The 210,894-nt window shown below is 48.1% G+C and overlaps 4 protein-coding genes across 8 annotated transcripts; all 4 read left to right on the forward strand.

The window, feature by feature from the left end:
• Positions 1 to 2,336: 2,336 nt before the first annotated feature.
• LOC144726635 (uncharacterized) lies at positions 2,337 to 94,602 on the forward strand. 5 transcript variants are annotated; one of them, XM_078605374.1, is made up of 9 exons: positions 2,337 to 2,507; positions 61,417 to 61,490; positions 63,205 to 63,346; positions 67,236 to 67,405; positions 68,420 to 68,589; positions 86,157 to 86,313; positions 87,640 to 87,736; positions 88,682 to 88,751; positions 90,407 to 94,602. In XM_078605374.1, the coding sequence occupies exons 1-9, from the start codon at positions 2,443 to 2,445 to the stop codon at positions 91,424 to 91,426; spliced, it is 1,965 nt and encodes a 654-aa protein (XP_078461500.1). In that variant the 5' UTR covers positions 2,337 to 2,442; the 3' UTR covers positions 91,427 to 94,602. The 5 variants fall into 5 exon arrangements, with proteins under 5 accessions (XP_078461500.1, XP_078461501.1, XP_078461502.1 ...); XM_078605375.1 differs by having other exon boundaries at positions 63,208 to 63,346; XM_078605376.1 differs by lacking the exon at positions 2,337 to 2,507 and adding an exon at positions 21,105 to 21,789.
• A 4,773-nt stretch (positions 94,603 to 99,375) lies between these two features.
• HFM1 (helicase for meiosis 1) lies at positions 99,376 to 178,821 on the forward strand. The gene is made up of 35 exons (XM_078605786.1): positions 99,376 to 99,395; positions 101,888 to 102,015; positions 103,012 to 103,062; positions 104,089 to 104,159; positions 104,740 to 104,872; positions 104,999 to 105,150; positions 106,321 to 106,398; positions 107,752 to 107,940; positions 108,478 to 108,678; positions 118,962 to 119,050; positions 129,164 to 129,207; positions 129,305 to 129,406; positions 130,171 to 130,319; positions 131,509 to 131,603; positions 155,056 to 155,189; positions 156,611 to 156,661; positions 157,425 to 157,502; positions 159,069 to 159,160; positions 160,838 to 160,941; positions 161,623 to 161,670; positions 161,973 to 162,070; positions 162,177 to 162,314; positions 162,431 to 162,516; positions 165,712 to 165,795; positions 167,006 to 167,163; positions 168,727 to 168,830; positions 169,990 to 170,151; positions 170,738 to 170,818; positions 171,728 to 171,858; positions 172,766 to 172,851; positions 173,005 to 173,048; positions 174,693 to 174,828; positions 175,685 to 175,835; positions 176,232 to 176,299; positions 178,474 to 178,821. Exons 1-35 carry the CDS (start codon positions 99,376 to 99,378, stop codon positions 178,541 to 178,543), a joined length of 3,606 nt encoding a protein of 1,201 aa, XP_078461912.1. The 3' UTR covers positions 178,544 to 178,821.
• Positions 178,822 to 179,316: 495 nt separating this feature from the next.
• On the forward strand, positions 179,317 to 193,280 carry PRPF38A (pre-mRNA processing factor 38A). The gene is made up of 10 exons (XM_078605378.1): positions 179,317 to 179,508; positions 181,407 to 181,566; positions 182,456 to 182,577; positions 183,647 to 183,732; positions 186,463 to 186,588; positions 187,071 to 187,180; positions 187,892 to 187,918; positions 189,089 to 189,183; positions 192,824 to 192,872; positions 192,987 to 193,280. The coding sequence occupies exons 1-10, from the start codon at positions 179,379 to 179,381 to the stop codon at positions 193,024 to 193,026; spliced, it is 945 nt and encodes a 314-aa protein (XP_078461504.1). The 5' UTR covers positions 179,317 to 179,378; the 3' UTR covers positions 193,027 to 193,280.
• A 397-nt stretch (positions 193,281 to 193,677) lies between these two features.
• DPH2 (diphthamide biosynthesis 2) lies at positions 193,678 to 203,177 on the forward strand. Its single transcript, XM_078605377.1, has 6 exons — positions 193,678 to 195,111; positions 195,471 to 195,583; positions 197,172 to 197,392; positions 200,119 to 200,790; positions 201,437 to 201,625; positions 202,600 to 203,177. The coding sequence occupies exons 1-6, from the start codon at positions 194,743 to 194,745 to the stop codon at positions 202,731 to 202,733; spliced, it is 1,698 nt and encodes a 565-aa protein (XP_078461503.1). The 5' UTR covers positions 193,678 to 194,742; the 3' UTR covers positions 202,734 to 203,177.
• Positions 203,178 to 210,894: the final 7,717 nt, after the last annotated feature.

Below are 210,894 nucleotides of genomic sequence, written 5' to 3' on the forward strand. Positions count from 1 at the left end.
GATTGAAAACTCGTTTCTTTATAACTGCTTTTTGTGTTGAGTTGTCCTTCCCCCGCACCTCCGATTAGCACCAGTTGGTTACGTACGAAGTTCAACATACAAACAATATAATGCACGCTAAGAGTCACGTAAATATCAAGTGACCCGTTCTGTTTGGAAGTGTTGTGTTTATATAATTACGTATGAACTTATTTCGCACCCTACCTAGCCACCCGTGCTAATCCGTTGGCTACGTATGGCACAGAGAAGAAGAAGACCAAAGGGCATAGTGTAAGAGGGCACGGTGTGGTGAATGAGGACGGTGTCGAAGAACGAAGGATGGAAGGGAAAAGAACGGAGAGGAAGGCCGAGGATTGAGATACTGTTGTAGCTGAAGGGGTCGTGTGTGGAACTAAAGAGACTGGGGGCAGGAAACAGAGGATGGAGACTATGGCAGTCAAGGGCCTGCCGCGAAGGCAGAGCACCAAAGACAAATAAGATCATTATTTTGTTGTTGTTTCATTCAGGAGAGCTTCGCTGAGTTTTCGGACTTTTTTCAGGAGGGTCTTGCCAAGTGTTTGCAGAAGGGGGTGGTGTTGTTGCTATATTTCGATTTAAAGCTTTCGTGACTGCAAGGATTCATCTTCTTGGTTCTTTCGGTAAAGTCACGTAGAAGGGAAATAATAAAATAATACAATAATTGTTTTTCCCTTTTTTATTATTTTACATTATTATATTATAATATTTAATGTTTTATTTTCATTATGTTATTATTTCCCTTCTACGTGACTTTACCGAAAGAACCAAGAAGATTGTTGCTATATGTTATCCAAACTGAGTAATTTACAGTTAAAATGTCAAGCTTTTGGATGTTTTGGCCAATACCAGTTACATTCTGTGTGTGTGTTGAGCTCTGGGAGAAAATTGGGAGTACTCAGAGGAAAATCATGCAGAACATCGGGGGGGACATCTAAACCCCTCACCCAGAGTCTGGTATCGAACCCAGGGCCTTCTTTCTGAGGCACGAGTCTTCCCAGTGTGCAGCGCAGTCCTGTAGCCCAATTGCATTGCAGATACAGCGTATAAATGAGGAACTCGCCTCAATGTGTATCCCTCTGTGCGAGACGAATCACTCACGCGTCTTTATATGCCCATGGGTGATGACATTTCGCATTCATGAGATGGATGATACAAAATTATAATTGGCGTCGTTGCGCAGAACTTAAAAATAAATAAGCAATCTGATTTCTCTCACATAACTGGTCATGCACATTCCATTTTCTTTACACATCTCATCAGCCACACCGCCTTGTGGGAGTGCATAATTTCAGTAAGCGACCTGAATTAGGACCCATATCTAACCCTTGTCTATGAACATCTGTTGGCAGTTCAAACACGCCTGACTGCTGATCACTGATCAGACATTAAATGTCTACGCCGGTCCAGAGTTTTGCTTGCATTGAACCAATGTTCCTAAAAAAAATATGCATTATTGTGACATCACAGGATGGCGACGGCGTGGGGATTAATTACTCCAGCAGTGGATACATGGATGATAATGATCTGATATGACCATAGGGCTACATCCAACATCCTCCTGTAAATAAATACGGTCACGGGACAACAGCACACCAGGACCCCGAGACCCCAAGAGTCAAAAACCCCGAGACCCTGGGGCCATAAAAACCTAAGGTCCTCCAGCGGTACCTGCAAGCACTCGTCCGTGTGAACTCGCCGTGTCCGCTATCCACGTGAGACCAATAACCCAGCTCCGACCATAGCCAGCAGAGAGCGCTGCTGCCTCTGGGAACAAGCCGGCTCCCTGCTCCACCACCCCTCCATCTCTTCTCCACCCTCCCTGCTTCATCATCCCTGCTCCACCCTCCATCCCAGCTACACCCTTCATCTCTGCTCCACCCTCCATCTCTGAGCCACCTTCCCTGCTCCACCCTACGTGTTCCACCTTCCCAGCTCCACCCTCCATCTCTGCTCCACCCTCCCCGATCCTCCCTCAATCTCTGCTCAATTCTAGCTGATCCACCCTTCATCTCTGCTCCATCCCACCTGCTCCACCCTCATTACTCCACCCTCCATATCTGCTCTATCCATCTTCCCATCTCTGCTCAATATTCCCATCTCTGCTCAATCTCCCCATCTTTGCTCCACCATCCCCCCTCCACCCAATCTTCCGTGCTCCACCCTCCCACCTCTGCTCCATCTTCCCTGCTCCACCCTCCATCTCGACTCCATCCTCCCTCCCTTCCTCCCCCGCCGTCTGTCTCGCCACCCCTGGCCCTTCCCTCCCTCCTCTCCGCGGAGCCGCCCTCTCCTCCCATCTCCCCTCTCTCTCTCTCCCCCAGCCTCCTCCTCCTTCCTCCACCACTCCCGCAACTTTGTCGGGCCGCGGGGGGGCCGCTCGGCTCAGTGAGTGACGCCGCGAGGAGTGAGGGAGGCGACGACGGCATGCGAGGGGGGCACGGCCGCGCGGAGCGGCCCACGCAGCGTGGCGGAGGAGGCGGCGCGGACAGGTAGCGAGAGAGAGACGCGAGGGTGGGTGGGTGGCGGCACGAGAGATGCGGGACGAGGGACGCGGGGTGAGGGATGAGGATCGGATGCACAGAGGGCACGGGATGGTCGTAACCGCGGCGAGCCACAGGACGGTCTCCCCCCCCCCCTCATCACCGACTGGGTTCGATGTCCCGGACCGTGCGCGCGTCTCTCGGGGTCGCAGACAAAGAGGCTGCTGCCATGAGCGCAGTGAGGTGCTGGCGTGTGTCCGCGTGTCTTCCCCCCCACCGTCTCCCCATATTGCCCCGTTATGTCTCGGCATGGTCGTGCTCATGGCATAATCCCTTTGTGTGGCTGTGCCCGCGTCTCCGCCGCCTGCGTCTATGTGCCCAGGAATCTCGGCGCGTCTTTGTCTTCACGTGTCTCGGAATGTTGCCCCCACCCTCACCTCTCTGTGGTGCGTGCGCCCGTCCCCTTTGTCCCCTGTCTCCACGTGTCTCTGTGTGTGCGTGCGTCAGTTATTACCCCGTGTCTAGCAACTTGTTTGTCTGTCTCGCCTCTCTCTCTCTCTCTGTGCCCTCCGCGTGTCTCTTTGTCTCTCCGTCTCGCACGCGTGTGCCCCCCCTCCCCCGTGTCTCGGTACGTGTGTCTCAGTCTCAGTCATGCCCCCGTGGATCGCGACTTGTCTCGTGTCTTTGTCTCCATGCGTCTCCACATGTCTACATGCGTCTCCCCCCTCCTGTATCTCGGTACGTGCGCCTGCGTGAGTCTCGGCATACTCCTCTGTATCTGGCGACTTGTCTCCGTGAGTCTCCGCGTCTCCGTGAGTCTCAGTTACACCCCCCCCCCCTCGGTATGTGGCTTTGTCCTGAGCGTAAACATTGACTGCGCCTTCGTAAGGTGGTGGTGGTGGGGGGGTGCGAGGTGGGGCAGTAGGGGGCACGAAGGGGGTTGACAAGGCGGGGGGGGGGCTTAGGGGGATGCAGGAGCATGCGAGAGGCTGTGGGGATGAAGGAGAGGAGGGGGGGGTCTCCCGTGTTGTCGATATGCGTGGATGTTAAGGAATGTGCGTGGCAGCCTGGCTCGGATTGGCGATGATGGTGATGTGTGGGGGGGGGGTGGTTTGTGTTGCTCTATTTGTGGATTGTTATTTTTACGTTTTGTAAACACAGTTGCTGAGCACAGCGCAGTACTCCAACATGAAAAAGCACGACCAAAGTTGTAATAGATAAAGAGTTGACACTGTTCGTGAATTGATTAAGGGTGTCTGGGATTGTGAGGGAATGTGATGGGATGTGACGTGATGTGATGGCGATGTTTTGGCACGTTGGTGGATGTGACAGGGATGTGATGGGGCATGATGGGATGTGATGGGGATGTTTTGGCACGTTGGTGGATGTGACAGGGCACGTGATTGGGATGCGATGGGGCTTGATGGGATGTGACAGGGCACGTGATGAGGTTGTGATGGTTCGTGATAGGGATGTGAGGGGATGCGATGCGGATCAAGGGGTCTTAAATGTAGTGCAGCAGTGGAGTGTGGTGGATTGTGTGGTGGAGTGTGTGGAGTGTGGTGGAGTGTTGTGCAGTGTTGTGGATTGTGTGGAGTGTGGTGGATTGTGTGCAGTGTGGTGGAGTGTGGTGGATTGTGTGGAGTGTTGTGCAGTGTGGTGGAGTGTGGTGGATTGTGTGGAGTGTGGTGGATTGTGTGGAGTGTGTGGAGTGTGGTGGAGTGTGTGGAGTGTGGTGCAGTGTGGTGGAGTGTGTGGAGGGTGGTGGATTGTGTGGAGTGTGGTGGATTGTGTGGAGTGTGGTGGATTGTGTGGAGTGTGGTGGAGTGTGTGGAGTGTGGTGGATTGTGTGGAGTGTTGTGGAGTGTGGTGGAGTGTGTGGTGCAGTGTGGTGGAGTGTGGTGCTATTGTGAACTTCATTTCCGTGTCCACGAAAGCCTCGAGTTTTTTTTCCCAGAAGGGTCCTGCCAAGTTGTCCCAGTAGGGGGCGATGTTGCCGCTTTGTGTAATCCCAATTGGTCAATTTACAGGTAACGTTTCAGCGTCGTGATATTTCGCACCAATGCCGGTTGCGTTGTGTGTTGAGCTGTGGGAGGAAACGGGAGAAGTTGGATCAAACCAATGCAGACCAGGGGGAGAACATACAAACTCCACACACACTCAAAAGACAAGGGCCCTCCCTCGCCTTGCAAGTGCTGTGAGCGAGTAAGCACATGAGGAAGTGGGTGGCCAAATCCACGTCTTTGTCTTTCCGGCAGTGATGTTTACACACCGCACCAGGTACTCATGTGAGACCTAGTCGACCCAGGGGAGGGCCCAGGACGTGGTTGAGACAATTGCCACCGATGTTGGTCACGAGCAGGAATCGAAATTGGGTCGCCGAGTTCCGTAGGCGCGCTGCCACCCGCTCCCCCGTTCACTCGCGCACAATTCACGCGCAGAATGGGGCCCCGGGGGTTGAGCGGAAGCCCGGGCGGGCGGCCCCCTTCGTTCCCGCCGCCAGTCGCGAGGGTTCCCGCTGCGCTGCCTCCACCACCACCACCGCCGCCGCCTTTGCCGCGCCGCCAAGGGCAGTGGCGGATGACCCCTCGACGCCGCCGCCTCAGCCCCCGTGCCACGCGCTGCGCCAGCCTCGTGCCCCACTGGCAGCAGCAGCAGCCGCGGTCCGGCCTAGCGAGGGGGAGAACATCGCAGCGCAGATCCCCGAGAGATCAGCGACAACAAAACACAACACGTGGCCTAAAGAACAGGCAGGGGCTGCGGTTTCGCACTTAAAATCCGTGCTTTGCGAACTCGCAGAAAGTGCCATCTCGCAACTGCTCCTGCTGCGCTCCGTCTGGGTTGTCGCACGCACGCACCACACGCACTACACACACTACACACACACGTGTGTGTGTGTAGTGTGTGTGTACGGATGGAGCTCTGCCCGGCCTCGGTGTGGAATGGTCCAGCGCGCGCACGTAACTCGCTAAAGCCGGAGCGAGGGTTCGCCGTGTTCGATTCCATCATCCCGGCATCGCGGCTGTTGAAATAAAGAGGCAAAGTTTCTCAAATCCCTCCCCACCTCCCCATTCATGGTGTGGTGGGGTAAAATGTGGGGATGCCGGCCTCTTCCAGCACGTCTGGTGACCGCGGAAGAAGAGGCCGAGTGCCGCTCACTCGTTGGCTGTGGTGGGGAGCAATCTCAGGGCTGAACCGCTACAACCTCCACGTGCTTTCGTTGTCCTCCGTTTTGTCTGATCTGTTCAAACGCCCCTGGGTCGATAGCCGCTGGATGTTGAGTGGTGTTCGTCTTTTATGCGGATTTTTATTTATTTAACTGTTTCTGAGCACAGTGCCCCAGAGGCACAACGTGTCAAGCGGCCAGTAACACACAGCACCCTTATCGAAGTTGTAACAGATAAGAGAGCGTTAACACATTTCTCGAATGGAGCAAGATTATTATTATTGCAATAGCTTGGGAAATAGAGACGATTGGAGGGAATCCCGAAGTGTGAGCAGCGCAAGGGAGGAGCAGAAAGAGAAGCAGTGTGGTGAGTGAGTGGGTGGGTGAGTAGGTGAGAGGGTGAGTGAGTGAGTGAATGAGTGCGTTGTGACCTGCAGTATGGTGAGTGAGTGGGTGAGTAGGTGAGAGGGTGAGTGAGTGAATGAGTGCGTTGTGACCTGCAGTGTGGTAAGTGAGTGGGTGAGTAGGTGAGAGAGTGAGCGAGTGAGTGGATGAGTGCATTGTTGTGATCTGCTGTGTGGTGAGTGAGTGGGTGAGTAGGTGAGAGGGTGAGCGAAGGAGTGGTTGAATGCGTTGTAACCTGCAGTGTGGTGAGTAAATGGGTGAGTAGGTGAGAGGGTGAGTGAGTGAGTGAGTGGATGAGTGCATTGTTGTGATCTGCTGTGTGGTGAGTGAGTGGGTGAGAGGGTGAGTGAGTGAGTGGATGAGTGCATTGTTGTGATCTGCTGTGTGGTGAGTGAGTGGGTGAGAGGGTGATTGAGGGAGGGAGTGGATGAGTGCGTTGTGACCTGCAGTGTGGTGAGTGAATGGGCGAGTAGGTGAGAGGGTGAGTGAGTGAGTGAGTGGATGAGTGCATTGTTGTGATCTGCTGTGTGGTGAGTGAGTGGGTGAGTAGGTGAGAGGGTGATTGAGTGAGTGAGTAGATGAGTGCGTTGTTGTGATATGCTGTGTGGTGAGTGAGTAGGTGAGAGGGTGAGTGAGTGGATGAGTGCGTTTTTGTGACCTGCAGTGTGGTGAATGAGTGGGTGAGTAGGTGAGAGAGTGGATGAGTGCGTTGTTGTGATTTGCTCTGTGGTGAGTGGGTGAGTAGGTGAGAGGGTGAGTGAGTGAGTGAGTGGATGAGTGCGTTGTGATCTGCTGTGTGGTGAGTGAGTGGGTGAGTAGGTGAGGGGGTGATTGAGTGAGGGAGTGGATGAGTGCGTTGTTGTGACCTGCAGTGTGGTGAGTGAGTGGGTGAGTAGGTGAGAGAATGAGTGAGTGGGTGAGTGCGTTGTTGTGATCTGCTGTGTGGTGAGTGAGTAGGTGAGAGGGTGATTGAGTGAGTGAGTGGATGAGTGCGTTGTTGTGATCTGCTGTGTGGTGAGTGAGTGGGTGAGTAGGTGAGAGAGTGAGTGAGTGGGTGAGTGCGTTGTTGTGATCTGCTGTGTGGTGAGTGAGTGGGTGAGTAGGTGAGAGGGTGATTGAGTGAGTGAGTGGATGAGTGCGTTGTTGTAATCTGCTGTGTGGTGAGTGAGACGAGGCAAGTGTCTGTTAGACCGAATCCTCCACATGGGTGGAGGATTCGAAGAGTGAACTTCACGGGAAGAGCAAATCAATCGTAGCGATAGCAGAGTGACAGGGATGTGACTGACCACCAGTTCGTGAGCGAGCGGGGTGACTGGAGTTAATCCGTGAGTGCTGAATCATCAATCACCCTGCTGGCGGCACCAGGATCGCTGGGGAAACTGTTGTTGAGCTGCCTCACAGGACCCCCTCTCTTGCGATGGAGAGTTTTTTTAATTGAAATATTTTACCTGGAAAATCTCACGAGATGGAACATTTTGTTTGCAGGAGGAGGCCCTCCATGGCAGAGCGAGCGCGGCTCGTAATTGAAAGGTTTGCGATTTCACATCCTGACCGGAGGTTAACTCAACCCGTTTTCCAATCTGGGTCGATAGAATGAGTGCCCACTTCTGTGGGGGAGTCAACGGTGGTTGTCCTTTGGATATACTCGCCCCCCCCCCCCCGCCATAGTAATGCAACATTTCCACCACTGGCTCTGCAGGGCTTTGAGACAGGAGACGGGCGGCAATGCCTCAACGCTCACTTAAAACTATTATGAACTATTTTGTATTTTACCACGTAAGGCCTACTGAGCTATACGGCTCTTTTTCAGAAGCGACCTGGCCACAAATGGTTGCTCAATGCAGTGGCTTATCACGTGGAAATTTATAGCAGCCAAAGACTCTAAACGCATGTTTGCAAATGTGGCGGGAAAACCCGGAGGACCCGGAGAAAAATCCACGGGAAGAGAGCCACACAAACTCCAAATATACAGCATCAGCGTCGGGATGAAACCCACGACGTCCTGTATACCAGGAGAGGTCGTTAACATCTCGCCACCGTGAGCAGGAAGTCACTCTTGACTTGTTGATGACTTGATGGAGGCACTCGAGTGGCACGTAATCAAGCATTCACGAGGCACACACGCACGTAGTTTGCAGCGTTGTCATTGCCGCTTTGGGGAGGATGCGTTACGATTGCTCGCGACGTTGTTGTGTGGTGGAGCCGGAAGCGGTAACATGGCTAAGGCAGCGGCACGTCTGGTGTTTATGAGGCCACTCTTGCGTCGGGCACGTGGCAGCAATTACAGTGAAGTCAGCGACTTCCCCACCCCCTCCCTCTCTGTCGCAGCGGTTGAACACAAGCAACTTTCATGTTATGAAAGAAAATAGCCAGATGTTTATTATCGGCAGCGCTTGAAATAGTTGAGCTCTAGGAAGTGTGTTTTGTTTAACCAGGTGAGAACGCGAGAGGCCAGGATGGAAGTCTAATTCGCAAGGGTGACCTGGGTCACCAAAATGACAAAAGGAATGACATAGAAATTTAGAGCAAAACAACCGGAATAGAAATTATAGCAAAGACATCCTGATAGAAATAAGAGCAACACAAAAATAAATCAGAGCAAAACCAACGAAATAGGAATTAGAGGAAGTGAAAGCCAGACATTTGTTGGAGCTTGTCATACTTGGGCCAGACGCTGCTTTAGATCAGCCATATATTTATTTACGACGCTTTTGTGGTTACTCTTTGCAGAATGATTGCAGAGACTATTTAACCACGCATCATAACACAAAATCATCATTGGCGTCGTGGTGGAGAATGTAAGTAACAAAATAACTAAGCAGACAGGACGCCTCCTTCCGCATCTTGCCTCCAAATAAAAGCACGAGTATGTCTCTACACATCCCATTGGTCACACGACCTGGGAGCATACAATTTCAGCATCATCGGTTCAACACAAGAGAAACTCTGGATCGCTTTTGACATCTCGAGTCTCGTCAGCCGAGTCAGGCTTGTGTGAACCAATGCTGGTGAACTGCCGGATGATTATATTGCTATCACTCTCTGTTCGATAAGTATTTCGAGTGTGTGTGTTGAACTTCTATAGCACCGTACATAGCCAACCGTGCTAATGGGAGGTGTGAGCTACGTGAAGGAGGAGGCGTATTGTCTGCTAATTTTAGACATTACATGAGGTCGTCATGGACCTTAAGAGTCATAGAGACTGCAAAGAAGATGCATCTCATGGGGCCTTGGAGCTCCCTGACTGCAAAGAGCATCAATCCACATACTCGCGTGACCTGAAATTTAACATTTGGATCACACAGGGTCATTCAGGTAAGCATGGAGAGGCTACTTGTGGCCAGCATCACACTGCCTTGGCAGTCTGCGGTCATTCCGCATTGTGATGTGAAGGCCAAGAAAGAGGGCCCACTTGCCAAAACTTCACAATGCCCACCGTGTTGCCCGCAGGATCTCAGTTCGACTGCCATGCAGCTGTCGGACTTTCTGTGATAACTTCATTTGCAGTTGCGTTTGATTCATTTTTCCGTGTCTGCTTCCATACCAGTGCAATAATCACCCCCTGAATAAATTCATGTTGTTTATGTAGTTTAAGTTTTACTCACGTACGAACAGATTTTTCAAAGTTATTTGTCCAACCCAACTTTAATTACAGGGCATTTAAAAATATATATTATTTATGTTTGTACACTGTGTTCGATTTCTTCTGTAACACAGTTGAGTTTGCTCTGAATTCTATTTGAAATCTATTTTCTAATTTGAAACTTGACCATGTAGAGTTATTTTTGGATAATAGTTTTTTTATGCATGTTTTGTTGTTGTTGCAGTAACCAGGTTTCTTTGATGTAACCAGGGGCCTGAATACAGGAGAAATTGCGTATATAAACTAATAACTATTTTTAAACTAAACTTTTTTATTTTACCAGGTAAGGCCCACTCAGCTAAATAGCTCTTTTTCAGAAGTGACCTGGCCACAAATGATAGCTCAAAGAAGTGGTTTATCAAGTGGAAACATAGCAGCCAAATACTCTAAACGCATGTTCCTTTCTATGGAGGGGGAAAAAACGAGATAAAAATCCACGTGACCACGGGGAGAACGTGCAAACTCCAGATATACAGGAGGCGTCAGTCGGGATCGAACCCACGACCCTCCTACATTCTAGGCGAGCTCGTCAACACCTCGCCACCATGGCGTCCCACATATATAACAGGAAGCAATCGCCTTGCGCTACGAAGATTCGTAGCGAGAGAAACGACATTCACAGCCGTGTTTCAGACATGGACGGTCGCGTCAGTGGTCGTGATGGTTGACGTCACGACCCCCCCCTCACACCGCCGCCACCAGCCAATAGGCTGCAACGGGGATTTTGGCGCAAATTTTTAACGGACGCTGCTCCACGTTTCCTCCTCTTCCTCGGTGGGGGAGGGAGCGAACGTCGCGTTCGATGAGGTGGACGCCGCCCTTGTTTACGACGCGAGGGCGGTTGTCCACCTCTGTGAAAGGAAGCCGGAGTGTAGCAGTGGCGGACGCGGCAGCAGTGGCTGTGACGTGGGAAAGGAGCGCGCGTGGCCGAGATGAGCACGTGGCAACCATGTGAAATTTGCGAGTTTATTATATCCCTATGAATAGCGTTGGCCGCGTTAGAAAGGTGATCAAAGTTGACAGTAGAATTTAATGTTAACGATTTAATATTTCATTGTATCGTTATAAATAACGTTAACTATATTATAAAGGTTATCTAAGTTATTGTAAAGTGCGATGTTGTTAATGTTATACATTTATTGCATCGTTAGAAATAATGTTGACGACAACCACTCAACCACAACCCTTCCACCATAAGAAGCACTCAAGCAACCACAACCATTACACCATTTAAACGCCAATCATACAACACAAAAAGCGCGCCAACACAACCACAAAGAACCACACAACCACAACGATAGCCCACAACAACCAGTTTCAACCACAACCATTACACCATTCAAACCACAATCATACATCACAAGAAGTACAACACCATCACAACTACACATGCAAACAACACAACCGCAGAATAACGAACGACAATAGCGGAGATCTCTCCTTGCACCGGGTAGACGTGATAGACGTGCGGACGCTCGCTTATCGTACGTCCGTTCTCGCGGAAATGTCCGCGGTCCCCGTTGTAAACGCCGTGGGGAACTAGGGAATGCGAAAGATCGTGGCCTACGCAGCTTTTTTTTTTATCGGGCCCCATGTCCCCATTTAAAATGAAAATGTATTGCCCAACGGGGTTTTAACTGCCCGAAAAAATGAAACCTAAAGATAAATGTAGTTGGTTTTTTTATTCTCTCATTTTTGTTCGATTGGTTTTTCTTCCGATTTCTGTTTGCCTCATTGCCGTACTTTATTGTAATGATTTTTTTGTATCATATTGGTGACCCAGGCCACGTTAGCAAATGAGTCTGATCCTCGCCCCTTGAGTTCTCACCTGCTTGAACAAAATCAACTAAACGGATTAAACTGTGAATTAGCTGCTTCTGAACAATCCTGCCATAGTTTTGACATGAGCTTGCTTTATGCACAAAAGCCAAATATTCGTTACGTTTGTAAAGAGACAGATATGGGAAGGGGAGGCGTCATGTCTGACTCGTGATTATTTTATCACTGGCTTCTGCGAGATTGCAAGGCAGGCTTGGCAGCCAGGCCTGGCGAGGGGAGACGCGTGGATGATGTGTTGGGGGAATGGAGGAGGATGGCACCAGGCGGCCAATCGCATGCAGCGCTTGGTTGAGGCAGGGAGCGAGGGTTGGGTTGAGAGTGTCTCTGCTCTCTGTGCGTGGTGGAGGGAGCGAGGGTTGGGTTGAGAGTGTCTCTGCTCTCTGTGTGTGGTGGAGGGAGCGAGGGTTGGGTTGAGAGTGGCTCTGCTCTCTGTGCGTGGTGGAGGGAGCGAGGGTTGGGTTGAGAGTGGATCTGCTCTCTGTGCGTGGTGGAGGGAGCGAGGGTTAGGTTGAGAGTGTCTCTGCTCTCTGTGCGTGGTGGAGGGAGCGAGGGTTGGGTTGAGAGTGTCTCTGCTCTCTGTGCGTGGTGGAGGGAGCGAGGGTTGGGTTGAGAGTGGCTCTGCTCTTTGTGCGTGGTGGAGGGAGCGAGGGTTGGGTTGAGAGTGGCTCTGCTCTCTGTGCGTGGTGGAGGAAGCGAGGGTTGGGTTGAGAGTGGATCTGCTCTCTGTGCGTGGTGGAGGGAGCGAGGGTTGGGTTGAGAGTGTCTCTGCTCTCTGTGCGTGGTGGAGAGAGCGAGGGTTGGGTTGAGAGTGTCTCTGCTCTCTGTGCGTGGTGGAGGGAGCGAGGGTTGGGTTGAGAGTGTCTCTGCTCTCTGTGCGTGGTGGAGGGAGCGAGGGTTGGGTTGAGAGTGTCTCTGCTCTCTGTGCGTGGTGGAGGGAGAGAGGGTTGGGTTGAGATTGGCTCTGCTCTCTGTGCGTGGTGGAGGGAGCGAGGGTTGGGTTGAGAGTGTCTCTGCTCTCTGTGTGTGGTGGAGGGAGCGAGGGTTGGGTTGAGAGTGGCTCTGCTCTCTGTGCGTGGTGGAGGGAGCGAGGGTTGGGTTGAGAGTGGATCTGCTCTCTGTGCGTGGTGGAGGGAGCGAGGGTTGGGTTGAGAGTGGCTCTGCTCTCTGTGCGTGGTGGAGGGAGCGAGGGTTGGGTTGAGAGTGTATCTGCTCTCTGTGTGTGGTGGAGGGAGCGAGGGTTGGGTTGAGAGTGTCTCTGCTCTCTGTGCGTGGTGGAGGGAGCGAGGGTTGGGTTGAGAGTGGATCTGCTCTCTGTGCGTGGTGGAGGGAGCGAGGGTTGGGTTGAGAGTGTCTCTGCTCTCTGTGCGTGGTGGAGGGAGCGAGGGTTGGGTTGAGAGTGTCTCTGCTCTCTGTGTGTGGTGGAGGGAGCGAGGGTTGGGTTGAGAGTGTCTCTGCTCTCTGTGCGTGGTGGAGGGAGCGAGGGTTGGGTTGAGAGTGGCTCTGCTCTCTGTGCGTGGTGGAGGGAGCGAGGGTTGGGTTGAGAGTGGATCTGCTCTCTGTGCGTGGTGGAGGGAGCGAGGGTTGGGTTGAGAGTGGCTCTGCTCTCTGTGCGTGGTGGAGGGAGCGAGGGTTGGGTTGAGAGTGTATCTGCTCTCTGTGTGTGGTGGAGGGAGCGAGGGTTGGGTTGAGAGTGTCTCTGCTCTCTGTGCGTGGTGGAGGGAGCGAGGGTTGGGTTGAGAGTGGATCTGCTCTCTGTGCGTGGTGGAGGGAGCGAGGGTTGGGTTGAGAGTGTCTCTGCTCTCTGTGCGTGGTGGAGGGAGCGAGGGTTGGGTTGAGAGTGTCTCTGCTCTCTGTGTGTGGTGGAGGGAGCGAGGGTTGGGTTGAGAGTGTCTCTGCTCTCTGTGCGTGGTGGAGGGAGCGAGGGTTGGGTTGAGAGTGTCTCTGCTCTCTGTGCGTGGTGGAGGGAGCGAGGGTTGGGTTGAGAGTGTCTCTGCTCTCTGTGTGTGGTGGAGGGAGCGAGGGTTGGGTTGAGAGTGTCTCTGCTCTCTGTGCGTGGTGGAGGGAGCGAGGGTTGGGTTGAGAGTGTCTCTGCTCTCTGTGCGTGGTGGAGGGAGCGAGGGTTGGGTTGAGAGTGGATCTGCTCTCTGTGCGTGGTGGAGGGAGCGAGGGTTGGGTTGAGAGTGTCTCTGCTCTCTGTGTGTGGTGGAGGGAGCGAGGGTTGGGTTGAAAGTGGCTCTGCTCTCTGTGTGTGGTGGAGGGAGCGAGGGTTGGGTTGAGAGTGGATCTGCTCTCTGTGCGTGGTGGAGGGAGCGAGGGTTGGGTTGAAAGTGTCTCTGCTCTCTGTGCGTGGTGGAGGGAGCGAGGGTTGGGTTGAGAGTGTCTCTGCTCTCTGTGCGTGGTGGAGGGAGCGAGGGTTGGGTTGAGAGTGTCTCTGCTCTCTGTGTGTGGTGGAGGGAGCGAGGGTTGGGTTGAGAGTGTCTCTGCTCTCTGTGCGTGGTGGAGGGAGCGAGGGTTGGGTTGAGAGTGTCTCTGCTCTCTGTGCGTGGTGGAGGGAGCGAGGGTTGGGTTGAGAGTGGATCTGCTCTCTGTGCGTGGTGGAGGGAGCGAGGGTTGGGTTGAGAGTGTCTCTGCTCTCTGTTCGTGGTGGAGGGAGCGAGGGTTGGGTTGAGAGTGTCTCTGCTCTCTGTGTGTGGTGGAGGGAGCGAGGGTTGGGTTGAGAGTGTCTCTGCTCTCTGTGCGTGGTGGAGGGAGCGAGGGTTGGGTTGAGAGTGGATCTGCTCTCTGTGCGTGGTGGAGGGAGCGAGGGTTGGGTTGAGAGTGTCTCTGTTCGTGGTGGAGGGAGCGAGGGTTGGGTTGAGAGTGTCTCTGCTCTCTGTGCGTGGTGGAGGGAGCGAGGGTTGGGTTGAGAGTGTCTCTGCTCTCTGTGCGTGGTGGAGGGAGCGAGGGTTGGGTTGAGAGTGTCTCTGCTCTCTGTGTGTGGTGGAGGGAGCGAGGGTTGGGTTGAGAGTGTCTCTGCTCTCTGTGCGTGGTGGAGGGAGCGAGGGTTAGGTTGAGAGTGTCTCTGCTCTCTGTGCGTGGTGGAGGGAGCGAGGGTTGGGTTGAGAGTGTCTCTGCTCTCTGTGCGTGGTGGAGGGAGCGAGGGTTGGGTTGAGAGTGTCTCTGCTCTCTGTGTGGTGGAGGGAGCGAGGGTTGGGTTGAGAGTGGATCTGCTCTCTGTGTGTGGTGGAGGGAGCGAGGGTTGGGTTGATAGTGTCTCTGCTCTCTGTGCGTGGTGGAGGGAGCGAGGATTTTGTTGAGAGTGGCTCTGCTCTCTGTGCGTGGTGGAGGGAGCGAGGGTTGGGTTGAGAGTGGCTCTGCTCTGTGTGTGGTGGAGGGAGCGAGGGTTGGGTTGTGAGTGGTTCTGCTCGCCTATGGCGTCTCAGGCAGCGCAGTCACCACGTGCTCATTCATGCCCCCTGGGTAACCCTGCCAATTTAAGTGGCTGTCTCTCATCGCATGCACCCACCTTCTGCGGCTAGACACAAGCATTGCTGAATATCGGTTGTTAATTAAAATATTGCACGTGGAGAATCCTCTGAGGCGGAGCATCTCATTTTGCAATGGTGTCCAGGGTGTCAATTGACACACGTACAGCAAACACGGGACGGCACGTATACCCATGCATACACTCACAGATACACACATGTACACTCACGCACACATATATTAACCACCTTTAACCACTAAGTAGCGGTGACAGGCTAGGTGCACCTTTGTGGTCACATGAAGTGTCGGAAGTTTCGCTAGCAGGAGGTCACGGGACTGACCCATGTGCAGTGAGTTGACTGAGATGCCTAGTAGATGCACCACCTGTGCTCCCCACTGTGCCAATTTGCTGTGTTTAGCCGCCCAGCACTCCTTATGTTCTGAGCGTTACTCCTATGCCCTCCGCGGTTGTTGGAGGGTGGCCGTTAAACAATGTAGGGACCAGATAACATCCCTGTCTCACTTCAAGGTGAGCAGGAATGGTTCCGACTTCCAGCCACGCAGCTTTACCCAGACCTGCCCACCATCATGAATGATTGTGAGCAGAAGGTCATACTCGGAAAACATGAGGAATAACCCAGAGCCCTGGCCCCTTGAATGTATCATATGCCTTGTCCAGATCAATAATGCAGAGATGCATGATCCTGCTGAAATCTCATGCATCTCAGTGTAGTCGAGAGACAGAGAATATGGCGTCAGTGCAGGACTGCCCCGGTCTGAAACCACATTGGGGATCTGCAATTCTCTCTCCAACGTGCCTGGCAAGGCGCCGTTGCATAATCCTTGCCCGGAGCTTTCCCGGCTTCACACAGAGGAGGGATATGTCTACGTAGTTATTGCAATTAGTGCGGTCCCCCTTCTTAAAAATAGGGACCATTAGGGCATCTTTCCAATCCTGCACAACCTGTCCTGTGGACCAGACGGTGGTAATGATGTCATATAGGGCAGCCTGTACACAAACCCCACCCTCAGAAAATTCACTTCAAAGGTCATCTCTGCCTCGTGCTTTAGCTGGTCTCAGACTAGATCGCCCTTCACCCTTCCTCATTAGATGACACATCAGCCAGTCAATCACAGAGGGTGACTTCTTCCTCCAAAAATTGAGGCACTGCAGCCCCCTGCAGGATCAAGCCTACCTTGCCCTATGGTGTAATCTGAACTGAGAGGGTTTCTCTTCCCCAAAGACCTCGCAGGAATGCTCAGAAAATCTGCAAACCTCTTTCTGTGGGTCAGATTGGATCCCCATTTGTTCCCTAAAGGATGGTAATCGGTGTGGCTCTGCAAGTTACGTTATTGATGGAATTAACGAGTGATTTGTGATGCCAAGATGCTGAGGCAGTTTCCATCTCAGCAACCCGCAACCACCAATCATCTTTGCAGCACCATACGGCTCCCCAAACCTCTGAGAGAAGGCTGTGGTAAGCCTCCTCATTCTCAGAGTGGGATATTGTAGATGGTGGGAGTGGGCAAGCCGCTCTCTCTCAGGTAGCCAGAACACCTCCTCCATCAGCTAGGGTCTCTGAGGAGGTCTGGACCACGTACCAGATGCAGCCATTGCAACTATGAGCCACAGTCCTGAACCTCACCCATTTCGGACATGTGCCTACCCACACTCTCTGTGCCGCCACTATGTTGCAAGCAGATGTTCTTTCTTGGACCCAGTGTGCATTTATGATGTGTGGATGCACCGATGCAGGAACAGCGTGTTGGTGCTTACTATCCCATGGGATTCTCAGAAGTTTAGCAACCTCTTACCATTGTCATTGAGCTAATCTGACCCATGTCTTCCAATCACTCCAGCCCTGTTGCCTGTATCATGACTCACTCAAGTCACTAAACAAGATGACTATTGTGAGGGACCACTTTAGCCAGCACCTGTAACAGGAGGTCATAGAAGACAGCTGACTCAACCTTGCCGGAATCTTTCGACTGATATTCACTTTCGGTGGGGGAGTAAGCCACCACCACCATTCCTCACCTCCTGTGGATAGCTAGACGAGTTCACAACAGCCTGGGACTTGGAGCTTCCCAAACCTCGTCTCCACGCTCCACTGCCACCTTTATTCTATTATTCATAAGAAGAGCCGCTCCCTGTTATTTACCAGTATCCTGCCCCGAGTGGAGGACTGTCCACCCCACTTGATGACCGGAGCCAAAGCCAGTCCACCAGACCTCCTGTATTCCACAGAGCTCCAGGCTGTACCGGAGCAGCTCCCGACAGATGAATGGCAGCCTGTCCATTCAGAAATTGCGCATTGCCAACCGCAGTGGTTTCCCCCTGCTTCTAGAGAAACCCCGAGGGGGTAGATTGGGGAGGGGGCGGGTACCGTCTTCTGGCTCCGTCAAACGGGGTTTGGCTAGAAAATGTCATTGTCTGCCTGTCCCTCCGGGGTCTTGGGCATAAGCTTGGTTTGGGGATTTCACTATGGTTATTGGTGTGGTAATTTTCGCAGAGAGGTTACCAGCCCCTCGCACGCAATTGCACTCACTCACTCACCCACACATGCACGCATACATACATATACACTAATTCACCCACACATATAAAAAATAAAGATCCTCGTATAACCTTAGCAGACTGTTGGGACAGTGCTGTTAGCGGGCACCTATGAAGGCCGGAACGGCACATGAGGGGGTGGGTGGCTTAACACCACGTGCCCGAGCGTCAAGGCGCTTTTGTCTCCCCAGTGGTGATGTTTTACACACCAGGCCAGGTACTCATTTGAGGCTAAATCGACCTAAGGGAGGCCCAGGACCGATTCAGATAATCGTCACTGGTGTTGGCCGTGAGCGGGAATCGAACTCGGGTAGCTGGGTTCGTAGTGCAGCCCACTAACCGCGACACTACCGCTCCCCACGCACGTACACATACACACACACACGCGTAGCAAAACATGCAATGACACGTGTACACACATTTTTAATCTACAACTTATACAATGTGCATTGATACGGCGAATATGACACGCAGTCACCACACACACCGATGCATACAGCCAATGGTGAGATGGTGCACACCGCGTTCCATGTAGAATCCACACTCGTTGCCTCTCTCTCTCCGTGTGCCGCATCCTTTCTCAAACGACGTCGGCGATCGTGGCCGTCTTCCATTTATCTCCGTCTGTTATCCTACTTGAGAAATTAGCATCGGATACTCCCAGTTCGTTGCATTCAATTGTCCAAATTGCTTACGGAACGTGATTCGCTGTCTTCCCCCAGCATATTGTTGTGCCTATAATTTTCCCAGTCAAAACACATTTATATTCCGTCTAGTTTTTACATGACACGTCCAAGAAATCTATAACTCTGCCTTTCTCGAGTTATCGTATTAATTTTCTGTTTTGTACTTGGGCTGTAACAATTGCAAACATTGTGCCGAGAGTGTTTTGAATAATTTGAGACTGGCGGTTGTGGTCCCAAGCCGTGACAATTCCTGACAATTCATTAAGATATTCACTTGTAAGTGGGATGACAACACAGGCACATTCTAAATTAATAAATCACATTATTTCGATTTGTGATGCGCAGTACGGTATTCAATCACCCTCGTAGATGGAGAACAGCTCGTGGGGGGCATGAGGAGGAACCGCAGACTAGTGGGGAGGGAACCACGCGCTGAGCTGGTGTGCCAACTATTGCCAAAGCTCTACGGTCTTCTACATGTTAAGATGTTTTCAGCCAATTAATGAGTGCTCACCTGTGCGAGTAAAACGAATCGCCCGGCGAAAACCGACGCGCGCTCGAGGGAGTAACACGCTATCCCGCACGGACAGAACAGGCGGAGCCCACGTCTTGCTGGACCGCCTTCTCCTGGCGAGCCGTGAAGGGGAGTTTAGCAACATTTGTGTGTGAACCACCAGGCCCTCGCTGCCTCCACAGTGCTCGGACTGCAGGCTACGTGCAGCGTAGCTGCCACCGGCCCAGTCCCCAAATCGCGCAGCGATGCGCGCAGCTCGGGTCCGTGAAAATAAAGAAAGATAGAAGCCCCAAGAGTTCTCTAAAGTGTTTCACGGCGCGATGGCATTCAGGTTGTTGGGTCCCGGAAGTTCACGGGCAGTGAGCGGCGTTAGGGTTGGCCGCCCGTCTGGGTTTCACCTGGTACGATCCGGGAATTGGCCACCCGTGTGTTAGGGGGCAGGAATTGATTTGTAACCGAGGTCTGGTCGCGGCACTGTCGTTATCAACTTTATTTGTGGTTTACTGCGGCACCGTGTGGACAGTAGACCGAGCGTTGAGGGAAGGCGGTCCTGATTTGGTCTACGGCGGAACAAAGAGAACACGTGGCCACCAGTCGCAGGGCCTCCAACTGTTGCCAAATACCGATGCTTGTGTCGAGTGTGGGCAGTGCAGGCATTCAAGGTGACGGGAGTGTGTTGTGCAGCTCGGACTGCATGACAGCAAGTCTACGATTATGCATGTTGAATTTATCTTATTTATTCAAATATTTCACATGGCTAAACCCTTGGAGCAGTTGTTGTTTTTCAAGGGTGACCAGGGTGTCGATTGACGCAGGTGCATAGAAAACACGTGGTGACCTACTGTAAAAATACCCACACATCATGCGTAAACTCACACATTCACACCGCATACTAAAAACAAAGAACCCCCATGTAGCATTCATTGACTGTTGCAGCAAGTGCTGTTAGCGAGTAGCACCTATGAAGGCCGGCACTGTGGCACACAAAGGGCTGGGTCGCTGGTACCACACCCGGCCACTTTTGTCTCCCTAATGCCGAGGTTTATACGCCGCACAAGGTAATCATTTGATGCTGAGTCGACCTAGGGGAGGCGCAGGACCGGCTCATAATCGTTACTCTTGTAGGCCGTGAGCAGGAATCGAACTCGGGTCACCGGGTTCGTAGCGCAGCGCGCTAATCACTACGCTACCACTTCACACAAACAACAACGACGGCTATTTGCCACGGTGACGATGACGCCACCACGACACTTGTGCCAGGCTATGTGCACTTTAAGGCCACGTGAAGTGTCGAAGGCTCGCTGGCATGTCACGGGACAGACCAAGGTGCTATGGGTTAATTTACTGAGGTGACTGACAGATGCACCACCTGTGCCCCCTACTGTGCCAACTTACTGCGTTTTAGCTATCCGGCGCCCTCCGTTGTTGTTGTTGGAGGGTGACTTCCTCCAAATACCCAGTAGCAGCGACCTTCACGAGCCTCCTCCACAGGGGCCGATCTTGACACCGCTGTTACCAGTCATCGGCAACAGCCTTCTCTACCACAGCAGTTAATCTCTTTTCTAGCCCATGCCGCGCCCGTTTAAACCCCTCTATCTGGCCAAACTGAAGCTGCTTGGACATGCCGTGCCTGGGCATGCGGGCTACATGACCCAGCCAACGCAGCCTCGCCTGTCACAGGACCTCACTGCTGGGACTGTGTCGAGATCTTTAAAGGATCTCTGAGATCCTCACACTGTGATCCAGTCTGGTTAAATCCAGGATGGATCGTAGGCAGGCCAGCCTGAATGTTTCAAACCGGTGCAGATGTTCCCCCAGAGAGGCCCAGGCTTCACATCCCTACAAAAGGGAGGGCATAACTGTGGCCGAGAAGTCCCAGAGCCTCGCATGGAGTGATGTCTTCCACACAGCGCTAGGTAAACCGGAGCGAGTCATAACCATAACAACGATTGCCTTTTGCCACGAAGTGGCGGTGACGTCACCACGGCGCTTGTGCCATGCAAGTTGCACTTTGAGGCCACGCGAAGTCTCGAAGGCCTGCTGGCAGGAGAGCATGGAACAGAACCAGGTGCCATGGGTTACATGACTGAGATGACACACATTGTATGTATATTGAACTTCTTTCGCACCGTACGTAGCCAACCGTGCTAATATTAGCATGTACATACACACCCACCCACACATAGCAAACACGCAATCAAGATTTGACATGTATAACCTATACAGTGTGCGTTTATAAAATGGGACATTGGCAGCCGAAGATAATTGCACGGAATGCGGGTGACAAGTGACTGTGCAGCTGGGCCTGCTGCTCGCGGCTATCTTTGTGCAGCAGTTGTGCAGCAGCATGCAGCAGTGGTGCAGTTGGGTGCAGTAGTTGTGCAGCAGCATGCAGCAGAGTGCAGCAGTCGTGCAGCAGTTGTGCATCAGGCTGTCTCATCATCGGGGTACTGCTGCGATCGGCACGGCGGCACAGCAAGGCGTGTTCACGGCGTCGTCGTGACACGGTGGATTCGTACGGTGAGCACGGTGTCTGTGAGCACCGCGGGTCCAAAGTCTCAAGCGCCCAGCAACTAACGGCAGCGTCGAATTTGCAACAGATTGGAGTGTGACGCGTTCCTGGAATTGAGCGACGATGCGGTGTTTGTCACCCGCGGTGTGGTGAGCGATTGGGTGAACGAGTGAGCTCGGCGAGTTGATGAGTAGTCGAGCGAGTTGATTGGTGAGCGGGTAAAGGGAGCGATTGGCGGATTGAGTGGCTGAGTGTGGTTTTGTTGTTGCGGGTGCGAACTGGGAGTTGAACGCGACGTGGATGGCATGAAACAGCCGTTCCATTCCTCGGCTGCCGCTCCGTTACGACTCCTGACCGGCGTGCACGCAAGCAGCGGATGGAGCACAGCCGCTCGCTCACCCCAGCGACTCTGTCTCCTCGTGATCCTCGAACTTCGCTCCTTTCATGACTCCACCCACGCCGAGGAGTCGCTCGAGCAGAGAACCCCCGCCTCGACCACCACAGGTCACAACAACGCACTCACCAACCCACTAACTCACCCCCCCCCCGCTCACTCACCAACCCACTAACTCACCCCCTACCCCCCGCTTACTCACCAACCCACTAACTCACCCTCCTCCCCCCCCACTCACTCACCAACCCACTAACTCACCCCCCCGCTCACTCGCCAACCCACAAACTCCCCCCCCCCCCCGCTCACTCACCAACCCACTAACTCACACCCCCCCGCCCCCCGCTCACTCACCAACCCACTAACTCACCCCCCCCCACTCACTCACCAACCCATTAACTCACCCCCCCACTCACTCACCAACCCACTAACTCACCCGCTCACTCACCAACCCACTAACTCACCCCCCCCCCCCCGCTCACTCACCAACCCACTAACTCACCCCACCCCCGCTCACTCACCAACCAACTAACTCACCCCCCCCCCACTCACTCACCAACCCGCTAACTCACCCCCCCCCCCACACTCCGCTCACTCACCAACCCACTAACTCACCCCCCTGCTCACTCACCAACCCACTAACTCACCCACCCCCCCCCCCGCTCACTCACCAACCAACTAACTCACCCCCCCCCCCCGCTCACTCACCAACCCACTAACTCACCCCTCCCCTGCTCACTCACCAACCAACTAACTCACCCCCCCCCACTCACTCACCAACCCACTAACTCACCCCCCCCCCCACTCACTCACCAACCCACTAACTCACCCCCCCCCCCCCCACTCACTCACCAACCCGCTAACTCACCTCCCCCACTCACTCACCAACCCACTACCTCACCCCCTCGCTCACTCACCAACCAACTAACTCACCCCCCCCCCCACTCACTCACCAACCCGCTAACTCACCCCCCCCACACTCCGCTCACTCACCAACCCACTAACTCACCCCCCCCACTCACTCACCAACCCACTAACTCACCCCCCCCCACACTCCGCTCACTCACCAACTCACTAACTCACCCCCCCACTCACTGACCAACCCACTAACTCACCCCCCCGTTTACTCACCAACCCACTAACTCACCCCCCCTGCCCCCCACTCACTCACCAACCCACTAACTCACCCCCCCCCCCTCACTCACCAACCCACTAACTCACCCCCCCTGCTCACTCACCAACCCACTAACTCACCCCCCCCACTCACTCACCAACCCACTAACTCACCCCCCCACTCACTCACCAACCCACTAACTCACACCCCCCCACTAACTCACCCCCCCCCCCCGCTCACTCACCAACCCACTAACTCACCCCCACCCCCCACACTCCGCTCACTCACCAACCCACTAACTCACCCCCCCACTCACTCACCAACCCACTAACTCACCCCCCCGCTCACTCACCAACCCACTAACTCACCCCCCTGCCCACTCACCAACCCACTAACTCACCCCCCCCCCCGCTCACTCACCAACCCACTAACTCACCCCCCCCGCCCCCCGCTCACTCACCAACCCACTAACTCACCCCCCCCCACTCACTCACCAACCCATTAACTCACCCCCCCACTCACTCACCAACCCACTAACTCACCCGCTCACTCACCAACCCACTAACTCACCCCCCCCCCCCGCTCACTCACCAACCCACTAACTCACCCCACCCCCGCTCACTCACCAACCAACTAACTCACCCCCCCCCCACTCACTCACCAACCCGCTAACTCACCCCCCCCCACACTCCGCTCACTCACCAACCCACTAACTCACCCCCCCCACTCACTCACCAACCCACTAACTCACCCCCCCCCACTCACTCACCAACCCACTAACTCACCCCCCCCACTCACTCACCAACCCACTAACTCACCCCCCCCCCCGCTCACTCACCAACCCACTAACTCACCCCCCCTGCCCCCCGCTCACTCACCAACCCACTAACTCACCCCACCCCCGCTCACTCACCAACCAACTAACTCACCCCCCCCCCACTCACTCACCAACCCGCTAACTCACCCCCCCCCCCCGCTCACTCACCAACCCACTAACTCACCCCTCCCCTGCTCACTCACCAACCAACTAACTCACCCCCCCCCCCACTCACTCACCAACCCACTAACTCACCCCCCCCCCACTCACTCACAAACCCACTAACTCACCCCCCCCCCCACTCACTCACCAACCCGCTAACTCACCTCCCCCACTCACTCACCAACCCACTACCTCACCCCCTCGCTCACTCACCAACCAACTAACTCACCCCCCCCCCACTCACTCACCAACCCGCTAACTCACCCCCCCCCACACTCCGCTCACTCACCAACCCACTAACTCACCCCCCCCACTCACTCACCAACCCGCTAACTCACCCCCCCCCACACTCCGCTCACTCACCAACTCACTAACTCACCCCCCCACTCACTCACCAACCCACTAACTCACCCCCCCGTTTACTCACCAACCCACTAACTCACCCCCCCTGCCCCCCATTCACTCACCAACCCACTAACTCACCCCCCCCCCTCACTCACCAACCCACTAACTCACCCCCCCCTGCTCACTCACCAACCCACTAACTCACCCCCCCCACTCACTCACCAACCCACTAACTCACCCCCCCACTCACTCACCAACCCACTAACTCACACCCCCCCACTAACTCACCCCCCCCCCCCGCTCACTCACCAACCCACTAACTCACCCCCACCCCCCACACTCCGCTCACTCACCAACCCACTAACTCACCCCCCCACTCACTCACCAACCCACTAACTCACCCCCCCGCTCACTCACCAACCCACTAACTCACCCCCCTGCCCACTCACCAACCCACTAACTCACCCCCCCCCCCCGCTCACTCACCAACCCACTAACTCACCCCCCCCGCCCCCCGCTCACTCACCAACCCACTAACTCTCCCCCCTGCTCACTCACCAACCCACTAACTCACCCCCCTGCCCACTCACCAACCCACTAACTCACCCCCCCCCGCTCACTCACCAACCCACTAACTCACCCCCCCGCCCCCCGCTCACTCACCAACCCACTAACTCACCCCCCTGCTCACTCACCAACCCACTAACTCACCCCTCTGCCCACTCACCAACCCACTAACTCACCCCCCCCCGCTCACTCGCCACACTGCAGGTCACGATCACTCCTCTTTGTGCTTCTTCCCCCGCACTGCTCCCACTTTATAAGTCCCTCCCATCATCGTCGTCTCCTCCCGAAGCTCTTACAACAACAACAACGACGACAACAACAATAACAACAACAATAATGACAACGACCTTGCTCAATTGCAAGCACCGCGTCGATTCGCACCCAATGCAACCTCAATGCGCGCGCCGTTTGTTGCCGCTCGTTTGACGTTTGTCGTGTGCCCTCTGTTCGCCCTGCCGCTCGGGGCACGTTCTCTTCGTTCGCGCCCCTCATCCACGTGTGTCTTGTCGCCCGCTGGTGGACGCTGGACGAGCGACGTGCGGGTGACTCGACCTCGGCACGATAAACGCCCGGCCAGGTACAGTGCGCATCGGCGTCGTCTTAACGCGAGCCATGCGTGCAAGCCGGCAGGAATGCGACGATTCGCTCGCTCGCACCCTCCCTCTCCCTCCTCGTCTCCCTCCTCCTCCTCCCCCCAGATCCCCCTGCTGCTGCTGCTGCATCTCCTGCCTCGCACCTGTGCGCCGGCACAGGTGCGAGGCAGGTGCAGGCGGCGCCGAGCCAGGGCGCGTGTGGGGAGCGCTTAGCACCGCCGCTCAAGGGAGCCCGGCTAACCCGAGTTCGATTCCCGTTGGCGATCAACAACGGTGGCGAACATTTTAACCGGTCCTGGGGGCCTCCTGTATCGGTCGCAGGTGCTACTCGCTCACGGCGCTTGCCTACCACCGGTCTGCCGAGGCGAGAGTCTTCGTATTCGTGGCGAGCAGTGGACGCGTCGCGATACGAACCCGGCTCGTGGTGCTGCATGGGTCCTCCCCTAACCCAGGTCGACTCGGCCCTTAAGTGATGAACGTCATCGCTGGGGAGACAAAGGCGGTCGGGCGTGGTGCTGAGGGCCGCACCGCCGCGCTCCATGGTGGCTGCCTGCCCCCAACAGCCGCGCTGCGTTCCCCTCCACGCGGAGTGTTTGTGTTTGGACCGCAGGGCTCCTGGGAGCTACGGGTCCGCCCGTGGCTGGCTGTTGATATTTGAATCCAGTCGGGAATTGTGTTCGGGAGCGCTGTAGCTGGTGGCCATTTCATCGTCGCAAGTGGGGGGTGCTGGGGGGGGGGTTGGGGCGCTGTTTGTCCGCTCATGGAAAGCGCTGCTTTTGAATGTCGTGGCAGCCTGGGCCGATGATGACTGTGCAATGAAGTGTGGCGGGTCACGTTTCAGGTTGATTTTGTTTAAAGCAGCTTAGAGCGCAAGTGACGAGGATGACTTTCATCTTTACACAACGGTGACTTTGACCCGAGGGGGGGGGGTGGTGGGGTCACCGAAATGGCATTGTAGGCAATGGCGAAGAATATTGTCACAGCAGTGACGAAAATAGAAAATGTGAGAACACAAAAAAAAACAAATAGGAAATCTGTGGAAAAAACAATTGCGTTGGAGAATAAATTGAAAACTGTGCACGAGCATAAATTAATACGAAATCAAATTCATTTCCTGTAACTTTGATGCGATTAGTTACAGCTCGGTCCGCAGCGGCGGCTCCCACAGTGGTGTAATGGTCACCGCGGCGCGCTGGACTCGCAAGCCGGGGCCTGGCGGTTCGATTCCATCTCCCGGCGCGGCAGTTGACACGACGGTGGAAAGATTCTCAAATTCCCACGGCCTCTGTCCATCCGGCAGTGTGAATGGGTACAGCCACAGCTAAGTCGATCGGCAGGTCGAGTGTGGTGGGGTAAGGTGTGGGTCTACTCCCACCTCTTCCGAGACGTCTGACCCGTGTGGCAGAGTAGGCCAAACACCACTCTAAAGCTCCCTCCAGTGGAGGCCCCTTTCGCGAGCCGTGGCGTGAGTGTGCAATTGCAGGGCTGCGCCTTTACCTTTGTTTTTTTGTCTCGGCTGCTCCTGCAAGGTTGCATGATGAAGCGTTCCTCCAGTGCACCGCGCGCGGCAAGCTACGGGCGGGCCGTGGTCGGAGCATAGCGTGGCCTGGCATGGCCTGTGGCAGGGCAAGATAAAAAGGGCACAGGGCCAGATTTGGGAAATGTAAAACATTGGCTTTTCCACATTTGCTGTGGTACTCATCATAATTGAATTACTCCCATGACCTTGCTGTTAAGAGTTCAGTGGGTGTTGTCATGCGCACGCTGGTGCCGGGGACATCTGGCGCTAGAGAAATCCTGTGATGTTCGCTCGTCACGACGTGTTCGGCTTTGAGTCAGTAATGCTGTTTCCCCACGTTGAGATTCAATCTGAATTAAGCACCTTAGATTCTCCGGCCCGGGTATGGCTCTGAAACGCAGGCGACGATGGGTTGTTTGGTTTGTCGGTCTCACAGGATAAACAGTGCACATCGATTTAAGGAAAACGTTGACAAGGAATGTTTCTGTTCAGTGCTTTGCCTAGCGTGTGTAGAATGTAAATGGAGTTGATGGCCTGTGTCTCATGCAGAGTATTTGTATATACTTAAAAAGCAGTTGCTGAGCACAGTTCCAAAGGCCCAAAATATCAAGCGGTCAGCAACAAACAGCACGGTTAAAGTTGTAACAGATAAGAATGTAACACGTGTCTTCAATGGAGTAGTCAAGGTTATTATGATTCTAAGAGCTTGGGGGACCAGAGACGATGACGGTGGGAGGGAATTCCAAAGTGGAGCGCTGCCAGGGGAAGAAGAAGAAACAGAAGTGTCGTGACGCGTGCAGTGATGACGTGTGTTGTGATGAGTGAGTGAGTTGGTGCGTGGGTGTGTTGTTGTGACTTGCTGTGTTGAGTGAGTGAGTTGGTGTGTGGGTGTGTTGTTGTGACGTGCAGTGGTGAGTGAGTTAATTGGTGCGTGGGTGTGTTGTTGTGAGGGGCTGTGATGAGTGAGTGAGTTGGTGCGTGGATGTGTTGTTGTGACTTGCTATGATGAGTGAGTGAGTTGGTGCGTGCGTGGGTGTGTTGTTGTGACGTGCTGTGATGAGTGAGTGAGTTGGTGCGTGGGTGTGTTGTTGTGACTTGCAGTGATGAGTGAGTGAGTTGGTGCGTGGGTGTGTTGTTGTGACTTGCAGTGATGAGTGAGTGATTTGGTGCGTGGGTGTGTTGTTGTGACCTGCAGTGATGAGTGAGTGAGTTGGTGCGTGGGTGTGTTGTTGTGACGTGCTGTGATGAGTGAGTGAGTTGGTGCGTGGGTGTGTTGTTGTGACTTGCAGTGATGAGTGAGTGAGTTGGTGCGTAGGTGTGTTGTTGTGACTTGCAGTGATGAGTGAGTGAGTTGGTGCGTGGGTGTGTTGTTGTGACTTGCAGTGATGAGTGAGTGAGTTGGTGCGTGGGTGTGTTGTTGTGAGGGGCTGTGATGAGTGAGTGAGTTGGTGCGTGGGTGTGTTGTTGTGACCTGCTGTGATTAGTGAGTGAGTTGGTGCGTGGGTGTGTTGTTGTGACTTGCTATGATGAGTGAGTGAGTTGGTGCGTGGGTGTGTTGTTGTGACTTGCTATGATGAGTGAGTGAGTTGGGGCGTGGGTGTGTTGTGGTGACTTGCAGTGATGAGTGAGTGAGTTGGTGCGTGGGTGTGTTGTTGTGACTTGCAGTGATGAGTGAGTTGGTGCGTGGGGGTGTTGTTGTGACCTGCAGTGATGAGTGAGTTGGGGCTTGGATGTGTTGTTGTGACTTGCAGTGATGAGTGAGTGAGTTGGTGCGTGGGTGTATTGTTGTGACGTGCTGTGATGAGTGAGTGAGTTGGTACGTGGGTGTGTTGTTGTGACTTGCTGTGATGAGTGAGTGAGTTGGTGTGTGGGTGTGTTGTTGTGACCTGCAGTGATGAGTGAGTGAGTGAGTTGGTGCGTGGGTGTGTTGTTGTGACCTGCTGTGATGAGTGAGTGAGTTGGTGCATGGGTGTACTGTTGTGACGTGCAGTGATGAGTGAGTGAGTTGGGGCATGGGTGTGTTGTTGTGACTTGCTGTGATGAGTGAGTGAGTTGGGGCATGGGTGTGTTGTTGTGACGTGCAGTGATGAGTGAGTGAGTTGGTGCGTGGGTGTGTTGTTGTGACTTGCTGTGATGAGTGAGTGAGTTGGGGCATGGGTGTGTTGTTGTGACTTGCTGTGATGAGTGAGTGAGTTGGTGCGTAGGTGTGTTGTTGTGACTTTATGTGATGAGTGAGTGAGTTGGGGCATGGGTGTGTTGTTGTGACTTGCTGTGATGAGTGAGTGAGTTGGTGTGTGGGTGTATTGTTGTGACTTGCTATGATGAGTGAGTGAGTTGGTGCGTGGGTGTGTTGTTGTGACTTGCAGTGATGAGTGAGTGAGTTGTTGTGTGGGTGTGTTGTTGTGACGTGGTAGTGATGAGTGAGTGAGTTGGTGCGTGGGTGTGTTGTTGTGACTTGCAGTGATGAGTGAGTGATTTGGTGCTTGGGTGTGTTGTTGTTACCTGCAGTGATGAGTGAGTGAGTTGGGGCGTGGGTGTGTTGTTGTGACCTGCAGTGATGAGTGAGTGAGTTGGTGCGTGGGTGTGTTGTTGTGACCTGCTGTGATGAGTGAGTGAGTTGGTGCGTCGGTGTGTTGTTGTGACTTGCCATGATGAGTGAGTGAGTTGGGGCGTGGGTGTGTTGTTGTGACTTGCAGTGATGAGTGAGTGAGTTGGTGCGTGGGTGTGTTGTTGTGACTTGCTGTGATGAGTGAGTGAGTTGGTGCGTTGGTGTGTTGTTGTGACTTGCTGTGATGAGTGAGTGAGTTGGTGCGTGGGTGTATTGTTGTGACGTGCTGTGATGAGTGAGTGAGTTGGTGCGTGGGTGTGTTGTTGTGACTTTCTGTGATGAGTGAGTGAGTTGGTGTGTGGGTGTATTGTTGTGACCTGCAGTGATGAGTGAGTGAGTTGGTGCGTGGGTGTATTGTTGTGACGTGCTGTGATGAGTGAGTGAGGTGGTGCGTGGGTGTGTTGTTGTGACCTGCTGTGATGAGTGAGTGAGTTGGTGCGTGGGTGTGTTTATGTGACCTGCAGTGATGAGTGAGTGAGTTGGGGCGTGGGTGTGTTGTTGTGACCTGCAGTGATGAGTGAGTGAGTTGGTGCGTGGGTGTGTTGTTGTGACTTGCTATGATGAGTGAGTGAGTTTGGGCGTGGGTGTGTTGTTGTGACTTGCAGTGATGAGTGAGTGAGTTGGTGCGTGGGTGTGTTGTTGTGAGGGGCTGTGATGAGTGAGTGAGTTTGTGCATGGGTGTGTTGTTGTGACCTGCTGTGATGAGTGAGTGAGTTGGTGCGTGGGTGTGTTGTTGTGACTTGCTATGATGAGTGAGTGAGTTGGGGCGTGGGTGTGTTGTTGTGACCTGCTGTGATGAGTGAGTGAGTTGGTGCCTGGGTGTGTTGTTGTGACTTGCTATGATGAGTGAGTGAGTTGGGGCGTGGGTGTGTTGTTGTGAGGGGCTGTGATGAGTGAGTGAGTTTGTGCATGGGTGTGTTGTTGTGACCTGCTGTGATGAGTGAGTGAGTTGGTGCGTGGGTGTGTTGTTGTGACTTGCTATGATGAGTGAGTGAGTTGGGGCGTGGGTGTGTTGTTGTGACTTGCAGTGATGAGTGAGTGAGTTGGTGTGTGGGTGTGTTGTTGTGACCTGCAGTAATGAGTAAGTGAGTTGGTGCGTGGGTGTGCTGTTGTGACCTGCTGTGATGAGTGAGTGAGTTGGTGCGTGGGTGTGTTGTTGTGACCTGCTGTGATGAGTGAGTGAGTTGGTGCGTGGGTGTACTGTTGTGACGTGCAGTGATGAGTGAGTGAGTTGGTGCGTGGGTGTGTTGTTGTGACTTGCTGTGATGAGTGAGTTGGTGTGTGGGTGTGTTGTTGTGACCTGCAGTGATGAGTGAGTGAGTTGGTGCGTGGGTGTGTTGTTGTGACTTGATGTGATGAGTGAGTGAGTTGGGGCATGGGTGTGTTGTTGTGACTTGTTGTGATGAGTGAGTGAGTTGGTGTGTAGGTGTATTGTTGTGACTTGCTATGATGAGTGAGTGAGTTGGTGCGTGGGTGTGTTGTTGTGACTTGCAGTGATGAGTGAGTGAGTTGGTGCGTGGGTGTGTTGTTGTGACCTGGTAGTGATGAGTGAGTGATTTGGTGCTTGGTTGTGTTGTTGTGACCTGCAGTGATGAGTGAGTGAGTTGGAGCGTGGGTGTGTTGTTGTGACCTGCAGTGATGAGTGAGTGAGTTGGTGCGTGGGTGTGTTGTTGTGAGGGGCTGTGATGAGTGAGTGAGTTGGTGCGTGGGTGTGTTGTTGTGAGGGGCTGTGATGAGTGAGTGAGTTGGTGCGTGGGTGTGTTGTTGTGACCTGCTGTGATGAGTGAGTGAGTTGGTGCGTGGGTGTGTTGTTGTGAGGGGCTGTGATGAGTGAGTGAGTTTGTGCATGGGTGTGTTGTTGTGACCTGTTGTGATGAGTGAGTGAGTTGGTGCGTGGGTGTGTTGTTGTGACTTGCTATGATGAGTGAGTGAGTTGGGGCATGGGTGTGTTGTTGTGACTTGCAGTGATGAGTGAGTGAGTTGGTGCGTGGGTGTGTTGTTGTGACTTGCTATGATGAGTGAGTGAGTTGGGGCATGGGTGTGTTGTTGTGACTTGCAGTGATGAGTGAGTGAGTTGGTGCGTGGGTGTATTGTTGTGACTTGCTGTGATGAGTGAGTGAATTGGAGCGTGGGTGTGTTGTTGTGACCTGCAGTGATGAGTGAGTGAGTTGGGGCTTGGATGTGTTGTTGTGACTTGCAGTGATGAGTGAGTGAGTTGGTGCGTGGGTGTGTTGTTGTGACGTGCTGTGATAAGTGAGTGAGTTGGTGCGTGGGTGTGTTGTTGTGACTTTCAGCGATGAGTGAGTGAGTTGGGGTGTGGGTGTGTTGTTGTGACTTGCTGTGATGAGTGAGTGAGTTGGTGCGTGGGTCTGTTGTTGTGACCTGCTGTGATGAGTGAGTGAGTTGGTGCGTGGGTGTGTTGTTGTGACTTGCTATGATGAGTGAGTGAGTTTGTGCGTGGGTGTGTTGTTGTGACGTGCTGTGATGAGTGAGTTGGTGCGTGGGTGTGTTGTTGTGACTTGCAGTGATGAGTGAGTGAGTTGGTGCGTGGGTGTGTTGTTGTGACCTGGTAGTGATGAGTGAGTGAGTTGGTGCGTGGGTGTGTTGTTGTGACTTGCAGTGATGAGTGAGTGATTTGGTGCTTGGGTGTGTTGTTGTGACCTGCAGTGATGAGTGAGTGAGTTGGTGCGTGGGTGTGTTATTGTGAGGGGCTGTGATGAGTGAGTGAGTTGGTGCGTGGGTGTGTTGTTGTGACCTGCTGTGATGAGTGAGTGAGTTGGTGCGTTGGTGTGTTGTTGTGACTTGCTATGATGAGTGAGTGAGTTTGGGCGTGGGTGTGTTGTTGTGACTTGCAGTGATGAGTGAGTGAGTTGGTGCGTGGGTGTGTTGTTGTGACTTGATGTGATGAGTGAGTGAGTTGGGGCCTGGGTGTGTTGTTGTGACTTGCTATGATGAGTGAGTGAGTTGGGGCGTGGGTGTGTTGTTGTGAGGGGCTGTGATGAGTGAGTGAGTTTGTGCATGGGTGTGTTGTTGTGACCTGCTGTGATGAGTGAGTGAGTTGGTGCGTGGGTGTGTTGTTGTGACTTGCTATGATGAGTGAGTGAGTTTGGGCGTGGGTGTGTTGTTGTGACTTGCAGTGATGAGTGAGTGAGTTGGTGCGTGGGTGTGTTGTTGTGACTTGATGTGATGAGTGAGTGAGTTGGGGCATGGGTGTGTTGTTGTGACTTGTTGTGATGAGTGAGTGAGTTGGTGTGTAGGTGTATTGTTGTGACTTGCTATGATGAGTGAGTGAGTTGGTGCGTGGGTGTGTTGTTGTGACTTGATGTGATGAGTGAGTGAGTTGGGGCATGGGTGTGTTGTTGTGACTTGTTGTGATGAGTGAGTGAGTTGGTGTGTAGGTGTATTGTTGTGACTTGCTATGATGAGTGAGTGAGTTGGTGCGTGGGTGTGTTGTTGTGACTTGCAGTGATGAGTGAGTGAGTTGGTGCGTGGGTGTGTTGTTGTGACCTGGTAGTGATGAGTGAGTGATTTGGTGCTTGGTTGTGTTGTTGTGACCTGCAGTGATGAGTGAGTGAGTTGGGGCGTGGGTGTGTTGTTGTGACCTGCAGTGATGAGTGAGTGAGTTGGTGCGTGGGTGTGTTGTTGTGAGGGGCTGTGATGAGTGAGTGAGTTGGTGCGTGGGTGTGTTGTTGTGAGGGGCTGTGATGAGTGAGTGAGTTGGTGCGTGGGTGTGTTGTTGTGACCTGCTGTGATGAGTGAGTGAGTTGGTGCGTGGGTGTGTTGTTGTGAGGGGCTGTGATGAGTGAGTGAGTTTGTGCATGGGTGTGTTGTTGTGACCTGCTGTGATGAGTGAGTGAGTTGGTGCGTGGGTGTGTTGTTGTGACTTGCTATGATGAGTGAGTGAGTTGGGGCATGGGTGTGTTGTTGTGACTTGCAGTGATGAGTGAGTGAGTTGGTGCGTGGGTGTGTTGTTGTGACTTGCTATGATGAGTGAGTGAGTTGGGGCATGGGTGTGTTGTTGTGACTTGCAGTGATGAGTGAGTGAGTTGGTGCGTGGGTGTATTGTTGTGACTTGCTGTGATGAGTGAGTGAATTGGAGCGTGGGTGTGTTGTTGTGACCTGCAGTGATGAGTGAGTGAGTTGGGGCTTGGATGTGTTGTTGTGACTTGCAGTGATGAGTGAGTGAGTTGGTGCGTGGGTGTGTTGTTGTGACGTGCTGTGATAAGTGAGTGAGTTGGTGCGTGGGTGTGTTGTTGTGACTTTCAGCGATGAGTGAGTGAGTTGGGGTGTGGGTGTGTTGTTGTGACTTGCTGTGATGAGTTAGTGAGTTGGTGCGTGGGTGTGTTGTTGTGACTTGCTATGATGAGTGAGTGAGTTTGTGCGTGGGTGTGTTGTTGTGACGTGCTGTGATGAGTGAGTTGGTGCGTGGGTGTGTTGTTGTGACTTGCAGTGATGAGTGAGTGAGTTGGTGCGTGGGTGTGTTGTTGTGACCTGGTAGTGATGAGTGAGTGAGTTGGTGCGTGGGTGTGTTGTTGTGACTTGCAGTGATGAGTGAGTGATTTGGTGCTTGGGTGTGTTGTTGTGACCTGCAGTGATGAGTGAGTGAGTTGGTGCGTGGGTGTGTTATTGTGAGGGGCTGTGATGAGTGAGTGAGTTGGTGCGTGGGTGTGTTGTTGTGACCTGCTGTGATGAGTGAGTGAGTTGGTGCGTTGGTGTGTTGTTGTGACTTGCTATGATGAGTGAGTGAGTTTGGGCGTGGGTGTGTTGTTGTGACTTGCAGTGATGAGTGAGTGAGTTGGTGCGTGGGTGTGTTGTTGTGAGGGGCTGTGATGAGTGAGTGAGTTTGTGCATGGGTGTGTTGTTGTGACCTGCTGTGATGAGTGAGTGAGTTGGTGCGTGGGTGTGTTGTTGTGACTTGCTATGATGAGTGAGTGAGTTGGGGCGTGGGTGTGTTGTTGTGACTTGCAGTGATGAGTGAGTGAGTTGGTGCGTGGGTGTGTTGTTGTGACTTGCTATGATGAGTGAGTGAGTTGGGGCATGGGTGTGTTGTTGTGACTTGCAGTGATGAGTGAGTGAGTTGGTGCGTGGGTGTGTTGTTGTGACTTGCTGTGATGAGTGAGTGAATTAGAGCGTGGGTGTGTTGTTGTGACCTGCAGTGATGAGTGAGTGAGTTGGGGCTTGGATGTGTTGTTGTGACTTGCAGTGATGAGTGAGTGAGTTGGTGCGTGGGTGTGTTGTTGTGACGTGCTGTGATAAGTGAGTGAGTTGGTGCGTGGGTGTGTTGTTGTGACTTTCAGCGATGAGTGAGTGAGTTGGGGTGTGGGTGTGTTGTTGTGACTTGCTGTGATGAGTGAGTGAGTTGGTGCGTGGGTCTGTTGTTGTGACCTGCTGTGATGAGAGAGTGAGTTGGTGCGTGGGTGTGTTGTTGTGACTTGCTATGATGAGTGAGTGAGTTTGTGCGTGGGTGTGTTGTTGTGACTTGCTATGATGAGTGAGTGAGTTGGGGCGTGGGTGTGTTGTTGTGACTTGCAGTGATGAGTGAGTGAGTTGGTGTGTGGGTGTGTTGTTGTGACCTGCAGTAATGAGTGAGTGAGTTGGTGCGTGGGTGTGCTGTTGTGACCTGCTGTGATGAGTGAGTGAGTTGGTGCGTGGGTGTGTTGTTGTGACCTGCTGTGATGAGTGAGTGAGTTGGTGCGTGGGTGTACTGTTGTGACGTGCAGTGATGAGTGAGTGAGTTGGTGCGTGGGTGTGTTGTTGTGACTTGCTGTGATGAGTGAGTGAGTTGGTGTGTGGGTGTGTTGTTGTGACCTGCAGTGATGAGTGAGTGAGTTGGTGCGTGGGTGTGTTGTTGTGACTTGATGTGATGAGTGAGTGAGTTGGGGCATGGGTGTGTTGTTGTGACTTGTTGTGATGAGTGAGTGAGTTGGTGTGTGGGTGTATTGTTGTGACTTGCTATGATGAGTGAGTGAGTTGGTGCGTGGTTGTGTTGTTGTGACTTGCAGTGATGAGTGAGTGAGTTGGTGCGTGGGTGTGTTGTTGTGACCTGGTAGTGATGAGTGAGTGATTTGGTGCTTGGGTGTGTTGTTGTGACCTGCAGTGATGAGTGAGTGAGTTGGGGCGTGGGTGTGTTGTTGTGACCTGCAGTGATGAGTGAGTGAGTTGGTGCGTGGGTGTGTTGTTGTGAGGGGCTGTGATGAGTGAGTGAGTTGGTGCGTGGGTGTGTTGTTGTGAGGGGCTGTGATGAGTGAGTGAGTTGGTGCGTGGGTGTGTTGTTGTGACCTGCTGTGATGAGTGAGTGAGTTGGTGCGTGGGTGTGTTGTTGTGAGGGGCTGTGATGAGTGAGTGAGTTTGTGCATGGGTGTGTTGTTGTGACCTGCTGTGATGAGTGAGTGAGTTGGTGCGTGGGTGTGTTGTTGTGATTTGCTATGATGAGTGAGTGAGTTGGGGCATGGGTGTGTTGTTGTGACTTGCAGTGATGAGTGAGTGAGTTGGTGCGTGGGTGTGTTGTTGTGACTTGCTATGATGAGTGAGTGAGTTGGGGCATGGGTGTGTTATTGTGACTTGCAGTGATGAGTGAGTGAGTTGGTGCGTGGGTGTGTTGTTGTGACTTGCTGTGATGAGTGAGTGAGTTGGTGCGTGGGTGTGTTGTTGTGACCTGCTGTGATGAGTGAGTGAGTTGGTGCGTGGGTGTGTTGTTGTGACTTGCTATGATGAGTGAGTGAGTTGGGGCATGGGTGTGTTGTTGTGACTTGCAGTGATGAGTGAGTGAGTTGGTGCGTGGGTGTGTTGTTGTGACTTGCTATGATGAGTGAGTGAGTTGGGGCATAGGTGTGTTGTTGTGACTTGCAGTGATGAGTGAGTGAGTTGGTGCGTGGGTGTGTTGTTGTGAATTGCTGTGATGAGTGAGTGAATTAGAGCGTGGGTGTGTTGTTGTGACCTGCAGTGATGAGTGAGTGAGTTGGGGCTTGGATGTGTTGTTGTGACTTGCAGTGATGAGTGAGTTGGTGCGTGGGTGTGTTGTTGTGACGTGCTGTGATAAGTGAGTGAGTTGGTGCGTGGGTGTGTTGTTGTGACTTTCAGCGATGAGTGAGTGAGTTGGGGTGTGGGTGTGTTGTTGTGACTTGCTGTGATGAGTGAGTGAGTTGGTGCGTGGGTCTGTTGTTGTGACCTGCTGTGATGAGAGAGTGAGTTGGTGCGTGGGTGTGTTGTTGTGACTTGCTATGAAGAGTGAGTGAGTTTGTGCGTGGGTGTGTTGTTGTGACTTGCAGTGATGAGTGAGTGAGTTGGTGTGTGGGTGTGTTGTTGTGACCTGCTGTGATGAGTGAGTGAGTTGGTGCGTGGGTGTGTTGTTGTGACCTGCTGTGATGAGTGAGTGAGTTGGTGCGTGGGTGTACTGTTGTGACGTGCAGTGATGAGTGAGTGAGTTGGTGCGTGGGTGTGTTGTTGTGACTTGCTGTGATGAGTGAGTGAGTTGGTGTGTGGGTGTGTTGTTGTGACCTGCAGTGATGAGTGAGTGAGTTGGTGCGTGGGTGTGCTGTTGTGACCTGCTGTGATGAGTGAGTGAGTTGGTGTGTGGGTGTGTTGTTGTGACCTGCTGTGATGAGTGAGTGAGTTGGTGCGTGGGTGTACTGTTGTGACGTGCAGTGATGAGTGAGTGAGTTGGTGCGTGGGTGTGTTGTTGTGACTTGCTGTGATGAGTGAGTGAGTTGGTGTGTGGGTGTGTTGTTGTGACCTGCAGTGATGAGTGAGTGAGTTGGTGCGTGGGTGTGTTGTTGTGACTTGCTATGATGAGTGAGTGAGTTGGTGCGTGGTTGTGTTGTTGTGAATTGCAGTGATGAGTGAGTGAGTTGGTGCGTGGGTGTGTTGTTGTGACCTGGTAGTGATGAGTGAGTGATTTGGTGCTTGGGTGTGTTGTTGTGACCTGCAGTGATGAGTGAGTGAGTTGGGGCGTGGGTGTGTTGTTGTGACCTGCAGTGATGAGTGAGTGAGTTGGTGCGTGGGTGTGTTGTTGTGAGGGGCTGTGATGAGTGAGTGAGTTGGTGCGTGGGTGTGTTGTTGTGAGGGGCTGTGATGAGTGAGTGAGTTGGTGCGTGGGTGTGTTGTTGTGACCTGCTGTGATGAGTGAGTGAGTTGGTGCGTGGGTGTGTTGTTGTGAGGGGCTGTGATGAGTGAGTGAGTTTGTGCATGGGTGTGTTGTTGTGACCTGCTGTGATGAGTGAGTGAGTTGGTGCGTGGGTGTGTTGTTGTGATTTGCTATGATGAGTGAGTGAGTTGGGGCATGGGTGTGTTGTTGTGACTTGCAGTGATGAGTGAGTGAGTTGGTGCGTGGGTGTGTTGTTGTGACTTGCAGTGATGAGTGAGTAAGTTGGTGCATGGGTGTGTTGTTGTGAGGGGCTGTGATGAGTGAGTGAGTGAGTTTGTGCGTAGGTGTGTTGTTGTGACTTGCTATGATGAGTGAGTGAGTTGGGGCGTGGGTGTGTTGTTGTGACTTGCAGTGATGAGTGAGTGAGTTGGTGCGTGGGTGTGTTGTTGTGACTTGCTATGATGAGTGAGTGAGTTGGGGCATGGGTGTGTTGTTGTGACTTGCAGTGATGAGTGAGTGAGTTGGTGCGTGGGTGTGTTGTTGTGACTTGCTGTGATGAGTGAGTGATTTGGAGCGTGGGTGTGTTGTTGTGACCTGCAGCGATGAGTGAGTGAGTTGGGGTGTGGGTGTGTTGTTGTGACTTGCTGTGATGAGTGAGTGAGTTGGTGCGTGGGTCTGTTGTTGTGACCTGCTGTGATGAGAGAGTGAGTTGGTGCGTGGGTGTGTTGTTGTGACTTGCTATGATGAGTAAGTCAGTTTGTGTGTGGGTGTGTTGTTGTGACGTGCTGTGATGAGTGAGTTGGTACGTGGGTGTGTTGTTGTGACTTGCAGTGATGAGTGAGTGAGTTGGTGCGTGGGTGTGTTGTTGTGACTTGCTGTGATGAGTGAGTGAGTTGGTGCGTTGGTGTGTTGTTGTGACTTGCTGTGATGAGTGAGTGAGTTGGTGCGTGGGTGTATTGTTGTGACGTGCTGTGATGAGTGAGTGAGTTGGTGCGTGGGTGTGTTGTTGTGACTTTCTGTGATGAGTGAGTGAGTTGGTGTGCTGGTGTGTTGTTGTGACCTGCAGTGATGAGTGAGTGAGTTGGTGCGTGGGTGTGTTGTTGTGACCTGCTGTGATGAGTGAGTGAGTTGGTGCGTCGGTGTGCTGTTGTGACGTGCAGTGATGAGTGAGTGAGTTGGTGCGTGGGTGTGTTGTTGTGACTTGCTGTGATGCGTGAGTGAGTTGGTGTGTGGGTGTGTTGTTGTGACCTGCAGTGATGAGTGAGTGAGTTGGTGCGTGGGTGTGTTGTTGTGACTTGATGTGATGAGTGAGTGAGTTGGGGCATGGGTGTGTTGTTGTGACTTGTTGTGATGAGTGAGTGAGTTGGTGTGTGGGTGTATTGTTGTGACTTGCAGTGATGAGTGAGTGAGTTGGTGCGTGGGTGTGTTGTTGTGACCTGGTAGTGATGAGTGAGTGAGTTGGTGCGTGGGTGTGTTGTTGTGACTTGCAGTGATGAGTGAGTGATTTGGTGCTTGGGTGTGTTGTTGTGAGGGGCTGTGATGAGTGAGTGAGTTGGTGCGTGGGTGTGTTGTTGTGACTTTCTGTGATGAGTGAGTGAGTTGGTGTGTGGGTGTGTTGTTGTGACCTGCAGTGATGAGTGAGTGAGTTGGTGCGTGGGTGTGTTGTTGTGACCTGCTGTGATGAGTGAGTGAGTTGGTGCGTCGGTGTACTGTTGTGACGTGCAGTGATGAGTGAGTGAGTTGGTGCGTGGGTGTGTTGTTGTGACTTGCTGTGATGAGTGAGTGAGTTGGTGTGTGGGTGTGTTGTTGTGACCTGCAGTGATGAGTGAGTGAGTTGGTGCGTGGTTGTGTTGTTGTGACTTGATGTGATGAGTGAGTGAGTTGGGGCATGGGTGTGTTGTTGTGACTTGTTGTGATGAGTGAGTGAGTTGGTGTGTGGGTGTATTGTTGTGACTTGCAGTGATGAGTGAGTGAGTTGGTGCGTCGGTGTGTTGTTGTGACCTGGTAGTGATGAGTGAGTGAGTTGGTGCGTGGGTGTGTTGTTGTGACTTGCTATGATGAGTGAGTGAGTTTGGGCGTGGGTGTGTTGTTGTGACTTGCAGTGATGAGTGAGTGAGTTGGTGCGTGGGTGTGTTGTTGTGAGGGGCTGTGATGAGTGAGTGAGTTTGTGCATGGGTGTGTTGTTGTGACTTGCAGTGATGAGTGAGTGAGTTGGTGCGTGGGTGTGTTGTTGTGACTTGCTATGATGAGTGAGTGAGTTGGGGCATGGGTGTGTTGTTGTGACTTGCAGTGATGAGTGAGTTGGTGCGTGGGTGTGTTGTTGTGACTTTCAGCGATGAGTGAGTGAGTTGGGGTGTGGGTGTGTTGTTGTGACTTGCTGTGATGAGTGAGTGAGTTGGTGCGTGGGTCTGTTGTTGTGACCTGCTGTGATGAGTGAGTGAGTTGGTGCGTGGGTGTGTTGTTGTGACTTGCTATGATGAGTGAGTGAGTTTGTGCGTGGGTGTGTTGTTGTGACGTGCTGTGATGAGTGAGTTGGTGCGTGGGTGTGTTGTTGTGACTTGCAGTGATGAGTGAGTGAGTTGGTGCGTGGGTGTGTTGTTGTGACCTGGTAGTGATGAGTGAGTGAGTTGGTGCGTGGGTGTGTTGTTGTGACTTGCAGTGATGAGTGAGTGATTTGGTGCTTGGGTGTGTTGTTGTGACCTGCAGTGATGAGTGAGTGAGTTGGTGCGTGGGTGTGTTGTTGTGAGGGGCTGTGATGAGTGAGTGAGTTGGTGCGTGGGTGTGTTGTTGTGACCTGCTGTGATGAGTGAGTGAGTTGGTGCGTCGGTGTGTTGTTGTGACTTGCTATGATGAGTGAGTGAGTTTGGGCGTGGGTGTGTTGTTGTGACTTGCAGTGATGAGTGAGTGAGTTGGTGCGTGGGTGTGTTGTTGTGAGGGGCTGTGATGAGTGAGTGAGTTTGTGCATGGGTGTGTTGTTGTGACCTGCTGTGATGAGTGAGTGAGTTGGTGCGTGGGTGTGTTGTTGTGACTTGCTATGATGAGTGAGTGAGTTGGGGCGTGGGTGTGTTGTTGTGACTTGCAGTGATGAGTGAGTGAGTTGGTGCGTGGGTGTGTTGTTGTGACTTGCTATGATGAGTGAGTGAGTTTGGGCATGGGTGTGTTGTTGTGACTTGCAGTGATGAGTGAGTGAGTTGGTGCGTGGGTGTGTTGTTGTGACTTGCTGTGATGAGTGAGTGATTTGGAGCGTGGGTGTGTTGTTGTGACCTGCAGCGATGAGTGAGTGAGTTAGGGTGTGGGTGTGTGTTTGTGACTTGCTGTGATGAGTGAGTGAGTTGGTGCGTGGGTCTGTTGTTGTGACCTGCTGTGATGAGAGAGTGAGTTGGTGCGTGGGTGTGTTGTTGTGACTTGCTATGATGAGTGAGTGAGTTTGTGCGTGGGTGTGTTGTTGTGACGTGCTGTGATGAGTGAGTTGGTACGTGGGTGTGTTGTTGTGACTTGCAGTGATGAGTGAGTGAGTTGGTGCGTGGGTGTGTTGTTGTGACTTGCTGTGATGAGTGAGTGAGTTGGTGCGTTGGTGTGTTGTTGTGACTTGCTGTGATGAGTGAGTGAGTTGGTGCGTGGGTGTATTGTTGTGACGTGCTGTGATGAGTGAGTGAGTTGGTGCGTGGGTGTGTTGTTGTAACTTTCTGTGATGAGTGAGTGAGTTGGTGTGTGGGTGTGTTGTTGTGACCTGCAGTGATGAGTGAGTGAGTTGGTGCGTGGGTGTGTTGTTGTGACCTGCTGTGATGAGTGAGTGAGTTGGTGCGTCGGTGTACTGTTGTGACGTGTAGTGATGAGTGAGTGAGTTGGTGCGTGGGTGTGTTGTTGTGACTTGCTGTGATGAGTGAGTGAGTTGGTGTGTGGGTGTGTTGTTGTGACCTGCAGTGATGAGTGAGTGAGTTGGTGCGTGGGTGTGTTGTTGTGACTTGATGTGATGAGTGAGTGAGTTGGGGCATGGGTGTGTTGTTGTGACTTGCTGTGATGAGTGAGTGAGTTGGTGTGTGGGTGTATTGTTGTGACTTGCTATGATGAGTGAGTGAGTTGGCGCGTGGGTGTGTTGTTGTGACTTGCTGTGATGAGTGAGTGAGTTGGTGCGTTGGTGTGTTGTTGTGACTTGCTGTGATGAGTGAGTGAGTTGGTGCGTGGGTGTATTGTTGTGACGTGCTGTGATGAGTGAGTGAGTTGGTGCGTGGGTGTGTTGTTGTAACTTTCTGTGATGAGTGAGTGAGTTGGTGTGTGGGTGTGTTGTTGTGACCTGCAGTGATGAGTGAGTGAGTTGGTGCGTGGGTGTGTTGTTGTGACCTGCTGTGATGAGTGAGTGAGTTGGTGCGTCGGTGTACTGTTGTGACGTGTAGTGATGAGTGAGTGAGTTGGTGCGTGGGTGTGTTGTTGTGACTTGCTGTGATGAGTGAGTGAGTTGGTGTGTGGGTGTGTTGTTGTGACCTGCAGTGATGAGTGAGTGAGTTGGTGCGTGGGTGTGTTGTTGTGACTTGATGTGATGAGTGAGTGAGTTGGGGCATGGGTGTGTTGTTGTGACTTGCTGTGATGAGTGAGTGAGTTGGTGTGTGGGTGTATTGTTGTGACTTGCTATGATGAGTGAGTGAGTTGGCGCGTGGGTGTGTTGTTGTGACTTGCAGTGATGAGTGAGTGAGTTGGTGCGTGGGTGTGTTGTTGTGACCTGGTAGTGATGAGTGAGTGAGTTGGTGCGTGGGTGTGTTGTTGTGACTTGCAGTGATGAGTGAGTGATTTGGTGCTTGGGTGTGTTGTTGTGACCTGCAGTGATGAGTGAGTGAGTTGGGGCGTGGGTGTGTTGTTGTGACCTGCAGTGATGAGTGAGTGAGTTGGTGCGTGGGTGTGTTGTTGTGAGGGGCTGTGATGAGTGAGTGAGTTGGTGCGTGGGTGTGTTGTTGTGACCTGCTGTGATGAGTGAGTGAGTTGGTGCGTGGGTGTGTTGTTGTGACTTGCTATGATGAGTGAGTGAGTTTGGGCGTGGGTGTGTTGTTGTGACTTGCAGTGATGAGTGAGTGAGTTGGTGCGTGGGTGTGTTGTTGTGAGGGGCTGTGATGAGTGAGTGAGTTTGTGCATGGGTGTGTTGTTGTGACCTGCTGTGATGAGTGACTGAGTTGGTGCGTGGGTGTGTTGTTGTGACTTGCTATGATGAGTGAGTGAGTTGGGGCGTGGGTGTGTTGTTGTGACTTGCAGTGATGAGTGAGTGAGTTGGTGCGTGGGTGTGTTGTTGTGACTTGCTATGATGAGTGAGTGAGTTGGTGTGTGGGTGTGTTGTTGTGACCTGCAGTGATGCGTGAGTGATTTGGTGCGTGGGTGTGTTGTTGTGACCTGCTGTGATGAGTGAGTGAGTTGGTGCGTGGGTGTGTTGTTGTGACCTGCTGTGATGAGTGAGTGAGTTGGTGTGTGGGTGTGTTGTTGTGACCTGCAGTGATGAGTGAGTGAGTTGGTGCGTGGGTGTGTTGTTGTGACTTGATGTGATGAGTGAGTGAGTTGGGGCATGGGTGTGTTGTTGTGACTTGCTGTGATGAGTGAGTGAGTTGGTGCGTGGGTGTGTTGTTGTGACTTGCTATGATGAGTGAGTGAGTTTGGGCGTGGGTGTGTTGTTGTGACTTGCAGTGATGAGTGAGTGAGTTGGTGCGTGGGTGTGTTGTTGTGACTTGCAGTGATGAGTGAGTGAGTTGGTGCGTGGATGTGTTGTTGTGACTTGCTATGATGAGTGAGTGAGTTGGTGTGTGGGTGTGTTGTTGTGACCTGCAGTGATGAGTGAGTGAGTTGGTGCGTGGGTGTGTTGTTGTGACCTGCTGTGATGAGTGAGTGAGTTGGTGCGTCGGTGTACTGTTGTGACGTGTAGTGATGAGTGAGTGAGTTGGTGCGTGGGTGTGTTGTTGTGACTTGCTGTGATGAGTGAGTGAGTTGGTGTGTGGGTGTGTTGTTGTGACCTGCAGTGATGAGTGAGTGAGTTGGTGCGTGGGTGTGTTGTTGTGACTTGATGTGATGAGTGAGTGAGTTGGGGCATGGGTGTGTTGTTGTGACTTGCTGTGATGAGTGAGTGAGTTGGTGTGTGGGTGTATTGTTGTGACTTGCTATGATGAGTGAGTGAGTTGGCGCGTGGGTGTGTTGTTGTGACTTGCTGTGATGAGTGAGTGAGTTGGTGCGTTGGTGTGTTGTTGTGACTTGCTGTGATGAGTGAGTGAGTTGGTGCGTGGGTGTATTGTTGTGACGTGCTGTGATGAGTGAGTGAGTTGGTGCGTGGGTGTGTTGTTGTAACTTTCTGTGATGAGTGAGTGAGTTGGTGTGTGGGTGTGTTGTTGTGACCTGCAGTGATGAGTGAGTGAGTTGGTGCGTGGGTGTGTTGTTGTGACCTGCTGTGATGAGTGAGTGAGTTGGTGCGTCGGTGTACTGTTGTGACGTGTAGTGATGAGTGAGTGAGTTGGTGCGTGGGTGTGTTGTTGTGACTTGCTGTGATGAGTGAGTGAGTTGGTGTGTGGGTGTGTTGTTGTGACCTGCAGTGATGAGTGAGTGAGTTGGTGCGTGGGTGTGTTGTTGTGACTTGATGTGATGAGTGAGTGAGTTGGGGCATGGGTGTGTTGTTGTGACTTGCTGTGATGAGTGAGTGAGTTGGTGTGTGGGTGTATTGTTGTGACTTGCTATGATGAGTGAGTGAGTTGGCGCGTGGGTGTGTTGTTGTGACTTGCAATGATGAGTGAGTGAGTTGGGGCTTGGATGTGTTGTTGTGACTTGCAGTGATGAGTGAGTGAGTTGGTGCGTGGGTGTGTTGTTGTGACGTGCTGTGATAAGTGAGTGAGTTGGTGCGTGGGTGTGTTGTTGTGACTTTCAGCGATGAGTGAGTGAGTTGGGGTGTGGGTGTGTTGTTGTGACTTGCTGTGATGAGTGAGTGAGTTGGTGCGTGGGTCTGTTGTTGTGACCTGCTGTGATGAGTGAGTGAGTTGGTGCGTGGGTGTGTTGTTGTGACTTGCTATGATGAGTGAGTGAGTTTGTGCGTGGGTGTGTTGTTGTGACGTGCTGTGATGAGTGAGTTGGTGCGTGGGTGTGTTGTTGTGACTTGCAGTGATGAGTGAGTGAGTTGGTGCGTGGGTGTGTTGTTGTGACCTGGTAGTGATGAGTGAGTGAGTTGGTGCGTGGGTGTGTTGTTGTGACTTGCAGTGATGAGTGAGTGATTTGGTGCTTGGGTGTGTTGTTGTGACCTGCAGTGATGAGTGAGTGAGTTGGTGCGTGGGTGTGTTGTTGTGAGGGGCTGTGATGAGTGAGTGAGTTGGTGCGTGGGTGTGTTGTTGTGACCTGCTGTGATGAGTGAGTGAGTTGGTGCGTCGGTGTGTTGTTGTGACTTGCTATGATGAGTGAGTGAGTTTGGGCGTGGGTGTGTTGTTGTGACTTGCAGTGATGAGTGAGTGAGTTGGTGCGTGGGTGTGTTGTTGTGAGGGGCTGTGATGAGTGAGTGAGTTTGTGCATGGGTGTGTTGTTGTGACCTGCTGTGATGAGTGAGTGAGTTGGTGCGTGGGTGTGTTGTTGTGACTTGCTATGATGAGTGAGTGAGTTGGGGCGTGGGTGTGTTGTTGTGACTTGCAGTGATGAGTGAGTGAGTTGGTGCGTGGGTGTGTTGTTGTGACTTGCTATGATGAGTGAGTGAGTTTGGGCATGGGTGTGTTGTTGTGACTTGCAGTGATGAGTGAGTGAGTTGGTGCGTGGGTGTGTTGTTGTGACTTGCTGTGATGAGTGAGTGATTTGGAGCGTGGGTGTGTTGTTGTGACCTGCAGCGATGAGTGAGTGAGTTAGGGTGTGGGTGTGTGTTTGTGACTTGCTGTGATGAGTGAGTGAGTTGGTGCGTGGGTCTGTTGTTGTGACCTGCTGTGATGAGAGAGTGAGTTGGTGCGTGGGTGTGTTGTTGTGACTTGCTATGATGAGTGAGTGAGTTTGTGCGTGGGTGTGTTGTTGTGACGTGCTGTGATGAGTGAGTTGGTACGTGGGTGTGTTGTTGTGACTTGCAGTGATGAGTGAGTGAGTTGGTGCGTGGGTGTGTTGTTGTGACTTGCTGTGATGAGTGAGTGAGTTGGTGCGTTGGTGTGTTGTTGTGACTTGCTGTGATGAGTGAGTGAGTTGGTGCGTGGGTGTATTGTTGTGACGTGCTGTGATGAGTGAGTGAGTTGGTGCGTGGGTGTGTTGTTGTAACTTTCTGTGATGAGTGAGTGAGTTGGTGTGTGGGTGTGTTGTTGTGACCTGCAGTGATGAGTGAGTGAGTTGGTGCGTGGGTGTGTTGTTGTGACCTGCTGTGATGAGTGAGTGAGTTGGTGCGTCGGTGTACTGTTGTGACGTGTAGTGATGAGTGAGTGAGTTGGTGCGTGGGTGTGTTGTTGTGACTTGCTGTGATGAGTGAGTGAGTTGGTGTGTGGGTGTGTTGTTGTGACCTGCAGTGATGAGTGAGTGAGTTGGTGCGTGGGTGTGTTGTTGTGACTTGATGTGATGAGTGAGTGAGTTGGGGCATGGGTGTGTTGTTGTGACTTGCTGTGATGAGTGAGTGAGTTGGTGTGTGGGTGTATTGTTGTGACTTGCTATGATGAGTGAGTGAGTTGGCGCGTGGGTGTGTTGTTGTGACTTGCTGTGATGAGTGAGTGAGTTGGTGCGTTGGTGTGTTGTTGTGACTTGCTGTGATGAGTGAGTGAGTTGGTGCGTGGGTGTATTGTTGTGACGTGCTGTGATGAGTGAGTGAGTTGGTGCGTGGGTGTGTTGTTGTAACTTTCTGTGATGAGTGAGTGAGTTGGTGTGTGGGTGTGTTGTTGTGACCTGCAGTGATGAGTGAGTGAGTTGGTGCGTGGGTGTGTTGTTGTGACCTGCTGTGATGAGTGAGTGAGTTGGTGCGTCGGTGTACTGTTGTGACGTGTAGTGATGAGTGAGTGAGTTGGTGCGTGGGTGTGTTGTTGTGACTTGCTGTGATGAGTGAGTGAGTTGGTGTGTGGGTGTGTTGTTGTGACCTGCAGTGATGAGTGAGTGAGTTGGTGCGTGGGTGTGTTGTTGTGACTTGATGTGATGAGTGAGTGAGTTGGGGCATGGGTGTGTTGTTGTGACTTGCTGTGATGAGTGAGTGAGTTGGTGTGTGGGTGTATTGTTGTGACTTGCTATGATGAGTGAGTGAGTTGGCGCGTGGGTGTGTTGTTGTGACTTGCAGTGATGAGTGAGTGAGTTGGTGCGTGGGTGTGTTGTTGTGACCTGGTAGTGATGAGTGAGTGAGTTGGTGCGTGGGTGTGTTGTTGTGACTTGCAGTGATGAGTGAGTGATTTGGTGCTTGGGTGTGTTGTTGTGACCTGCAGTGATGAGTGAGTGAGTTGGGGCGTGGGTGTGTTGTTGTGACCTGCAGTGATGAGTGAGTGAGTTGGTGCGTGGGTGTGTTGTTGTGAGGGGCTGTGATGAGTGAGTGAGTTGGTGCGTGGGTGTGTTGTTGTGACCTGCTGTGATGAGTGAGTGAGTTGGTGCGTGGGTGTGTTGTTGTGACTTGCTATGATGAGTGAGTGAGTTTGGGCGTGGGTGTGTTGTTGTGACTTGCAGTGATGAGTGAGTGAGTTGGTGCGTGGGTGTGTTGTTGTGAGGGGCTGTGATGAGTGAGTGAGTTTGTGCATGGGTGTGTTGTTGTGACCTGCTGTGATGAGTGACTGAGTTGGTGCGTGGGTGTGTTGTTGTGACTTGCTATGATGAGTGAGTGAGTTGGGGCGTGGGTGTGTTGTTGTGACTTGCAGTGATGAGTGAGTGAGTTGGTGCGTGGGTGTGTTGTTGTGACCTGCTGTGATGAGTGAGTGAGTTGGTGTGTGGGTGTGTTGTTGTGACCTGCAGTGATGAGTGAGTGAGTTGGTGCGTGGGTGTGTTGTTGTGACTTGATGTGATGAGTGAGTGAGTTGGGGCATGGGTGTGTTGTTGTGACTTGCTGTGATGAGTGAGTGAGTTGGTGCGTGGGTGTGTTGTTGTGACTTGCTATGATGAGTGAGTGAGTTTGGGCGTGGGTGTGTTGTTGTGACTTGCAGTGATGAGTGAGTGAGTTGGTGCGTGGGTGTGTTGTTGTGACTTGCAGTGATGAGTGAGTGAGTTGGTGCGTGGATGTGTTGTTGTGACTTGCTATGATGAGTGAGTGAGTTGGTGTGTGGGTGTGTTGTTGTGACCTGCAGTGATGAGTGAGTGAGTTGGTGCGTGGGTGTGTTGTTGTGACCTGCTGTGATGAGTGAGTGAGTTGGTGCGTCGGTGTACTGTTGTGACGTGTAGTGATGAGTGAGTGAGTTGGTGCGTGGGTGTGTTGTTGTGACTTGCTGTGATGAGTGAGTGAGTTGGTGTGTGGGTGTGTTGTTGTGACCTGCAGTGATGAGTGAGTGAGTTGGTGCGTGGGTGTGTTGTTGTGACTTGATGTGATGAGTGAGTGAGTTGGGGCATGGGTGTGTTGTTGTGACTTGCTGTGATGAGTGAGTGAGTTGGTGTGTGGGTGTATTGTTGTGACTTGCTATGATGAGTGAGTGAGTTGGCGCGTGGGTGTGTTGTTGTGACTTGCTGTGATGAGTGAGTGAGTTGGTGCGTTGGTGTGTTGTTGTGACTTGCTGTGATGAGTGAGTGAGTTGGTGCGTGGGTGTATTGTTGTGACGTGCTGTGATGAGTGAGTGAGTTGGTGCGTGGGTGTGTTGTTGTAACTTTCTGTGATGAGTGAGTGAGTTGGTGTGTGGGTGTGTTGTTGTGACCTGCAGTGATGAGTGAGTGAGTTGGTGCGTGGGTGTGTTGTTGTGACCTGCTGTGATGAGTGAGTGAGTTGGTGCGTCGGTGTACTGTTGTGACGTGTAGTGATGAGTGAGTGAGTTGGTGCGTGGGTGTGTTGTTGTGACTTGCTGTGATGAGTGAGTGAGTTGGTGTGTGGGTGTGTTGTTGTGACCTGCAGTGATGAGTGAGTGAGTTGGTGCGTGGGTGTGTTGTTGTGACTTGATGTGATGAGTGAGTGAGTTGGGGCATGGGTGTGTTGTTGTGACTTGCTGTGATGAGTGAGTGAGTTGGTGTGTGGGTGTATTGTTGTGACTTGCTATGATGAGTGAGTGAGTTGGCGCGTGGGTGTGTTGTTGTGACTTGCAGTGATGAGTGAGTGAGTTGGTGCGTGGGTGTGTTGTTGTGACCTGGTAGTGATGAGTGAGTGAGTTGGTGCGTGGGTGTGTTGTTGTGACTTGCAGTGATGAGTGAGTGATTTGGTGCTTGGGTGTGTTGTTGTGACCTGCAGTGATGAGTGAGTGAGTTGGGGCGTGGGTGTGTTGTTGTGACCTGCAGTGATGAGTGAGTGAGTTGGTGCGTGGGTGTGTTGTTGTGAGGGGCTGTGATGAGTGAGTGAGTTGGTGCGTGGGTGTGTTGTTGTGACCTGCTGTGATGAGTGAGTGAGTTGGTGCGTGGGTGTGTTGTTGTGACTTGCTATGATGAGTGAGTGAGTTTGGGCGTGGGTGTGTTGTTGTGACTTGCAGTGATGAGTGAGTGAGTTGGTGCGTGGGTGTGTTGTTGTGAGGGGCTGTGATGAGTGAGTGAGTTTGTGCATGGGTGTGTTGTTGTGACCTGCTGTGATGAGTGACTGAGTTGGTGCGTGGGTGTGTTGTTGTGACTTGCTATGATGAGTGAGTGAGTTGGGGCGTGGATGTGTTGTTGTGACTTGCAGTGATGAGTGAGTGAGTTGGTGCGTGGGTGTGTTGTTGTGACTTGCTATGATAAGTGAGTGAGTTGGTGTGTGGGTGTGTTGTTGTGACCTGCAGTGATGCGTGAGTGATTTGGTGCGTGGGTGTGTTGTTGTGACCTGCTGTGATGAGTGAGTGAGTTGGTGCGTGGGTGTGTTGTTGTGACCTGCTGTGATGAGTGAGTGAGTTGGTGTGTGGGTGTGTTGTTGTGACCTGCAGTGATGAGTGAGTGAGTTGGTGCGTGGGTGTGTTGTTGTGACTTGATGTGATGAGTGAGTGAGTTGGGGCATGGGTGTGTTGTTGTGACTTGCTGTGATGAGTGAGTGAGTTGGTGCGTGGGTGTGTTGTTGTGACTTGCTATGATGAGTGAGTGAGTTTGGGCGTGGGTGTGTTGTTGTGACTTGCAGTGATGAGTGAGTGAGTTGGTGCGTGGGTGTGTTGTTGTGACTTGCAGTGATGAGTGAGTAAGTTGGTGCATGGGTGTGTTGTTGTGAGGGGCTGTGATGAGTGAGTGAGTGAGTTTGTGCGTAGGTGTGTTGTTGTGACCTGCTGTGATGAGAGAGTGAGTTGGTGCGTGGGTGTGTTGTTGTGACTTGCTATGATGAGTAAGTCAGTTTGTGTGTGGGTGTGTTGTTGTGACGTGCTGTGATGAGTGAGTTGGTGCGTGGGTGTGTTGTTGTGACTTGCAGTGATGAGTGAGTGAGTTGGTGCGTGGGTGTGTTGTTGTGACTTGCTGTGATGAGTGAGTGAGTTGGTGCGTTGGTGTGTTGTTGTGACTTGCTGTGATGAGTGAGTGAGTTGGTGCGTGGGTGTATTGTTGTGACGTGCTGTGATGAGTGAGTGAGTTGGTGCGTGGGTGTGTTGTTGTGACTTTCTGTGATGAGTGAGTGAGTTGGTGTGCTGGTGTGTTGTTGTGACCTGCAGTGATGAGTGAGTGAGTTGGTGCGTGGGTGTGTTGTTGTGACCTGCTGTGATGAGTGAGTGAGTTGGTGCGTCGGTGTGCTGTTGTGACGTGCAGTGATGAGTGAGTGAGTTGGTGCGTGGGTGTGTTGTTGTGACTTGCTGTGATGCGTGAGTGAGTTGGTGTGTGGGTGTGTTGTTGTGACCTGCAGTGATGAGTGAGTGAGTTGGTGCGTGGGTGTGTTGTTGTGACTTGATGTGATGAGTGAGTGAGTTGGGGCATGGGTGTGTTGTTGTGACTTGTTGTGATGAGTGAGTGAGTTGGTGTGTGGGTGTATTGTTGTGACTTGCAGTGATGAGTGAGTGAGTTGGTGCGTGGGTGTGTTGTTGTGACCTGGTAGTGATGAGTGAGTGAGTTGGTGCGTGGGTGTGTTGTTGTGACTTGCAGTGATGAGTGAGTGATTTGGTGCTTGGGTGTGTTGTTGTGAGGGGCTGTGATGAGTGAGTGAGTTGGTGCGTGGGTGTGTTGTTGTGACTTTCTGTGATGAGTGAGTGAGTTGGTGTGTGGGTGTGTTGTTGTGACCTGCAGTGATGAGTGAGTGAGTTGGTGCGTGGGTGTGTTGTTGTGACCTGCTGTGATGAGTGAGTGAGTTGGTGCGTCGGTGTACTGTTGTGACGTGCAGTGATGAGTGAGTGAGTTGGTGCGTGGGTGTGTTGTTGTGACTTGCTGTGATGAGTGAGTGAGTTGGTGTGTGGGTGTGTTGTTGTGACCTGCAGTGATGAGTGAGTGAGTTGGTGCGTGGTTGTGTTGTTGTGACTTGATGTGATGAGTGAGTGAGTTGGGGCATGGGTGTGTTGTTGTGACTTGTTGTGATGAGTGAGTGAGTTGGTGTGTGGGTGTATTGTTGTGACTTGCAGTGATGAGTGAGTGAGTTGGTGCGTCGGTGTGTTGTTGTGACCTGGTAGTGATGAGTGAGTGAGTTGGTGCGTGGGTGTGTTGTTGTGACTTGCTATGATGAGTGAGTGAGTTTGGGCGTGGGTGTGTTGTTGTGACTTGCAGTGATGAGTGAGTGAGTTGGTGCGTGGGTGTGTTGTTGTGAGGGGCTGTGATGAGTGAGTGAGTTTGTGCATGGGTGTGTTGTTGTGACTTGCAGTGATGAGTGAGTGAGTTGGTGCGTGGGTGTGTTGTTGTGACTTGCTATGATGAGTGAGTGAGTTGGGGCATGGGTGTGTTGTTGTGACTTGCAGTGATGAGTGAGTTGGTGCGTGGGTGTGTTGTTGTGACTTGCTGTGATGAGTGAGTGAATTGGAGCGTGGGTGTGTTGTTGTGACCTGCAATGATGAGTGAGTGAGTTGGGGCTTGGATGTGTTGTTGTGACTTGCAGTGATGAGTGAGTGAGTTGGTGCGTGGGTGTGTTGTTGTGACGTGCTGTGATAAGTGAGTGAGTTGGTGCGTGGGTGTGTTGTTGTGACTTTCAGCGATGAGTGAGTGAGTTGGGGTGTGGGTGTGTTGTTGTGACTTGCTGTGATGAGTGAGTGAGTTGGTGCGTGGGTCTGTTGTTGTGACCTGCTGTGATGAGTGAGTGAGTTGGTGCGTGGGTGTGTTGTTGTGACTTGCTATGATGAGTGAGTGAGTTTGTGCGTGGGTGTGTTGTTGTGACGTGCTGTGATGAGTGAGTTGGTGCGTGGGTGTGTTGTTGTGAGGGGCTGTGATGAGTGAGTGAGTTTGTGCATGGGTGTGTTGTTGTGACTTGCAGTGATGAGTGAGTGAGTTGGTGCGTGGGTGTGTTGTTGTGACTTGCTATGATGAGTGAGTGAGTTGGGGCATGGGTGTGTTGTTGTGACTTGCAGTGATGAGTGAGTTGGTGCGTGGGTGTGTTGTTGTGACTTGCTGTGATGAGTGAGTGAATTGGAGCGTGGGTGTGTTGTTGTGACCTGCAATGATGAGTGAGTGAGTTGGGGCTTGGATGTGTTGTTGTGACTTGCAGTGATGAGTGAGTGAGTTGGTGCGTGGGTGTGTTGTTGTGACGTGCTGTGATAAGTGAGTGAGTTGGTGCGTGGGTGTGTTGTTGTGACTTTCAGCGATGAGTGAGTGAGTTGGGGTGTGGGTGTGTTGTTGTGACTTGCTGTGATGAGTGAGTGAGTTGGTGCGTGGGTCTGTTGTTGTGACCTGCTGTGATGAGTGAGTGAGTTGGTGCGTGGGTGTGTTGTTGTGACTTGCTATGATGAGTGAGTGAGTTTGTGCGTGGGTGTGTTGTTGTGACGTGCTGTGATGAGTGAGTTGGTGCGTGGGTGTGTTGTTGTGACTTGCAGTGATGAGTGAGTGAGTTGGTGCGTGGGTGTGTTGTTGTGACCTGGTAGTGATGAGTGAGTGAGTTGGTGCGTGGGTGTGTTGTTGTGACTTGCAGTGATGAGTGAGTGATTTGGTGCTTGGGTGTGTTGTTGTGACCTGCAGTGATGAGTGAGTGAGTTGGTGCGTGGGTGTGTTGTTGTGAGGGGCTGTGATGAGTGAGTGAGTTGGTGCGTGGGTGTGTTGTTGTGACCTGCTGTGATGAGTGAGTGAGTTGGTGCGTCGGTGTGTTGTTGTGACTTGCTATGATGAGTGAGTGAGTTTGGGCGTGGGTGTGTTGTTGTGACTTGCAGTGATGAGTGAGTGAGTTGGTGCGTGGGTGTGTTGTTGTGAGGGGCTGTGATGAGTGAGTGAGTTTGTGCATGGGTGTGTTGTTGTGACCTGCTGTGATGAGTGAGTGAGTTGGTGCGTGGGTGTGTTGTTGTGACTTGCTATGATGAGTGAGTGAGTTGGGGCGTGGGTGTGTTGTTGTGACTTGCAGTGATGAGTGAGTGAGTTGGTGCGTGGGTGTGTTGTTGTGACTTGCTATGATGAGTGAGTGAGTTTGGGCATGGGTGTGTTGTTGTGACTTGCAGTGATGAGTGAGTGAGTTGGTGCGTGGGTGTGTTGTTGTGACTTGCTGTGATGAGTGAGTGATTTGGAGCGTGGGTGTGTTGTTGTGACCTGCAGCGATGAGTGAGTGAGTTAGGGTGTGGGTGTGTGTTTGTGACTTGCTGTGATGAGTGAGTGAGTTGGTGCGTGGGTCTGTTGTTGTGACCTGCTGTGATGAGAGAGTGAGTTGGTGCGTGGGTGTGTTGTTGTGACTTGCTATGATGAGTGAGTGAGTTTGTGCGTGGGTGTGTTGTTGTGACGTGCTGTGATGAGTGAGTTGGTACGTGGGTGTGTTGTTGTGACTTGCAGTGATGAGTGAGTGAGTTGGTGCGTGGGTGTGTTGTTGTGACTTGCTGTGATGAGTGAGTGAGTTGGTGCGTTGGTGTGTTGTTGTGACTTGCTGTGATGAGTGAGTGAGTTGGTGCGTGGGTGTATTGTTGTGACGTGCTGTGATGAGTGAGTGAGTTGGTGCGTGGGTGTGTTGTTGTAACTTTCTGTGATGAGTGAGTGAGTTGGTGTGTGGGTGTGTTGTTGTGACCTGCAGTGATGAGTGAGTGAGTTGGTGCGTGGGTGTGTTGTTGTGACCTGCTGTGATGAGTGAGTGAGTTGGTGCGTCGGTGTACTGTTGTGACGTGTAGTGATGAGTGAGTGAGTTGGTGCGTGGGTGTGTTGTTGTGACTTGCTGTGATGAGTGAGTGAGTTGGTGTGTGGGTGTGTTGCTGTGACCTGCAGTGATGAGTGAGTGAGTTGGTGCGTGGGTGTGTTGTTGTGACTTGATGTGATGAGTGAGTGAGTTGGGGCATGGGTGTGTTGTTGTGACTTGCTGTGATGAGTGAGTGAGTTGGTGTGTGGGTGTATTGTTGTGACTTGCTATGATGAGTGAGTGAGTTGGCGCGTGGGTGTGTTGTTGTGACTTGCTGTGATGAGTGAGTGAGTTGGTGCGTTGGTGTGTTGTTGTGACTTGCTGTGATGAGTGAGTGAGTTGGTGCGTGGGTGTATTGTTGTGACGTGCTGTGATGAGTGAGTGAGTTGGTGCGTGGGTGTGTTGTTGTAACTTTCTGTGATGAGTGAGTGAGTTGGTGTGTGGGTGTGTTGTTGTGACCTGCAGTGATGAGTGAGTGAGTTGGTGCGTGGGTGTGTTGTTGTGACCTGCTGTGATGAGTGAGTGAGTTGGTGCGTCGGTGTACTGTTGTGACGTGTAGTGATGAGTGAGTGAGTTGGTGCGTGGGTGTGTTGTTGTGACTTGCTGTGATGAGTGAGTGAGTTGGTGTGTGGGTGTGTTGTTGTGACCTGCAGTGATGAGTGAGTGAGTTGGTGCGTGGGTGTGTTGTTGTGACTTGATGTGATGAGTGAGTGAGTTGGGGCATGGGTGTGTTGTTGTGACTTGCTGTGATGAGTGAGTGAGTTGGTGTGTGGGTGTATTGTTGTGACTTGCTATGATGAGTGAGTGAGTTGGCGCGTGGGTGTGTTGTTGTGACTTGCAGTGATGAGTGAGTGAGTTGGTGCGTGGGTGTGTTGTTGTGACCTGGTAGTGATGAGTGAGTGAGTTGGTGCGTGGGTGTGTTGTTGTGACTTGCAGTGATGAGTGAGTGATTTGGTGCTTGGGTGTGTTGTTGTGACCTGCAGTGATGAGTGAGTGAGTTGGGGCGTGGGTGTGTTGTTGTGACCTGCAGTGATGAGTGAGTGAGTTGGTGCGTGGGTGTGTTGTTGTGAGGGGCTGTGATGAGTGAGTGAGTTGGTGCGTGGGTGTGTTGTTGTGACCTGCTGTGATGAGTGAGTGAGTTGGTGCGTGGGTGTGTTGTTGTGACTTGCTATGATGAGTGAGTGAGTTTGGGCGTGGGTGTGTTGTTGTGACTTGCAGTGATGAGTGAGTGAGTTGGTGCGTGGGTGTGTTGTTGTGAGGGGCTGTGATGAGTGAGTGAGTTTGTGCATGGGTGTGTTGTTGTGACCTGCTGTGATGAGTGACTGAGTTGGTGCGTGGGTGTGTTGTTGTGACTTGCTATGATGAGTGAGTGAGTTGGGGCGTGGGTGTGTTGTTGTGACTTGCAGTGATGAGTGAGTGAGTTGGTGCGTGGGTGTGTTGTTGTGACTTGCTATGATGAGTGAGTGAGTTGGTGTGTGGGTGTGTTGTTGTGACCTGCAGTGATGCGTGAGTGATTTGGTGTGTGGGTGTGTTGTTGTGACCTGCTGTGATGAGTGAGTGAGTTGGTGCGTGGGTGTGTTGTTGTGACCTGCTGTGATGAGTGAGTGAGTTGGTGTGTGGGTGTGTTGTTGTGACCTGCAGTGATGAGTGAGTGAGTTGGTGCGTGGGTGTGTTGTTGTGACTTGATGTGATGAGTGAGTGAGTTGGGGCATGGGTGTGTTGTTGTGACTTGCTGTGATGAGTGAGTGAGTTGGTGCGTGGGTGTGTTGTTGTGACTTGCTATGATGAGTGAGTGAGTTTGGGCGTGGGTGTGTTGTTGTGACTTGCAGTGATGAGTGAGTGAGTTGGTGCGTGGGTGTGTTGTTGTGACTTGCAGTGATGAGTGAGTGAGTTGGTGCGTGGATGTGTTGTTGTGACTTGCTATGATGAGTGAGTGAGTTGGTGTGTGGGTGTGTTGTTGTGACCTGCAGTGATGAGTGAGTGAGTTGGTGCGTGGGTGTGTTGTTGTGACCTGCTGTGATGAGTGAGTGAGTTGGTGCGTCGGTGTACTGTTGTGACGTGTAGTGATGAGTGAGTGAGTTGGTGCGTGGGTGTGTTGTTGTGACTTGCTGTGATGAGTGAGTGAGTTGGTGTGTGGGTGTGTTGTTGTGACCTGCAGTGATGAGTGAGTGAGTTGGTGCGTGGGTGTGTTGTTGTGACTTGATGTGATGAGTGAGTGAGTTGGGGCATGGGTGTGTTGTTGTGACTTGCTGTGATGAGTGAGTGAGTTGGTGTGTGGGTGTATTGTTGTGACTTGCTATGATGAGTGAGTGAGTTGGCGCGTGGGTGTGTTGTTGTGACTTGCTGTGATGAGTGAGTGAGTTGGTGCGTTGGTGTGTTGTTGTGACTTGCTGTGATGAGTGAGTGAGTTGGTGCGTGGGTGTATTGTTGTGACGTGCTGTGATGAGTGAGTGAGTTGGTGCGTGGGTGTGTTGTTGTAACTTTCTGTGATGAGTGAGTGAGTTGGTGTGTGGGTGTGTTGTTGTGACCTGCAGTGATGAGTGAGTGAGTTGGTGCGTGGGTGTGTTGTTGTGACCTGCTGTGATGAGTGAGTGAGTTGGTGCGTCGGTGTACTGTTGTGACGTGTAGTGATGAGTGAGTGAGTTGGTGCGTGGGTGTGTTGTTGTGACTTGCTGTGATGAGTGAGTGAGTTGGTGTGTGGGTGTGTTGTTGTGACCTGCAGTGATGAGTGAGTGAGTTGGTGCGTGGGTGTGTTGTTGTGACTTGATGTGATGAGTGAGTGAGTTGGGGCATGGGTGTGTTGTTGTGACTTGCTGTGATGAGTGAGTGAGTTGGTGTGTGGGTGTATTGTTGTGACTTGCTATGATGAGTGAGTGAGTTGGCGCGTGGGTGTGTTGTTGTGACTTGCAGTGATGAGTGAGTGAGTTGGTGCGTGGGTGTGTTGTTGTGACCTGGTAGTGATGAGTGAGTGAGTTGGTGCGTGGGTGTGTTGTTGTGACTTGCAGTGATGAGTGAGTGATTTGGTGCTTGGGTGTGTTGTTGTGACCTGCAGTGATGAGTGAGTGAGTTGGGGCGTGGGTGTGTTGTTGTGACCTGCAGTGATGAGTGAGTGAGTTGGTGCGTGGGTGTGTTGTTGTGAGGGGCTGTGATGAGTGAGTGAGTTGGTGCGTGGGTGTGTTGTTGTGACCTGCTGTGATGAGTGAGTGAGTTGGTGCGTGGGTGTGTTGTTGTGACTTGCTATGATGAGTGAGTGAGTTTGGGCGTGGGTGTGTTGTTGTGACTTGCAGTGATGAGTGAGTGAGTTGGTGCGTGGGTGTGTTGTTGTGAGGGGCTGTGATGAGTGAGTGAGTTTGTGCATGGGTGTGTTGTTGTGACCTGCTGTGATGAGTGACTGAGTTGGTGCGTGGGTGTGTTGTTGTGACTTGCTATGATGAGTGAGTGAGTTGGGGCGTGGATGTGTTGTTGTGACTTGCAGTGATGAGTGAGTGAGTTGGTGCGTGGGTGTGTTGTTGTGACTTGCTATGATGAGTGAGTGAGTTGGTGTGTGGGTGTGTTGTTGTGACCTGCAGTGATGCGTGAGTGATTTGGTGCGTGGGTGTGTTGTTGTGACCTGCTGTGATGAGTGAGTGAGTTGGTGCGTGGGTGTGTTGTTGTGACCTGCTGTGATGAGTGAGTGAGTTGGTGTGTGGGTGTGTTGTTGTGACCTGCAGTGATGAGTGAGTGAGTTGGTGCGTGGGTGTGTTGTTGTGACTTGATGTGATGAGTGAGTGAGTTGGGGCATGGGTGTGTTGTTGTGACTTGCTGTGATGAGTGAGTGAGTTGGTGCGTGGGTGTGTTGTTGTGACTTGCTATGATGAGTGAGTGAGTTTGGGCGTGGGTGTGTTGTTGTGACTTGCAGTGATGAGTGAGTGAGTTGGGGCGTGGGTGTGTTGTTGTGACTTGCAGTGATGAGTGAGTGAGTTTGTGCGTGGATGTGTTGTTGTGACTTGCTATGATGAGTGAGTGAGTTGGTGTGTGGGTGTGTTGTTGTGACCTGCAGTGATGAGTGAGTGAGTTGGTGCGTGGGTGTGTTGTTGTGACCTGCTGTGATGAGTGAGTGAGTTGATGCGTGGGTGTGTTGTTGTGACCTGCTGTGATGAGTGAGTGAGTTGGTGCGTGGGTGTACTGTTGTGACGTGCAGTGATGAGTGAGTGAGTTGGTGCGTGGGTGTGTTGTTGTGACCTGCTGTGATGAGTGAGTGAGTTGGTGTGTGGGTGTATTGTTGTGACTTGCTATGATGAGTGAGTGAGTTGGTGCGTGGGTGTGTTGTTGTGACTTGCAGTGATGAGTGAGTGATTTGGTGCTTGGGTGTGTTGTTGTGACCTGCAGTGATGAGTGAGTGAGTTGGGGCGTGGGTGTGTTGTTGTGACCTGCAGTGATGAGTGAGTGAGTTGGTGCGTGGGTGTGTTGTTGTGAGGGGCTGTGATGAGTGAGTGAGTTGGTGCGTGGGTGTGTTGTTGTGACCTGCTGTGATGAGTGAGTGAGTTGGTGCGTGGGTGTGTTGTTGTGACTTGCTATGATGAGTGAGTGAGTTTGGGCGTGGGTGTGTTGTTGTGACTTGCAGTGATGAGTGAGTGAGTTGGTGCGTGGGTGTGTTGTTGTGAGGGGCTGTGATGAGTGAGTGAGTTTGTGCATGGGTGTGTTGTTGTGACCTGCTGTGATGAGTGACTGAGTTGGTGCGTGGGTGTGTTGTTGTGACTTGCTATGATGAGTGAGTGAGTTGGGGCGTGGATGTGTTGTTGTGACTTGCAGTGATGAGTGAGTGAGTTGGTGCGTGGGTGTGTTGTTGTGACTTGCTATGATGAGTGAGTGAGTTGGTGTGTGGGTGTGTTGTTGTGACCTGCAGTGATGCGTGAGTGATTTGGTGCGTGGGTGTGTTGTTGTGACCTGCTGTGATGAGTGAGTGAGTTGGTGCGTGGGTGTGTTGTTGTGACCTGCTGTGATGAGTGAGTGAGTTGGTGTGTGGGTGTGTTGTTGTGACCTGCAGTGATGAGTGAGTGAGTTGGTGCGTGGGTGTGTTGTTGTGACTTGATGTGATGAGTGAGTGAGTTGGGGCATGGGTGTGTTGTTGTGACTTGCTGTGATGAGTGAGTGAGTTGGTGCGTGGGTGTGTTGTTGTGACTTGCTATGATGAGTGAGTGAGTTTGGGCGTGGGTGTGTTGTTGTGACTTGCAGTGATGAGTGAGTGAGTTGGGGCGTGGGTGTGTTGTTGTGACTTGCAGTGATGAGTGAGTGAGTTTGTGCGTGGATGTGTTGTTGTGACTTGCTATGATGAGTGAGTGAGTTGGTGTGTGGGTGTGTTGTTGTGACCTGCAGTGATGAGTGAGTGAGTTGGTGCGTGGGTGTGTTGTTGTGACCTGCTGTGATGAGTGAGTGAGTTGATGCGTGGGTGTGTTGTTGTGACCTGCTGTGATGAGTGAGTGAGTTGGTGCGTGGGTGTACTGTTGTGACGTGCAGTGATGAGTGAGTGAGTTGGTGCGTGGGTGTGTTGTTGTGACCTGCTGTGATGAGTGAGTGAGTGAGTTGGGGCATGGGTGTGTTGTTGTGACTCGTTGTGATGAGTGAGTGAGTTGGTGTGTGGGTGTATTGTTGTGACTTGCTATGATGAGTGAGTGAGTTGGTGCGTGGGTGTGTTGTTGTGGCTTGCAGTGATGAGTGAGTGAGTTGGTGCGTGGGTGTGTTGTTGTGACCTGGTAGTGATGAGTGAGTGAGTTGGTGCGTGGGTGTGTTGTTGTGACTTGCAGTGATGAGTGAGTGATTTGGTGCTTGGGTGTGTTGTTGTGAGGGGCTGTGATGAGTGAGTGAGTTGGTGCGTGGGTGTGTTGTTGTGACTTGCTATGATGAGTGAGTGAGTTTGGGCGTGGGTGTGTTGTTGTGACTTGCAGTGATGAGTGAGTGAGTTGGTGCGTGGGTGTGTTGTTGTGAGGGGCTGTGATGAGTGAATGAGTTTGTGCATGGGTGTGTTGTTGTGACCTGCTGTGATGAGTGAGTGAGTTGGTGCGTGGGTGTGTTGTTGTGACTTGCAGTGATGAGTGAGTGAGTTGGTGCGTGGGTGTGTTGTTGTGACTTGCTATGATGAGTGAGTGAGTTGGTGCGTGGGTGTGTTGTTGTGACTTGCTGTGATGAGTGAGTGAATTGGAGCGTGGGTGTGTTGTTGTGACCTGCAGTGATGAGTGAGTGAGTTGGGGCTTGGATGTGTTGTTGTGACTTGCAGTGATGAGTGAGTGAGTTGGTGCGTGGGTGTGTTGTTGTGACGTGCTGTGATAAGTGAGTGAGTTGGTGCGTGGGTGTGTTGTGTGACTTTCAGCGATGAGTGAGTGAGTTGGGGTGTGGGTGTGTTGTTGTGACTTGCTGTGATGAGTGAGTGAGTTGGTGCGTGGGTCTGTTGTTGTGACCTGCTGTGATGAGTGAGTGAGTTGGTGCGTGGGTGTGTTGTTGTGACTTGCTATGATGAGTGAGTGAGTTTGTGCGTGGGTGTGTTGTTGTGACGTGCTGTGATGAGTGAGTTGGTGCGTGGGTGTGTTGTTGTGACGTGTTGTGATGAGTGAGTGAGTTGGTGCGTGGGTGTGTTGTTGTGCCTTGTAGTGATGAGTGAGTTGGTTGGGGCGTGGGTGTGTTGAACGTAGTACCGTTATAGTCTCGATTTAAAGCTTTCGTGACTGCAGGGATTCATCTTCTTGGTTCTTTCGGTAAAGTCACGTAGAAGGGAAGTAATAAAATAATAAAAATAAAACATATTAAAATAAAATAATTCTCACGACGTTTCGGCTACAACGCAAGCAGCCGTCTTCAGGTGAAGAATGAGGCACTGCCAAGCTAGGAGCTTATATATAAGCTGAGTTGGAGGTGGAAGAAGAAGAGAGCCTTAACAAAAGAACGTGCATATCAAGAGGAATTTCGTATATTCATGGGAAATGCGTAGGAGGTGGGCGGGGGGGTTTCAAAGTCATATTATGCCCATGCATTATGCAGGATCAGCAGCACCAAGGGAGGGTGCAGGGAGTAGCATTATCAAAGGAAAGGAATGTTAATAGTATGTAGCTGCAGTTACTAAACAACCACGTAGAAAACTAAAGTATAAACTACATAAAAAACTAAAGTATAAACTGCATAGCACCATCAGTATATTTACTATACTCTACAATAAGCTGATTTACTAACAGCAAGTAATACATTACAATTCTACGTCGTAAAAATTATATAATATGCTTCCATCTAAACTTTATTCTCTTACATCACACGAGCATACACCGTACTGCCATAGATAAACCCAACATAATATGACTAGCTTGGCAGTGCCTCATTCTTCACCTGAAGACGACTGCTTGCGTTGTAGCCGAAACGTCGTGAGAATTATTTTATTTTATTATGTTTTATTTTTATTATTTTATTACTTCCCTTCTACGTGACTTTACCGAAAGAACCAAGAAGACCGTTATAGTCCTTATACAAAACTTGGGAAAAGAGGCGACGGAAACCGTAACCATGATAGTAGCAACGATGGAAGCGTGAGCCAGCCACTCGAGCGAATTAGTAACGGATCAACAGTTACCCCGACTGCTGCCTCACGTGTAATTAAATCCTCTCGTACACGTGCACGTGTCCACCTCTCTTGTGTGACAACGCAGTGTTGTGACGCCGCCGCCGCCACCTGGTGTGCTCTCTTTGCAGCATGGTGCCTGCACGCAAGTGTTTCTTCCTGTTGCTGGCGCTGATGACATTGGCAGCCTCCCCAAGCCCCGTTGGTGAGCCTCAAACACAGAGCCTATGCCCTTGCTGATGAAGCTGCGCTGTTCTCTGTCTCAGTCAGATGTGTCTGTTCGCCATCGAACAAAGACGGGTCACTTGCATCGTGCGCTTTCGGATGCGCTTCTGTGACCGTCTGGATCGCTCTTCCTTCCGTTATTAGGAAGCCACTTTTAAATCTGGATTTAAAACTAATTTCTTTCAAACGTCTTTTTGTGGTAAGTTTGTTGTCCTTCCCCCGCATCTCCGATTAGCACGGTTGGCTACGTACGGTGCAAAAGAAGTTCAACATACTTAACGAGTAATCAACAAGTCAAAGTGATTTCCTGCTTTTTATAAGCATTGAGGCAGTGCTCCTATCCCATTTACTGCCCAAAGCCAGTGATGAAAATTCCACATTCCTAGATGTTCGGTTAGAGGATGAGCTCGAGGCTAGAGTTTGGGCTAGAGACCAGGCTAGTGGTTGGTCTAAAAGTTAGAGGTATGGGCTAGAGGTTGGGCAAGTAGATGGACTAGTGGATGGAGGCTGGGCTAGAGGATGGTTGAGACGATGCAGGCTGAGCTAGAGCATGGCCTAGTGGATGGGTTAGAGGAAGGAGTCTGGGCTAGAGGTCCGGCTAGTGGATGGGCTAGAGGATGGAGGCTGGGCAAGAGGTCCGGCTAATGGATGGGCTAGAGGATGGAGGCTGAGCAACAGGTCAGGCTAGTGGATGGGCTAGAGGATGGAGGCTGAGCTAGAGGTCCGGCTAGTGTATGGGCTAGAGGATGGAGGCTGGGCTAGAAGTCAGGCTAGTGGATGGGCTAGAGGATGGAGGCTGGGCTAGAGGTCAGGCTAGTGGATGGGCTAGAGGATGGAGGCTGGGCTAGAGGTCGGGCTAGTGTATGGGCTAGAGGATGGAGGCTGGGTTAGAGGTCAAGCTAGTGGATGGGCTAGAGGATGGAGGCTGGGCTGGAGGTCAGGCTAGTGGATGGGCTAGAGGATGGAGGCTGGGCTAGAGGTCAGGCTAGCGGATGGGCTAGAGGATGGAGGCTGGGCTAGAGGTCAGGCTAGTGGATGGGCTAGAGGATGGAGGCTGGGCTAGAGGTCTGGCTAGTGGATGGGCTACAGGTCAGGCTAGTGGATGAGCTAGAGGTCAGGCTAGTGGATGGGTTAGAGACTGGAGGTCGGGCTAGAGCAGGTGTCGGCAACCAAAATAAGACGTACTCTTTGGGTCTCTCGGTAAAGCCACGTAGATAGAAGAAAAATAATATTTAAAAATCATGATCGTAACGTCGTGATTTTTTATTATTTGTGTATTCTTTTTCTATCTATGTGACTTTACCGAAAGACCCAAAGAGTATGAATTCAGTAACGAAAGCTTTAAGTCAAGATTCAAAATAAGAAGAGTAATATATATTTTAAAATTCAGTAATAAAATCAATATTTCAAAAGGTGCAATGCACATGAACATGAAACGGTGACACTTACTATATCATGTCACGAAGCAGTCCTTAAGGCGCTGCGTGTGGTCCGGGGAGCCCGCAGGTTACTGACCTATGGGCTAGAGGGTGGACTAGAGGCTGGCCTTGAGGCTGGGCGACAAGCTGGAGTCCAAGCTAGACACAGGAGGCCAGGCTATAAATTGGGCTATAGGCTGGGTTAGTTCGATATTGCGCTGGAGGCTGGACTAGGCCTGGGTCGTGAGTTGAGCTGGCTGCTCGTGTGCCCACCAGCAGGAAAGTTACCGGGCCGGCCGATCGTGTGGTGCCGGACGGTGGACATGCTGACGCTGACGTGCTGGTGGCAGCCAGCGAAGGGAGATGACCCCAGCACCAACTACACCCTCTTCTACACCACACAGTCCGGATCCACCCTGTGAGACTCACACTCGACCCACCTCACTGCCGTGTCACCGCCACGATCATCATTTCCGATTAGCACGATTGGCTACTTACGGTGCGAAAGAAGTTCAACATACATACATCACCAAAGCTCACTGACGTGTCACCATCACTGCCACTACCACCACTACCACCACTACTGCCACTGTCACCACCTCAACTGCCACTACCACGATGACCACAACGATTGCCACGATGCCCCTTGATGGAGTTGCATATATTTGGTCTCAGTTTCGCAGGTTCAGCGGCAGAGTCTCCAGCTCCTCAAGAGCGCATTGTCATTTGCCGGATTATCAGCATACATACCATGGTTGACCAGTGGGAAGCCACCCCTTTCCATACCCATGAGTTGATTAGCCTCCCATTGTATCTGTACCAGATGGAAATTTCCCTGGCATGGCCAAGGAAAATTTTTTAAATGTGATCAAAAAAACATGAAATAGTGTAGGGGCCAGAGGACATCCCAGTCACACCCCAATTTTGAACATGAAATGGCTCCAACTCTCCAGCGGGGTCAAGCTCCATTGTGTTATCTGAGCTGAGGGGATTCTCCTCCCCCAAGACCTCACAGACAAACCCCTTCCCATGGGTCAGAGATTGGGTCACCATTCTTTCCCTTTACGATGGCAATAGGTGCGGCGCTGAAAGTTCATGAAATTTAAAGAGTGTTTTATGTTTTTGAGCTGCTCAGGCAGTTTTCCTCTCCTCAGCAACCACTACTTATTATTACAGTGTCACATATCTCTCCAAATCTCTAAGCAAAGGTGGCCGTAAGCATCCACATTCTTGGATGTGAGATGTTATGGATGGAATTGGCTTTTTGCTTTCGCTAAGCTAGCTGGAACAACCTCCTTTGTCAGCCAGGGTTTCTGGGGAGTTCTAGACTGCCTACCCAATGAAGCCGTCGCACCTGCATGAACCACCGTCCTGAATCTCACCCCTCCCCCTCAGAATCAGGAAGAGGAGGAGAAGATGCCAACATCAGCTGCAAGCTATGATTACATTTTTGCTTGCAACCTTCGTCAGCTAGCCGAGATCAAGCGATTGTGGTTTTAATGGGGTCCTGGGTGGACACTCACCACCGCAGTGAAGTATCGTAGGCGCATCTTACAGATGGCAATGGGCAGATCAGCTCCACGGTAGGTCGTGATGTAAAGGACATTGGCCTATACTCAATGTTCTGTCACTGTCTAGTCCAGCAGATGTTTTTGCTTGGAGCCGCCATGTATCCATAATGCTGTGTGGATGTGCCGATGATGGAACAGCGTTTTGGTGATGTATAAGTCCATGGGCTGCACATAAGTCAAGCAGCCTCCTACCGTTGTTATTGCGCTGATCTGGACCATGCCTTCCAATCATTCCCACCCAAGTATTTGTTTTGTGATCCACGCAGGCGTTAAAATTACCCAAAAGGATGACTATCCCAAGGGGCCACTGCAGCCAGTACCTGGGACAGGTCAAAGAAGGCATCTGACTTATTAGCCTTTGCCCGCATCCCTTAACTGGTGTTCATCTTTGGCAGGGACGTAAGCCACCACTACCATTCCTCACCTCCTATTGATGGGGAGGCATGCCCACAGCAGCCTGAGACTCATGGCTTCCCATACGTCACCGCTGCAATCTTCATGCACCCCTTTTTTGTTGTTGGGAAGAGCCACTCCCTGTTTTGGCAGTTTCCTACCCCGAGTGGAGGACTGTCCACACCCCTCGCGGTGACTGGAGACAGCACCAGACCACCAGATCTCCTCTATTCCACAGAGCTCCAGGCGGTACTCGTCCAGCTTCCGACAAAGGAATGGCAGCCTCTCCGGCGCAGTTAACATTTTGGTAATTCCACGTGGCCAGCCGCAGTGGTTTTCTGCTGCTTCTGGAGGAGCCGTGAGAGGGGGTGGAAGAGGGGGGATTCAGTATCCCAACTGCACCAAAAGGGGTTTGACCAGAGAATGTCACGAATGCCTATGGGCCTCCGGCACAGGAGGCATATTTTGGTGTTTTTATAGGTTCTTTGGTACTTTCATTGAAGAGGGAGGGGTTAACCAGCCCCTCGTACCTGTCAAGAGCCCCCATTGGAGGCACCTCTGATTAGCACGGTTGGCTACGTACGGGGTGAAAGAACTTCAACGTACATACATTGGCCACTGTGTTAGCCTCGAACACAGACACATTCACATAAATGCACATACACATATACAACCAAGACAAACTCGCCCACCCACCCACCCACTCACCCACACACATCTACGCTCATGCTTACCCAAGCGTACACGTATAAACTCACACGCATAAACACATTCACACATATACAGGATGGTCCAGGTGTATGGTGACCCCCCCCCCCCCCCAAATTAATTGACCCGCAAACATTTTTCCCCTTTGCATGTTCATTTCTGTTTTAAATAAACTTTACTTAAAACAATATATTAAGTTTTAGAGAATTAAATGGGGGGGAGGGGAGTCACAATACAGCTGGACCGCCCTGTATACGAACAAACTCGTCTTCTACTTCCACGCGTTTATCCCCCTTGTGTGGGATGCTCCGCTGTCCTTGCCAACCTTCTCCACGCTGCCCTGTCCTGCGCCATCTCTCTTTACGCTCCTCGGGCCACCGTGTCCCATCGCACCACATCGCCCCTCCACCTCTTCTTCTACCCTTGACCTCTTTCCATCCTTTTGCTTCACTTGCACCTTCTGACCCACGTAATTTTCCTGTTGTCTCTCCACATGACCGAACCACACCAGAGCCTTTTCTCTCTCTCATCTTCTCCGTGATTTCTACCACCTTGAGTCTTTCTCTCACTTCTTCATTTCTCACCCTGTCCTTCCTTGTTAAACCCAACATCCACCGTGACATCCTCGTCTCCGTGACTGCCATGGCTTGGTCCTCCCTCCTTCTTGTACCCCAGCACTCGGACCCGTACAACAGCACACACTAACACACTCGCACTCATAAACACGCGCACACATAGCCAACACGTGAATGACATGCATACAAACATATAGCATCTATAACTTGTGTAGTGCGTGTTAATGCAGTGGATATCCCACCCAGGCGAATGCCTAAATAAAGTGCTCACAGAAGCTTAATGTAGAACGCACACGAGCTGTAACGGTTGCGCACGTTGTGTGAGTGAGTTTTTAATTAGAGACTTGAATAAGTTGACAACTAGTGGTAGAGTCTAGTTTGTGTGTCTGTCAGTGTGTGTGTGTCAGTGTGTGTGTGTGGGGAGCGGTAGTGCAGCGGGTAGGGCGGTGTGCTAAGAGCCCAGCGACCTGAGTTCGATTCCCGCTCACGGCCAACACCGGTGACGATTATCTGAACCGGTTCTGGGCCTCCTCTAAGTTGACTCGGCCTCAAATGAATACCTGGTGCAGTGTGTAAAACATTGCCACTGGGGAGACAAAGGCAGTCGGGCGTGATGCTGGCTAACTACCCCCTCGTGTGCCGTGCCGGCCTTCATCGGCGTTTGCTAACAGCACTTGCCCCAACAGACTGTAAAGGCTATACGGGGGATCTTTGTCTGTGTGGGAGACCGTTTCGTATTGAAGCAGCGGTCTGAGCGAGAGTGCCTGTTTGGGGAGCGGTGGCACAGGGGTTAACGGGCTGCGCTACGAACCCCGGAGACCCGAGTTTGATTCTCGCTCATGGCCACCAATACCGGTGACGATTATCTGAACTGGTCCCGGGCCTTCCCTAGGTTGACTCAGCCTCAAATTAGATACCCTGACCACCCCACCCCCTCGTGTGTTGTGGGGGCCCTCATAGGTGCTCGCTGATAGCACTCGCCCAACAGTCCGGTAAAGGTTAAAGGGTGAGGATTCTGCGTCTTCATTCGGGTTTGTTGCCGATTGGCTGCTTGGCGCAGGGCGAACGAGTCCGCCGAGTGCCCGGATTACGTCACCGCGGGGCCCAACAGCTGCTTCTTCGACCAGGAGCACACCTCGATGTGGGTGATGCACTGCGTGACGGTGATGGCGAGCTCGCCCACGGGAAACGCGTCCTTCGAGAAGCACTGCATCAAGCTGCTGGACTACGGTGAGCGGTGAAATGTGTCTCCCGCACCGCTGGGAGTTGGTGCGGGGGGGGTCCGCGTACAGGAAACGCTCGATAACGTTTGTCACGGCTCTGGACGGGGGGCAGCGGTCGTAGCAAGTGTCTGAAGCGCCGTTCGAGAAAACGTGCGAAATATCAGGAATGATGACGCGGTTCCCCAGCGAGATGACGGCGGAGGCTTCCAGGGATGGTGCTCCTCGCTGTCGCTGCACGGGTGACTTTGTCTCTCCGTGTTACTGCTGGGGAGACGCTCCCTCCCCTACCTGGTTGCTGGCATGTGTGTGGTTGCTGGTGAGTGTGGTTTCCGGTGAGCGTGTTATTTCTTATGGGAAGCAGTAGTGTCATGGTTAGCACACTGCGCTGAACCGCGTTCAATTCCTGCGAATATTTGAACCGGTCCTGGGCCTCCTCTAAGTCGACTCGGCCTTAAATGAGTACCTGGTGTGGCATGTAAACATTACAACTGGGGACACAAAGGCGGTCGGGCATTGTGCTGGCCACTCACCTACTGATGCGGTGTGTTGGCCTTCATAGGTGCCCTCTAACAGCCCTTGCCCCAACAGTCTGTTCAAGGCCATACAGGGGATCTCTGTCATTGTGTGCATTGTTGTTGAGTGTGAGTGAGTGATTGGCAAGATGTTAACTCCCTCGGCTGCTATGCAGGAGATAATGGTTTTGATCCTGACCCTCATGCCTGTATATTTGTAGTTTGCATGTCTCTCCATGTGGTCGCGTGGATTTATCTCCGGATCCTCCGGTATTTACCTGCACATTTAGAAACATGCATTTAGAGTATTTGGCTGCTTTAAATTTGCACACGATAAACCACTTCGTTGAGCTGTCATTTTTGTCCAGGTCGCTTCTGAAAAAAGAGCTCGATGGCTCAGTGGGCCTTATCTGGTAAAATAAAAAAATGGTTTACTTTTAGTTGTTGTGGGTGAGTTATCACTGCAGTGGCACTCACCTGCTGGGCCTGGTTGCCGTCTCCTTCCCCAGTGGAGCCGGACGTTCCCGTCAACGTGAACGTGACGCTGCGGAACGTCAGCGACCCAGATCCGGTGGTTCTGGTGACTTGGGCACCACCTCCGTCCGCCAACGTCAAATACGGGCTGGTGGTGCTGGAGTACGAGGTGGAGTACCGGGCCGAACACCAGACAAGTGGCACGGTGAGAGACGGACGAGCACGCATGTAAAACCAGGCCCCCAGCGTAAAAACACATTTTTCTAAACGAAATTATTTTACCAGCTAAGGCCGACCGAGCTCTTTTTCATAAGCGTACCTGGCAGCAAATGATCGCTAAACTTTAGTGGCTTATCACGTCCAAATTTATTTGCAGCCAAATATTCTAAGCGCGTGTTTTCTAAGCATAGAAGGGAACGCAGGGAGTTATTCTCTGCTCAAATGAGCATCGAGGCTTTTGTGCTCATCCCCTGTTCTCAAGTTAGTGGTGGAAATTCCGTATTTCTCTGACGGGCGGGGGCGGAGGGGTGAGACTTTCCACATGACAAGTGCTGTTCACTTCCCCCAACAAAGTGGTACTAATTTGTATGGACCCCGGGAGGGTAGGGATAGATGGGCTGAGTCAGCCCCCTCCAACCAAGATTTGAACTCGCAATCTCGTGATTGCGTGCCGCTCGCTCGACCGCTGAGCAGCCGCCGGGCCATTTGCATAATGAGCGGTTACGCTGGCCAGGCTGGCGTGACACGGCGCTTGCATCTCTGGCTCGCGTAATTTTCCAAATAATTGCGTCTAAGTCCTGCCAATAGGCTTATTAATGTTACTTCATGGGCAGGGTCAACGGTCGGCAGATTTGGACCGTAATGTCAATAAATAACCGGAGTGTTAGTTTTGGCAAACAAATGCCAAATGACAAATGCATAAATAATGTGTGGTGCAGTTTATGTTAATCGTCCGGAGCTTCATGTCCCTGGCAACGATTCTGCATGACGATATGGTGCAATAATCGTTTCACTTTTTTTTGCCTCCCTTGTGTTTTTTATTGACTTTTTTTTACTTCTTAGTACGGCTTTAATACAGAGCACAAATAATCATAAGCGACGTTGTGGAGTATCTACTTAGGTTCTGTAAATCATAGCTAATGATTATTTCGTGTTGTATTACAGTTTGCATGGAACTCGGACCCATATATAACAGAGAGGGTTCTCGCCCATAAGCATCTGGTAGTTCACCAGCACTGGTTCAAGCGAACCAGACTCTGCCGATGAGATGCTCAGTACTCTTTGGTTTTTTCGGTAAAGTCACGTAGGTTAAAAGAAAACAAATAAATTAAATCACGACGTTTCGGAGGCAACACAAGCTTCCGTCTTCAGGTGAAACCGTCACAGCAAAATTGCTGTATCAAGTGAAGAGAAGTCCCAAGAGACACGACCTTATATACTAGTTAAGGGGGGAGGAGCCAGGATGGGCCGCGGGAGAGGAGGAGTTGTGAGATGGTCAGTACGGCTGCTGGAACTGAGCCTTTGTAATGTAGATGGCAGAAGTAGATAAGCAAGCTAGGATTAAGCTGCCTTTTGTTATGCTGCTGGGTGGGTAAAATTCAAAGCAGGCCACCAGCGTGTGAAAAAAGAATGTAAACATGATAAAACAAAACTGGCTGTCTATCAGTAAACTGCACGGTAACTAAAGTAGAAAAATAAGCTAAACATGATAAGCAACGTGTGATGATGTTGATGGTGGTGCGTGGAGCTGAGGGTAACAGACTGGTAATATGGATATGTTTAAGAAGATCAATCTAAACTGGCTGTCTATCAGTAAACTGCACGGTAACTAAAGTTTAACTTGGTTAATTACATATTTCCAATGATTGCTCAATCTGAATCCATCATCTCGGTTGAAGTTACGTCTGTGTTTGTATATCTGGATGGCCTCGTGGACAAATCTTTGGTAGTATCCAGGAGGTTTGCAAAGTCCCTTGGTATCTGAGAACACAATGCCATGAGAACCAGCAGTATTATAACAGTGGTCAGCAACGGCCGACGAATTAGTCTTGCCATGTTTCAAATCCGACTTGTGCTCGCGAATGCGGTCAGCAATGTGTCGTTTCGTTTCCCCGATATAGAAGTCACCACAGGTACAACTCAATCTGTAAACACCAGGGTACTGTAATTCAGGAATGGCGTCCTTTACGGATGGGATCAGATCACGGAGTTTGTGTACTGTATTGAATCGGACCTGGATCTTGTGTTTGTTTAGAATTTTGGAAATCTTTTTGATAACGCCTGCTATGTATGGCAACATGATGGTTTTGATCGGAGTTTCAGGTGGTTGTTTCTGCATGGTGGGAGAAACAGCTTGGCGGATAATGCGGTCAGAGTATCCGTTCATCTTGAGGGCCCGATGTACATCTTTTAATTCACTGGCCAGGTGGTGTTGGTTAGAGATGCAATGAGCCCTAAGGTATAGTGTTTTGATGAGGGAATTCTTTTGAGCCGGGTGGTGGTGGGAATCAGGCTTCAAGTAGGAATCTGTGTGGGTGGCCTTCCTGTAAACAGAATGACCCAAAGAGCCACATCCAAGAATGGTAGCTTGCCATCTTTCTCTACTTCCATGGTAAATTTGATGGATGGGTGTCTGGAATTGATGTGGTCCAGGAATTGGTTCAATGCCGGGAGGCCATGTGGCCAAATGACGAAAGGGTCATCGACATATCTCTTCCACAGGGAAGGACGAAGGGTGGATGTCTGGATGGCATCTGATTCAAATTTCTCCATGAAAACATTGGCTATCACTGGTGACAAGGGGGAACCCATAGGGGTACCCTAATTTTGTTCGTAGAAGGTACCATTCCAGGTAAAGTAAGATTTGGTGAGGCAGTGCCTAACCAGAGCAGGTACATCAGGGTTCAGTCCATGTTGGAAAAAGCCTTCAATTATTGTTATGGTGTTAGGCACTGGGGCCTTGGTGAACAGGGAGACCACATCAAAGCTGACGAGGACATCATCAGGAGACAGTACAATATCCTTGACCATAGAAACCAATTGGGTTGAGTTAAGTACTGCTGGAGTGATCTTGCCAGTGAAGGGAAGCAGAGTATCTGATAGAAAACGGGCTAGCTTGTAGGTAGGTGAATTGATTGTGGACACGATGGGCTGTAGTGGGGTGCCTTCTTAATGGATCTTGGGAAGACCATAAAATCTGGTAGGTCTTGCAGCCGAGGGTTTTAGGGAGGGATGTTTGGTTGGTTCGATTAGGGAAGTCGAGCCAGTGATGATCTTGTTGGTTTTTATTGTTAGGCTGTTAGTCGGATCACTTTTAATTTTGGAGTAACTGCCATCGTTGAGTAGGTCCTGGATTTTGTTGCTGTATGAGTTTTTATCCATGATGACAGTAGCATTGCCCTTGTCGGCCGAGAGAATGACTATATCATCCCTCTTTTTCAAATTTTTAAAAAATTCAGAGCGTTCGTTTTTACTAATGTTGCTAATGGGTTTCTTAGCATTCTTGAGAATAGTGGCTATTTCAGCTCTCGCAACGTCCGCTTGGATGTGTCCCTATGCCTTTGAGGGCTACATCGACCTGAGAGATCACATCCTCTACTGGTATATGTTTAGGGGTGACAGCGAATTTCAGCCCTTTATCCAGTACCGTTTTCAGATTTTCCGAAATCGGGATGTTATTCTGATTGATAACGATCTTGTTAACATCCAGCTTTGTGATGTGTGGTTCTGGTTTTTTCGTGTCTCTTGGGACTTCTCTTTACTTGATACAGCAATTTTGCTGTGACGGTTTCACCTGAAGACAGAAGCTTGTGTTGCATCCGAAACGTCGTTATTTAATTTATTTGTTTTCTTTTAACCTACGTGACTTTACCGAAAAAACCAAAGAGTATGAATCCTTGCAGTCACGAAAGTTTCAAATCGAGATGCTCAGTGTCGAAACCGGTCCAGGGTTTGTTTGAATTAAACCAATGCTGCTGAAATGATGCACTCCCAGGAGGCCGTGTGGCTGATGGAATGTGTAATATACATATTAACGATTTTTATTGTAAGTAGAGTCACAAATATGGGGATGAGGTGTCTTTTTCACCTTATTTGTTGCCCAACTCATAAATACAACCTCAAGCATGCAGCGGATTTTGGCTAAGCCATCGAACAAAGATGGTCACCGCATCGCGTGCTTTCAGATGTGCTTCTGCAGCCGTCTGAAACGCTCTTCCTTCTGATATTAAAAAGCCACTGGAGCGATGCACTTTTCAATGTAGATTTGAAAGCTCTTTTAGCTTTTTATGTTCAGTTTGTTGTCCTGCCCCGCACCTCCAATTTGTACGGTTGGCTATGTACGGTGCAAAAAAAGTTAAACTTACATGCAGATAAACGTACATACAGTTCAACATACATATAAATAAACATACATACAGATAAACGTGCATACAGGTGGCGGCTCAGTGGTCGATCTTGCGGCTCGCAATCGGAATGCTGCGAATTCAAATCCTCGTTGGGGGGTTCATTGACCTCATCTCATCATCCCGATGGGGAGATCAGCAAAATGAATACTGCTTTGTGGGTGGGTGGGGAGGGAAGCCACCAGCAGCTGTCATATGGAGAAATTAACCCAACTGTCATAGGAATGTATAAAGTTCCATCACTGGCTCTGCGGGGGGCTGTAAACAGGATGTGTGAGCACCGATGGCCCAATGCTCAATTCAGTCAGGAAGTCGCTTTGACTTTTGATTATAAAGCAAAAGAGTAATTGACGTGTAAAGTTGCGCGCACTGTAAACAAGCGATTCTCTGAGCACGTGCATCGACAGCCATCGCCGTGGTTGTAATCACCCCGTGCACTGTTTGTCAGCTCATGAGGTGTAAGCAACATCGCTCACACGTCGTATTTCTTTAGTCTATTTCTTTTTTTTTTTATATAAACACAGTTGCTGAACACAGACCTAAAGACCCAAAACATGAAATGGCCAGCAACAAACAGCACACTATTAACGTGGTGATAGTCAAGAATGGGAGGAGGAGTGAATGAGTGAAGTTTCACGGGCGCGGTAACCGTGGCGGCAGCAGCAGCAGCGATAGAAGAGTGCAACGGAGGTGACTGCGTATGCCACTGGTGAGCGAGTGACGAGACTCAAGTGGTGAGTGCTCGATCACCTCTTAGCCTCTGCTGCCTTTCATTCAGCGTGAGGTGTCACACCGTTAATGCTGAACACGCAATTAGCGGGAGGACGTTTTATTTACAAAAAAAGAGTGCTGATATTTTTATAAGCCGGGCATCGACGTTGTGTATCGATTTTCCCCCTATTTTGCGCTGTAGACAAAACGTGGACGCATTTCTGAGCCAGCCCTAGGCCTATCGGAACTGTGCAGCATCCAGATTGTTCACATGAACAATAATCTTGTTGAAGCTGTATGCCATTGTTGGTATTGATGTTGATATGTTTTTTTATTGTTGTCAATGTTGCGGATGTTGTAATGCCATATTATAGTTGTTGATGTGTTTGAGTGAAAGTAGGCCAGTGCGTGTCTTTGGGGAAGAAAGGTCAAGAAATCCATATCGCTTGCGACCCACTTTAGTCATATCTCACGAAAGTGCACGAGCAACGCTCGTTCTGAAATTAAGTTCAATAAGAAAGTGGTACAAGGTCTTGGCCCATTGGCCCAAATACATTCCTGTTTCCCCCCAAATATGGATGATGGATGCCCACCACTGGACTGTTCGTCCAGGTCAAACCCATGTCAAACCCATTTCAAACCCATGTCAAACCCGGGTCAAACCCAGTTCAAAGCCAGGTCAAACCTAGGTCGAAACTCACGTCAAACCCATGCTAAACTCAGGTCGAACCGAGGTCGAATCCATGTCAAGCCCGTGTCAAACCCGTGTCAAACCTAGGTCGAACACATTTAAAGCCCATGTCAAACCCATGTCAAACCCGGGTTAAACTTAGGTCGAACCCAGGTCAAACCCATGTAAAACCCGGGTTGAACCCATGTCAAACTAATTTGTTGCGTAGTGGCTGCTGTGTCTTTGCGGTGGCTGAGCGAACGGCTATTATTGGTAAATGCCGCGCAGATTTCTTGCTCCTTTTCAAGGCTGTCACGAAGCGACTCCCCCCCCCCACCTTTGCTTGGCAGCGCTCTTCTAACGGTCTCCTGCCAGATGTCACGGCTAAACCCCCTGGCACGGGGGGGGGGTGTAAGCTACCGCACCCCTTGTTTTGTTGGTAACTGTAGTTGCAGGCCGAGATTCGTTAATTACTCTCGCACCCGTAATTTAAGCCGACTGTTGATTGACAGCGGCAACGAGGGCGAGTAAAATGGCGCCGCTCGGCGGCAGCCACCGCAGGTAAAAACCTCGTTCAGCACGACCGCCATTATCGGAAGAGGAAGAAGATGAAGAAGACGATAAAGAAGGCCGGTGCTTTTGTTTACACCTCTTTACGTTCATCCGGTAATCCGGCACTGCAGAAGGGGGGGAGGCGAGGGATTGGTGGATCGCGCACGCTCGTCAAACTCCCTCCCAGTCCGCGAGCGTCGAGGTTGCCACCTTCCCTTGGCTTGCCAGGGTATGGTGCTATTACAGCAAATGGGTTAAATTCCATCTGCATTCCATGTGTTCGGATATTGAGTGTGATAACCCCTCGCGCGCGTGGGATTTCTTCATAAAAAAAATCAAAGCTCATTCATGGAGTTAGACGAACATCCCAATGTAGGAGCACAGAGCTCGGGCGATTGTTGGTGGAGCGCCGGGTTCTGGCTTCCTTTCTCCCCTGCGCCTACGTGAGGGAAACTGCGACCTTTCGCGAATTCTACAGCAGTGCCTTGAGAGACGCGATTTGCGCGATTGATAATGCTATACACACACGCAGACAACTGTAGAAAATTAGTAGAAAATTGGATTTTAATTTTTTGTCAAATGTAATTACAATTTAGCACATTCCTAAATATTACAGCAGTGTGGCCAAATATCTTGAGTTTTTTTGCTTCTCGGGTGAAATAATAATGTCTTCCTGGGGTGCGTATCCAGGCTGCAAATTTGCGTCATATATAAATCACAGTCAAAGAGCGATCGATTTGCAAAGGTCACGAGTTCAAAGCCTAGTTGGGGGTGTTGACTTGGCCCATAATGCCTCCCTCCAGGGTCGGTAAAATAAAGTACAACGTTGTGGAGAAGTAGCGGTGGTTGTCCTACAGGTCGACTCGCACCCATCATCGGAATGTGGACATTGACACCACTGGCTCAGCCAGGACTGTGAATAGGAGATGAACACCAATGCCTCAATGTTCGTTTGAGCGTGGGAATCATGTGGCGTATCATCTTGTGGCGTATCATCTTGTGTGCGAGTGTGTGACCTGGGTAGCCATGTGGCTCTGTTCATCTATTGAAGTCGAAGGGTTGGGTGACTGTGTGTGTGTGCTTGTGTAGTGGTTAGGTGTGTGCTAGTGCATGAGGTTGCGTGGCTGTATTTGTGTGTGCTAGTGCAGGAGTTGGGTGGCTGTGTGTGTGCTAGTGTGGGGTTTTGTGGCTGTGTGTGTGTGCTCGTGTTTGGAGGCTGGATCATGTAGCCCGCATGCCCAGCCACCACATGCCCAAGCAGCATCTGTTTGGCCAGATAGAGGGGGGCTAAATGGGCACGACACGGGCTGGAGAAGAGATGGACTGATGGGGTACTGCAGGATCTGGAGCTGAGTGGACTTGCCGATCGGCCTCTATGGAGGAATCTCGTGAAGGACGCTACTGGGCAGTTGGAGGCAGTCGCCCTCCAAGAACAACGGAGGACAGAGGAGCGATGCTCACAACAATGAGCGGAGCGCTGGGTGGCTAAAACACAGCAAGTTGGCACAGTCGGGGGCACAGGTGGTGCACCGGCCAGTGATCTCAGTCAAAGCATGGCACTTGGGTCTGTTCTGTGACCTCCTGCCAGCGAGCCTTCGACACTTCACGTGAACTCAAGGTGGACTTAGCTTGGCACAAGCGTCGTTGTTGTTGGGTTGTGTGGCTGTGTGTGTGTGCTGGTGCATGGGGTTGTGTGGCTGTGTGTGTGTGTGTGCTGGTGCATGGGGTTGTGTGGCTGTGTGTGTGTGCTGGTGCATGGGGTTGTGTGGCTGTGTGTGGCTGTGTGTGCTGGTGCATGGGGTTGTGTGGCTGTGTGTGTGTGTGTGCTGGTGCATGGGGTTGTATGGCTGTGTGTGTGTGCTGGTGCATGGGGTTGTGTGGCTGTGTGTGTGTGTGCTGGTGTATGGGGTTGTGTGGCTGTGTATGTGTGTGCTGGTGCATGGGGTTGTGTGGCTGTGTGTGCTGGTGCATGGGGTTGTGTGGCTGTGTGTGCTGGTGCATGGGGTTGTGTGGCTGTGTGTGCTGGTGCATGGGGTTGTGTGGCTGTGTGTGTGTGCTGGTGCATGGGGTTGTGTGGCTGTGTGTGTGTGTGCTGGTGCATGGGGTTGTGTGGCTGTGTGTGTGTGCTGGTGCATGGGGTTGTGTGGCTGTGTGTGTGTGTACTGGTGCATGGGGTTGTGTGGCTGTGTGTGCTGGTGCATGGGGTTGTGTGGCTGTGTGTGCTGGTGCATGGGGTTGTGTGGCTGTGTGTGTGTGTACTGGTGCATGGGGTTGTGTGGCTGTGTGTGCTGGTGCATGGGGTTGTGTGGCTGTGTGTGCTGGTGCATGGGGTTGTGTGGCTGTGTGTGTGTGTACTGGTGCATGGGGTTGTGTGGCTGTGTGTGCTGGTGCATGGGTTTGTGTGGCTGTGTGCACGCGCGTTCTAGAATGGCAGAGTTCTTTGTGTGGCTGCGGGCACACCCACCCCCACCACCCCCACATCAGTGGCGGCTGCTGCTGATGCAGGCGAGTGAGTGGGGAGCGATGGCCGGGGCTGGGATTAGGCCCAGGAACACACGGAACGAGCCTCTTGACAGCTCCTGGCTCCTCGCCCAGTCTTCCCAGAGCCTGGACAGTGTAACTCACCCAATGATTTCACACACACGCAAGACGGGCTGTTGCCCTTCACTGTACGCTGCCGTGTGTTGATGGCGAGCGACGAACGCGCGTTCGGCCAAAGGTGGTGAGAGAGAGGCTAAATCTGCCCTCGCTGGCAAAACGGATCGAGTTTGGCAAAGGCAGAGGGATTGGTCAGCAGGACATTGACAAGGCGCGCGTCCTCTCTCTCTCGCCTTCGTTACCGGTCGAAGGCTCCCCCCCCCGTTTTTTAGTGAAAGCCACCAAAAACAGAACGAGTTTACATGGGGCACGCTGGATCGAGGTGTGTGTGTGTTGTGTGTGTGTGGTTCGTGTGTGGTGTGTGTGTGGTTCGTGTGGTGTGTGTGGTGCGTGTGTGTGGTGTTGTGTGGTGTGGTGCGTGTGTGTGGTGCATGTGTGTTGTGTGTGGTGCGTGTGTGTGGTGTGTGTGTGCGGTGCGTGAGTGTGGTGTGTGTGGTGCGTGCGTGTGTTGTGTGGTGCGTGTGTGTGTGTGGTATGTGCGTGGTGCGTGTGGTGTGTGGTGTGTGTGTGGTGTGGTGTGTGTGTGGTGTGGTGTGTGGTGTGTGTGCGGTGCGTGTATGGTGTGGTGTGTGTGTTGTGGGGTGGTGTGTGTGGTGCGTGTGTGGTGTGTGTGTTGTGCGTGACATTGGCTTCCTGCCAAGTGTGGGGAATGCGCATGGCTGCGCGTGCGGGTACATGGGGGAGCGGTGGCGCGGCGGTTAGCGGCACTGTGCCGTGAACCTGGCGATCCCGAGTTCGATTCCCGCCCACGGTTAAGACGCAGAGATGGATATCTGAGACGATTCTGCGTCCTTCCCCTAGGTCGACTCGGCCTCGAATGAGAATCTGGTTCGGTGCGTAAACATCCTAAACCCGCCGTGTGCCCGTACCGGCCGCCTTCAGGGGTATCCGCTCATGGCACTTGCCCCAAAACATTCTGTTAAGGTCGCACTGCACAGCGGATCTCCTTGCCTGCGCGTGTGTGTGTGTGGTGCGTGTGTGTGTTGCATGTGGTCGTGTGTGTGGTGTGTGTGGTGTGTGTGTGTGGTCGCGCGTGTGTGGTGCGTGTGTATGGTCGTGTGTGTGTGGGGCGTGTGTGTGGCGCGCGTGTGTGGTGCGTGTGTGGTGTGTGTGTGTGGTGCGTGTGTGTGGTGTGTGTGTGTGGTGCGTGTGTGTGTGGTGCGTGTGTGTGTGGCGCGTGTGGTGTGTGTGTGGCGCGTGTGTGGTGTGTGTGGTGTGTGGCGCGTGTGGCGCGTGTGGTGTGTGTGGTGTGTGTGGTGTGTGTGGCGGGTGTGGTGTGTGTGGTGCGTGTGTGGCGCGTGTGGTGTGTGTGTGTGTGGTGTGTGTGTGGCGCGTGTGGCGCGTGTGGTGTGTGTGTGGCGCGTGTGGTGTGTGTGGCGCGTGTGGCGCGTGTGGTGTGTGTGTGGCGCGTGTGGTGTGTGGCGCGTGTGGCGCGTGTGGTGTGTGTGTGGCGTGTGGTGTGTGTGTGGCGTGTGGTGTGTGTGGCGTGTGTGGTGTGTGTGTGGCGCGTGTGGTGTGTGTGGTGCGTGTGGCGCGTGTGGTGCGTGTGGCGCGTGTGGTGCGTGTTGCGCATGTGGCGCGTGTGGTGTGTGTGGCGCGTGTGGTGCGTGTTGCGCGTGTGGTGTGTGCGTGTGTGGTGTGTGTGGCGCGTGTGGTGCGTGTGGCGCGTGTGGTGTGTGGTGCGTGTGGTGCGTGTGGCGCGTGTGGTGTGTGCGTGTGTGGTGTGTGTGGCGCGTGTGGTGCGTGTGGCGCGTGTGGTGTGTGCGTGTGTGGTGTGTGCGTGTGTGGTGTGTGTGGCGCATGTGGCGCGTGTGCGTGTGTGGTGTGTGTGGTGTGTGGTGTGTGTGGCGCATGTGGCGCGTGTGCGTGTGTGGTGTGTGTGGTGTGTGGTGTGTGTGGCGCGTGTGGCGCGTGTGGCGCGTGTGGTGTATGCGTGTGTGGTGTGTGGTGTTTGCGTGTGGTGTGCGTGTGGTGTGCGTGTGTGGTGTGCGTGTTTGGTGTGCGTGTGTGGTGTGCGTGTGTGGTGTGCGTGTGTGGTGCGTGTGTGTGTGGTGCGTGTGTGTGCGTTACATTATTTTCATTTGCGCGTCTCGAGGTGGTGATGGTTCGCGCACCTGCGCTGCACGAACCCGGGGACCTGCGTTTGATCTCTGGCCGTGGCTAACGGAAAGTGGCTTCGGAGGGATGATCTGAATCGGTCCACGGTTTGACCACGGGCCCACGGATTCCACCCAACACACTGCTCTCGTCCAGCTCGGCGAAAGTGTGGTCTCGCAATCTCCGTGAGAAAAACGCTCGTTTTTTATGGCTTTCCGTGTTCCAGCAATGTTATTGATAATGGGCTGCAATTGACCTGGAATGAATGGTTCTTTACGATCTTCGCCCGTAGCTCACGATCGCTCCCAAGCGAGGTTCCATGTGACATTACAGACTAATGGCACACGGGTCTCTGTGATTACAATTGCTGCACACCTGGTGCAGCGTGGTTGATGGGATGTGTACACAAAAATACTTACGTTTTTTTTCATTTGGAAGGATATGTATTCTCCACAACGACACAAATTATTATTTTGTGTTGTGTATGATGCAGATTTGTGTCAAACTAGAACCCCGATCGAGAGAGAGGGCCCTTACCTATAAACACCTGGGCAGTTCACCAGCATTGGTTCAAGCAAGTCTGACCGCTGATGAGACACTGGATGTCAAAACCAGTCCAGAAATGTTCTGTAGTTGCACTCCCAGAAGGCCGTGTGACTGATGGGACGTGTTAAAACATACATGTTATATGTGGTGAGGCATATATGTTATATGTGGTGAGAGGAGGCGTATTGTCTGCGTATTGATGTTGTCACTGCCTGTCAAGTTGGTTGCGGTAGATACATGCACTTCGCCTGGGACAAGCGTCGCGGTGACGTCAGCGCCACTTAGTGGTAGACGGAGGTTACTGGCGTTATTGTTGTTGGTGCACAACGCTGTGCTTGCTGTCAAACAAAACGCAATTTTTTTTCCTGTGTTGATCAAAGACAACACCGGGCAGGGAGGGAGGGACTGCCTGCACCCTGTTCAGCCTAGTTCCTGGCCCCGCCAAAACAAAGCAGGGTGGCCTTACAGTGTGAGCCGCTGCAAGTAAGCGGTTTCACATGGGGCTCACCAGACCCTCCACTCCCCAGAGTTATTCGCTCACTCGGCTGCGTGTTAATGGCTGCCGCACTTAACCACCCTGACAACTCGCCGGTCCAGTTATTGCCTGCTGCTGCTTTCAGAGAGTTCTCACCGCAGAGATTTTCAGCTTTCCCGAAGCCAACCCAGCCCAGCGCAGCACGTCCGCCGAGACCGCAAAGTCTACAGAAATGTTCGGAGGACATCGTGGCACCTGAGCTGTTGTCCAGGTTATTACTCACGGTGTTTCCCCATTAACCGGCAGAGCGAGCAGCGGGTTTCCAATCGGCTTTGGGAGATCCGCTCCAGGGTTGCTAACACGAATAAAACTTTGTGGGGGACTCAAAAAATGTAACTGAAACTAATTTAGTAATTAACAGGTAAGGCCCACTGAGCTATATGGCTCTATTTCAGGAGCTTCATGGCCACAAATGATAGCTCAACAAAGTGGCTTATCGTGTGGAAATTTATAGCAGCCAAATACTCCAAACGCAAGTTTCTGAATGTGGATGGAAAAACCGGAGGACCCGGAGAAGAATGCACATGGGGAGAACATGAAAACTCCAAATATACGGGCATCAGAGTTGATATCGAACCCACGACATATTGTATACCAGTCAAGGTAGTTAACATCTGACCACAAACAGTAGTTGTCCCGTGGATTGACTCGCTCCCATCATAGGAATGTGTAATGTACACCACTGGCTCAGGATTGTAAATCGGAGATGAGCACCACTGCCTCAATGCACATTTGAGCAGAAAATCGCTATTGGCGCTGGAAATGTGTGTTTACCCAGGGTAGATTCACCGAGCCTCGAGACTCTTTTTCGCTTTGATTTTGCGGCCGAGGGCAACGCGGTTCCAGTCAAGTAACTTACTGATTGCAAGTCATTTTTTTAAAATGTGGAAAATGTTGACAGTGCGACGCTGGCATACGCTGAACGGCCTACTCCAATTGACGCCATGGGATCTTCAATGTCCACTGTGAAGCAGGCGGAGGCGTGTTTACGCTGAGCACACAGCCAGGGTGGGCCCCACTGAATTCGAACCCTGAGCCTCTGCAATAAAAAAAAGTTAAGAATGGGCAACAGTAAGATTCGCATTGACGAACCCCAATCTCATATATACATACACCCCACACTGCACCCAAAACTAGCTCTAAATCCCTCACCGTAGCTTAACTAATAACCACAGTTTTTTATAATTATGTAACCATTATCCACATACTTGCTTGGCACACCACCAAACTCTCGTTTCTCATGCCACACATTGCTTCTGACATCAAACCGATGGCCTCACATTGGGACAGCTCTCTTGCCCTTTGCCTCTATTTGGGAAAATTAGTCTTGTTGACTTCTGGATTGGGTGGTAAACATCTGGGCAGAAATGCCGAGTGGCTGATGAGATGTGTAAAACTAAAAAAAACCTTATATTTTGTACGTGGAGAGAGATATGAGAAGGAGGCATTGGCCTTTTCTTCATTTGTATGGAGTTTTAACAAAAACGCAAGAGGGCTACAAGTTGTATGTTTAACGTTATAAGCCAATCTATGGCATCCGAGGGTGGTAGCTGAGTGGAGTTGTCCACTTGTATTGGGGTAGCTCAGTGGACGAGTCTGTGTGTTGTATTGGTGTATCTTAGTGGACTAGACCGCTTATTGTATTTGGGGTAGCTGAGTGGCCTACTCTGCTTGTTGAATCGGGGTAGCCGAGTGGACTAGTCTGCTTGTTGTATTGGGGCAGTCATCAGCGATGTGCGCCTGATGGATCGCCTATGCAGTGTGGCGGAGTCCCTGATCGTTAACATTCATGGAGGAAATTTCCGCACACATTATTTTCCATCCACGCGGTGGTGGTGCGTGACGGTGGTCGGGATACGGTGGTGCTGGTGGTGTGGCGGTGGTTGGTACACAGTGGTGGTGGTAGTGTGGCGGTGATTGGGACGCGGTGGAGGTGGCGGTGTGCCGGTGGTTGGGACGCGGTGGTGTTGGTGGTTGTTGGGACATGGTGGTGGTGTGGCGGTAGTTGGTACACAGTTCGGTGGTGTGATGGTGGTTGGGACGCGGTTCGGTGGTGGTGTGGTGGTGGTGTGGTGGTGGTTGGGACACGGTGGTGGTGGTGTGGTGGTGGTTGGGACGTCACGGATATTGAGAGCGGTCCCCTACTGCCGTCGGGGCAGCAGAGAGGAACCGGCACTGTTCCTGCGTGGGGCCTTCGGTGCGGTTCTTGTTCGGGATGCCACTGCCCCCCCCCCCCCCTGTGTCTCGCGCCGTTGGGTGGCGCTGGGGGTCATTCTCGGCCGACAGCGAAGTCGAGGCGTAGTAACATTTATTTATTATTTATTTTGCCATCTCCAATCTTTTGCGATATCACGTTGACACTGATGCAACGTTACTCGGATCGGGAGGTTGCCTATGGGGCAGTAGTATTGGACTTGCAGTAATCACATGTGGAATGCGCACAATTGAATCAATCGCATAGGGTTACAGGGCTGCACGGGAAGGCAGTTCCGGTGCACATTCCATGCCCTGTGCACACAAAATCTCTCTCAGTCTCTGCAGCCGTTACAGAAACTGTAGCCGCCTCTTAAGGAGGAAGGGAGGGCGTACAGTCCGTCTACAATTATCTAAAACTACAACACAAATAAGAATTAACAAAATTCACGAGCGGATAATATGCCTCCCTCACGTATCTGCCCCTCAACGTAAAAAAAAAGTATATATTTTTTGCAACCCGTTGGCCACATGAACATTCTGGGAAGGGCGGACCACATTTGTGGTGCCGGTTCAACACAAGCATAACTTTGAACCAGTTCTTCATGCTGCACTCACAGATGTTTACAGGCGAGGACCCTCTTTCTGTTAGACATGGGACCTAGAATTACATAAGAGTTCTAGATTTGAAACTTTCGTGACTGCAAGGATTACTCTTAGGTTTTTTCGGTAAAGTCACGTAGGTAAAAAATAGAAGCTGTGACTTCTTGTCTCGTTGTCTGTTAAAAACTCTAACAGATAGGTGAAATTCCTCCCCGTAGACAAAGTAATCAGTGCTTTTGAGGACAATATAAAGATACAATAATACGCCTAATTCTGCAATTGCCAATCTACAGCAACAGCTCCTCACCATTAATTCCCATCTTATGTAACTATCCTGGCCATCTCAATATCAGGCACTCTTCTATTCCAAACGTCTCAATGCTATTCTATTCTTGCATAGGGCAGCACTATGTTACAGGAGCTGAATGCCAAAGCGAGTTCTGCAAGCCACATCAAGAGGGCTTCGGGAGAGAGAGTTCGTGCAGTTTTAGTTTTCCTCCACCGTTGATAGAGCGCAGACCACACAATGATTTATGATACATAATTTTGACTGCATGGCCACAATCGCACATCTGTCGCTTGTCTTTAATGTTGCGACATGTATCGCTATGAGTCTCTATGTATCTACGTGTCTCTATGGGTTTACTCTATTGTTCATAGTTTGGTTTGCATGGGCACAATCGCACGACTGTGGCTTGTGTCTTAAATGTTTGATTCATGAGGGAGATGTGTACATCAGCCTATTGATGTTTTGATGCGGTTGCTGTTGCAATGCACGTCACACGCGTAAATACGATGCTTGTTAAACGATAACCGGTAATCTGCTGATCGCTCTCAGAACCGGTTACCGGTCCCGAAAGTCAGGAACCAATAAACATTTCCAGTCGAATTTCAGTATCAAATGCACCCATTGGCCATTCGCGAACGTACAATCCGCACGACGGCCCAAGTCACCGAGTGGTTGGTTTTCCCTCGCATCTCAGTACGAAGGTAAAGGTGCCGCCCTGCACTTGCTCGCTCGTGCCACAGCTGGTAGAAGGCCCTCCACGAGAGTGGGCTCTACAAAAGGTATCTGGGCTACTCTTCCACGCTGGGGCGGTGACAGAGCCCAGCAGTAGTGGAGGTTCATGGTTCAGGTTCTGCGGCCGCCTTGGGTAATGCTGCAACCCGGTAACCATAAATAGTTTGGATCCCCTGACGTCATTCCAAAAGAGTAGGCCCTTATGTGGCAGCGTCAGGATTCATATTTTTCAAATGCAAAAAAAAAATCAGAAAATGTCTCAATTGAGATTACGCACAGCAACAATCATCACCCTCTACTGGCAGACCAATGCCCACTTGCAGGCCAGGTGCTGAGTCACTTTGTGCCACACAGGGACAGTTGCTACTGGGCGTACCCTTTGAAATGTGTTAAAATGAGGTGTGATGTATGTCAACGATCGCGTGTAAATCGCTCTGAGACGCCCCAGCGTAAAGGAGGGTGTCTCAATTAAAAGCGAATCGTTGTTTTCACAGATGTATCACGAGCATGTTGCTTTCTTGTAAAGTAAAATATTTTGCCTGGATAATCCCTTTAGATAGAGAATCTAATTTTTTAATCCTTTATATTAAGTTTGCGTGCTTGCTTGCTTGCTTGCGTGCTTGCTTGCTTGCTTAGGACCGTGCAAATCTTTCGGTCGTTTTTTAACCCACTTCCCGTGATCCAATCGAGCTGACATTTTCCACACAGACTCGTTGTGCCAGACAATTATTGTTCGTGAAAAAAAATCCCAAAATTTTACACTTTTTAGGCAAAAAAAATGATTTTACATATATTCAAATAGAACGCATTCATGGCTTTGGCTGAACGTCAGAGTGTAAGAGCCCAGAGCGTAACCCCTCCACAGGCCGTGGCGGAGTAGCGCAGTTGGTAGCGCCCTCGCTTCCCATGCCAAAGGTCGCGGGATCGATCCCCGCGTCCTCCACAGGCGAATATATTTTTAAATCCTTTATATTAAGTTCGCTTGCTTGCTTAGGACCGTGCAAATCTTTCGCTCGTCTTTTAATCCACTTCCCGTGATCCAATCGAGCTGACATTTTCCACACAGACTCGTTGTGTGTGACAATTAATTTTCGTGAAAAATAATTTCCAAAATTTTACACTGTTTAGGGAAAACAAATTAAATATTTAATTCCCAATTGCTTAATACTGGCAGACAATCATCTGACCCATAGGTGGCAGCCATCTCAAGCCAGAGGACGAGAGGACTCTAGCCGCCACGCATATAAAGGATTTAGAGTGAAAAACTTTGTTTTTACGGGTTTACTTGTTAAGGGTGTTCAGGGCGTCAAGTGACACATACGTAGCAAACACGTGATGACATGCGTGTTGATGATCCAGCACTCATTGATTCACACAAGTCACTCATTCACCAGCAGTCAGTTACCTGCGTATCACTCTTCTGTCTCTACCCCTATGGTCACTGTTCTAATGAACTTCCATAATGGATTCCTCCGCCCATGTTGAGGACTCGGTCCACCAGACACCGACTATCATCTCATCCACACAGTGTTCAACCACCACATTGCAGGACACAAAAAGACAATAATTCACTCACCCACTCTGCCACCACACTGCAGTTCACTACACATTCTACTTCTTGTCTCTCACTACTCCACTCTGGAATTCCTTCCACTGGCTCTGCAAGGCTGTAAACCAGAGATGAGCACCGCCTAAATGCTCATTTGAGCAGGAAATCCACTTTGATTTAAGACTCTGGGCGCGAGTCTGCGTGAATACCGTGTGTGTGCACGTGTCCTTCCAGAAAACATTTGGCATACAAACCACGGAGCTCGTGCTGCACGGGCTGAAACCGGGAGAGCGATACTACATTCGCGTGCGCTGCCGGGCCACCAGCTCCCCATTTTGGAGCCCGTGGAGCGCCGAGGTTGAAATTCAGCCGCCCATCGGCATAAACCAAGGTGCGTCACTCATGCCATGTATGTGGCAATGCACGGGTGTGAGCGGTGTGAGCACTGGGCTGTCTGGCTGTGCCAGTGCAGATTCTGTGTGTTGTGGGTTGTTGACCTTGCGTATTTTTTTCGGAATTGGATATGCTGGCTTCCGATTTGAATCCAGCAGGCTGCCCTGGCTAATACTGTGGACGTGTTAATTATAACCCTGCTGCGTCCATATGCTTCACTGTCAGTGGGACGTTAAAGATCCCATGACGTCATTCGGAAGACATAGGCCGCATGGTCAAATTTTGAAAATTAGCAGGACCACCCCCCCCCCTGCAAAAGTATTGAGACTCCATGAGGCTTTCCTGGGTAAAGGAGTGTAAATATAATTATGTAAACAAATCTTCGTGTATATATGGCCCATGAATTATAGGGGTCGCTAGTGTTGTTGTGGTTAGTGTACTGTGCTTCCAACCCGATGAGCCCAGTTCGATTCCCGCTCACAGCCAACATCGGTGATGGTTATCTCAACTGGTCCTGGGCTTCCCCTAGGTTGACTCAGCCTCAAATGAGTACCTGGTGCAGAGTGTCAACAACAGCCGTCCACCCCCTTCGTGTGCATTTGTATGCGCTAACAGAATTTGCCCCAACAGTCTGTTGAAGGCTACACGGCAGACCTTTGAGATGGCCGGTTAGCTCAAGGTGTCTACGACTGAACAAGACAACCACCATACTCCGTTTTGTCTTTCACTTAATTTTATTAAATTCCTGCTCTGACATCGGTTCAAATGCCACGTGTTGATCTCACAGCACAGTGAATGGGAATTGTACGACCCCACCCCCTATAGTGGGAAATGTTTTTTTTTAAGGCTATTTGATGGCTATACTTTAAAAAAATCCCACAAGATATTTTTTCCACGGTTGTTTTCTGATGCATGGGAGCATTGCAAGAGTATTTAATTTGTTCTTCACCTTATGGTGAATTATCATGGCCCTTGATTACCCAGAACAGCCTCGTTGAGCCTCAAGACTCTATTTCGGAAGGGTCGTGCTAGGTTTTCGCAGTAAGGGAGCAACAATTGCTGCTACGTGTGTTACCAATTGAGTTAATTGCGGTGGCCTACTTTCCTTGGAATGACGTCGCAGGATCTTGAGCATCCACTGTGAAGCGGACGGCTCGTAGTGTTTTTGTCATCAATACGTACACCGCCGTGACACAGAAAACACAATCGTACTGTGTTGTGGTGTGGGTACAAATTCAAATGTAAAAGAGCATTTGATCCTACAGTCTATGCGGCTAATCGGGGGATCTCGTGCGTGTGTGTGTGTGTGCACCAATGTCTGCAGTGGCACAGTGGGCTGTTGGCGTGACACTGCTGGCTGCCGTAATGGGTGCTATGGTGACGCTGCTGTTCCTTGTCACCCTGATCGGCACCCGCAAAAGGTAGTAGAGGCAGTGCCACGTCTGGTCCTCGTCGGCCAGTGTATCAGACTTGCAGGGGCGACCCATCTCGCAGTGTATTTATACGAACGTTAACACCATCAGAGTTGGAAGAAGGCCTCTCCAAGCCGCCACCACCACCCGTCGTGCAAGGGTATCCAGAATGCCAGGAATAGGCTCCACATCTCTTTATTTTCCACCATATCCCAAAAATCTATTATGCCATAGAACATTCACACACTGGCCTCAAGCGGCAAGTACTTTGGACAGAGCTTGAGCTCCAAAACCAGCGGCATTCGGTCACTCGACTTCCCAGAGCACAGTCTAAGCGCCCACACACTTAAATGCTTTTGTCGTTCCTTCTCCTAGGTGAAAGTGCTCTAGGGTGCAGTCCCTTCTTTGCTAGCACTTCATCAACAGTCTCTACCACCTGCCCAAATCCCTTCGAGCCGTACCAAGCCTTGCCCAGGCACCACTTAGTTTTCTTTTAGGCAATACGATGCCTCTTACCTGCGTGTGTTTTATAATCCACGTGTTCCTCTTGCTTCCGTCTCGGTGTCAATTCCAAGGGTGCACCCCTCCACGCTCTTTGCGCACTCTTCAGCTTTTCTTCCATTGTCTTTGTCAACGTGTGTTGTTTCTGAATCGTGAGTCATAGCAGGTAACGTACACCAATTCACGTTCACAAGTGTAATTTCCAAATGATGTAGCCCTTATCACGAACACAACTAAGTATGCCTTAAATGCTTCTATGGGCATAAAATCGACACGAATGTGTTGTACAATAAACAATATATTAACCAAAAAAATCTCTGCTATGGATAATATATTACGTGGCCAGTGTGTCCGTGCCTCGTTGTGGTTTCTATTGAACGGCATCCGTGTGATACTGCTAAGTGTGTACTGACACGTCCTCCATGTGACCCCGGCGATTCTTATTAATTGCAGGATCAAGAGAGTATTTCTGCCGCCAGTGCCAGGACCACGCATCACAGGGATGGATCATGACCTGCTCAAGGTGGCGGCCGGGCTATAATAAACCCACGGAGCAAAGGAGCCTGTCTCATAAGCAAACGAAATCAATAAGCAGACGATAGGCCTTCCTTCCTGTGTCTTTCCCTCCACGTAAAAAAATATTAACTATTTATTTTTACACATCCCATCAGCCACACGCAGCTATATGGGAGTACATAATTTCAGCAGTATTTGTTCAAAACAAGCAAAGTGGTGGGCCGCGACTGCGGCGGTGGTGGGCTTTCTACCAATCAAAGGGCTGCAGGCAAAAATTAGCATGTCAATGCAAGATCGCCAGGCATCCTTCACGGCGAGTGCACCTAGGTGGCTATATTCATATAAGAGATTAGTATGTTAATGGAAGATCGTGAAGCAGAAGCCTCGAGGATGGCACGCGAGGTAGCTGTGTTTAATCTGTTTATGTAAAAAATCAGAGAGCCGAAAATAACAACTAACATCGGAAGGTGGTAGGCTGGGAACATCTTTGCCAGTTATGACTTAAACTGGTTAATAACGTCCTTCCAATGATTGTTCAGTTTGTACCCATCTTCTCGGCCCACCACTTGCATTGCATTGGCTGCTGACATTTGGGCTACGCCCATTTCAAACCTTTATAAGCAGTTGTCTTTAGAAGCTAACACCCCCTTTTCCTGATTATCACCGCTTGTGTTGCGATCGAAACGTTGTAGTTTTTTATTTTGTTATTTTCTTTAAACCGATCTCCATGACTTTACCGAATGATCCTGCAGTCACGAAAGCTTTAGTAGTTTGGTTTGCTTAAACAATTGGTTCAACGCAGGCAGAACTGTTTTTTTTTAAAATTAAACTAGATTGGATCGTTATCATATCCTGGCAAACAGTTATACAATCTGAGAAGTACTGTTGAGTATTATCTTGCTTTGTAGAGTTTTTGTTTAACGCAGTTGCTGAGCACAGGCCCAAAACGTCAAGCAGCCGAGTAGCAAACAACACTCTCAGAGTTGTAATAGATAAGTGTAACACGTTTTTTAAAATTGAATATTGCTATTATTCCTCGTGAAACAAGGAGATGGGAGGGAATTCCAAAGTGCTTCAGTGCGAGGGAATAAGCAGAAAGAGAAGTGTTGTGGCCTGCAGTGTGGTGGGAGAGAGTGTACATGCATGAGTAGGTGAGTGAGTGGGTGTATCGTTGTAAACTGCACGCGGTTGAGCGGATGGGTGAGTGACTGAGTGGGTGAGTGGGTGAGTGAGTAGGTGACAGGGTGTAGGTGAGTAGATGAGTGGGTTACCGAACCTCCTGCCAGTGAGCCTTGGACAATTCACGTGGGCTTAAAGTGTACATAGCCTGGCACAAGCATCGTGGTGACGTCACCACCACTTAGTGACAAATGACGGTTGTTGTGTGGTTACCGAGTGGGTGAGTGTGTGTGTCGTTGTGACTTGCAGTGTGGTGGTTGAGTCGTTGGGTGTGAGAGAGTAAGTCGGTGAGAGGGCGTATGGGTGAGTAGATGAGTGGGTGTGTGTGTTGTGACCTGCAATGTGGTGGTTAAGTGGTTTGGTGTGAGAGATTGAGTGGGTGTGCCGATGAGTAGATGGGCAGAAGTGTGTGTTTCATTACCTGCAGTATGTTGGTGGTTGGGCTGCCCATGTTTACGTGTTTATTTTGTAATGTTCGTGCAGAAAACTCCACCGGAGGAGCTGCACGGGATCTTCGCGCTGTTCCACAGCTACACGCCTGCGCGCTGCGAGGACACCGACTCGTGGGCAGAGTGCGTCGAGGTGGGGCTGGAAGGGACCAGGGAGAGCAGAGGCCATGACATCAATGGGGAGTGCGGGACCGGAGAGGGTGGAAGACTCCTGGGAAAAGCGAGGCGTGTCAGAGGAGGTGAGGAGAGCGAGGAGGACGAGGAGGATGAGGAGGCGCTAGACTCTGGACATGAAAGTTCTGCGAGCGCGGATGGGAGAAAGGGAGTGGGCAGCTTGCCGAGTAGACTGGGCTTGGACTCAATGCTCTTGCTAAGGGTCAAGGCCACTGCCACCGCATTCACTGCCGTGCAGGTGAAGGGTCCTTCGCAGGAGAAGACAAAGCATGCGGGCGTGTCCAGTGAGCAGGTTTCAGGGACAGACTTCACCCGAGAGCTGGGTGCTGGAGAGAGCCCCAAGTTTGTGGCACCTCCTCAGCAAGGCCCATCGGGCCACTGTGGGTTCGGAGCCGTGGCCGTCTGCAGTGCGGACAGGTCGGCAGTGGGTCGATGTACAGATCCGAATGGGAAAAATGCGAACGAGCCCGTCGGCATGAGGTCGGGACTGCTGGACGTGTACGCGCACGTAACCGACATCAAGGCCGACGGCAGCATCCTACTCCAAAAGACGGCGAGTGAGCCGCCGGTGCCCTCTGGGAAGGGTTCACCGGAAGAACATGGACCCATGGCCCCAGCCGTGCCCTCGGCCTCTGCCCTCTTGCCGTACGTGCAAATCCCTCTGCACTCCGAGGCAGCAGCGGCAGCGGCTGCCGAACCAGGAAACTCGCCTGACGAGCAACGGGTCGCCCAGGAGATGCCGTCCATTCCGTTGTGTTATGACACGGCCTGCAATCCACACTCAGCCAGCACGAGCAGAGGAAGCCCTCTCATGGGTGGATATGTGTCCTCAGAGCAACTGGGTGTGTTTCAAGGCCAGCCAATGGGATTGCATGGTTAAAGTGTTCAGGCGATTGCAACACTACATTGGATCCATAAGATGGTATCTCTGTAATTAATGTTGGCTTGCACAGACACCCAGGGCTTTACGCGCTTGGGCCGGCAGAGAGGTTGTGACGTGCCACCGAAATGTTATTTTTCCTCGGGGAGTGGGAGGGGGAAGTGAATATTTTTGCACAGCGCTACAGTCTTCCCAACCACATGGGTTCTTCTTACAGCAGAGACGGTCGGCATTTTGCAGTTCACACCAGTGCCCCCCCGTGTACCATCTGGCGCAGTGCAGCAGAACAACTGCTCGTGTGAAGACGGAGGAAGTGCTGAGCAGACGGATGTGACGTGGCATGGAAAAGGCACTCGAATGAGCAAGCGGTGGGGGAGAAACAGCGCAGACATTGACTCGGGTTGCCACCGGTCCTGGTGTAACCTGATTAAAGTCCGATAATTGGCATCCGTGTTCTGGGTGGCAGGAAATGAGGCGTGCCCGAGATCTGGTGCCGGTATCCTGTTGAACTTTACGGAAAGTCGAGTGACAGAATGCCTCTGGTGTCGGGGCCCAAGCTCTGCCCAGAGTTCGTGTGGCTTTAGGCCAGTGTGTGAATGTTCTTTGACATAATAGTTGTTTTTGGGATTCTGTGGAAATTCAAAACATGTGGAGCCTGTCCCTGGCATTCCTGGACACCCTTGCAAACAAGATGTTCCATCTCAAAAGATTTTTCTAAGTGGAATATATGAAATGTGTTTTCTTCTTCTAATGAAACAGGTGGAGAGGACTATCATGTACTTGAAATGAAGACACGGCATGGATTACAATGGAACTGACACACACCACGCTCCACTTTTATACCGTGCTAGAGTTGATCTTCTGGCGCAATAACGGGCCAGTTGTTGATCGACGGGAGAAATTTGGCGATAGTGGCTTTTTAACTGACGTTGGAATTATTTTAGTGATTGTTACATATACGATGCAACTAATCTACCTTATTGGAATGTACACACCTAGTTTAAACGAATGTATACGCTTTTTGAAATATTCCTCGTTTTTGGAACTCGCTTACACTAGAAACAGGCATTTTTTTTTTACAAAAAGCCGACGCGCAAATTTGTATTTTGTAAATAACTGTACATGTAATAATAGCATCCAATGCGTATTCACTGTATAACTGTATTGATAGTTTCTATAGTGCGTGTTTGTAGATAGACTGATGGATGCATGATGCACGCATCACGTTTGCATAATAGGGTTGCACACAATGCCGTGTAGATTTGTTTTCTTTTGTAGGCACAAAACGACACTTGGCAGAGTGTTGTGATTGACGGTACTGGGAAAAGAAAAGATCGTCGACCTTCGGCGCTGTGTGCCCCCGCTCCCATCTTTTGCAAGGCGACTTTTTTTCTACGTGCCGTCAAATCTCGCCACGATTATTGACCCAGTGCTCTTCTTGCGTCGTGTTGGCAGTGCGGAATTGTTGTTTTTGTACATTTCTCGTCGACGCGCGCTGCGGTGATAAGCACGAGACGTGAAGGGCAACCCCAACCCCACTTCCTTGGCAGTTTTGATTTTCGATGTTTTTTTGACCGCACGCATTCCGACACTGCAAACGAATAATAATATCCATTTCTTGAACTGGCCATGGGGGTGGGTGACTCGGTGGTACAAGCAAGCGGCTCGCAATGGTTAAGGTTGTCGAAATTGAACTCCTGAAATCAAGAGTGATAAAAAAAAGAATGAGGACCACGTTGTGGGGAAGTCAACAAGCGTGTTGGAATGTGGAATTTCCACCACTGGCTCTGCAGGGCTTTTAAACATGAGATGAACACCAATGCCTCAATGCTCATTCGATCAGGGAAATGATTGACTGGCATTTATACTGCATTAAATGACAAAATAAGATATATTCAACTTCCCACTGGTTTAAGCTCAGGGTAGAGCCAGGGATTTGTACCTAGGATTTCACAAGGGCCGGTTCAGTACTCCGATACATACTGTAGCACCTATGGCATCAGTCACCCGCTCATGACGAACACTTTGAGACTTTTTAAAACGTAGCTTCTGAGCACAGGGGTCAAATGCCCAAAATGTCAAGGTTCCAGCAAAAACAGCACCGTCAAAGTTTCCATAGATCAAGGGTTAACACGTTTCTTGCAGCTAGCAATATTATTTTAAGAGCTTGGAGGGAGATGATGAGAGGAGAGAATTCCAAAACTGTGCGAGGGAAGAAGCAGAAAGAGAAGTGTTTGACATACAAGTGTGGTGAGTCAGTGGGTGACGCGTGAGTGGCTAAGTGATTGAGTGGCTAAATGAGTTCGTGAGTGGATCCAGGGGGTGGGTGAGTATGTTGTTGTGGTGACCTGCAGTATAGTGGTTGAACAATGTGGATGAGATGAAACGGTGTTGTGTGGCTCGACAAAGAGTCAAGCGTGGGCGGCTGAATCAATGACTGCATCTCATGGGAGCGGTAACACGGTAGTGGCGGTAAAAGAGTGATGAGGAGGTGACGAATCGCCGGTGAGCGAGAGACTGGACGTGAATCGATGAGTGATGGATCATCAATCACCGTCCGCTGCTTTGAGGTAGCAGGACCTGGCTGCTCCACCACAGATATGCACCAACACGCACACAACATTTACCGTATTCACACCGCGTGTATGGTATTTGTCGGTACTGTTTTACTAATAATGTAAGGCGTTTAGCAAGCGGACATACTGTATTGAATGTACCGTGTGGTACTGGATGTATATACAGTACAGTATCTCCAGTATACTGTATGTACATACAGTATGTACAATGTACATATTTTCTGTTCATGTACTCTATATATATGAATGTATTACACAATAAACAGTACATATAAATGCATGGTTCCACACTCCTGCCTATAGGAGTTGCGCGATGCCCCTTTGGGTGTATAGGCATATGTATGAATTACATCAGTGTAAAAACTGCTTCATCCCCTGTAAGCATACTAGTGGTCTGAGTATCAGGGGTAGTCCCAGAGTTGACTTATTGTTAAAAACCGTACACTATGTTGAACGTATATAGGCATGCGATAAATTTCAAGACCATTTTAGTGTTTTTTATTAATGTAAATATGCTGCTAAAAGCAACATCCCATTAAAATGCATGTGATTAATGTATTTTTCCTGAATACGTTAAATAAAGGACTGGCATAACACTCATCCGGCCTCGTAGTTGTGACATGGCAAGTGATGGTCCCGCCGTGCATACCAGATTATTATTCCACGTCCAATTCATCATTGCTTCAAGCGGAGCCGAACTCTTGATGCTGATTAGACACTGAATGTCGAACCCGGTCCAGAGTTTGTTTTGCTTAAACCAATGCTGCTGAAATTATGGTACTCTCAGGAGGACATAGGTGGTCAATGGGCTGTGTAAAATAATACTTAAACGTGCGCTTTCATGACCAACATGTGTAGGTATGTCAACTTTTAACTATGCATTTTTTTGTTTTTGCTAAAATTGACATCCCTACACGACCTAACTCAAATGAACCGAATTATGTTCGACAGATATAATTAGGAGGCGTGCTTTGCCTGCATATTGATTTCGTTTGCTATATTTTGCACGACACTGATTAATTGGTCATAAGGGAGATGACCCCACCTCCCTCGACTCTGTAGATGAGAAACTCGGGACATGCAGGAGCCTTGAGGTGCTTCACTCACTCCGCATTGTAGCTGAGTCAATCAAACCCCACTCCACGCCATGTCATGTCGGGCCAGCGGACGCCACTCGCAGCCAAGTGGCCAGTGATGTCTCCCGATTGGCCGTTTGAAGCATTCTGAAATACCACAGCGAATGTTCAATTTGGTAATTGAGGACAATTATCTGAGACTGATGCTGGGAGCTCCGTAGCAAGACAGGATAAGCAATGCAAGAAGTTTGGAAGAAAATACAGTGCAGGTGAGTTGCTGTAACTATGATGCGATAGAAATTCAAATTACATTCAGCATAAACAGTTGCACTGGATGGGGCCGTGTGTAACAGAATGGGTGCGTCCTATTTCCGAGACCGGCATTGGAGTGGTTTCCACAATTCAGCTGACCAAGGGGTAGAGAAGGCCTGGGAGGCAGATGGTGGGAGACTGTCAGGACTGTCTCTGGGTCTATGTATGGGTGTCAATGTGAGTCTCTGGGTCTATGTATGTGAGTCTCAGGCCACACGGTGGGAGACTGTAAGGGCAGATCTGTGTGTCTCTGTGTGAGTCTATGGGTCAATGTGAGTCTAAGTGAGAGGCTGTCAGGGTAGATCTTGGAGCTCGCTGCTTGTCACCCGTGCAGTAGCTGCAGAGGGTGGAACGCGTTTGCATTGAAGTGCGGTGGTCGTGGCATGATGGCATCTTCATCTTTGATCTTGTTCAACAGCGATTCAGCTGCCAGTATTTGCAGGGTGTGCAGGCAAGGTCGCAGTGCATGACGCTGCCCGTGAAGGTTGAGACAGCAGCTGCCTGCGCCTCTTGTCACTTGCTGCAGGAGCAATTCACGAAGGGAATTAGCCCCTGGCGTGCCTGATTCCCACGGGGGTCTTGTTAAACGTCAACTGTTATGAAACCGCTAACCGTGTTCAGGCGTGCCATTACCGTTTGCGAAAGTTCGGAATCGGTCATTATCGATTCTAGTGGAATTGGAATGGTGGCTGGCAAAATGATGGTAACTTCATATATGCATATATGAAGGCTAAAGGCCCAGTCCTGAAATTGCTTTCTCATGCCACTACTGGCAACAGGGCCTCTCCTAGAGGGAGCTATATGGAGTGATCGGTCTACTCTTCCACACTCGTCGCGGGCGCTGTGGGGGGGGGGGTGGATTCAGCTGCCGCGCCATGAGATGGGATGGAACGGGCGACCTCTGGATTTGAGGTTTAGTATGTTGACTAATTACAATACTGTATTACGTGCATGTGACAGCTCAGTACAGCAATAAACAGGAAAATAATAAGCAGTAATACAACTGTATAATTAAATTAAACTTCTCTTACAAGCCAAGCCATACATATGAACAATTAGAAATAGTAACGGACAATTACAAAAATGTAAACAGCTGGAGGTTAAGGAAAGTGTTTACATGTTAAAATTGGAGTCATTGAACAGATGAAGGCTGATGACGATCATAATGACACCGTACTAGATTATTGATTAGGCTGACTGCTGATGGAACCCAACAATGTCGAAACCAGCGGTGGCCAATACACGAAGCACTGCGATCCATTATGGTGGACCTCAACGGCCTCCATGATCCACCAGAGCTAGGACCAACAACTATCACTCGCATCGATGTAACCTTAATATCTTACAGACGTAAAGTACTAAGCGCCATCCATGCATAGTTGTTTTTAATGTGTGAATTCTTCCTTCAACTGAGGAGCAGCACTACACGAACTCCACATTTGAAGCCCTCTCGTGGACAGCAGACCTTGACATTGGCATTTAGCTGATTAATATATTCGCAAACTGAAGAATAAAGAAACATAAAATATATGAGGGAATTGCTGTTTGCCATAAGCCGAAACGAAAATTGTTATCTGCTTGTGTTCAGGTTTGTTCTGCTCTGAAATCCACGAATTGGCCACCGCTCGTCTAAACCGATGCAGTGGAGTTTTCTCCTTTGCTCATTGTGAATAACATGACGCCTTGAGACATTAGTGGAAGGCGCCTTACAAATACATGTAAATTATTATATTCTTACGCACGGCAGCAATATGGTTTAGAAGCTGGGTGCCAATTTCGAGGTCTGCTAGCCACGACGAGAGGGCTTTTGTTTAATAGTTTTGCTATTCATCCTCCGTTGAAGGAGCGCAGACTCCAGTGGCTTGTTCTGTGGTCCTCAGATGTGTAATGAAAATTGAGAAGATCTATGTCACAGCGACCTTCATATTGCTCGTAAGCCGTGAGTGGTCGTGAAGAATGTTACAAAATAAATTATCAGACAAATTTGCCTTCCATTATCTCTCTCCACATAAAAAAGTATTTAAAGTAATAGTTAAAAAATTATTTATTTTATTTTACCAGGTAAAGCTCACTGAGCTGTACAGCTTTTTTTCAGAAGCGACCTGGCCACAAATGATAGCACAACGAAGTGGCTTATGTGGAAACGCATGATTCTAAATGTGGAGGGAAAAACCAGAGGACCCGGAGAAAAATCAACGCTCCCACGGGGAGAGACACGCAAACTCCAAATATACAGCAGGCGTCAGGGTCGGGATAGAACCCACGACCTCATGTATACCAGACGAGGTAGTTAACATCTCTTTACCACCGTGATGATGATGAGAGAGAGACACGCAAACTCCAAATACACAGCAGGCGTCAGGGTCGGGGTAGAACCCACGACCCCCTGTACACCAGGCGAGGTAGTTAACATCTCCTAGCCACCGTGATGATGATGAGAGAGAGAGACACGCAAACTCCAAATGTACAGCAAGGGTCAGGGTCGGGATATAACTCACGACCTCCTGTACACCAGGCGAGGTAGTTAACATCTCCTAGCCACCGTGATGATGATGAGAGAGAGACACGCAAACTCCAAATGTACAGCAAGGGTCAGGGTCGGGATATAACTCACGACCTCCTGTATACCAGGCGAGGTAGTTAACATCTCCTAGCCACCGCGGCGTGAGTCGTAACGTGGATTGATGGGTGAAGGGTGAGGATGTGACTGCTCTGTCGAGGCGCCTAGCTGCACATCCCATGGGCCACACGGCTTTCCTTCTGGGAGTGCAGCAGCAGCATCAACATCATCATCCGCAGCATTGGTTCAACGCTAGCAAATCTCTGGACCGGTTTCGACATTGAGCGTCTCATCAGCATGCAGTCAGGCTCGCTCCAACCAGTGCTGGCGAACGGCCAGATGTGTACAGGGGAGGGCCCCCTGTGATCATTCTCCAACTATATATGTTGATATTTAAATATCAACATACGTCGTGTGGTGACGTGGATTGACGGGTGAAGATGTAACTGCTTTGTAGAGGCGCCTACTACGCCAAACGGCCAGCAACAAACAGCACCATCAAAGTTGTAACAGATAAGTGTAACGCGTTTCTTGAATTGGGCGAAGTTATATTATTATTATAAAAGCTTGGGGGTGGAGATATTGGAGAGGAGGGAATTCTAGAGTGGGGCAGTGCGAGGTAAAAAGTATCAAGAGCTGTTGTGAGTGGGTAAGTGAGTTAATTGGTGAGTTAGTGAGAGGGTGAAAGAGTGGACAATTGAGCGATTGAGTGTGTTGTTGTGACATGTGGATGAGTGATTGAGTGAGTTAGCGATTAAGTGGATGAATGAGTGAGTTAGCGATTAAGTGAATGAGTGAGTGGGTGATTGAGAGGGTGGGTGAATGGTGTGAGTGCTCTTTGTAAAAACCAGCAGTGTGGTGGTGCTGGAACACAACGTGGATGAGGAGAAAGTCGGTGAGTGGCAGAGCGAGTCCTCAACAATTAGGTGGAAGGATCAAGAAGTGAAGTTCACGATAACAGTAACCACGGTCGTAGCGATAGGAGAGTGATGAGGAGGTTGACCGTCGGTAAGTGACAGGAGAATCAGTGGAGAATCATTAATCACAATGATTGCTTTACAAAAAAATCACTCAACATGCGTCAATAACACCGTGGCCTTAAAAGGGAAATATACTGTATGAAGTCGACGTTTCGGCCAATGTCCCTTCATAGCACAGAAATGACTGCTTTACGTGAGATGTTATCAAGTGCAGCGAGGTAGGAACTGGGTGCTCCGGCGCACATCGTGGTTTACCGCGCACAATCCAGCAACGTGGTGGTTAATGGGCGCTAATTGGCGCGGCAGGGCATCACAAGGCGCTCATTTGCATAATTAGCGCCGCGTGCGCTTTTGGCGGGAAACTGCAGCGCGAGCGGGGGGGGGCGTCACGTGACGGTCGGGGGAGACGCTGTTACCGTGGCAACGCCCCCAGTCGGCAGTCGTCATGAAGTCATCCGCGCCTCAGTAAGACTCGTTAGAGATTAACCTAATTAGAGATTAACCTAATTAGAGATTAACCTAGTTAGAGATTAACCTAATTAGAGATTAACCTAGTTAGAGATTAACCTAGTTAGAGATTAACCTAATTAGAGATTAACTTCGTTAGAGATTACCCTCGTTAGAGATTAACCTAGTTAGAGATTAACCAAATTAGAGATTAACCAAGTTAGAGATTAACCTAATTATAGATTAACCTAATTAGAGATTAACCTAATTAGAGATTAACTTAGTTAGAGATTAACTTAGTTAGAGATTAACCTAATTGGAGATTAAACTAGTTAGATATTAAACTAGTTAGAGATTAACTTAGTTAGAGATTAACCTCGTTATAGATTAACCTAATTGGAGATTAAACTAGTTAGAGATTAAACTAGTTAGAGATTAACTTAGTTACAGATTAACTTAGTTAGAGATTAACCTAGTTAGAGATTAACCTAATTAGAGATTAACCAAATTAGAGATTAACTTAGTTAGATAGTAACCTAATTAGAGATTAACCAAATTAGAGATTAACCAAATTAGAGATTAACCAAATTAGAGATTAACCTAATTAGAGATTAACCTAGTTAGGGATTAACCTAGTCAGGGATTAACAAAGTTAGAGATTAAGCTAATTAGAGATTAACCTAGTTATAGGTTAACCTAGTTATAGGTTAACCTAGTTATAGGTTAACCTAACTTAGTCAGGGATAACGTAATAACAGTTATTTCACAGTAAATACGCAGACAGTATGCCACCTCATTAAAAATACCAAGGCCGTACTGCATAGTTTACACATCTCATCGACTGCATGGCCATTCTGGGAGTCCCATTATTTCAACAGCATTGGTTTAACACAATGCAACAATCCGCACCCGTTCGACATTCAGCAGTCAGGCTCGCTTGAACCAATGCTGGTTAACTGCTAGATGGATAATTACAGGCAAGGACCCTATGAGATATGGGTCCTTTAACCAAAGGCAACATCGCCCCCTGTCGGCAGACAAATGCCTATTTGGGTTTCCTATGGAATTTCCATTGGCTCAGGGTTGTGTTTACCTTGTGCTGCACAAGGCCAAGCTGTCATGAGGGGGTCCCCGATGCTAAAATAAACCTTACGCTCAGATAATGTGTTACATTATGTGCGCAATATAAATAAATGTATTATAATCTTTCACAACTATCGACATATGCCTTCAACTCATGTTTTTATCATGTATTTCACTGTCTAAAAATATCTAAATATGACAAAAAACCCAAGTGAAATCACGTGTCGCTATGTGCAAATGACTGTCGATGTACAGTTAGCATTTTTATATTTGTATGGCACGCCTTAATTTGACTACATTTCAATGACAACATTTGCCCTTCGATAGGTCAAAACATGTTTTTACATGTTAGCACCGGATTTGAAGATGGATGTAACCCTTGAACTTCATCGTCCCATGGGTTAATATGGCTTATTTATAGCACCTCATCTCACAAAACGCCGTGGGCATGTTTATTCTACATAATTGTGTTTTTTACATTTCATTATTAATTTAAACGCAGTTGTATAATATGAATATGTACAAATACATTGCAGTAGTAATGATGGCTACTACAATACTGTACTTCATGAAGGTGGCTACAGTACATTTTCTATTGTATTGGCCATTTATTGTATGACAACAAATATATTTGTAGCAACATATTTATTGTAGTAGCAATGATGGTTTGCTAGATTGCAGGGCCGTGAGAGATAGCGACGGCTAATTGCGGAGGCCTTTATCCAGCAGTGGATTGACCATGGCTGATGACGATCCATTGTAATGCCCTTATCTATATGCATGGTGAGGAGGCCCAGGCCCTTTCACATGATGCTCCACTTGAAGTTAAACTTCATATTCACATAGAAACACATCTCCAAATTCGATATGTAATGTTTCCAGGTACAGTATGCCTAGCTCTGCGATCTTACATTTACAGTACTTGCAAATTCCATCTCTAGCCCCGCCCACTTACTCATGGGTTGATCCCATCTCAAACCTATCTAACCTTTGGCTGCAGTAGCTCTCTCGTTACATTTATTCCTGCCTCAGCAGTCCGCCTGCTGTATTTTTTCACCTGAAGACGATTGCTTATGTTGCGATCGAAACATCGTGGTTTATTTTTATTCTATCTACCTGACTTTACCGAAATACTCAGAGTATGTTTCCAGTATCAAACACACCTCAGCTTAGCACGGTTGGCTCCGTGCGGTGCGGAACATACGTACATATATTCACACTTCTGGTTGCGGGTAAGTGGACTAAGATAACCATAGATATTTGGATCCGTCAACAATACCTCAAATATCGGTGTGGATAAGAAGAGTTTACAACATGTGCGTTGCTATGTATGAGTTCCCTAACACTGAAACGGAATTCTTGTTTTGCAAGAATTCTTGTTTTGCAAGAATTATTCAATAATGTGATATTTGTTTTTGTCGTTACAGTGTTCACAAAGGTGTTGAGTCGATGGATGGCTTTGCCCACTATTCTGGTATGTATACCCATGACTTTCACATAAGTCTAAAATGCGGCGATTCCTCAGAAAGTAGAGAAACAAAAGAGAACGTTGAAGGTGAGATAATTAGACTTGATGTATGAGTACATGTGGTGGGTAGTCTCAAATGGTTTCATTTTATCATTGCGTAAAGCATCAGTCGTTTCACCAGCATTGGTTCAAGCAAGCTTGACTGCTGATGAGATACTAATTGTCGAAACCAATCCAGATTTTGCTTGTGTTGTACCAATGCTGCTGAAACGATGCACTCCCAGAAGGTTACGTGGTTGATGGGATGTGCAAATAATACTTTTATATATTTTTATGTGGAGGGGCAGATATGGGAAGGGGTCATATCTGCTTATTTATGTAGTTACCTATATTCTCCACATTTGTGCTCATGATAAGTTTGTATTAACTGTACATTGCAACCTTCTTCCTATTTTCCGATGGGACTTTTCAGATTTCTCTTTAATTGTATAATTATTTTTAAGTCTGTAGGCACTAAAATGTATCACGTATCTCAATACAGCATATTCAAATCTCTCCTGACTGAAGCTCATGGATCTTGTGCCTGCCCTGATGACAATACTGCATACAGTACAATACACATCAGTTTGGTTCTCTTGCACATAGCATCGGCAAATAAAAAGTTGATCCTCATTTAATGGAATATATTTTCACGGAAAGAACTTGACTGCATCCAAAGATAATAATGCACATTTATGGGAAGTTAAACACACCGGTTTTTGCTCATATTTATCTAGAACCTAACATTGCAGTCCTATTCATTAAGCTTTTAAACAATTTACTATCGCTAATTTCCATCGATTATTTGAAAGATGGTTTCGCCAATAAATCTAAGATCATTAATATTGTATCCGTTTATTTTTCTACACTTTCATTTATCAAATCCAAACTTAAAAAAATGTTTCCTAATATTGAAGAGAATAACATTAGACAAACACATGTCTCCTTGTCTATCTCCGCTCTTCTCATATGTTTTGTTAATTTCAACATGTATTTCTTTTCGTTTCATTTGTATGCTATAAATGCATATATCTTTTTTTCCAGAAAACTCAGGAGACTTCAGTATCAGTCAAATGCGATCAGTTTCTGAAATTCGTATCCTTTTTGACATTGCCTCTTTAAAACAATAAAAATAATCTATCATATGAAGTGAGGTCCCTTGCCTGTAAGATTGGTATTTCACTCACCAGCAACCGGACCAGACTTTGCTTTTTATTTTGTTGAATCAATGCTGCTGAAATGATGTACTCCGAGAAAGACGTGTGGCCGATCGCATGTGTAATACGTAGCATTATTTTTTATTATGTGCAGGGATAGGTATGTGACAGAGGAGTATTGTATGCTAATATTTTGTTGCTATTTTTACTATGTTTATTTGTGAACATTCCACAAAATTAATGTGAAATTAATGAGTGATTTCTTTTAGTTTCAAGAGCAACACAGCTAAGTAAGAACCAACCAGGTGCTTCAGCGGTAGAGGGATCAGCTCACAAACTGAAGGTTGTGAAATTCAAATCCTGATTGGGGGTTGACTCAAACCATTTTCCCTCTGGGGTTAATAAAATGATTACCACTTTGTGGGGAAGTCAACTGGTTGTCCTATAAGAATATGGAATTTCCACCACTGGTTCAGGGCTGTAAACAGGAGTTTAGCACCGCCTCAGTGCTCATTTGAGCAGGAAATCACTGACTTTTTGCGTACCTTAGAATCCTTAAAATGTAACAGAAATGTATATACAAAGGGGAAAAATGTTAGGAGTCAATTAATTGGGGGTCACAATGCATCTGGACCACTCTGTAGAATATAAATAACAAACAATAACGTCAACGAAACCACACTCATTAAAATATTTGCTGGATTGTGTGACATTGTGTGTTTTTATGACCAAAAATGTATTTATTCTTTCTGAAAAAGTTTTAAGACTCGGTGAGACTCTCATGGGTAAACAAGCGTAACAACAATAATAACAAATAAAAATGCGAATATACAATTTCCTAATAATTTCCCGCAAATGTTAACACATGTTTGTTTTCATATGAAGTAACAAAATACGTTTTTTTTAATTATTATCCATGGAAATGTATAATCCTATACATATGTTATCCTAAACTTGTCTTCAGCATTGCCTTACAGACATATTTTCAAGGAGTTTCCTTACTTTAACTTGATTCAGTCTCGTGTCATGGATGACGTAAGTACATGACATTTACACTTAAACAAACGTGTAACTTACTGTTGATTTTAAGGTTTGATTTGTATGCAGTGATACCAGTTTTGTTTTACTCGATACTATACATCTTCACTACTGATTGTAACTATGTCTGTAGAATGTACCAGAAGGGTTGATATTAATGGTCATTACTAAGTGAAACAATCATAAGGGTACGTACGAGGTTTAAGATTTCTAAAGATAATCATACTGGCATATGATGCAAGCATATGCATGCTATGATGAGGTGTCTGAACAGCAGGGTAAGTGGCTCACAATCTGAAATTTGTGATTTCAAATCTAGGTTGGGGGTTGACTCGCCCCATCATCCTACCGGGGTTGATATAATATGTACCAATTTGTGGATGAATCAGCAGACTCATCCCAAACTTAACACCGCCTCAATGCTCAATTGAGCAGGAAATAACGTTGGCTGTGACTAACTCTGCCGAATTGATAACACTTGCACAACTTCCAAGAGGCAATGACAGTACCTCATATGAATACTGGATATGACTTTACACGATGTTTAACAAACTTTGTCTTAATTTTTTTCATTAAGATTCTGTACACAAACAGACCTGTCGTGGTTTGTGCTCCGACTGGCTCTGGGAAAACTGTTCTTTTTGAGCTGGCCATAATTCGACTCTTAATGGAATGCCAAGGGCCCTCCTGCAATGCAAAAGTTATTTATAGTAAGTACGTCTCTTAATTGTTGTATTATACATTGTTGTAATTTCCCATACGGTATTGTATTCGTATAACAGCATCCATGTTTGATGTAGACCTGTGTGAGCATGAATGTGACGCGCACCCCCTAGTGGCCCCCATCAAGGCACTGTGTCGGGAGAAATTTGAAGACTGGCAGAAAAAGTTTGGAGCACTCGGCATTCAGTGCAAAGAGCTTACCGGAGACACAGACGTCGATGACGATTTTGAGATGCAAGATGCCCAAATAATATTGACAACACCGGTAAATGTTGAAAAAATAAATAAGCTGACGATACACCTCCTTCACGTAGCTATCCTTCCACATTAAAAATTAAGGGTATATTTTTTATACATCCCATCAGCCACCACACGACCTTCTGGGATTATAATAATTTCAGCAGTCAACACACGCAATACTCTGGACCAGTTTTGCTCATCACTGTCTCATCAGCAGAGTCAGGCTTGCTTTAGCCATTTTTTCTAAATTGCTCGATGTGTATAGACGAGGACCCGCTCTGTTAGATATGGGTCCTAGTTTGATGCTAACCTACATAACACGGAACGCAACGTAATCATTAACATTATTGTGGAGATTATAGGTGACATTTAAAAAGCAGATAAAATGCCTCCACATATCTGTCCATATGTAAAGAATGGTGCCACATTCTTTTATCTGAAGACGCTGAAAGGCTGGTCCATGCGCTCATTTTCTCACATCTCGACTATTCTAATGCCTTGCTTTCCATAGCGCCGAACAACCCGGAGTAGCCTCGGGGCTCTGTACTGATAACCTCCTTAGTCGACTACAGTCTGTCCAAAAGGCTGCTCACTCACATACCTTTTCGGGACAATATCTCACATGTGCTCAGGTTTCTCATTGGCTTCCAGTTCCCACCCGAATTGAGTTTAACATTCACCGACTTGTGTTCAAGACCTTTAATGGTCTTGCTCCACCGCACATCCAGGAAGTGATTCAGCCATACACTCCACTGAGATCTCTCATATTTACCGATAAGACCCTCCTCGGGTGTAGCACGCTCGCAGAGTGTGAACCTGGGGTAACATGGCTTTTGTTTGTACAGAACCCAGGCTCTGGCATTCCCTATCCTTGGAAGTTAGGAACCCGTAGTCGATGGAGACGTTTTAAGTCCCGTCTGAACAACCACCTACTCCTGTATTTGAAAAGTTATTCTCTCTGTACTTCTCGATCTTGTCTCTTTCGTCTTTCCCTCCCCGGTTACTTCTCACTTATTTTCCTCCTTTATATGCATGGTGCTCTAATATCGATTGTTTACGGGTGCCTTATACATCTACATTATTATAACGTAAATGTTTAATCGTCACGGCTGTATCGTATTGTGATATTGTACATTGTAATATTATATCTCTCATGCTCTTGTTTACTAGGCTCACTGACCAAATTTGTTTGCAGGAAAAATGGGATAGCACAACAAGACAGTGGCACGACAGGTCTCTCGTGCAGGTCGTGAGGCTGTTTCTGATTGATGAGGTAGAGTACATGACTGTATTGTTCTTTGTTTTCCTCGGCATACTTTTGTAAATACAGCGATACCCCGATGTACCCCCCCCATAATATTGCAAATACGTCGCCACTTTATGGATACCACGACCTGTTTTGCGTCGCCTCCACGCACACATACGTCGCTGACAGCATCCGTCCTTTCTCGTATCCGCCACCTCAGCCTTCGCCTCCATCTCCCCTGTAAATTTATTTGATTGACGTTTCGATATTCGTCATCGCACTTTTCAGGAACGCATCCCCGACGTAAACCGGGGTATTACTTTACTCATTATTGAATTTATGGGAAGCGGCCACAGTGGTGTGATGGTTAGCGTGCTGGATTTGCAATCCAATACAGTGAGATAGTTATACAGGCACTCCTTGACTTACAAGATAGATGTGTGCCTGGAAAAGCACGCGTATCTCAAAATCGCGTATGTCAATAGCCATTTTCCCAGAAGAAATCATGGTAAAGGAGGGGGTTCGGGGATTTCACTCGCAGGCATAATCGCTTTTATTATCCTAGCCTATATCAATACAATACATGTACCCACAATATAATACTTTAAATAAAAAAATTAAATCATGTAAACTCTTATTTACTTCTTATAAAATAAAGAAATACAGTATTACTTGTAACTACGCCGGAGTTGCATTGTGGAGAGGATGGATGGAGACGAGGAGGGAGACAGACTTGGAGTTGGTGAATGCTGTACAGTATAGTACACGAGTTATCGTACCGCACTGGCTGCTGGCAACGCCATTGGGTCGCGGTGGCAGGCTAGGGTGGCACATCTCGTGTTGCGGATGACGTTATTCCGATAATTGCCTAGCGTATGTCAATTAAAAGTCTAAATACAAAGCGCTCATTATTCCAAAATGGCGTACAACAAAAGCGCGTAAACCGAGGATTGCCTGTATATGGTTACAGTGCCTGATTTAAATATATGGTCACCTAATTGAGGTGAGAGTACCATATGTATACATTTTTCGATCATAAAGTTGGACCCATTCAAACAACTTATAAAGAAGTTGCTGGCATTTGTGCCCAGGTGTCTTAGACGGATGTTGGAATTTTGTGGCAAGACAGAATACTGTCAATAGCAATGCAGAAGTCTGGAAGAGTACACGACAACTCAGTACATTAGCTATTATTAGGCAAAATGGTGACGCCGGGTGGTTCATGTGTGTAGCATGGGGAAGGGCCGATTGCCGAAACAGGCATTGTAATGATCTCCACGAGTTGGACAACTCAAGGAAAAGACCTGAGATAAGATCGTGGGATACTTCGATAAAAAATCATGGAGGTTGTGTCGTGTTATGCTGTGGATCATGGTGCAGGTACACACAGTAGGGGATGAGTCACGTGGTGCCACCTTGGAGGCTGTGGTCAGCAGAATGAAGACGCTTCATAATCTTGCTCAGGGAACGGTCCCTCCAACCTCCACAAAGGATGCACTTCAACCGCTGCATACCTGTAGGGGAGTACGGATTATCGCCGTGTCAGCCACCATTCCCAATATAGAAGATGTGAGTTGGTATACTTATTATACATTATTTAAACATATATTGCTATAACATTTGATTAATAGCCAGGTGGCTCAGTGGTAGAGCGAGCGGCTCGCAATCAGAAGGCTGCGAGTTAAAATCCTCGTTGGGGGGCTGACTCGTTCCATGGTCCTTCGGGGGTCAATAAAATCAGTACCACTTTGTGGGGAAGTCAATATTGGTTCCATGGATAGACTCACCCCCGTTATAAGAATGTTGAATGTCCACCGCTGGCCAGAGCTGTCAACAGGATATGAACACCGCCTCAATGCTCATTTGAGTAAAAAATTACTTTGAATTTGATTTGTCTTACATGACCTTAACGTCTACTATAAATTAGTTGCATTTCATTTGTAACATCCACTGTTACAGGAATTTGTGTCATCTTAATCAAGTTGCACGTGGGCAAATACTTATATAAATAAAATATGGAGAGGTATGAGTCCCTCTCAATGCATTTTTATTCATATTTGTATACCCTCTACAAATATTGCTGAGGCATCCACTTTCTCTTTCTAGATTGCCGAGTGGTTGTCTGATAGGGATGGAACGGCCATCTTCATAAAATTGGATGAAAAACACCGCCCTGTAAAACTTCGCAAAATCGTGTTGGGATTTCCTTTCTATAGTGTACAGACTGCCTTTAAATTTGACATGATACTCAACTACAAGCTGGCAAGAATTATACAAACATATTCTGAGCGAAAGCCAACACTCATTGTGAGTACATGTATTATTTGTTGTTCCAAGTCAAAATGGTATGATTAGTTTAATTGCATTTTTTTATTACAATATTTTGCATGCAAAATCCATTCATATGGAATATCTTAAAGTGTATATGGCCTCCATTGACACATATGTAGGACTTGAGATAACACGCGTCACACGTTTGGTTGTGATACGGACGTGCGGCGGACAGTAGGGGTGAACGGGGACACAGGGAGCGGGGCGCGCGATACAGTTGTTGTTTGGCCAATTAAGGGGGTGAGGTAATTAAGGGACGCTGCAGGTGTTAGGGGTAACTGAGGACGCTGGCAGGTGATTGGTCGAGAGGGTGAGTGGTTGATGACTGGCGCCAGGGTGTCTACGATAACAGCATCACGTGAGGCTGGGGGCCTGGGGGCGAGTAGCGAAGCGGGGGATAACATAATTAATTTGGGCTAATTGGTTCGGGGATAAAGGGAGAGAGCGTATGGAGATAGGCGAGTCGTTGTTAGTGTGGGAGTTGCAGTTGGAGTTGGCGTTGGAGTTGGTGCCTGGGACAAGAGTGTATAGTATAAGGTAGCAGTGGATAAGAGTGTATAGTATAAGGTAGCAGTGGATAAGAGTGTATAGTATAAGGTAGCAGTGGATAAGAGTGTATAGTATAAGGTAGCAGTGGACAAGAGTGTATAGTATAAGGTAGCAGTGGACAAAGAGAATACAGTATACGGTAGCAGTGGATATAGAGAGTACGAACAGAGTAGCAAGGACAGAGCGAGTACAGCATAGTGAAGCAGCGGAGTAACGGACCTTGGTGGAGAGAGAGAGAGCGAGTGAAGCAGCGGAGCGGAGCGAGCGAACGGAGGGACATTGAGTGAGGTCGATGGAGAGTTGTGCATTGAAGAGTATGGAGGAACATTGAGTGATATTGGCCGGAGATGTGAACTATACGCGTTAATAAAGGAACGAGAAAGACAAAGAAGTTGTCGCGTCAGTACGAGTCCTACAACTGGTGTCAGAAGTGATTAAAAGAACTACGCCGATATGTCAAAGAAAGTTACGAAGAAGAAGAACTTGCCGGCGGCCTCGTCGACCGACAGCAGCGATGCGGACGTGATAACCCCATCGGGGCTGGAGGAGGATGACCCGGACGACGATGACAAACCAAGCCCGACTCACGTATGGAGGACTGCGATGGCTGAGTGGGAGGCCAACATGATGGTGCTCGCGAAGGAGTTCGAAAACGATACGAGAGGCGCCGACGGGATCGGGCCAGCCGCCGCACGAGCCTGCGACACCAGCGGTGGCCAGCGGCGCAGCTGTGTCTCCCGCTATGCCAGGAGCGGAGCCAGATGCCAATGAGGCGCCGGGGTTGCCGACTCCGAGCTCACGGCGCCGGCCGCACGTGGAATGGTTGAGGCTTCGCAACGAACCAGCGGTGGTGACGGCACAGCCTCTGGTGGTGTGTGCCGGCGTGGCCGGGGTACGTCGGAGTCGGAGGGACCGGGGTCGCTGGCAGCAGTGGCAGCAGTGGTTGCTCGCGAGCCTGCCTCGCCACCCCGCGGACGAGCTACGAGTACGGACGTCGAGGACGCTTCGCACGGGACTGCTGGAGACGAAGAGGCGTCTTCCCGCGGTCATCAGGAGACTACAACCGCGGATTCTTCCCATCCCAAGACTATCAGGCGAGTCGTGACACATTTAAAATACAGCCGTATCCTTCCCATCACCCATCCGCGACACCACACACTGTAAATTTTCCTTCATACGAATTGCACGGTAATGCTGTATGGGGCGGGTTCAGCGACCCTCTTTTCTTGGAAATTTTTGTTAGTTGCCAACCTCGCCCAAAAATTTGTAACCAGTGGATGCTACGTGTATTGTGACAGATGGGGGCAGTTGGGAAATTTGGCTCGCGTTCTTGCAACAATTAAAGTTGGGGTGGTGTGCGTAACGGGATACATTTTGGTTTCATCTGTTCTGGCCATGCCATGGTTGTTGGGCACAGATTTTTTTGCAAAAGATGCCAATTAATAGTTCGAGTGAGAAGGGACGATTGGAATTGCTATCGGGGAAATGCCTTAAAATTTGGGGAACTCCATCTAAATGTGCTATGACGATTGTGGCGACGACTGTGGCGATGTTGACGACGATTGTGACAATGATGACGATGATGTTAACTATGATGACGATGATGACGATGATTGTGCCGATGATGCCAATGTTAACAATGATGACGATGATTGTGCCGACGATGACAATGATGACGATGATTGTGCCGATGAGGACGATGATGTTAACGGTGATGACGACGATGTTGAGTGAGCAACGGGTGTGGTTATTAATTCATGTAAGAGTGGTTAGTCGCACAGTGCGTGTTCCGCCTGCGACGCTGAAGCTCGTGCCTTTGCGCTTGAAAGTGCCTGTTTTCGGATAACTGGGAGAAAAGAGTAATTTGTTGACACCATCAAATGCCATGGCATGGACGCCCTCCTTGGCCGGAGCTTTTACGATGATGCGGGAAAATTGCGAGCTATTTATATAAATTGTTAATAATAGGGGCACGAGTCAGTTGTTTTGATTTAAAGCTTTCGTAACTGCAGGGATTCATCTTCTTGGTTCTTTCGGTAAAGTCACGTAGAATGGAAATAATAAAATAATAAAAATAAAACATAATAAAATAATTCTCACGCCGTTTCGGCCACAACGCAAGCAGCCGTCCTCAGGTGATGAACAGGTCTGTCGAGAAGACAGAGTCTGAATGACACACCTCAGGCTTGGAGCGTCTCTTTAAGCTGGGTTGGAGGGGGGGAGAGCGCCTTGACAATAATTTGCATATCAAGAGGAATTTAGCATATTTAAGGAAAATGCAGATATGCGATTAGTACTACTTGTGAAATGCGTAGGAGGTGGGCGGGGGGTTAAAGTCATATTATGCCCGTGCATTATGCAGGATTTGCAGCATCAAAGGAAGGGGATAGGGGTAGCATTAATAAAGGGAAGGAATGTTAATAGTATGTAGCTGCAGTAACTAAACCACCACGTAAACACCTAAAGTATAAACTACATAGTATCATCAGTATACTAAATATACTCTTCAATAAGCTGATTTACTAACAGTAAGTAATACATTACAATTCTATTTCGCAAAAAATATTATATGCTTCAGCTTAACTTTATTCTCTTAAATCACACGGGTATACCCCGTACTATATCATGGCTTGGCTTCGCGAACGAAGATCTAGGAAGGACATCCACGTCTTCTGCAGGCACGTTGGTGGCTGACGAGGCCTATGCGGGACAAGCAGGTCCTGCCACAACGGCTGCAAGTATAGGTCTGATCTGGGATGGGTGCTGAGGGATCATGGTTCTTCCTCCTCCTCCTTTTGTCCTCCATACGGGCCCTGCGGGTATCTTCGAAGAAGGAGGTGGCCTGGTGGACTGTGTGCCGCCAGGAGTTGCGATCAGCTGCTTGTGTTGCCCACTGACGGTGATCGATGCAGCAAGCAGTGAGGGACTTCTTCAGGGAGTCTTTGTATCGCTTTCATGGTGCCCCTATGTCGCGATGGCCAGAGGACAGTTCCCCATACAGCACAATCTTAGGTAAGCGGTGGTTCTCCATCCTGGCGATGTGCCCTGCCCAACGAAGCTGTGTCTTGAGGACCATGGCCTCGATGCTGATGACCTTCGCTGACTTGAGGACTTCAGTGTTGGCGACGAAGTCACTCCAGTGAATATTGAAGATTGTGCGGAGGCAGCGCTGATGGAATTGCTCGAGGAGACTCAGGTGACGACGGTACGTGACCCAGGACTCAGCGCCATACAGGAGAGTGATCAGCACAACAGCTTTGTAGACGTTGACCTTTGTGGCTCTTTTAAGGTTGCTGTTCCAGACACGTTTGTATAGTCTGCCAAATGCACTGTTTGCCTTGGCCAGCCTGTTGTCGACTTCGTTGTCGATCTTGGCGTCAGACGAGATCACGCACCCCAAGTAGCTGAACTGGTGGACAGCTTTCAGTTCTGTTTGTTCAATGAAGATGCTTGGTGGATGGTGCTCCTCATGGGGTGCGGACTGATGAAGAACTTCAGTCTTCCTCAGGCTGACTTCAAGGCCGAAGATCTAAGCTGTTTTCGCGAAACAGGACGTAATTCGCTGCATAGCTGCCTCTGTGTGAGCAAGGAGGGCGGCATCGTCAGCAAAAAGCAGCTCCCTGATCAGTTGCTCCATGGTCTTTGTGTGGGCCTGCAAACGCCTCAGGTTGAACACGCTCCCGTCGAGACGAAAACGGATGTATACGCCATCAGCGTCGTCGAGGTCCTCTGTGGCCTGCTGGAGCATCATGCTGAACAAAATGGTGAACAGCGTGGAAGCAAGAACACAGCCCTGTTTCACGCCGTTTGCAATAGGGAAGGGCTGCGAGAGATTGTTGCTATGTCTGACTTGTCCAAGCTGGTCTTCATGAAGCTGGACGATCATGGTGAGGATCTTCGGTGGGCAGCCTAGCTTTTCCAGGATTTTCCAAAGTCCCTGCCTGCTCACGGTGTCAAACGCTTTTGTCAGGTCCACAAAGGTGACGTACAGCGCTTTGTTTTGCTCCCGGCACTTTTCCTGAATCTGCCTCAGGACAAACACCATGTCTGTGGTTCCCCGGTTGGCTCTAAAGCCACACTGGGTCTCTGGGAGGTGATCTTCAGCTATTGCGGGTACCAGTCTATTCAGCAGTCCTCTTGCGAGGATTTTGCCGGCGACGGACAGAAGTGTTATGCCACGATAATTGGAACAGTCTGATTTCTCCCCTTTGTTCTTGTACAGGGTGATGATGACTGCATCTTTGAGATCTTTAGGGAGTTTACCCTGCTCCCAGCAGCAGACGAAGAATTCATGGAGTTTGGTGTGCAGTGCTGGGCCTCCGTTCTTCCATACTTCAGGAGGGATGCCATCAACTCCTGCAGCTTTACCACTCTTCAGCTGTTTAATGGCTTCCTCAGTATCTTGTAATGTTGGTGCCACATCCAGTTCGGTTTTCACTGGTTGTTGTAGGATGCGGTCAATCGCTGGTTCTTGGACTGAGCGGCTAGCATTGAAGAGCGTGTAGAAGTGCTCAGACCAGCGGTTCAGGATTGAGTTCTTTTCGGTGAGCAGTTCTTTCCCGTCTGCACTCCGCAGGGGGCTCAGGATTTGGTACGAGGGGCCATATACCGCTTTTAGAGCTTCATAGAATCCCCTGTAGTCGCCAGTATCAGCGCAAACCTGAGTTTTTACTGCGAGGTTGGTCCACCACTCGTTCTGAATCTCTCGAAGCTTGCGCTGGATGGTGCTGCATTCCAGGCGGAAGGCTGCTTTTTTGTGTGGGCAGGATGGTCGGGCCAGGTGGGCTTCGTGTGCTGATCTCTTCTTTGACAGCAGCTCCTGGACTTCTAAGTTGTTCTCATCGAACCAATCTCTGTTTTTCTTCGTGGAGAATCCGAGGGTATCTTCAGATGTTTGCAGAACAACAGTTTTGATGCGGTCCCACAGCACTTCAGGAACCGGAGGCGAGTCTCCTAGGCAGCTCGGTTCCTCGAGCCTAGATCGTAGGCTTTTCTGGAAAGCTGCTTTGACCGCGGCAGACTGAAGGCTGCAGACTTTGAGCTTCTTCCTCGGAGCGCCACCTTTCCTTGGTCTGGGTTTAAAGTGAAAGCTGAGTTTGCAGCGGACAAGACGGTGGTCTGTGTGACACTCGGCGCTGGGCATTACCCTGGTGTGAAAGACATCTTTTAGGTCACTTTGGCGCACAAGGATGTAGTCTATGAGATGCCAATGTTTTGACCGAGGGTGCATCCAGATTGTCTTCAGACTGTCTTTCTGCTGGAAGATGGTGTTGGTAATGGAAAGCTGCTGTTCCGCACAGAATTCAAGTAACAAGCGTCCATTGTCATTGCAGCTGCCCACGCCGTGCCTTCCAAGTATGCCTTTCCAGGTTTCCGAGTCTCTGCCCACTCTGGCGTTGAAGTCGCCAAGGATGACAATCTTGTCGTCAGCTGGGATATCCTGCAGAAGGCTGCGTAGGTCGGAGTAAAACTTGTCTTTATCAGTGGGATCTGCCTGGAGAGTTGGAGCGTACACACTGATCAGCGTTGCGTGTTGTTGGTCACGAAGTGGTAGACGCATTGAGATGATGCGGTCAGAGTGACCAGTTGGCAGGCTTGCAAGCTTGGTAGCAGGTATACCCCGTACTATATACTGCCATACCCCGTACTATATACTGCCATAGACAAACCCAACATTAAATTATATACTGTATTACTATACACCATCCTATACCTTATACATTGTAATATTACACTATGTATTATTCTACCCACCCTACTCTATATCACACTGCTGTATATTCACTATACAATTACGATACTATATATTACTTTTTTCCATTCTACGTGACTTTACCGAAAGAACCAAGAAGATGAGTCAGTTGTTAATTAAAAAGGGAATCCGTTAGATCATACATTGGCTGCGCAGAATTCAGATTGGGTTGCGTGCTTGGCAGCGAGCGAAGGGAATGCGCTGCTGCAGAGTGTTAAGGAACCGGGATGGTTCCGGGATTTGTAATGAAGGCGTGCTTAGCAGCAGACTTAGGAAATGCGCTACCGCAGTGTTACGAGAAACCTGAGTGGTTCTGGGATTTGTAATGTATTGATGATTTGACATCCGAGCAGGGGACGCGTCTCCGTAAGCTGCTTTTGGAATTTTCATAACGTCTTTAGCTCAGGGAAATATGGGGTCGGTCGCGCGTCCCTGTTGAAACATCACCGGATTGCAGTGGGAGTCATGTTGATTTACCTGACGACGTCATTGTGTTTGTAGGAATTTGGAGGCAAAATTGCAACGGTTGTGAACTGTGTTGGCTGGATACGGGACGCTAATTTGAAATTTTAAACCCAAATATGCCATTTTGTTGAGAACGCCTGTCAAGTATTGGGTTATGCTGTCAGCGCTTCGGGAGTGCCACTGACCAGGAGAAAAACAAATTAGGTACGCACGTGGCCAGTGCCGGAAATAGTTTCGGAAGTGCGTAGCTTCATGGAAATTGCGTCATACTACCGTCGATTTGGTTACATTTTTGTTACGATTGCGAGGCCGTTGCATACGCTGCCGCTAAGGGTGAAAAGTTCCTATGGGATGATGAGGAACAGCGTTCGTTGAAACGCTTTGGGACGCTTTAGCAGACGCACCGCTGCTCGGATATCAAAATTTTGAAGAGATGGTTGTTATTGCGGGAAAAATCGATGGGGTGGAAAGAGTCATTGTGTAATAATACTCTGGAGATGGCTTGTGAAATCGGTTCTTTTATTTACTTATCTCAGTTCACAAGCACTCCCCGTTGTTGGCAGGCAACGGGAAGTGGGCAGACAGATCGCAAGAGACGCACCGCCACGTGGCACTCAGAGCCCCGCTCGCGCGTGGCCCCTCTCTCTCTTCGTTCCTTGTCTGACCACGTGTCCCTCGGCTCTTCCCATATTTAATGCCTGGGTCACGTGGTACTCTCCAGCCAATCCTTAATAGCCTGCGCTGAATGTTCCAGATTCCCCCATCAACTCCCCGGACCACGCCCCTGACTTGTCTTCCCATTGGCTGAGGCCAAGACCAGCAGAACCAATCATCCTAGCTGACATCCCTCGATCACGCCAGGGCCATGCTCCCAGGCTCTTCCCCCATTGGCTGTAAAGCAGGACCGGCAGAGCCGATCACCACGTGAGCCGGACATAGGCTCTTATTACAATTGCATACGGCAGCCGTGTGCTGCCTGCCGGCAGAGCAAGAATGTTGTGTAACGCGCAGAGAATTGTTGGCAATTATATGCTTCATGCAGTTGTTTCGACCATATTTGTTTGGGATATCGTGTTGCTGAAATTTTGTATTATGGTACCATTGTGCTTGAGGGTAAAACTTATTCGCGATGCGCGCGAGTGTTGATGCACTTGGGGGTAAAGTAACCGCATTGACTTGGATAACGATTTTACTGGCCGGGATTGCATAACGATGTTCATTGTACGCAAAGCATGTAATGGGTGTGCGCAGCGAGAGGCGCCGGCGCAACCATATCGGGTGCCGTTGCGATCACCGGTGGGTTAACTGGGTAACACGAAGCGGAGGCAGGCGGTTAACGGGCGCCTGTACGGTACATAGCCTCCGCGGGAACCATGGCAAGTGGGAGACAGGGCCGGGTTACATTGTTTGATGGTGCCAGTAGGCACGTCACCGAAATTCCATCGGCCCTGGCAGGGTCCCGTCGAGTTGTGGAAATTTGTAGGGACCAGAGTATGAGGATTCGGTGCGGTCGCCGATAGTGGCATGTTCACCCATCACGGTTAAAAAAATATGTCGTACCTTATGATGTGTCATCTCCCATCCCGGAACGGCCTGCATTGGATGTGTTTGACGAGCGTACTGTGCGGCGACGGGAGAACGCACCTCAGCAGTCTACCCCCCGTGTGTCTGCAGGATCGCCATTTTTTTTTAGTCAGGAACCACCCCGGGACGCACGCGACCGCGTTGGGGTCTCATCGGGGAATGGCCGTTGTAACGAAGATGGGCGCACGTTTCGGGCAGGACGCTGCCCCGCGCCCACGGACAGATATACCCTGCCCCCTGTTCAGTCGAGCCGGGGTGACGGACCGGCTGCGGGAACCCGCTCAAGAAGATTGACTTTTTCATAAAACTTTGGGTGACATGGACGTTGGGGGTCGTGTCCGGGTGGAGGATCGTGTACATTTTGTTGGGATATTGTGGTTTGCCGCGTGACGCGTTGTGTTTAGCCGGGACGGCTAACTCTTTAAACATGGGGGGGGGGGGGGGGTGATGTAGTACTTGATATAACACGCGTCACGCGTTTGGTTGTGATACGGACGTGAGGCGAATAGTAGGGGTGAACGGGGACACAGGGAGCGGGGCGCGCGATACAGTTGTTGTTGCGCCAATTAAGGGGGTGAGGTAATTAAGGGACGCTGCAGGTGTTAGGGGTAACTGAGGACGCTGGCGGGTGATTGGTCGAGAGGGTGAGTGGTTGATGACTGGCGCCAGGGTGTCTATGATAACAGCATCACGTGAGGCTGGGGGCCTGGGGTCGAGTAGCGAAGCGGGGGATAACATAATTAATGGGGGCTAATTGGTTCGGGGATAAAGGGAGAGAGCGTATGGAGATATGGGAGTCGTTGTTAGTGTGGGAGTTGCAGTTGGAGTTAGCGTTGGAGTTGGTGCCTGGGACAAGAGTGTATAGTATAAGGTAGCAGTGGATAAGAGTGTATAGTATAAGGTAGCAGTGGATAAGGGTGTATAGTATAAGGTAGCAGTGGACAAGAGTGTATAGTATAAGGTAGCAGTGGACAAAGAGAATACAGTATACGGTAGCAGTGGATATAGAGAGTACGGACAGAGTAGCAAGGACGGAGCGAGTACAGCGTAGCGAAGCAGCGGAGTAACGGACCTTGGTGGAGAGAGAGAGAGCGAGCGAAGCAGCGGAGCGGAGCGAGCGAACGGAGGGACATTGAGTGGGGTCGATGGAGAGTTGTGCATTGAAGAGTATGGAGGAACATTGAGTGATATTGGCCGGAGATGTGAACTATACGCGTTAATAAAGGAACGAGAAATACATAGAAGTTGTCGCGTCAGTACGAGTCCTACACATACATAGCAAACAAGAAATGCCATGTGTACAAAAAACATCTCCTGTGGAGCCCTAACAGACTTTTGGGGGAAGTGCTGGTAAGCGAGCACTTATGAAGACCAGCATAATCACACGAGGGGGTGGGTGGGCAGCACCACGCCGGACCGCCTTTGTTTCCCCAGTGCTGATGTTTCAGTACCACAGCATGTACTCATTTGAGGCTGACTAGACCTAGGGGAGGCCCAGAATTGGTTCAAATATTCACCATTGTCAGTGATCATGAGCGGAAATCGAACTCGGTCACAGGGTTTGTAGCACAGTGCACTAATCACCACTCCCCACATGCATATCTATAACCATGCATATACAATCACATAAACACAACGACAATATCCCCTGTTTAGTCTTTACAAGACTGTCTGGGCGAGAAGCATTTAGCAAGCACCTGTAAAGATCATACACATATATGCTTGCACACACAAAACGTTTTAAAAGTATGCATTTATACAATGAATATCACACCTAGTCAAATACACACATATATACATATTTTAATGGTGCAGGCCTTATATATTTCATGTGTACGTTTATTCCTTTGGAAGCAGGCATACTTTTAATAGTGTGCATCAAAGGCACCTTATGGTTATTCTTTTACAGTTCTGTGCGACTAGAAGAAGTGTTCAGCAGGCTGCAGCCACACTGGCTAAAGATACCAAATTCATGATTGATTTCCAGCACAGGCAGAGGTAGGTATGGGAATTGGGCTCTACAAATATTCGTGTTTCGCAAAGGTTCTGTGATTAAGATATCGGTGTAAAAAGTAGCAGTCAAGGTGCCGTCCTGAAATTCCTTGTTCGAGCCACTGCTGGTGTTAACCTCCACTCGAGAGAAAAATATTTTCAATTACTTCATAATTTCCATAATAGAGGTTTTTTTGGGTTAGATCGCGTAAATATGTAAATGTGTCGTTAAAACCCGCCACCACCCGACAGCCAACTAGTAAGGGTTGTCACGTAAACAGAACATGCCAATTCGTCACTAGAACAGCACACCGGTGTGTTGGAGAGCCAAGCCACAAAATTTACAATCTGAGTACGACGTTTCGTCGTACTCAGATTGCCAGTACTTACAACTAGCTTCATCAGACAACAGCCAGATTTGTGGAGAAGTCGAACTGTTTTGTTGCTTATATTGAGGCGTAGATGTGGTGACCACGCTTCTGCGCTCTTGCGCCACATGGGGGGGGGTATTACTGAGGCAACGTACATTATGCGAGCCCTTTGAACTTGTCCTTCCTGTCTATTGTGTGTATTAACATAGCCGTATCAACGGTGATCCCTATTGAAGTATGCTGCCTTTTGTAGGCATGCATTTAAATAATTTATTATTAGATGATGAAACTTTTTTTTATTTCTTTCAATTTCGATAGATTCTCTAATTTGTCTTGGCCAGTCGTAGCTAGTTTTGAACAGAACTTCAACATTATCAAAATCAATTGAGTGTCCTTGTTGGCACGCGTGTTCTCCTACTGCTGACAGTTGTATTTGGGATAATTTAATATTTCTCTGATGTTCTTTTTGTCTCATGCTGATCATTCGTCCTGTTTGCCCAACGTAACATTTATCACACAATGTTGACAGCTTCGGTAATACATCTTTTATACCAGATATAAATTTCTGTATTTTATGTACCGTGCCAAATCTGACTCGGATGTTTGTTTTTCTAAACATCTGGAGAGTTTATCAGTTACTCCCACAATGTACGGCATTTTGATCGTTTTAATTACTTGGGCAGTTTCAATGCTCGTGTTATTTGATTTGGTTTTGACATTCAATGTCCTGTTGATTTGGGTATCATTGTAACCGTTAATTTGCAGCGCTTCTTTAACATGTTGAATTTCACTTCTCAGATCGTCACCATCTGACACTTTCTTAGCTCGATGAATGGGCGTCTTGATAAGAGCAGATTTCTGTGTGGGGTGATGGTGTGACTCTGCATTCAGATAGGCGTCAGTATGCTTTTTCTTTTGGTAAACACTGTGTGTTATTTTACCATTTCGACCCGTCCGAGCAGAATATCCAGAAATGGTAGAGTTCTATCAGCTTCCACTTCCATGGTGAACTGGATGAATGGGTTTTGCGAGTTGAGATGATTTAGAAATGCGTTCAATATATCTTTGCCGTGTGGCCAGACCACCAATGTGTCATCCACATATCTAAACCAAGCAGATGGTTTTAGTGTGCTTGAAGCTATTGCTTTTGTTTCAAAATCTTCCATGTACAAATTCGCTATCACAGGAGACAAAGGAGAGCCCATTTTTTCTCCTTCCTTTTGTTTATAGAAGTCACCTTTCCACAAGAAGTAAGTGTTTTTAGACAGTTTCAGCTCGTCTTGGGATATCTTTGGCTAAACTTTTGTTCGTTACTAAAGTGTCGAGTAATTTAATTGACTCGTTGACTGGAAGCCTCGTGAACAGAGAAGTCACATCAAAACTTACGAGAATATCATTAGGATTAAGCTTAATATCTTTGATTATATTTATGAGATGTTCAGAGTTTCTGATGAACGAAGAGGTCCTACTGCTGTAGGGCTGTATTTGTTTCATTACGTAGTGTGCTAATTTGTACTTGGCAGAGCCTATTGTACTAACTTTGAGTCCTAATAGGACATCAGGTTTGTGAATTTCTGGTAGCCCATAAAGTCTTGGTGGGTTTGATGCCCTTGGTTTCATCAGGTATTGCTCTTCCTTGGTAATTGATGACTTGGCAATGATTGCCGTTTTACTTTCCAAGGTGCTGGTTGGGTCTCGTTTAATTTTAAGGTCGGTACCTTCATCGAGTAAATCTTTAATTTTATTATCATAGTCCTCACGGGGCATCACAACAATTGATCGGCCCTTATCAGCAGCAAAAATTTGGATATCTTTATTTGCTCTCAATTCTCTTGAGGCTTTTGCTTCACTGAAGTTAATATTTGATTTTGGCAATTTGCTGTTTTCAATAATTTTGGCAACCTCGTGCCAAGTCATCTCAGCTTGATTTTGGGGGAGATGTCTAACTGCTGATTCCACTTCAGCAATGATCTCATCGACAGGGATTTTACGTGGGGCAACAGCAAAGTGGAAGCGAATCATCAAATAATACATTATTTAAATGCATGCCTACAAAGGGCAGCATACTTCAATCGGGATTACCGTTGGTACGGCTATTTTAATAAATATAATAGGAAGGACAAGTTCAAAGGGCTTGCATAATGAATCATGTACATTGCCTCAGTAATCCCCCCCCCAACGTGGTGCAAGAGCACAAAAGCATGGTCACCACATCTACGCCTCTATATAAGGAATGAAACAGTTCGACTTCACAAATCTGGTTGTCGCCTGATGAAGCTAGTTGTAATTACTGGCGAAATGTCGTACTCAGATTGTAAATGTTGTGGCTTGGCTCTCCAACATAATGGTGTGCTCTTGATTTAAAGCTGTCGTGACTGCAGGAATTCATATTCTTTGGGTCTTTCGGTGAGATCACATGGATAGGTTCAAAGAATATAACAGAAAATAACAAAAAACTACGACGTTTCAATTGCAACACAAGCGGTCATCATCAACAAAAGGGGGTTTAGCTTCTAAAGACAACTGTTAATGTAAGTGGTGGGCAGCGACAGCAGCGGTAGTGGGTTTTCCACCAATCAAAGGGCTGCCAGGTAAAAATTAGCATGTTAATGTAAGATCACCGAGCATCCTCCACGGCGAGCGCGCCGAGGTGGCTGTGATGTTCCCATCCTACCACCTTCCGATATTAGTTGTTATTTTTGGCTCTCTGATTTTTTACATTAACAGATTACATTTCTCACACTAACACAGCCATATTCTTAGGTTTTTTCGGTAAAGTCACGTAGGTAAAACATCAAAATTAATGAAAATAAAACAAAAATCACGACGTTTCGGAGGCAACACAAGTCTCCGTCATCAGGTGGGACCGTCACAGCCGAATTAGCTGCATCAAGTGAGGCAATGATTCAAGATGTAATCCCTTATAAGCAAGTTGAAGGGGGAGGAGAGGGGGGGGGAGCTCATCAGAATGTGGTAGCCAATGAATGGAACGTATCGGGAGGGAGGGGGGCGGGGCTCAAAGACAGCACGGAGTGCTAAGTACAACGCATCGGGAGGGGGGGGGGGCGGGGTCAAAAAAATGGACGACGGCTTGGACGCGGTTGCTGCTGCACATGCCAACACAATGGACAGAGAGGGGGAGGGGAGGTCTGATACACATGATAGACAAAAGAACGAAAATGCCCATGTTTATACCAATGCTGGCTGAATAATGAAGAGAGTACTGTTAAAAAATAACTGGGGATGTTAACACTCGGTAAAGTAAAGTAAAATAGTGCCTGTCAGATAAGATGGTCCAAAAAAGTGTAATTAAGTCTTTTTTGCGTGGTTGATAACATCTTTCCAATGATTACTAAGTTTGTACCCATCATCACGGTTGAAATTATGTCTGTGTTTGTATATTTGTATGGCTTCGTGTACAAACCTTTGATGGTAGCCGGGAGGTTTGCAGAGAACCTTGGTCTCGGAAAAGACAATTTCATGAGAGCCCACCGAGTTGTAGCAATGATCGGCAACGGCAGAAGAATCAGTTCTGCCGTGTTTCAGATCTGACTTGTGCTCGCGGACACGATCAGAAACATGACGTTTCGTTTCTCCAATGTAGCAATCACCACAAATGCAACTCAATTTGTAGACTCCAGGATACTGTAAGTCAGGAACGACATCCTTCACAGATGGAATCAGATCACGGATTTTATGCACTGTACTGAATCGGACTTGGATCTTATGTTTGTTTAGAATTTTGGAGATCTTTTTGGTCACGCCTGCTATGTATGGTAACGTGATGGTTTTGGTCGGAGTTTCATGTGGCTGTTTCTGTGTGGTGGCGGATAGGTATGTGGATGACACTTTCGTCATCTGGCCACATGGCCTCCCAGCATTGAACCACTTCTTGGACCACATCAATTCCAGACACCCATCCATCAGATTCACCATGGAAGTGGAGAAAGATGGTAAACTACCATTCTTGGATATTCTGTTTGAGAGGAGGCCTGACGGATCCTTGGGACATTCTGTCTACAGGAAAGCCACCCACACAGATTCCTACTTGAAACCGGATTCCCACCACCACCCATCTCAAAAGAATTCTCTCATCAAAACGCTATACCACAGAGCCCATGGCATTTCTGACAAACACCACCTGACCGGTGAATTAAGACATGTACATCGGGCCCTCAGGATGAACGGATACTCTGACCGTACTATCCGCCAAGCTGTCTCTCCCACCACACAGAAACAGCCACATGAAACTCCGACCAAAACCATCACGTTACCATACATAGCAGGCGTGACCAAAAAGATCTCCAAAATTCTAAACAAACATAAGATCCAAGTCCGATTCAGTACAGTGCATAAAATCCGTGATCTGATTCCATCTGTGAAGGATGTCGTTCCTGACTTACAGTATCCTGGAGTCTACAAATTGAGTTGCATTTGTGGTGATTGCTACATTGGAGAAACGAAACGTCATGTTTCTGATCGTGACCGCGAGCACAAGTCAGATCTGAAACACGGCAGAACTGATTCTTCTGCCGTTGCCGATCATTGCTACAACTCGGTGGGCTCTCATGAAATTGTCTTTTCCGAGACCAAGGTTCTCTGCAAACCTCCCGGCTACCATCAAAGGTTTGTACACGAAGCCATACAAATATACAAACACAGACATAATTTCAACCGTGATGATGGGTACAAACTTAGTAATCATTGGAAAGATGTTATCAACCACGCAAAAAAGACTTAATTACACTTTTTTGGACCATCTTATCTGACAGGCACTATTTTACTTTACTTTACCGAGTGTTAACATCCCCAGTTATTTTTTAACAGTACTCTCTTCATTATTCAGCCAGCATTGGTATAAACATGGGCATTTTCGTTCTTTTGTCTATCATGTGTATCAGACCTCCCCTCCCCCTCTCTGTCCATTGTGTTGGTGTGTGCAGCAGCAACCGCGTCCAAGCCGTCGTCCATTTTTTTGGCCCCGCCCCCCCCCCGATGCGTTGTACTTAGCACTCCGTGCTGTCTTTGAGCCCCGCCCCCCTCCCTCCCGATACGTTCCATTCATTGGCTACCACATTCTGATGAGCTCCCCCCCCCTCTCCTCCCCCCTTCAACTTGCTTATAAGGGATTACATCTTGAATCATTGCCTCACTTGATGCAGCTAATTCGGCTGTGACGGTCCCACCTGATGACGGAGACTTGTGTTGCCTCCGAAACGTCGTGATTTTTGTTTTATTTTATTTTCATTAATTTTGATGTTTTACCTACGTGACTTTACCGAAAAAACCTAAGAATATGATTCCTTGCAGTCACGAAAGCTTCAAATCTAGAACTAACACAGCCACTTTGCACACTATCCTCGAGGTTGCTGCTCGGCGATCTCCCATTAATATGCTAATCTCTCACATTAACATAGCCACCTTGGCACACTCACCGTGGAGGATGCTCGGCGATTTTATATTAACATGCAAATTTTTACCTGGCAGCCCTTTGATTGGTGGAAAACCCACTACCGCTGCTGTCGCTGCCCACCACTTACATTAACATTGGCTGCTGACATTTGGGCTACGCCCATTTCAAATCTTTATAAACAGTTGCCTTAAGAAGATAACCCCCCTTTTCCTGATGACGACTGCTTGTGTTGTGATCAAAACGTCATAGTTTTTTTTGTTATTTTTTTTTAACCTATCTACGTGACCTTACCGAAAGACCCAAAGAATATTAATTCCTGCAGTTACGAAAGCTTTAAGTCAAGATTTAACTGCCTCTACGGGGAGGGTTTCCACACAACTATTAGATCTTTTAACAAACTTCGAGACAAGAAGGCTCATCTGATCGAGTCGCTCATATTTCTGAAGAGATGCCGCGACACTAAGGTAAAACCGATCGCCTTTACACTGACATCTGCTGCTGTTTCTTCTCCCCATGCTAAACGGATCTTGTTCAGGGCTGGCCTAGCCTTGATCTCAGAGAGAATAAGATTGCTCCGATTTGAACTAGATAATTTAGACAAGACTCTTGAAATCACACTGAACATTGACAGAAAAAATGTCTACATCTGATTGGGAACATGTAGATAACATGACAGCCACTTCAGCCACCTCAATGTCAGCCAAATACCAAGGTACTTTGCAAACCTCCTGAATACTACCAAAGATTTGTCCATGAGGCCATCCAGATATACAAACACAGACATAACTTCAACCAAGATGATGGATTCAGATTGAGCATTCATTGGAAAGATGTAATTAACCAGGTTAAACTTTAGTTACTGTGCAGTTTATTGATAGATAGCCAGTTTAGATTTATCTTCTTAAACATATCCATATTACCAGTCTGTTACCCCCAGCTCCACGCACCACCATCAACATCACCACACGTTGTTTATCATGTTTAGCTTCTTTTTTACTTTAGTTACCTGCTTTGAATTTTACCCACCCAGCAGCATAACAAAAGGCGGCTTAATCCTAGCTTGCTTATCTACTTCTGCCATCTACATTACAAAGGCTCCGTTCCAGCAGCAGTACTGACCATCTCACAACTCCTCCTCTCCCGCGGCCCATCCTGGCTCCTCCCCCCTTAACCAGTATATAAGATCGTGCCTCTTGGGACTTCTCTTCACTTGATACAGCAATTTTGCTGTGACGGTTTCACCTGAAGACGGAAGCTTGTGTTGCCTCCGAAACGTCGTGATTTCATTTATTTGTTTTCTTTATTAACCTACGTGACTTTACCGAAAAAACCAAAGAGTATGAATCCTTGCAGTCACGAAAGCTTCAAATCTAGAATTTTATCACTGATTCGACATTTTCAATCGAACCAACTAAGCGGGTTTCCTTAAAACCCTCTGCTGCTAGACCACCCAGATTGTATGGCTTACAAAAAATCCATAAAAAAGGTATGCCCCTTCGATTTAAATCTTTCGTCACTGCAGGGATTCATCTTCTTGTCACGTAGAAGGGAAATAATAAAATAATAAAAATAAAACATTAAAATACAATTCTCACGACGTTTCGGCCACAACGCAAACAGCCGTCCTCAGGTGAAGAAGAGGGCTGTCGGAAAGACAGCGTCATTCGGATGACTTTACCAAAAGAACCAAGAAGAGGTACGGCCCTTTGTTCTATCGTTTCCACCATTGACTCACCCACCTACAAACTAGCCCGATTTCTTTCTGAGACCTTACAACTATGCACTGGTAAGACCACCTCAGCTGTACTTAACTCAGTTCACTTGGTGTGGTTAATTAAGAACATCTCACTATCTCCAGGTGATTTGCTCATTGGTTTCGATGTGGTCTCTTTGTTTGCCAAAGTTCCTGTGCCTGACACAGGAACTGTGCCTGACACAGGAACTTTGGTCCAACAAGGACTGAATGCTGATGTACCGGCCCTGGTGAGACACTGCCTCACCAACACCTACTTCACCTGGAATGGAACATTCTAAAAACAAGTTGAAGGTACCCCAATGGGTTGTCCCTTATTTCCAGTTGTACCCAATGTTTTCATGGAAAATTTTGAGACAGATGCCATACAGGCATTCACTCTACATCCATCCTTGTGGAAGAGGTACGTAGATGACACGTTCATCATCTGGCCACATGGCCGACCAGCTCTGAACCAATTTCTCAACCACATCAATTCCATACACCCAGCCATCAAATTCACTATGGAGGTGGAAAAGGATGGCAAGTTACCATTATTGGATGTTTTAATCGAAAAGAGACCAGATGGCTCAATGGGACACTGTCTACAGGAAAGCCACCCATATGGATGCCTACCTAAAACCTAACTCCCACCACCATCTATCCCAGAAGAATTCTCTCGTCAAAACTCTACACCATAGAGCTCGATGTATTTCCGACCATCACCTAGCCGGTGAACTGGAACACGTACACCAAGATCTCAAGATGAATGGATATTCAGACTACACAATCCGTAAAGCTATCACCCCAACCGTTGGGAAAGAACCATCTGAGGACCCAATCAAAACTATCACCTTGCCATATATAGCAGGGGTCACCAATTTTTTTTCCCAAAATCATGAGCAAACACAAGATCCAGGTTCGATTTAACACAGTACATAAGATTCGTGATCTGATCCCATCTGTGAGGATGTGATCCCTGACATGCAATACCCCGGTGTCTACAAACTAAGCTGTGTCTGTGGCAGTAGTTACATTGGGGAAACTCAGCAACATGTCGCAGACCGGGTTTGTGAACATAAGGCAGATATGAAACACGGTAGGACCAATACCTCGGCCGTGGCTGATCATTGTTTTAATGCGGTGGGCTCACACGAAATTGATTTCTCGAAGACGAAGGTACTTTGCAAACTCACTGGCTATCAACAATGATTCGTTCACGAAGGCATCCAAATATATATAGACACAGATACAGTTTCCACCACGAAGATGGGTACAAACTGAGCAATCATTGGAAGGACGTTATTAACCAGTTAAAATCATCACTAGCTGTGATGTTCCCATCCTACCACCTTCTGATGTTAGTTGTTATTTTCGGCTCTCTGATTTTTTACATTAACAGATTAAATTTCTCACACTAACACAGCCACCTCGTGCGCCATCCCCGAGGTTGCTGCTCGGCGGTCTGCCATTAACATGCTAATCTCTCACATTAACACAGCCACCTCGGCGTGCTCGCCGTGGAGGATGCTCGGCGATCTTACATTAACATGCTCATTTTTACCTGGCAGCCCTTTGATTGGTGGAAAACCTACCACCGCCGTAATCGCTGCCCACCACATTAACATTGGCTACTGACATTTGGGCTACGCTCATTACAAACCTTTATAAACAGTTGTTTTTAGAAGCTAACCCCCCTTTTCCTGATGACGACCGCGTGTGTTGCCATAGAAACGTAGTTTTTTGTTGTTATTTTTGTTATTTTCTTTGAACCTATCTACGTGACCTTACCGAAAGACCCAACGAATATATACACCGGTGTGCTGTACTAGTGACGAATTGGCATGTTCTGTTTACGTGACAACCCTTACTAGTTGGCTGTGCCGGGTGGTGGCGGGTTTTAACGATACGCGATCTAACCCAAAAAAACCCTCTTATGGATGATATTGGTCGCGAAAGCCTACGTGTTGAACTGACTTCACAATTTATTTAGCAATATGAAATACGTACTGAGGCCCTTCCCTCGTATTAGCCTTAGGCGCCTCATAAGTTTAATCTGGGCCTGATAATAATGCATCTAAGATCTGGGGAACAAGGTGATCAAGGGGAGATTGACACATGTGACTGTGAAAATTGCACACTTCCATTATGGCACCAAGACCGTCCGTAGTGCCATATCACTTAAGAAAGAGATGAGCGCGCGCACACATCATCATCAGCCATGATCAATCCACTGTTGGATGAAGAGCCCAATTATATTTTTTGTTCAATGTGCTGTGAAGATAGAGTAAGCTCAAAGGTTTGTGCCGTGAAATGAAAAACGATGAGAAGCACTGCTCTAGAGGGATATTGGTCTACTCTCTCACATTGACCAGACGTGTTGGAAGAGGCAGGCATACCCACACTTTACCCTACTACACGCGTCCTGCCGATCAACTATGGTTGTATGTACTCTATTTATACACTGCTCGGTGGACAGGGGCAGTGGGGGGAGATTTTAAAGCGTGCACCGTTTAAAATATTGCGCTGGAAGGTGGAATTGATTACAAGTCTAGCGTGGTAACCATTACACCATATATACTGGTAATTTATTGTAATTTCAGACTGCAGAACCATGCTTCTCACCTAAAGGATATCAAGCTGAGAGGTAAGTTTGTAAAGCCCTCACTGTTTTTAACGATGATTTAAAACAATTGCATTAAAATATAAAATTCACATTCGTGTATTTTTTATTACTGTTGTAGATTTGCTGATGAAAGGAATTGCATACCATCATGCAGGGATGGAAACGTCTGATAGAAGAAACATTGAAGATGTTTTCTTGCAAGGAGAACTGCCAGTACTGTGTACGTAAAATTTGAGTAGTATATACTTTATTCATGGAGAGATTGTAAATTGATATATGTGTCCATGCATCAGGTTTGCATGTGGCTTTGTAAAATTAGTAGGGGCTGTCATGTGTGCATATTTTAAGATTACAAGCCCATACTGATATCTAACAGATTATCCTTGCGTATAAGCATCTGGAAGTCCACCATCAATGGTTCAAGCAAGCCTGACTGGTGATGAGACACTGAACATTGAAACTGCACCAATGCCGCTGAAATTGTGGTTACTGGCAGCTGCCTTGTAACCAACCGCATGCGATATATTTGCTGCCAGATACATGATTACAGTATTTTATAAAGTTCAATATTTTTATGATGACTTATTAATTTCACCGAGTTATTTATGCTATGGTTTGTGTATAGGGGCGGCAGCGTGTTTGACACTTGTTACAGAGGTTACAGAGGTTTGCAGTTGGAATATGGCAATTCGTTCTGGTTAATACTGCAAGTATATTACCGTAATCATAACATACTTTGTTGCGGTCTCCTTAAGAGTGGGCATTAATATTCCCGTGACATGATTTGAAGAGAGTAGGCTGTTGTGTGCTGGTGTCGAGGTCCAGATTTGTAAATGTTCCCACAAAATATCATCAGGAAGCATATAGCAACATTGCCCCTACTGTGAAACTATTGCAGAATATGTGCAACACAGCACCTTTTTTGTGATAGCCTGATATAAGAATGGTGCAAATACCGAATTTTTTAATTTTATTTCTCTGCAGTCTCCACAAGTACACTGGCTATGGGTGTAAACCTTCCTGCACACCTGGTCATCGTAAAATCTACCATGCACTACACCGGGGGAGGCATGCTGCAAGAATATGGGGAAACAGATATTCTACAGATGATTGGCAGGGCAGGAAGACCACAGGTAGATGCACATACTCTGACTATATTCTTTCATAATTCCTTACTTTTGAGAACTAAATATTCGTTAATTGTTTTTTTTTTACCCTTCTATCTGGCAACAAAACTGACACCTTTTTTACAAGGAGTCATGTTTGCATAGACCACAATACCTGCAGCCATAATCACTGGCAATTGAGGTTCCAATGGTGTAAATATTCGTTTTCAAAACTGAAATGCATTCTTGCATTGTGCACAAATGTATTCTAGTTTATTGCATCCCATCTCTTGAAACCCATCATGTGGACAATATAGCATCTATTTTGAAGAAGAGGTAAAGTCAGTGCTTTCTTGCTTAATTGTGCATTGATGTGGTGCTCATCTACTATTTACAGCCCTCAGCCAGGGGTGGGCCTCCTTCATTCCAATGGAATGGTAGAGTCTTTCCAAAGGACAACCAATGTTGACTTTTTCACGAAGTTACATTTATTTTATCGACCAAAGAGGGATGATGGGCTGAGTCAACCTCTAACCATGAGTTGAACTCACAACCTTCCGATTGCAAGCTGGCCGATCTACCTCTGAGCCACCTGGCTGGTTCTGCAAGATGTAGTAAACTGTTACACTATTCTGGCTCAATTATGACTGTGTCATACCATGTTAACCATTTGTTAAAACATATAATTGTGTTTTTTTTTTAAATGGTAAAAAATTAATTACAATCGGCTAAGCACAGTAATAGATTATAGACGTGTGTCGCCATGCTGGAAGTGGGGTGCGGTTGTGTAGCGATTAGCGCGCTGCATTACAAACCTGGCGACCTGAGTGATGATTATCTGAACCGAACCTGGTACTGGCCATCCACCCCCTCGTGTGCCATGCTTGCCTTCATAGGTGTTTGCTAACAGCATTTGCCCCAACAGCCAGTTAAGGCTCTACGGGGATCTTTGTATTTTGTAGTAGTATATGCCTGTGGTAGCAAGGGTTTGTGGATTGTGCATATGTGTGTGTAATACTCACTAGAGATGGCAGTACATAAAGTTATGTGTGAACCTGTGTGTTTTCCCCAGGAATTTTTGTTTCCTCCCAAACACAAAACTTATCCAAATAAATCATGCAAATATTTAATGCAGAATCCATCTGAATTTCCTAATTATTCGTATTGCTATTTATCTATTTTTTATGCAAAGTAACATACGTTATATCGTTTACAGTTTGATGTTTCAGCCATTGCAGTGATATTGACAAGAAATGAATTGAAAGAAAAATATGAACGAATGCTAAGTGGGACCCAAGAACTAGAAAGCAGGTAGGACAATAACGGCAGTTTTTTATGTATATGTAGTAGGTTCAAGGAGACTTGGACGACGTAGTCGGAGGCACACTTATTTATTAACCACAGTTGTATATTACAGGCCGAGATATACAACACTCGAAGGGGTATCGGCCCCTTCACCCGTCTAACAGGGAGATCCCACAATCTCTGTCCCGGCTAGCCTACTCCTAGGTCCTCCACTACAGGGCTAGGGGAGGCTAGCTGACCCAGCTCTGGTTAAGCTGGGATTACGGCACCCTGAGTCCCCAGACCGGCTCTTAGAAGAACATCGGCTCTGGGCTCTCGGGGCCACGCCACTGGCTTGCCCTGGTCGGTCCTGAGAAGGACAGCGATCCAGGGGAGTCCCAGGGCCTATCTAGCCGGTCTTCTTGCTTCGCTGGTTTAAGCTGAACACTGAACCCCGAGCCCTCCGGCTCACCGCCTTATATAGCAACTCCCCCACCGAGGGGTGGGGCCGTGGGGGATCCCAGCGCCGTATTAGCCCCCCAGGCTAAACGGTGTGGACGTGGATGTAAGCATCTCTTCGCGTACGGGCATAACCACGCTCGGTGTGTTTGTTTGCCCTCCCGTAACACCTCTACATATATAAAAAAGGGAAATTTGTGGATATGTTTTCAGTTTCATTTATTAGGTATAACCCTGTGAGCCATGCGGCTCTTGACTCGGGTGCAACCACAACAAAACAAAATTATGAACAAGAAACATCTTAAAGTGACTACACACAACAGAAAAAATCATGGAAAAAACAGCAAAGTCTTCCAGAAAAAACACCGCATTTCAACGCTGTGTGCAAAAAAATCCCAGTGGGATGCAAGTCAAACAATAACAACCATAAGACAATGTAGATTAAAGTTATCAGGCCAACTATGTACGACAACAAACAAACATGGCCAGACCAAACCGTCCTCAAAATCACTCAAATAAAGCCACAAAAACAATGTAACAGTGATCATAGGAACTGTGATTCTAATCCAACAACAAACGATATACATAACATGTACAACCAAATCCCGCAGCCATAACTGGCTGCATGAGTCACTCCATAACAGCAGGAGCATCAGTAGCAGAATCTAAATTTCTCAATACACCTTTAAAGATCAGCACACCACAATCAAAACTCAAGATCATACTTTGCAGCAGTCATCCGGAATGATACATTTGATTTCAGGCCATTCTGAATAGCAGTGGCAGCTAGGTGTGTACAACTCCTCTAGATCAGTTTTGAGTGAAGATCTCACAGGTAGTGATCAAAGTTGCAGTTTATTGGCGATAGCATTCCAGACCCTGGGGGCATCAATAGAAAAGGCCCTTCCTCCAGTATTTGTACGGCAATAAGGAATGTGAAGCTGGTAAATGAGCGAAGACCTTAGGTCACATTTGTTCTTCGAAACAGTGAGGAGATCCAGCAGGTAGTCTGCTGATTTTTTTGTAAGTACTTCGTGAATAAATAAGATCTGATGCACAAGCCATCAATCATTTAGATAAGTTAAGTTTGACCTAATGTAGAGATCGCAGTGGTGGGTCCTATATGGGCAGTTCAATGCAAATCTTAAGGCCGAGTGATAAATTGAGTCAAGCTTCTTCAGTAAAGTACTGGGGGCTGATTTATATACGATGTCACAGTAATCAAGTAGAGGCAGTATAGTAGCTTTTATCAATTCCAAGCGGAATATAGGGGGAAAGCAGTGCTTGTGTCGATAAAGAAAACAAATATTTTCTTTTGTCTTTTTACCAATATAATCAATGTGATCTTGAAAATTCAGTTTTGAATCAAAGATGACCCCAAGATACTTATAGATCTTGACTTGCTCTATTTGATGATTATTTAAGGAATATATTTGGGGGAAAATATCTTCCTGCTTTACTCCTGGTGAGAAGCATAGCACCTTGGTTTTGGAGGTATTCAGGACCAGTTTAAGAGCTACTAGCTTATGTTGTAGTTTATTGAAATCACCCTGGAGCTTAGCAATCACGTCATCCAGAGAGCGGCCAGCAGTAATCAGTATAGTGTCATCTGCAAACAGATTTACCCTGGAATGATCCAGGTCAGTGCCCAAGTCATTGACGTAAAGAGAGAACAAGAGGGGGTCAAGGATGGAACCCTGTGGAACCCCTTTTGTTATCTTAACACTGTTTGACCTCCAACCATCTGTGAATACAGTTTGGGTGCGAGAAGAGAGGTAATTTTTTAAACCATTCTACTGCATGTTTGGAGAAACGGAGGCAACTTAGTTTACTAAGCAGGGTGCTGTGGTCCACTGTATCAAAGGCTTTGGACAAGTCAAGAAAAAGACTGGCACAGTACTGCTTATTATCAAGGCGACTGTAAATGTGATTCAGAGAGTCTAATGCAGTAGACGTGGTGCTGTATGTTTTTCGGAACCCAGATTGTCTTCGATGTAATAGATTGTTGTTGGACAGGAAACTGCGACTTTGGTTTTTCAATCATTTTTTTTATTGCATCAACGGGGACAAAATTGAGATAGGTCGGTAGTTATTTGGATCATCTTTAGGGCCCCCTTTGTGAAGTTGACGAACATAGGAATATTTACATTCTAGAGGTACTGATGCTTCTTTGATGGACAGGTTGAAAATATGGGCTACAGGTTTGTATATTAGGTGACCAACAGTTAGCAGAGCAAAGACGGGAATATTATCTGCTCCGGTAGAGGAGGACCCTTTGAGGTAGCACAGTTGTTTCAGAACATTACTTTCGTGGATTGGCTGGAAACTAAATTCGTTTAATGTTTGGACAGGGGTGTAGGAAATTGCATGAGCAGGGGTGACTCCCAATCCATTATAAAAAAAAGGTCACCAGCTTCAGAAAAATGAAGGTTAAAATTGTCGACTATTTTTTGGGGTTCTGAAAAATAGTCCCCATTTTGGTTAAGCGCAATGGGCAGATTATATGTGTTGGATGCCTTTTTCGATACATTTGATTGTTTTCCAGAAGATCCTGGCATTTCCATGTGATTCCAGGAGAGTGGAGGAAAAGTAAGCATTTTTTGCATTCCGTATTTTTTTGACACATCTATTCCTTAAAATCCTGTATTCTAGCCAGTCATTGACCAAATTACTTTTCTGAGCACATGCCCAAGCCTCGTCCCTAGTTTGCATGAGCTTAGTAATCAAAGGATCAAACCATGATGGGCGGTTGCCTTTAGTTTTAAATCTAACTAACGGAGCATGTTTGTTAAGAATTTGGAGAAACGTACCTGAAGGTCTCCCAAGCCGTAGCCAGGTTGGGGATATCACAGACCTTGACAATATCCGAGTGAAGCACATCATTAGTAAATGCCTGAATGCTGAAGTGTCTCATGGAGTGCTTCTCAACCAATGTAGGGGGGGCTTTGGGTCTGGCTGATGATCTCACCCCAAATAAGGAGTGATCACTAAGGTTTATTACCCAGAACATCAGTCAGTGAGAAATTGTGAGGGGCATTTGTCAATAGGACTTCAAGCAGAGATGACTGTCCTGGATTTTTTAGGTTGGGTCTTGTGGGGACATTTATTAATTAAAATAGGTTAAATTCATCTGCAAAATTTGTGGCCATGGCCAGCGGGTTTAGCCAATTCCAAATCAGATCATCCACTAAAATTATTTCACCTTTAGGGAGGCCCCCAAGAAGCTTTCTCTCTCAGTGCAGATGCAGCTTCAACATCCTTACCACTAGGCGGTCTATAGCAGCACACTACCAATATCTTTTGATTATTTGGGAGAGTTATTCTGAGAGCCAGACATTCAAAGCAACATTTTTTTAACAAGGAGTGAGCTGGTGAGCATGCAATAGTATTATGAACATAGATTGCAATTCCACCTCCTTTGTGTGTCTGTTCGAAATGTTTAGCATACTTCCCAACACTTGAAATTTGGCATGTGGGTAGCTTCCACACTGTGTATACAGCGTAAAAAGTTTAAAAATAGACTTTTGTATTTGGGTGGGGGGGAATGACCATGAAGTGTGTGGCGTCAAACCGCATACAGGCCTGGCGAGAATCGATATCTGGTGAGCGTTTGTGGTATCGATTAAACGGGAATAGACCGATTCTAAATAAATCTACAACCTTCGATTCCTTTTCTCGATTTAAAGAATTGATTCTTGGCACGCGAGCGTCAGTCAGACCTTCCACCGCGCGTTCGGTTTTATTTTTATCAATCAGGTAATGATCAAAGTTTTATTTTCATTTATGATTAAATTGCTTTAAAAATATATAATTACATGAATTATAAAGATTAGGGTTATTGTGTGAAAACTACATGTAGCACGTTAAATGTTTCCCCCCTAAGTAACATGGCTAGACGGTACAATGCCAATGGGTCTTTTATGTAAAAAATTATTTAGGTAAATTATTATTGCAAGTACTTTGAATTTTTACCTATAAAAATAATTTTTGTTTGTCTGTGTCTCTCCGTTTGTCTGTGTACGCAACTTGCGACGCTTTGAACTCACAAACTGGGGTTTACATTTCTAACTTTAAAGTAGTTAAATTGACAATTTAGTACCATAAATGATTATATTACTACGCTGAGCGCGCGCCAAAGCACGCATCTTCGCATGCACGAAACGTCGTGGTTTCCCCAGCAACGCACACGCGCGATCGGTGGGGGCGGGGAAACATTCTCATTCGCTTTAATGCAAAAAAAAGACAATGCTGAGGTAATTCTTCAAAGTGTCAAGTCCTCTTCTCCCACCCTAATGTGTGCAGTTACTACTATAGTCAGTATATACTGCTGCAGAGTCGGTAGATACGACTATACAGCCAGTGCATACTGCTATAGAGTCTGCAGATACTACTATAGAGTCAGCAGATAATACTATGGAGTTAGTAGTTACTACTATAGTCAGTAGATACTACTATTGAGTCAATAGATACCACTATAGATTCAGTAGGTACTACTATAGTCATTAGATACTACTGTAGAGTCAGCAGTTATAACTGTAGAGCCAGATACTACTGGAGAGTCAGATACTACTGTAATAACAGCCATAGAGGGTTCACGTGGGGATTGGCTTGCCGGTCCTGCTTGTAGCCAATAAGGGTTGAGATAGGGACCATGGCCCATGCGTCATCACGACAGGTCATCAGGAGTGATTGGCCTAGCCATTCGGGGCCCCAGCCAATGGGGAGCCGGATGAGGGGCGTGGTCCCGGGATTGACAGGGAACCATCGAGAATGGTCAAAGCTGTCCATGTACGATTGGCTGGGGGAACCACGTGACGAAGGTATTAAGAGCGAGTGGAGGGGAACGATCGGGAGCAGACTGAAACTGACAAGAGCAGGGTCACGCGCGGACGGGGGCTGGGATTGCCACGTGCGCGGTGGGGACTTAGTGCGTGGTCTGTCCTCTCTCCGTTGTCTGCCAGCAACGGAGAGTGAGTGAGCAAAGTGTATTGTGGAGTGGAAATAAAAGGACTGATTCCGAATACCGTCTCTGGAAGGATTATTACACTGGTGTCAGAAGTAATTCTGCGACTGTTGGACGATCGTCAAGATGTCTAAACAACTCAGAAAAAAGAACCTGCCCGTGCCTCTGTCGGAGGAAGAGGCCGAGACGGAGGAGGATGAGCTGTTGGGAGCTACACCCCTGGTGCCGCCGACTGACGACGCTCGCCTCGACGCCTCTCAGCGTCGACCGCGGGAAGATGCGACCACCGCAGGACCGAGAGACGAATGGCGGCTGATGGCGGAGCAGATTGAGTCGTTGCGCGCAATTCTGCTAAGCCTGGTGACCGCGGTGGCGTCCTCACCAGCCGTGGGTCGCCAGATCGCCGATCAGCTGGACGCCGCGGGAAGGGGTCCTGCTATGGAAGCGGGACCCGCCATTGCTCCTGCCACGCGGGAGGACGCCGTCGTCTTGGGTGGGGCGGCTGCGCCGGAGTCGTCGGCTGCCATTTTGGGCGCGCCTGCTACCACGCGGCCGCCGGACGCCATTTTGTCTGCACCGAGCGGAGAGCGGGAACGGCGGCCGGAGACGCCCGCGGCACGCGCCTGCCACCGCGGACATCGCCTTCCACAAATAAAAGAATTTATCGCCGGGGGCGATTGGAGTGCTTTTACGTGGCGCTTCGAGTCGGCTTTTAGATCTGTCAACTGGACGGAGGAAGAAGCGCTGGGAGCGCTACCTACGCTGCTCGATGATGTGTCTCTGGGAGTCTTCCGCTCCATTCCGGCGTCCAAGAAGAAGACACTGCAGGATGCGTTCACAGAGATGGCGGAATTTTACGACCCGCCGACATCGGCCACCAGAAAATTTATGTCGCGTCGCCGGGCACCGGAGGAATCGCCGTTGGCCTATCGGGGGGCGTTGATGGCGATGGCCATGGCCGCCTACCCCGACGCAACGGCCGAGCATTTGGATCCACTCATCCTTTCCCGCATGCTGGAGTTGTCTCAGGAGCTCAACATCTCTCTACCAGTGTGCGGCCACGAACCGCTTTCATCGCGGTGGGTGGCGCGCTGCCTGGACGCTAAGTTTAATCTCAAACGGTGGGACCAGATGGCGGCGTGGACGGGGAAACCCGAGATCGACGGGCCGCCTCTGGGGTGGTCTCCGCGACTGGTTGTCCACTGCTCCGACGACTCGGGCGACGACGACATGCTGGCTGCTGCTGTCCCGCGTAGGATTCCGGGCCGGCGGCTGCGCGACCAGCGGGACGACTACACGGCCCGACCGCGTGCGAGGGCCGGGTCGTCCGACCACCGGCCGACGTCGGCGCGTGTTTTAAGTGCGGCAGACGGGGCCACTTCGCCCGTGACTGCCGCTGCCGACCTCTGCTGTCGCCTCCTCCGCCAAGGGGACATCCATCTCCTCTACCTGCCGCGGAACTGCAACAACCTCGGGCGAGTCGGCACAAATCGGACACCCGGCAGGTCGTGTCACATCACTCATCCACTCGCACTCATTCTTACACTCCTAAGGCCGATTTTACTTCTCCTGCTCCATTGACACGCTCTGCTACACAGTGGAAGAAATTGGCTCGCAGGATTGTGGCTGCGGCGTCGGGCTCGTCGACGGTACGTGGTACCATCGACGGCGTTGACGTCCGTATCTTGGTGGACACTGGCGCATCGGCTACCATCATTTCGGATGTAATTTTTCATTTGTTGTCCATTCCTGCGTCGAGAATACGCAAGGTTAATGATGCGTGTGTTGCCGTCAATGGGGGGAGCATGGGTATCTGTGGACAGGTGGATGTGCGCATCGCTATCGGAAATATTACCACCGCAGGACCTGTGCTAATTTCTCGCTCGCTAGCTGTTCCATGCTTGTTGGGGACGGATTTCCTGCGCCGGATGCCGTTGCGAATACGGGTCGACCAGGACTGTTTGGAAATGCCGGGGGGTCGTAGGATGGCGTTCCTGCCTTCCCTGCTGGCCAAGGCGCCTACAGGTAACGCAGTTACTGCTGCAGTTGCGGCTACGGTGGAAGTTCCATCGGGAGCGCAAATGCTCATTCCGCTACGTTACCGAAAACCGCTTCAAATGGGAAGGGGTGCGAAAGGCGTGCTATTATCCCCATCGAATTCCGTATCGAAATCTTTTTCTTTGGCGGCGGCACAAACGATTGTGCGCCCAGGTCAGGCACCTTTCATACAGGTCTTGAATGGGGGACCTGATCGTGTTGTTGTTCCGGAGGGATCGGTGCTGGCTCACGCCACTACCGATTTCGCCTCTTGTGAAAAACCGCCGCGCGCTCGGATGCCTGCTGATGGGTCTCCGCATGATCGTTCACAAGAACGTTGGATCGCGGATTTATGCGGAGAGAATTCTTCCTTGTCAAATGAACATAGGAACGCCTTGCGTTCGCTGTTGCTGCAGTACGCTGATGTGTTCAGCAGGAATGATTTGGACCTCGGACGCACATCGCTTTTGTCGCACCATATTGAAACCGGTGCATCGCCACCAGTCTGTATGCACCCTCACCGCATGAGCCCGGCGGAAAGGGAACACGTGCGTGGGGCGGTAGATGAATTGCTGGCGGCGGATATTATCTCGCCATCCAATAGTCCTTGGGGCGCGCCCGTCGTTTTGGTTAAGAAAAAAGATGGTGGTACGAGGTTTTGCGTTGATTTCCGCCGGTTGAACAAAATCTCGGTAGCGGACGCGTACCCCTTACCGAGGATGGATGACTCATTGGATGCTTTATCGGGTGCTAAATTCTTTTCCACCCTTGACCTGTCCTCGGGCTTCTGGCAGCTTCCCCTCGATGACGAGTCAAAACCCAAAACGGCATTCCGCACGCCGCAAGGCCTCTTTGAATTTAATCGGTTGCCGATGGGCCTGAACGCGGCTCCGGCCACGTTTCAGCGGCTCATGGAATTGGTGTTGGCGGGACTGCAGTGGGAAACGTGCCTCATATATCTAGACGATATAATTGTCTTTAGCCGCACGTTCGAGGAACACCTCCAACGCCTTGAGACAGTTTTTCAAAGAATGCGTGCGGCTGACCTTAAGTTTAAACCGAGGAAATGCCACCTCCTGCAACACTCCGTCCGTTACCTGGGTCATATTGTCAGTTCGGACGGCGTATCCACTGACCCTCTGAAAACGAAGTGTGTACGTGAGTGGCCCACACCCACTTCAGTGGGTGATGTTCGGCGGTTTATTGGATTCGCTTCCTATTATCGCCGCTTCGTTAAGAACTTTGCGACGTTGGCAAAACCATTACACGTTCTGACTGGCAAAAATCAAAGGTTTAAATGGGGGGCGGATGAAGAAAGTTCCTTTATGGCACTTCGGGACCACCTCGCCACGGCGCCTACGTTAGATTACCCAGATTTTTCACAGCCGTTCATCCTTGATACGGATGCTAGTGATATCGGCATTGGGGCCGTTTTGTCGCAACGTAAGGATGGGGTTGAGAGAGTGGTGGCGTATGGCAGCAGGGTTCTGTCCCCTGCGGAAACGCGATATTGCGTGACAAGGCGGGAACTTTTGGCAATTGTCCATTTTGTTCGATTGTACCGCCCGTACCTGTATGGACGGAAATTCCTGGTCCGCACTGATCATGCGGCTTTGCAATATTCCCTCAAATTGGATCAGCCGTCAGGCCAATTGGCCCGGTGGTTGGAATCGTTACAGGAATTTTCCTTCGATATAACGTACCGAAAGGGAGCCCGTCATGCGAACGCTGATGCGCTCTCAAGGCTGCCGCCAGTTCCTCCGTGCACTTGCCTGACGGGCACGCACCGCTGCGCCGCACCGCCCACGTCGCCCTGCCTGGTTATGGGGGCGATAGCGAATGAGGACGACGCAGGGGCGAAAGCGAAGGAGGAGGACCAGCAGGTGTCGGTGGACACCGATGACACCTTACGGCTGCCGCACGCGGTCTGGTTGCGCGAGCAGGAGGCCGATGCCTCGCTGTCTCCACTACGTAAATTGGTTGGTAAACAGAAATCGCAATTGGCGGGCTGGAAGTGGCAGATGTTCCGGGGTAAGTCGGGATTGCTAATGTGTACCGACGGGGTGTCTGACCGACCACGCTTGGTGGTGCCTACTTCGCTTCGCTACGACCTGCTCCGTGCTCTGCACGCTGATAAGTTGATGCACCTTGGCGTCCAAAAGACTGTGGCCGCGATGCAAAAGGATTTTTTCTGGGCCGGTATGACGGCGGACATCAATGATTTTGTCCGCTCGTGCCATGACTGTGCGAAAAGGAAGCCGCCTCGGAACCACTATGTACCACCGTTGCGTTCCATTGAAGTGTCCCGTATTAACGAATTAGTGGCTCTCGACATTCTGGGGCCCTTTCCCCCGTCGGCTAGGGGCAATAAATACCTTCTGGTCGGGGTGGAATATTTTTCTCGATGGCCGATGGCCTGGCCTCTGCCCGACCAAACGGCAGCGTCCATCACCGACGCTTTCTTGAACGGGTATGTCATGGACAAGGGGGCACCTGAAAGGCTGCTCACAGATCAAGGCCGGAATTTCTCCTCTAAATTGCTTAGGGAAGTTTGTGACGCGCTGGGTACAAAGAAAGTTCGCACCTCCCCATACCATCCACAAACAGATGGTATGGTGGAACGATTCAACCGTACCCTTTCCGCTATGCTTTGTCACACGGTCAGTGAAAAGCAAACCGATTGGGACTTGCACATACCAGGCGTCTTGGCGGCATACCGCATGGTTCCGCACACGTCCACGGGATACTCACCGTTTTTTTTTATGTATGGCCGTGAAAATGTTCCACCCATCGATGTGCAACTGGGTACGCCGAGTAAACAACCGTCCCGCTCCCTGCCTGACCACGTGCGTGACTCGCTTGAACGAGTAACGGAAGCGCGAGAGGCTGCCCGGTGTGCGACGGCCCGTGCTCAGGCAAGGAACGAACGGTACGCGCGTCGATCGCATACTCGCATGCCTTGGTCAGTGGGAGACCTGGCGTGGCTCCACTGCCCCCAGGTACCGGCGGGCACATCCCCTAAACTGCACAGGCCATGGCGGGGGCCTGTGACGCTCGTAGACGTTCGGAACTCGCAAAGTATCCGCGTTCAATACGGCAAACGTCGGTGGTATGTTCATTCCTCGCGACTTAAACCCTATGTGGACGCGCGTGTCGGTCCTTCATCCCCAATGGCTGACCTGCCGGGTTCTGCTGGGCCGACTACGCCGCTTGACATGCCCGTTGATCCCAGGGGGGACTGTGTTGTGCCTCCTGCAGATGAACAGGTTCTGAGGGCTGAGGAAACCCCCGCTGCCCCCCCTCCAACGGGGCCCGCCCTGGACGTGACCAAGCACCAACAACCGACTTCTTCTTCGAGCCTGCCACCTCCTGTCCATCCGGAAGCAAAGCGACCTTGCGCTGGGAGCGGAGAGGGTCCCGCGTCGCGTACGCGGTCGAAATCTCTTCCGTTTCGTTAACGTTTGATCGTTTCGCTGATCCCTGTCGTTACCGCGCTGCAGGGGCGCCCTAATGTATGTTGTGATTTTGTTTTATTATTATGGGTGACTGTTTTAAATGTTGTTAGGCGCGGGAACGCCGGTTCACCCTTAAATTGTTAAACGCACCTTGGTGCCCTAATAAGATGTTGCGGAATTGGTTCTTCACCCTTTTCCCAGCCGAGACGGCTAAATCTTTTTTCACCGGGGGGGGGGGGGGGTGATGTAATAACAGCCATAGAGGGTTCACGTGGGGATTGGCTTGCCGGTCCTGCTTGTAGCCAATAAGGGTTGAGATAGGGACCATGGACCATGCGTCATCACGACAGGTCATCAGGAGTGATTGGCCTAGCCATTCGGGGCCCCAGCCAATGGGGAGCCGGATGAGGGGCGTAGTCCCGGGATTGACAGGGAACCATCGAGAATGGTCAAAGCTGTCCATGTACGATTGGCTGGGGGAACCACGTGACGAAGGTATTAAGAGCGAGTGGAGGGGAACGATCGGGAGCAGACTGAAACTGACAAGAGCAGGGTCACGCGCGGACGGGGGCTGGGATTGCCACGTGCGCGGTGGGGACTTAGTGCGTGGTCTGTCCTCTCTCCGTTGTCTGCCAGCAACGGAGAGTGAGTGAGCAAAGTGTATTATGGAGTGGAAATAAAAGGACCGATTCCGAATACCGTCTCTGGAAGGATTATTACACTACTATAGAGGCACGAGATATTACTCACTCTGTTGTATGTAGGGTGTTTAGGTATATGTGCCTACGCGGGGGTAAAAATATTTTCTGAGGGTGGCGGGGGGGTCAAGAATTTTCGGAGACCTTTTAGATCAACTATTTACCATCTTTTTTGACTTATAATTTTGTTGACGGACAAATGGACAGACAAACCGCATGCTTAGTATTTGTGTATATATGTTATGTTTTTAAGTTTTGAGACGTTTTGAAATATATTTTTTCCCACGGGCAACGCCAGGTACTTGCCGCTAGTATGTATGTCCTGCCCAAGCTTACTTATTTTTCTTCATAGCTTTGATGCCTCTAACTTGCGTATCTGGTATGTAATAAAAAACAGATGCTGCTTTGTGCCGCTCGCTTCTCCTTGCTCATGCTTTTCCCCTCTCTTCCCTCCCTTCTCATTACCCTGATATCTTGACCCAGTGACGACTCCACCTTAAGTCCTTGATGCAGAAAAATGTTGTGACAAAACAGAGGTTGTGCTTCTTGGCTCTGTGCACCCAACTTAAGCTCATCACCCACAGTAAAAAAACGTTGGTGGCATCCATGACCCTGCTTTGAAGTTTGAAGGCTATATGAAAAGTGTAATTTTGAAGTAATTTTTCATCTTCAAAATATTGTCAGCACGAGATCATGCTTGACCACCTATTATGCAGATAATTTGGATAATGCATGTCTTCTCTCGGGTCGATTATTGTCGCGCCCTCTTGTTCGGCATGCCTCCTGCAAGAGTTCTCAATAGGCTGCAATGTTTTCATAATGCAGCTTGCCTGACTTCTGTCTATAACCGCTTCATTCAAATATATCACACATGTTCTGGAATCTCTACTTTGACTCTTGGTGAATCTTAGAATCGACTCTGAGATCGTGTTACTAGCCTAAAAAGCACCCACCTACCAATGGGACTTTTTGAATCCCAGTATTCTATCTCACAATCTACATTTCATGAATTCAAGTCTTCTCTGCATCCCAAAGATGAGACAGCACTCCAAGGGTGATTGGGCCTTCTGCTGTGGTTCCCCATCTGTGGAATGCTGTTGTATATGTAGGGATATGAAATGTAGATAAAAATTAATAAAAAAAATAATAAAGTAAAAAAAAAAGCGTGAATCGCATAAATTATGTTAATGTATGTAATTATATGCATAAATTATGATAATAACGGAGATAATCGTCGTAATTTATGCAGATGCTTGCAATTATGTTAATGTATGCAGTTATGATAATTAAGCTTAGCTTCGTCATCCAGAGTTGTATCAATCGGGATAGACGATTATCTTTCATTAAACATTTACTGATTATCTTAGTGTGTTTATGTTATGTTAGGTCTCCAAATTCATATCTCAACGCAGGTTACAGCTCTTATAAATAAGACAGTTTTGCATGGACTGGGAAAGAAGCACTCGAACACTTGGTGTTAAGCAATTGTAATTCTAAACAAACATATGACACTCTAATATGCAAAGGCAAAAGTATACGTCAATAGATTCATCGGCAAGATTATATTTGTTGACAAAATGTTTGAGACTATGGTGGGTGGGTGCGTGTGTTTGTGGGAGAGCGTATCTGGCTCTGCTTTAATTCTATGACAAAGAAACAGGTTTGACACGATATTCTCTCTCTGTAAACGTGTCGATTCGTAATGAGGATTTTGAGAGTTTTAGATGGCATCGACGAATCTATTGGTCATTTATGCGATAAGAGAAACAAGTGAAAAGGCAAGAGAAAAAAAACTTCACACTCTTATAACCAACGGATTCTTAATCACACGATGGGCCACGATCCTCACGGCCAGCTGGTGTTCAAACTTTATAATTAGTTTTCTGATGATTGTCTATGGTCGGTCTCAATGTGAGAGAGGTGGATTGTCTCATGGATAAATTCTTGCATGCCCTGGGGAATGTAGATGTGTGTGTGTGTATGTGCTTCCTTGGGTTTGTGAGTGGGAGAGGTGATACGACCGACTCGGAGATTTCCTCTCGCCTGTGCGGGTTGCAGCCGCGACTTTCTCCGCTGGGAGATGAGCGGCGTCGGCGGTGCTCGTTCTCTGTAGCTGACAGCGCGGTGGCTCGTTCTCTGTAGCTGACGGCGCGGTGGCTCGTTCTCTGTGGCTGACGGCGCGGTGGCTCGTTCTCTGTAGCTGACGGCGTGGTGGCTCGTTCTCTGTAGCTGATGGCGCGGTGGCTCGTTCTCTGTAGCTGACGGCGCGGTGGCTCGTTCTCTGTAGCTGACGGCGCGGTGGCTCGTTCTCTGTAGCTGACGGCGGGGTGGCTCGTTCTCTGTAGCTGACGGCGCGGTGGCTCGTTCTCTGTAGCTGACGGCGCGGTGGCTCGTTCTCTCTCTCCACTGCTGGATGACGAGTCGGTTCTCGTTGGTGCTGGTCGATCCGTGTGTGTGTATTAAACACACGGCGCATGCGCTGGCGCTGTCCTCTTCCTCACGGCCGTTTGATCAGGCTTTCTCCACTGCTTCGTGCTCTCTGCTTTGCTCGCTTGGTCGACGCTTGGCGATTTCCGCCCTTTCTCCAGGTTGCTTGCTGGTTGTCGCTCTGGCGATGAACGATGCTTTCGTTCGTTGCTGGGTGGACGTTGGATGTCTTCGTTGGCTCGAGAATGATAACTGGAATCTCCGTCAGTTTCACTCGCAGCTCGGCGGCTCAGTGTAGCGATTCTTCTTAGGTGGTGCAGACCTCAGCTTGTCAATGCACGTCGCTACTCCGCGAACATCGCCATTCTGGATGACGAGAGAGCTCCTTCGTTGGCGGTGACGAGACGAGGTGAGGGGCTGAGCCCCGGTGGGACGCTGACCCCCCGGTGGTATATCGTTGTTGGGATTGTGCCTTGGCTTATATCGGGAAAATCCACTCTGTTTTTTTTCCGAGTTCAAAAGGCCGGAACCATATAATTATATTCTTAGGTTTTTTCGGTAAAGTCACGTAGGTAAAAAATTAAAATTAATTAAAGTAAAATATAATTATTTTTTGTTTGTGTGCGTGGACACAGCTGCGTCCGTGTGTGTCGTGTGTGTGTCCGTGTGTGCGATTTATTGGAGGAATAAAGTTCTTCAAAGAAGCGGCTGTCCGTAATAATTCTGGAAAGAGGGGGGGGGGGGTTTCCTCGCGAAACGGCGTTACATATGAGTCATCAGGCTAAACCAGACTGACGATTCCCGACGCACCGAGATTTACTAAATCATAATCAACGTTTTGGGTTTGGATTATGAATAATATTGGTCGCGAAAGCCTACGCGTTAAGCGAGTTATATAATCCCTTCCCTCGCTCTGGGCGTTATCCTTTGTTTCACACAGCTTTAAGCTGTTCGTTTGGTTTGGAAGTTAAAATGAGACATTTTACTGCTTTGTATAATTGTGATTTGATTGTAAGTGATTCAAGGTATGTTGTATCCGTGTTCACGGTATTTCCATCGTGGTTTGATTTATTTATGAGGAGATGTTATTTGCTCGTGTGCGCAAATCTTGCTGTCCGTGCTGCGGGAAGACAAAGACGGTCGGGCTCCCTTTCCCTGGAGTGTTACATGTTGGTTAGTTATGATAGACTTCTCCGCCCTTAACTCTCCTAGGAGATCCTCTCTAATTTCATACTTATTATTTGGTTTTGTGTTTATTCACGATTTGTGACTTAGCCTGTTATTATTTTTATCTGATATCCCGGGGCTAGGGAATTTGTTTTTGGCTTAGGAGCGACTCTGACTGCCATAATTATTCTTTGATGCTTCGGTCAGGCCGCGTAGAGAATTATTAAAGGTAAATAATATCAGTATTGAATTCACAAATGAGGACTCACGACCCCCTGGTGCAGACTGTAGTCTGGTTTTCAATTGGAGTGAGGATAGATAATGTTTGCTTAATCTTCATGGCTAAGTTGGTAACTTTGTTTAACTAATATGGCTCAAAAACCCGTCTGTTTGCTTCCTTGTTGCCAATTTTTTTTCTTTTAACCAAAAATAAGAATAATTATGTATGTCTCGTGGCGCCTATTGCTTGTATTGTGAGGGGGCCTTTTGTAGTGTGGGTATGGTTTTAGCACCCTTTTGCAATTCCCCCCCCCCCCACCCTTTTCTTCTTGTGTGCAATTCGGGGAAGGTTTATGACATTTTATGGCTGTCTCTTTCATGCTCTCTGGCCTTTTGAAGCGATGTGTGCGTGCATCTGCCCGTGGAAGCGGGGAAACAGGTTTTTTTCCCTTTGTTTGCTACCAAGTTTCCCCCGTGTCTATTAAAAAAAATGTTATTGGCAGAATTATTCTTAATATTAATTTTTGAAAAAGGGGCATATACCCAACAATGCCCTCCCCAGCCATATTCGTGATTTGGGCATTGTCGATGTTATTAAGTCACGATTGAAAACTGACGTCCATACTATTTCGTTGGAACACTAGACCAATTACTTAGGGCAAAGTATGAAATGTTGACATTTTCACATGTGTAGTGACGTAAATGATGTCACTATAGTGTTAGCACCAGTCACTATCATAGGAGTGCTGCGCCTGGAACCTCACAAGGAGGCTCGAGAGACACGTGGCAGGGAGCCGGGAGCTTCTGACATGATCCAGAAGGGGGCGTGGCCGAGGACGGGGCGAGGCCGCGGCCGGGGGAATAAAGGGGGAGCCCGACAGGGATCGAGGCTCGTCTGTGGGATCGTCCTGGGGTCCCGCCTCTATTCACTCCTCGATATTCGATCTGGGTCTTCGCTCGGCATCGTGGGTCAGGCAGCGTGTGTGCTGACTGACCCATTCGTTAATAGTTAACCCGCAAAGCACATCGTAAACAGTGTAGCCACACCTAACTATAGAACCCAATGCGGTTAGAGTTACACGTTGGGGAAGTTGTTAAATTAACGTGTTGCCTTCAACTCCAGTGTGTGCACCTCCGTACAGCACACTACACATGTGTAATGGGTTCCGGAGACACTTGTAGAGGTAACTTCTTTATTACAACACAACACTCCAACAGTCCTGATACTCTGTTACAGCCTAGGTACACAGCCTAGGTACACAGCTTAGATACTCTACTCTGGCTACGCTCTGGAACTCGCCCTCACAAGGTCGTAGAGTCGGGAGTTCCAGAGTCCCACCACTCTCTCTCACAACATCCCAGGGTCTTCAGATGGCTGGTCGTGGGTCTTGGGTCTTGAGTTACAACTCGCCCCGATTGTCTAGGGAGCTCCCCTTTTTATGCCTAGTCCAAAGAGGGGTGGGGCCGTGTGCGCCACCAGACATCCCACAGAGCACACACAGCCCCCCCCCCCCCCGTTGGTGGCGCCAAAAGGCTTAAGCGCCTGGGAACCCAACGCCTGGCGCCCAGAGGCTTAAGCGTCTGGACCCCCTGGGAACCCAGCGCCTGGCGCCCAGAGGCTTAAGCGTCTGGACCCGCCCGGGAACCCAGAGCCCCCAGCAGCCCCTCCCTTCTTATGTCACTACATTACCCCCCTCTACGTAGCCTCCAGCCGACCCGGCTGTCAAAAAAAAAATACAATTGTACAATAAATTATTTGTAAACCATCAGAATGAGTGTGTGACAAATCAAGAAAAAAAAATGAGAAGAAAGCGCCTCTCCCCCTCCTGTGGTCACTGATGCAGAACAACACTTTATAAACACATATATGCAGGATGAACGCACGCCCCAATCGCCCACTATACATGATGGCAAGGTGAGTGGCGTCGCGTTGGGACGAGAGTTCGTGGGCGGGGGTCATGAAAATCGTTTGAGTTTTGAGCGAGTCCGAGTGGCAGGTCCATCGGTCGCGACGGAGGCGGGAGGGGACCGACGACCCGCTGTTGCGCTTGTGTCCTGGGTCGCTGATCCCGCGGGCAAGCTTGTTCCCGCTGGGTCGGCCGTGGCGGGTTTCATTCCCAAGGCACCTGAGGGCGGGACAGCGGGACCTGCCCGAGAGTTAGAAGCAGCATCATCGCGGCGCGGCTCGTCAGACATGTCGCGCTCTCGGCCCCGGAGAAGTGAAGGAGGTGTGTAGGGTTGAATGTAAGGTTTTAGACGTGACAGGTGCACGAACCAACGTCGCTTGCCATGCTGGATCCTGACACACTGCGGGCGGAGAACGCGAATAATAACCGGGCCTCTCCAAGGCTTAAGCAGTTTTGAGGAAGTAGCCAATGGTACCTGCGGGCAGTGGAGCCAGGCGCGGTCCCCTTCTACCCAAACGTGGCGGGACGTGCGGAGATTCCGCAACCGCTCGTTGGCAAGCTGACGGGCTTCTGAGTTATTTTGAGCAGCCTCCCGGGCATCCACGAGACGACGCACATTAGCACGGATGTGGTCGGCAATCTTAGCCTCAGGTGCGGGCTGTTTAATGTGCAATTGTACGTCGATCGGGGGGCAAACCTCCCTACCATACATAAGATAGAATGGCGAGTACCCCGTGGCAGCATGGGGCGCCATCTATAGGCGGCCAAGACACCAGGTATGTGGAGATCCCAATCAGTCTAAGACTCAGACACCTGGTGGCTTAGCATGGAGGTAAGTGTCCTATGTAATCGCTCGACCATACCCTCAGTCTGGGGGTGATATGGCGAGGTGCAAATTTTGTGTGTCCCTAGCAAGTTGCACACATCCCGTTGCTCCGCGGGCGACAGCACCCTGCTGCCATAGGTGACGACGCGCTCCACTCCATTAACAATTTGCGACAGCACCCCTCCAATTCCGGTGTTGCTGGTGTCTGTAGCCAGAATGAACGGAGTGGTAAAATCTGGATAAGACAGGGTAGGAGCATCGACCAGTGCTTTTCGGACGGCATTGAACGATGCCTGTTCTAACTCTCCCCAGCGGAATTTGACCCCTTTGGCCGTTAATGCGTGGAGGGGCTTCGCGATGGATGCGAATCCCGCAACAAATCGTCGATAATATGAGGCGAAGCCGATAAAACTCCGCACCTCCCCAACAGAGGTAGGAGTTGGCCATGAGCGCACGCAATTTGTCTTTTCGGGGTCCGTGGCAATTCCCGAGCGGCTGACAATATGGCCCAAATAACGAACCGAATCCCTCATGAGGTGGCACTTTTGCGGTTTGAATTTGAGGTTAGCCGCTCGCATTTTAAGGAAAACTGCCTTCAATCGCGTGAGGTGTTCATCAAAAGTTTTGCTGAACACGATTAGATCGTCGAGGTAGATTAGGCAAGAATCCCACTGGAGCCCAGCAAGGACCAGCTCCATCAGGCGCTGGAACGTCGCCGGGGCCGAGTGAAGACCCATGGGAAGTCTGTTGAATTGGAACAGTCCCTGTGGCGTGCGAAAGGCCGTCTTTGGTTTGGATGCGTCATCAAGGGGTAGCTGCCAAAACCCCGAGAGGAGATCCATGGTGGAGAAGTAGTGCGTACCTGCTAAGGCATCGAGCGACTCGTCCATCCTGGGAAGCGGGTAGGCGTCGGCCACAGAAATCTTATTAAGTTTCCTGAAGTCAACACAAAAGCGGAGGCTCCCGTCGTGCTTCTTAACAAGAACGATCGGCGCCCCCCATGGGCTATTTGATGGCGCAATGATATCGGCCGCCAACATATCGTTGACGGCCACCCGTACATGTTCCTTTTCGGCCGGGCTCAACCGGAATGGGTTTTGACGAATTGGAGCGGCATCACCCGTGTCGATGTGGTGGCTTAGCAATTTAGTGCAGCCAATGTCAAATTTGCTTTGACTGAAAACGACGGCGAAATCGCTCAGCCGCGTGCGTAATTTAGCATGCTGTAATGGTGACAAATCGGCAGAAGTGGAGCAAAGCGCGTCGAGCCATCCTGTGTCAGGACCTGGCTTGGCAACGGAAGAGGACTCGCCCCCTACGTGACCCACAATCACATCTTCTGGCGGGGCTGGCATCGCGTGAGCAAGCACCATTCCCTGACAGATAACGGCCGTTTCCAATCCCGCGTTAAGGACCTGGATAAAGGGGTCGTGGTCGCTTCGCACGAGCGTTTGTGCACACACGAGGTCCGACACCGACTCAGCTGAACGCGAAGGCCCGATCACAGCACCCCCCATGAACGCGTCGTAATCAAGGGGTTTACGAAACCGGAGGGGAACTAACATCTGAGAGCCGGGAGGAATGTGAATTGTGCACGCCGCCAACGCCTGCACCGTCGTAGATGCGGAGTGCAACCGAGTGGGTGTGGGTAGGAAGGGCATGCGTCGGCCGGAGGGGAGCTCAATACACCCTTTGTTAATGAGAATTTTAATGGGCATCTTCCCCAAGAAATCTGTTCCAAGGAGGCACGGAACGGCGAGGGTTGATGAGACCAAAATGGGCCCAACTAATTGGACGTCAGCAATGCGGATCTGAGCATTGATCCGTCCGGTGATGCCCAACGAACCCCCATTTGCGGCATAGCATGGCACATCAACTGGCTGCAAGGGACGGCATGTATCGGGCAGAATGTTATAAATTATGTCTGAAATGATGGTCGCCGACGCACCCGTATCGATCAACATACGAACATCAACGCCCTCGATGGAACCCACTACGGCAGAGGACCCTGCCGCCGCGGCAATGACCCTATGGGCCAACTCGGACCATTGACCTGGTCCGAGCGCCCGGTTGTTCAATGATGGGCCCGAATCCCCCTCCTCCGAAGCATGACCCCCCTGTGTGGTGTGAGGGTCCGTGCTTGTTGTAAGTGGGGGCCAAGAGTGCGAGGTGTCGTGACTTGCCTGGGTATGCTGAGGATACGGTGGTGGCCGAGGCGCCGGAGGTCCTGAAGTCCGGCGTCGGGGGACCCGGCAGCCGGACGCCACATGGCCCCGAAGGCCACAGTTGTGGCAGACGATGGACGCCCCGTCCTGGCGCGAGATTGGCCGGTCCCGCTGGTGGTGATCTCGCTGGGATCGCCAGTTGGACGATCCGCGATTTTCTGTTGCCGCGAAGGCCTGATGAGGCCCCGAATGCACGTCATAGGCTTGTGCATCAGGTGGGCCTGCACAGGCGGCGATGGTCGTGTCCTCATCGCAATGTAGGTGTGCTTGGATGCACCTGGCAGCACGTAGCGACGTGAAGTCGTCGTCGGCTGTCGGCATGGCAACTCGAAGCTGGCGGGCCAAGCTCATGAGCTTCTGCAGCACGAGTAACTCCACAGCGTCTTCATCCATGCGAGGGTAGGCAACCCGCGCCATGGCCAGTAGCGCGCTGCGGTACCCCATCGCCGACTCGGAGGCCTTCTTCCTCCTCGCATCGAAGCGGTGACGTGCTTCGGACGGGGGTCCATAAATCAGCCGCATCTGATGAAGGGCATCCGTGAGCGTGGCACGTTTCGCCCGTGGCACCGCAAGGAGTTCTGCGAGGGAGTCGTCGAGCATGGCCGGGAGGCCCTGGAGCGCTTCATACTCCGACCAGCCGGACGTCTCTATAAGAGAGACGAACCGGCGTTCGAATGCTGCCCACTCACCCCCCTCTGAAGAAAATGCCTTGAGTGCCGGCAGGCGTTGGTGGACGTGAGCCCCGCGCTCGTTGCCTGGCAACTCGGCTGAAGCTGGCTTCGCGTTCCCAGTGCTGTCACTCGGCGGTGAGGGACGCAGCACTGATGACGCGGCGTTGCTAGGTTGCAAACAGCTGTCACCCGGCGGTGAGGGACGCAGCGCTGATGACGCAGCGTCGTCGGGTTGGCCCACGCTGGGCCCGGAAGTGACGTCGCTTCCAGCGGTCATTGCTCCCCCGGCAGAAGTGACGACACACCCGGATGTATTTGCGGCGGGAACGGCTGCCATCTTTGTGTTGGAGCCGGCGGAATGGCGCGGCCGCTGCGCCGCCTCTCTCCCTCCTGTCTCCGCCTGTGAGCGACGCATGTCATCCAGGATGGAGACGGTGGCGTGGAGCAGCTCGGTGAGGCGAAGCAGCGTTTCCTCCATTGCTGCTCCCGACGCTGGAGGAGGATCGGTAGGTGTGGTGGACGACTGTTCAGCCGGCGGTGCGGCGTCGTTGTCGGCCCGAGTTGGCTGCCCCGTCGCCGCTTGCTCCTCAACATCGCCGTCAGGACTGAAGGTACGTGGCTTACTTCTTGTCTCCATTGCCACTTCTGACGCCAAATGTAACGGGTTCCGGAGACACTTGTAGAGGTAACTTCTTTATACTGGTAGGAACGAAGTGGACCAGACCAATAGATTAATGTGTCCGTCCGTCCGTCCGTCCGCGCCCGGCTGTCCGTCCGTCCGCGTCCGTCCGTCCGTGTATCAACATCGCCCCCTACTGCAAACACTTGGCATGACCCTGTCCGACAAGATGGCCGCCCGCTCCCCCTGCGATCTGTGAATTAAACAAGATGGCCGTCGCTTCCGGCGCATCACGGCAAAACTTTAAACTTCGCTTCAAAATTACTTTACTGAAACGCAGCACGTTTATTTAAAAAATTACTTTACTGAAACGCAGCACGTTTTTTTAACACAGAGACAAGAAACATTTATTAACACAGAGACGAGATACATTTAATCGCCTTATTTGTGCACGAAAAGCACGGCGCGAGGCCTAGTGCGGCAGGCTTCGCGAGGCCTAGTGCGGCAGGCTTATTAACACAGAGACGAGATACATTTAATCGCCTTATTTGTGCACGAAAAGCACGGCTTCGCGAGGCCTAGTGCAGAGGCTTCGCGAGGCCTAGTGCAGAAGGCTTCGCTAAGTCTACTGCAGAGAAGGCTTCGCGAGGCCTAGTGCAGTAGGCTTCGCGAGGCCTAGTGCGGCAGGCTTCGCGAGGCCTAGTGCGGCAGGCTTTGCGAGGCCTAGTGCGGCAGGCTTCGCGAGGCCTAGTGCGGGAGGCTTATTAACACAGAGACGAGATACATTTAATCGCCTTATTTGTGCACGAAAAGCGCGGCTTCGCGAGGCCTACTGCAGAGGCTTCGCGAGGCCTATTGCAGAAGGCTTCGCTAAGTCTACTGCAGAGAAGGCTTCGCGAGGCCTAGTGCAGTAGGCTTCGCGAGGCCTAGTGCGGCAGGCTTCGCGAGGCCTAGTGCGGGAGGCTTATTAACACAGAGACGAGATACATTTAATCGCCTTATTTGTGCACGATAATTTTTTCTTTAACTCTTCTATACCCGGTCGATATCCCTGTACCGGTACTAAGTATTATTCCTACCAGCCCACCCCGCAGGGTCCTGTTTACAACACAACACTCCAACAGTCCTGATACTCTGTTACAGCCTAGGTACACAGCCTAGGTACACAGCCTAGATACTCTACTCTGGCTACGCTCTGGAACTCGCCCTCACAAGGTCGTAGAGTCGGGAGTTCCAGAGTCCCACCACTCGCTCTCACAACATCCCAGGGTCTTCAGATGGCTGGTCGTGGGTCTTGGGTCTTGAGTTACAACTCGCCCCGATCGTCTAGGGAGCTCCCCTTTTTATGCCTAGTCCAACGAGGGGTGGGGCCGTGTGCGCCATCAGACATCCCATTGAGCACACACAGCCCCCCTTCCCCGTTGGCGGCGCCAAAAGGCTTCAGCGCCTGGGAACCCAACGCCTGGCGCCCAGAGGCTTAAGCGTCTGGACCCGCCCGGGAACCCAGAGCCCCCAGCAGCCCCTCCCTTCTTATGTCACTACACATGTAACAGCACTTTGTGTTCTTTTGAGGAAAAGTACTATATCAAAATAAACATTTATTTTGTATTATACTATCTTGTTCAAGATCTTTCCAATTTTCACGCTGTAATGAAAACTTTCTCAATTAATTTTAAGATAGTTCAGAATTATGTTTTTTTCTACTTTTTGTGAATTTCCATTAATCAGCTTCCTCTGTGCAACTTCATATTCCCATTGTTATGAAGTAGCTACCGTTAATTTGTGAACACCTTCGGTCTCTTGCAGTTTGCACATGAATTTAACAGAGCACCTCAATGCGGAGATTGTACTGCACACGATCACAGATGTCAACGTGGCATTGGATTGGATCCGATCCACATTCCTGTACATTCGGGCACTCAAAAACCCAAAGCATTACAGTAAGAAATGCATTTACAATTCAAAATCAAAACATACAATGTTCGCGTGACAGATAAAAAATAGTGTTGCCTCTTAAATAGCTATAGTGTACGATAGTATAATCACCAGGTTCAAATTATGCATAGGAAAGGAATAACAATTAACATGTATTGGAAAAGGTTGAGTTACCTATTCGTGCATTTATTTAAGAAAATTATTCAAGACCATACATTTTAAATGTGTTTTTAAGTAGTATAGGTATTTTGGAAGGATGTATATAGATGTGTATCTATCCTATTTTCAAAATGTATTTGAGTGAATGACACTTATTCGAATGAAACACAAATTAATGTAATGTATATTATATAGTTTTGTGTTGAACGAAGATCCATATCTAACAGAGAGGGCCCTTGCCTGTAAACATCTGGCATTGCTTCATACAATCCTGACGTGGCACTGAATTGCAAAACCGGTCCACAATTTTGATCCTAGGATGGAATGCGCATGATAAATTTGAATGGTTATTATAAAAATTATGCACTGGCAATAACGTTATGAGTAAAAAAAATACTGCATTTTTATGTGGCGAGACAGATATGTGAAGGAGGTAGTATTTCCTGCTTATATATGGACACTAAAACATTGTGTGAAACCATCTTTGGGTATTTTGAGCCATTATGCCTTTGCATAGATCAGCTATTGGAATATAAAACAGTAATCTTCGCTGTAATTATATTTCACAATGTTGGGTGCTTTCAAAAATATTATGAGCTGACTGGAGGAAATAACATGTTTTAATGTTATTAAGTACAAAGGACATAATGACAGTATATTTGCAAGGAGTAATGTTAAACATTCTGAAAATTTATATTTTGTTCGTTGACAGAAAGTGTTTCAATAGTTTTGACTTTTGACTATGACAAGATATTAAACTGTTAAAGCCGTTAAATTTTGATTTAAAGCTTTCGTGACTGCAGGGGTTCATCTTCTTGGTTCTTTCGGTAAAGTCACGTAGAAGGGAAGTAATAAAATAATAAAAATAAAACATAATAAAATTATTCTCACGACGTTTCGGCCACAACGCAAGCAGCCGTCCTCAGGTGAAAACCAGGTCCGTCGAGGCGACAGAGTCTGAATGAAACAGCACACGAGCTTGGAGCATATATATAAGCTGGGCGCCTTGACAAAGGAATTTGCATATCAGACTCTGTCGCCTCGACGGACCTGGTTTTCACCTGAGGACGGCTGCTTGCGTTGTGGCCGAAACGTCGTGAGAATAATTTTATTATGTTTTATTTTTATTATTTTATTACTTCCCTTCTACGTGACTTTACCGAAAGAACAAAGAAGATGTTAAAGCCGTCTTAAGTACATCTGAAGCGATGCATAAAAAGGCAGCATACTGAAAAATAAATGTACTCTGTATGAATCATTGATACAGAATTTCCCGCTGGTCTGAGCAAAGAGGACATTGAGAAGAAACTTCTGCAAGGTAGAGTGATATTAACACAATTTCACATCAAACTGTAATTTTGCTGGAATAATAGTAGACAATTTGAAACTAAGGGAAATATAATTGTATGCTTGTGTTATTCGTATGTTACTGTGCTTCCCCTGGTACTGATGCTTTACAGTACTTGTGAATTCCCTCCGATGGTCTCATTTTCCAAACTCTTACAACCTTGCTCAATTCAAGAAACCTATCTACTTGTTAGAAGAAAGAAAACTGAGAAGAAAACCCATATCCGCAGCCTCTGAAACAGCCACTTGGTCAATTCAAATTGTTCCTTATTTTTCAATTACATACAGCATAATTTCCAATGATTAAAATTGAGACAAATTGCTTTTTATTTAATTGTATTTGTTTAACGATCGTTATGTTAAAATAATTCAGCTGACAATATGCCTTCTTCCCATATCTGTCTCTCCCCATAAAATACAATCATTGTTTATAACATATCCGATCAGCCACACGGCCTTCTGGGAGTGAATATTTTCAGCAGCGTTGGTTTCAACGCAAGCAAAAATCTGGACCGGTCCCGACATTCAATGTATAAGCAGTCAGGCTTGTTTGAACCAATACGAGTGACCTGCTCGACGTTAAGAGGCAAGGATCTCCTCTGTTAGCTATGAATGTGTAAAGCATATTTTAGATTTTAGTGGAGAGACAAATATGAGAAGAAGGCATATTACCTGCTTAGTTTGTTGTATTGTCCACAACGATGTTACTGTTTATTTTGCATTATTTATTTCAGAACTATGCTTAGAGAGTTTGAACTCACTGGCAACTTTCAAGCTAATTTGTATGCAGAATGGAGATATTAAGCCAACAGGTAAATAATCCTTCCGCTTAAACAGCATACTATTACGTGTTTGTGTGTTTTATTTGTGATGAAAAAACATAATGTAATCTCACATTTTATTTGTATATAGCGTCTAGTGATTAACGCAAATTGCATCTCAAAACGTGCTGTAGAATTTGTAACATGCACTGTTTCCTAACGGAGCCACAGGGGTAAAACCACAGACAAGCAGGGGAGGCAGTGAGAACCTGCGCCAACAATTTCTCGAGCCCTGTGCTGCTATATTGGGATGTTTCGCCAATTTCATTAATGAGTGTCTGTGCATGTACCACGGTGTTATTGGGCCAAGATGCGCCGTTCCCATGCGGTAGCCGGCAATACCGGCCTCATGCCAATAGGGGGCAACAGAGGGGCTGAGCCCCAGTGCTGACAGTCTGTGGGCCATCGGGTCCAACGGTTACCCTCTGGAACAGTATGTAAAAGGGGCAGACCCCAGACCCCAGGAGGGGGGCTGGGGATGACATCATCCCCAGATCCTTCTCGAAGGTTCGAGAAGGTGTGGCCGGGGCGGAGCGAGCCAAGGCTCTGTGTAAAAGCCGGACCTCTGGACGGTCCCGGCAGTCGTCGTCTAGCTGAAGACAAGAAGCCTCCTAAAGACTGAAGAGCCCCAAGGGCAGAGCCGTACCCCTGGCAAGGGTCGGCTCGAAGCTATGCCAGTGAAGACTGAAGAGCCCGAGGGCAGAGCCGTACCCCTGGCAAGGGTCGGCTCCAGCTTATATACCAGTGAAGATTCAAGCTAAACTCACGGAGGACTTGTAGATTAGCCAATGAGAGGCGTAGCAGTCTGGAGAGTAACCTCCATCGTGTATTGGGTGTGAGGGGCCGTTACCTCTCTGTGTTAAGTGCTAATTGTTAAATAAAAACTGTGTTGCCTCAGAGAAGCCTTCTTCTAGTTATTCAACCCACTACACATGGAAAACCCCCACGTGTGCAAGGGGTAATAACTCAATATCCGTGCATATGGATACATGAATTTGCTGTACTGCCACACCCTGGCAAGCCAAGCATATGTCGATCTTGGCCACCTTGGGAAGAGAGTTTTACCAATTTGTGTTTGATCCACCAACCCTGTATTACAGGCATGCAGTATAGTCACCAACACCCTGGCATTTATTTCGATTTAAAGCTTTCGTGACTGCAGGGATTCATCTTCTTGGTTCTTTCGGTAAAGTCACGTAGAAGGGAAGTAATAAAATAATAAAAATAAAACATAATAAAATGAAATAATTCTCACGACGTTTCGGCTACAACGCAAGCAGCCGTCTTCAGGTGAAGACGGCTGCTTGCGTTGTAGCCGAAACTCTCACGACGTTTCGGCTACAACGCAAGCAGCCGTCTTCAGGTGAAGACGGCTGCTTGCGTTGTAGCCGAAACGTCGTGAGAATTATTTCATTTTATTATGTTTTATTTTTATTATTTTATTACTTCCCTTCTACGTGACTTTACCGAAAGAACCAAGAAGATGAACCCTGGCATTTAATTAAAGTTTTTTAATATGTGTTGCTATTTTAACAAAAATGGTTTTATATTGTACAGATGTTGGCAGATTGATGGCTTCCTACTACATCGCATTTGATACCATAAAGCTGTTTGGCACATTACAGGGCTCTGAAGCCATGCAAGACCTGGTAAGTAAGGTCACAGGCTTGGTTTCTCATTCTTCCATATCACCATCAACTTATGTCAACAAGGCTTACTGCGCAATGTCCCTTAGCAGAGGGAGAGCTCCCTGAAAGGGTTCATGACAACGCATTACAAGTAGTGACTGTAATTACGTTAACAGACAAGGATATATGTATATGACACGTATCAAACAACCACAATGACTTACAGCAGCGGATTTGACAAACGGCCGTGAATTGTTATTTTGTATAAACAAATTCATAAGCAGAAAAACAATTGTGCAGATAATTTAGCAGTTTTGGCATGTTTGGCGGTCATCATCATCATTGTATCTATACAGTACACCTTATTGGAGCAAGGATACCTTATTTTATTTTTACTTAAAAAGACAGACTTTTAGTTTATTACTGCATAAATCGTTGCTGACAATTCTATCAATAGGTGTGCTTCTGGCATAAGGTTCAACTAACACGTACATTTTAAGGCATAATCAATGCATTGTACAGCAGCATTCAGAGCCAAGTCAAAGTGATTTCCTGCTCAAATGAGCACTGAGGTGGTCCATCTACCGTTTACAGCCCTGAGACTATCGTGGAAAATCCACAATCCTATTACAGGGGTCTCTCCGTAGTACACCCACTGTTAACTTACTAACAGAGTGGTACTCATGTTATCAAACTCGGAGGGAAGGTGGGTTGAGTCAACTCACAACCAGCATTTGAACTTGGAACCTACTGTCTGTGAAGTACCGTTGATGACTCTTGGACACCGTTGGTGAGGCACACGTATTTATTCCGTACAAGTAGTCACAACTGTGGACATACAATACTAGAGGGGGTATCGGCCCCCTCACCCGGCTAGCTGGGAATACACTGCTAGCTATCTCTGACCTACCTCCTAGTCCTCCACTAACGGGCTAGGGGAGGCTGTCTGGCCCGACACTGGTAAGTCGAGCTACGGTACCTGGAGTCCCAGAGCACTAGCTCTGGTTCTCGGGACCACGCCGCTGGCTCGGTCCTGCGCGGCCCTGACAAGGGCGGCGTCCCAGGGGAGTCCAGGGCTCTAGCTAGACGATCTTCGGTCTTCACTGGTTTAGCTTTAACATTCTGCCCCGAGCCCTCTGACACATCCCCCTTTATACTCCACCCCCGCTGAGGGGTGGGGCCCCGGGCTGCCTGGTGCGGACGTCGTTGAGAGCACCCCCCCCCCGTGCACTCACGTAGCCCCGCCCACTGTGTTTGTTTCCCATAAGCTGCCATGCATAACGGCTCTCTCTTTAACACCCCTACATCTGCAAGCCACTCACACTGTTGAGCCACCAGGTCATAACTCCCACATATATTTTACAAGAGAGTGTTTTTGTGATTAGCTATTAGCTGAACTGATACATTTTCCTCTTGATCTCTTTAACACATTTTCGGTTTAGGACACCTTATATTATAAATGTTTTAGAGGTTTGTAATTGCTATTAAATACTGATTTGTTACTGTAATGGATGTGCGTTTATGGCTGACCTAAGAGCAAATGGTGCAATAGTGTCAGGGCAGATTTGGTAGCTCACTGTGTGTCTATTGTGCAGCAGCTGCGAGATCTGGCGGAGGGTGGAATGCGTTTACAATTCTGTGTAGTAGCATCAATGGTTTTGGCCATGATGGCATCTTGATCTTTGACCTTCTTTACAGGTGACTCTTATCTCAAGCTGTCGAGAGTATAAAGACATCGCACTCCGCGTTAATGAAAAGAAAACCCTGAACACATTGAATATGGCCAAAAATCACACAATACGGTAACAATCAGTGACACACATCACAAAATAACCATTAGCATCGTAAAGAATGGGAAAAAAATAAGCGTACAATATGCCTCCACATATCTGTCCCTCCACATAAAAGAATACATATATTTTACACATCCTAGCATTTCAGCAGACTTGGTTTCACACAACGAAACTCTGGACTGGTTTTGACATTCTTTGTCTCATCAGCAGTCACGTTTGTTTAAACCAATACAGATGAATTGTCATGTAAATATACAATTATGCATACTGTATATTGGCAAAGTTACATTACAATAAATAAAAACATTTATATGGTATTTGGCCAGGTTGAAGAATGTTAGGTATTTTTTTAAGACCCTGTATTAATGTCATTTTTTGGAATAAAAATCCAGAACCTACACTGGAATAATCTTGAAAGTTTAATATCAAATGTTTTATCGGTCTAAAACATTTATTATAATTTGATTTAAGAGGTTTCTCGAATAGTGAAACATCAAATGAGAAAACATTTACATATTTGAGAAAATAGTAGTTGTTCAAGTATTACGCATTTCAAAATATTGTACGGATAAACGAATGGGGTTTAAGTCTGTATGCGCATATTTTAAGTGTATATTGTATATTCAGTGTGTATTAGTTATTATTTGGATAAGCCATTATAAGTTAATCTGAATGCTTATATTCTTTCAGATTTCCAATGTCCGGTAAAATAAAAACCATTGAAATGAAAGTAAACTGGTCAGTACAGCTATGAATTCAATATTCCTGTTAAGATAACACATACGTATATTTGGAGTTGGTTATTAACTTTCTTTATAGTTAGCAACACAACTTCGTGTTTAGGGTTTTAATGTTCTACACATTTGCAGATTATTATCCATTTGATATCACCATACAGATCACACATTTTAATTGGAGAGCCTTCAAAATGTATTGACACTCATTTTAACACTTTAAACTGCATCTATATTGCAAAAAAAAGTTTGTTCGAGTGGAGAATTATGTTTTGCTACACAATTAAAATTACACGTTGTTTGTAGCCTCATTCAAGCTCAGCTGGGATGTGTACTCGTGCAAGATTTTGCATTGATACAGGACACTGCCAAAATATTCAGGACTGGAATCCGACTTACAAAATGTAAGTTTAAACTGCACTATTTAAACAAATTTACATTGTTTCTGAAGCTAACTTTTAAACGCATAACAGTATTTATATATGTTATTTCTCCATTTTGTGTTTGTAGGTCTTGCCGAATTTTTGCAGCAAAAGGATAAGCAGAATAATTTCCAGGCCGTGGTGAATGCGGTCCACCTCGCTAAATGTTTTCGTGCAAAGCTTTGGGAAAATTCACCTTCCGTTTTTAAACAACTTGAAAAAATCGGTAAATATGGTCCCTTTTACGATTAAAAGCAATAAATACAAATTATTTACAACCACGCATTTTTTTCAGAAGACCCTTCAATGAAACATTACTTAACCTCAGTATTTCTGCTGTAGGCTTCTCAATGTCCAGCGCACTGGTCAACGCTGGATTGACATCTTTTGAGAAAATTGAAAACACTCATGGACGGGAAATTGAGTTGGTGAGATAATGGGTGTAGTGTTAATCTCCACAACATGTATCTATGTTTGTGCTGGTGTTAAGCACACTTCCCAATACAATTATATGGTAGCTATACCATAAATGCCATTGGCCCAGTGGTAGCGCTTGTTGCAAAAGCTTGCAGTTCGAAGCTGGCAGACCGCTCTGGTTAATTAATACTGCGGATTTATTCACCATAAAAATCTAAACACCATCTTCTTCAAAGTGAACGTTAAAGATCCCTTGATGTCATTCAAAGAAGACCATTGTGTGCCGGCGTCATTGTCCAAATTAGCAAAATGTGTAGTGAGTCCAACTGAGTCGCAGACGTTATCTTGGGAGCAACACACTTTATTACGCAACTTTAACACAACATCACACAATTTACATTCGGGTCTCGAAAGCCCATATAACCACACTACGGCAGAACTAGACACGGTTTGCTATCCCGGTCCGGACCACAAGCTGGTTCCCGGACCGCATGGCTAGAGGCTTCTTCTCCCCGACGTGGATCTTCTTCACACCAGCACACGAAGAACCTCGAGCTCCTCATGGGGCCCCCGTTATATCCCTCTGGGCTGGCTCCGCCCTTCACCCCGCCCACTTTCCAGATCTCTCGAGCTATTTCTCGAAGGCTCTTTTTGACCACGCGACCGCCCAGCGGCCCCCGTCCACCGCTGGCCCCCCTCCAATATTATCCGGTCACGTGTCAGCAGGTCAACCAGCGTATCATGCCCCAACGTAACCCTGGCTGGCTGACGCTCCCTCTCGCTCCTTCACCGGGAGCCCGCACCCGCACCGCACACTGCTCACGGTGCCTTTGCGTTGACAAGCGCTCACCCAAGACCTGCTAGGACTGGTACTACGCCCCGTAAGCAGGCTACACATAATGTCAGCACATTATCCACCGTGGCTTCGTAAGCCCGGCACCACACAGTGACAATCACAGTCACGATAAATGTAAAAAGTAATTTGCAAATTACTCAATTGGGAAACACATTACAATCATACTCTTTGGTTATTTCGGTAAAGTCATGTAGGTATAAAACATAAAATAAATTTAATCACGACGTTTCGGGCGCAACACAAGTGTCCGTCATCAGGTGGGACAACCACAGCAAGAAACAATTGCTGAAGTGGGCAAAAGAGCTGCTTTAACTCTTTCTATGTGACTTTACCGAAAGAACCAAAGAGTAACTTCTGCTACTAGACCACCCAGATTATATGGTCTTCCTAAGATCCATAAAGAAGGCACTCCACTTCGGCCTATCGTTTCCACTATCAACTCACCTACCTACAAACTGGCCCTCCCCCCTCTTACCTATATAGCCTCTTGTTACAGCAGCTCTTTTGCCCACTTCAGCACTTGTTTCTTGCTGTGGTTGTCCCACCTGATGACGGACACTTGTGTTGCACCCGAAACGTCGTGATTAAATTTATTTTATTTTTTATACCTACGTGTAATTCCTGCAGTCACGAAAGCTCCAAATTAGTAGCAGAAGGTTTTAGGGAGAGCCGTTTGACTGGTTCTATTAGAGAAGTCGAACTGGTAATGATATTGTTGGTTTTTGTAGTCAGGCTGTTAGTAGGATCTTTGTTGATTTTGGTGTAGCTGCCATCATTAAGAAGGTCCTGGATTTTGTTGTATGTGGTTTTATCCATAACAGTAGCATTGCCTTTGTCGGCCGAGAGGATGACTGTCATCTCTCTTTTTTAATTTTGCGAGTTCAGAGTGCTCGTCTTTGCTGAGGTTACTAATGGATTTCTTAGCATTTTTAAGGATGGTGGCAATTTCAGATCTAGCAACGTCTGTCAGGATGTGTCACAAGCCTTTGAGGGCTACGTCGACCTAGGAGATTATATCATCCACTGGGATATGTTTAGGGGTGACTGCGAAATTCAACCCTTTAGCTAGTACCGATTTTAGGCTGTCAGAGATTGGAATGTTACTTTGATTGATGACAATCTTGTTAACATCTAACTTTTTAACATGTGGATCTGGCTTCATTTTTCACAGGAGGTTGAATTTAGCGATCAAGTTAACTTTAAATTTGGTTGACATTGAATTAGCAGAGGAGACTGTCATGTTATCTACATGGTCCCAATCAGAAGTGGACATTTTATCTGTTAATATTAGGTGTGATTGTAAGAGAGTCTTGTCTAAATGATCAAGTTCAAATCGGAGCAATCTTATTCTCTCTGAGATTAGTGATAGGCTGGCTTTGAACAAGATCCGTTTAGCATTAGGAGAAGTGACAGCAGCAGATGTGAGTGTAAATGCGATAGGTATTACCTTTACTATGGGAACCTCATTTGCCAGTAAAAATATGAGAATTTTTTTTACCCTTCTATCTGGCAACAAAACTGACACCTTTTTACAAGGAGTCATGTTTGCATAGACCACAATACCTGCAGTCATAATACAAACAAAAGACATAACTCTGATAATGTGCACCTTTAGTGCGCCTTTTGGCGTCATATGGTCCAACCCATGTGAGACTAGGCTCTAAGGAAAGCTGTCTCGGATGTGGACCAATCAACTTCAAGGACCGTGCACATTATCAGAGTTATGTCTTTTGTTTGTATTATGACTGCAGGTATTGTGGTCTATGCAAACATGACTCCTTGTAAAAAGGTGTCAGTTTTGTTGCCGGATAGAAGGGTAAAAAACCAATTATCAGGTATTACCTTGTTATCGCGGCATCTCTTGAAGGTCAGCGACTCGATTAGTTGCGCCTTTTTGTCCCGCTGTCTGTTAAAAGCTCTAACAGATGTGTATAAACCCTCCCCGTAGAAGCGGTTCAAACTATATTTGAAGTTTTCGTGACTGCAGGGATCCATACTCTTTGGTTCTTTCGGTAAAGTCACGTAGGTATAAAAAATAAAATAAATTTAATCGTGACGTTTTGGGCGCAACAAGCATCCGTCATCAGGTGGGACAACCACAGCAAGAAACAATTGCTGAAGTGGGCAAAAGAGCTGCTGTAACAAGAGGCTATATAGGTAAGAGGGGGGGAGGGCCCGTTTGTAGGTAGGTGAGTTAATAGTGGAAACGATAGGCCGAAGTGGAGTGCCTTCATTACAATCATCACCCTTCCTTAATAATAGTAACACCTGCCAATAATGAGTGTATTTCTTGTTTGTAAATTCAACAAAACCAACTTATGTTTTGCTGGTGTATTCCTGCGTTGTGCAGATAGTGAACAGACACCCTCCATTTGGGAACCAGATAAAAGAAGCCGTGCAGCGTCTGCCCAAGTACGAAGTCAGAGTGGAGCAGGTGCATGAGACCGAACCCCGACTCCAATCAAAGATTCCACATTGCTAAAACGTACTCAAAGTAGCAGGAGCTTAAAGGCAAACGTCAATTAGGACTTTGCCAATACCTGTGAAACCATCCATCCATGTGGCTCAATTTACTTGAAGCAGCATGAGTCTAAAGAAAACATCAATTAGGTTTTTGATAATACCTGTGAAACTATCCACGTGGGTCAGCAGTAGAGTGAGCGACCTGCCATCGGAAGGTTTGCGAGTTCAAGTACTAGTTGGGAGTTGACTCACTCCATCATTCCTCTGTGGTAGATAAAATAAGCACCGATTTGTGGGTAAGTCAACAGTGGTTGTCTTATGGATAATATAGAGATGCATTATTTCCACCACTGGCACAGGGCTGTAAATGGGAGATGGTCACCACCTCAATGCTCGTTTGAGAAATAAATAACTATGAGTACTTGTGTAGTGAGTCACTTCGGAGACACTAATAGGAGGAGGCACGTACGTTTATTCAACACTTCTTAGACACTACTCGCACACGGGATAGATATAAACAGGTCGGGACAGCCGGCACGCTGCCTAACCCACGATGCGAGGAGACGAAGACGTAGCACGGCGGGTTCCATTCCAAACGACAGCCCCGATCCAGCCTTGGGACCTCCCTTTTATGCCCCCTAGCGTGGCCTGGCTCCGCTCTCGGCCTCGCCCCCTTCTGGAACCTACCAGAAGGCTCCGGGCTATACCCCACGTGTCCCCTCTGTCACCTTTGCCCTACATCCCTTACCCCGGCCTATCACGTGCCCTGCCAGCCGACCGGGCTGCTACGTCCTCAGGTGCCCCCCTCTGCCAGCAACCAGCACTATGCACCCTAGTGACCCATTCCGGGACATTGCATGCCCTGCTGGCAGAGAGAGCTACTACACCCACAGTTCCGCTTTCTGTCAGTAACCAGTGCTACGCGCCGTAGTGACCCATTTTATGTCACTACACTTGTAATGCAGTGTCTTGGTACAGAGATGGTGACTACAGTGGGGCAAATGGCAGTTGGCTTTTAGAATTTTGCTGTCATTTGTTAAATGTTTTTTCACTAGGTTTCAAATTAAGGAATCGAATAATTAACTTTTATCTTCACCTTAGTAATATTCAATTTAATTGAATGGCTTGGTAATCTTTACATATCATCTAATTCAGAATAGCGCTGGTTGCTTGTTTTTCAGGGTAACAAGTACTACAAAGGTGTGGCTGAGGTGATAATTACAGTGATACTAAAGAACTGTGCGGACCTGCAGTCCCACCGCACAGCTCCGGACAACCACTGCTGCACGCTACTACTGGGCAACGCCGACAACAACCTCATCTATCGGAAAATCATCACGTGCGCTTAAATTCCACATCGCAGTAATTGTGACAAGGCCACGTGTTTTTATGTTGAATAGAACAAAATAATCATTAGCCTGATAATTTTAGACTCAAACATCGCACCTCCTTGCTTTGACATTCCTCAAAGACACTGGTGAACATCGACCGCATCACAACATCAACAGGCCAATGCGCATGTCTCCTTCAGTGTGATAAGTGGCCATGTAACCCAAACTATGGACCATGTGGTAAACCACTGTAGTCTGCTCTCCTTCAACGGAGCAGTAGAAAAACTACACAAACTCGCTCCTGAAGCTCTCTCGTGGCTATCAGCTTTCGACATTGGCATTTAGCTCCTGAACATACAGCGATATAAAGAAATAGAACATAATTAGCATCATATAGAAGTAAATGTAACAAAATAAGCAGACATTACGCCTCCTTCCTATATGTAAACAATATTGTTCCTAAAAAATAATTTGATATAATTGTAGTGAGTCCAACTGAGTCGCAGACGTTAATTTAGGAGCAACACTAAATATAACACAACAGCACCAATATAACGTAACCTATGCTCGGGACTTGAATGCCCATCGAGCCATGCTGCGGCAGAACTAGACACGGTTCGCTATCCCGGTCCGGACCACAAGCTGAGTCCCGGACCGCGTGGCTAGAGGCTTCTTCTCCCCGACGTGGATCTTCGAACAGCAACACACGAAGAACCCCGAGCTCCTCACGGAGCTCTCGTTATATGCTCCCGGACTGGGGCTCGCTCCGCCCTTAGCCCCGCCCACCTTCCAGGCTCCTCGGGCCCTTTCTCGAACGTTCCCGAGAGCTCTCCGGGACCACGTGACCGCCCCTCGGCCCCCGTCCACCGGTGCCCCCCATCCAGTATCATCCGGTCACGTGACAACAGGTCAGCCAGAGTATCATGCCCCAGAGTAACCCTGGCTGGCTGACGCTCGCTCTCGCTCCCTCACTGGGAGCCGGCACCGCACGCTGCTCGCGGTGCCTTCGCGCTAATCCGCGCTCACCCAACTACCGCTAGTGTTGGTACTGCAGCCAGCAACTCGGGCTGCCCGCAATAATATCACCGGCCGTGACTTCACAAGTCTTGGCACCATACAGTGACAAGTACAGTCACTACATAATATTCAAATTTGAAATGCACTTGTTACTGGCAAAATTAATAATAATCACTTGTTTTTTATAGGGCCTTTTACTCTGGGGTGCCAATGAGCGCTTTATGCGCAATAAGCGACTTACATCACGTCTCAAACACATTTAAATGGGCACCCCCAGTCACAACTGTCCCTGTGGAGACAAGAAGATTTAGCACCTGGCCTGCAATTGGGCGTGAGGTTGCCAGTAGGGGGAAATGGTTGCTGTGTGTAATTCCAATTGAGTATTTTTTTTTTGTATTTTTTTAAAATTTGTCAACGAGTAGAACTGGTCTACTCGTTTTGAATGTCAGAAATCTTTAACGTCAGTGTAACATAGCGCACATATTTCATTATGAATATACCTGCAGTAATAGCAAGTTATGGAAGCTACATATACATCAATATGACCTTCACAGAGATTACATGCTGCTGAAAACAGGGAGTTGGATGAAAAAGGTTGAAGTTGTTCGGCCGGAAAAGAGTGACGAGCTCAACATTTACCTCCTCAGCTCTACATATGGTATGTCTCAGGGTTGCCACCTTGTCCACAGACTACAGGAAATATTTCTCAGTCAGCCTTGGTCAGGAGTCAGCAACCTGCGGCTTCGGAGCCACATGCAGCTTTTTACAGACTGCTTCATGACGTAATGTATGTATGTATATACAGTATTCACATGCATGGCAGCTCTTGAAATATTGAGTTTTGCATTGAATTAAAAAAGGCTCTTCTTGTTATTTTGGTTGCCGACCCCTGGCCGAGGTCTAACGAAACTGTGCAGTGTTCTGGAATAAATGTCAACTCAATCCTGGTACCAGGTCTAGGTAACAATAAATTCCTGCCACCTGAGCACACACGTCAATTCCCGAACAGGTGGCAATCTTGTACATGTTATACACAAACTTTATTTCATCCATGTAGCCTCTCGTCCAATTTTACTTGTTATTTATCAAAGGTTACAATACAAAGTGGTTTCGTATAACATCTAAATGCGACAGCATCTCAAGACACCGTACATATACAGAAGGTACATTTTCTAAAAATATATAGAGGCAGTCAGTCATAGGCAGAGGAAAAAGGAAGCTCTTGGTGCTGTATTTATACAAGGAAAGGGAGTCGACATAACTTATGACTGGGAGGAGGGAGGTCCAGATTATGGGGGCAGCAAACGAGAGTTAGCAACTTCCCAGTGAACCAAGGTTTACAGGGGGAATTTGACAGAAACCCTTGGTTGCTGGAGTGAAGAGTATGTGGAGGGGAGTAGATTGAGATGAGAGGGAGAGATTTAGGCATGGGCGAGTCGATGAAGGATCTTTAAGATGGTGAGTATTTAAAAATTGATGTGGGATTGCATTGGGAGAGTGGAGGGATCTGAGTTGTGGTGATGTTTTGTTTACGGATGTGGACGAGAAGCCTGTCAGGGGCATCTTGGATAATCTGGAGTTTAAGGATGTGAGGAGATGTGAAGGTATGGATGGCAGCTGGGGTAAGGAAATGGTGGACGTGGGAAATGTGCAGATGGAGGTATGGGCCCTCCAGAGTTGATATTGGAAAGAGAACACGAGCTCAGGATCAATTGCAACAGCAAGGTTTCTCACTCTCGTGTGTTTAGCTGAAAAAAAATAAGTGGTGAAGATGATTAAGCTATAGTGGTAAAAATGTGATTTAATGCTTTTCCCAGTTGGTATGGACATCCATCAGAACTTCACACCATCCTACTCTAACCCACGCACCTCTGGGTTCTACGGCAATGAGAGGCATCAGCAGGCCCAATCCCTGCATGCTACTACCTGCGAGAAACCAAAGACGTTTGTCTCAGCAGCAATACAAGCAGCCGGCAATGGTTTGTATCGCCTCATTTCTACATGCATTTTAGATGAATTGGTTTATTTCGATGTATGCATTTGATTCCATTGAACCAATTTAGAATGCAGCATCTCATATCTACAACACTGATATAATCCTTAAATTGTGCAATTGTTCCCACCAGCTCATGTTTGGCAGTATGCAGTAATATACATAAGGGACGTTAAGTGTGGTGCATTATATTTTCCTGCAAAGATAATCTCTTTTGTGCTAGAGAGTTCCAAACTGACAAAGTGGTGATCTACCCCCCTCCCATATTCCTTGAGACCCCGAAATTAATATTTTATTCTCAGAAAAAATACATTAACTATATGTATTTTTATGACTATAGGGACCTAATTAAAACCTCAGGAGTGCCCCCCACCCTCCTTGGAACATTTTAAGACATGCTTCTGCACACTATAGTGGTTTACATATCTCAACTCTTTGCTTGACCTAAAATAAAAGTAATGTTCATTAAAATTCAGCATTTGATTGTATTAGTCACATCATATGTAATGTGTCGTTATAAAATAGGTTTACAATGAAAAACTTCTCCACAGAGCTCTCATTTGTTTTTTAAGGTTACTCTGCTGGCTCGGATGGTTCCAAAAGAAGCTGTCTTCATAAGTGTAAGAATAAACAAATGTGTGGACACGAGTGCTGTGAGTACCTTCATTACGATTGCTAGGCTTGTATTGCAAAATAATTAAAACATATTTACAAAGTTATTAATATAATAAGCTATTATTATTTTGGGTTGTGTATCATATCGTGTTGCATCAAACGAGGACCGATACACTTCTGGCCATTCACCAGCATTGATTCAAGCAAATCTGACTTTGCTGATGAGACACTGAATGGCAAAACTGGTGCAGCGTTTTATTGTATTAAACAAATTTTGCTGTAATTATGCATTCCCAGAATGGAGGTTTGGCAAATGGGATGTGTACAAATACTTTGTCTATGTGGAGGGACAGACATGGAGGCGTACCGTGTGCGTATTTATTTTTTTGTAGGCTGGTAATGGAATGTGTAAAATAATGTGATTTGTTACGATTCAATTCAAGACTGCATTATTTGTGTCAAGTTTCTGCTGTCTCATTTTTATGGTCTGTTTCGTATATTCTGTCTGTGTGGTCTCATTTTCAACGTTAGCCAAAATGACACATTTGCATATAATTTTCATCAATCATCGATAATTCTCTCATGCACAATTTGTTGCAAGTATCATAGGCATAATAAATAAATAACTCTTATAGTCTTTGTTTTCCTGCTCAAATGAGCATTTAGGCGATACTCATTTCCTAATGACAGCTATGGTCCAGTGGTGCTAATTCTACATTCCTGTGGTGGGGGCGAGTCTGATTCACAGGAGTCTCAGTCTGTTGTCTTCCCCACAATATGATACCAATTTTACTGACTGGTGAATGTAGGCTGAGCCAACCACCCACTCGGCTCTGAACTTGTAACCTTCCAACTGTGAGCGGCCCATCCGTAATGCAAAAGAACCTGTTAAATTCAGTGTTGTTACTCAGGTCTAATCGCTTGTGTTGCGCCGTTTTAACTTCTAGGCAAAGGAAATATGGCCAGGTCAATGCCGCTAACGCCTAGGACCCCGAGCGCTCACGTACGTGACTTCGTAAGTGAACGAAAAAGCAAGACCTTAAGTCTAACTGGCTTTCCAAATCACAAAAGACTCAAGGTATGAGTGAAAATGTTATAGTTAAACATAGCACACTTTACAGCCTTCGCGTCTGTTACTGCACTTGTGTTGATACTGTACCTCGTTTTGTCTTGTTCATCATAACATTCAATCTGGATAATCCCTATAGATGGAACATCTAATTTTCAAGGGTGTTCAGGGTGTAAATTGACATGTACGTAGCAAACACGTATGCAAACATTTAGCACTGATAGTGAGTATCGCACCCTGTCAACACACAAATAAATACATAATGCAGTGGTGCACACCGCTGCACTGTGAAGAATGCACTCGAGCTGTAACAGTTGTGCACATTGTGCGAGTGGGTCTTAATCATAGTCGAGTGTGTGCGGAAGATCATTGTTCCATGTTGAAGTGGCTCTGGGAGCGAGAGTGTGCCTGTTTCGGTTTCCACTCTTGGGATGGTTACGGATTACAACAGCCTTTGTCTGAATGCATTTCTATGTAGCCTTTGCTACATTTTAAATATATAAGCACCCATGTATCAATAAGCACCCATGCTTTGTGAAATATTCTGAAATGCATTTGTATGTATGTTGAAGTTCTTTCGCACCATATGTAGCCAACCATGCCATATCGGAGGTGCGGGGGAGGTACAACAAACTAAACACAAAAATCAGTTCTAAAGAAATTAGTTTTCAATCTAGATTTAAAAGTGCATAAGGATTAAATGTGGCATTATTTAATATACACCCCAAACATTATATATCTTGTCTCATATTGACTTGTTTTCATTAGTAACATGCCAATTTTATAATAATTGTCATTTTATACAAAACGAAAATATCAGATTGTATTTGTGTTTAGTACTATAATGGTAAACCCTCAATATACCTTAAGCACGTTATGAGCATACTGTTGTGTCTTGTGTTGAGTACATTCATAGGTTTGCTCTGTAAAGGGGAGAAATACAGTGAATTTATCCAAGTTTGCTTACGCCCCTATGCCTCAGTATGGACCGCATGATGACAGGTACGTTTTACAGTAAATTAAGTGTGCTGAATATTAAAAATGCAACAGTGATTCATACATTTTAATTATGCTGAGTCATACCGTGTTAAGGTGTATTGTACTTGTATAGCCATGGCAAAGCTTGATATTTTAAACGTGTATGTCTTATTGCAGATGCAGTGGTCCTTCTGAGCTGCTGTCGCCACAAGGCCAGTTGGGTAATTTGGTTATGTCTGTAGATAATAGCTATATGCTCAACTTAAAATGTTACACTTGTCATTTTTATAACTCCGTGTCGTCTGAGCTCTTAACCTCCTAAAACAATGACTACAATTAAATGCAATGCTTTATTTAAAAATAAGCGACGCATGTCTTTCTGGGCCCTTTGGTCGAGTGTCTGTCCCACGAGACATTCTCACTCATGCCTGCATGTCTATCTATCTGTCCCTTCCACTTCCAAAGTGTAAAATCTTGGAATATCAAAGGCCACCCTGATTTTCTTGTAATTTTGCTCTTTTTTCACCTTGAGATACAGAATAATATGGCACTGTTGTAATTATATGTTTGTAACCCTACATTTTAATTGTACAAACCTGGAAACAAATTAAAGGAGATAAGAAAAGATGGAGGTTTAAAATACTGTAGTGAAAAAAGTCAGAATAAATGTCTTGCTCAAATGAGCATTGTTGCACACTCCTGTTTATAGCCCTGATCCAGTGTTGGGAATTCACCTTTCCAATGGCAGGGGGAGACTCTATCCATAGGACAACCACTGATTAATTTCTCACAAACTGGTACTTCTAGATCACGAAGGGTTGATGGACAGTCAACCCCAAATGAGGATTTAAATTCGTAATCTCTCAATTTGCAAGCACTCGATCTAGTGCTGAGCCACATTGTCGGATAGCTTTAAAATGAGCCACAGACTATAAAAAGAGCAAACATTTATTCACTTGGGAATGTATTATAATAGATGATTAAATCAATAGAAATATAATTTCTTGATTTATTTTCCAGATAAAATTTTTAAAAAGTACAATGCCAAGCATATTAAGCTGTTTCCGACATACAGGGTAGCCTAAAAGTTAGGGTAATTTAATTTAACACTGGCATTAAACATTTTGTTTATTCTTTAAGGTAATATTTGATCTATTATCATTATTAATACCTATTTTTCTTCTGCCCCAGAGGTCACCTCGACAAAGAACCCGAATTGAATTGAGACAAAATAATTGATGAATGTTCAAAGATTACACCTGCAATCTTGATTTGAAGCTTTCGTGACTGCAGGAATCCATACTCTTTGGTTCTTTCGGTAAAGTCCTCGATGTGACGGCGTGCTGCGAGTATACATTGACATGCTAATCAGATTTACACAGGACATTTACACATTTCTCACTTTAACATCACTAGGCCCCCCCACTTCGTTTATGACTCTGGGGCTACGCCTATCTCTAACCTTTACAAGCAGCCTGCATCAGCAGCTTGCCTCCTCTTTCTTCCGCCTGATGACGATTGCTTGCGTTGCGATCGAAACGTCGTGGTCTATTCTTTTTTCTACCTATGTGACTTTACCGAAAGAACCAAAGAGTATTACACCTGCAGTCTAAAAAGTCCTTATTGAATTTCATAAGAGAATTCAAGCATCCATTAATGTCAATGGAAGTCAGTTTTAACGTTTGTTAAAATAAATTAAATAACCCGATGAGATTTGTAAAAATAAGTTTCAAAACTCTTTGTGCCCTGACTTTTAAGCTGCCCTGTATATTTATGCACTCTGGATAGGGATACACATTTTACATGGCACAATATACAGCAATAAGTTTTTTTTAATATCACTCGATGAAACATGGTGCATGCAGATGTGTTTGCTGATGACAAGAGTGTGAATTACATGTCGGAGTCCAGAGAGTTACCAAGTGGAGTGGCCAAACCACTATCTCCCTTGAGCGTCACTGATGTTCCAGTTCCAGCATTTCGAAATCAAGCCTACAGCGGGTGTGTCTCTCAAATCACCTTTCACACAACACACATTCTACATGCAAACGTTATTCAGCGAAATCATCCAAAATGCACCAGGTCTTACCAGTCCAAAGCTAATCAGTTAAGTCTGGTTAAGCATTCAATGGGTGATCATCGGGGCTTTCCAGCTGTTGATAGCTTGGACTATGATCTGGGTTTCTCAGAGTTTACCAGTTTTCTCCAACATACTAATTTTCTCATGAATGGAAATGGCCAAACATTCCAAACCAAAATCTTCTGGAAATAGTCTTAGGAGTCAGTGAGGTTTTCCTGGAAAATTAAAGAGCTTGATCCTTAAGAGAGGAATACAATACTCATTGGTTCTTTCGGTAAAGTCACGTATGTAGAAATAAAATTAAAGTAATTAATATAAAAAAACACTCTTTTTTTTTTAAACACGCCTTTAATGAAATGTACCGTACTTGTAATGGAAGAACTCCACGACTCCAGGAAGTGGCCCCGAAGCTTGCCATAACATAAGGGACCGTGGTCATTTACTGCCAACGTCAGTTTACCGTGGACAATTAGCGCCAAGCCGAAACATAACATATAAAAAACTATGTTTTAAAATATGTTTATGTTTTTATGATAGAATATAGTATTGTCATCAGTATGACATAAGTATACCAAGTTTGCAGTCGATACCACATTGGGAAGTGGGTAAAAATTGAGTTACAAGATTTGAGGATACAACGACAACAACAGACAGTGAGTTAAATAAAAGCGTGTAATAAAATGAAAATAGATCAGATTGTGATCTATTTTTATTTTATTTCTATATACGTGACTTTACCGAAAGAATTACTAAATAAGCCACATTCTGGTTGTGCAGAGTCGACAAGAGGGATGACAACCATAGGAAGAGATCTTATGACAGATGGTCAGGACTGGATGTGCAGTGGAATCGCCAGGAGCAATGTGAGCAAGCTGTTCCCCCCTGTGTCGCACAAGCCAATCAACCTCTGCTGACAAATCCTGAGCAGGTAAAATTGCATCACAGACTTCACATACAAATGTAAATTCTACATTTAATATGGACGTTTGGTAAGAATATGATGAACCATGATCGCACGTGTGGTTTAAGGTTTAGTTCCAAATAGAGCATTGAAATTATAATTATTTATAGAATTTAACGACAGTTACCTCCTTATCACTTAATATTGATCTGCTATGATTACTCTTCGCTTGAGCCTCACCCATTGATTTCTAAACACATGTTGAGAACTCGGTTTACCAGACTTTCATCTCATCCACGCTCTTCATCCACTGACCACAACAACTCTCTTTTTGCTTCTTCCCTTGCTTGGAGAAGTATTGTTTTTGACATGATTGTGATTGGAGGACGATGTTTAAGTTCTTACTCTCTTTTTACATCTCAGGTGGCATGCAGTGAGAAATCCTACGGTGATTCCAAAAGTCGCATGTTTTTTTCTCCAAGCTCCACTTGGTGAGAAAAACCAGTGCTTTCAAAAACGGGCCAAAAACACGAGTGTAGTATCGTATTTAACAGTCCCTCCAGAAAAACGCGATTATGCGATCGCATGATTCCATGCAAAATCAGCCAAAGTCCGCATATTTATGCGGGGGGCACGTTTTTTCAAATACGCCGCACTTTCGCCGCATAAATTGCAGATTTCCGCGCGCAAAATATGCGGGCTTGCATGATTTCATAATCCCCGCATTTTCGTTGCAAAAAGTCACATATATCTTAGCAGAAAGTTGAAAAATGTTGCGTTTACTTCACACAAGCGCAGCCATTTCCCCTGTTGCCATGGGAACGTTATGAAGTGACGTCACTCATTACGCGACATCATTGAAAAGCTGCAAACCCCGCGATGCCAATGAAACCATGATGAAGAGTTTATGCAACTTTACAGTTGTAAGATTGCACTTTTTTGTTAGTAGTATGTAAATTTACATTACTGTAAGACTGTACTGTTACTGTATTGCTTACGTTACTGTGCACTGAAAACACTTATTTTAACAGAAGATGTCTGTTTTGTATAGCTACCTCTGTAAAACAGGAAGCACACATTTTATTTTTTAATATTTTATTTATTCATTTTTACAGAAGTTGTAGCATATTCATTTTGTAAAGCTACAGAACTTGTTCGACTCAATGTTTTGTAAGTTTGAGCCATCTGTTTGTTAAGGTCTGAAATAAAACAAGATGAGAACTTAAATATTCCCAGCACTTTCTGTGATGTAGTATGCTTGCTTATCATAGGAAGTAATAAGAAATGACTCTTTACATTAAAGTAGTAGCCTAGTGAATAGGGTGTTGGGGGAATCACTTTTTTTCTCTTTTTCATCAAACCGCAGTTTTTGCAAGTTCCCGCAATTTTTGCAAGTTCCCGCAATTTAATCGCATAAAATTGCATAAATATCCCGCATATTCCATCGCATTTTTTAAGAAAACGTGCCGCATAATCAACGATTTTTGCCCGCAACAATCACCAAAAAACTCCGCGTTTTTCTGGAGGGACTGATTTAACGTTCGCATACAGTACCTGCCCCAGAGGTAGTGCTTTTTTCCCGCTTGTTGTAAAGGTACCGGAGTTAGAATCTAGCAGGTTGTCCTGGATATTACTGTAGGTCTATTAACTGCTAAATACGACACGCCGTCTGCTTCGAAGAGGATTATAAATAGATGAGTTGGCCATTGTGTGCTGGAGTCAAATTTGCAAATGACAGTACTGTACTGTTGTACGCCGTATATTGAAAGGTTGGATTTCCTACGGGGGTAAGAAAAAAACGAATTAGCGACGGTGCTGTTATACGAGTGTATAATAGGGAGTTAATTGAATCTTTATAGTGTATTTGGTTGTCAAGAAATTGTCATCCGCCACAGTTGGTTCGCGTCCTGGTGCATAGTGTGTCAATAGTGCAAAAGGAATCAAGGCATAGTTTATACATTCCAAATGTTAAGATTTATTGTATTCTATATCGGGTTATTGTCCTTTCTGTCGTCGTAGAGCACGTTTAAAGAATCTACATTGGTGTCCTATAAAAAATATTGAGAGAATTGCATGGGACAGAAAATGGATCAGAACAACCCACTCTCCTATATTAAAAATGAGCAACCCTCACAAGTAGTCATGAAGCTGGGTGTCATTACCAGCGAAACATCACAGTACTCAAATTGTAAATGTGCATTTATCCATAATATAGGTTTTTTTGAGTTAGATCGCATAAATATAAATGCCAATTCGTTACTAGTACAGCACGCCGATGTGTTGGAGAGCAAATCCACAACATTTACAATCTACGCCAGTGGTTACAACTAGCTTCATCAGGCGGACAGCCAGATTCGTGCATTTACTCTGCAACACACCGATGGGCTGAAGTATGAACTAATTGGCACGTCTTGTTTACGTGACAAACCTTACTAATTTGCTGTGTCGGGTGGTGGTGGGTTAACGACACATTTATGCGATCTAACCAAAACAAAAACCTTTACTGTATTATTAGCATTTGTCGCCCCCTATGGGCTAATATAATTTTTGACTGATGCTTTCCTGGGTTAACAAGTATAGTCAGTGAATAATATGGCCTACTGTGAGGATTATTTTAAATTGACACACTTATTGTAATGCTTGTCGTTATTGTTCAACATTTTAGTGTACAACAAAAGGAGGATGACGAGGACGCTATGAAGAACTTTCTGAATATATTTAGTGGGATTTTCTGAGTTGGTAAATTGGTTATGAAACGTCTGACCGAGGTGTTCTCGTAAAATTGCATCACTTATATTATTATATTATTAACGGATTGTCTTCATCATAACAGTAATTTCCTTGCCTGCAATACAACTTGTATAAGTATGTTAATGTTTTAACAATGTAGGTTATCTAATAAAAACATTTCACGGTTGGTGTTGTATATTTAATCCTCTGATCGTATTACCAGTTTCAGTAAATGTTCAAGAGATGTAATGTTTCACAGTTGTGAAAATAAAGTTAACGTTTCCAAATACTTTTGAGCACCGAACGACGTCTCTTAAGGTATTGAGCCAGTGGAAGGACAAAAACAAATCCTGTGATAGCGAAGGCGGGGAAGGGGACTGCGGACATAGGTCCTGTATTGGATCGAGTGTTCTCCAGCGACCAAGGGGAAGAGAAGACAAGGCCAGATGGCGGGAGACTGGTAGGCAGATCTGAGGTCGCTGTTGTGCAGCAGCACTCGCTGTTGTGCAGCAGCACTCGCAGCTGCGGGGATTGACGGAGGGTATAACGCGTTGGAAATGGAGTGCGATGGTGGCATCAACGAGCTTAGGCCATGATCACATCCCAACGCGTGGGCGTCTCCATTAAGCGCGCAGTCGTTTTTCACCGACCCAACGCGGCGGCTACAGTCCACAATTTATTGGTTGCAACGTCCCCAGACCACAGCTGAGCGTTGCCATAGCGGAACGCGGCCCCCACGTGGTCGGCACGTGCGCGTGACAATCCCATCCACAAATCCCTTCCGGGGTCGTCGGCGCAGCCGCCGGGGTCAGAGGCGGCCGCTTCCGGCTCGAGGCGGCGATGGCGAACCGGACGGTTAAGGACGCGCACAGCATCCGCGGCACCAACCCGCAGTACCTGGTGGAGAAGATCATCCGCACGCGCATCTACGAGTCCAAGTACTGGAAGGAGGAATGCTTCGCGCTCACGGGTGAGGAGCGCGGCGCGCGTTTGACCGTAGCCGGAGCCTCGCTCCTTCCGCGCGCGCCCCGACGCCGCCTGCGGAGTTGCAATGGCGACACGCGGCGGCGGCCTCTGTGCCTCTGTGCCTGGGTGCCTCTGTGCCTGGGTGCCTCTGTGCCTGGGTGCCTCTGTGCCTGGGTGCCTCTGTGCCTGGGTGCCTCTGTGCCTGGGTGCCTCTGTGCCTGGGTGCCTCTGTGCCTGGGTGCCTCTGTGCCTGGGTGCCTCTGTGCCTGGGTGCCTCTGTGCCTGGGTGCCTCTGTGCCTGGGTGCCTCTGTGCCTGGGTGCCTCTGTGCCTGGGTGCCTCTGTGCCTGGGTGCCTCTGTGCCTGGGTGCCTCTGTGCCTGGGTGCCTCTGTGCCTGGGTGCCTCTGTGCCTGGGTGCCTCTGTGCCTGGGTGCCTCTGTGCCTGGGTGCCTCTGTGCCTGGGTGCCTCTGTGCCTGGGTGCCTCTGTGCCTGGGTGCCTCTGTGCCTGGGTGCCTCTGTGCCTGGGTGCCTCTGTGCCTGGGTGCCTCTGTGCCTGGGTGCCTCTGTGCCTGGGTGCCTCTGTGCCTGGGTGCCTCTGTGCCTGGGTGCCTCTGTGCCTGGGTGCCTCTGTGCCTGGGTGCCTCTGTGCCTGGGTGCCTCTGTGCCTGGGTGCCTCTGTGCCTGGGTGCCTCTGTGCCTGGGTGCCTCTGTGCCTGGGTGCCTCTGTGCCTGGGTGCCTCTGTGCCTGGGTGCCTCTGTGCCTGGGTGCCTCTGTGCCTGGGTGCCTCTGTGCCTGGGTGCCTCTGTGCCTGGGTGCCTCTGTGCCTGGGTGCCTCTGTGCCTGGGTGCCTCTGTGCCTGGGTGCCTCTGTGCCTGGGTGCCTCTGTGCCTGGGTGCCTCTGTGCCTGGGTGCCTCTGTGCCTGGGTGCCTCTGTGCCTGGGTGCCTCTGTGCCTGGGTGCCTCTGTGCCTGGGTGCCTCTGTGCCTGGGTGCCTCTGTGCCTGGGTGCCTCTGTGCCTGGGTGCCTCTGTGCCTGGGTGCCTCTGTGCCTGGGTGCCTCTGTGCCTGGGTGCCTCTGTGCCTGGGTGCCTCTGTGCCTGGGTGCCTCTGTGCCTGGGTGCCTCTGTGCCTGGGTGCCTCTGTGCCTGGGTGCCTCTGTGCCTGGGTGCCTCTGTGCCTGGGTGCCTCTGTGCCTGGGTGCCTCTGTGCCTGGGTGCCTCGGTGCCTGGGTGCCTCGGTGCCTCTGTGCCTCTGTGCCTGGGTGCCTCGGTGCCTGGGTGCCTCTGTGCCTCTGTGCCTGGGTGCCTCGGTGCCTGGGTGCCTCTGTGCCTGGGTGCCTCTGTGCCTCTGTGCCTGGGTGCCTCTGTGCCTGGGTGCCTCTGTGCCTGGGTGCCTCTGTGCCTGGGTGCCTCTGTGCCTGGGTGCCTCTGTGCCTGGGTGCCTCTGTGCCTGGGTGCCTCTGTGCCTGGGTGCCTCTGTGCCTGGGTGCCTCTGTGCCTGGGTGCCTCTGTGCCTGGGTGCCTCTGTGCCTGGGTGCCTGGCTGCCTCTGTGCGTTGGGTGCGTTACGAACTTTGCGCACTGGCGAAACGTCGCTTAGGGCCCAACATAGGGTGACGAATAAAAATGAACCGGTCCTGGACCTCACCCCTCGATCGACTCGGCCTTAAATGAGTACTGTAGCAGGTGCGATTTGTAAATATCCCCGCTGAGTGGGGAGACAAAGGCGGCCGGGCCGTGGTGCTGGCCACCCACCCCCTCGTGTGCCGTGCCGGCCTTGAAAGGTGCTCGCCAACAGCATTCGCCCCCAACAGGTTGTTGAGGCATCGTTGCTCTGTGTGCGTGTGTTGTGTTTCTGCTGCGTGTATTCACCCTGGTTGCGCCTCCGCGTGTGTCCCGGCAGCCGAGCTGGTGGTGGACAAGGCGATGGAGCTGCGTTTCGTGGGCGGAGTGTACGGGGGAAACATCAAGCCCACTCCCTTTCTGTGCCTGGTGCTCAAGATGTTGCAGATCCAGCCAGAGAAAGACATCGTGGTTGAGTTCATCCGAAACGAGGACTTCAAGTGAGACATCGCAACAAGTTAACCGTGTAGCGAGGAGCCATAAGAGCAGATGGTGGGAGACTCGGGGCAGATCTGAGGTCTCTGTGTGAGTCTATGGGTCTCCATGTTGGTTATCTATGTGGTCCAAGACCAGATTAGCGGTTAGCGCGCTGCGCTAAAAACCCGGCGAGCCGAGTTCGATTCCCGCTCTCGACCAACAACGGCAGTGACAATTATCTGACCCCGTCCTGGGCCTCCCATAGGTCGACTCAGTCTAAAATGAGTACCTGATGCAGTGTGTAAACATCGCCCACTGGGGAGGCAAAGGCGGCCGGGCGTGGTGCTAGCCATCTACCCCCACGTGTCCCGTGCCGGCCTTAAGAGGTGCTCGCTAACATCACTTGCCCCAACAGTCTGTTAAGGCTATATGGGGGATCTTTCCCTTGTCTAAGACCATATAGCGGGAGGCTGTCAGGGAAGATCTAGCAGCAGCTGTAGGATCTGGCGGAGGGTGGTGGGTGTGGTGGCATCAGCGGCATTGGCCATGATGACAATATTGATCTTGAAGTGCATTTTTTGCGCCTCGCTGCACATTTGGAAACATTGCTCGACTTAGTTTATCGACGAAAGAACAAAGTCTAAACGTCGTGTCCTCTCACCGCTTAGCCTTTCCGCTTATTCCCCTTGCACTGCTCCACCTTGCAATTTCCTCCCTTTCGTTTCTCTCCCCCCTAAGCTCTTACAACAATAATAATAATAACCTTGCTAAATTCAAGAAACTGTGTTAACTATTTATCTATTGTAACTTTAATAAGTGCTGTTTATTACTGGCCGCTTAACATGTGCTCGGCAACAGTTTATATAAAAAAAGCTTCCTAAAATAATTTGTAAATTTAAATGTGTCGCACAGGTATGTGAGGCTTCTGGGAGCCATGTACATGCGGCTGACTGGAACCCCCATGGACTGCTACAAGTATTTGGAGCCACTCTACAACGATTACAGGAAGATCAAACGACAGGCACGGAGCGGTGGTGGGTTTCTCCAACTTGTGGTCAATACAACGTGAAGCAGGAACAGCGTATTTAATTCATAATACATTTTTTGGGTCAGTTCGCCACGTGAGTAAAATGTGTGTCGTACTCTTCCACCCAACGCAGTCGATTAATAAAAGTTGTCACGCCATGAACAAACGTGTCGGTTTATTACTGCTTAAAGCAGCACATTGGTAGTGTCAGAGAGTGATTTCATAACATTTAACAACTGGGTACGGATGTTTCGCTGGTAGTTACAACCGGCATCATCAGTCGCCAGAATTGTAAAAAATGTCCTCCAGTCTTGGGCTTTAAATAGGTGGTGTGATGTCTTTAATGTGCACCCACAAGGGAGCGATCTGACACAAAAATCAATGATAAATCATAATGTTTGTCATGAAAGCCTACATGTTAAGTTTAGCACTTTGAAAGTTGTAAGTCAACGTGTTGTATTTTACCAAGATGATTATAGACCTGGGGAAAGAGACGATGGGAGGGAAATCTAAATTGGAGCAGTGGGATGGTAAGAAGCAGAAAGAGAAGAAGCATTGTGACCTGCAGTCCAGCAGTTGAACACAGTATTGATGAAACAAATTGGCCATTGAGTCCTCGACATTGGTGGAGGAATCAATAAGTGAAGTTCATGGGAACAGTAACCGTGGTAGCGATAAAATAATGAGTGACAGGGAGGCGGCTGACTCCCGGTGAGCGAGTGACTGGAGTGAATTCGTAAGCACTGGATCATCAGTCGCCCTGAATACTTTACTATGAAAACTATCAAGTGGAGAGAGGTAGGAACTGTGTGCTACTTACTCTTAGGTTTTTTCGGTAAAGTCACGTAGGTAAAAAAAAAAATGTGTGCTAGATCTCAGATATGGCACACCACATTTACAACTTCAGCTTAATGTGTGCTCTGTATGGCAGCATTAATAAATGTTCGAATGTGGAATTGACACCACTGGCTCAGGGCTGTTAACAAGAGATGGGCATTGTTTAATGTGTGGACCACATGTTGGGAACCACTGCCTCTACCCTGTGATGTAACCTTGTCATGTTTGTGCTCCCACAGAATTTGAAATGATCCATGTGGATGAATTCATCGATGAGCTGCTGAGAGAGGAGCGGGTTTGCGACATTATTCTGCCCAGGCTGCAGGTAAGGACGGCTGTGTGTTCCGAGTGTCTTGCAAATTGCATGTGAAGTTCAGTGACCTGGTCCCTAGCATTTTTGACTGCAGATTATCTGTCCTCTTGTCTGGAAAGGGAAACAATTGTGCAAAGTTTCTTAAACCACACCCCCCCCACTCGCTCGTTGATTGGCAGGTTGTGTGGTGGGGTAAAGTGTGGGTACACCTACCTCATGTTTCATTGCTGTACATTGATTTGTTTTGCATTTGTTATTTTGGTGACACTGGTCACTCTTGCAAATGAGTCTCTTCCTGTTTGCTTCAATTTCTCACCTGAATAACATCTGGTAATGCAACAGCTTTTGTTGTGCAAGCCTTACTGCTGATGAGACCCAAAATGTGTAAGCTGGTCCGGAGTTTGCTTACTTAATAAATACTGCTCGATAATGTTGGTCTGGAAAGTCAATAGGCTGATCTAATGTTTGTATTTATTTGGTGAAACAAAATAAACTTGAAATCTCCCAAGAAGTCTGCCCAGTCTGGAAAGAGTAGGCCAAAGTATCCTCTGGAAGGCACAGGTAATTGCAGGGCTGCACTTCGACCTTTTTATGTTATGTTCACATTCTTAAAAATTATATATGAAAACATAAAGGTGTAATAACTCATACTGTTTGGGTCTTTCGGTAAAGTCACGTAGATAGAAAAATAATAAAAAATCACGACGTTTCGATCGCAACACAAGCAATCGTCTTCAGGTGAAACAATACAGCAGGAGAACTGCTGAGGCAGGAGAAATTTCGCGGGAGAGCTGCTGCAGCAAGAGGTTATATAGGTTTGAGAAGGGTGCAACCCAAGTGGGCAAAGCTAGAGATGGAATTTGCATGTAAATGTAAGATCGGAGAGCCTGATTTTCCTCACGACTACCAAAAGACACAAAGTATGAATTCCTGCAGTCACGAAAGCTTTAAGTCAAAATGTAATAACTCAATGAGGCAATAATTATACATGCTTCCAAACTGTTCAGAGTTTTCCTCAGGGTAGTTATCACGTTGTTAACTGTGGTATTAACAGTTAACAATGGCATTTTGACACCAATTATCCTTTCAGAAAAAAAGGATCATGTGGAATGTTTAGCAACTTTTTTTAAGATTAACATCATCATTGCTATGAGAAAAGGCCCATGCTATATGCAATTTGTTTTTTTTATAAACACGGGAACAGTAACCATGGTAGTAGCAATAGAAGAGTGAAAAGGAGGCAACTTACCGCCGGCGAGCGAGTGACCGGAGAATCTAGATTTGAAGCTTTCGTGACTGCAAGGATTCATACTCTTAGTTTTTTTCGGTAAAGTCACGTAGGGTAAAACAATTAATAAAATATATAAAAATGTCTCCTCACAAATAACTCTCGCTACAGTTATTTTGCTGTGCCTTTTTACACCTAATGAGGGAGGCTTGTGTTGCCTCCGAAACGTCGTGATTTAATTTAGTTTTCATTTATTTTATTTTATTAATTGCTTTACCTACGTGACTTTACCGAAAAAACCAAAGAGAATGACCGGAGAGTGTTGCATCATCACTGCCCTTGTAAGGAAAACATTAAATACCTACTCTTGGCATTGTGTGTGGTAGATTTGTATGCTTGTTGTCATCTTCCTATATATAAATGTCAATTTTTGTCTGTCTGTCTATCTGTCTGTGTGTTCACGTGCTTGCGAGGGATTTGGCTCTCAAAAAACGGCGGGGTTTACGTAAAAAAATTGCCAGGTACCACGCCGTAAGCCCCGCGGTTGGCAAGCGCTATTCCTTTTCACGTCCGTCACCTTAAAATTAGTTTCATTAGCAATTTTGTGCGATTTTTAGTTATTTATTTATGTAGTTTTGCCGCCCGCCGCGGGACAAAGCACGCAATTGCGCATGCGCGAAACGCTGACAGGAGTTTCCCCTAGCAACGCACACATGATCGCTAAAAAATTTCATTCGCGTTAACAATGCTTAAAAAATATACACACAACGCTGAGGTTCATTCTTCACAGTCTTATGTCCCCCCCCCCAACCCAATGCATGCAGTTACTGATATAAAGTCCGTAGATATTAATATTATAGCACTTCCATAGCATTAATGCAGCGCGGGTGGGGAGAGCGGCCCAGCCCCCAGCCTGGCAATGTGTCACCTCCTCCGGCTGGGAAATCTAGGCGAAACAGCAGGCTCTGCACGGGACTAGGCCTCACCACGGCAATGTAAAGTACAATTTTATTTAATCTTTTGCTAAGAACTCAGGTTCATTGTTTACTATTATGAAACGAATATTCCATTATTAGGTTGCTAAAAAATATTTCCCTTTTTAGGTGTGTTTTTATGATGCTGTGACGGTGTACTGCCAGTCTGTGCTGTGGCCAGCTGCCTGCTGTTAATGTCCGTGCACTCGGACTCTATTATCTACACTGCTAATTTAATTTTTGCCCATTATGAGTATATGCCAGTCTATAATCAGTTGCCTGCATTTTTACCTCACTCAGTGTACTGCCCAGCCATTCATGTCGACTGTATCCTGCTTTTTCAGCTGCTGACCGTATTGCCAGTTTTTTATGTCGACTGTAGCAATGCATATGTCATTGAGTCGGCGTACTGGCAGTCTATAATCTAGACTGTAGCCTGCTTCTCAACTTACCTGTGCGTACTGCTGCTCTTTAATGTAGACTTATTTCACCTTATTTCTTCAATGCATTTCTCTTGTGGTGGTGGTGGTGGTGGTACAGAAGCGGTTTGTGCTGGAGGTGGTGGAGGAGCTGGAGGTGCGGGTGAGCGCCCTGGAAGAGGATCTGGATGGAGGAGAATCTAGTGATGAAGATGAAGATGATGAAGACCACCATGAAGCTAAGAGGGTGTGCCCCGCTCACTGCACTACACACTGCAGCACACACACACGAAAAAACCCTAGCACAGGCAGAACATTCATGACGACTGCGTGGAGTTTGTCTGGTCTCTCCCCACCCCCCCCCCCCCCCCGTGTTCTGCATGGGATTCCTCCGGGTTCTCTAGTTTCCTCCTATAGCTAAAGAAATCCACAATGTAACTGGTATTGTCCAAACATCCCAATTATGAAATTTACTTGCAAATTTTTCAATTGGGAAAACACACAGCAGCAACACGACCCTACGCAAACTTGTGACGACCCTCCGTGAGGCTTTCCTGGGTAAACAAGCACAATAATACGTGCTATCAACTCTTGAAGGATTATGAGTCAACCCCCAAACCAAGGATTTGACATCGCAAAACTTCGGATTGCTCGCTGCTCGCTGCAGCGCCGAGCTAGCTGCTTGGCGGGTTGCACCGAGGCGTTGACGCTCACTCCGACGTGTGGCAGGTGGAGGTGGCCCCGCTGCAAGACGTGGAGCGCCGGAAACACCGCGACGCCGAGCGGCCACGACGCACGCCCTCGCCGCGGTTCCGCCGCAGCAAGACCCCTCCACGCAGGTCGCGTGCTGCCCCTACTCTGCACACCCAAACAGGCCACACGCTCTCTCTAATACAGACCCATATAGGTACATGCTCGCTCAAATACAGACCAACATAGGCCACTCTCACTCCAATACAGATCCACATAGGCCACTCTCACTCAAATACAGACCCACAAAGGCCACTCTCACTCAAATACAGACCCACATGGGCCACTCTCACTGCCAACACAGCCGTGTACACGCTCATCGGTTTATGAACTGTCTGTCCACTACAGTTGCCGCCGTTAGCCACCAGCCGGCGCTATTACACTACACGTGTCATTGTGTTTTCAATGCGTATGCGTGTCTGTAGTTAGGGTATGTGTGGGTGTCTTGTGTGTTGGGTGTGGGTGTATACATGCCATTTCATGTTTGCTGTGTGTGTCGATTGAATGTTATTTATAGCACGCATCTCTACATGCTATATTTTACATCATGACCATGATGTTTCTGAATCATAGAAGGTAGTATGTTATAGCAGAAAGTGTACCCTCAATTTCTATTCTTCAAAAATACTGGTGAGAGCTCAGAACTATGGCTGTGTGTCCTTGGTGTATCGATTCATGAAATATCCATATGTGGTGCATTCGTGGCTTGTTGCTCATCAGAGCAGATGTTGGGATTGTGTGGAATTGCATTTGCATGAGTGCTTACACAGAGTACGATGTGTATTTTTGTTTGATTTCAGACGGAGCAGATCACCAAAGAGGAGAAGGTACGTCTCTGTGTGGGCTGCTGCTTGGTGATGTGTCTGCTTCCCGTGGTCTCATGACTGCGTGTAGCGCGAGAGGTAGCATGTGGAGGCCCGATTACTGGAGACAGGGAGTAGAGCGGTCTCCATGAGTCCGGTAACCAAGGGAGAGAGAAGACCTAAGGTCAGATGGTGGGAGAGACTGTTAGAGCAGATCTGGGGCGGTGATCCAGCGGGAGCGCATTCTCCGCTTGTTGCAGAGCTAACGCTGTTCGAATCTGGCAGACTGCCCAGGTTAATACTGCGGTATGCTTTAACCGTAAAAATATTTCACGTCGTATACTTCACAGTAGATCTTTAAGATCACGTGATGCCATTCTAAAATAGACCATTGTGTGCTGCCGTAACGGTTGAAATTTTCCAAATTCGACAATCACACTGAAGATTACTGAATTGGCAACACGGAAATCATGGCCCCCTACTGACAGGCTTAATCCCGCTTTCAGGTTACGTGTCGAGTTGCACAGGGACAAGCTGCCATTAGCTGGTTCCCGAGGCTAAAACGCTGCTTTCTGGGATGTTTTGTTCCGTTATGGGTGCATTCTAAATGCAATAATTATTATTTGAATTATTACTATCGTGGAGGTCACTGTATCTACTGTGCAGCAGGTGAGGGATCTGGTGGAGGGTAGAAAGCATTCGCAATGAGGTCTTCTTGGTATGGTTGATGTTGATGTAGCGCAACAACTATAATTTTACATTGAGGTGGTTAAGCCAGATAATTGTCAGGAGTAGCGGAGAGGATCATGACTGTGATGCTCCCTCCTCCGTATTTGTGAATCGACCAGAGTAGTTCTATGTTCCATGGTTTTGTTCTGTGCGACCACAGTCGCACACCGGAGAGTTTAACATGTTACACGTGTGCATCAAGTATCTGCATCTGCCATGGTTTGTGCGTATTAGGTTTAGGGTTGTAGCCCATATGGTTCGTGGACGATCGAAGCAAGGGAGCTTCTGTGTGGAGTCTGCAATGAGGTATTTGTCGCAGTGGGGTGTGGTGGCATCCACAGCTTTGGCCACGATGACGTACGTTGATCTTGAGTGAAAAGCGGGATCAGGAGAGCAGGCTGCTGCGTGGTTTTGTTGTTGTTGCGATGACGGTGAAGCGGATTTGTTCCCGTGCCGTCCCCGCAGTTTGTCCCCCCGGCGCGAACGGCACCGCAGCAAGAGCCCCCCCCGGCGGCACCGATCGCGTGAGAGGGAACGGCGTCACCGGTCAAAGTCGCCCGGTTCGTCCGCCCCCACTCGCACCACTCCTCGCGCGCACACACTCTTTGATTAGTGGCCACATCACGCATGTGTGTGTGTGGGTCTGGCAGTTGTTGCTTGTAAATATCAGTTTTTTTGGAAGCCTTTGAAATGTCGTTGCCCTGACATTTACGTTAAGTTAAACTTCCCGGGATATGATTATAAGAAGAGTGCCGGTGTCACGGTCCAAATTTTAAAATAACAAGGCAAACTACTCGATTGGTAAAAACCCAGAGATTGTTGCCCCCTACCGTGAAAACTGAGCAGAGGGCCCTCATGAAAAATCGTATTGAGACTCGGTGAGGCTTTTGTGTGTAAACAAGCGGAAGAAATAACACTAGTAATTACTTAATTTTTTAATTTTTTAGAACTTTCGTGACTGCAGGAATTATTATTTGTTTCTTTCGGTTAAGTCACGTCTAAAGATAAAATAATAAATTAAATTAAATAATAGAATACGACGTTTCGATTGCAACACAAGCAATCATCATCAGGTATAATGAAATAGCGACATAAAATCTAACCAGAAAACTATAGACAGACATATTAGCAGACAGATATCACCAAGATACATAGAGAGAGCAACACAGGTAACAGAGAGAGGTGGTCGTCTCTGTGGGGTGACCTTAAATAGACAGAGGAGGGCGGACGCAGAGAGAGGGAGGGGGGTTAGAGAAAAAATTAGCATATCAATGAGTGGACAACAAAACGTGGTGCTGCAAGTGCGATGACACGGCAAGCAAGCCTGAAAATCAGGAGAAGGACACACTAAAATTAAATAACCTAGTAAAATATCGAAATGTAATGTAATACAACACAGAGGGTCGGTCAACACACAATTAACGCATAGCCTGGTTGATTACGTATTTCAAAGATTGCTAAGTTAGAATTTAAGTGTGAACATTCCAAAGAAAGGACACAGGCAGAGAGAGCAAGTAGTCAGAGAGAGAGAAAAAAAGAAGATAAGTTTAAAACTTCCCCGTAGAAGTGGTTCAATCTTAATTTTTTAGAACTTTCGTGACTGCAGGAATTATTATTTCTCTAACCCCCCTCCCTCTCTCTGCGTCCGCCCTCCTCTGTGTCTATTTAAGGTCACCCCACAGAGACGACCACCTCTCTCTGTTACCTGTGTTGCTCTCTCTATGTATCTTGGTGATATCTGTCTGCTAATATGTCTGTCTATAGTTTTCTGGTTAGATTTTATGTCGCTATTTCATTATACCTGATGATGATTGCTTGTGTTGCAATCGAAACGTCGTATTCTATTATTTAATTTAATTTATTATTTTATCTTTAGACGTGACTTAACCGAAAGAAACAAATAATAATTCCTGCAGTCACGAAAGTTCTAAAAAATTAAGATTGAACCACTTCTACGGGGAAGTTTTAAACTTATCTTCTTTTTTTCTCTCTCTCTGACTACTTGCTCTCTCTGCCTGTGTCCTTTCTTTGGAATGTTCACACTTAAATTCTAACTTAGCAATCTTTGAAATACGTAATCAACCAGGCTATGCGTTAATTGTGTGTTGACCGACCCTCTGTGTTGTATTACATTACATTTCGATATTTTACTAGGTTATTTAATTTTAGTGTGTCCTTCTCCTGATTTTCAGGCTTGCTTGCCGTGTCATCGCACTTGCAGCACCACGTTTTGTTGTCCACTCATTGATATGCTAATTTTTTCTCTAACCCCCCTCCCTCTCTCTGCGTCCGCCCTCCTCTGTCTATTTAAGGTCACCCCACAGAGACGACCACCTCTCTCTGTTACCTGTGTTGCTCTCTCTATGTATCTTGGTGATATCTGTCTGCTAATATGTCTGTCTATAGTTTTCTGGTTAGATTTTATGTCGCTATTTCATTATACCTGATGATGATTGCTTGTGTTGCAATCGAAACGTCGTATTCTATTATTTAATTTAATTTATTATTTTATCTTTAGACGTGACTTAACCGAAAGAAACAAATAATAATTCCTGCAGTCACGAAAGTTCTAAAAAATTAAGATTGAACCACTTCTACGGGGAAGTTTTAAACTTATCTTCTTTTTTTCTCTCTCTCTGACTACTTGCTCTCTCTGCCTGTGTCCTTTCTTTGGAATGTTCACACTTAAATTCTAACTTAGCAATCTTTGAAATACGTAATCAACCAGGCTATGCGTTAATTGTGTGTTGACCGACCCTCTGTGTTGTATTACATTACATTTCGATATTTTACTAGGTTATTTAATTTTAGTGTGTCCTCCTGATTTTCAGGCTTGCTTGCCGTGTCATCGCACTTGCAGTACCACGTTTTGTTGTCCACTCATTGATATGCTAATTTTTTCTCTAACCCCCCTCCCTCTCTCTGCGTCCGCCCTCCTCTGTCTATTTAAGGTCACCCCACAGAGACGACCACCTCTCTCTGTTACCTGTGTTGCTCTCTCTATGTATCTTGGTGATATCTGTCTGCTAATATGTCTGTCTATAGTTTTCTGGTTAGATTTTATGTCGCTATTTCATTATACCTGATGATGATTGCTTGTGTTGCAATCGAAACGTCGTATTCTATTATTTAATTTAATTTATTATTTTATCTTTAGACGTGACTTAACCGAAAGAAACAAATAATAATTCCTGCAGTCACGAAAGTTCTAAAAAATTAAGATTGAACCACTTCTACGGGGAAGTTTTAAACTTATCTTCTTTTTTTCTCTCTCTGACTACTTGCTCTCTCTGCCTGTGTCCTTTCTTTGGAATGTTCACACTTAAATTCTAACTTAGCAATCTTTGAAATACGTAATCAACCAGGCTATGCGTTAATTGTGTGTTGACCGACCCTCTGTGTTGTATTACATTACATTTCGATATTTTACTAGGTTATTTAATTTTAGTGTGTCCTTCTCCTGATTTTCAGGCTTGCTTGCCGTGTCATCGCACTTGCAGCACCACGTTTTGTTGTCCACTCATTGATATGCTAATTTTTTCTCTAACCCCCCTCCCTCTGTCTGCGTCCGCCCTCCTCTGTCTATTTAAGGTCACCCCACAGAGACGACCACCTCTCTCTGTTACCTGTGTGGCTCTCTCTATGTATCTTGGTGATATCTGTCTGCTAATATGTCTGTCTATAGTTTTCTGGTTAGATTTTATGTCGCTATTTCATTATACCTGATGATGATTGCTTGTGTTGCAATCGAAACGTCGTATTCTATTATTTAATTTAATTTATTATTTTATCTTTAGACGTGACTTAACCGAAAGAAACAAATAATAGTAATTACTTGTTTTTTTTCCATTGACAAATTGAATACATTATTGTAGTGTATGTTAATGATGGTAGCGCTGTCAAATAATGGTGAATACTGAGCCTTGAGAGATTCAGAAGAAGTAATGTTTTATATCCTGCAGCTGACATTATCCACAGGACAACAACCACCATTCATTTTGCCACATAGTGGTATTTATTTGAACTTAACCTTCCGATTGCGAGCCACTCTGTCTACCGCTGATCCACTTGGCCAGGTTTATTATTATTAAGGAACACCTACAATAATGTAATAATGTTGCCATAAACACATTACAATCGCTGCACTTTTGGTCTGATATGACTCCACTTATATTGTTTGTTCCGTTGTTCCTATGCCAGGTCAACATCGCAGCCACCGCCACCGTAGCCACTCGCGCTCACCAGATCGGTGAGGCCTTTTCTCATGTGCTGTGTGACACCGTCAAGTCTGAAAATTAAACGTCAAAGTACTTTCACCAGCCGTTTTGCTACAGTGATGCGCGTTGTGTGTGTGGCGCTGCAGGTCCAAGAGAAAGAGCAAGCGCAGTCACAAGGGGGAGTGACATCGCAACGTCTGTGCTGGGTGCGAGAATCCAGTGCTGGGGGCGGTTCAAGAGACAGACTGCCTGCTGCCCCAGAGTTTTTGGTTTCTCAGCGGTTTTCACGCTGCATTCAACTTACTAACGATTGCATAAAGTGGCACACATGGTTTCATTACAAGTAACTGTCGTACAAAAGCATACGTAGAATGTTTTAAGTGTTTTTTTGTACCTTTCTGACAATGCGGTGAATCGTAATAAACATTTGGATCAACGTGTATGTAGTGAATTTGTCTATTACATCTATCTGAAAGTGTAAAAAGCAGTGAGTTTAATGCAAATCACTGTCCAACATTGCTTAATCTGCAAGTGTGCTTTGGTGCATGTTTAGATTTTAGTTCGTCACTTAATGAATGGAACCTGTCACAATGTAGAATATTTTTGCTTTAAAATTGTGCTTCATAAATAATTTTTTTTACAAAATTAAAATAATGTGATACATTTTAATCCTGTGTGTGAGTTGTCTACAAATTCTGGTAGGATTTGTACAGTTTGTATTCATCCTAACAATGAGCAAGCAAATGGTAATTGACTAAATCTTGTTTAATAAAAAAAGTTAACTGAGTAATGGGTCCCTTAACTTTTTGTTTTAACAGTTTGATAAAATGTGAAGAGCCAGCCACTAGTCTCCACGTCTCTGCTGTATAAACATAACCTGTGTTGCCGGAATATTTCATATCTAGCCCTGGCTGTCTTGAGGGTCGTATTTTACTCCACTTTTTTCCCTTGAAAACCTCGGCCAGTCTCTAAACTTTCCAGAAGCGTCTTGCCAGCTTTTCGCAGCGTCGGGCGATATTGCAATGTGTTGCTCAATTCGAATTTATGCCAAGATGCCGACGCATAATGGCCTGCTACTCTTCTTCTTGGAATGGCATAACGGGAAGGGGCACGTGGCGAGAAAGGATTTATGGGACGATGGCCAAGATAATAATGGAAGTGGCAGTTGAAGGAATGAGGACATTTGCTGAGAAAATGGAGCGATGAAATCAGTTGTGTGCACAGATGCTGTGTCCGTTACAGGCAGATCTTGCTTAGCGTGACGCCGTAGAATGCTGATTTGTTATTGCGCTCTGCCCTGGACAATTTTCTTTTACGATATCTAAACTGCTTGCCAGTGACAACACGCAGCAGCATCGGCGAAGGAAATGTACTCGCCCCTGTCATTCGCTCAGCCAATGAGAGCGACATATGCTCTTAAGCCGCCCCCACCACCTGCGATTCGATTATCACGACTCGTGAAAACGATACCATTTTTGAGGAATCGGTGTTTTTTTTTCAATGGTAGGAAAGTGCGTTTAGCCAGGCGATAACTCAGGAGACCAGGGATAGAGTCGCCAGCTCCAAAAAAAACCTCACCACAGACATTTAGACTGAGGGCATCATGAGGCCCCTTCGTTGAGCTATGTGGCCAGGTCGCTTCTGAAAAAGAGCTATATGGCTCAATGGGCCTTGCCTGGTAAAATAATGTGTTTGTTCAAATTAAACAAGTTCAGAACCATGAATATAAGAGATGCAGGAGAGTTGAAGACATCAGCAGGGGTTGTCATCTGGGTCAACTTTCCAATACCATGGGAATTTCCACCATTGGCTCGGCTATAAACAGATGACCACAGCCTCGTGCTCATTTGAGCAGGAAACAGCTGCTCAAGTGTGCAGTGGGGGGGGGCGTTGTGATGCTCCATGGCTAATGATGTTGATGATGGAGCAAGGAGGTGGAGATTGAGCGAGCAGGAGCCAGGCTTTGTGATGCCCTCTGTGGACACCAGGTGGCAGCAGCAGCAGCCCGAAGAGTCGCGCTGCCCCGGGTCAGAGCGAGGGGTCTCGTGTTTGTGTCTGCGAGACTCGAAGGGGACCTTGGACACTTCGGGCATCTTGGTAGTCCAGGGGACCATGTCGGCCTTCAGTAGCGACACGAGCGAGGCGCTGCTCCGAGGCGGTAAGGGGGGGCAGGCGGCGGCTCTGGCGCCTCCGACGGCCCCGGAGGAGCTGCGCCGCGTGTTCGAGATGGAGCGCAGCGCGGCCTTCGTGCGACTCCACAGCCTGCGCACGGTAGCCGCGGGGGCGATGTGGGGTGGTGGTGGTGGTGGCGGGTGATGTTTGGTGGGTAACGCGGTGATGTGGATGCTGCGGCGAGGGTGGTGGGAGAGGAGAGCTGTAGGGAGGTGGAGTTCGTGCGGTGCGGGTGACTGAATTAGAGGTGACGAAGCGAGGGTGATGTGTGGGGATGACCACGTGGCGGGTGAGATGTGTGTTATGGTGTGGTGAGGTGGTGACGAGGTGTGGTGGGCAACGTGGTCAGGCTGACGAGGTGTGATGTGGTGGATGACGAGGTGGGGGTGACGAGGTGTGATGTGGTGTGGAGGGTGACGAGGTGTGGTGACTAGGTGGGTAACGTGGTGACGATGCAGGTTGCGCTGCAGTTCCCGGACGCAATGTTGGGGGACGCGGCGCGGGTGGTGTGGGCGCTGGAGGAGGAGAGCGGCGCGCTCTGCTTCGTCCTCGGCGACTCCACCTACGGCAGGTGCCGTCACTCAGCTGCACTGTACACGCACTGCGCACACTAAATAGTTGCACTGGACAAAGAACCGTCCCTAGGGTCACGGCGAATCGGGGCCCCGGGCCCCGCGCTTTGGGGGGCCCCGCGAGCTTTGGTATGGGGACCTCCAGGCGACGCTTTTCTACCCTCCACTGTTGTTGGAGGACGACTGCCTCAGTGCACAGTAGCAGCGTCCTCCACTAGCCTCCTCCATAGAGGCCGATCTTGACACTGCTGGTACCAATCATCGGCAAGTCCACTCAGCTTCACATCCTCCCATACCGCATGAGTACATCTCTTCTCCAGCCCATGCTTGGGCATCCGGTTGCTGGGCATGCGGGTTACATGATCCACCCAACGCAACCTTGCCTGCCGGACGACCTCACTGATGGGAATGTGTCCAGATCTTTCAAGGATTTGTGAGTTCACAACCCAGAATGGATCGTAGACAGGCCAGCCTGAAAGTTTCAAACCGGCGTCCATGTTCCATTAGAGGGGTCCACATTTCGCAAGCAAAGAGCAGGGATAGCTTGACTGTGACTTCGTGTGGAGTGACAGCAATAGGCAGTCACATAAATGTGTAATGCGGGCGTAAATGGCCTCGCGGATATGACGTCACGGGGGGAGGGGTTAGGTCACGTGAGAGAGAGGGGTGAGGTCTTAAGGGAGAGAAACCGGAAGAGACGAGAGAGAGTTGGGCATAGAGACAGAGAGAGGCCACGCAGGGCGGAGGTTGGAGAGTGGCGAGATCGCCACACAGTAAGACTCGGCACCGTCGGCCAGCGGTGACCGAGCACGGAGGAACGGGGAGCAGCGGTGGAGCTGCAGTGAGAGCAGCCGGAGGACTGTACAAGGGGAACCTGCAGCGGAGCTGCATCGGAGTGGAGAAAGGCTACGGGAGCGACGGCAGCTGTCGAGCTGCCAAGCGGGGAGGCTCTGAGCGAGGGCCGTGTGGGACAAGTGTAAAGAACCCAATAAAGGACAACGGAGACAGACGCAGTGAAAGAGTCCTTTATTACAAATGTATTATGTTCCTCGACTGATTCGCAGTAAGATCTTTGCCGCCAAACTGGAACTTGTCATAAGCACACTACCTAAGTATGGGAACTTCTCAATTTTATCCACAACTGTGCCACCTATCATCGGAAGTTGAAGGGTTGGCGTGTATGATGACAAAATACTCAAGCAGTTTGTTTTTGAAGGGCTGATGGTAAGTGGCAAGCTCTAGGTTCAACAGTAGTCTCCAACTCCTCAGAGAGACAACACCAATTACCAGATCATCAGCATCCATTACATGGTTGACCGCCATCACTTGATCACACCCACACACACTACATAACACCACACACTCTGCAAACTAAATATATAATACTGATACGCAAATTACGTTATTTCCCCCCCCTTTGATTACTTATTTGAATTTTCCTATGACACTACTTACTCTCGGCCTCATTCACCGTTCCTGACAGCGCCGTGGCTGACGCCGTACAGTGTGAACGCGTCATACGAGCGCAGGTGGTGGAGCGATTCTGTAGTTCCCCTGCCTCATGCCGAGCGTCGTCTCCCCCGGCAGCTGCTGCGTGGACGAGGTGGCGGCTCAGCACGCCGGGGCAGAGGGCCTCATCCACTATGGCCACGCCTGCCTCAGCCCCGCGCGCCTCCTCCCCGTGCTGCGCGTGTTTGGCCGCCGGGAGTGCGACGCGTCGCGGTGCCTCGCGGCGTTCCGCGGCGTCTTCCCGTCCACGGCGCAGCGGGTGGTGGTGCTGGCCGACGTGCAGTACGAGCACACCCTGGGTAGGCCTCGCCTCTGGCGTCCTGTCATCGGTGATCGCGGCCTGGCCCTCTCAGGTCATAAGTCAAAGCGATTTTCTGCTCCAAATGAGCATTGAGTGCGAGCCTCCAATTAACATCCCTGCGCTGGTGATGAAATCCGTATTCATCTGGCAGGGGACAAGTTTGTCCATAGGACAACCGTCGTTGACTTTCCCACGGAAGTGGCACTCATATTATCAACTCTGGAGGGATGGTTTATTGGACATCTGTGAGAAAGAGCTTCATAGCTTATCGGATTCCTGTCTAAATACATTTTCTGATTCTGATATGCTGGATCACTCCCAACCAGAATTTAAACTGGCAACCTTCTGATTGTGAGTCACTCGCTGTACCATCGAGCCGCCCGGCTAGTATTATTAAGGGACGCCTACAATCATAAGCCTCACTGAGCCTCAACACTTTTTTTCAAGAGGGCCCTGACAAGGTTTGCAGTAGGGGGTGATGAATCGCTACGTGTATCCCAAGCAAGTAATTTGCAGCATAATTTTGTTTTCAAATTTGACATTTTGAACATGATTCTATAACACGGGATCTCTAAAGTTTGTTTTTGCTGAACCAGATGAGAACTCAAGAGATCAAGGGTAGTCTCAGTTGCAAGAGTGACCTGAGTTACCAAAATGACAAAAGTGAAATAAAAGAAAGCATTGAAGCAAATAGAAACAAGAACAAAAAAAAGGAGCATCACATGAGAAATGGAAAATATATTGAAATGCAACATTAGGAATTCAACAGATATAGGGTGACTTTAGTTCAATAGTGATTTGTAAATAGACCAGGATACAAGAAATCAGATGTAGTTGCAGGTTAAGTTATCATAAGGAATCGATAGTTCAGTATGAATTTGTGATTCAGATGGTGCGAGAGTAACAGGATAGAGTTGAGGCGATGGGTTTCCAGATGTTGGGGGCATTCAGAGAATGAGAACCACGTGCGTTCTGTGTCCTTTGTACAATGCACTTTAGTGCTGTGGGGCACCTTAAGATTTTGAGGGTTTAGGTCCTGAATTAACACTGCATCGGTAAGGACTGAGTGTGTATGCGTTAACGATGACCTTGGCCCAATGAATCTCCATTTAAGTTGAAAGAGGTGATATTGGAGGAAATGTTATTTAATTCGATGCATGGATGATTCCATTACAAGGGGAGAGATAGGTGGTGCGTGAAAACAGCAGCAACAAAGACAAAGGCAAAAAAACCCATAAGTATTGCAAAGACCGAGAACAGAGTCCTTCAGGATTATTGTACAACTAGATCACACTGGTGAGTGAAGTAGTTTGTTTTCCCCCCAACTGGACATCTGTGAAAAATATCTTTATAGCTTATTGGATTGTACATATGTTGAACTTCTTTCACACCGTATGTAGCCAACCGCGCTAATTGGAGGTGCGAATTCCTCCAGTATAAATAAAAATTATGATTCTCTATACATACATTGGTATATCGGCAGGTCACTTGTGGGTGGATTTTGTAACAAAGAGTAAGGTGAAATAAAAGATAAGAGTTTCAGAAATACAAAGTCAGTTGCAGAGGTTGATTTGTATCTGATGTCAGCATAGTCTATGAGAGGCATGGAGGCAGCAGCTCCCATATGTTTCTATGTAGAAGATGAATAACAGAATTTGTTTATATACAAAGTCCCCTTTATATTAAAATTATTAAAAATTTGCATCGTGAGGTTTAAAGTTGAGATGGGAATCGAGCCAAATCTCAAGATATTTTTACGAGGAAACATTTTCAGTTGTTGTGCTGCGGAGAGTGGTGATGGAGAAAGCGCGATGTCTCCGGCTGTCAGAGTTGGGGCTCATAACGGTCAAACATTGTCTTGTGTTAGCGTTCAGTTGGGGATTCAAAGCTATCCAGTTGTTTTGCATGGTTGTATAAAGTCCTCTTGTAATTGTGGTTGTGCATTATTTAGTGAAAATCCTGGGGTATTGAGAATAAAGTGGAACTGTAGAAAGAGATAGATTGATACTATATAATTTATATAGTTGAGAATAGAATGGAAGCATGCACAGAACCCCATGGAACATATTTGCAAGCGAAGCAGATGGCACCTAGTATTTTATTGTCAATACACTTGTAGTATTAGCCAGGGTGGTCTTCCGGATTTGAACCACGATCCGCTAAAACTAGCGGGGAATGCGTACCGTTCGCATGATGTCGACGCCCAAATGTCTTAACTTTATTCTGCTAAGGAGTGGCATTTTTATGCAATTTTATTTTACGTTCTCATCTGTCCTATTGTTGACGTATATGTTTTTATAAACAGTGGATTAAATAGGTAAAGACGCAGCCCTGAAATTACTTGATAACACCAATGCTGGCAGAAGAATATCCACTTGAGTGAACGCTAAAGAGTATTTGGCCTACTCTTCCACGCTGACCAGACGTGTTGGAAGAGGTAGGCATACCCACACTTTCCCCCATGGCACCAACTGTAGAACTGAATTATACTGCTGGGTGCACAGATGTCAGAGGGTTTAATAAACTTGCCGCATTGTTTAAATTGCTGCGCTGGATAAGGAATAGAACCAGCAATCTCTCGATTCTAAGTCTAGTGTGCCAACCGTTAAACCACGACAGCCTTAAATATTGAGTATCAATGCAATTGCTGTTTAAACTTCATAACTGACCATGTTTGCAAAATGATCCGTGTGCCATATTAATAGTCAACGTGTGTTCATACAGATGATCTGGAGAACATCCTTGGTCCAGAGTACCCTCATGTGCGGTTTGCTCGAGTCGAGTCTCAACCTGCGGATCAAACCCCGGAAGACGTGCCGCCGGCTGAGAACCCGTGTCGCACGGACGGCACCGAGCGTGCATTTGGCCGCCTGCTGCTGGTGGAAGCTGGCTCTCGGCTGGAGGATTACAGCGTTTTCTACATTGGCAGGGAGAGCATCACCCTGACTAATTTCATGATGAGCTGGAGCAATTGTGAGTTTTTTACGTACGACCCAGAGAGCGGAGAAAGCCAGAGGGCTTCGGCCAACACAAGCCGCCTGGTGAAGCGGAGGTACTACCTGGTGGAGCGGGCAAGAGACGCCGGCTTCGTCGGGATTTTGGTGGGCACCCTGGGCGTCGCTGGATTTTTGGAAATCATCGAGCAGCTTAAGCGTGCGTTGGCACGCGCTGGCAAGCGCTGGCAGGTGTTCGTCGTGGGCAAGCCCAACCCCGCCAAGCTCGCCAACTTTCCAGAGATAGACGTGTTCGTTCTGGTCGCGTGCCCCGAGAACTCGTTGCTGGACTGCGCGGAATTTTACCAGCCGATAGTGACACCCTTTGAAATGGAGGTGGCCTGCAACCGGCAGCGCCCGTGGACTGGAAGCTTCGTCTCAGACTTCAGGGAGCTGCTCCCAGGTTTGATGCCATTTTAGACTCGTAGGCCGGTAGTTGTGAAGACACGTGATGCGTTTTAGATGTGGTGTAGCCGTTTTGTGTTTTGCCAGATGTTGAGTCAGACATTCACTTTTGTTCCAGTCTTGTAATTGGAATATATTTCTACATATTTGTGATTTTGGCCTGGTTTTTTTGACAGCTTGGACAACTACATCAACTGACCTGAAGAATTACAAAATAAATAAGCATGTAAAATGCTTTCTTGTCATATCTCCACGTAACAATGCAAGGATTTTTTTGCCCATCTCATTGGCCACATGGCTTTCAGGAAGTGCATAATTTCAGGAGATATTGGTTTGATACAAGCAACCTCTTGACCAGTTCTGAAATCTAGTGTCTCAAGCAATGCTGGTGAACTGCCAGATGTTGATATGCAAGGAACCTCTCTTGTTCGACATGGGACCTAGTTTGACGAAAAACTATATTATACAAATCAGAAAACAATCACGCTACGATTATGCATATCATTTGTTGACTATGCAAAGGAACATGACTTAATTATAATTAATACAGTCATGTAATCTCTTGACAAAGCGACGCCTAAATAAAAACAGTATGTGGGTCTGAACGTCACAGACATTTTACGACAAATAACTTCTGCTTGCAGGTTACCCACATCACGTGCCACTGCCAGAATCGCAAGAGGAGGAGGAGGGAACGGAGGGAGACGTGTCTCTAATCACTGGAGCAATAAGGTGTCAATCGCGGGGGGTAGAGAACCCCACGGACGTGGGACCCACCGATGCCCTGCTCGTCCGAGGTCACAACCTGCAAGTGGCGTCCAGCCAATCGGCAGGTACAATTCTGCACAAATGAAAAATGCAGATACAGTGGTACCTCGGTATACGTCGTTAATTCGTTCCAGAAGGTAGGACTTATACCGAAAATGACGTATACCAAACGAATTTTTTCCATAAGAAATCTAGGGAAAGGAAATAATCCATTCCAGAGTATAACAAATTATATTTTATATGGCATATTATACATTAATGGGGTTGTATAAAATAATTTAGACACTACTTATCACTAAAATGCATACACAAATTAAAATACATGCATAAATAAATTCAAATAAATTGAAATAAAAATATAATTTAACATCACTTTACCTTACTGAGAGGAGTTGATAGCCTATTAGGATGGTGGTGAGGAAGGGGAGGAGGAGGAGATGTTATTTTTTGGAAGGAGAGTCCCCTTCCATTAAAACTTCAGGAAGGTGAAATTCTGGGTTTTTTTCTCTTTCTCTTGTCTGTCTTTTTTCTTGACTTGGACCTGGTTGAGGCTCACCAGGTTTGAGTTTTACTAAAAACTTGTCCATTGAAGTTTGTTTTTGCCTTTATATAAGAATGTTCCTGAAGTATGACATTGTCTGGTCATTCCACACAATACTGTTCCGGCTTGTTAGAGCTTGTTAGAGCTTGTTAGAGCCGTAACAGTATTGTGTACGCGGGTACTGTACACGGTGACTCATCCCGACCCATACAAGTTCTAGCAAGCGCGTTGTATCCCAAGCAAGACGTCGTATCCCAAGACATTTTTTTCTCGTCAAAACACAACGTATATCAACTTCGATGTATTCCAAAGCGGTCGTATACCGAGGTATGACTGTATGGGAAATATTTTATCTTGCTGCTCCAGGAGGGATTTTGTTGGTCGTGATAGCTACCCCACTGCTACCTCTTGTCCTCACCCACCACTACTGCTGCTGCTGTGTCTGATTATTTCTTCAGTAATGAAGGTTCTTTGACTGACTGTGTGTGCGGTGCGCAGCTGGTTACCTGGCTGCCCGTGACTGGCAGGGCCTGGACCCGCGTCTTGGTCAGACGCGCGTGTCGTGTGTACAGCAGGGGCGCCGGGGTGTCGCCATCGCGTACGAAGACGAACACAAGAGCGCAGCGACGTAGCAGCACGCGCCACGATGAGGCGGTGTCCGCCATGGCGTGACAGCGTGCACCACGATGTAGCGGCTCGCACCACGACATGGCAGCGTGTGCCACGACTACATGAGACGCACCCTGCCCTCGCCGCACGACAACGTCAAATGTGCCACTGCCTTGGAAAGCAACATTTTACACATCCCATCAGCGACGCGGCCTGCTGGGAGGGCATAATGTGTATGCATAAAAACGTACTTTTATTTTGCATGCGGACGGGCGGATTTGTGAAGACGGTGTATAGTCTGCTCTCTTGAAGCTGAAATGCTCATAAAATATTGCAGGGTTGTTGCAATGGCAGTAAACATAAACGATTAATTTTTTTAATCGTGAAACTAAATCGCCTAATTAAATTGTTTTCAAAGATGAAAACTTTCGTAATTTTGCGTGGAATAAAGCGATGCTGAACACAAAGCTAATGTGCGATGTACTTTTGAGGCAGTCCTGTATAAATTGTACATTAAAAAGTAAGATCCCTTACACACCCATGCAATTATCTTCTAGAAAAACAACCCTAATCTATTTATGCTAAATATGCAATTTAATTTAACGAAAATATACATGTAAATATTGGTATTCATTTTACATTCTATAAAAATGGCATATCTTTGAAAAATTTGGTAAATTATTGATGAACGGTATTCCACTTAAAATTTAGATTGGACCTCCCCTAGATCCACTCAGCCTTAGATGAGTGCCTGATGCATGGTGTGTAAACATCAGCATGGGCGAGACAAAGGTGGTTGACAATTGTTCTGGCCACAACTCTTCTCAATTGCTGACCTGGCCTTCATAGGTGCTTGCTGACCATACTTGCCTCTACAGCCTGTGTACACACATGCGCTGATTTCATTACTTCAACTTCCTGTTGGACTTCTCCTGGGATGCTTTCCATTCCCTGGCCCAAGCCCACTTACAGAAAAGAGAAGTGTTACTGTCTCTATGCCTCTTTGTCTCTGTCTTCGTGTCGACGTAATTATGTCTGTTTTCTGCCTGTATCTGTCTCTGCTTCTCTGTACTGTATGTGTCTGTCACGGGCGAGCCTACCATAAACCTGGGACTCGCAGCTTCTCATATCTCGCTTGCATGTTCCCACGACCCCTTCATTCTTTAATTTCTAAGAAGAGCCACTCCTGGTTGACTGTTTTCTGCCCTGAGTGGAGGACTGTCTATCCCTCATGGTGAGTGGAGACAGAACCAGTCCACCAGACGTATTCCATAGAGGTCCGGTCAGTACCGGTCCAGCTCCCAACTGAGGAATGGCAGCCTCTCCTCTGCAGTGAGCAGTGAGTATTCGGCTATTCTATGTGTCCAGCTGCAGTGGATTCCTATTTTGACTTAAAACTTTCGTGACTACAGGAATTCATATTCTAGATTCTTTCGGTGAAGTCACGTAGATATATATATATATTTTTAATAAATTGAAAATAAAAGCAAAAACCCCACGACGTTTTGATCACAACACAAGCGGTCTTCATCAGATGGAGAGAAAAGAGGGGGCAAGCCTCCAAATGTAACTGCTTATGCGGGTTCCAAAGTGAGTGGGCAGGAGACGAAAGCTGCGCAAGCAAAACGAGCTGCGCAAGCGACACGCTAATGCAGGAGCAAAACAATGGGGGAGTTGGGAGGAGGTGAGCTTGTGTAGCGCAAACAGCATGGGCGGGGCAGCCAGTCAGCCAGCGCTAATGTAGGAGCAGACTGGAGGGGGAGGAAGGGGGGCAGAGACAGGGGGAGAGAGAGGAGGGGCAGAGATAGGGGGGGAGGGGGGTAGAGATGGGGGGGGGGCATTGCACCTCGCTACACACATCCACACTGCTGACGGTAGAGGTTGACAAGAAAACAAATCAAGCCATAACCCAAAATGGTTGATGACATCTGAGTTTAAAAACCGTCGTCTCGGTTGAAATTGTGTCTGTATATATGGATGGTTTTGTGAACGAATCTTTGTTGATAGCCAGTCGGCTTGCAAAGTACCATTGTCTTAGAGAGATATATTTCATGGGAGCCGATCGAATTAAAGTAATGATCAGCCACAGCAGAAGTATTGGTCCTGCCGTGTTTCAGATCTTCCTTATGTTCATGAACGCAGTCCGAGACATGTCGCTTAGTTTCCCCAATGTAACTGCTGCCGCAGATACAGCTTAGTTTGTAGACGCCGGGATATTGCATGTCAGGAATCTTGTCCTTCACAAATGGGATCAGGTCACGAATTTTATGCACTGTGTTAAATCTGACCTGGACCTTGTGTTTGTTCAAGATTTTGGAAATCCTTTTGGTTATCTCTGCTATGTAAGGCAGACAGGGTGGCTCATTGAGCCATCTCGTCTATTTTTTATTAAGACATCCAAGAAGGGTAGCATGCCATCCTTTTCTACCTCAATGGTGAATTTGATTGCTGGGTGTATGGAATTGATGTGGTTGAGGAATTGTTTCATAGCCAGTCGGCCATGTGGCCAGATGAAAAACGTGTCATCCACGTGCCTCTTCCACAAGGACGGGCGTAGAGTGGATGCCTGTGTAGAGGAGTACCGTGAGGACCCAACGAGGGGCGAGCGCGGGAAGAGGGGTGGAAAGGGAGGAGCCACGGAAAATGGATAGAAGAAGGGAGACCGGGAGAGCAGGGGAGAAAGAGAGAGAGAGGGGAGTTGGAGTGAAGACGTCCCGGGGGAGTGGGGAAACGGGGGAGACGTGAGGGGTTGCCTTGGGAGAGAGGGAGTGAGGAAGGAGAAAGGGACGGGGGCTAGCGAGTGCCCGCCACGGGTGGAAGTGTGGAGATAGAGAAGGAGTGCGAGTGGAGTGGAGGAAGAGGAGTGAATAAACGGCGAGCAGCCCTGAATAAGAATCTGGTCTCCGTGTGATTCTACAACACTCGGGCTGTCCAGAAGTCATATTCTACACCTGTATGGCGTCTTTCTCAAAATTTTCCATGAAAATGTTGGCCACAACCGGAGATTAGGGGTGCCTTCAGTTTGTAGAATGTACCATTCTAAGTGAAGTATGTATTGGTGAGGCAGTGTCTCACCAGGGCTGGTACATCAGCATTCAGTCCTTGTTGGACTGAAGGCTTGGAGGCTTGCCCCCTCTTTTCTCTCCGCCTGATGAAGACCGCTTGTGTTGCGATTGAAACGTCGTGGGTTTTTTGCTTTTATTATTAAAAAAAAATGTTATTGTATTTTACTATTTCTATGTGTTTTTTTGCTTTTATTATTTTCACTTTAATTTTTTTATTATTATTTAAAATTTTATTATTTTTGTTTTCTATCTACGTGACTTTACTGAAAGAACCAAGAATATTAATTCCTGCATTCACGAAAGTTTCAAGTCAAAATTTTACCACCTCTACTGGGAGGGTTTCCACATAACCATAAGATTTTTTAACAAACTCCGAGACAAGAAAGCTCATCTGATCGAGTCACTCACATTTTTGAAGAGATGCCGTGACTCTAAGGTAATACCGACCTCATTCACACTGACCGCTACTAATGTCACATCCTCCAATGCCAAACACATTTTGCTTAGAGCTAGCTTGGCCCTGATCTCTGAGAGAATTAGACTGCTCCGCACTGAACTGGATTATGTTCGCAAGACACTTGAAATCACACTCAACATTGACAAAAAATGTCTACATCTGATTGGGAACATGTAGATAACATGACAGCTTCATCAGCCGCTACAATGTCAGCTAAATGTAAAGATAACACTGGTAAAAAAAAAAAAAGCATTTTTTTCTGGCCTCGACTTTTGCAGCTGTTTTAGACTAATTTCAGGGTGCTGATTCCAAATCTGATCTCAGATTTGCTCTATCACATCTCATTTTTATGCTATCGGCATACCCCATTTTCATTGATTTTACCCGAGATTAACTCTGTCACTTATGTGTGCAAGTTGTTGCGAGTCAGTGACTGCTTTAGTGTTAAAATATGGTGCTGTATTTTTAGGATAGTGTGTTTATAATATCATTTTATGTAGATATCCACATTTATTTAATATTTTTCTTCTGCAGTTTTTATTGAAAATGCAATATTTGATATCTCAAAACCCCGATGTGATAGACAAAAACTGATGCCAGATTTGGAATCAGCACCCCAAAATTACCTTCAAACCGTTGGAATACCTTATGCCAGAAAAGGTGTGTTGACCAGTGTAATCTGATTTCAAAGTTCAACCTTTCCAAGAAGGAACCAGATCCACACGTAAAGTTAGACCTTGACAAGGTTGATAATTCTTTACTTACCCTTTTATCTGGCAACAAAACCGACAACTTTTTTTTACAAAGAGTCACGTTTGCATTGCCCACAATATCTGCGGTCGGAATGCGAACAAAAAACACAACTCTGATAATGTATGCACTGTCCTTGAAATTGATTGGTCCACACCCGAGACAGCTTTTATTAGAGCCTAGTCTCACATGGTGTTGGACCAGATGACGCCAAAAAGGCGCACAACTCAAGGACAATGCACCATCAGAGTATGAGAGCTCGGGGTAAGCATCAATTTTAAGGACAGTGCATACATTATCAGAGTTGGGTGTTTTGTTTGCATTCCGAACGCACGTATTGTGGTCAATGCAAACATGACTCCTTATAAAAAAAAGGTGTCAGTTTTGTTGCCAGATAAAAGGGTAAAAAAACAATTATCATATTTTGCTACTGGCAAAGGAGGTTCCAATGGTGTAAATGCTTGACAAGGTTGTTATCGATCTGAGTAATAGCCCAATTCCCAATGGTCTAAAGTCGGGTTTGACTAAAGGATTGAACTTCACAGTCACCCCTAAACACATACCAGTGGATGACATTATCAGGTCGATGTATCTCTTAGGGGTTTGGGACACATCGCTGCAGATGTGACAAGATCTGAAATCGCTGCAACCCTCAAAAGCGCTAAGATACCAGTCAGCATCATCAGTAAGGAGGAGCGCTTTGAGTTATTTCAATTAATAAAGAGGGAAGATATCGTCATCCTCTCAGCCGACAAGGGCAATGCCACGGTCATCATGGACAAAAACGTGTACAATAACAAAATTCAGGACCTACTTAATGATGGTAGCTACACAAAAATTAAAAGAGATCCCACCAACTGCCTCGTTACAAAAACGAACAGTATCATCACTGATTCAGCTTCATTGATTGGACAGACCAAACGGTTTTCCTTAAAATCCTCTGCTGCTAGACCACCCAGACTATATGGCTTACCAAAAATCCATAAAAAAGGTACACCCCTTTGTCCCATCGTCTCCACCATTGGCTCACCCACCTACAAACTGGCCTGATATCTGTCAGAGACCTTGCAGCCATTCACTGGTAAGACCACCTCTTCTGTTCTTAACTCAGCTCACCTGGTTTCGTCAATTAAAGACATCTCACTGTACCCAGGTGATTTGCTCGTTAGTTTCGATGTAGTTTCTTTGTTGGCCAAAGTTCCTGTGCCCGATACCATTGCAATAATTGAAGATTTGGTCCAACAAGGACTGAATGCTGATATACCAGTGTTGTATATGCCAGATTATGAAATTTTGATAAAACATTTTTTTTTAATAAAAATTGGAAAAATGCGTAAATCGCGGAAATTATGCTAATATACATACTTATATTCATAAATTATGATAATCACGGATATAATCGTATTAATTTATGCGACTGCTTGCGATTATATTAATGTGTGCAGTTATGATAACTAGGCTTAGTTTCGTTATCCAGAGTTGTATCAATCGGGATAAACGATTATCTTTGATTAAACATTTATTGATTATCTTAGTGTGTTTATGTTATGTTAGGTCTCCAAATTCATATCTCAACGCAGGTTACAGTTCTTATGAATAAGACAGTTTTGCATGGACTGGGAAAGAAGCACTAGAACACTTGGTGTTAAGCAATTTTAATTCTAAACAAACATATGCCACTCTAATATGCAAAGGCAAAAGTATACGTCAATAGATTCATCGGCAAGATTGTGCAATTAACGAAAATGAATGACTAAAACACTTCTTATTCATGTAACTCGACGGCAGCAACTGCTTTGCACGATCAGTTGATATTGAACGCACCACCTTGAAATGGCAACCCTTTTTGAAACACAAAGATAACTTTTTGAAAGTCTTATTCGTGTGCGTGTTGTGTGTGCGTTGTCCCCTTGCAAAATTAATATTTTAAGCAGAGGCAGGGCGCTGTGTCGGAGCTTGTGGGGTGGGGGAGGGGATACAACCAGCTCTTCAGAGGTTACTTCTCGCTTGGGCGTGGCCGCAGCGAGCCCGTCCTGCTTTCTCTCTCCACTGCTAGATTGAGCGGCGTCGGCACGACGTTCGCCGTCGTGGCGCGCAATGATTCCGTCGTCGGATAGCGCGCAGCTCCTCCACCGCTGGATGACGAGTCGGCACGACGCTCGCCGTCGTGGTGCGATGATTCCGTCGTCCACTGCTGGACGTCTTGTCTGTTCTCAGCGGGTGCTGGTCGGTGTGTGTGTATCAAACACACGGCGCATTCGATGGCGCTCTCTCTCTCTCTTGGTGGCAGCTCCAGGCTTCTCCACTGCTGGATGATTGTTGAGTCGGCACGATTCTCGCCTTCGGCGGTGCCCAATAGCGCTCGCAGCTCATCCGCATGTCGTCAATGCTGACACTCTTTCTCGGTTGCTGATCACGCTCTCTCCCTTGGCGTGCAGTTACCAGCTTCACGCGGGTACCCGGTGGCGCCTCTCCCGCCCTTCCTTCAGGTTTTCGCTGGTTCAGGTTCTCTCACGAGAATGATAGCTGGAATTTCGCAAGCTTCACTCGCACTTAACCACACCTCGCCACTTCGCTCTTGCGAGAAGCGACACCTGCCATCGGTATCGGTGATTGCTCCCTCACGACGCTCCGCCAGCCGGAGCACGGCTGAAAACCCAGCCTCGACCCAGGTTGAACTCAGACTTCTGCGACTCCAACAACCCCTCCTCGTTCCATCTCTCCTCGAGGCACGACCCGCCCCAGCTCCCTTGCGAGCCCCGTTGCAACGCCACGTCGCAAGCCGAGAGCAAGACTGAGCGCGACTCGAACCAGACTGCACTGCGTGATGTGCGTTTGTGTTTAAAACCCAAAAAACGTGAACCCCTCCCCTCTGCACATTTCTTGCGAGAGAGACAACAAACCGAAAAAAAACCAGACACCCTCCCGAACCCTCCTCGCGACCGCCCTGACCCCCCACTCCCTCTGAGTGGATGATCCCGAGGCCAGACCCCGCCACGGATTTATTGCGGGCCTGTTTTCGTGCCGAATCGTGGGAAGACAAAGGTGGCCGAGGAGATTTTTGTTCTATGGGATACATATTCTTTTAGTTGTGCGTGGTTGACCTATTTTGACTTCCTATTCTTCTGGATGACCGTTGTTCTAATATTTAATAATTATTATTCGGTTTGTGATTTACCATGGTTATTACCACGTATTTCGTAGAGTTTATTGATGTTTGTTGTCTATCTGTATACAGGGATTGCACTGTTTTACTCGAGTTATATTTTAATGTCCTGAGGTTAAGTGTAACTAAGTTTCCACTTAAGCTTTCTTCACAGCTGGAATTCGTATTCTTTAGTTTTTGGTAAGGTCATGTAGATAGAAACATACAATACAAAATAATATATATGCGGTGAATACGAGTAAAATAAGGGAATTACTAATAAAAAGCCCATATTGTAGGCTGCAGTATTATACCGTTGGTTGATTCTTTTTGTTAAGTTTCTACTTTTCGTTAAGGAAAACGTTAAAGAAAACGCGAGTTGCAACAGTTGTTTTTCTCTGCTCTGCACGTTATCTGTGCATCTCCAGACGTCTTGGGAAGGTTAAGCCATCGACCTTCCGTCCATCTGGATGTCTCTGACCTCTCTGTGCTCCGAAGTTTTGCCGTTTAATGGCCCTCCCCGTTTCACAGATTCCTGGTGTGCTTGTGAGGAGTAGAGGCTGTTTTCATTATTTAATTTAAAAATATGTATATATAAAAAAAAAATTGTTGGCCTAATTATTATTAATATAATTTTTTGGAAAAAGGGGCATAGATACAACACCAGCCCTGGTGAGACATTGCCTCACCAATACATATGTAATAAAGATCGTTGAGGCGACTTCTGGAATCCGTCTTTTATTCAACTTGTATTACCGCTTTCCTTC

Source organism: Lampetra planeri, chromosome 24 (genome assembly GCF_965212315.1).
Source record: "Lampetra planeri chromosome 24, kcLamPlan1.2.h2, whole genome shotgun sequence".
NCBI lineage: Eukaryota > Metazoa > Chordata > Hyperoartia > Petromyzontiformes > Petromyzontidae > Lampetra > Lampetra planeri.

What these genes read in the sequence shown, in the direction of transcription:
- LOC144726635 (XM_078605372.1), top strand. Translation starts at nt 25,077, where the DNA reads ATGCGCGCGCCGTTTGTTGCCGCTCGTTTGACGTTTGTCGTGTGCCCT. An exon ending in CACGATAAACGCCCGGCCAG is followed by an intron (nt 25,259 to 61,416) that starts GTACAGTGCGCA and finishes CTCTCTTTGCAG; the next exon opens with CATGGTGCCTGCACGCAAGT. An exon ending in GCCCATCGGCATAAACCAAG is followed by an intron (nt 86,314 to 87,639) that starts GTGCGTCACTCA and finishes CAATGTCTGCAG; the next exon opens with TGGCACAGTGGGCTGTTGGC.
- HFM1 (XM_078605786.1), top strand. Translation starts at nt 99,376, where the DNA reads ATGAAGTCATCCGCGCCTCA. An exon ending in ATCTATCGGAAAATCATCAC is followed by an intron (nt 167,164 to 168,726) that starts GTGCGCTTAAAT and finishes TGACCTTCACAG; the next exon opens with AGATTACATGCTGCTGAAAA. An exon ending in TTTTCTCCAAGCTCCACTTG is followed by an intron (nt 176,300 to 178,473) that starts GTGAGAAAAACC and finishes TCAACATTTTAG; the next exon opens with TGTACAACAAAAGGAGGATG.
- PRPF38A (XM_078605378.1), top strand. Translation starts at nt 179,379, where the DNA reads ATGGCGAACCGGACGGTTAAGGACGCGCACAGCATCCGCGGCACCAAC. An exon ending in GGAATGCTTCGCGCTCACGG is followed by an intron (nt 179,509 to 181,406) that starts GTGAGGAGCGCG and finishes GTGTCCCGGCAG; the next exon opens with CCGAGCTGGTGGTGGACAAG. An exon ending in ACGACAGGCACGGAGCGGTG is followed by an intron (nt 182,578 to 183,646) that starts GTGGGTTTCTCC and finishes GTGCTCCCACAG; the next exon opens with AATTTGAAATGATCCATGTG.
- DPH2 (XM_078605377.1), top strand. Translation starts at nt 194,743, where the DNA reads ATGGCTAATGATGTTGATGATGGAGCAAGGAGGTGGAGATTGAGCGAG. An exon ending in GACTCCACAGCCTGCGCACG is followed by an intron (nt 195,112 to 195,470) that starts GTAGCCGCGGGG and finishes GTGACGATGCAG; the next exon opens with GTTGCGCTGCAGTTCCCGGA. An exon ending in GCAGTACGAGCACACCCTGG is followed by an intron (nt 197,393 to 200,118) that starts GTAGGCCTCGCC and finishes GTGTTCATACAG; the next exon opens with ATGATCTGGAGAACATCCTT.